This window comes from Pleuronectes platessa, chromosome 9 (genome assembly GCF_947347685.1).
Source record: "Pleuronectes platessa chromosome 9, fPlePla1.1, whole genome shotgun sequence".
NCBI classification, from domain to species: Eukaryota; Metazoa; Chordata; class Actinopteri; order Pleuronectiformes; family Pleuronectidae; genus Pleuronectes; species Pleuronectes platessa.
In genome coordinates, this window is record NC_070634.1 from 17,174,397 (window position 1) to 17,462,754 (window position 288,358).

Genomic DNA, 288,358 nt, shown 5'->3' on the forward strand with positions numbered 1-288,358 from the left:
GCCCTGCTCATTTCCCGCACACAGAACGGGGGGGTCATTAGTCCAGTGCGAGAAGTCGACGTGCCAAAAATAAGAAGTGTTGTTTTATTGCTTATCTTCAAAAGGCACCCTGAGCACATGAGAGCCGCACAGCCCTATGTTTCTGTTCATACAGGCATGTTTATACAACACAGCTATTACTTAGTCCGCGCTGATGGAAATACAATGTGCTTTGAAATGTGAACAATGGCAAACTGCACCATAATTCACCAACATAAAAATTGGCACATGTGCAAGAGCAAAGGGAAAGAGCAGAAAATGGAACCTTTGTGTAGATTTGGCTATTGATCCATCTGTCCTTTCTTTCATCCATCCATCCATCAATTTTCTTGCTCTTCTCTGTGGCTGGGTCACAGTGGCAGCAGGCCTAGCAATGTGTTCCCTGCTAAGGCTGCAACTTTCTGTCCGAGCTCAACCCGAACCCAACAGGGATTCTCTTTTGTGTTCGAAACCCAACCTGAGCCCAATGTTTTACCTGATTACAGACACATGCAGTGGTAAAATCAAGCAGATAGCCTGGCCCACGTCACCAAACCCTCACCACACACATATCATTTCATATCCGAACCCGGCCCGACCTGTCAAAGCCCGTCGTGCTCTGGTATCCACCCACGTCTCTCTCCCCAGCCGTGCCTTTGCCCTCCTCCTGGGAGTTCTCGATCCGTTTCCCAGGCCAGATTGAATATGAAGTCCCTCCAGCAAGTTTAGTTAAGACTACATCTGCATACATAAATATTTCTTTCCACTTTGTTTTCTTTTATTTCAAACAAACGTGTGATTCATAGACAATCGATGTAGCTAGATAAGGCAAGAATTTAGTTGTTTATGGCAGGAGAAGCCGGTGAGTGACCCGACATACATCAAACACTCCACAAAAGAATCTGCATCACGCGGTTCTGTATATAAACTGAAAGTGTATCCACAGTTTCAGTCTGGAAGGATTACAGCTGTATAAACCTTTGTCTGAAGAACAGTGAGATGGTCAGTGGAAGATACACACACACACAGACACACACACACGCACAGCATTGGAATGTGTGTGTGGATTTGTGTACCGTCCTCTGCGGAAGGGAGGGGGTCGTCCTTCAGTTGAAGCTAGTGTGTGCTGTTTTGGCCTGTTTCACTCAGCCCACTGTTCGAGTTCGAGCTAGAACAATGGCACTGAGGCCTCAAAATAGCATCACATAAGTCACAGTATCAACACACACAAAAAAAACCAAAAGGCTGCTTAAACTCTTCTTATATGAAGTGTAGAGCCAATTGAGGAAAGTGTGATGGGTGAGAGCGGCTGGTGAAGGGACCAGGCCGCATGTTTGTGAAAGCAGATTAAAGAGCAGCACAGGAAGGGCCAGGTTTAGGGAAACAGGAAAACTGATGCAAGGAAGTGGAGTACGTCAGCAGCCGGCCCACCAGCCTCCGGTGCTAAAAGTAAAATCGGACCGAGGGCGAGCATGGAGTCTTCGCTCAGGTCACCAATGAAACTTGTACTTTTGACAGGTACGTGAGCTTATCTCTTCTACATCATGGGCAGGCGTCTCACACAGACACAGCTACACATGTGTTTGTATTTATCTCGTCTCCTTTTTTACCTAGTTTGGCTTTAGATTTGAGGCTGAATGTAATAATTCTTTAAGCCTATAATTGTTGTATTTTGTGATGTTTCCATGTACAATATATTTTTGGATTGAGACAAGGGAGTTCTAAACTTGTATATACAGTGGTTCATTTCTTAATGTCCCTCAACGCTGCCTCTGTGTGCTGTGCGCGTAGCAGGTAAACACAGTCAGAGATATAGATGTGGAATAAGTGAACAATTTTATACGACAGTTCGGGGGGGAAAAGGAGCAGTTGCATCACAAAATGGTCTGGAATATAATTGTCATGGTTTGTGCTGAACTTACACACGTTCACTGCCTCCCCACGCAGCATGGCTCTCCAGTCTGATGGACCCATGCAGTCCCTCTGACATTTGTAATGCTTGTCACCGACTTTCAACATGCAAGAACCACGGCTGCTTCTGTAAGCAGGGATACACCGGAGACGGAACCTCCTTTTGCAACGGTGACTGCAGACACACAAAATCCACTTAGAGTATTAACATCCATGCAGGAACGCAGACAGTTGTGTGTGTGTGTGTGTGTGTGTGTGTGTGTGTGTGTGTTTGTGTTTGTGTAGCTGCTGTTGAGGAAGTATTTTTGTTTGTGACTGATCATCATGGGCAGACAGAAAAACATTAGAGCAGCATTTGTACACATGTAGGTTAGGGTAGAACTGTTGTTGACTGAGCAGAGCAAAATTACAAAGATGGAGGCCACCAAAAACAAAGCATTTGTTTAAGCTTTTGAGGAGGCCTGTTAATAACTAGAGCAGCTTAATTAATATGAATCAGATTTTTTCTCTCTAAAGGGATAAAGAGATACCATAACATAGATAACATTTCTTATTCAAAAGAAAATCAACGAAATGATTGTTGCATGCGAGTAAACGTGATTTTCATTCTTGTGAGTGAGCTTTAAAATTATTTGGACAATTTCCAAGTGTGTGAATAAGTGAAATAAAGATCCATATCCGTAGCTTGACTAGCTTCGTCTCTACCGAGATGTTTTTGGGACACAGACACAAAGATATCTCCATGATGCAGCTTCATTATTTCATTTTAATGGCCTCTCAGCCTGCATTGTTACTCCAGTTATGGTTCTGGGCCTTTTAGAATTCCTGGAACCCATTTTGTTTCCTGACCTGAAGTCCGATCACAATCACAGCGGAGCTTACATATTTCACGAGCCAAAAGTAGATCAGAATGCGAGTAATATAAACACGCCACAGAAGGATTTTAAAACAAAAATCGCACAATGAGGTTCAGGGTTAATGGAGTTCCTCTGGAGGAGCGGATTCCAAAATAAAGTTAGGAGAATGTGAAATGGATTTATAAAAGTAGAGCTATTAAAAGCATCATTTCAAAGATTGTGACTTAAATATTAAAAAATGGGTCAAGCTTCTTTACTTTGTTTGTGTAAAATCACTTATTTATTCAAGTATGTTTATTGAATTATGTAAATGTTATTCATAGATAAAGAGCTGATCCATAAAGTGTATTTTACATTTTCAAAGAACAAAGTAACAAAGGCCAGACACACAGTGTGTATAGTTCACTTTAGGAAAGCAAGGCATCAAAGTGCATCCTTAACTACGTGGTGTGAAGTGTTTGCCCAGCCATGATGGCTGAAGGGTCCCGTGTGTCACGGGGGTATTTCCTCTTTGAATAAAATCACCTCCTGTCATCCGAGTGGAGGATTTCCCCTCCAGGACAGCTTTTGTGCAGAAGGTACAGACGAGAGGAAGAGTGGAGCGTCCGTCCCAGCTGGACTAGTGAAAACAACAGTGGAAAGTCATAGCAGGTCATTTCCAGTAAACTGGGTGAGCTGAGACAAAAGGTGTGTTTGAAAAAGATAAAGCCGGAGCAGCACTTCGCTATGATGAGTGGACCAGGCTGCTCTGTATCTGCTGCCATGTGAACCTGGGCTGGAATTTTAAGTCGTTTGAGACACTTGTAATCCAACAACTGCTCAGGAGTTAGAAATGTAAATAATAGAAATGTCCACAGCTGAGAATAAACATGTTCACGTCTAACAGGAATGGTCCAACAAATACATGACGGTGTAGTGTTCATGTTCAGGAACCTTTTTCAAGATACCAGTCGGCAGCGGTTGGATGTAACAAAGTACATTTACTGATTACTTTATTTCCCAAGTATATTTTCCATTTGTCTGTACTTTACTTTGTAGATTTATTTTCAGGTACTTTTAGGACGATGTTTTTTATATTTTCAATAGTAGTCAATAACAATGGGGGAATCGGTCCATCGATCCAATCAGATCAGGCAGGTAACTCTAGGCCCCGCCTCCTGCAGCAGCAGCATCACTCATGAAGAGACACTGCCAAGGCTCTGTCATAATGATTTAGCCCAGTTGTAGTAACAGTAGTAGTGGTTTTAGGGAATAGGCTAAACATTTACTTTGAATTTGTTTAACTTACTACTTTTTTCTCTAATAGAAAAGTTAATGTGGTGCTTTTGCTTTCTATTTGAGTAACACAAGCAAGTCCAGTGGCCAATGTAAACTTGTTCAACTCCCAAAGATACAATTACCTGCTTGACTCAGAAGCTTCACAGAAATGTTATATACTTTTTTTTCTATTCATTTATGTTTAAGCATCTCCTCCGCCACTGCTGCTCAGTCTGTCATCCACTTCTTCAGTTTATCCGAGCAAGATCAAAAAGATTGGTCAAACTTCCACATGTAAAAAACTTTTCTTGTCTGTAACAGAAGTTATTTTTCTGTCCTCGTCTCCTTGCCCCAGATGACAATGAGTGCCATAACGTGACTAACATCTGCGGGGACAGGGGGACCTGCACCAACACAGAGGGCAGCTACTTCTGCACATGTGTCTCTGGATACAAATCAACGGGTCTTGACCAGTTCCAGCCCAACGATGGCACCGAGTGCCGCGGTAATGTCTGATTCCCTCTCAGTGTTTGTATAGGTCACATCATGATCAGTGCCATCAACTGTACTGACCGAGGGCCTCACATATATATCACATGTAGGAGTGCGAGTGAAAGTATTTACTGTATGGTAGTGAGGGTGTCAGGACTGTGTGTGTGTGTGTGTGTGTGTGTGTGTGTGTGTACTGTTTTCCCTTTCACTCTACTGAGGAGGATAAACACACAGGGGTGATTTTCCTTCCCTCGACCTTTCACTTGCTTCCCATCTGCTATTCTGAGAACCCGTCCCGAGATCTTCTGCTTCATTTGCACCAGAAGAACAACACAAAGTTGTGTGCGGTATAATATACCGTTCCTAGTGGAGAAGCTTATGGCTGATTTTAGATGCAGATGTATGGATATTCAGATGTGTAGCATGTAGGGATTGTATTGTCTCCCCTCCAAAGTCAATTATACAGTATATTATATACGCAGAGTGGGTTTTCTTATAGCAGAAGATACTTTAAAAACAGATGCTGTAAGTGGAGAAGTTTCTTCACTCTAAGAATTGAAGTTAACAGATGAAAAATGTATTCTATAATGTACAGGATCAGGGAACACAATATACACATAGGGGACAATTATTTACATTATACATATAATTATGCACAAGTTTTGATTCAGTAAAATGCACAATTAAATAATTCTTTATTCACTCTTAGATAGATAAACTCAAAAACTTTTTTTGATGGCTAGATGAAAAAAGTTCCCTGACCACTGAATCCTATCCTCTTGATCTCTATAGATCTTGAAATGTCTCTCCGTATTCTCTATTAAACAGTGACAATGCAAAACATTAAACCCACAAATTCTGAAATTGTTAGTAATTGACCATTATTTTTTAAATACTACTACAACAATACCACAGACCTAACAGGGACCAATAAGGTTTCAGCTGGGGCTGTTGCCCTCTAACCCCCCCCCCTGGATCCACCCCTGTACAATATATTTTTATTTAACAGATGATGTGTTAGGACTTAAAAATGTAATCTTACTGTCTTTAATTGGATGTGAACTCTGTCTTTCAGACATTGATGAGTGTTTAACGGGCCAGGTCTGTGGACCAAACTCAAACTGCCACAACACCATTGGATCTTTCTCCTGCACCTGTCAACGCGACTACGTCCAAACCGAGCACCATCCGGAGAGAGGAGTAAGATGTAAAGGTCAGTGCACAGCGACACACACATATCACACACGCACTAGTATGTAAATTCAAGAACATACACGTGTCTACTGCACACAACCAAACATGTTTTTTGGAGTAAAGGTAGCAATCTTAGATTTTCTGACGTTTCAGGAAACACTCGTGACGAAGATGTGTTATTATGCATGTGCTGTTCTGTGAAACTCTGACATAACTGAAATGTTCTCTGTGAATTCACTGGGAAAATAAACCAAAGTGATACTTGTGGTAATTGTTGTTTTTCAGAGCATCCCCAAAAACACTGCCATGACAACATCATGTGCATCATGCAGACGGTTAATAAGACACTAGAATATGTAAGTACCGCTCATCCAATAATGATGGAAATACATATTATGACTCTGAAGTAAACATGAGATGAAAAAGGCCTAAAATAACTAGTGCTGCGTCTCAGTTCTCATACTTCTTCTACACACGTGCTTGATTTTTCAGTGCAGAAGTGTGTTCACACTGACTAAGGCCTTGTGCAGCGTATTGGAGAGAGAAGGGACCACCAACCTATTTCTAAATGTATAAAAATGGTGGCCAAGTAGGGAGGACGTATGAGTAACTGTGGTTTCAGCAATGGTGGTGTTATTTTAATGCTGTATGACATCAGGGTACACATGAGAGAATAAATATTTTTTCAAGCCACAAACACGGTCACATGTTGCGATGATCATGTCCAATGAGCGCACAACGTCCTTGTTTGATGTGGGACAACACTACGCACCTCACCAGTATCCTGTGTACAATGCACTACATGTGTGTGTACTGACTAAAGTATCGCAGTACAGTTTGCCACCTACAGGCAAGAAAATGAACTGCGGCAAAATGTGGGATAGACACATTGATCTGGGCCATCTAGAGGCAAAGAAAGTAATAGCTAAGGAAAGTTGGATTAACAAGCCACCTGCAGGAAATTACTGGAATTGCTAGAACTTTTCTCTCCTGTAGGTGGCGGTATTCGGCACGTGTTGAATTGGTCTGAATGTCCCACCTCCTTTATAATTTAGCTGTTTCACAGTACCATAATTTATAATTATAACTAGATGAAGTATGAAAACACTGAAAAAACCCTTATACTCAAACACAAATGTTTATTTTTGTTTGTTTGTTTGTTTGTTTGTGTCCTAGATGAGCAACCTCACGGAGCCCCAGAGTTTACTGAAGGAAATCGCCGAGCAGACGTCCGGTGAACTCACTTCAGTGGAAGTCATCGCTTATGTCGAGGCCTTGAGTCGCTCTGGATTAACGCTGGCTGCTGGAGAAAAGGATTCCAATCTCAAACCATCAGTCATCAACTCAACTCTCTCAGTAAACCTTGTTTTCCATTCGTGTTTCTCATTCAGCATCTGGAGCTCTGCCTGAAACGCAGCTACGCTTTGAACTGGTTTAGGGAAAAAAACAATAATTGTATCAACCACGTTCCAGTTCGGTGAAAGACTTCAGTGGTTTTTCTACACAAGCTGCAAGTCATTGTTTTTTTTCTGCCAGTGTATAATATCTTTAGGTTTTTGGCAGCATTAGCACCATTAGCTTATCATATTTCACCAAACCTCTCGGCCGGCCTCTACCACGCACTCATAAGCTGTTATTTTAGGAAAGACAACATTTCTGACACATTAACTGTTCAGTTACCGTGTTCACAAAAACACGTCTGACACTTTGAAATCAATTAACTCTGCAAAGTCAACATGTTTTATCTCAGGTCTTTTTAGATCCACATCCTGTGCGGTAATGAATGAAAAAGTCCAAAGAGGCCAGCCAGTGCAAACACACGGTTCCAACTACAGAGGGAAAACATATTGCAGTACAAGTTTATATTATGGCTGCGTTTGAAATCACCCACTCACTCACCAACCCCTACACGTAGGGTCTTTTATACAGAGGAAGTGAGCTCATCGGCAAAGATAAAATATCCCTTTCAGACCCTACTCATCGCGTTTTCCCTTTGTCAGTTACTGCGTATTTGTTGCAGGTCTATGACGTACAACAAGAAGGTCAGCCTGTGGAAAATCCCACGATAGATTTTCAATATGTATTTAACACTTAGTTTTAATTGTTTAAGGTAAAAAAGTATGTTGAAAGAGCAACTTTAAATGTAAACATTTAAAGAGTTATACGACAGGTTGGTCTGTTCCTGCTGTCTTCGCTCCTCTCCTCTCTCCGCCACAAGCCCAATGCATGATGGTATATTAGTTAGTGACCATCGGTTGTAGAGTGCTTTTCATGATGCATTATGGGAAACAATGAGTCCACGATATTGGGTATAAAAAAAACTTCACTAAACATTCTAGCACCACTACAAGATGGCGAACTCACTATTTAGTGCATAACATCGAGAGTAGAGTGATCTGGACTCAGCTGAGATCAGACCCTGTTATAAACGTGTGTTGCACTGATAAAACTTCTTTTCAACAGAAATTGGTGGAAGCAGTGAACAACCTGGTGGAGAAGGATGAACTCGTGGCCTGGAGCAGAATCAAAGAAGATCGTAGGCAGCGCACCATCACCAAGCTGCTGCACACTGCTGAACAAAGTGCGCTGACATTGGCCAACAGCTACACAACTCCAACTGAGCTGGAAATCAAAGCTACCGAAATGGGTGAGACAACAGATATACACAGGAAGCTCTCACCTGCTCTCAAATGTAATAAATCCTCCTGCCCTTTATCTCCAAACTTTTAATTTCTTCATGATTTATTTTATCCTCAACTGCAGAATTGAAACTCGTTACTTTCGAAGCTCGTCACACAAAAGCCAAAGTGTCTGCTTCCATGGGAGGAGATCACATGGACCTGACTCGGAGACTGAGGCCGGAGGAGGACAGGAACGGTGAGAGAACCAGTTTCACAACAACAAAAAACCAGTAGAATGAAAAATGCATTTTCCCAGTCCTTTCCATCTGGCTGCTTCGCGGTGGTGGGAGTAACTGTTTTGCTTTGCGTTGCCATATGTCAGCCGTCTTAAAAGCTGCTGAACTAATGGCTTCACTAACACTGAACATCAGCAGAGACATCAGATCAAACTTGGAACAACTTCTAATGCGAAAACATGACAAAATCTCACAGAAAGTTGGGATTGAAAGTGTTTTTTATGGAGCTTTTAAGTTACAGTCAGTATATATTAGTACATCTGTTACACACTGGCATTTCATTATCCAAACGTCTCTCTGATCTGATCCAAAACACAAACAACGTGGTTATGAATCATATTTGACAATGAGGTTGACTCCCTTTCGTCTAGAAACTTTTGTTGTTGCTGTTGCATCTCAACAGGAAGCGTGTCGGTGGTGTTCCTGCGATATGACAGCGTCGGCGACATCCTGAAGCCGAGCAGCGACCCCGGTGTCACCGACTACTCGCGCTACGCGGGATCAGGGGAAATCACTGTCAACTCCCGGGTCGTGGCCGCCGCCATTAAACCTGCTGACGTTTACCAGCTTGACCATGTCACCTTCACTCTCAGGCACAATGAGGTAAAAGTCCACAGAGTGCTGAGGCCGGTTTTCTCTGCTGCGCTCTTTACGTCTTCCTTCAGACCGCGACACAGTGTCAATGTTTGTTTTCTATCGTGAACAATGTGAGTCTGTCGGAGCGGCCGGAGATTCGTCTTTCCTTTTTCTTTGGTGTATCCGGAGAGATTTGCTAAAACAAGTCCACGATCTCACTTTGGCTCTTTATCTCTGAATTTATTAAAAGTAGCATTTTGAAACAGTTATATATAATTATTTCCACACCGGGTTTTATTCATTGAATTTTTCCCTTTTAATCACAGATCCCAGCTAAATCTTTAAGACATTATTCTTCACTTAAATTGGAAATCTAGGTTCAGTTCTAATCACAAGTGTCTTAACATATACATGTGTGTTATTGTCAAACTGGAGCCATTACTGCGTTCTCCTTTATTGTGACGACTCAATCCAAAAATGAGTCTGGCAATAATTTGCTTCGATTTACACCAATTTACCCAGACTCACCTGGGAAGGAGGAGTTAGTGTTTTGTGTAAAGGTTTCATGAAATCTTAAGATTTGGCTCCACGTGGTCCTGCGGTGGCACGTCAGTTACAGGGAGACGGGGAGGGAAAGGTGAATAAATGATGGAAAAACGCGGGTGATGAGAGAAATTACCCTGAAATTTAATGTACTGGGATTTTCTTTTCAGATCATTTAAATGCCGGAGGGAGCAAAATCATTATTTTTGTTGGGCCCTTGAGGTTTGAACGATAAATGTGTTGATTTAGGTCTAGCAGTGAAAATTCCCTTGAAATTCACCTTAAAGGTCAACAAGCAATCATTTTGAATGCGATTTTCCCATAATGCACTGGGTTTCTCACTTGTCTTTGTTTTTTGCTTTTTTTTAAATATACCTCAAGGGAGAAATGTAATGATTTACCTAAAGTCTTAGAAGTTAAGAAACAGGTGACTATATTTCATTTTAAATATTGTTAATTATTTTTCCAATTGTAGTTGTTTAGTGGATAATTGTTATTGAAGAAATCTTGTTAACGTGAAATTTAGAAAAAAAACTGAAAGTAGGTGACGATAACATTGGTTGTCACTCTGGTGTCACTGTTCACGACTGCTTTTGATCAAATGTATTTACAAAACATTTTGTATCAGTAGCTCATAAAGTCATTAAGTTGTTTAATCAATTAGAAAACAGCAAAGTAAATATTAAACACAACAAACACCCAGGAAACCAACAGCTACAGAAATATCACAGAATTAAACCTTCTATTTGAGTTTTTCTGATGCGCTTTTCAAAAAACTTTGGATGAACAATAATTAAGTTCCACCAGGACTTTGATGAGGCCGGCAAAACCTGCCCCTGAACCCCTGGTGACGTGGCACCGCCAAGCAGCGCAGTGCAAGAACTAATAAAAAAGGTCCACAGTTAACAGCACCTTTGTCCCTCTCTATCCCCTGAAGCCCATAGACACTCAAGCTGATGTGACGAGCTGCGCCTTCTGGGAGTACGAGCCCGACAGCCTGCAGGGCCGCTGGGCCACACGCGGCTGCAAGACCGTCCACGTCGACAGCAACGCCACCAGCTGCTCCTGCAACCACCTCACACACTTCGCCATCCTCATGTCCTCAGGACGAGCCAACGTGAGTCACCCTGATGGGACACTTTCTACTTTATCTTTAGACCGTTATATTCAATGGTCTGTTCTCCAAGTTCAAGCATTGAACTTTCAGTTTGTCTAAAAAAAATCCAACATATCTGATAATTATTTATGAGGTGGTATCTGTTTTATTATTATAGAAATATAAAGTATAGTGAATGTTCTTGTGTTCTATATTTCCCATTTATTTAGATTCCTCATTATATAGATGTGGGACTATGATTGATGATTGATCATATTTGTTTTTAATTCTAATTGTATTATTTTATTTTGCATATTATTATATTTGTTTTTTGTTTTCTATAATAAATACATTTTATCACCTATTAAAAAGAAAAAAATATGATGCTCTGCTCAGAATAATCTCATTGATTTCTTTTGAGATGGTATTTTACAGAAAACAACCTGACACAAAACCATGCAGCCATGAGAAATGAAATATTTAACATAGATAAAGATAAAAACGTTTCCCTGACATTTTTATGCAATAATAAATATGAGTGGCTGATACGGGGTCAGGATCTTTACCCACTCTGTCTGCAAGCCAACTCACTCAAGTTCTATCAGATGGAAAACACAAGAGATGAGAACTTTAACATGACCCGAGCTGCGAATGAAACACCTCCCTTTTCATTTGCTTCCCAGCTGGTGGCCCACTACACCATCCTCACCCGGATCACCCAGCTGGGGATGATCATCTCGCTCATCTGTCTGTCCATGTGCATCTTCACCTTCTGGTTCTTCAGCGAGATCCAGAGCACCCGAACCACCATCCACAAGAACCTGTGCTGCAGCCTCTTCATGGCCGAGTTCATCTTCCTCATCGGGATCAACATGAACACGCACAAGGTGAGTTCATGGATGCACTTGAACCCAGTGAGACAAAGACGACTTCCTGTTTGCGTGTGTACGTGTTTGGGTGTGACCCCGTTTCGTGACGTCACATTTGATTTGAAAAACCTCCACATTTATATTTATTATATTTATATTTCAATCAAATGAACATTTCTAACATTTTAACAAATCATTTCAGTTCATTTAAAATCTTTTTTGACATGATAACAATGAAAGCAAAGTCATGTCTTTAATCAGGGTAAACAAAGAGAATCTTGATGACAGTTCCTGGAGCAAACTGACTGTGATCTTCATCAAATGATCAAATCTGTGTCTAACTTCCTGTTCTCTGCTCCTCGGCAGCTCTTCTGCTCCGTCATCGCGGGGCTGCTGCACTACTTCTTCCTCGCGGCCTTTGCCTGGATGTGCATCGAGGGCATCCACCTCTACTTGATAGTTGTTGGCGTCATCTACAACAAAGGCTTCCTGCACCGTAACTTTTACGTCTTTGGCTACGGGAGCCCGGCAGTGGTGGTGGCCATCTCTGCCACGTTGGGCTCCAAGTATTATGGCACGGATAAAGTGTAAGTACAGAGAGGTGGGGGTGTGGGGGGGGGGGGACAAAAGGCTTATGCTAAGACCTTCTTCTTTTTTTTCTTCTCTTCAAACTCATTCAGCATTTTTTCAGGAAAGACAGATAAACAAATTACATTAATTATAAAGACAAGGGGACACAGATTAAATTTGGCCTGCAGGGATTCAGAGGAAGTTGAAGTCGCTTCGACTGCCTGGAAGCAAGAGAGTTATTAAGAGAATTAAAAAAGAAGTGTGAGGTACCACAGAGACTTTGAATGGAAAGCTATAAATAAATATTATCCTGGTGTTTATTAATGCAAGGATATCAATATTAAAAGATCGAGGTTTTGCCAAAGATGTGCTGATTGTGTGTTTGTGAGAAGAGATCGTGTTTCCTACCAATTGTTTTTGTAGAGAAGAAGGTTCTGTAGAACATACAACATTGTCACAATTGAGATTATAAAGGATTATTACAGCACGTTCAGTGAATGCAATGTTAAAATACATGAGTGACTTTGTTTATTTGTATCACAGGTGTTGGCTGAGCACAGAAAACCATTTCATCTGGAGTTTCATTGGACCTGCGTGTTTGATCATTCTGGTGGGACCAGATTTCTTCTTAACCAAAAGGGACTGTTGTAATTGAAACAATCAAACAGAGATTGTTTCAAAGAGATAAATATTCATCGTATGCTCACGTTTTTTTTGTTGTTGTTGATTTCCTCTGAAGGTTAATCTCTTGGCGTTTGTCGTAATCATCTTCAAAGTGTGGCGGCACACCGCTGTGAAAAAGCCTGAAATCAGCCACTATCAGAACATCAGGTAGAGTAATCTGTACCTGTGCTGAGTGGGTCAAAGGAACATTAAAAATAAAACTGTTAATTCCTCATATGAGGGATTATTGAGGACTCGTGTGTCTGAGGTGGGTTTGGTCATCCCTCAGGTCGTGTGCCCGCGGTGCCTTGGCCCTGCTCTTCGTGCTGGGAGCCACCTGGACCTTCGGAGTGCTGCACATCCTCTACGAGACCACCCTCACCGCCTATCTGTTCACCTTCACCAACGCCTTCCAGGGCATGTTCATCTTCATCTTCCTCTGCGTGCTGTCCAGGAAGGTAGGACGCAGGACGCTCCCACTACTCTTCGTATCGATTCAGACTTGTTTATTTATTCAACAATCCTTCTGGGAGTGCAGGTGGAAAATCATCAAGAAGGTCAGATTTAAATGCCTTGCTAAAGAGTCTCTCAATAGGAGTTTGTTAATAGAACAGTTATATATTGTATCATATCATATCATATTATATTATGATTTATTATATTATATTATATTGCAAGTAATCGAGCTTATTCAATAAATTATTGAAATATTACCCAATATATTAAAATATAATATAAAGAGCATTTTAATGAGGTTTCAAGCTAATTTTAGCCTATTTAAAAAGAATATGCATTTTTAAATATATATGAATCTAAAATCTAAACATACATACATAATATATCATATAATAAGTTATGATATATGATATGATATTATATCAAATGATATTATTTTATTAATTCTCCTTCTTGTATGTGTGGTTGCAGATTCAGGAGGAGTACTACAGGCTTTTCAAAAACGTGCCATGCTGCTTTGAATGCCTGAGATGAATGAATTTCCACCAAAGCCTGAACATCTGCACTTGTACATGTGACTCACACTTTCGTTGAAAAATGCAGAGGGAGGAGTAGTTTAGTTCGGATGTGAAATGAATGAGAACACATAGCACTTGTGCATTTCAAAACATTTAGTTTCCCAGAAATCCTGCATCATGTTATATTCAGGAGAGTTTTGTAGAATAAAAACATACAACTGTATCTAATACTCCACAAAATACATTCCTCTGAGAGTAATACTGCAACCAAACTACTTTTTGTTGTATATTTTTTTGTTAATTTAAAATCTTTTCAGCTATCAGATAACACGTAACAATAACCTGCAGTATCTGTTGTCTTCGTTTCTTTCTTGTGTTTGAAATTGATTTGTAAATTATTAAAATGAATGTGGCGCACAAACCCGTCTCTTCTTTTATGTGCAGAATCAATGGTCTTGTTTAATGCATTCTTTCACCTTGCCTCTGTGAACAACTAAGTGTACAGTGAATTAAACATGACACGTAGAGAAGACTGTCTCCATTTTCTCATACATGGAAGTCAGTCTGTATGGCAACAGCGCCATCTACTGGATTTAATGAAGACCTGCTAGGCACTGTGAGGCCTCACCTGAATTAATCAGATTTACCATCATTTACTTGCATGTACAAGTTATTAAAATCCTGGAAAGAAGGAAATTAAGTTTCACTGCAAATGTTACATCAACCCCGACAAATTACACCCCAGGAAACAAACAAGAGTCAGACAACAACAACTGTAACAAACTAGTGTATTTAAAAATGTGTCTTAATCCCATTTAACTAAACCAAGATAGTCTTGAATTGGACATGGTTTGATTAACAAATAAACATTTAGCTTGCAGAATAACTTTGTGTTTGTATTGATTTGTTTTTCATTTCTTTATTTACAACTAGGACTGCCTTAAACCTAACAAGTGTGTAAACAGCTCTGGAGGCCTAATAGCTTTTGAGTTAAAGAAAGGAAGAAGAAGTTTCATCATCATACTTTGAAAAGTAAACAGAACTTTAGAATTGACTCTGCTAGTTTTGGCCGATGAAGGTGACATGGCTGAATGCAACTCATCTGTTTCTATGGTATTTCACCCCTGTCTGTCTGTTTGTTTGTTTGCTTGTTTATTGGTTTCTATGTTTGTTAGTTGGCCAGTTTACACAAAACACTACTGAATGGTTCACCATGAAACTTGGTGTAAGGATGTGGTTTGGATCAGAGAAGAACCTGTTACATTTAGGTGCAGATCCGAACGGGGGGGCAGTCCAGGATTATTATTTATTTTCCACTTACTTTAACATTGTGTTATGGGACGTTTCCAACAACTTTGTAACAGTTTTTTAGGAAATAATTCCCAATGAAAAAATTGGGTGTGTTAAGACTAAATATTTATATAATGTTTGGTGCAGCTTTATTGAATTTAAAGGTGAATGTTGGACTTTAGTGCTGGTATGTGCTTTACTGAGTGCTATTCTTGTTTCTTTTATTTATTTTTGTTAACACCCAAAATACAAAAGTATATTTTAACAATTTTTTTGGCAGTTTATGCTTTTATTTTTACAGTTTCAAGTAAAGTAAATGCCTATATTGCATATGAGCTGTTGATAGACAGCATACATTATTATTCTCATATGTTTTACTGAGAGCCTCTCCAATTTGTCCTGAAATATTCCAGGCAATCCGAGTTTGTTAAATCAGGTTTAGTCCAGAGACGTGATGCTAGAGCCCTCTAGTGGCCATCACCGGCACGACAGGCTAAAGAGGCAGATGGTCAGGTGAATTGAGGCCTGAGGATGAGAGAGGTTTGACGGCTCAGTGAATCCTTGAGTACCAGCACACTCTTGTGCCGCCTGAACATAATAAAGCCGACAGAGAGAACAGACACAAGCTGATTGCTACTTGATGTCATCACCCTCAAACTGCACCCGCTCAAACAGGCCTGTTAGTGGAGGCCGAGGCACGTTTATTTTAAGAATAGGCACGAAGAGCAGCGATTGTGCACACTGTCTGACTCTGTTGTGCCCAGGAGGAGAGCTCAGTGTATAATAGACCTGTGGTTGTGCTCATATTCAAGAAGTAAAAGCTGCAAACATCGTCCTGGTGCCATGTGGCTGAGAGGCACTGAGGGAATAGATGCGGGTCCCAACGGGGCTTCTCCATTCAGCTGTGAACAACTTGTTTACTTCATTTTCTGGGCGACCGATAGTGAAATTCTTCGCTGTGAATTCTTCTGACGACTCAAAACGAGCCACCTTCTGTGAGATTATGTCAGAAACATAGATATATATATTAAAACTGATTTTATTTTTAGCAGAATCCATAAGAGTGAATGTTTGACGTATGCCTTCAAACAGGTGCTCGTGTTTTGTCCCTGGTAAACCTTCAGAGTGAGGCACTTATCTGTGTGTCACTCTGACAATGTCAGCGTCATTGTGGCTCCAGTTCAAACGATGTTTGTTTATCTAGAATCGGTCGCTGCCCAGTGAAAACCCACTCTGTTGGAAATATAAAGGACAAATGTGAAATGTTTGCTCTCCACTCCTCAGTTTCCACCATGTGGCAGCTCCTCCTCTGCTGCCTTGTGGCCCTGGCCAGTAAGTTCTCACTCCTTCATCCATATTATTTGTATATTCAAAAGCTTGATTCATATTATTTTGTGATTTTACAACAGTAACGGCTCAGTCCATGATTTACAAAATGTATTTAATTGGAGTTTCGGCGATTTTACAAACATCCTAATCCTTGATTTAACTGTTTATTTCTGATGCATAGAGCTATCATATGTTCCACTGTTCCGACAAGAGAACACATATTTACAATTGTATGATATCAATGTTTTTGTTGTTGATGAATCCGAAATTACCAGTAGCAAATTTAGGCAGGAATGACCAAAGCAAGGACTTTGAGAGTTGAATTGGGTCAATTGTTGGATTCAAGGTTCGGGTTATTAAAGCTAGCTGAGTTGCTGACTTGTTTCTGTTGTTAATATTTCAGTCGAAATAGATGTTTAAGGTTTACTGTTAAAAGTACTTTTGTGTCGGGCGTTGATCATGTAAGGAATGAGTTACTTGAATGAAAGAATGAGAAACATGTATTTCGTGCTCTTATATTCACAAACACTGACACTATGTTCAACATCTTGCAGCGTGCCAAACCGTCCACTATGGTAAGTCCTTTAAGTCTTCATTTTTAAAATATTGGTTTTATTTAAAGAACATGTGAGATTACATTTCATTATATAAAACATATTGCAGAGCTCAACCTGAATCCTCAGAAGACGTACGAGTACAGCTATGTGGGAGTTGTGAATTTTGGACTCGGGATGCCGAATCAGGCCGAGTCCGGAGTGAGGTTAACCTGCAAGGTCAAGATCGCTGGTGTGTCTGCACAAACCTTCGTGCTCAAGGTAAGAGGGAGAAAATAAATAGAAAAGTTAGGAATAATATGTGGTTTAAACCTGTTAAGAGGTTGTACAGGCTTTTGATTCCATTATATAATATACATAAAAAAGTGAGATTCTTCGTGACAGTGGTTAGATTAGAAATGATTTATTATCACAAAGAGCTGTTAATGCACTGTAATGAATGCATGTATGCATTAATTACATCCACCATCACCTTTTTTGTCTTTTATCAACAGATGCTGAAATCAAACTCTGTCTGAAACGTTATATAATCACATTAAAACGAGCTTTAATGTTAAAATCAATTGTTCTCTCCTGCTGGATTAAACATTTCACCTGTGTTTCATCTATAAACCTGATCTTACATGTTGATTCTGCCCAAACACTCACGAAAGGCTAAAATCTTCTTCTTTCTGTCTCCTGAACAAAGGTCTCAAATTTACTCTTCGAGGAGTTCAACGGCTTCCCGGGGAAAAACAGCTTCACCCCCTCCCCGAAGCTCACCCAACGTATCGCCGCCCAGCTCGCCAAGCCCTTCATGATCGACTACACCGGCGGACATGTTGGAGACATCCGGGCCTCTGCTGAGGTGTCCAACACTGTCGTCAACATCGTGAGGGGCATACTGGGCTTCTTCCAGGTCACTGTCAAAACCACACAGAAGATCTATGAACTGGAAGAGGTGAGTGGCTGACAGAAAAATAAACTGGGCTGAAATATGAGCAGTTCCTGGAGTCACTGAGAGACGCTCTGTTCACAATTAAGATACCTTTACTTAGATGTGTAGAAATGCACTTTCTTGAGAAAACCCCCTTGAGATTTATCATTTAAAACATTTCCAAATGTGACAAAGGATCGAGACCAAGAGAACAAAGTAAAGGCAGAAAAGATACAACCTCAGACATAGATACAATGAAATGAAAGAGAAACAAGATCAATCTGTGATAAATAAGGACTGAAGGAAATACAAGAAACCATGGAACAGTGACATTCCTACTTAAAATATACAAAAGACAGATTCCTTTAAGATGAAAGAGAACATTTTTGAATAAGTTAAATGTGGACAACGAGCGGTTATTTAACGTTAACTCACTGCAGCATCTTCATTCATTCTACACAACATCAATAAAGCTATATTTACAGATGTAAGTCATTGTGTTTATAGGTTGGGATCCACGGCAAGTGCCAGAGCAACTACGTAACTGAAAAGAACCTGGAGACCAAGGACCTGATCATCACTCAGGTGGTGGATGTGGATCACTGCAGGGAGAAAGCCGCCATGTACAGGGGGATGGCGACCGCCGTGCTCGACCAGGTCTCCAAACAGGTCCGTTAGCCTCGCCACAGATTCATCCGATCCCACAACACATCAATTAAAACACAGCAAAGTCAAAGGTGTTTGTGTGTCTGTGTCTCCTGCACCAGAGAGGGGACTCTGTGGCCTCCACAGTGAGATATGTTTACACGGTCAAACCCACAGCAGAGGGAGGTCTCATCACCAGGGCTCACGGCCTGGAGCGGCAGTTCTTCAGCCCCTTCAATGTGAAGGGCGGCAGTTTCAAGATGCAAGCAACGTAAGACAAAGAGAAACAGGTGGACGTTAAACCGGCTCATCCGCATAGAGTCTGTGATACAAATGCTTTGAATAACCTCTCGTCTCCTGCAGGAAGGAACTCGTGCTGCTCCATGCGAGCGACACTGAAAGAGCTGTCATGTTCGGGGCAGTGGAGAGCAAAGGGAACCTGGTTTTCAAGTTTGTCAATGCCCAAGCTAACGTCCCTGTAATGATGCAGAACCTGGACCACCCGGTTCCAAAGGTAATATTCACACATGCTGTGGTAGCACATGCAAGATTCACATTCAGCAAATCTATTTTTAAAGGATGCACTCAAATAGAAACAGCAAGTCAAATTAAAATAAATACAGAAATAGCCGGGGATGATTCATTTATAATGAATCAACATTTCCTTTTTGAAACCTGAAGCAAAACCGCTTTATTCTCTCTTATGTGTCGATTTCATTAAAAGAAATCGAAACACTTTTGTGTGTTAAGGACCAAGTGAGTGACATATATACGCTAATTAATTCTGGGAATGGAAAAACCTGCTCATGTTCTTTGCAGGCGTTGGAGTTGATCAAGCATCTGGCTGAGGCGAACAAATACCAGGTTGACAGCGCGACAACTGAAAACACCATCAAGGTCTATCAGCTGCTGCGAGTGATCCCCTACGAGGGGTTGGAGGAGATGTGGAAGCAATTAGCAGGAAATGTGGAATATAGGTGAGTATCGCAATCGTTCCTTCTATAGGAATAAAGATAATAACATTTAATTCAGCTACAGAATAAAAAATATACAAAATATTGAATCTGGCTAATTACATATATATACATGAAATGATGCCTCTCTGGGATGCATGTAGACATGCCCGGGATACTTTTGCATAGTTATCCCAACAGGAAATGAACCAACCAATCAACTTGTTTGATGTGTAGGTGTGCACTATTCCATGTTGCTCACATCAGCTTGTTTGTAAACGTTTGCAGCTGAAACAATCAGTTCAATCCCCCTTCAGTGTTGTTGGATATATATTTAATCACAGCAATCACAAAGAAAAGATATATATTACAAAGACTTACAATATTCTAATGTATGAATACAAATTTAAAAAAGAATCAAATTATCATTAATTAAAGACAACAGAAATAAAAATAAATTGCACAAATCCTATATCGCCCAGACACAAGTTACTGTATGAAGAGAACCTCATTGTTTCACCATTGCACTTCACACAAGAATAACTCAAAACTAAAGTGCACAACACCGATCATTATCCCGACCTTTCTTCTCGTCCTTTAGTGAGCTAGATTCCCCTGCTCCCCCCCCTCGCTGCCTTTCAGTGCAGAGACCTGAGGTCAGTGTTCCCCGCCCCCCTCCCCATCTCCTACTGCTGACTTTGAGATATACTCAGCAGGGATGGGCCTGTCTCGCTCACAAAGTAGAACCGGGGCGTGCACGTCAACAAGGTTAATTGACCCACACATTGACATGATATCATTGACGTGACGCTGAGCGATAGAAACCGCTTGTTTGTTTGCTTGTATTTTGGTGCCGCCCCCGGCAAGAGGACTCGGTGGGCAGCTGCCATGTCACCCATACCTAATCCACTACTGCCTACTGGTACCCATGACCCCCTACGCTCTGTAGTGTCTCAGCATTGTAACATTTGTTAATTAGCACCAAACACACAGTACTGCTGAAGCTCATGAAAATGTAAAGTTAGTTTTAGTATGGCAGTTGGGATAGTGTGTGTCTGTGTGTGTGTTTATGTGTGTTTGCATGTCTATCTATAGTTATGAGGGCCAATTTTTGTTCAATACCATTGTTAAAGGGACATTTTGGCTGATCCTCACAAATTCAAAGTCTTGTTTTAGGGTTAAGACTTGGTTTTAGAGTTTGGGTTAGAATTAGGTCGGGGTTAGGCATTTAGTTGTGATGGTTATGGTTAGGCCAAGGGACATGCATTATGCCAATGAGTGTCCTCACAACTATAGGTAAAACAAGTGTGTGTCTGTCTGTGTGTGTGTCAATAGTTGCCCCAGGCATGTGACCTTTCACAAAATTTTACTTTAGTTAAGTTGCAGAAGGTCGATTTAAATTAAACTAATTAAGTTATGAATAACATTTTTGAGAGTATCTTTGCACCCGCTGTGAACAGTGCACTCAAGAGCTGAACCTCCTCCACAGATAACCTTCAACCAAGCTTTTCATTATAGCATCATAAGACGACGAACAAAACGGTCCCAGGCCATCTCTAAAATCTCGTTCTGATCCACTCCCTCTGATTAGGTAATTGAAGAGTATCCTCCCACTTAGTTCAGGAAGGATTTAGTCTGGTACATTACCGCTGATGAATGATTTATTATCTTGGGAGGCACGATGACAGGGAGGTGATGAGTGAAAGACTGCGCTCTCTGCCCATTAGGATCCAGACAGCTTGTATTTCATATCGTGCAAGAGCAATTAAAAGAGACACCTGACCTTGTCTTCCACACCTTTACCTTTTCAATTTTTTCCTCTCTTTGCTTTATTTGAAGGCTGATAAGTGCTGTCTGATGAATCCAATTTCCCTCACTCCCTCTCTCACTATCATTAGACGCTGGTTTCTAGACATGGTCGTTGAGGTCGGCGATGCCAGAATCCTAAAGTTCCTGGAGATGAGGTTTCACGCCGGAGATGTGTCAGCAAGTGAAGGCCTGCAAACCTTACTGCTGTCTATGAACCACCTCAATCCCATTCCTGAGCTGGTGGAGATGGCTAAAGTGAGTAACAGGGAAGTCGTAAATGTGAAGAAGGACCTCATGCACACTTTCTTCTGGATATTCCACCTGGATGGGTGACGTCAATAATGTCTCTTCTGCAGATGTTCCTGAACCTTCCTTTTTGTAAATCCAACACCTACCTGTGGAACACTGTGGTGCTCGCCTATGGATCTCTGGTGTATAAGCACTGTGCATATTATATACCCTGCCCAGTAGCTGCTGTTCAGGTAAAGCCATTCCATCAGAAACACTTCAAGTCATAATTAGTTAAAGGATGTAATTTGACTCAGTGGCAGTGGCGATTCTAGAAAATTTTACATGGGGTGGCAGAAGGGTGGCAAGTTAAATTCAAGGGTGGCAAATCACACACACAAAGTCAAGTCAAGTCAAGTCTTTTTATTGTTGGAAACACACATGCCTGGTGTCTATATGTATTTATTTATACCAATCGCTAATGAAAACAGTTAACATATTTACATATCCAGCAGCAAAACAATTCAGTTTTATTTAATTTCACAAACAATTAATGTAGCCTATATTAAATTCTAAACAGCAGGTCAGGGAGCTAAAAAAGAACAATACGGCGGTTGCCATGTTCGACAGCAAATCGTCTCACAAACTCATCTAGATCAAGACCCTTAGCACGTGCTGACTCTATACTAAGTGTAGCTAGGCTTGACAACCTATTCTCAGCCATGGTAGAACGTAAGTGGTTCTTGACCAGCTTTAGAGTTGAGAAACTCCGCTCACATGAAGCACTGCTAACGGGTAAAACTACAGCTATTTTACATAAACGATGTAGTTCAAAGAAAACAGTCTTAATGGGATCCAAAAAAAGTAATAGTTCCATGAGACTAGTCGGTCTCTCCTTTTTTGCTGTTCTATCAAACAGTCTCTTAACCTGATGCAGTTCAAGCTTAACATCATCTGAATTTGTCCCATAGGAATTTGCCAACAAAAGAACAGCCTCCTCACTGAGAAAGCTAGGACTTGATGGATTGAAGGCCTGTATTCCTTTCATGATTTCGCAGTTAATTTTGGAAAAACGCCTTTCCATCTCTCCAATCATGCAATCTATTATGGAGTAATAGACTTTAACTCTGAAAGATTCTTTGTTATCTGGTTCTGTGTGCTGTCCTAGAGTGGATGTAACAACACTACTCTGTAGTGTTCTTGCTACCTGTCTTGCTCGTTTACAGGTGGGCTGTGATGTAGGGATGCTGTTACTTTGGCATATGTCGAGTACTTCACCCCAGACAGTCTCAAAAGAGGGCTCACTGCGATATTCCCTGAGAGTCTGTTGGAGTGTTTCTGCCAACTCAACAGCTTTTGTTAGGTCTATTTTTGTTGACTGGAGCATGTCTGACAAAAATTTTGATTCACCTAAAATCTTTCTAAACACCACAAGACATCCAATAAAATTGAGATCTATCTGATGCAGAATTCCTCTGGCCTCCACAGCTCTATCTGGGTTGTCCTCATGTGAAATGTCTTCAAGGACACACACAATAGCAGGCAACCTATCCATCACATTCCGACAAGCTACATACCTGCACGCCCATCTTGTATCACTAAGACGCTGAAGCTCCCTTGGTCCTTCACCTTTAAACATCTCTTGCTGCACCTTCAGCCATTTCTCATGAGCATACGAGCCTGACATAAATACATACAGACGTTCCAACAAAGAAAAAAACTTTCCTGCCTCAGATACAGATTTCACACTGTCCACTATCACTAGATTTAAACAGTGTGCACTGCAGTGTACATAAAAAGCATGACTGGCTACATCCCTTATTCTAGCCTGTACACCGGAGTGTTTCCCGCTCATAACGGCTGCTCCATCATAGCCTTGCCCGACTAAGTTTTCCTTGTAATTCAAGCCATGCCTCTCTAGACAGTCTATGATTTTTTCTGTTAAACCTGCAGCATCCAGCCTTTCTGCTTCCTGAAACTCTAAAAAGCTCTCGTGCACCATGCCGTTATAAAAGTACCTAAGAACAAAAGACATTTGTTCTTTTTTTTTTATATCTTTGGTTTCATCCACTATGACAGAAAATTGTTCACTTTCTTTGACCTCTTTAATAATCTCATCCCTGACCATCCCTGCTAAAATGCTTATCATTTCATTTTGAATATGGCTGCTGGTGTATTTGGCATTCTTGGCTTGATCTTCTAATCTTGTCCTAACTGACTGGTCATGTTTGCTTACGAGTTCTAAAATCTCAAGGAAATTGCCCCTGTTTTCTGAGTCAGAAGACTCTCTATGACCACGCTGGGCGATATTCTGGGTTGCTGTAAGACACAGTATTTCACCTAGTGTTTTGATGTATTTTTGATTGTCAGTTATCTTTTTCCTATTTTCTGCTTCCATCAATACTATCATTGATGTGTTGTTGTCCTTCCTTCTTTTATCTTCTTCCCATGCAAGCATTGCATTGACATGGTGCTCAGATTTAGCATGACGACAAAATCCACTATCCCTAAATGTTGCTTTTTTCCAATTACAGTAACCATCCACTGACGTAAAAACACTCTTGGGGACATTAGGTAGAGAAAAATGCCTACAAGGATAGCAATATGCTGCATCTTTAGAATGCGAGTACTCAAGCCATTGACGTTCTTGGTACCACTCTACGTGGAAACTTCTCCAAGCTCCACCCTGGAGAGTTCTGGGGAATCCCTGCCTGATTGGTTGACTTGGGCTGTCACCTCGATGCTTAGATATATCTGGAACAAGAGAAAACAGGTTAGAACTATGTTACAGTAAAAATAATTGACATGATTCCTCTACAGAAGTCATACTGATTACTTTGCTTAGGTATAATATGGGCAGGGTTAATACAAAAGGTGTTTTGTTTACATAAAAAAAATAAATGCAACCATATAAATAACTGTTTTATCTAATCTGAGACATACCATGTGGACCTGTTGGACTGGTTGTGTCCTCTGGGGGTTCTGGGCTGTCTTTCTGTGACTCCACCTCCACACTCTGACTGTCTTTCTGTGTCTCCACCTCCACACTCTGGCTGACTTTCTGTGTCTCCTCCTCCACACTCTGACTGTCTTTCTGTGTCTCCACCTCTTCTGTCTCCCTCTGGTTGACTGACCTTTTCTTGAAAAAAGTCCTGATATCTTGACCTTTTCGCTTCATTTTTGGGCCCTGAAACTGCAATATTACTAGTGGTTTAGTTTTAAAGAGGATCTGATATCTGAACAGTGCCATCAGTATGATTTACAACTGATTTAGTGCTTACTGGCATTTGGATGGTGAGTTAAATAGGCTATGGTGTAATGGAGCCCATTAGATGTGTGTTAACACTTACATTTTTATTTTATTTTTTTCAAGTCCAAGTCCAAGTCCAAGTCTCTAAAAAGAAAAGATAACTGCATTCAGAACCCACAGCACAAAATGTTCATGACATATTTCCCTTCATAATGACAAATACTTTTCTAAATGGCCAATTGAATTTCTAATGTATTAGGTTATTACATACACATGTACATATGTATTATGTATTAGGTTATTACATACAAAATCATGTTTACCAAAGCTAAACTAACTAGCTACCAAAAGATTCACTCGTTGTGAATGCTAACCGCGGCGCCATCCGTTTCAATGGGAATCGCGACTCTCCGTAATTTCAACATTAATTTTAACATATTTATAATTCGAAATTCGTCCCAGCCTTTATACCACATACACAATAGGGTCTATAGCATATAACCGAGTCATCCTCTCACATTTAAATGCAGCTGTATAGCGAGCTAGCTACTAGTCCTATCGACTTTTGCAAGCTAGCAATTAAATAAACGATTGAAATTACAACGGAATTGTCTATCACATATGACCACCCATCACATTTTCTTGATTCAAGTTTCAGCTGTACTGTACCTTTTTTCATCACTGCAAGCGTACAGTTGGCTTGTCTCCAGTTCTTTGGCTTTCAAACCGTTTCTGTCTTCATTTGAATGAAGCGGCAGATGCGCACGGTGAGAAGAGAGCAAATAGGATTCATGGACTCAACCATTTTACAGGGGAGGGGGGACATAAAGATTTTAGTTCTTAAACTTAAACAAGTTACCAATGAGATCAACAGCTTCAGTAGCAAAAAATATAATACCATTCAATAAATGTATATTGGAGACACTTCTAACAACCTGGGTGGCAAGTGGGGTGGCAAGCATTTTTTGGGGGGTGGCAGCTGCCACCCCTTGCCACCCCGGTAGTTTCGCCACTGCTCAGTGGGTAGCATCGACCAATTAGAATGTGTAAATGTATATTGCTGATATAAGCCACTGGATTATTGTTCCACTTCTGTTTCAGCCTCTGTTGGACATGGCCACGCAGGGTCTGAAGAATGGCAGTGAGACGGACATGGTCCTCGCCCTGAAAGCTCTGGGGAACGCAGGTCATCCAGGCAGCATTAAAACCATCATGCGCTTCCTCCCCGGTGTGGCCGCCACCCCCGTGAATGTGCCGCCCCGAGTGCTGAGCGCGGCCGTGCAGTCGATGAGACTCATAGCCACCAGAGACCCTCAGAGAGTGAGAACAAAATCTACTGAAAGACTGTTGTACCTCTACATTCAATCTACATTCATCAGATTAAAACGATATTTAATAATATGTCAGATTCATGCATAATCTTTATTGTTGTGGAGGCAAAAACTCATCTGTCCACAATCGTAATTATCTGCCTTGTGAGTTACAGCGTTTGTGAAGGAACAGAGCAGAGATGACTTCAGCTGCGGGGGGGGTTTGATGAGTCAGCGTTCTCTTGGGTTTTCAGGTCCAGGAAATCACCATGGCTCTGTTTGTGGAAAAGAACCTTCCCGTTGAGATCCGCATGCTGGCTTTCATGATCCTGTTTGACACCAAGCCGCCCATGGCTCTGGTGTCCACAGTAACCACACATCTCCAGATGGAAAAAGACCTCCATGTTGTCAGTTTTGCGTTTTCTTACCTGAAGAGTTTCGCCAGATCCAGTACTCCAGAGAACCAATATCTGTAAGTTTGAAGATTTTCGAAAATGAACCTTATATCGTTGTTTGTGTTGTTTGATACTGAATCTTATTTCCTCTGCAATAGCTCGACTGCCTGCAGCTTGGCTGTGAAAATCCTGGCGCCGAAATATGGCCGTGTCAGCTATCACTTCAGCAAAGCCATGCGCTTTGATTGGTTCAATGGTACGTTCCAAGAGAGAGTCCTGGATCCTGAGGTTTCCCTGAAAACAGTTATACAGGAATTTCCTATTCTCTCTCTATGCAGACGACTTCCTCATCGGCACAGCGGCTGAAGTCTTCATGCTCAGAAGTGCAACAAACATCTTCCCCACTGAAATCATGATGAAAGGGAAATTCTTTTTCATTGGAAGAATTCTGCAGGTCCTGGAGGTACAGTGCGACACTGTAAAACACAACCACTGACCCTGAAGTAACTTATCTTGTCAGGGGCGGCATGGTGGAGCGAGGAGAGAGTGGTTAGCAATGTCAGCTTGTAGCAACAAGTTCCCCCGGTTTGAATCCCTGTTTGGCATGAGGCCTCTTTTACATGGAGCCAAGTGCCAAGTAGCTTCAGAACAACTCTTGACTTATCCTATATTCATCAAAATACTTAAAATACTTATATGCAGCTGCAGGCCAATCAGCTGCAAGATCTGCTGGAGTCGACCAATCACCACCTTGTCCTGGCACAGACCTGTTTGCATGCATCACCCATTCAAAACTCAGACCAAGTATCGCCATGAGAAAACTAAACATATCCACCACAGACACAATCTAAAGACATGCTGATTGGGGTTATGTTAATTGGAGACTCTAATTTGCCCCTAGTTGTAAATGTGAGTTGTTGATGGTTGTTGTTCATGATCAGTTCTTTTCCTTTCTCCTCTGCAGCTTGGAATCCGTGCGGATGGAATTAAGGATTTGTTCAGCAATATAAACCCTGGATTTAACGGGGATGTAGATTTCAGCGACTACCGGTCCATTTTAAACCTGGTGAGTAGATCATTCTAATTTAAATGCAAAAAAAGATCACAGTTACACGACAGGGCATCTGCTGATGCGTTTGTCTGACCATCATTTTTCTGTTGTTCTCAGCTTCAAAACTGGGAGGTTATGCCCAATGATAAACCAGTTATCTCCGCCTATGCCCGCGCCTCCGGACAAGAGTGGTTCTTTGCCGACATGAGCAAACAGGTCCTTCAGAGTATCATCAAGGTGAGAGATTAATCGGACAAACCGCTACGATCGATCCATTAATGTCGAAGCCAGCGCAGTCAATAACAGTATCATTATGTTAAATGGTCTACAAAGCCTCCACATGCCCCCCCCCTGTTGTTCTGTGATCCTACTTGCAGGCTGTCAGTCCTGCTATAGGGAAAGGTAGCCCTCTGTGGGAGGTGGTTGAGAATCTACAGAAAGGAATCTCATGGCACACGACCAAGCCTTTCCTGATCTTCGAAATTCGTTACTACCAAGCGACGACCCTGGGTCTCCCGCTGGAGATTAGCAAATATTATGAGTCAGTCAATGGCATCACATTTAACGGTGAGGAGACGCATCTACCTACAGCATATGAGCACCTTAACTAATCTAAACAGTATTTCGGTAATGTCGTAAACTGTTGTTTTTTTATTTGATCAGTGTTCTTCTTTTTTGTGTAGCCAAAGCTGCAGTAAATCCACCAATGACTGAACATCTTGGACAACTCTTGAATTCTGAAATTTCACTGGAGACTGATGGTTTTATTGGGTAAAAAAAACTCAGTCTTCTTTTAATTTAGAGAGAATATATTCACAGAATACGTATATGTGCTGTATTACATCCTCTGCATTCACTTCTTCTTTTATTAGCTACACAAAAGATTTTTGGGTTTTCTATGGGATCAACACAGAGCTGTTCCAGTCTGGCTCCGAGTTGAAGTCTAAAATGCCAATCGCAATTCCATGGAAGTTCTCCGCCAAGATCAACGTCAGAGAGAGGAAGTTTGAACTCGACCTTCCTGCGTGCAAAAAAGATAATGAGATCGTTTCAGTCAGGTAGGTTTTAAACATGGATTCAGCTAAAAGAAAATCACAATTGAAATCACACTGAATCGATTCATAGCGTGCCATGCAAGTCTTGACGGAGCAATACAAACAAATACAAACCCGCCTCAGTTTGGCTTTTCTTTTTTACAAGAAGCCCATGAGAGTCCATAGTTACATTCTAAATATGAAGCAGTTGGGAATCACACAATATCAAAGCTTGGTATTCGAAAGGTGTTTCTTTAGCATTTAGCATAGTTTTAGTAATGGCACCTCAACCAGAGACTAACATTATCAAACCAGCACAACAAACACCAGCTTCACTTGTAATTCAGTGAACTGAAAACATGATTGAGCGGTTTGTGGCTCACTGCACTGGAGTAGGAGCCTGGCAGCTGGAAACCTCACCTGTTTACTGACGGACTGAACAGATGTTCTGACAAGTATAATTTCTGGTGACACTTACAAGAAAAATCAAGTCTTATAATGTGTTTGTCTGAGTAAACAAATTGTACTAAATTGTATGCATGCTATCCACAATGCAGCCTGTAACCAGTATAAGAGTCATCATTACCTTTTTCCAACCGATAGCTCCAATGTGTACGCAGTCTCCAGGAACATAGAAGAGCTAGATAAGGCTAAAATGACCCCAATGATTCCCAAAGCCATTGACGCCAATGAGGAAGTCGCCCACACAGGGCCGTCAGTGGTGACGCCGGAGTCCGATCAGGTACAGGTCAACAACCGTCAGAGGTCAAGATTCATTCAACTGGACGATTCATATTTCTGTGGTATTTATCTTTTCTTATCTCACAGATGATGAAATCAAACTCCTGGCATCCACAAACCAAGATGTGCGCTGAGAGTAACATCTATGGAGCCGGCGTCTGTGTGGAGTCTGAGCTGAGGAGAGAGTATTATCACGAGGAGTACCCACTGTACTATTTCCTGGGATACACACACATGGCACTCAAAGTCAGCCCAGGTATGAAATCCTATGGCGGCAGATTTTTAACCGTTTTAAGTATATATATCATCTTTGCATTGATAGTATGTCCCTGCTGTAATTTTGTTGTCATTTTAGTCTAACAAAGTATTGTTTATATCTTCTTATTTGTTAACTTTTCTTTGCTAACAAAGCCAGTTTTTTTTTTTTTTTTCAGTTCACGCAATCAAAGCCGTTGACAAAATCCACTTTGAGGTGAACGGCGGCCCCCACACTCTTCCAGTGAGCACACAGCAACTGCTGGAGAGTCTGAGGAGCCTTTCCAAGGTATTTGGCTTCCCCTCGCAACGTTGTTATCTCTGCACCTGCTCCGCCGCTTTATCCTCATCCTGCATTGTGTTTACAGGCGGCCACTCAGCAGATCCGTCGGTCCTCTGATTCAGCCTCAAGCGCCAGAGGATCTAATCAGAGCAAGCCTGACAGCGTCCTGGAAGTACGCAAAACACGCCGCACATGAGAGGGACACATGTTGAAAGAAGTGAAACATGTTTAGAACCATGCAGAGATTTCTGTGCAGGCCGACGCTCCATAAAAAAAGTTTTTAATCTGACACATACAGCATATACTGATTATTTCCTCAGGTCTCACAGCAACTAGTTAGAATTTATCCGCAATAACAACGGGTGTGATTACCAATCCACACATGACATAAGATAATCAGGACTCACACTGGACACAATGCAAACAATCCCATCACAGTCTTATATGTCTCCTTCCGTTTGATTCCCTCAGGCTGGGGACTCGACACCTGAGGCCGTGTTCAACGTCAAAGCTTTCGCCTTGAGTGGCAACGAGAAACCTCAGGGTTACGACGCAGCCGTGTACTACACCCCCGAGGCCAACGTGAAGAGCACCCAGCTCATAGTGTCCCAGGCTGGAGAAGACACCAACTGGAAGATGTGCATGGACACCACTGTGAGGGCCCATAATGAGGCCAAGGTAGATATACAACACACTCAGTTACTCAGATAGAGAGAAGGAATCTAAAGAATCTTACTCTCTTTACAAGTACTTTGTGTTATCTTCAACATTGTATCCTTCTTCTTGTAACCATTATCTGCCGTGGAACCAAAGTACATACTTCATTCCTCTGCACCAAAGAAATGTGAACCGTCCCACTGGGGAACCTATGCCTTAAATAGAAAGATTCTCCATTGCAGTGAACTCATAAACAAATCTGTCCCTGTATTTTCTATCTCCGGAGAGTTTGGGGAAGTTTAAAGAGTAAAACGTGTCTTGACACTCCCTAGTAACGCTGATAAGCTGAAAGGAATAAAGGAAACTCACTGTCCATGTTCATGTTAATGAAAGGATGTGTAACCAAATGCATTAGTGAGGAGATGTGAGGTGTTCTAATGGATATTAAGATGTGAGCAGAGTTCTGTGGTTTGAAGGCATGAGCTTTTTCAGGGTATAGATATGAAGAAAATACTCTGTCGGATAAATGTAATGTTGGACTAGCTTGTTGACTATAAAAAGATAAAAGATGCAAGTCGGCCATTATATTTATTTAAAGAAAAACTATGTAAACGAATTCATGAAAATGTTAAAAACATATATATATAAATAGACCTATGTTATATATTTTGTTGACTTGTGTACTTACATTTTCCAAAATGTTTCCAACCATGTCTAAGCAAAGAGAGATATTATATTTTATTCAAAATAACAGGACGTTTCATTATGGACTCCTTTTAATTGATTCATATCAGCCTAACTGTTACGGTTTGAGGGAGGAGATGGACCCAGGATGCAGAGGTTATAACGAAAAGGGGATTTAATATACAAAAACGTCCTTAACAAGACAAAAACAAAACAAGAACACTAACAAAAGTAACACTGGCGACAAGGCGCACTGAGAACAAGGAACGAGGAAGCAGGAGAAGCTGGTCGAAACCGCAGGAACAAACAAACCATTTCTCATGACGTGGGGAGAAAACAACTAGTACAACCCAACACCAGACAAAGGGAAACAGAGGCTTAAATACAAAGCAGGAAGGCCGGGGCAATTACACCAGGTGAAACACATGAGGATTGGAGATCACAATCACAGACAGGAAGTGAGACACCGAGAAGCTGAAACAAGACAGTGAGAGCAAGGCTACAAAATAAAACAGGAAATAGAAAACACAAGACAGAAAACCAGAAACCTAAATGACTGAGCGTCACACTAACCTGTCTCTGATGTAACTTCTGGGGCTATCAACATATGAGGGGAAAACACGCAGCTCATTAGTACGATTGTCTATCGCCATTTGCTGCAGAACGTGAATACAACTTTAATAAATTAACTCATCTGTAAACATAATTTGTGCCTGACTCGCATCAGGTAGATTTCCATCAGAAATGGTGGTGAAAACAACAACTCCCATGATGCCACGCTTCTTCACAATTGTCAACAACTAGAGGTTTTCTCCCTGTTTTTGATGTTGAGTCAAGTGTCCAAAGTTACATGGAGCAAATTTCAGAACAAACTTAAACAATCCAGTCTCAAAACATTTGACTGTGTGTAACTGACAAACACTTGTGTAACTCGTGTGGAGAGGAAATGTCACACTGGCCGCTCCTTTTTGAGTTGGATGTTGGGACGGGTGTTTGAAGAGTTTCCCATCATGACTGATCCTTTGTGTTTGCTCTAGGCACACATCCGATGGGGAGCTGAATGTCAGTCCTATGAAATGTCAATGAGAGCTTCAACTGCACATCTGAATGGTTCCATGCCTACGCTCAAGGCCAAAGTACACTGGACCAAGATCCCAGAGGCCATGGCCGAGCTGGGCAGACGGTGAGCTTCACTGGTGGTGGTGGGGGAATCAGTTTGTGTCAAGGAAGTTTTTAAAATGACATAATTAAAATGTATGGGGGAATGAAGGCTGAACTGAGGAAGGGACTGACATATTCCTTCACTTAGTTCTTCTGGAATGTGTGTGAAACAAGCATTTTACTTTTCTCCCCCCCCCCCTAGAATTGGAAACTACATCCCCGGCGTGGCTCTGCTTCTCGGCTTCAACCAGCAGCATGAGAATAATGCCAATCAGGAGGTCTCTGCATCGGTCGTTTCTGCCTCAGGAGACAGCGTCGATGTGAAGATTAGATTCCCACAGGTGCTGCTGGAAATGTTCACCACACACACGAATCATTGCATTGCATACAGCTTATCTTGACTGATGTATTTACACAGACGTGTCCCTTTCTGCTGTTCTGTCATCAGTTTACAGTGTTCCGCAACTCCATCCCAGTTCCACTGCCACCTGTCAGTTCCCCAGGGCTTCACCTCGACACCACAAACACAACAATAGATGGATTCGGACATTTTTAAAAACATGTGAGCTGCGCACTCATTCAGTTTTCATACTAATCTCTGTCTTAAAACCTGTGCAGTTGTGTGTGTGTGTGTGTTTGTGAGCCTGTGTGTGTGCGCTGGTGGATTGTTTTGACAGACGTCCATGCAAAGCAGAAAACGAGCACAGAACCAACAAAGCCATTTTTGCTTCTTTCATAAAACATGTTTTGTGTTGCAGAAGGACCACAAAGCCCAGATGGGAGCCAGATGCCTCTTTTCACAGTGATAACACTGCATCCCAAATCGCACCCCCGTGATAAAAGTGAGGATCATAAAAGATGTATCAGTGATGCCTCAGATGTCGCCCGTTTGGAAATAACCTGTAACGCTCTTGATTTATTCATTGGAAAGCCCAGTTAATATTTGAAGACCCTCTTTTGAAGAAATACCGTGTGAATTCCTGCTCAGGTTCCAAAATACTATATCTTCATCACACTTGAGTCATAACAGTGGCTATTGTGCAAAATCTGGGTGTCACGTGATTAAAATACAGAGCAGCCTGTTTCTTCCTTTTACTATAACACATTCTGCATGTAAACAATATTTGTAAGTATTAAAGCCAGATAATGATAAAAAAAAATGATAAAAAACACTCACGAGAAACCTGAGTTTTTAAGATTGGTCTGTTGCAAAGTTTGTCTGTTAGAAATAAAAGGGTGCAATTTACATGACATGCAATTCTTTTGATAAAATTGCCAAATAATCTCTTTTAACCAGGTCCTGTTAAACTCTATAGTATTCTGACAATCTCTTTGATTGTCAGAATACTCAATGTTTCAGTAAATTGAACGCCTGTAGGGTTTCCCGCAGAAAGAGATGGATGTTAACAAGGTCTGTGTGACCCGCCCTGTTTGTTTGGTCAACTGATGCAACAGGACTGTTTGCAGATATCCGCACACGGTGCCACCATCAGTGCCTCTGCCACACACACACACAGAACTCCGTGCCCTTTGGAGTCACACAAACATGTCAGTGCTCGCTGGGCTAGAATATTTCATATCGTTGAATTTCATGCAGCTTTCTAAAGGATCTGAAAAAATAGGCTTTTCTTTTACGATTGGCAAAAAAAAAAGTATGATCTGATGAACATTAATTAAAAAACGCCACAACTGGGTTCGGGCCAAATCACAATTTTGAGTCATAACAAATGGGATGTCAGCCGCCAAAGATAATGATTTCCTCCTAACTAAAGACTGGTTGTCCTAACTACCCCTGGCTCTGGTGCCAACGCTGATTCATCCAGATGGTGGAGAATTGCAGAGAAAAGACGATGCCATCAAAGGCTGAGCGCAATTATAATGGCACCATTATGTTCCATTTACATCTCTAATATCCTGTGGGCTTTCAAGTGCCGCTTGACGGCAAGATTGCAAATGTGGCGTGCCAACGTCGGGATCCACAATCAACTCCTGTTGTCTCGGGCATCAGGACACGCCGACCTTGTGTTGACACGACTTCACCAGGTAATATCAGCTGGTTGGGAAGCATTAGTGAATGACTGATCAGGTCATTTAGGGGGGGGGGGGGGTGGTTCAGCCATCCCCTCCTCTGCTGCTCGCTCTGTGATTGTGACGAGCCTCATTAGGCACCACTATAAGAGCCGTCTGAGAGTATAGCTGATAATATAATCATGGTTAGAGACGTTCCTGTCCAATTACTACATGTTGAGGGGCAGGGAATCACTCAATGGACAAAGAGTCTACACAGCCATATAAAACCCAGCAATTTAACAAGAGCAGAAAATAACTGAGGGGCAGGGTTTGTATTCTTAGACCTCCATTAACATCACGTCTGATGAATATGTTTAATTTTCAAAATGTTGCTAAAGCCTATAGTGATTTAGTAGATGAGACAATATACCATAAAATGTAATCTCTTTAAAACATTTGTGTCATTACTACCCGGGGAACAGATCCTTTGGAATGCATGTTTGTGTGTGTGTGTGTGTCTGTGTGTGTGTGTGTTTGAATGTGTGTGTGTGTGTTTGTGTGCGGGAGTGTATGTGTGTGTGTGTGTGTTAGAGCGTGAGCACTAGAGGACAGTATTTACCAGACATTCAAATATGCCTGGCACAGTGCTAAAAGCCTGGCACCAGTGTTTGTTCAGTTCACAGAAATGGCTGCACACTGGTTATTGACATTGGGAGGCTGAATCAATATATGGCTTGGCAGGGTTAGGGTTATTGCTCCTGCAACTCTGTGGCCTGCAGAACACAGACATGGACACATTGTACTGTATCCTAATACACATTTTTTTTAATAATGAAAACATACATAAAACACGCACTGACTGCTTGTATTTTACTGCATGCTTATTAAGGTAGTAAGAAATTTTACAAATCACAGAACACTATCTGAAAGTGGATCATGCATGTTTGGTAAAAAACATGAAAATCCTTAAAACCATAAAAAGAAAATGGTTTATTTCCTAAAAAGTCAATTTTTATGGGATACATGGATATTTGTACTAAAACTAAGACATTAATCAGATTGTGATGTCACCAAAATTCACAATCTGTTAAAAATATCCTCCTAATTTAAGGAACACATCTTATATGCAGGCAGAAAAGAGGGTGGGTGAGGGCGGTTATATCAGTGACATTACCGAGTGGACAAGCCCGCACATTATAAAACATTACTTTATCTTCTACCAGTCGGTTCTATCAGGATATAATGACATCATACTTTGTTACTGCTAGGAATCAGAGCATCAGAATAGGGTTGAAGCCTCTCTGTCGTTTTTGTACAGTCTGAACTGGGGTCAGCTGCTGTAGGGGAGATGTCCATTCTGCAGGTTGTAAGAGCTGCATCCTCGTCTGAAGCACAAGGGCTGAGTTTCTATTGAGTCTGAGCAGAATCTGAGTCTCACAGGAAGAATAAACCGGTCCAGTGCAAGTAGGATATTCAATCATAACACTGACGCCCTGTGAGTTTATAGCTCTCGAGATTTCAAATCAAATCAAATCAAATATACTTCATTGTCCCGATGGGGAAATGTTTCTTGGGCCAAAGTGCTACAGGAGCAGCAGAACAACAAAAAACAGTACATAAGTATATATATCGTGTAAGGTCCAGAATAATAATGCAGAATAAAAATGAGCTGAATATTGCACCTGCCCTAACAAAAAACTTAAAATGATAAAACAATAAAAGGATCTAACTTGTAAAAAGATGAAAAATGAAACTGGCATTGAAACCTAAAAACTAGAAAGTAAAATGTACCAGACAAAGTGCAAAGGTTATAGAGATACATGGCCAAAGCAAGATGTTTCCTCATGAAGTACGATAGACGAGAACAGTCTGTCATTAAGGATCCTGTATGTTACTGTTAGAAAAAGGTGTGAGGCAAAATTCTGTAGAAATTAAAAACTTAATTGGAAAAAAAGATGCATGTTTAATGAAGACCCTATGACATATAAATTAGATTAAATGCTCTGAGCAGTGCAGTATATGTGAATACACAAGAAATGAGACCACACTGTGATAGAGCACATCAGTTCCCTAAGAGGTTGAAGCAACTGCAACGTTTCTAAAGTTGTATTTTTTATTCCATGCTGGAAAAATAGACCTAAGTTCCCAAAACCACGAGCAGGACAAGCAGAGCAGAACATTGGTGGATTGGTTCATTTGTAATATTTGCACTGACAAGCTGATTACGGGTGAAACCAACCCAAACTGATTTATTTCAGTCCATGTCCTATTGGATTTGATGGAACCATCTGATAATACATTGAATGTGTCTAGACAAATGTGTTGATACAACAAGTAGATAAGTAGTGTTTTTCTACAAGGTTTTGGATCATGCTTTTTTCCTTTATTAATCTGAGATGTGTTTCTTTCATTATTTGAGGAGAATTGTCATTATACAAGTTCCTGTTGTGAAAAAACAGAAAACCTTTAAACAAGAAAATAAAGTAAAAAATGGTCCATGTAAGGGAATTCAACAATAACTCAAATATCTTCTTAGAAAAAAAGATATTTGAAACCCCCACCCCAGAGCTAAGGTAGCCCCTTCTAAACCAGGAGCTCCTCCCACTTGGCTTCATAACATAATAACAGAAAAATATAATTAGTTTCATCACCAGCTCGAATAAGCCTGTGGGACTAGTTATATTTTCAAAAACATTTTCCTTCAGTCCAAACAGGTTATTTGTGGCAAAAAAGAAATCCCAGAATACAAGACAGATAATTATGCAGCTCACATCAGCATAAAAGCACAACACACAACTATTTGATGAATACAATTATTATGTACTTGCTACACAACCCAATGATGAGGTTGAAAATCCGCAACAACAAATGTAGAGTTGATAAAAAGTATGTGAGGATAAAAATAGAAAGTGTTCAGCCTGGGCTACTGAAACGTTGACGGAAAGAGGGATGGTGGCAACTTTTATTAGCTGTGTGTGTGTGTGTGTGTGTGTGTGTGTGTGTGTGTGTGTGTGTGTGTGTGTGTGCGTGTGTATCTGACCTCCAGTCACTGATGGAGCCGCTCCGTCACAGGGTTATTTCAAGTTCAGGAAGTTTACTATTATTTATAATCATCCATAGCAGATCCTCACTAGTTGCTGTTTTTGGGGGAAAACTTCTGCACCTCCTGTGGTTCAGAGAGAGTTCAACACCCCGAGAGGATATTTAGACTCATATAACATCCTCAGTTTGCTTCTTGGAAACGTCGAGCTCACGACAACAAACACAGACGAGTTATCTGACTTCTGTGACTTCTTCCAATATCTGTTTAAACGTTCGATCAACATATTGTACCTTTCTGTTATCCTGAGGATGTTTTCTAACCACACCAGAAGAAAGAAATGGAGATATCACACTCTGAGGAGACATGACAAAGCTCTGTGGGATCTTTGTGCCAAAAATGGAAGTTCTGCCTGAATGTGATCATCTGGGACAGGTGCCCTTGTAATCTGGGATACTTGTATTAAGCTTTACACAAAGATTAAATCACCTTGCTTTCTCCATGCAAAACTCAATATTCAATACAACTTTTTAAAAAGCAACATGCAATAAGGAAAGAAACCTGAATAAGAAAATTGATATTATTCATAGAAATGTCATTTATTCATATCGACATATGAAAGTCCAATTTTTTCATTAAGAAAACTAATCTTTAGTAAAGAAACTGCATATTCATTTAAAACATTCTATTCAAGGTGTATCCCATTAAAAAAAAAATACCCTTCACTTCTTTTTGGATCATCTCTTTCCTCGAGTGCAGCTGGATTATAAACAAGTGTATTTAAAATTATCTCCTGTCTGTCAACTTCAGATAATATTCTACATCTGACACTTCCACTGTTAAAATGATCTAGTAAGGATTATTTGCAAACATAATATATATATTCCATATTTTTTGTAATATGGAATATGTAGATACATTTAACATATGTTAAGGACCCAAATAAATCCACAGTAACGGTCCACAAAGTGAACATGATCCAGCGGTTAAACTGTCAGCGTGTGGACGTCCTCTGAATCCTATCTGAAAGTGCCACATTCAAAAGCAGTTTTACTGAGGCAGCTTTTGCTTCTGTAATATTTTTGGGATTACTCTCAGCTGCCCAGCGAGCAAATCCCAAATCCATAAACCCTGCCGCTGGCCACAGCTGCAGCGAGGCTCCTCGCAACCAACCGGAATAAACCAACAGTGAGCAAAACAATAATGATCTGTGAGGGGTGTCCGTCCTGAGGGGGCGCTGGTGAGGTGGGCAGCTGATGTGCCAGGATGATTGACAGCAGAGCTCTGTGTTTGAAGGACTTGAATTAACTGTGCAGCCGATCCATCTTAATGCACACGAGTGAAGGGATTTCAATCTGTGGCTTTAATCGTTCTCACATGAACACACACACATGCATGACCTCTCTCTGCTCAAATGTTGACCTCTTGACTGCATCTTCACCTCCTGCTTGAAGTTTCTGGTTTAACATGAGGATTTGAACCTGCACCTCACAGCTTCACTGTCCTGGTTCCCTTTCATCATCCTGCAGCAGGCAGCTGTTTCCCACTTTTAAAACAAGCTCTAAAAACCTGCTGTACCGACCGGTTCAGCACAAACACCATGTTACAGACTGGCTGGTGAACACAGTGAAGCAGTTAGCAGCTACAGAGCTAATGAGATCACGTTTCTCCGCAGACACTAAGATCAGAACGATGAAAGAATACTGGACTTGCTTAAAACCAAGTGAACAGAAATGCGGGTTCACATTTCTGTTCCCTTGGTCAAAGCAAGCAAATGAAAACGACTGTTGATTTGTGACGGATGTGTAAACAAACACAAATATTTGCTCGGCAGTTATCAACTCAGAATAATGTGTTTACATGTATAGTTATTTCCTCAGCTACCAAAATCTGTTGATGCTCAAAAAAGGCTCAATAAGCTTAAATATAATGAACATCAACACCTCAATTAAATAAAATGCTAATTCAATGTGTAAAGTGTGCCACAAATAAAAGTACAACAGGATGTGTATTATGGAAGGATGTTGCATTCACACAAAATGTCATTATTACGAGAATCATAATTACAGACCTTTGATCTCCTCATTATGAACAAGGGTAAAGGTGGTTCAATCATCACTTTTTGATAAGACACACATTTTACATCTTCTCGGTTTAATTACCTATCCTACATCATATAATGAATATAGGCCATGAATAGCGATTACATGTTTTTAAACAGAGTATTTGTTTTGAAAATGTTAAACATATTAAAACTTCTGCTAGACCTCGAATGAGAGGTTCAGATTAAGTGAGTTAGATTTTTTGCTAGAATGTTAGTTTTTTGCCAACATTTGTTGGCATTTTTGAAAATTAGGCATTCTGACAGATCTAGTTACATTTTTGTTTTTTGATATTTTGTACCATTTGTTGATCTGACATTTACCACAGGAAATCTGAACAACCTGATAATGCTCTAGGTCATGTTCATCTACAATATCTTGTAGTAATGAGATAGTTCAGTCAGATTTCCCAGAGGGGAGGTCTCCATCTTTTTATTTTTGTCATTCTGTCGCTACGCAGTGTTTGGTTGAATTATGTAGCTGGTCAAATATCGATAACAGTGTATTTTCAATACATTCTATTGTCTTTTCACTCTCAGAAAATCCTGCGAGCTCAGATCTTTATTGACTGCAGACTCAGGATGTAGCGGCAATAACCAAATAACACAAGGAAATCTGACAGATAGTAACATCTCTAAGACTTTTAGCCTTTAAAGAAATTGACATCTTGGGGTATGTAATTGAGTCATGGAGGACATAAAGACACAGTTTACTTCCATAAGTTATTTTTGCAGTTATTAGTTTTCATTGTCTTTGGTCTGACTCGGAGGAGACTCTCTATCCTCATCACACACTGGAGTCATTGCTCCTGTTGTATCGGTGAGTTAAAGACTTTCCACAAACGCTCCTTGTCTTGTTTATGGTGCCACGCTGGGTGACATGTCCTCATCAGATCAACAGGAGCTGCTTTTTCACATTCAGAGCTGATTGGATAAACATTAACTCGGTAGACTATGCATAATCTGTTGATCTCCAACACTGTAATTCTGTCTGACGGCCCAGCGGGCAAAACACATCACAGCTCTAAATGTCCATCACTCTCGCTGGCATCAGCATTATAGTTTAGAGCCTTTTAACGGTGTAGTCACAGTTTTAACAGACTCACACAATGGACATTTTTACATGTAATCAAATTTCAACAGGAACAGTTAAAGACTCAGATCGTACCCAGCAAGGTGTTGACACAGGCATTCAAATGACCAGGAGGGGGCACTGTTGGTCTGAGCAGTGACGTAAGGAGTCTAATTGTGGAGCCTTCTCTTCTATTTTTGCCACTGGTGAAAATGTCATGTCTTCCTGTACAGATCAGTGCTATTCTCCTGTTCCACCCGTTTGACCCAGAATTCCTGATACACACAACAAAACCAGTCCCCTGTAACAAGGGGATTTAAATATAAATGTCACTTTACCAACCAATTTCCCAATCTTACATATTTTTATGTTCCTTTTACACAGAGCATCTTTTTCAAATGACAATTTAGATTTTCAGGGAAATGTTCATTGTACACTCCAGTTAAACATTTTTAAAATGTTTAGATGTTAGTTTGCCATAAACTTTATATAAAAATAGAGAAAGCAATGTGGAAACATCTGCTACCTGGACACAGTGGTCCATAGAGAACCGAGCCACAAAGTAGATTAACAGTGTGGACAATCAGGAATGTGATCTGGGAGAACATCCATCAACTTCCAGCTGCCGTCAAATGATACGACCCCCCCCCCCCCCTCGTGACCTCCTCTCCAGAATGAAGACAGAGGAGAACCCACACATAACATGCAAGTGGCAGACCCAAGCGCATCACTCACACATTTAGAAGCAGGGGGGGGAAAAGTAGAGGGGAGAGGTAGGTAAGGAGGAAGTCGTGACAAAGATCCAGATCGAGCACATCTGGAATGAGTCCACAGAGAGCCTGAGAGAAAGGAGAAGAACATCTGGGGTTCAAGGGAAAGAGAGAGGAGCCCACAGTCCAGATGCTCAGGTTCTTGAGGGAAGAGACAAAGTGTGCAACTCTTTCTCTCCCTGAACACAACGACACTGCCCCGGAGATCCTTGATAATTCAGCGACCAGAGATTGCACCGTGTCGGAGCCGCCACCGAGAAACCAGTAATTCTTCATGTGCTGCCTGTCTTATAGGATCTGTGTCTATGGCAGAAAAAGAAGGCCACTGATCCTCCCGCCTGTGAAGAGCTGTCGCCATGGCAACCGCACGGTTTATCAAGGTTTAAGGCAATGGAGAGAGTGAGGGTGTGCTTGTGTGGTTTACAATCACACACACACACACACACACACACACACACACAGATATATTGTTAGGAAAACATAAGCACATTATCAGGCGTGATGAGTCCAGTTGACAGAATCGGGTGTCATGTGAAAATTGTGCCCATATGCTGGAGCGACCGTAATGACTGTAGCAGACAGGTTATATTATAGTTTGCAAACATAAACATATAGTGAGGTGAGCAGGTGGCCGGGCGACAGTGTGGTTAGAGATTAGCTGCCTGACTGGAGGCTCACAGCTCTGATCCCTGCAAAGACCAAAATGTACACAGTGTAACACACCGACGCCGCGGCTCATTCTGCCAGAACATAACAAGATGCAATTAAGAATTTTCTCACAACGCTAATGGTGAGCCCATCGCAAGCAAGTGTCTTCTGTGGAGAAATCACAGATAGATCAGCTTAGAGATAAAGCTCGAGTCAGGAGGGATTTATTCGAGCTTTGCATAAAGATGGAGTGCAGAGGAAAAACAGCTCGCAAGCTTCTGACTAATCTGTTAAAAAATAGCCACCGAATGTGCCTCCTAAGCTTTTCCATCACCTCACTGTTGTTTGTTAATCTTTACATAAAGAGTTATGTCGTGAGGAAGAGTCACACAATAAAGAAATGAACCAACTGAGGCGCTCGACAGGATAAATTTATTAGAACATTGAGCTCTTAATGAAACATTTTTGTGTTCAGATTTAACAAATATATGAAATGTTGAACCTACAAAATACACATTTTCTGAAAGAAAAATTATGAATAATGACTTTCATAAAGGTTTGTATTCAAAAGGCTTTTGAGCTCTGGATGGAACCAGGTTATCTCCCCATGTTTTCAATCATTATTCTTATTTTAATGAATCGACTCTGAGCTTGAGGTTAATATTTTAAGTTGATTTGAATTTTGATTTCTCCTAATTCTCATGAAAGAGAAAAAGCTATAAACACATTCAATTATGGCATTATATATAAAAAGGTAAAAGTTCAGATTCACTGGGATATAACAACTTTTTGGTCTTTATTCAACACAAAAACTCACTAAAAGATGGGTGATGTCACAACATCTCCTGCAATCTGACTGTTAAGTGGAGGCAAATCACTGAAAGATGGTATTTCTAGATTTGAAAGCAAACAGAGGACACACTCAGGGATGTGTTTTACAGATCGGTCTCAGAGGTGTGTAGAGGTTTTGAGATCAAACTGTTTTTTCTTTTTACTCAGTCTTGAATCAATTGCATATAAAAGGAAATGGAAAGTTGTCATTGTTGATTGACTCCGCTGCTCTCATCTCAACCACAGAGCTGCATTGGAGGATCTAAAGAACGCTAAGAGCTCATATTGCTGCTGTCACTTTACAAATAATAGAAGGGGTGTCGGGCGAACACCCAATGTCGCCGTGTTGAAGAAAGCAAATCAAACTGTAAATCCGCCCGGTTCTCGGGATTATCGTGCTGTAATCCTGTAAACAGACAGAAAGCAAACAACCAAGGAGGAAATCAACCGTTATATTTATGTTCTTTGTCAGAGGTAAGCTACATTGATGGACAACACCCCCTCTGAGTGCATGCACTTTGTTACTCCGTTGGTGGCTAATATTGACTGGCTGCAGGTCGTGCATCACCTTAATCACCTTAATAGTTTCAATAAATGTTTCGAATGCAAATCGCTAGAGCAGGCATGATGCACTGTGATGGCCATTTACAAGCTGTGACAAGCCAGACGCCATCTTGTGTATGATGAAGCTACGAATGTGCTCTAACAGTCAACTTCATTTGACACACTCTTAATGAGAAGTAGCGTAATCGATGATTGCGTCACCGTGTGAAGTAGATTTTGAGTTTTGCATCTACCGAAAACACTTTTGAAAATAAACCCTGAACGATAATCTGCAGCCCCCTTGGCATTAGACTCAGGTCGGCTGTCATGTCTGTTCTAAGTGAAGCAGACTGATTAAAGAGTCCAAGTTACGCTTCTTCGCAATGTTTCTTCTTCTGTCAGACAGAAAACCGGTTTGATCCAGCATGAAGCAACTACTGCATGTATTACCATGAAATGTTGTGCGGTCATTTATGGTGACCAGCGGATAAATCTTAATGACTTTAGTGACCCTCTGACCTTTTCCTCTGGCTGCAATGAGGCTGACATTTGTGATTTAAATGTGTTTGGTTGGATTGCTTTTAAATTTGCTTCAGACATTTGGGTTGCCACAGGATTAATTACCTCTGCCAAGAAGGTTATGTTTTCACCCTTGTCCATTTGTTGGTTGGTTGGTTTGTCAGCAGGATTAAGTTTTACATGACCTTGGGAGGACGGGTGGAGAAAGAACCCATTCAATTTAGGCACAGATCTGGAACAAGGGGGCAGCTTCAGGAATTCTGTCGCTTTGCTTATCTTCGCGACTCGTGAGATGGGAATTTGTCGACATTATCACAAATCTCTAGAGGAATAATGCATGGGTCTTTATGAAAAAGCTTATATGTGCTTGATTGAAGATAAGGGGAATATTGGACCTTTGGACCCTACTGAGTGACATTCTAGTTGTAATAGCTCTCAACATGGAGCGCCACCAACAGGTGACTTTTTCTGTTCAGAACTTTGGTGTATGCCCCCAAAACGTATAGCAGTCCCATCAGTTTCAGCTAACCATAATTTTTTCGCTAATTGACTAAATTTAGCATTTTAACACGCTAAATTAAATTAAGACCAGTTGTGGTAAATGACACAACATTAGCATATTTGCTATGTGTCATTTTTAGCATTTTGATGAAAACACGGCCTGACAGAACTACTAGCATGTCAGTCTTGTACCTGTCAGTTAAACCAAACCACGTTTTTTGCAAGTGTGTCCTCAGATGCAAGGACAGTGGCCGGCGACAGTAACACTGAAACATTTCTCTGTCTCTGGTGTCAAAGAGCATTTCAGCCCTTTGCCAAATATGTAAACAGACAAACAAAGACATTTGGTTGGATTAGACCGACGTCAATTCCTGGTGCACAACAGCAGAGTTGTGTTATCTAACCAAAACAAACCTCAGTAATTGGACTAACACACTGAACCTTTTTAAGAAAAGGCTCAGTGACTGCATTTTGTTAAAAACCTTCGGCATTCTGCATAAACAACACACGAGAAAAAGTGAAAACATAAAAGTCAATAAACGGCTTCAATTATGTTGTGCGTTCATATTCAGGATTAATGGGCTTCGTTCTAATAGACTTGGTGGAGTTCCGTCTCTGCTTGTCTTCATTGATATTGCCTCCAGGCAAACATAATATGCATGCGATGAATCCGGTAAGATCTTACAAGTAATGTGTGTATGCAAGCCTTAACTGAATAATTGAATGTTTACCTTCTAATCCACTATTCTGATCCAAACATTTCAATCAACTGCATCTATTGTGTGTTTAGTTTCAAGCTTTTACCACTTGTGTTACTGTGATCATGGTTTAGGGCATTTGAGGTGCCATACAGATGGATCTATGGTGTTTACAGATTCTTCAGGATATATTTTTGCCGTGCTCGGATGAAAACCAACCTGCAGTAATGTGAGGTGAGGACAACAAATCACTACACCCCACTAACCGCCGCTTTGCTTTAGTGTTCGCATTGAAATGCACTAATTTAAAGTGTTTTTTAGCCGTTCAGGCACAGTGAGTCGATGGGACGGCGTTCTGTCAGTCAGTGGGTCGCTTCACCTTTTCTATCAGGACTGAAATATCTCAAAAATTGACATGAAATTCTGAAGAGAGCTATTAGAGCCATACTGATGAAAAAACAGCTTTGAGACTGTGAGTATTATTTTGTAATATTAGGAGATAAATGCCGTATTAAGAAGGAAGTCATAATAATACAACAATATAGAAGGAATATGGAAATAAAATTATTTTGCAAATAAGCAGCGAACGAACCTGTTTCGAACCAATCTCATTGTCTCTTGTTCAACGGTCAAAACCCTTTCACAAGTTAGTAATATTACCACTTTATTTTTGGAGTATTTCAGCCTTATTATACCCATTTTTGAGAGTTTACCTTGTTAGAGGCCTTGGTGTTCCATTGTAGTTTCCTGGTTTGTCCTTCATAACAGATTATAAATGGCTCTCAGACGATTCCTGTGAGAATTATCTGGCCTGAAGTTCTATTATGCAGTTCTTTACACTACACAAATGTGAAACTACAAGTTTAAAAAAAAACAATAATCCCAAAATCCTTTAGGGGGAGTGCGGAACGATAATCTGGAAAAACGGGCGGATTAAGGATTTGATTTGATTTCTTTAGCATTAGAGATTATGTGATAGCCTTGGTGGAGGTGTCTGAGTTCCCTTCTACTATTTGATACATCATATCAAAAACATTGCTAAATACAGTACAACCCAAAGATGTTGCTGTAATTAATGCTGTTTCATCTCTGTTATATATTACACTGCATTCATCACTGCTGAAAATACAAAGGCTGTGAGGAGACCAGCAGACTGACATTCACTGAATCCAGAGGTAATTATTACTTTCTATTTATAGATCCTTCCAGGGCGTTTAACACTGTTGATCACACTGTTCTCCAACAGATATTACTTGGCACAGAAGCTACGGTTTGTAAACGATGACAGACTCAGTTTGATGTTTTTGCTTCATAGATTCCTTTCTGTCATTACTGGAGCTCAAAGGCTTTGTGCTTGAATCTTTTCACCATTTTTATTGTTATACAATATTACAATGCATCAGTGTTCATTTCTGACAATAAACTGATAATTTCTTTAGTCGTGCTAATGATTTTGATGCTTTTAGACGTTCTAAGCAGCTTTTATTGCCCAATAAGATCCTTTGTTTCAGTTCACACTTGTTTGCGTGGAGTAGGAATCTTAAGTCTTTGATTTGCAGTTAATCGTTGAAAGATCTTCAGGAATTTTTAGAGATTAAGTTGATTTTCCTTTAAAGCTACCTCAATATACTCACCAACACAGCTGATGCTCAAACATTTTCATTTTAAGGGTATAATAGTTTTTTTTTTTTTAGCGTGCGAGTTTTTGTCTTCAATGCTTATTATCTCTGTAGCGTTTTATGACTTTTAACCATATTGAAAAACAAAAGACCAAAAACAGTAAAGACATTGAAAGAAATGTTATCTTCTCCTTTCATTTTAGTTTGAATCAGAAGAAAAAGGAAAAAAATAAAGTGATGTTTGTGGAAGACTCAGTAAGCCTGTGGACCAGGTGATTTTATACTGATGCAATGAACGGTGGAGGATTTTTGAAATGATGTATGAAGGTGGATCCAATCAATTATTTTATTGTGCTGAATATTTCTGTTATGCTCAAAGCTAACCTTGTTGACCTTGTGCATTTTAAATAATGCTTTTTAATAATATTATAAACCTTAATGGAAAAATGTCATTAACACTAAAGGGGGTGAATTAAAAAGGATATATAAATATATATATATATATATATATATATATATATATATATACAAAAAAAACATTCTGTTATGAGTGGAGAAAGTAAAAATGAATAAATATCTGGTTCATAAATAAGTAGATTAAAACAGTTTACAGATAAATGTATACACACTCACTGAATTCTACATACCTTTATATGTCAGTTTATATTCATGGAAATTCATACAGTATAATAAGGCTTGATCTAGCTATTTGTCTATCTACATTTCAACATCTACTTCTACTGCTAGTCTAATGTTTAGTCCAATATATTCATCAGTCTAAAAGGTACTTCAGTAGAAATGCAATTTTAAAATGTGTTTTTCACGAGAGCATTCCTCCTGATGATAAGGTGCATCCTTGATAGAAAAAAAAGAATTTTCATATTCAGGCAAACATCTTCATGAGGCAATAGAAATGTTAATCTTGAGCCAAAAGAGAAATCCCATCAAGTCGTCCGCTGAGAAAAAATGTTCAAAGCCAAACCCCTGGGCATTCTCATGTTTATGGCCTTAACCTTTGCACTGTTGGCTGCTGTTAACCAGAGGTCACTTCCCTCCAAGGGATGATAACGCTGATCAAGGCCAAGTGCTGAATCACATTTCATTATTTTGTAAGTGCTGCTGCTGCACCTGGCCCTCCATCAGCTAATTCTGTGTCTTGTACATGATTGTACGGCACACCACCCCTTTGTTCTCTGGGAATTAATAGTTGCGGTTACACTGCTAATCTATAGAGACAGATTTTAAAGTGTTCCTTCCTTTGATCTGATGTTTTCATTATGATGCAACATGGAAATTTCTGTGCAACCTCGAAGATGTGAACAGATATCATGAGGGAAAATTGCCAGGAGGTGGAGAAAATGTGATTATTGCGACCAATTTCTGGGTGTCTCTGTGATGGTATGCAGAACTTGCTCGTGGGTACAGAAATTGGGGAGGATGTAGTCTAACTGTGAGCAAACATGATTTGCACATTTCTATTGCATCATAACTAAAGGTGGAGTGCGTTGATACTAATCAAATTCAATTTTTTATTAAATTCAGCGAATATCTTCCTACGCTCTCGAGCTGTCCGTTCTCTGTGTTTGTGTGTTGAAAGACATCCAGTGTTCCCACTCAATTATTTCCCTGTAAATGGTAAAGAAAAGTGGCTTGAACTGAGCTACACAACATTACAGCCAGTCAGCAACAGGGGGCGTTAACGCTCGCATGGTGGACAAAGAAAAGAAGAGAGGAGGCTAGATTGGGGAAAGAGACAGAAAGTCTGGAACATGCTAAGAGATGGGGCTAATTTAAGGATTACCAGGGGAAGGTGTAGGATCAAACCCTTCCGTCACAAGACCATGAGGAATTTGAAATCATCCTGTTGTTTGTACAAAGTACAAAGAGCTCTATAGCCACAAAGACCTAAAACACAAGTTTGCAAGGAATGTTGATTTTATGGATGGATGCATAATTTAAATGTCAAAGTTACCTTCCTTGTTGGCTCAGCCGCAAACCTACAATCACATCTGTCACAGTAGCTTTGTCATACCAGGGTGAACTACTTTAACTTGCTAGGTTTTACCCCATGGTGCCACAGATGCTGTGTTTGTGTTAATGCTGATGGTTTATGATGCTCTACAAGGTTTGTTTGTATTCACTTCAAAGTTCTGTAAGGTCCGACAGTCTCAGTTTTAATGCAGGCCGAGGTCATAGAGGGGAAGGCAGTCAGGGAAGCAGAGGTTACAGGCCAAGATCCCCAAACAAACAAACAAGCAAAAAGTCACAAAAAAAACAAGAACAAGGCAGCAAAACTTACAGGTCAGAGGCAGACTCAGAAACACAAACAGGCAATGAGTCATACATGGGAGGGCGACGCGAGGACTGAATGGTGAACAGCTCGACGTGAAGCACAGAGACAATGTGGCAGGATGGTTGTGTGTGAGCAGGTGTGTACTGGGTGAGTGATGGTGATGAGGTGAAGGTGTGGTGGGTGCAGTGGCGGGGAAACAGGAGTAAGTCAGACTGGAGTCCATGGACAGAGTGAAATACAAAATAAAAGAGTAAGGGAGTGTTCAGTGCGAACAGGTCGTCACAATAAGACTCTAGATTTCTTCCTTTGTGTTGTTGTTGTGTTTGTCGGCCCATTTTTTCCCTCAACAATTTCGGGGTGGGCACAGCACCTGCTGGGGCACTGAAGGACTGTACTTGATTGTTGAGTTCAAATGTTTCTAGTCTTCTAGTCCAACTACACCTTGGATGTTACAAAAGGTTGAAGCCAAGGAATGTTGTAAGAGGGAAACAAACCACTTCTGTATTGAAAAGTCTCTAAATGTCAAAGATGGTGGCATCGATTGGTCCCCACTGGGCCAAAAACTGTGAAATGTGAAACCTTGCACATTTGCAGTAGAAGTACAGCCTGTGTGGAGGAATCATTCCAAACCTTATTTTGAGGCAGTATCACTAAACGTGTGGTTCTCTCCCTGTTCGTTTGAATGAGAGTCTGGTCTTGTTAGCCTGAAACAACTGCCAGCAGGCTCTGCCAAAATGGCTGCCAAGTGGCAAGACCCGCATACAAGGACTTTGCTGATGCCTTGTCGAAGTCTGATTCATGACGCTACGTCCATGAATCATCTTAACTTTCTGTTTAAGATGATCTGTTCTTGTCTCTTGGAATCGTTCTGCAGTGTAATCTGATTGATATATGAGGAACATCTCAATAAAATCTATCACAGTTTATTCCACGGGATTGTTTCGACCATGACCTCAATTCAACACGGCTCTGCAGTTCCCATGCATTACCTTCCAGCCCGTACACAGCAACCTTCCCTCAACACCACAGGTGAACAGGGAAATTAGGCTAAAATGAAATCTGGTGTACTTATGTCCTTCACTGAACACTCTTCCCATGGGGCTCAATGTTTTGAGGATAAAAAAGTGGCGAAAATGGATTAATTACCACGGTCACTTTCCGCTCGCAGCCCAGAGGACGCACCGTTGGACTGAAGGATTCACCCAGACTCCCACTGCTCCTTCCATCTGCCATGTCACACCTTCGGTTCATGGCTAGTACACTGCAGCTCCTCTAGCCCACAGGGGCATATTAGAAATACCTGGCTTGACACAGGATGCGAGGAAACTCTGGGAACAAAACAAAGGTGAGGGTTAAAGTGGCTTGACAAGAGCTCTGAAGCCCACCGATGTGTGTGCGTTAGCTGCACTCTGTGAAAGCGCGACAGGTTTGCCATATCTTTGGCAGTAAGCTCTGGAGCAGATAGCACATGTCAGCTTGGCAATCTAATGTCCTCCTACCTCACTAAGGCCTGTTTTTTCACACAGCAGGCTTTTCCCCTACAATAACACACCTCGTTCCCCCCCCCCCTCTTCTCGCACCGATGCCCCTGCATCGTCCCACATTGGCACTGACCTGAATTGAGAGAAGAGCACCTGGCAATGTGACCAATGCTGTAAGGATTCAGCACATCACTGCCCTGTCATGCTCTGTAGCCACATCAAATTCTCAAAGGGACCCAATCACTACTTTGTAAATGATTACATTTTACAGTGCAACAGTCAAAGGGACATTATGTAACCTGTGACTCAACCGGCTGCCAGTCCTCCCACTTTCTGTGGCCCAAGGCTTCGTTGTGCATAAATTTGACTGAATAGAAATTATTGTGGGAATATGCAACATGTAAAAACGAATAAGACATTATTATCATGTGTATCCCTTTCAGATCCTAAAAACTGATATTTGAAAAAAAACTGAATCATTATCTTGATTAAAAGCCCTGGTAAGTTGGCATTACATTCTCAAAATCCTTTCTTGATACTGCCATGTTTTGTAGTGTCTTATCATTTACTTACTAACAAAACTTATTTGCTGTGGCAAAATATTAGTGTATGAATAGAATTTCCAGGATACAGGGTTAGTCTAACTCTATATGTGGAAGATGGAAGATAAGAGCTGCAGTCCAGGTGATAAATCCCGCCTCCTCCGTGTGATTTGATTAGACATGTTTATAAAAATAGAAGTAACTGTCAAATATATATTTCTCAAAGATGATTTCATTTTAGGTGGTTGTTATGATGTAACTTTTGAAAGGCAGACTGCGCTGAATCACATCAATAATAAGATATACTACTTCTAATGGTCCCTTTTCCGCTGTCGGATGGTAAACATCTCCACTTAATGTATTTTTAACAGCTACATATGCAAAGTGATAAAAAAAAACCTGTGTGGGTGCGACAACGGAGATAACAGTTTGCTTTGTCACCGACTCCAAGGGTCCGAAAATAATTACTTTTATATCGGATCAATATTAACTCTGGTGTGAATTTCATGGTGTTTTACCAACTGTAAAGTTTAATATTCTCCATCACATCCTCACTGTGAGATAAATTCCCCCCCTTTTTTGGGGAAGTCTCAAAATGGAGCCTCCGGAGCAGACTTCGTCAATTGAGCAGTTTGAGTGTTGCCCTCACCTCAGGCAGAAATCAACTCTGACACACTGTGGCTGCAGCGCCCGCTACGCTCCCTGTGACGACAAGAGCTTTCAGCTCACCGGGCCTCTTAACACAGAAAAAGACACCGGAGGTCGTTCGTCTTGCAGGAAACAGATTGTTTTACTGCAAAACTTCCGTATTTAATGCTAAAGCTAGGGACCCACTTCTGATTTGCTGATATTTATTTGTTGACATGACAATAATGATTTCATTAATAGGTTTGTCTACATAGTAAATCAACAGAAAAGATAAAGTAGAAGTCGCATATGGAGCTAATTACAACATTGAGCCTCTTTTAACATCCTGGATTTCAAAGCGCAATGTAACAGTCAGCTAATAACACAGGGTTTACCAGTAAAACCAAGGGAGAATGATTATATTCATGTCAAAGGAAGCAAAAGCTTTATTGTAAGATTATATCCTCTGTAAAGCTGGATCTCAAGAGATTTAAAGGCGAAGCAAACAGCTTGATCTCAGTCTTAAACATTATCCTGGAAGGGTCACTGGGGGGGGCTGGAGCCAATCCCAGCTGACATTGGAGCAGGAAGCGGGCTACAACCTGGACATTTCTTTTCAAAGGGCCGAAACAAACAACAATATACTCTCATATTCACACCTACAATCCTTTTAAAGTCTCCCATCAACCTCACCTAATCTGTATGTCTTTGGACTGTGGGAGGAAGCCGGACCTGCAAACTTCCACACAGGAAGACAAAAGACCAAACAGGGATTCAAACCAAGAAACTTCTTGCTGTGAAGCCACCCAGGACTGAGAGATGTCTACATTATTGTTTAGTGCCAAGGAGGTAATGTTTTCACTCCGGATGGGGCCAGAGAAGAATCCATAAAATGTTGGTGCAGATCCAGTTTAAATGGTGAATCCAGGAATTTTCCATTGCTTACCTTAACATTATCATAAATTGCTCCAGGTATAATGTATGGGCCTTATTAGAAAACAGACATATTTAAGAGTTGTCTGGCCTCAGCAATTTAGTTTACACTTAATTGTTCTCAAGTCCTCCATCTTGACTTGAAAAAAGCACCTGCCTGGTTAGAATGCATACTTTCCTATTAGGATATATTAATCATATGAATGATATGAATAGTATGCACTGATTTCTTCTGTTTATGGATTCCCATTATTTAAAAGAGGCTGCAACAAAATGTATGAAAGTGTGGCTGTAGGTAGAGAGATGGATGACTAACTGGATTATGAGGCTGCTTTCCTGAATTTTCTTCTAAATTGAGCACAATGTCTTAAAATGCAAATACGAGCTCTGTGAATGAAAAGTGAGAGGAATACATTTACCCACCACGAAAGAATTACTTGAAGGAGACATGTTTGGCGCCGGGCCACAGTTAGCCATTTAAATACAGTGCAGAGGGAAAGAGGGACATTAGGATGCAGGCGGTGGAGGGTCAGACTATAAATTAAATGTTGTAGCCTTGTAAGTTTTAAGTTTCAGCAGCGTAAACAGAGCTTTGTTCTGTTAATGTTAAAACGGGCTTCCCTTTGAAATAATAATATCAATCAGGGGAGTCTTATAGAGAAGCCAATGAGAATGAGGTAATTGGAATGAAATTAAATTTACTGTGTACACAGGAACAGACTTTGGTGTTTAGACCACAGCAGGAAGTCGAACATCATAGAAGCAGTCATATGAATTATGAGCTTTAAACATGAAGAAGACTTCCCCCCGGAGATAGTCACTGGTGGTGGACATGAAAAATGGAGCACACAGTCAGGACTTCCGGTTGGACATTTGAAGGGAGATGACCTGGTAACCAGATTTGAGGTTTTTGCAGGGGTGGAGGGGGGTCACTCATTGATCATGGTACTAAACTGAATGACATCTGAATTACAGAAAGGAGAGAAACCATTTTAAACTTTGACAACCTACAGGGGATTGGCTCAATGCGGGGGGGGGGGGGGGGGGGGGGGTCAGGTCATGAGAGGACGAAAATAGAGACCGAGCTAGTGGAGCCAGCGGGAACTGTGCATGTGACTTAGGAGGCGAGAACACAGACTTTTTCACTGAGCTTCATTTACAACTCACTGTTCACGACTGATTACCAGTGAAAATGTAAACGTCTCATGAGGAAACTGATGTTTCAGTTGGCAAAACTCATATGGTGCACTGCATTTATGTGGTAGTATTCTAGTCTCATCCACCACTCCAAGCGCCTTGCAGTACAAGTGTCATTCACCAATTCACACACACATTCATGGAACATCTCTATATGCAGCACTTTCTCTATCACACACCATTCTCACACTGTTGGCACAGCTGTCAGGGACAATCTGGGGTTCACCTTTGCACAAAGACACTTTGAAATACAGGATAAAAGAGCCAGGGATTGAACCCCCGACCTTCTGGTTAGTGGACAACCCTCCTGAGCCACAGTCTGACTGATTATGTGTTGACAATAACCTGCATTTATATGATTAATATCATCCTACATGTAAAGACATTGTTTATTTATAGAAAACAAATGTCAGAATTGTTTAAAATGTCAAGTAAGTCTAATCGGTGACTCTCTGTTGAACGCTGCAGTGAAAAGGTGGTAAACCATCTCATGAGGCAGCTTGTTCATTCTGGAAGGATTTTGTAAATGCACAGTAAAGATAAACACATAAAAATGATATAGAAATATTAATGTGGCGATGTTTCCTCTGAGCTATGAAATGTTGTCGGGAATGGGCCTCTAAAGGGATGAAAATAGATCCAGTGATGGTGGAGTGATACAGATAATACTGTCTCTGCTATCATAAAAATGTGTTGGGCTTGTTGTTTGGGGGGGGATATATGAATGCCCATTGGAGTGCACTGCAAACATTCATATCACAGCTCTTTCCCTCAAGCAGAATAAGGTAAAATATTATGCAGCCCCGTGTAAGTGAAGAGATGTCCCCACATATGGCTTATTCATCGCAATGAAGTACAAAACCATTACACTGAGGGACACTTTGCACTGTATTAAATTACAGTTTGCATTTTTCATCTCAGTTGGCAAATATTGCTTTCATCTAAGTGGTTCCGCTATAGTGTGCTCGGGTGATGTGTTGTGAGAAAAAAAAAAAAATCCTCTATAGTGACAGCAAATGCAAACACTCGAGCTAAAAATATCACAAACACAGAATGTGACACGTGATGAGACAATAGGAAGGTGTGAGGGGGAGAGGGGGAACAGGAGAGGACAGAAAGAAGGAGAGATAGAAAATGTTTGCTGGGATAATACCTGTACATACACTATTAACATCCATGTCATCCTCACAGTGAACCCAGAGAGACAAGATGCAGGAGAAATCCCTCCTGCATAAACAACCGGGTGTCAGAATGTGATGCTGTGCACCGAGCTCGGTAGAAGCAGTGGGCTGAGCACTTGCACTCTCCTCAAAAGCCTGTGTCTGTTAATTTCAGGGTGCAGTCACCTCTTTATGCTGCAGCTGCAAAAAGCAGCTGAACCTGTATTTTCCCATCTCCGCAGCCCGTTGCGGTGTTAAATTCAATGTTTCTGCTTTGAAACCTCGTCTGGCAGGAGCAGGGCTTCATTCCAAAGATTGGGTCAAGACAGGATAAGCTTTAAGATCTCCTCTCGCTGAAACACGCCGCCTATAAGCGCTTTCCAGATAGATCCCAGACCCCGGGTAAATGATCTCCGCCGGCAGCTCTGTGCCCTCTGCATAAACATGGGCATCCTGTCACATGTTTTTACAGTCCCAATCTCGCACTTGTCAAGCCAGACACAGTCTGATTGCACTTGTCAACACACCACATCTCAGCGGCTTCCGGCTGGCGGTGGACCTAATCGCCCCCGGGATGCCCCCTGTGGCTGCCGATCCCTGCCACTCACCTCGGGTCACTCTCACAGCGCTGTGCTTTGTACCCCCTCTGCCGTACAGCTAATCTTAGCAGCACTGGAAACACAGTATTATCATATTATTTATGAGGACCGGCCTTCTGGGATGCAACTCAAGCAGGAATACCAATTGAGCTCTGCTGCCGTCCCGCACTCCCAGGCCGGCCTCCTGGGGTAAGGACTTACGCTTCTGCTCCCTGGGTAGAGCGTTATCTCCAAGTCGAGGTTCCGCGGCTGCCACTTAAGCAGACACTGTGCACACACTGTAGGCGCCTTTTGTCAGAGCCTTCTATTTGCAACTCGGAGGGGGAACAATCCCAAAAACCGGATTCTTGTGTTTGAGATCTTCTTGTGCCTAACGATTCCCAGTTAGTTGGCGTTAATATGAGGATTCGGTTAATGCGCCTGAGCCCCACTGTAGCTCCCTGGTGGCAACAAAAGGATATGATCTACTGTCTGTCTTGACTACAGACAATCCACCAATCTGTTCAGTGGGATGTGAAACACGGAGCTTTCCCCCCCGTGTTTGGACTGACAGATTAGATTGTTAGCAGGAAGTCATTATTTCCAGAAAGCACACTAATCTGCAGGAGCTGTCCAAAAACGCAGACCTGCACTCACCCTCTAGCCCAGGATTCAGTTCCACCATTCACATTCCCAATGGAACCAACAGATGTGCTGGAAATCATGCTAATATTTGGATCCCATATGACAGCATGACGAAGGTGACTCTATTAGTGATTAATACCTCCTGGTTTTTGGAGAAGGCTGATGGGGCTCCATTTGATTTTTTATGCTTTAACAACGCATCATCAGACCACATCACAATTCCTCTTCTTCAAAAGACTTGCTGAGCTTGTTAGAATCCAACGCTCTTAATTCAAAAAAAAAAGAAGCCATTTTTTTTATATTACAAATGCACTCACTTTGAAATTCCCTTTGTCTCAGCAATATAAGCTGTTTGAAAGTTAACAATTACCTACAGTGTTGTGCCGCAAACCAGGAAAAGAAAAATATCCCAACTTTTGAAACATACAGTCTCCTTCTCCTTTGTGTTTTTGCTTTTGTTAAAAGTCATTTGGTGCTCAGCGTGTTTCCTTAAATAACTGGTCTGAATTAAAGTCCACCTAATAAATCGACTTGGCATATACTCCGCTGGTATCTCTCAAAATGATTGCACACGCTCCTCTGGAAAATAAAGTGTGTTGAGTGTGTTCCTGTGCATGACAAAGAATTGGCCAACTCTTAAACATTGACATGACTGAACAGTCCACCTGATAGAGACGCTTTTGTTTCTTGGCATCAAAGAAAGGAGGAATTAATTTTCTTTATTGTATGAACAAGTGTTGAGTTGGGTGAGATATACTTTTTCTTTCGCAGGACTGTAAAGCACGAGCACGGTCTTTTATAGTGATTTCACGAAACTGGCTTAACTACCACGATGTGGGAAGCATTGGACTGCTGTAATGATTTCACCGATCTTTACTCCATAATGATCCTCACTCCTGTTCTGCAGCCCACTCGTAACAAGCCCATATCACATCTAGGCTCTATGCATGCCGCCCAGGACTGATAAATGCATTGCAGACACATTGCACAAATTGCCTCATTCTCCTGTGAGCTTTTTCTCCCACTGTCCTCCACAGCAAAATGCGGGGAAGCAAAAGGTTGCTGGTTGGGGAGTGGCATCTTGGGAACACACTGGCCCGAGCAGCATGTCTCCTTTCATGCCTCATTCATTCACTTTATCACCTCATTAGACGAATGTGAAGGTGTGGAGGAGAAGCCTTGTCACCCTGAGACAGAGAGGGAGGAGCCGTACTCCATCTTCTCCTCCCGTGGCTGTAGCTGCATGCGTGGCTAACATTGCTCGGGGGGGGGGGCACGCTGCCATATGAGCACACCTCATCAGGTGACACACAACACACATAGTTGTACTACTGGAGATTTGAGGATGTGGCGAAAAATGAAGAGGCAATCTGAAAATGCATTTCCTGTTATTGTATTGTTTTTTATTATATAAGAAATAAAATTGGTAATGTCACACAGCATCTGATATAATATTTTTTTTGCCTATCATTGTATGAATGTTGAGTTGAAATATGTTACAATATCGTCTCATTCCATTCATGTATGCTCTTGTTTGCCGTACGGTTTATTGAAAACAGGCCCTTTGAGGTACATTTGTGTTTTTCGACGACCTAGATGAAATTATTTTAATTTGACTTGACATTTAAAGATAACAGATTTTTAAATCGGTCCATTCATTCAATCAAAAAGACTTATGAAGGACTCCTTTCAAAACTGTCTGACAGACTATTTAGTCTGTCAGAGCCGACATGTGTCAAATTCCAAAAAGTGTTTATAAATAAATAGACATGTAGTCTTAGTTTTGACAATATAATTACATGGCCTAATCACATGCAGCTAATACATTCATAGCATTTCCAAATCCACTTTTGCTCGTATAGAAGAACAAAAGTTGCAGCACCAGGCTCGTGATTGAAAAGTTTAGTTTTGTCAATCATCAGATCATGTTTTGGGCATAAAATGAAATGAACTATTCCCAAATCCCTTTAAAAGTCAGGTGAACTTTAACTCTGGTTGAATGTTATTATGTCAGGTATTAAGAGAGAAAATGTCTCTACAGAGGAGGGGCATCTGCAAGGTGAACAAGGTGCACACCATATACAGCAATAGCATGGATTCCACCGAAGCTCCCTGAGGGTGAAACTGGAATGGGAGGATGCACCTGTGTATGTAACAAACAGAGTATACAAACTTTGTGCACCTGCATGGGTAGATAAATATCATATCTTCATGTTCCACTCTTAAAATAACCCTGAGATCCTGCACCAATGACTCCAGAGCAGGTTTTTGTTGATCAATCAATCTCTGCTATGTCAAGATAGCAAAACACCAACAATACACCCGACCACACCTCATTTTAAGGTCAACACACCCATGGGTGCTATTTTCTATTTAACTTCTTCCCCCTGGGTGCCCCCCGGGTGTTGGAACAGAAAACGACAACTGCATTGCTCTGAAACTGGACATTTGCGTCCACCACTTTGTACCAGGTTTAAGACAGGAACATCTATGTGCGTATATAAACCTGTTCTGGTTCCATATCTGTCTCAACATGGCAAGTTCCCACTACTGCCAGAAGAAAAATAGCAATTCTGTGGATCATACAGGGGGGGATATATTGCACCTCCTTCCAGGTTTACACGAGAACATCGGTCAGAGCTGCCCTGGATACATAACCCAGATGAAACCATGGACATACACACACACATGCACACACACACACACATAGACACAGAGAAAACCTGCAATTTGTCATTTTTAGGGAGACCTAAAATAAGTATATTACAAGCATACGACATTCATCTTGTAAGGGCCACACTTATTTGGGAAAGGTGAAAGGACACTCACTGTATTACAGTGTATCCGTGCAGGATACAGATGGAGCTTTTCATATCATGTGTCAGGGTCTCACAGAGTCAGGAGAGACAGTGGTGTAATGTGGGTGATTTGAGGAGCTCCATCATGGTGCTCTGCCTTTTTATTGATTTACGTGGCCTCATGTTGTCTTGAATCGCCCTACTACAAATTGCCTTCATATTATTGGGATAAAGCCGCAGCTCAGGCCACTATGCAGTTATTTATCAGATGCACATTTGCTTCAAATTGCTTTTTGCAGAGACTAAACAATAAGTAGCTCTGATGAGCGGAGATCATTCGATGTCAGAGCTGCAGCCTTTGTGTACAAATGGGCTTTTTGTACAAGAATATACAGTGGAATCTTTTCCTCTTGTATATAATGTTAGCTATCTGCTGAATAGAAAAGACAAATGAGGACTTTCAAGTTATGAATATTTTAAGATAAGGTGCAAATAGTTCTTCATCATTTAATATTTAATATCCTTACAGCTGTTTTTAGTGGCATGCTGCAAGTTCAACCTCTGGTTTCACACTGTTGGGATCAAGAGACGGTATATTTCAAGTGTAGTTTAGTGAATTTTATACATTAGAAATTGGATGACAACTTACATTGAATTCACAAAATTGCAAGGCCCAAACCGTCATGATTCTGCCCTGACCCTGAAGACAGAAAAATAATATAGATTTTAGATTTAATGTTATGGACTATAGGATTTATGGACTTTGACCTGTGTTAAAGGTTTGAGTTCAGTGGTTTCCCCCTGAGTTCTCCGCTTCCTGTTTTATTTTGAAAGTATGCTCCTTGTGTGTCTGTAGCTTAACTGCCTGTCTTTGTCCTGTTTCCTGCCCCTGTGCCTGATCCTGATGTGTTTCCCCTGTGCTCAGTCAGCCCTGCCTCCATGTGTATGGAAGTCTCTGTGCTTCCATTGGTGCTTCCCTTAGTCAGTTCTCTGTCATGTTTCCAGTGTCATCTTGTTTCCCAGTGCTTCTAATTTCCGGAATTTTCTTGTTTGTGGAACTTTTCTTGGACTTAGTTTGTTTAATTACACTTTTTGTTTTTGCTACCTGAACTTTGCTTCTGCATTCTTGGTCCACGCGCTCACATCTTTAAATAATTCATTAAGGCACCCATGCATAGTTGACTTGTATATAGAGAAAAAGACATATAGATTATATGCAGTTTATATATTTTCAGCTGGAAAAAAAAGCAACATCTTATAGGTTGACCAGAAGAAGACAGTGTTTCTGAAACTGTGAATGGTAGTTCTGCCGTACTATTTTTCAGTATGTATTCTTTTTTCTAACAACATCACATTCAATTTATTTTTCGTAAAATAAAGCTACCACTCCCTTTTTCGCTTGAATCATTCATTCATTAACTGTGATTTTTAATGGAGCCTCAAACAAATGAAAAGAGACGAGTTCTCTACCAGGATTTGTTCCATTCATGGTCAAGGCAGCTTCTCCCTCTCCTCTTCTGACTGAGGGTGGGGCTCAGCTTCGAAGGTAAACACACCGAGGCGTCAGTGAACCAGACCCCGGTGAACCAGGTGGAGGTTACGTTTTGTCTGTTGAGGACAGTGTGATGTAAATTTTGTCATCAGAGGGTGAATTTGAAAAGGGGCTGTATGAGGAGGTCTGCTCCACTCCTCCTCCTTCACATTTACAATTCATCTTTTAAAGAATACAAAGACAAGAGAAGACAAAGAAGCTCTGTTTTTTTTTGTTGCTCACCTGGTTTTGAATTTGCATGCTCAGAATATGGAGACGCCGATCCACTGCTCATGTATAAAATACATCCACCAAACAACTGCACATCTTAGTTTGTTTCCTGTAAGATATTCATTGTATGTTTTGACTTTTCTGGAGCAGAATTTACTGCAGCTGCTCCAGAAACAAGCACCACTTAAATTTTTACTATGTTGTAAATGCAGGTTTAGTTCATATTTGGACTAAATCTTCTGGCAGCCCATTCTTACGGTGGCCCTGAGAGCTCTTTTTTTGTCAGTTTTGAGTCATGGTACATTCAAGTAATGTAGGTCAACTGGACTTGGTTGAGTTTCTTGAAATTATACTCATGTTGTGTTAACACCGCCTTAGTTTTATGTGAAATATACATCAATTCTAATTTATTTTGTTGCTGTGAAAAAAGCCAAGCACATTTAAAATACATGGCTCTAAATCATTTGATTATAGTAGCTCTGAGAATCAATAATTATATTTACAATGAGGTCTCTCAAGATTCACACCCTTACCATTTCTGTAGCGGATGAAAATAAAATGATTTACCTGTGCCATCACAAGGCCCGCTTGTTTGCTCTCTTTTCATTAATCGTAATAAAAGCCAACGCATTAATCCATCTTGCATTCCAGCTACAGAGGACATTTTGAAATGAAAGATGGTGTTTACATCATTTATAGGAGGGATGCAGTGGAAAGAGGCAGAGGAAGGAGGAAAAAAGAGATGGGATACTTGACAAAGGTCAGCGTGATATTTAAAGTCGTGATTTCGGTAGTAAATGACACTAGCCTTGGAGCAGTACTTTGGTGTAATAAATGCTGCTGAATCTCTCCCAGCTCCAGAGGTGCTGCTCTGTAACTCAGATGACCTCTGAACTCTCTTTGAACTGGAACGAGTGGAAAATTCAATGCTTACAATCCCCTTTTCTCTATTGAAGGACCCCATTATTCATTGTGATATTTCTGCATTAACTTTACAATAAATGACTGAATGGAATCGTTTGGCGAGAGTGACTGAATTTTTTTATTCTACTACTTCAATTAGGGCTAAAACTTGTCTTACCTATAAACGTTATTGTAAGTGCTTTTCCTCGCAGACAGTCCTGGTTCCATTTAATGGAAGAGAAATTTATTAACCTTACAATTTGTCCTCATTAAACTGGCAACAACAGATACTTCCATAAAACAGTCTTTTTTTTATTATTAAGTCCATCTGAAAAGTTTGATTATGTTCTTGCTACAGTTTCCGGCTGGTGGACAGGTAGTTTTGAGGGTGCCTTTGTGTGCCTGCAAAAGAGTTCAAAAATATCTATTAAATTGCGAATAATGTTATATGATGAGGAAACGGTGTTCAATTAAACACTGAACAGGTTCAATTAAAGATATAATTGCCTTAGGCAACAAAAAAGGCTGACAGTAAGGAGAGGAAGACTTAAAATAATGGTATCAAGGAGCAGCGCGCATTCAGATAAGGAGGCTCCTCATTTTAGCATTAACGTGTGTGGTCAAACTGCGAAACTACCTTTCCAGTGGGGGAAGAAAATTGAAGCTCTTGACGGCTTCTAGGCTACAGAGAAACTTCAATTTGAAACCTTCAACACTGGAAGTATGGAGTTAATGGGTGTTCTAAAATGAAATGTTTGGTATCTTCTCCTGAGGACTTCTTGATAACACAACTTGATTGACACAAATCCGTTAACTCATGAATTTAGATCTTCTCCACACTATGACCAATCTCCATCAGTTAAATTCGTTGGAGTTAGTGCGACCTCTAAACACACTGTGCTACCCGATGTGTTTTGAGATGCTGTGCTCCTTTTTAGACAAAACAGAGCAGAACTTGGCTACAGTCCGGGAACATCCAGGCTTATCTGGCCAAAACCCGTGTAAACAGACACACAATTGGCTCGACGACAAGAAAGGCCCTCACATACAATTTTAGTGAGAAGTTACTGGAAATGGATCATGCACGTTCACACGTCAGCACCAGCACCAATATTGTTTGTCAAAGGTTATAAAAGCTGTAGTTGCTGTTGGAATTAACAGACTCTTGCACTGCAATTCAGCCTCTGTGTAAACTTTATGAGAAATCGTCAACAGATTCCAGAGAAGCCGTGCGTGAGATCAGTACAGAACGTGATACAAACCTAGAAACCGGCTTCCTAGCACGTAATCATTCTCTCCGTCTTGATTTGTTGCTCAAGTTGTTCATCTCAAGTCAAGCTATTCCTTTGTTATGTCAGTTGGTGGCAGTAGTTTTCAACGGACTAAACTGGAGTTACCAGCGGTCACGCGTATGAGTTGCTTTAGTGTTTGACGATTGGTTTGCCTGACGCTTGGTGGTCGCACGATAGCATTAATAACGGCAGGAAATATACGCCACAACCAGATGAATGTTTTGAGTAACGTTAGCTGCTCTTTATTGGATTTGAGCCAATCTACACTCCAGACAATCTTTCTACAAACTCGCGAACCCAACGTTAGCCTAAACAGCTAGCTTAATACAGCTAAACAGTGTCCTCTTACTCATAACAGGCCCATTTTTCGAAGCATCTTTGTCGCAGTGAGTACAAAATATCTTGAGGCTGGGAACTTGAATATGTCAAGAATAAGGCGGAGAACCTTTGGTATATCTGATTAAAAATAAAGCTGTTAGAGTTTTTTTAACCGGGAGCAAAGATTTCAGTCGCAACTCTATTAAATCTCACTGTCTCCTCTGGTGACATTTGATTTTCAGTTGTGGCAGCACACTAAGCTTTGTACCCTGCAAATATGTTCACACAGGATGCCTCACTCACTCAAGTTCTTCAAGGATTAGGGCCTCATCTACGATCAGTGGTTCGGGGATTAGCAATCTAATCTGGTGTGCAATCACACACAAAGGCAGATGGAAACGATTAGCCGACTACTCTTGAACTGGGTTTTACCCATCTTTTCTCAGTGCACTGATGTGATTTTACTTCACAGTCAAATGTGCATGTTTTTGCCTAAGTAGCCTGACAAATCCGTGAACATTGCAATGTTATTTATCCCTGAGTGGTGGGCCACATAGAGCAGGGACCTCCCCGAGGACATAGGGAGCATTTCACTTCACACTGACATGTTCACCTCTATCCCCACCATCCCACCGAGGGTTGCGGGGGCTGTAAGCCGTGGGGAAATGAAGGAGGAACTCAAGCTTTCGCCCGAGTCGAACAACGTGAAAACTGCATTTGTGGCCACAGAGCAGAGCTGCTAACAAAATCGCTTCCATCTCGCCAGTGCGTGAAAGTTACTCGTGGTTGTGGTATTTCTGTTCTATGTCTCAAGCAGTTTCACAGCAAAATAGCTTGAGGAATAATAACACCCTCAACTAAAGTGTAAACAAAGGGGTAAAAAGACACGATTTGCTGTATAGGAGGAATAAAACTGTAATGGCTTGTTTTATTCCCCTTTGTGTTTAGATGCAAGAGGTGAACGATATACTGTAGCTTTGTTTGTCTTTGTTCGAGTCAGGGTCAGCCTTCATATATAGTACACATGGGGACTGGTGGCAGTCAGATAAATTGGATTTTATATGCTTGCCATGAATATAAGGCTCATCCAATCTGGAGGCTGCTCTGCACTTTTTAGAGCATTCATGATACCCTCAGGCTTTTCATCTCCGGCCAGGCTTTGGCATATTACTTCTCATTATTTCTTGCTGAATCTTCCAATCTAGTCGATTCAAGGTAAAATACGACACATCCTGTGTTCTCCTGAGGCTGAATTTGTGAGGTTGACTTGGCAAGAAAGAAAAAAAAAGAGCATTCAGGCATTACGTGTTGTTTGCTGAGCTATTCATCTACAGCATTTATTATTTCTTAATGCCGCTAAACATTCATTCATTTGTTAATGAAAAAAGAAACTCATTGTCTTTTGTCATGTTGGGTGCATGAGGTGATGGCTTATTGTCCTTCAATTATATCAGCGTTTTTACCTCCCACACAAAATGGCATATTTGTTTGTTTATTCACATCTGTTTGCAGAAGCTGTCTGTGATAATTCACTTAAATATTATTTTTATTTATAAATGTCCTCATAATTTTTGAGAGGAAAACTCTGTCTTCTATTTCATTGATGAAATATGCAACAAAAAAACAACAGCAGATGAACCCACGCACTAAACAACTTTGCACCATGTGTAGAAACAGCTGCTTTCAACATAAACACAGGGAAGTGCCTGTACTTATTTAGACATGATTGGCAATTGTTGAGATACACACAAGCTCATCCAATAATCAAATGGACTTGTTTTTTGAAGAACAGAGATGGACCGTATTACTTCTCATATTGATTACATACAAAATACCTCTAATGATGTACATGTAGCTACTAATGAGGAGCCAGTCAGATGTCCTTTTTGGTATGCATAAGGCGACGCAGGTAGTTAGAGTGGAGGCTCTGGAGGTGTGGAAGGTAATCTATTTCTCTGTGCCAGAAGGTCAGACAGATTAAACTCTGCTATAAAGATCCCAGTTTTCTATGACAGCTGTCTGCAGAGGTGCTGCACAGCTCTAAAACTGAACTCTCACTGAGATGTAAATTTGACATCCTGTCCTCTGTGTTTGGGGAGTCTGGCTTTTGTAGCAAAAAGAACAGCTGGTCAATGCTCTGTCCTTCCAACCAATGTGTTTTTGTTTTTTTTAGATTGAAGCCAAAAGCCTGAACGAATAGTGAAACCGGTCAAGGGGCACTTTCTTTTGAATCTGTGAACATTTGTATGTCAAAATCATTAACTATTAGACGGAGTTCAAGCGAAATTATGGTTTTGGACTTATTTTCAATTTAAAAGGAAATGACATCTGTGTTAAAAAATATGAATGCCATGCCACATAACTAGTTTCACCCGGAGCTCTATTATGCAGGAGTTATCCTTTGTGGTCTGGTATTGAATGAGAGAATTTACCCTTGTTAATAACATTTACTTTTCCTCTTTTCACTCACTGCACACGATGTACTTAAATTTAGCTCCTCATATCATTGCCATTTTTCACTGAAACAATCACAGATGACCATTGACATTATTGCAATTAAGTTGTTCTGATGGTTTTTAAAGTATAGATCTGGTTCCTTCCATTGTAATAATCTATGTTATAATAATATTTAGAGTTTTTTTCGATGATGACTCCACCTTTAACCAGTACCTCCTTAAAAAACGGGGCTCAGCATTAAGTGATTATCTTTAATGACCTTGGTTGTTGTTTGGAATATCTTAAAAGGTCACATCTATCCAGGTGCTAAAAATGATTTCCAACTAATTAAATTTGTTGGTGACATTTAAAGCGATTTTATTGCTCAAGATGTTATTAGAAATACATCAATTTACAACCTGTTTTTTTTTATATTTGAAGAAGAGAAGATAACAGAATGTCACTGTTTTTGATTTATGGCATTTACTTATCTGCTGTGATTTGCACACAAGTTTCTTTTAGTGAGTCTCTGTAATATTTCATGATGCCGACATTTATTTTACTGTGCATGTATCTTATTATGAAAATATCACACTGCCGCCATATGCCTCTGCCAGCCATGAGCTTGACCTTTTACCTTTCACCATCCAAATCAAATCAGTTAACCTGTCAATCTAAGTGAACATTTGTTTCAGCTTTCTCTCTGGGCATTGTCAAGATAATGTCCTTAAGCCTTGACCTCCAAACTCAAATCACATCATCCTGCAGTCCAAATGAATGTTTGTGCCAAATGTAACGGAATTCCCTGTTCGGGGGGTTCCTGATATATCGTGTTCATGTTCGACCTTTGACTTCTAAAATGTGATCAGTTCATCTGTGAACGTTTGCATCAAATTCTAACAATTTCCCTCAAGGCGTTCTAGAGATATCGTCTTCACAAGAACATGAGGTCAACGTGGCCATGACAGTTGAACTTCAACCACCAAGTTCAAATCAGCTCATCCTTGATTCCAAGTGTAAAAATGTACCATTAAATACATTCCTTGTTGGCGTTCTTAAAAGACTGTGTCTACAAGAGCAGGACAGATGCACAGACAGACAAAATGAAAATATAATTCGATTGGCTGTCAGCCGGCGCTTGGGCATAAAAAAAACAAAGAAACTCTGAACAAAACTCCTCAAAATGTTTTCTCTTTCTTCAGCTATAAAACTTCTTTCAAAATAAATGTAATCTCTCAGGAGGAAGTCTCCCATCCACTTGTTACAATGACAGCAATTTCAGCCTCAGTAAAAGTATAGTGGTGTGTTCCTCAAGTGATCTCATAGACTTAATCATATTCTTCACCAAGTGCACCGAGGAATGTGAGATAAGCTTAAAAAAAAAAGAGTAAAGCAGAGCGATCCAGGTAGCAATGAAGAGAGGGAAACTGTTTTGATTCAAACTTTTTCCCATAAAAAGAATCAACTGCCGGTGGAGCTGCGAGGTGCAATATTAATACTCCCTCCAGGCTCAACACGCTCTCGTCAGAGGGAGCTCTGCTGCAGCCGACAGCAACAATGAAATGATTGCGATGTTATGCTGCTGTTTTGGTCACAGACAAGGTCAGGGATGTACTCAAAATAGAGGTGATAATGAAAAAGCGAGATTAAAATCTTTGAGGGTTCAAAAAAAGCTTCAATATACAGCCCCTGCCACAGATCGCCACTGCACATAAGCTGAATCTTTCTCAGCTGCACTTTTAAGGAAAAATACATCCAAAAAAGGCATTACAAGGATAATGCCTGGAATTAAATTAGGTTTAAGCAGATGTTCGCTGGAGTCCCTGCTTTTTTGTGGCCTGTCTACTTGGTATCATTGGGTGCTGATATTCAAGGTCTGACTGGTTTCAGGTGGTGACACCCAGCGAGAGCTCTCCTCCACATCCAGCCGAGTGATATTGTAGCTCTGCATCCAACACAGCAGCACTCACTGAAGAGCACTTTCTAGGTGATTGCTCAGTTGAAGCTTCTTTCTGTGCTGGTATCTCTTCCCTCCAGTTATTCTGCTCGAAGCAGCTTTTCAGATACCTGACAGTGTTGTTGTTGTTTTTTTTCACCGACCAGCAGGGCAGGTTCACAACACTGTAGCCACTTCAAAGTCGCTTTAAGTAATTTATAATTTGGAATCAACCTTCCTTAAGCTAACAAAGATTTGTGGAAAAACATACGGGTCTCTTGTGGCCTCTAAGTGGATAGCATACCGTAGGAGTTATAGGTAGATAGCTTGGGCAGGAATCTAAGAGCAGGCTACAGTAAAGAGGAGATATAGTTCCTATTTATTTATTTTTATCCACAGCAGATTGCAACCTCTCATGGATATCAGTTCCCTAATTGATATAATTAATGTCATTGCCAATGTCCCATCCTTCCACCATGTTTTGTGGAAATGTTCTTATTTTTTTGTGTTATCCTGCTTACCAAGCAACCAACCAACAGAAAGGAGTGAAAACGTATCCATACCCACACTGTTGCTTTGCCAAATCTTTCCCTCAATCCGTTTTCTTTAACTCAAGAAACACTGCAAATTATTTCATTATATCTTGAAAAAGGTTTCTTCAAAGAAGCAGCAGTTCAAACTATTTTATCACCGACATGCAGCATTTACATGGTGCATCAAAACTTTTCGGTAGATACAGAGAGGGGGGCTTTGCCATTCTAGCGCTCACAATCAAAGAAAACAAACAGGAGCCGCTGCTTTGCCCGTGGCTGCTGTTGGAGAAAAGAAAACCTAGGGAGTCGGAAGACAGCGTTACTTTATTTCCCACAGAGTGAGATACAAATAAAGAACTCATTCATTAGAGTAGATGAAGTCAGTTAGACGGAATACATACAACAGAAAAAAATGTCTATCAAAGAGTAAATCTGACAAAATTATATTGAAAATTGAATTCTTGTAAGCATAAATTTATTCACGTAATGAAGTCATTTTAAAAAGGAATTATCAAGGCCTCCCAGTCATCATGTAGAGTTATATGCTCCATTACATCAGTCAATATTTTTCATAAAAGCAATGTATCTAATCAATATAAGTAATGTTGAAGGGGTTGCTCGCAGTGAGGAACCCTCATTGGATTAATACTTGATTGTGCAGCGTCCTTCAGCTCTGCAGGAGCTTTCGTCTATTCATCTATCATGGATGATTTCCCAGGTTTTTCTGAACTCCAAGTCCACTTTCATCAACCTTGTTTCCAGCTGCAGCAAATCGCTTCTTCAGAAAACCAAGAATAAACTCACACTCAGATTCATGGTTGACAGTGTAGCAGGTACAAAGTAACTCTTGTTTATTTAAAATGAGGGACTACAAGTTGCTGGATAGTAAATCTTAGAAATGATACATCTGACTGCTTGTGATCAGTAAATTATCAGTTTAGCGTACGGAAGGTTTCATGGCTGGCTTCATCCATTGTTGGTTCCCAGAGTCTCATTATTGTGTAGCCTAAAGCGTACTTGGTACACGACAGACCAGTCTGCACCCTGCCAACCGGGCACTCAACTGTTCTAGACAGCTGCTCCACATTTAAGTGATGCGAATTAACAAGAAACCAACAGTATGTCCTACAAAGATGTCAGTCATGTTTCATTGTTGCCGACTCTAAACATATCCTGTGACAAGATTAACTTTTCACTCTTTTAAACTTGTCTAGCTGTGCTGCACAGCCTGCAGAAAGTTCAGTGTAAACGCCACTCATGGGGCTACAAGATCTATTTCTCGCTATATTTTAATGACTCAGGAGATTTTTCTGAACTATTCACCATGTATGATATGTGGTAGGTGCTGTCTGGAAGTAAAAATCAGTTATGACTCATGAGTGGTGTAGTTTCTTATCCCACATGTGCAGTGCAGCAAAGGCAAAGAAAAGGAGCTGCTCAAAATAATTCACCGCTTCAGGGCTATATATATCAAATTCCATAGTTTGCTCAAAGTGTGTTTTGTTCGCTACAGCTGAGTTATAAATGTCCATTTGGACTTTGACAGTAAGGAACAGTTTGAGAAATGTAATGCATTACTCTGTGCACATTCAAGTGGCAGCTGTTGAACTTGACCATAATGGAATTTGTTAAGTGAAAACTCTGGGCAAAAGTATGAGGAGCTGGTTTTCCTGGTTTTGTATTTCCTAGAAAGTCGGGTCAGACTTTTTTAGAAGACTGAATGTCAAAGCTGCGATGGTGCAGTTTTTTGAATTTGCAGGTCCACACATCCAGTCTACTTTGAACTGTGAATCTCTGCTCTTCTGTTAACATCACACGCTTTCAGAGGGAAATCTATCACCATTCTGTTCTTCAAACCATCTTCGTGCTGCAGGGGAATAGACACTTTGACACACTTATAATGTGTTAATTATTGTGGCCCCACTGGAGCCTTCTGCGTCTTTTTTTCAGAGGCATCGGTGCAGGAGCAAACTGGAGTGCAACTTCAAGACCATAGACTGTATATAAAGATAGACAATATAACGTCTCCTCGAAAGCCAAAGGAAAGTGTTCAGATTGCCCCTGTTTGCTGCCTGCAATATAGGTCATCATCCCTGTCTCCTCCAAGTTAGTGGGTGGGACTTGGAAAAAAAGAAAAGGTCAATGTGCAATTCAAATCCACTTTTCTCAATGATAATTTTTTCATTTTAGGTAGATCTTAGCACAATGTTTGTCGAAGTGCTAATTTTGACGGTAAGTTTGGTTTTAGTTAGTTATTTGATTCCATAAAAACAGGGTGAAACATCATGATCGACAGCTAAGACAGAATCCAGATTGGTCAAGTGTATTTGTGGACAGGACCTCATTGATGCGGCTCCATCCTCTGACCGCTAACTACACAAACTCTGGCTCCAAGTACACAAGATGCCGGCATTTGTATCCTGGTATTTCAGCTTAAGCGAGATGGTGGAGACATGTCTTCAATCTTTATATACAGTCTATGGTCAGGACCATGAGTAGTGTCTGATCGGAAGCTGTGGAAGAGTTTCATGCCATCTGTTGGACATCTGTGAAGACATGTATGTTTAGTTGAGGTCAAGAAATGTAGAAGCTTGCTTCCTAAAAATGCTGATTAAACCAGAGGATGTCAAATTAAATGCGAATGAATAATTCATATGGTTTGTGAATCAACTGAGACTAAATGCAGTATATTAATGTATTACATCATCTTGTTTAAAAATTACACAGGCCAGTTATGTCAGTTTGCTATGTAAAAAAGAATAAGACAAAATGGTGAGCGAGAGGTTGTTCTACATCTAGAATCATAGTTGTTAAATTGATTTACATGCAGCCTCTGTCGAGGAATTTGGGGATTCAAGCATGGATCCTTAGAAAGCGAGATGAGTTATCTTTACATGGATCTTTCTCATGTCCCATAAACCCAGGCTGCAGGGATACATATAACAGAATTGCTCAGCATTCATATTGCGAAGTCGGATGAGATCGATTGGCAGACTTCCCTGCTGGATGTCATCCATTATCATAATAGCCAACCAAATCACTATTACAGAAAAATGAAGGTGCACTTTACTACTTCAGAAAGCCATGCTCTTCAACATGTGGCATTACTCACGTTAAATTGGGATCGTAACAAAGGTTGGTTTTGTGCGTAAAGGCAAATATACAACAGACAACAGCATAAAGGTTTTTTGTTGAAGCTTTTTGGTTCAGGCTCATAAGGCAGCCTATGCGTCAGTGCTTTTTGCCAAATTGTTGCATACAATTAAGACATAACCCATAATTTGAACTCTGCTGATGGACTCAATAACCTCTCGCACAGACACAAATTAATCCATTCTTCGTGGGTTTATGGTTCACTCGTGAAGATCCTGATAATACTGTGTTCAAACTATCAAGGGAAACGCGTTGTCCTGAGAAAAAATTGTCCATTTTCTCATGTCACTTCATTCTCTCTCCGATAAAATAAATTGCTTGCATTGATTTTGCCCCTGTCTCAGAACAACAGCTGGTTATGAAAGCTACGAGGCAACATCCAAGGTATCCATTACTCAAAACAGTTCAGACATGGTGAATCGGCCGATGCCTGATTTCTTTCAGCGCGTTCTTAATTCCTGAGGTTATTATGAGTTGAATATTAGAGGCTGCCAGTCTTCTTCCCCCCTCTGCACAGTGCACTAACACTAAATTGAGTCATTGTAATTATAGCTTTCATGCATGGGAAGGTACATTTTCTGAGGTAATTTGAAGGGCTCATAGAAAATAAAAAAATTGACGTTGTGACTGAAACGATTTGGAAGCAAAATATGTGAGTGTCTCAGCCACGTCCGAGACACGTCCGACACAGAACCATAGAGTAAGAATTTGTATTGATGGCCTTAACACAGCTATTAGCAGTAGAGGGAGCTTCAGTTATGCAAATTAGACTTGTGTTTATGACAAGATGAACTTTTCACTCCCTCTCTTTAATGCTGCTTGTCATGGAACATTGACTTTTGACTCATTTCCAACACGGCAAAATGTCCCTTGTAACCTCTGGAAACCAGTTTCCTGGCTCTCTGTCACAGCCAGGGCCTGCAAACAGAAATGTGCCCCAGCTCCCTCTCTCTCACTGCGATAAACAATTTATCTCCTCAGGTAGGATAATAACCATAGATGAAAAAAAGGGACACATTTGCAAAACCCAGAATGACTTTATGGAAGATCAAGGTTCTTTCTCTCCTGGTTTGTAACAAATGGCAAGGAAAGAGAATGAAGCTTGTTGCAGTGTAAAACCGAAACAATCCCTTCAGAAGTTCATAGTCCCTTACTCCATTTAATTTCGAGCAGCTCCAGACAGCGCATCTTGATAATATCACTGTCTACAATCTTGGTTCTGTGGTCTGTGAGATAAGATTTTAAGATAAAATATCATCAAACAGTATTATTCCCCTTGGGGAAATTAATAAAGGAAAGTATAAAGGCAAAAGCAAGTGTTATATTAGATTAGGAGGAAAAGAATAGGAAAGTTTATATATAGGATACAAACTGCAAACTTGCAAATAACATCAGCAACTAGAATGGTACTCAGTCAAGCACACACCTCTGTAAAGGGTGCGGTGGTCAATGTTAAAAAAAGTGATTTAAAACGTTATAACTGTAAAGTGCACCCCACAAATAAAACTATATTTAAAGGTGCAGTGTGTAGGATTAAGTGACATCTAGTGGTGTAGTTGCATATTGCAGCTGAATACCCGTCACCTCACCCTCCCCTTCCAAAATTGATAGAGAACCTGTGGTGGCCTTCAGTTGTCTTAAAACCTCAAATGGTGTTTGTCCAGTCTGGGCTACTGTATAAAAAGGGCTTCATTCTAGGTTGAAGACATCAACAATTTAGGTGAAACACACAAGTGAAAACATGACTAGGATTACTTTATATTCAATTTCTGTCAATCGATCCCTTTCACCTAAATCTTACACACTGGTCCTTTAAATCCACATTTGTATTTGGATCCACACAAAATCGCACATTATCAATTCCCTAAAGATGCTTGGTTTTACAAACAAGATCCGTGCATTATTTCCCGGAATCCCTTTTATTTACCTGAGCCATGCCAAAATTGAATGAGCTCTTTGTTGGCCCATGTCCCATTCTTTCAACAACTTTCATGGAAATCCTTTGTGTAGTTTTTGTGTAATCTTTCTGACAAACCAACCAATCAACAGGCCAGGTTTGAAAGCAGTATCATCAAACACCGTATTATGCCAAGCTTTGGCTCTAAAATTGGATCGAACAGAATATCTTTTATTACAATGGATTCTTCATTTTGCCATGGACCTTTGTGTGAAGCACTTTGTACCTCAGTTTATATAAGTGCTTTCCAGATCAAGTTATTATTATTAAAAAAAAAGCTCTTTGGCAAAGGTAATTAAACGAGTTGCAACACTCGTTGCTAAGTCTATTTGATTTGTTAATTTAACCTCGGAGAAGCCACTTGCAACTGAAGTCAGATCAGTTTATGACAATTTAATAGGTTCACTCTTGGCCCATGTCCCAGACTTCTACCTAGTTTGAGGAAATTTGTTAAGTAGTTTTTGCATAATCCTGCTGACAGACAAACAAATCAACCAACTGGACATGTGCAAAAACATAACCTCCATGGCTAGGGCAATAACACCAATGAAAACAATGGAACAATAATGGCTGCATGGATGAATCATAACAATAGGGATTACTCACACCATGGCTTGACAGCTGTTACTTGAACATTTTCAACAAATTAGAACATCCCCACAGTCGTCCTACTGGAAATCTTTTCCAAAATCGTATGCACTTTAAAGCACATTTTCTGCAACACTCACAAAGCCCTGACTGCTCGGTCTAATGTTGGTTTAAAGTCCACAAGGATATTTTTGTTATAGTCATGAAAAGCCATGTGTCAACTGCAATGATTCAAAGGCACCATGCCAACATGTCACCTCAGTGAAATGTGTGTCTTTTCCATGGCTGCGGCTGTACAGTCTGTGGAGATTTATGTGGGCTAAGTCAAAAGGCTTAGAGCGGCATAATGCAGGGGGGGGGGGGGGGGGGGGGGCTACTGCTCTAGAACAAACTTTAAAACTCCCCAGTGTCTGTGTGGGTCTGTGTGTGTGTGTGTGGGAGGGAGAGAGAGAGAAAGGTCCCACATGTTTTTTGCAGTTCCCCTTAATAGTGAATGATAAGAAGCAACTATTTTGTGGAGCAGACTAACACATGCACATGGTTAACTGGTGCTCATTTGCACACGAGCTGCCTGTGAGTTCCCCTTCTTGTGTTGTTGTTAAAAGAGAACTTAAATCTTTCTCAGAGTTTCCCTGAGCATTCGACTCCTGCGTCACCGTCATCGCAGAGCTCCATTTTTTTTCCGGCCAAACGCTCATTTCCTTAAGGGGAAGCGAACAAATAGTGGGGGTGGTTCTCCGGGTCGATATCTTTAATTGCTCCCGGGTCGTGTCGATACCTCCCAGTGTTACCGCTCCATCACGAGCCACTGGGAGAGGGGGTTGCCCGGGAAACGGCCGCATGGCAACAGGATCCGAGCCTGGGGGTTGTCTGCTTCGAGGTCTGCTCCCATTTCACAGCGCGTCTCCTCCTCACTAGATGGTGTGCGAGCCACTGGAGAGCTCACTTCAGCAGAGTGGTGGTGTGGGCTCCGCAGCATCCGGACCGAACTGAACCGAAGGGAAAGTGCGCGGCGGAGCGTTTTTCTTCCACCGGGGCTGCAGAGGAGGGAGAAGTGTGGGAATTAAAACGCGCCGGGTTCTCGTCGAGGGTTTTGTTTTTTCTTTTCTTTTCTAAAGCGAACCTGCCTCCCCCCACCCCTCCACCTGCTCCACACGGGTTTGTTTAGTTTTTTTTTAAGCAGACTTACTTGGGCTGCGATGGACATAATGACTGCGGTGCAGGACGCGTGTGTGTCCGGTCAGTGGCTCACTGCGATCATCCTCAGCCTGTGCTGCTTCCTGCCGTCCTGTCTGCCCGCCGGACAAACTGTGGACTATTCTTCGGTGGAGAATGTGGTCAGCAGACAAGGCGACACGGCTCTGCTCAGGTACAAAAACAACACAAACAACACACACACACACCGGACGAGCTAACACGCAACACAACTTTCTCCCGCTCTCACTCTCTCGCTCCTCCGCGGCAGCTGAACCCAGGCACCGCTCTCTCCGGCTAACGCCGTTTTCTGTGAAGTACTTTGCGGGTATGTCACTCGGAGCTCGCGGGGAACACACAATGGGTCATTTTCCCTCCATCCCCCCCGGTCCCTGTTATTTTCGCCTGACAGGAGGAAGGGAGGGAGGGAGCTAGCGGAGGGGGGCTGGGAGAGGAGACGCTCGGTGCAACGGCCGCCAAGCGGGATGCTGCTCCGGCGACAAGTGCACCTTAGCTCGGATGCTAGCGGCAAAGTTTTCGGAGACGCTTCCCCATTGTGCTCGTCCGCCAGCAGGGATTCACGACTGCGTGTGCTGGGTTTTCGAAGCTGCTCTAAATGGGACAGTGTCGCTCGAGTCGCCACATTACCCCCCCCCACACACACACACACACACACACCAGCGCTTATGTAATTTCATCACAACATGTCCGTCACACAAGTGCTAAACTAGGACCACATATGTTCGTGTGGATGTGTGGCATCCTGCTGGTTTCTGTTGTGTGTGTGTGTGTGTGTGTTTGTGTGCGGTTACTCAGTCTTTTCGGATGCACACTGTGATGTCGCAGTTTCAAAACGAGGCTGGAGAGTGTGTGTGGTCGCTGTACATCAGCAGCCGAGTTATGGCAGTGTCTCCCCCATCCTCCTCCTCCCCCTCCTCCCTCCTCCCTCCCTCTATCCTCACTCCATCCTCCCTCCATCCTCACCCCATCCTCCCTCCATCACGCACGGTACGATGCCAGCTGCTCAGGTACATTAACTTTCACGGGCGTGGTTTGGACCCATACACTACAGAGCTTAGAAATGCAAAAATAACATTTATCATCAAAATGTTCCCCTGACGCTGAGACAACATTCTGCTTTTCTAAAATATAATTGACTGCATACTTTAAGTGACATTTATCGGCATTATCCATCCCGGTGTCTCGTGAAAACACTCAAACTCTTTTTGTGTGTACACAAAGTACACACAAAAAGAAGCAAACTCTTCGATGGACTCTGATAATATCTTGTCCCTCCCATATCAAATATCCGCTGTGACAGCTGTGAGGAGAGGGCTGAGCGGGGCAGGCTCACCCAATTTCAATATGAATTCTGTGGATGTTGACTCTGAGAGGTTCTGGGTGTGGACCTGAATACAGAGCAGCCAACTGTCTAAAGTTCCACTCAGTGTGGCCTTTTAGTCGGTGGTGCCTCCTGCTTGATCGTTAAAGACGGGAGTTGTGTCTGTGACGTAAGGTCATCATCTTTGGCGGCACAGAGATGGGCGTCTCATTATGACCATACGTTGGTGCTCATGGCAGAATTACCTTGGCAACAGCTGAGGGGGTACTCACTATTTTTAACATGTTCCCTTTATGCCCGAGGGCCGTCCCATCAAATAGACTTCCACCTCCGACTGTCTCTTTAGTGGGGGCGTCTAATTCCCTGGTGTCGGTCTGGGCTGGCTGTGATCAGCGGCAGAAGCTTTGCCTGAATCCTGATGGTTTATTGGGCCAGAGATTATCCCTCTACTATGAATCAGCTCAATAAACACGATGCCTCCCACCCCCTGAATAAGGCAACACACTCCACAGGCGGGTCATTGCCTCAGTAAATGCTGTGTAGAAAATCGAGGAAATGGTTAGGGTAAACACTCTGAAGACGCTTTCATCGCCTCTCTCTCACAGCTAATTAATGGTTTATTCAAAACTCGCTGTAACCATTGACTGGATTTTTTTTCACTCATGTGAATGCTGCCAATGTGATGTTATCAGTTCGCTTGCACCTGCTGACCTGATACAGATTTTAAGCCTGTAAAACAGCTCTACTTGTTCCTCTGTGTGCATCTAATTGCAAAACACTGTCATCGCCCCAAGTAATGACAAAGGCCTTGCCTGTCTTGGCAGAGTCATTTTCTCGGACCACAATCAACCGTGGCTCTCTTTTTTTCCTCCTTTGTTTTTTTTCATCTGCCTTGAGAGCCAACTCAGAGGGACCCGGTGCAGGAAACAGTGGCTGTTTGTTGAGATTCTCTTTGGTCGTGACCCCTGACTATTAGAAGACAATTTTGCCGTGCCCCGGAGCTGATTGCTGCCTAAAAAATGTGACCATTGTGAAATACTGACAAAACCCAGAAGCACGCAATTAGTCAGTGCCTTAGGATTATGGAGTAGCTCCCGAGAGGCACGTCCGCTGTCATATGTTCATTTCCCTCTTCAGTTCTGCGTGCTGCATTACTGCTGCTCTGATTCATGTCAGGCAGTTGGTCCACATCTATTAAACGATTTCTGCTTCTCACACTGCACGTGCATCTTCAACCTTTTAATCTCGTTTTGTTACTTAAAAGCAAAGCCAATCCCGCCTTTAACAAAATGCCCGTTGTATTTGAAATGATTCGTCCTGCCTCTTCAAAGCCTCTTACATGGTTACATTCAAGTTGTGCACATATGCTGCCTCTTTTTACTTAGCCGCAAATCTGTGAGCCTCCATAGGGAGCACATTGTTCAGAGGAGTTGCACATCCCTTTTCTTCCCCACCCTGTTACACAGGTTTCATATAATTTGGATTCAGATGAATACACCTTGACTGTACCCTGTAAATTACTCATCTGGCTATGAATTTAAAGGGAACAGCAGGATGCAAAGACAGTTCCCCATGCTGTCTGGAAACACATGGTAACAGTGGCAGCCTCTTCCACATGGTTAAGCAGCTGTAATAAACAGCAAAGAGCTATTCACTGTAAATTTAATCTGAGGAGACTGAAATCTGAACCACGATTACAATTTGCAGTACTATTTTTAAAGTTTGTATTACCTTTTTATCTAGATGCTCTGGGCTCAGTTCATGAAAGGCTATGTTCCTATTATACAGGTGAAACATGTACAATATGATGAAAACTAGACTAAAGGTATACTTGAGATTTTACATTCTACCTCGGGAGAAAATAGAAACAATACAAATAAAAACGGAGATGGGCAGTACACAGCAAGGGTTAGGCAGCGATCCAAGCTTATTTTTGTAATTCAGTTTGACAGTTGGGCCTCAGCGACAAAATAAGGTCCGCCCCACAGGCCTTAGTCTCTGTAATGGTGCAAAATTGACCTGTCACTGGTTTGAAAGTCTGGTATTCGTATAAATCTAAAATCATTGCCTCACGTCAACAGACCAGTTGATGAAAATCTCTTCTGGCTGTACATGATTGTACTGGAGCTGAGTTTTCCAGCCTCACCCAGGACAGAAACGCCACCATGTATCATTTTCCTCAACTGTGTCATTATTATGGCTCTGAAAGGTCCTGACATTTACTATAAGCACTTGTGCCAGAGACAACATCTAGTTTAAATGGCCTGGTGCTCCCGCCCTGGCACAGATGCTGCTAAGACAGAATTGAAGAATATTAAGTAGCTGTTCAAACTCCACGGGACACAAGTTAAAGGAGGAATTGTTGACTGTCTCCTTAACACAGACTATAAACATAGCAGATAAGCACCCTTTCCACTTTTTTTTGCATTTCAGCACTTTTTTAATTAGGCCACAGCCACTTCTGTTTAAAAAGTATAAGCAAGCTTGCTTCATCTCTCCAGCAGCTTGATTGGTGATGCAGCAGATAAACTGGGCTCTGAATACATCCGTTCTATCTGCAGTTTAACAAACGTGTTCATGGGAAAACCTGGTTTTCCTCTTCTGACATGTATGTGGGCACACCTGAGTCTGTCACCGCTAATTAAACGCCTAAATCCTCTTGCCTGTTGGTCGCATCACATGTTTAAGTGGATCCGTTTTGCTGTCAGCACAACATTGTTGTCTTCCACAGTCTCTGCACATCGCAGGATCAGGTGTTGGGCACGTCAACTGACCTAATTTTTGGTTAGTGAATAGACGCTGTCATTCGATGAGGTGGGGTTGTTGGGGTTGTCCACTGGATATATGCACATAGAGATATTACTTGTGCTGAGAAAATTATACGGTTCTAGGTCCAAATAATCCGACCTTTCCTTTCTAACAGTAGAAAGCCAGCATATTGCTCATATCAAGGCCTATCTCTTCTTGCCCAAGGGAAGCCGGCTATACTAAAGTATTCATCAGATTCATTACTCTGGCATCCATTCTTAATAGATGAGCTTTAGTACAGATGGACGTTGGACAAGTTGACATGCCAGAGCAAGGGCTAGAAAGCCTTTCTATGTAGCCGCCGCCATTAAACCTCTAGTTATCCTCCTCCACAGCATCCAATTGAAACTCAAAGACCATCATGGCTTGTTTTAAATAGTCGTCCAGTTTGTGCAGCCTCATGTCTTTAGATGAATACTTGCAAAGCTGCAAAGCTATTTATGAAAGGAAGTGTCATCCAAAGAACAGTGTCTGCAATTTTAATATCAAAGCCTGTTCTAATAAACAATCTTTTGAAAGACAGACTTATTCATCACCCAGCAATGAGAAATGTCATTTATTTGGGTATTTTGGTTTGTTGTGTCGAGTTTAAAAATATCCAGTAAATGCAGAATGATATTACTCATAAGACAAATCCAAGGGTTATTGTAGCATTGTCACAGTTCATACTTGGTTCAAAAGTAAGATGCATTTGTTAAACTGCACTCATAGCAGGTTTACAGAGATCCATACTTGTAAATAACAACCTGCATGCAAGCCATATTCGCACACTGTAAATCATTTCCAAATGGATTACCTTCATGGTCATCATTTGCCAGGCAAGTCTATCCATTGTACTCTCTAAAAACCCTGCATTTCTATTTCTAATATATTTCAATTACCACTAAAGTGATTTAGAGTCCTGATAAATTAAAGCCCTAAATGGAAATGCTTTTTTTCAAGGTAAATCCTTTCGAGGGAAACAGATGCTATGCTAGCTTTTAAAGCATCTCTCTAATAACTACAATTATAGGGGATATGGAAAATGATTTGGGGTGGAAAATTGAGCTTTTTCCCATTCTGAGTTGTGAGCATCCACATAATTGCAATAATTCCACGGCAAAATCACAGAGGAGTGTTTTTTGTTTCGTGAGAAAGCTATAAGCCTCAAAATTAAACTTGACAGACAGTGACTAGAGAGGCAATAACAGGTTATCTTTCGGGCAATTTTAAAGTGAAGTTACTTGAAACTGAATTTTTCAGGAACCTGTCTACTGGGAGACTTATCTCTTTTTCACATCACTGACTGCTGGACTTGGAAATAGTTTACGATTTAAATTGAATGAAAAGCTTGATTTGTCCCCTAGTTACAAGTGTATTAGTTACACAGGTGTGAATACTGAAATTGGACGTTTTTACTGAGTACTGATAAATCAGATCGTTGACATATACATTTTCAACAAGCTGGATAAAAAAAAAACCTGTTTCTATGGTATAGTATAGTCTGCTTTGTTAGAGTATAGTATATAATCTGTAGAGTATATATCGTCTTTTTATGTACAAGATGAAGCTCATCTCTCTGACAAATAATCCTGTGAGCAATTTGTTTTTACCGGCTCTTTTGTTGAACAGTGTACAGCCTTTTCTGTTCCAAATAATTCGTCAACATTTGCTGCCTTTCATCACAGAGAGATGAAATGAATCCTCAGAGCCCCTTCAATTAAACCTCTTAATCAATCAGTTAGCATCTCCTTGTGTTTCATGATAATTAGTCTTCTCTGACAACATGTCGTATTCTCCTACGTGCCTCCTTAGTTAAGCTAAGTAAAAAAAAACTGTCTTGGTATGCTTCTCATGTCAGCAGGTTATAGACAAAACTTGCTGACATCAGAGTTTCGAGCCTGAGCGTTGGTAAAGCTTTGAAAGAACGAGTGCAGTCACAGGGGTGGTACGCTTTGCTTGGTATGCTGAGCATGGAAATCACCCCAACCTTTAGAAAGCTTCTGGGAAACATGAAATTTCCTGCATGTACTTTATATCTCCCTACCCGGTAAGTATAGTCATAAATCTCTGAATTCAGCCCTGCTGAGTCCAAGTGAGAATCTGGAGCTGTCATGCCGCCGATGGTTTGATTGATTGATTGATCAATTGACACTGACATAATATTCATCATTTTTGAATGTTTTAAGATTTGTCCCTGTGGGGCTTAGTTGCATAAGTGGGGGATTGAATGATCTTCTGTGAGATAGCCTCTCAGGGTCGAGCGGTTGATTACATTATCCTCAATAAAAGATCTTTATGTGTGAGCATGAGCTGAGGTTCGAGGGACCACAGGTAAACATTATCTGACCCTGGGGGAATAACAAATCACAAGTGTTGACACATGGTTATCTTAGCGATGCCCTTTGGTGAATTAAAACCATCTATAGGGATTTCAGCTCACTAGATGGCTATAGAAATCCAAGTGTCTTATCTTTGGTTTACACATGGAGAGCTTTCTAGTGGACGGAATTCCTTCCAGGGAACCATGTTTTCTGAGTTAGAAACAGTAAAACCAGTTTACCTTACTGTACACTGCATGTTGAATGTGATATATGACCTCACATCATCTTCAAATTTGAGATCCTGTCCATTACTTTTACCAGATGCAAAGGTCCCCTGATTGCAGCATCGTATTAGACATTAACTGTATTTCCCCAATGTACCAGATAGTCTGAGAAATCAATCAGGGGAATTCTCCAAATGTGCAAATGATTGACTGTAATATCTATTTTATTATGTGACTCACTCATGTATTCACGATGGCAGGTCTCTCACAATTGATTAGAAACTCCATCGGCCAAAGGATGTAGGCATTGTCATAAGTCTTTTGGTTCTGTGTTGGCATAGCTAAAATATTTTAATTGGAGTCGCTCTGAGCAGGTTTTTTGTTTTTTCTCTCTTACTCTCTCTGTCATCTGCATAATGAGTGTGTGGATTTCCGACTGCTGTAAATGTTAGTTGGAGCCGAGTAATTGGAGAGTCTGCATTGGTAATTATTAGTCAATGGAGAAAGAAGCAGTGAAGCAAATCAATATCACTGAGAATAGTGCCACGTTTTTTCCCCAGTGTGGTCAGGAGTTAAGGTAAGAGAAGTGTCATGCTACACAGAGATGAATAAAAGCTAATTTATGAGACTAATTAATTCATATTTTTTCAAAGTTATGCACTGTAAATGTCCATAGTGTATGGGGTTGCAGTGTGAATGAAAAACCGGAGCCTATTTCACTGAATGCCTTTTTATTCAATTTTGTGGTTGATGAAAAGCAGCCATGAAAAATGCCCCTATTTGAAACCTACTGATTAGCTGTAGTTTCATGACAGTGTATTAACTCTTTGCTTTTTTTGCACAGATGGCACAAATGGTTTGTTACTGTAGAATAATCCAATTAAACAGAACAAAATCCGGTGTTGCTCAAGTGGAATTTAAAACAGTCCCCTAAGCACTTGACTTATTATGGGAACACAGAACACTATAATCAGTCACAAAGGTTAGAACAGTGATATTGAAAATGTCTGCGACCTCCATTGTTGTATAGTATGTTTAGCACTAATGTGTATTCAGGACCATGCCGCTATGAAAGGATTTTGTTGTAATTTTTGCCACAACAGAACACACAAATGATTGATGGTTTAAGAAAAATGTTGACATTAATAGCCTTTCACACTTTGTCCAGACCACACCAGGGCAGGGACAGTGTCTCAATCTGTGCTCATGTTAAACAGCAAATTCATCAAATGATCTGTGAGACTGCCATTCAATAGGATTCTTATTTTAGACTGAGACTTGCTTTTCATAATGGGAGTTTGATTTCTCCACTGATCTCCGCCTCTTTCTGACTCTCTCTTTCAGTTTTATCTCATAGCCACCTATTTTCGGTCTTTCTCTCGGCAACTCTCTGTTCCTTAAAGGTTCTGTAAGTGATTGTAATCGAGGACCATTTTTGTGAAATTCATTGAATCTCCTCACAGTCCCCCAGCAGTCCATTCTGTGTTCCTACAGAGCCCAGGCTCTATGAATGTGAAATAAACAAAGTGGCTTGGACTGCACCATACATGACTATTGAAGCAACAGGGAGTGTTCAAGCTTGTGCACAGGTCAAAGGAAAGAGGAGGGGAAGATGGGAGATGAGGGAAAATAGAGCAATCAGAGGGAGAGATGGTCAATCTTGCACAAACTAATAGATAGTGTTAATTTAAGGATTGAATGGGAAGATCATAGAGTAGTTTACCCTTCCATTGCCACCAGACTGTGTGGATTTCAATGGAATTAATTTCAATGCAGGCAAAACCAGTGGCGACATTAAGGCATACAAATGGAAGGGAGCTCCTGAAATGGCCTTTATGGCATCTGATAGGGTGAATGGACACTCTAAAGCCCATCAAGATTTATTCCAGTAGTCCCGATGGCCAGTTAGTCTATGGTGTGATTGATAGCTGAATAACATGGGCAGACTTTTTCTGATTTAGTTAGCAGCCATTTAGCTGCATTTTGCAACAGCATAAGATGTGGCAGGGTAATCTGTCGGTGTCTTAAATACAGTGCATCACCATATTCCAGGTGGAAAGCAGCAAAGGCCTGGATTGTCTAACCTAGTCCCACCCCAATTTCAGAAGGATCCTTTCATAATAATGTCAAAGATGTGGAACTTTGTCTTTTGTGCTGTTGCTACATCTTAGAGTTGTGTGCAGCCATCTTTACCCATTGTCATACTCATCGACTCTCTCTCTCACAAACACATTTACAATCATCCATTCAGTCCTTGATGCCATTAAGGCAGCAGAACAGGCAATCTGGGGAAGCAGGTGGGCCAGGTCTTACAGGGAGGTACAACTGTTTGTCGTCAGCATTACACCGATAGGACACTTTTTTTCACTCTATGGCTCCTGGGGAAACATGTCTTAAAAACAGGAAAATAAACTTTCTTTAAAGGACACAAACCATTTGAGTGCCGTGCCTGAGATTCAACCCAGTGCTCTAGGCACTCGGAAACAATGTGGTGGTCTGTTGTGTCAGAGGCAGCACTGAGATCTAACAACATTCATACTGTGCAGTGCTTCATGGGAAGCAGGTAGCAGCACATTCTTAGACTTTGATAAGATGCTCTAAATTGAACCATTTTACTGTATTTGTGTTATTGTATTTTGTATTTTATTGGGTTAGGAATCCATCAGGAATTTGCAGGTGAAGCTTCTGAAGGTCCACCTGCAGTGTAGGGGTGTATTTGTTTTTTTCATTGAGTTAAAATATCAACTATCTTTCTTCAGAATGGCTCACTTCACCTTTAATTGCATCTAAAGGTAAGAAGTCAAAAGCAAATGTAGTTGTGGCCATTCTGTCTTTAGTACTTTGTCCGTATTTTAGTCATTAGATATTCTGGTCTGTGTCATATACAGCTGTCAACTCACACACTTAAGCAAAGGCATCAAAACAAACCGGGCACTGGATAATGAAAAGAACAAAATGCAGCCCCTATCCATGTCATTCATCAAATTATCATTTATTCCTCTTGAGACAGCGACAGGAATATTTTAGACAACCTCATCACGCATAACTGTCAAAAAAGAGACGCACAAAAACAAACACAACTTTTTCTGCAACTAGTGCTCATTTAATCCGCTTTTTTAGTCACATTTGACCTCATCCTTTTTATTTTAGTGAATACATGGGCACAATAATAATAATCATCTGAATAAAACACTGCATGTAAATAGTATTTTCTATTTTCTAAATACCTTAATATGAAAAAGGTCATACTTAAAATTAGCAATAAATTGAGAAATGTGTTTTCCAACTTTACCGCATTATGTAGACATGCTAACATCTTAGTTTTATTTAGCAACATACACATACAGAAGTTACCCACTGCTTAACAATGGATGCCCTGGGTTTGTGAGGAAACAAGATGGCTGGCACTATGAAAATGGATTGGCACGCCATGTTTTTGGAAATATCAATACCATTACCATACTTTAATACAGGTAATTAACTGTTCTTGTTCTGTTCTCCTCCTAATACACAGTGAGCATTTTGAAAGGGGGTATTACAGCTCCAAGCTAATTAGCATCCAGCCCTGGGAACTACAAATAATATGTGTCTAGATAATACAGTGTATGAAGCTACCCTACCTCTGTCATGTTCAAATGTGCATGCTGAAAGGGGATTTAATAAACAGACAGTCTGTGACACAGTCAGGTTTCACAGTAGCACATCCCTGAGACATGCAATCAGTTTCCAGCGCCTGCGGTACGTTCTACTATCTCTAAAAACCTCAGTTGTCTTAAGTGGAAGTGTGTGGGCCATTGCTTTCTTCCGTAAACCTCCATCCGGGCTCTGTCTTTGATTCCATCACAATGCCCCTGCTGCCATCCTCTCTGTGCGTTGTGGATGTTGCTTTCATGTAAGAATATTCACCCTCGTTTTGCCACTGCCATTGCTAATGGGTAGTCTTTTCAAAGCCTGGAGAGGATAACCTGTCATCTTTGTTTTCACGGCCACCTCAGGGCCGTTCAACAAGTTCAAAAGAGAAAAAAGTCTGCAATGCAGTTTTTGTGAGGTTAGTCGTTGGTGTTTTGTTCGGTATCTGCCATCACAGGCAGAGCTACATGTGGGAGCAGGTGCTGAGCTGAATGACTTCAGTGGCATGTACTGCTCACTTAAGGGGATATCTGAGCCAGATGCTTTATTATGTTGTGTTTATGCTGATGCTAGTGTTCCACAATACAAAAATGTGGGGGTGGGGGTGGTTCTTGAAACAGTGGCATTCCTGGAAATGACTGCTTTCACTATTAATTTTGGTGTGTTTTCTGATTTTCTCATCAGATCTGTTGACGTAAAACAACCACCTGCAAAACAGCCATATCCTCTCTGACAGACCAATGTGGCCATTCAGAGATGATGAAGTTTACATTCTCTGTGGATGCCAATAGTTTTTCTGTTTTCCACCCGACAGTATTGGCTGGGTATTACTTTCCTGGGAACAATATGATTCACCTTGAGGAAGCAGCAGTGGTTGATTTGATTGTAAGACTGCGGGAAAGGGAAATCATATGCATTTCAGAGAAAGTAACACTGATGAGGAAATATTTTCAGGTAGTGTAGAGCATATAGTTATGAGTAAGAAGCTCTATAATCACAAGTGTTTACAGTGAAGCACAAGGTTTCTCTTTCTCTCAGTAAAGTACAAGAGTGGTGTCTTACACATACATGTAATCATCTGAGACAAGGTGATATTGAGACTTATGTGGTTATTCATATTTTAATATGTGGGCTGTCACAAGCTAAATGAGCAAGAACTTTAGAATCAAATATGAGATTATTAGGTAAAGTGAATGTGCAGTGAAAAACAACTATGGACATTGATATAATGATGTTGCAGAGCACTGCAGAAATTCCCCAAAACTATTATTTCAATCAGGAGAGACCTGAAGAGGAACAAAATAGAAATTTAAGTCATATTAATTTCCAAATTCATGTTGAACAGGAAAAATCGACTTTGGTGCTTGAAAGTAGATCACAACAGGAAGCAGTACGATGAGTTTGTTTAATTTAATATGTAGAAAACTCCCCGGGGCCTCGACACTGCTGGTGATGAGGAGGAGCAGAGCTCAAGGTCTTTATGAGAGGAATCATGTGATCTGAGGATACTTGGCAACGGGATGGGCGCTACTGAAATGACAGTGAGGTTGTGATTGGATGAGACATGAATGAAGGTGGATCTTGGTTATTGATTAGACAACTCTGCAGGGAGATTGTCTCCAAGATTAAGTGATGTTAAGTGACTCGACACAAAAAAGTATTTTCTTATCATCTAACCCCACTCAGATTTGATCAATTATGTGACCTGAGTTCTTCTCACAGTCCACTACAGCAATGGTATTGTAACATATTTGAAGAGTGAACACAGATTTCCCTATTTGTTCAGTAAGGTTCTTTTGGTTCCAGGGGAAATGTTGTAGTTTGGGAGCTTGAAATAATGGCCAATTAGCCAATTAAGATTGGGTTATATTTAGGGATGCACCAATATATCGGCCGAACATCGGTAGCGGCCGATATTCGCCTCGTTTACTGATATCGGCTTATCGGTAATAAACTTGACTTTCACCGATATCATTGGCCGATGTTCATATTTGTGGTAAAACCGCTGGGCACGTGCCGCGGCTGGGGGAGCAGTCGCTCCGTCGCCCTCCTCTCCGCGCCGCCGGAGGCTCAGTGTGCGGCACCGGGAGGTCCTAATCCGGTGGCACCTCACGGCGCCGGCGCGGAAGGCGGGCCGTTGGAGGGGACTGGGTACGCGGTCAGCGGCGGCCACTCTGGACGCGTGTCGGGCCCTTCTCGCGGATCACCTCAGCTACGGCGACCGCTGGGGGAACCCTCCGGCTGGCGCCTAGCAGCTGACTGAGAACTGGTGCGGACCAGGGGAATCCGACTGTTTAATTAAAACAAGCATCGCGAAGGGCCACGGTGGGTGTTGACGCGATGTGATTTCTGCCCGACACTCAAAACAGGTAAAACTGAGGAGGGCTTGTTAAGTTATCTTGACTCACGCAGTGTAACTTGGCGTAAAAAGTATGAGCGTAGCGTCTGTTAAAGTACTTTATTCTCATGTGCACCGGCTCTATTCATCCGTCTCATGCACAGGTAACAAGGGAATTGACAACATACGTCATACACACAGAAGCCGTAACACATCTAATAAACGGGCAATACTGCTACCGTAAATCAATGAGAAGAGCGTTCTCTATAATGATACTTTAACAGGGCTGTTTTAGACAGGGTAACAAGGTGCTGTTTTAAATTATCCTTGTGGTATTTTGACCAAAATATGTTAGTCATTTCATTAAGATCCCAAGGAACCATTTCAACTTGCGGTAAAATGGGCCTAATATGTCTCTGTTAAATAAAGTTTAGTTAAATCAGAGATTGTTTCATAAATCTGATTCAATTTGTGCTCATTAAAAGATAAGAGTGATGAATAGTGCTTTTTTAATAATGATTTAATTATTTTTCTGGCACAAAAGGGTGAATGAATAACAACAAAAAGAAAATAAACAAATATCGGTATCGGTATCGGCTATCGGCCAGATTGTTATTTTAAATATCGGTATCGGTATCGGCCAAGAATTTCCATATCGGTGCATCCCTAGTTATATTATAAATATAAATATACAATTATAAAAATTGCTGATTTAAAAATCCTGAGTGATGTTTGCTGTTGTTCCACAACACACAAGCTACTGTATACCCTCCTTGTAGAGCTGGGCAATATGACTTCAAGTCAATATCACAATAATTACCTTGATTACAATTACTGAACTATTATTTTATTGCATTATTTTTTAAACATTACCCTCATAGTTCTCTGACAAGGTCTGCATTGGCAATATACTGAACTGTTAAAGCTGGAATATTTTTTCTGATGAAAAGCATATCTGTGTGATTTTAATATAATTTAAAGAAACTCAAAGATGGACTATAAATAACTTTTTCAAAGAGTTAGGTCTCTCTTTGAGTCTCTTTTTCAAACGCTTCTGGAGCTGCCTTCATGTGCTGTCGAAAAAAACATGACATTACACAAAGTACAACCAAGCTGAAGTCTCCCTGTGTTTACAGTTTGCCAATTTACTAAAGCAAAACAGGGTTTGAACAGTTTTTTTTAACATACTTAAATTAATTACACGTTTATCATTAAATACTCATCAGTGTTGTGTTTGATTGCAGTGTTGTCTATACACATCCTCCTGTCCTCCTGACGTCCTTGAACTCACCAGCTGCAGGTGTGCTAGCTCCACAGCTAGTCCCCTTTGATCAGTGGACCTGGGCCACACTGGCTGTGGTTGCACCACGGATTGGCTTGGTTTTCATTTGGCCACTGCCTGTGTGAACAGCAGACAACCGCTACACGCAGCAGGACATTTTTTCCAGATACATTATTCAAAATTCAGATGTGGACTAAAATAAATAAAACATTTATAAAGAGTTAGAAATATGAATTTGTGCTACAAGAGAAAAAGGATTGATTTTTCCACTCAGAAATATTGTGTTGACAGATTTTTTCAAATTCCACTAAACTTTGCCTAATGGATCGTTTTAGCACACAAGCAGTTTTATTGACAACATTTCTTAGAAATTAATTGTATAATAGTCTAGAATTAAAAAGGACAAAGTTAAGAAGTGAGAGGTCGATGACAGACTGATACGTGGTCATGATATCACACCCAGGAGCAATCTCTGCATTGGGGTTAGACCCATATCTATCAAAGAAAATCACTAGAAGAAAGGACTCCAGAAGAGGAGAACTGCTTATATAAATGGAAAACACTTTCTTGTCAATGTAAGAACTGACTTTGGAAGTTTGGAGCAAAGTAACTTTCAACAAGTCTCCTGCAATCCAAGAGGTTTAATGTTCCTATAAGCCCTGACACTTGACATTGACAGAATTGGGTTTTCTGGCTACAAGACCTATTTATTTACATGCTGTGTCACTTTCTGTTTTCCAGCTACCATGGAAATGGACAAATAAAGTGAAAGCTTTTATAAAAATATCACAAGTATTGGGCCACCTTTTAAAACACACTTGAGTGAATCACACATTCTGCATCAGTCTTTCAGGGGTATATATGTGTGCGAGCAATGAAATGGCAGTACCTACAGTATATACTGGTGGGTGCTTTTGACATAGCTATATCTAAATATGAAGCTATAGTACTTTTCACTGTGTTGGTAATGATTGACGTCGTTGAAAGAGACATTACATCGTTTATCTGACAGTGAGGAAACCGTTTCTGTGAGTAAATCTTCAGAGCACTTCATATTTACCTCTTTCTCCAAAGTGATTTTTATTTTCTGCGATCAGCCCGAATGTGCACTTCTTGTGTGTCAGCGCAGCGGCTGCTTGGCCGACTAAATTATTCCACAGATATATTTTTTATCTCACAGTTTATAATAGGGGAAATACTGTTTACAGCTTCATGAATAATTCATGCGGGCATTCCTTTGTAGATATTAAAAAAATGGAATAAGAATAATTCACGGTGTAAGCTTACATAAATAGTTTCAGGAACAGCTAATACGCTAGCTGGCCAGTCCAAGGCATGGCGGCTACCTAAAGTTCTGAGTTCGTCCTCAGAAGGAGCTTCTTAAGCCTCGCATGAGAGCCGGCAAGGAAATAAATCCAAATCATATCCACCTCCTCATTCATTTAACTTAATATGATTTTCTCTTGGACGTGACACACTGAAGCCTCTCATGGTTTAATTTGCCACTGAGGAAGTGACAGGCCCTAATTATACTGTTTGGGTGCCGAGAGACACTTAAACATGACCAATTACGTATAGAGTTAAAAGCAGAAGATAAAATAAGTGTAATAATGAGAAGAGAAAAAAAGAAAAGAGAAAAAGGATTTTTAGAAAGAAAAGAAAGTTTGTAGGATTTTACGTTAGAGATAGTAGTCGGAGGGAGAAAATGGCAGTAATCGTTCTTCCGACTTGTTTCGATATACTAATCACATTTAGAGGCACAAGGTGTATATTCAGCAGGGTTTTTTATTACACAATACTCTTTGCTCTCACCAACTGCATAGATCAGTCATGCGTCACTGCACAGCAACAATTCCTCAGCCTCATAAGCTGAACCTTTATCCTTCATTGAAACCCCGCGAACATACAGCAGACTGTTATTAGGTGTCCTTCTAACCATATGGTTTGCATGCTTAGTAATTGCCTGAACATTGCGGATAAACTCATGATCTGAGCGTGGCGTTCTGTTGAGTAAACTGTTCTAAAGGACACCAGCCTTCTGTTTACGCCGCTCTAACCCCTCTGGGCCCTAAATGGATTAATGATCCCGAGGTTGTCAGTTCAAATGCAGGCGAAGAGGATACAGCTGATGTGTCCTTGAGCGAGGCTTTTAATCTAAATTGTGTCAGTTAATATCCATCTTCATAAATGCATTACACACATAGCATGCGTTATGTAAGTCACCCCCTAATGGAGTCAGGAGAAACCAACACTGTGAGTCCCCCCATAGCACACCTTGGCCTGCAACACAGTCCCGGGGAATATCGAGTGGCTGTTGTCTGGACTGCATTGCTATGTCGTTGTTTGGAGTCACTGTCATAATGAATTATCTGTGTACATTGATGCCATATTTTACAGTTGGATATAAATAATTCCAGTGTTCCAAAGGGGTGGTCAAAGGTTCTCCATTTAAGTCAATAATAGGGCTCTTGGTGTTCACCTCAGTGCCTGGAAATTGTGCAATGTGCACTACACAGTAAACAGGACCATGGTGCACTGCTGACATGCTGGGGGGCTTGTGGGCAGTGCTTAATCAGAACAGCATAGCTTTTCTTAGTGGGTGGTTTGCTAACATCGGGACCCCACATACACAGAAAGGGGGAGTTTTCAGGGTTGCCCAATTAGTGCTGAAAAGTGTAGCAGTGTGAGAGTGTGTCAGGAGGCAAGTGTGCACCAGAGGAGGCGTGTCATCAATCATCACTCCAGCACCAGGCTTGTTCCAACCCTTTTCCCTATTTGGCAGAAGGGGAAGGAAGGAGAGCAGAGAGAGTGACAGTGGCTCGCCATTTCCAGGAATGTCCACAGAGCACGCTGAAACAGACGAGCGATGAGAAAAGCAGATTTATTTGTCTTCTGATCCGTTTTTATCAGATTTTATTGTAATATTTCCTAGAGGTAGAGACAGAGCGTTTCATTAAATATGAATGTAGTTTTGTCTCGTGCTTTGATGTTCACCTGAAACATGATGAAAAAGTGGCTGATAAATTATATAGCCTCGCACTGCAATCTGCTGAAGCTTTAACAGCAACAACAGTGTAATGCAGCGTTCACGTTTCTCCCTTCATAGAAAATGAATAATTTTCACAATCAAGTTGATGTGTTTTGTGGCTGAGCCTGAGGCCGGGACACAGCCAGTGATTGATACATGGCTGGTTAGGCAGTTGGTAGTTCTAATCTTTTCTCATAAAATCAATAAACAATCAGAAATGTCTAATGTTAGCTAGCCATCTGTTATTGATGGTTGGCCAGCAGTAACCCAATGTTACCGTTGCTCCTAAAAAAAAATGATATTCGTATCTGTGTACACACACAGACACACATAAATATATAGAAATATCTTCTCTTTGAGTTGATCCGGGGATTGTTTTCTCCATTAATCAGTTGATTGTTTGATTTTTAAAAAACCCAAAATAGTGAGAAATAGTATCACAATAACCCCCATCCCAAAGTGACGACTTCAGCCAACCAAATGTCCAAGCCTTAAAATGATTAGAAACACATTGAAATTATTATATTGTTAAAATGGTATTATATTTTGTGTGAACTCAACATTAGGTTTTGGGACTTGACTTGGGAACATTGACTGTATGGGTGGAACAGCTAAAATATGCCGGGTGTGGATGCACTATTCTCAGCTGTCAGTCATGATGTTTCATCACCACCAATATGTTGGACTGTGTCCAAACCACTAACATGGAGGGATCTGGGTTTAAGACCTACACTGCCTCCAGACACCAGCGGGCGATCAAGATATTTGGCTTCCTTTTTGGGAGCTGTCATGTTACTAATCTTCTTCTTCTAAATACACAGTCTATTCTCAGGACTTGAAGTTTACAACACCCACAGTTTTGAAGTTCAGTTCTTTTTTTATATTTACTTTTTTTTTACAATCGCACTGTTGGGGAAATCAGAAATTATTGACAGTTTCTGCTCTAAACAAGATTAACTCTACATATACATACTCAACATGAAAAATAAAATAAACTTTTTTAGAAAAAATCACTTGTGCAACTGGATCTGAAAAGGAATTTTATGACAGACGATGAAATGTCGCACATTGTGCTTAGTATGTCTGATCACCGCCGTCACCAAACACTGTCTTCCTGTGCCGGGATCTATTTTACAATCAACCTGTCAAATGTTTATGCTGAATCCCTTCCCTCTTGTGTCAACTGGGTATAAACCAACAATTCTTCCTCTGGTTTAACACTGACACATTGTGCGACACTCGCTCAGAGACTTGTAATGTTTCCAAAAATTGGTACTTAGCTCTGTAAGGAGGGTATAATGATAATGACACTTCATCATCATATGAAATGCCTCTCATTTAGGGAGTTTTCTCACCGCTTTGTCCCTGCCTTGACAGTGTCAGTACCAGATGATGAAAGCGTAGAATATCTTCCTCTGAATACTGTCTTTGAGGCTTTTTATCATGTGTGCAACTTCTAAAAGCCCCATACTTTCAAATTAAGATAATGGTTTTAGTCCTGGCATGATGATGTTCATTTTATGCCCTCCATGCTATAGCAGAATATGTCCATGAGCAAAATGCTTTGAGGAAATTTCTCCCTAGGGAGGTGCACAGTAATATACAACAGGAAATAACAAAAACTGCCCTCACATAGAGCAGAGAGGCAGCGGCAGTGATAGAGAGAATAAAGTGGGATGATAATGTGTCTGCAGTTATGGTTTAATTCAACCTTTCAAAATATATGCATGCCCAAATGGGTCCTTGTGGACTAGAATATCAAGTCCAGGTTTGCAGACATGATGTGGCCTGTGGCCTAGTGTCCAACTGTCTAACATCCACCCTTCATAAAACAGTCATCAACATTAGCTGAATTGTGTAATTAAGTTTTTGTACCTCCACTGGAGCAATATTTCATCACTCACAAATGAACCTCGACAACATTATCTTGATGTTAATGTCCACATGACATCTGTGATGACTCTACCACTCTCACTGGCAATGGTATAAAATGTTATGGCACCACTGGAGATGTCGCTTGTGTCTGGAAAACATATTTCTATGACACCATGATGTCACAGAGACGGAGCCAGTTTTTTTTTATGCCCGTGAGGTCAGAGTTCAGCTTCTGTGACTGTGTTCAGAGAGCATGACTTCATAGCGACACATGTTCTCGATAAACTGCCACACTCAGGTGGGAGACTCGTGCTGTTTTAGACAAGAAGCGTCAGTAGGGGAGCCGAGCTTGGATCTATTCGTAATAACCACTTCTTTAAAGCGGCAGTCATGAAAGGCAGGGCTGACCTACACGCTGTAAGGAGGATTCTCGCTCCCTTGTTAGTGTGTACTGGTGGGGGATTGAGGTCTTTCCTGTCAGGAGGTAATACGTTGACGCTGCAGACTATCTCAGCAAAGCCCAAGGAGAAGGAGAAGGAAAAAGTAAGAGAGCAAGATAGAGAGAGCAAGCTGAGATGGGGCCAAAACCGTGTTCAGCTTGTGTGTGTCTGTGCACCTGTATGATGATAGTGTGTTTGTGAGCAAGTGTGTGTCTGGATGTGTGTACCAGCACTCGTATGTGTGGGTGTGTGTGTGTGTGTGTGTGTGTGTGTGTGTGTGAAAGAAAGAGAGGAAGGGGGGAAGGAGTTGACTGACAGCCCTATCTCCCACAACACTGTGGAGCTCCATACATCATTAATCGCTGACAAAAATGAACATTCTGCTTTATTCTTTAAGGGCTAAAAGACCATACTGCCGGCTCACCCCGAATTTAAGCTTATATGTGTCGGTGTCTCTTTGTGTGTGCGTGTGTGTGTGTGTTTTTGAGTCCACTATACACACTGTCTATAGGTGAAGATTCACTACCAACTTAAGGTTTCTGACCTGTGTGTTTGGTTCAGTGCCATTGTGATGGATGACATGGTTATCAGAATCCCGTCTTCGGGATGGGGGCTGTCCTATGTTGCTGTCAAGGTCAATGGTTACTAGGCTTATAAAGAGTGGCCACATGGTGAGCTTACTGAAACACACCCTATATTTTATAGAACATCAATCATATCAGATGTCAGAAACAGAATGAGCACAGCCTTGAACTACGCCCATGAGGAAGCATCCGAATGAGGAAAATCGGTCCTTAGCAGGGGGAAAATGACTTTAACATTTATACCATATAGGATTTAAGGGTGTACATTTTGAAGGTTTTTTCTAACTGTAAAACTGGCGGGTCTGTATTGTTCGGTACCTCTGGTACTGTAAAAAAAAAAAGACTACTGGGACGTTATTTTGAATTTTGGCATGGACTTGGTACCGAAGTATCGTTTCTCGTGACATCCCCACTGTGGGGTCAGTCTGGTGCACTGTCTGTTAACTGTGAGACCCACGGCAGGGAATACCTCAATTTATGGTGCAGAATTATTGTAACAGATTAGCCAATAGTAATTATCGGTTAAAATTTGTATTGTCAGTTAAACGATTAGTGAAGAATATCCCGAACAAGTATCTGTGGTATTTCCCACAAAAGTTGATTTATTCAGATTAAATGCATCCCTGTGTGTGCAGGTGCGTTTCAAAAGAAAAGTGTGTGTCAGTCAAACGATTGGCTTGGTTACAGCTTGATTGTGAGTAGAATTTATTCCCTGCTATTAGTCCACAGGGAGCTGATAACAGATTGGCTCTATTACTAAAATAGCCTTCACCGGAAATTAGCATATACCATAGCTTGAAATGAAAAATCCACTTATTTCATTGTGAACAGATCAGTTAGTTGTGAGACCAAAATAGGATCAAATTATGCTTTTCTTCTAAACTTGGACAGTTTTTATGTGATCAAATCTGTCTGTGATATATTTGTGGTCCCACAAACACAAACATATTAGCAGTTACCAACCGTGTGTGAGAGGATTAAAGTATTTTCTATCTATTTTCTGCCTCACTTTGCTTTTTTAATGCCGCTGTGGGCTTCTCACAGACCAGGCTCATGTGTATTTTTTTTTTCACACAATTCTGCTAAGTTAGAATTTTCTCAGATAACCTGCTGATTGCAATTTTGGTGGATTGCTTTCTGGAGGAGCTGCTACAGCTACTTTCAATCTCATGGGCCAGTAGGATTACTGCCCATAATTCAGCACTTTCTATTGTTTTCACTCTCAGGCTCCCCTACAAGTGATGGCCCAACCAGGGCAGATGTGCCCACAGCAATCTTAACGAGTGTTTCATCACTGGCTTGAATTTACAGAAAAATACATGTTTATATGAAATACAGATTATAAAATAATTTTCTCCGCCATGCTCTCACCTCATCAGGCACCCTGGCTATAACCTATGCTAACTTTAAACTGTTGTAGGCATACATTGTCTCATCACTGTAGTGATACACATGGTGCAGTATTATGAGCCTATAATGTATTATTGCTTACTGGTTTGCCTCAGGGTTATCTTTCTCATTTCTGGGATACTTACTGTGGGATTTATCTCACGTGTAAAAGCTGCATCTCTCCTGGAAAGTTTTATAATAATATTTTAAAGATGTACAACAAGCAGGGGGCAGCACTGATGCTTCACAGTTTGAGACTCTTCGGGGTCTTTCTGTGTGGAGAAGCATGTCTGTGTGTTTTCTCAAGGAACTTCCATTTCTGAAGACATTAAGGTTGAGTTTAGAGACTCTTAATTGATTGTAGATGTGAATGTCAGCCCCCCACTTCACAGCCCTTAAAGGATAAGCATTGTGGATAATGGATGGATGGATGGATACAAAAAGGAGTGATGATTGAACATATTTGTATTTGATTTAACAGACGTCTCTTATGAGAGAAATGTTTAGATTTGTATGTGTACCACCATGGTTGGCCACTGGGGAACATTGGCTGCAGAGCTGACAGGCTGTACCATATTGAGCTCTCATTAAAACACAGTGATTGTTTAGTTAACTACAAAGCTGTAATTAAGAAACACTGGCCGATTGGTTTATGTTTACCACAACTCACTGCAGCTCCAATTAAGCACATTCTACACAATTATTTGCTACCAGTAATGTTGCCTGATTGTTCTTAAAAATGTAATTTAAAAGTGGAAAATGACTCAACCTCACAGTGCACATTATATGCTGTAGCTCTGTGCTTAGTGAGCTGGGTCAGAAACCTGGGATTTTGCAATCAATACGTGAATGTTTTAAAGATGAGCAGGCTATTTTTGGAAAGCACATATTGGTGTGGGATGAGCTGCTTTGTAAAAATGAGAAATGAAGAATTAAAACACTGTGTGTTGGCCAGACCTCATACAGATTTGTTATCATATATGTCCTGCTCCGTACCAACAGTTCTCATGGTCCTTGCACCTCTAGACACTGTCACCGGAAAGACATCTGTGCTGTTAAGTACTTGGCTCATTCACAACGTAATCAAACCCCCGGATGATGGAAGCAAAAAAGGAAAGAGAGCTCTGCTCAGCCATGCTATGCTAAGCTGTGTTTAAAAATAGATTCCATTAAGCCCCGATTTTCACGCTGTTGATATGATTTGCCTCCAAATGTATGGGGCGAGTGCTTGCAAGAACTACTGCTAAATATTTTCTCCAATGAAGGACACTAGCTGGATGGCCTTCAGGCTATGAAGACACACTCCCTCCCTGATGTTTATGGTAGAATGAATAATGCACAGTAGTTCGATCATGATTTAGCATTTATGTTGTGAGAATTATATTTATAAATTATGGAATAAATGCCTCCCATCCATCTCAAGGTGTCCAAGGCCCGAATTAAGAACAGCAAAGCATGCTCTCCCATAAAATAGAAAACATGTCAATGGAAAAACCCATTACATTTGCCCTCAGGCACTTTCCAATTTAACACGCTTCTCTTTAATGGAGTTATTCAGTAAACCTTGCGGCCATCTTCAACTAATTGCATGTTTCATAAACTGATAAGGAAAAATCACACAGATTACAGGCTGCAGCCCATACGTCTTATTTAGATTCACTTCTATAACCATCCAATTTAGGAGCTTAGCTTACTTTACTTCTTATCAGCCATTTTACCCTCAGCTAAAATTTCTCTCTAAACTTGGGAGGGCTAGATTGGGTGTATAAAACCCACTTCAGTGCTGTGATCCCAGTCATATGCATGATGAACAGCAATAAGCCTGAATCACAAAATCAGTTTAGTGTTACACTGTCTCTTGTCAGTGTTTGATGAGGTGAGTTTGTTATGTCTTGTGCACAATCATCAGTCCATCCCTTCAAACCCTGCAGAGTGCAAGTGTTGTGTGTTTGTGTGCATGTTCATTTGCCATTGGCTCATTTGAATGTGTGCTATGTCAGTAATGAGCAGCCAGAGCTGGTGAGGCATAATAATACCCAAGCAAGGGATGAGATGGATTCTCTGCCGGGTGTTTCTCTTCCTACCATTATTATTATTCTGGTTTCCAAGATGCCAAAATCCCGGATGCTGCAGCAATTTATATGGAATTAATGAACCTGTTCGCTTAGACATGCATTCTCTTGCTATTTACAAGTACTACTGGCAAACTTGCGAGAATAATCAGGCTCAAATCCGTCATTTAATAGGCTTTAAATAACAACATTGTGGTGATAATATGTTTTTCTGCCAATCTGGTTCTGCTTTTGGAGCTGGGCCATTGCCCCTGAACATATTTCAGTTACATATTGCAGTTGATTGGATACGGAGAGCAAGAGGAGACATTTCTCCAGGATTTTTGATTGGTTTTGTCATTAAGGGGATTAGGGGGAAGAATAACAACTGATTAGGACTCTGGTAGGTTATTGAATTAACACAAATTTTGATATGTGTGTTGCTGTGTTGCTTTCTTGTGTTATAAGTTGGAAGATTATTGTCAATAATGCAAAACTTATTCTTTAATTTGGTTTCTTACTCATTGCCAATTATGTTTTTTTCTAAGTCCAGACAGTTGTACTGGTTCCCAGAACGTTTCCAGACAATAAGAACAATTTCGTGTTCAGCACAACAGTACCCTCATTTAGCTCCAACTAATTATGCTTAACAAGGCCATTTCATAACAGGCAACTATAACAAAAACGACAATGGAGGTTTTGGGTAATGCACATGCCCTCATGCAAAATGCAATTATGCGATTAAGACTGATGACACTTCCTGTCAAGCAATTTCCACCATCACTGTCTCTAACACCATTCTTAAAGCCCTTACCTTATTTTTTAAGTCAACTTTTCTTTACAATGGATGCAGAAAGAATTAGTGGAACCGATGGGAGGCCTTTAACATAAACCAACACATCCTTTTTCACTGTTATTGCATTAACCTGCAACTTCATCTGGTTTGTGTGTTAGGATTCAGAACAAAGCAGGATGTTAAGTCAGATTTTGGTTTATTGATCAATATTATGCATGGAAAGAGGTGGAATGTATTATGCTGCTATACTACTATAGAGGGCTGTGTTGCTGGTGCTAGTGTAATAAGCTGCAGCCACGGAACAATCAATTAATGATCACTCATGTTAACAATCTGTTAATTATCACATTCGCCATTGCGAAAACACCAAACCGAGGTAATATGGTGCGTTCTCACCGCGTCGCAAAATAATCCATACTGTCACAGCACTACTACTATACTGTCAACATTCTTCCACCATGGTTGTTACATGTTAGATAACGGTGAATAGCCTCCGTGAGACAGGAAAGGCACACCTCACAATGTACTTGTGTCGTCTTGTCAAATCAAGAAACAGAACATAAATGGAGAGCGACGCCTGCGAGTTTGTTCAGGCAGTCAACTCGAGTTGCTCTGTTCCAATCATGTGACATACATCATGTGATGTACCTCACTCGCCACAACCATGTTTAATACACACCCACCTTATTAGGTGGTCTATTTAAGCAGAGAGAAATTCCAATCATTCTCTTTGCTTGCCCCACTGCTGCGTTAGTATTTCTGCCAGTTGCTTCAGCCCCTCCACCACCCCAGCATCCACCTGTAGGCTCCGTTAATCCATAACATGTAGGTGTATGTATGTGCAAATTACCACTCAAATGTGATCACATGCATGAGTGACTCACTTCATAAATGAGGTTAGTTTAGGGTACCCATGCTTTCTCAATCCTTGAGGCCCCACTGGTATAATTGATGAAGAGGAGGAACAAATCTGAACAATGGTTGGATTTTGATGGAAAGTTTCGAATTCTTGGTCTACATGGTGCACAGTTACCCACCTCTGCTTTTCAAAGTTAATTTAAAGTAAACCAGGAGAAAAAGAGAGGGACTTTAAAAGTGTAATTCTGTAACTCTATTCATCATTTACCTCAAATTGTTTGGTCCAGCTCTCTGGCACGTACCGGCCAGAGCTTTGGATTGTTTAACTGCCTCTCTTAAACTGTATACCAGTGTTGACACTCCTGGAGGAATTGGATTGTTTTTCACCCTGCTGACCACTACTCCTCTGAGTTAAGTGCAGCAGGCTTGGAGTCGAGGTACAGAGAGGTAAATAAGTGCCTCTCCAACCCATGTTGTGCCCCCTGTTGGCTGTCATCAGGAAGTAATGTTTAGACCCTTGGTTTGCTGACTCTTTTCTGACTTACTCCTTTCACCGTGTCCTCACATCAACCCCCCCCCCCACACACACACACACACACACACACTCTAAAGGTATATTGATATCATTAATTGCTATAATCGTATTTTACCCTTACTGATGTCTTCTTATGGATACCTTACAGTGATTAAAGCAATCATAGAGTGGATAGAGTATTTGCTCTAATAATAAAATGACTTACTCAAATCACTGTTATGAATCAGAGGGCCTGTTCGGGGGAAGGACCTTAAGCTGAGTGTAATCCTTGCCAAATGAACTGGCGATTAGATTAACTAAGGACTTTTTGGTCCCTGCCAACACACAGGCTCTGCATTTTAAGCAGAGGAGCATTCATTGAATTTCCGTATTCATCCAGCCTTCTGTCGCCTCCTCCCATACACAGGCTTCCATGCACGCATATGCACACACAAAAGAAAAATATGATTGCCACTTTCTTGACACATTTCAGGATTCACAACACTTCTTTTGAATAATATATTGAAAAGTTCAACACAATGCAGTACCCTGGCCTGGCTTTAAGAAATCTGCTGAATTCTGTTATGATAATTAGCAGACTTGCGCTACAGGCTTCCGGCATTCCCTCAAACACCTTGTCCATTCTACACAGTTGTGATATTAGTAGGGATTCTGGATGAACATTTCCTACTGTTTTCCGGTAAAAGGTGGATGTTGAAACTGGTCATGCTGTTCAACCCAGTTCTTTCACCCAATCTCTAAACTCAGAGGGGGGAATGATGCGTGTACTGCATGTGTGAAACACTGCAAGGCAGATAGAAAAGGGACTGTCCCTAAAGCAGGCACGTAAGCACAAATGGGCCATGCAGAATGTGACTATGCTCAAAGTGGGCTCCCTTCTACTCGATGTATTTATTCCAATATTTGCAGATGTCTGAAACCAGTTAAGTGCTGTGGCAATTGCTTATTTCCCTTTGTCAGAATGATGAATGTGGTTTCACCTATCGGACTATGCAGGGGTTCCAACGTCCTGTGACAATGAAGGATTGTCCATTTGTGCCATGGACAGAACACATCAAAAAAGGGTGGATAAAGCCCTGCAGGAAAGCAATAACAAACACCCCCTGGTTACTCTCATTGTTTATGACAGAGACTCGGAAGCATGGCATTTTCCATGTCATGTGCATAAATTGAAGATGAACATGACACCACCTAACATAAGAACTGATAGGCACACGCATGTTTTATCATCAACATTTATTTATTGTGAGTTATGTCAACAGGCTGTGTAGCAAATAACTGATACATATATGAATATAAAACCTTAGTGTTGTAATCAAAAGCATTTTAGAAGCTAAGGCAGATTGTTTTGTAATTGTTTTGACAAAGCATAAAATCTAAGCATAGTTTTTTTTACCAACAACTCGGATTTAACTGGAAGTTTTCAGACTGTTTAATATTTCTTTCCTTCCTGAAGTCATTGAACAGTATAAATACATTTTTTTGCCAGTGTTATCTTATTTGGCATTCAAATGATGACAAATGTTGGCGTTTGCGTGTTAAAACGATTAGTTAGGATGCCAGAGCTGGCTTGTTGGCTTCACCAGTGGACGTAGTGATTTCTGGAAAACTGCTCACCCACCATGATCCACTAGGATGTACATTGACACACTATTCAGTTGTCACATCAACTTTACCCTGATCAGTCTTTCCCTCAATTCAGTGTCAGATTCATCCAGCAACTGTCACCAACTGTGAGGTGTAGCCACAGAAGGAGCAGCACTGACAGTACATCATATTGGCATTGTCACTTATTTTTAAATTTAGCAGTAATCTTGTTCAGCATTTAAAAGATACCTCTGGCGATATTTGAAGTCACTGCTATCCGAAAGTTATTCTGCAGTCTATGCACATCTTCAAATTGGAGATCAGGTGAAAAATGTGTGTTGATTTGAGCTTTTTGGATTAGTGTAAAAAATGTAAAGATTTCCAGACAGCATGTCAGTGGAATTACTTACAGACACCTGTGGATGAAGGGATGAAATAGATCAATCCGTAATTTGTTCCAGCTGTCCTTCCCTGCCATTAAGAAAGATACTTTCAAGGTTGAAAAATTAAACTTTTGATTACTTTTTTCATGTGGAGTGAGAAGCAGATAAGAGAAAATAGTGAAAGTGAGGAAGTCGTCACTTGTACAAATGATCCATACATAGAGTTTGCTTGTATAGAGATACCCTTATTAACTGTATAGAATTCAATAATATGCTAATTGAACATTTTTGAGTGAAAATGGTGAGATAATTAATTGTATTGACAATTTTGTAAAATAAGCAAAAGACACCTAAAGAGTCCTTAGACTCTAGACATTATATGAACATGCTTTTTTAAAGTTGGTCAGATTTAACTTGGCATTTAAGCTCTGATATCGAGCACAGTAAACTCATCTGTAAACTCTCATGATCCCAGGCCGGTAGGCGGTGAGGGACTCTACCCCACATTCAGTTTTGACCTATTCCTCTGACTCCACTTCCCTTTGTCTCCCAGGCACACTGCCAAGCCTGACCTGTCACTTTGGCGGAGGTATGGGTAAACTGTTCGGAAGCGGAATAGCCAAACCAGACGCACACAAGGATAAAAGGAATCACCTCACACACACACTTCAAAGCCCAAACAATAAGGTAGAGGAGGGACCTGAATAAGTATCTGCCCGTCTAGAAAAAACAGTGAGACATTGATCAGAGATCAGTGTTTCCCATTAATTACCTAGATTTTGGCACCCCGACATCGTCTAATTTGTCCTACCACAGTTTTTCTTTTACACTTGTCTTAACAAAATAAACACTTTAATTTAATGTTTTGTGCTATGGCTTCATTGGAGAATTCCTGAATCTTCAAAACATCCATCAAATCTCATATTGAATAAAATTTTCGTTTTCGTTTTTTCTCTTATTTTTTCTTTGAAGTGTCCACTGTTACTTGTCTTAGTAGTCATCTCGTTGTCACCTTAATAAATCATAATACCCCTAAAAGCAGCTGCATGTTGACCCACTTTGTAGGCAAAAAGCTACAGTTGTCATCTGTAATTGATGGAAATGTCTTCAGCTGTCATCATGAATTGAGGACTATAATGGGTCTTTACAGCGTTACTATACGTACCCATGTGTGTCTTCCAAGTGATAAATGTGAGAGCTAGAGAGTGACGACTGAGACACAGGAGCGAGAGGGAAAGGTTGAGGGAGAGAACGGGGGATTAGGATGACCTGGGCACAGATGGCTGTGGGAGGCAGATGTCCCTGCTAGGCTGTTCAGCACAGTCACTGCCAGCTCAGAAACGGTAACACAAGTACGCAGAGCAAATAGGCTACCGCAGAACGGGTGGCTAGATTCGGGAAAGCAGATGCTAAAAGTTGCGATCCATGCTAGCAAATGTCACCAGAACCAGTGCGGAAAAACTGCAAGAAATAGATGAAAACTGCAACAAACAATCACGAAACAGGGCGGATGCAGTGGACTTGACTAAATTTTAATATTTTTCAGGATTACACTATAGACATTCTTGCATTATGATGTCGTACAGGACCATACATAAAAGCAGAAAATAGAAAAATGATATATCATTAAAATGTTACCAAAATTGGATCTATTTGTGATTTATGATAATTTTCTACACCAAGGTCAACTAAAAAGTAACTGTCAAAAAAAAAAATGCTTCAGATGTAAGAAGAAGCCTTGATGAATGGCCCCATCCATGATGGAGTAATACGTGTTTTTTCTCCACACAAATGAAATTAACTGAAGCATAATTTAAAGGTTCCCAAGGCCCAGACAATGTTACAGCACCCTGAACTCTGTACTTGTGGGGGTTTGCCCATCACCCAGTGTTTGCATCAGTTTGATGTCTGGGTCTTTAATACACAGCAGAAATGCCATTATTTCCCATATTGGTATTCTGCTTTCCTTCCCATCTTGCTTGTAATCCCAGCTCCCTGCTTTCCATAGGAGAGGAATTACACAGACATGTATTCACATTGAATGTCAAATGCCAGTCATTCATTAGAAGCTCACAATTGGTGCATTTATTAGACATTGCAGAAACGTGCAGTTGTAAATGCCTCTCATTGTTTATGTGAACAGCAGCTACGTTTCAAAGTGCCCGTTTTTTTTTTTTTAACAACTTACTTGCAAAGTAGTTGCAAAATTGTCAGTCCCTCTTTGTGCTGGGGCCACAGGGAGGTGGCAGTGTGCGGTGTTGAGTTATCGGTTTTGAAGGACAGGGTAATTTGATTTGGGAGATTCATTGTCAGTGATATCTGCATCCACAAGCAATTACAATCACCTAGCAGGTACCTAAATGGACAAAGCAGTGCCTTTCATTTAGTTTGTCTGTAGCCTTCGATCATATTAGTGATATACTGACCAAATTCTCGAGCTCTCCACCTGGAGTCTTTAAAGGAATCACCATGCAGGATTTGTCGTTTGCTAGCGTTGGGCCCTCCAAGAGGGAGAGGGAGAGGGAGAGGGAGAGAGAGAGGGAGAGGGAGACAGTGATGTAATCTGATACATTTTAAGTTGTTCAGTGGCTTTTTGTATCACACAACCCTCTCATGGCTGCAGACTACATAACCACTGCCCAAAAGTTATATCTCTAATGGGACAAATGGGATTCTAACCAATCAATTACGGTTTTAATGAGGAACTTCTTCAGTTACTTTAACACTAACAGTCCCTCCGTGCCCGTGACCTTGTAACACACATTCAGAGTTCTGCATTTTAACACCTACCTGACCCTAACAGAACAAGAGAAAATACAGAAAAAGACCTGGGTCTTGGCAGGTAAATACACGCCTTCCACTTCTACTGGGTGATAAGTGATCGTTGAAAGGAATTACTTTAGTATGAGTAATAACAAGGTTTTTGAGAATACTGCCTAGTATAATTGCAAAGCTTTGAAAAAAATACAAGGTTAAAGTACAATTATAGCATTGGTATTTCTTTAAATTTCAACAGCTCTCCTTTGCATTCAAGGAGTGTCAGCCTCTGCAAAAAAGAAGTCTAACATCACTGAAAGATGGAGGATAGTAGAGAACATTGTTGAAGGCCATCAATACTCATTCCTGGCTCATCTGCTTGGATATTGAGTACATATAATGGATCACATCGCCTTGCTCACTCTCACCTGGAAGCAGAATTACTGTGGGTCAGATTACTTTTTAACCGTTTGATGAAGTGTATTGTGCTGCTCACGAAGGCAAACTTCGCTTGCTTTTCACCGCGGGACACCAGGAGAAAACTAAAAGAGCTGACGTGACTTGAAATGTGTCTTTGGCCTGCAGCGTGCTTCAGTTTCATGAAAGAAATACTGACCCATTCATCTCCTGAGTGTTTATCACTGTGAATCAATGCTGCTGGAAGTTGAAATGAGAACCCTTGACCAATAAATCTGTTTGGGTAGTGCTCTTGTATTTAGTTTGGACCTTTTTTGAACTACCTTAATGTAGAATTGGTTAAGTTGGACTATTTATTTTTCCTTCTTGGTGCGATTTTTTAGAATAGGAATAAACACGGTTCGGTATCAGTCCAGTCCCAAATTAACTCTAGAGTGGTTTGTTGGTGCTGGGAGCATGATTTCACCTTGATCCTACCCATTTACCTTTTTTACTATGTAAGTTTGAGTTAAGCATTTTACTTCGGACAGTTGGACTGGGTCAGAGTAAGTCAACTTCAGCAGCTTACATAGTAGGAGTCGTAGCAACTAGCTAGGTGCCATCTTGCTGTATTTATTTTTTTGCGTCTGATCCCATGCCACGTAATGCACTAGTTGTTTGGGTAATTTGCTGTGAATTCACCATGCCCTGGCATTTAGTTAGAATGTTGGGTACGTGCCGTTCTGGCTCATAAATCAAATTGCTGCTCAAAAGAAACATCTCATGATCTTCACCAGCCGCTCTTGACAAGATCTAGCTTAGTAATAATATAAAATCTGTCTGAAACACTATAAAACTAGCATAAAAAGCCTGGTGGAAAGTCAGATACTCAATGTTTCACTGTTTTATTAAGATGACTTATAGGTGCCTGCAGAGCCATGTGTACAATGCCTGTTCTCTCAGCTTGTTACACAGACAGATGGTCTGTTTGGGCACTTCACTTCATGCATGGAGAGATCAGTTTTTTTTTATGCAGAGAGGTATCCTTTCTTACTACATGGCATATCCACCATTTCAATATGAATCCACCAAGGATCTTGTAAGCACACCCAGTTTAATGGGCGATGGAACGCTGATTGGTTAGTTGCATGCTACAGCCAAACACATATAATTAAGTACAACCCCTTTGAATCATGTGCTTGGTGCACAAAACTTGCAAAAGTGGCTTTGGACATAATTCTAATTCATGAACTAATGGCCATGCACTTAGATTTTTAAAAATCAGCGGTTAGTCTCTCATCCTGGCAGGTGCTTATAGTAGTTTATGTTTCATAATAGAGAATCCGTAAAACACATCTAACAAATGTTCTCAGAATGAGTATAAAGACTGAGTTAAGTTGTAATGGAACATTAGAAAAAATAAGCAAAATAAACAAATTCTCCAACAGAAGAATTGGTTAGCTTTACTTCCTTTAAGAAAGTGTGGCGTTTTGGTGTGAGAGTCCACCATGTGTAGTAATTCTAAGCTACTAGGTCTGTAGCTATCTTAACATAGTGATTTTGACTCAATGGGGCTGAATTTCTGTTCCATTGTTTTGTTCAGTTAAGTGCTATCTGACAGTCATATTGAAGAACTGTAGATTTTGCCTTAGGAAATAGCTTCCCAGTCGATACCCTATTTGTTTAAGAGATAATGGCTCAGTAGACTGCTTAAATGTGTTTGATCATGCTTCTCCTACCTTTTACTGGATGTGACATTTAACAGTATCTGGGTGTGTAGTCGACTCTTGATGAACACCAACAGCACGTTCACATGTTTATCAGGAGGAATTGTCGGAAGTAGTAAGACCTCGCCCATTATACTTCAGTAATTGCTACTCTCTCGACTCAGAATTTTGGCACTTAACCTTCATTCAACCAATAACTTCTAAGTTGCATTAATTTTTTTATTTGGTTGAAGTTGAATTCACTCAGTCAATGTCATGCATTTGTTCCAGTGAGAAGATTAGTGATGACGTAAAATAAGCAGCTTTTGAATTTGTGCATATGTGAGGGACAGAAAAGAGATTCTAAAGAGCAAACATAGCCCGTCCACTACTCACACATGAGCCATCACTTGGTCCTAGTTACATATGTAGGACTGCTTTGAGTCAGCTGCTTTCCGCATGTGAAACAAGTCAAAACCATTCAACCAGAGCCTTGTGTGCCCAGTAACATTTGTTTGCAGAGGCAGGGTGGAGGGAAAGTGCACCTTAAGGGGACCCGGAGCTGGAGGGGACAAGGTGATGCTGTATGGGGTTTGTTGTCGTAAGTACTGTGGTAACAAGAGAGGGTTGGCATTGATTTTTATATGGAGTCAGAGGTCTGACAATCTTTGCTGCTTCCTCAGTCAAAGACTCCATCTCACTGTCAATTCCGATAAAATACTGCAATGAAAAAAATTTCAGTAGATAAACCTCAAAGTCTCCTCACTTGAAGAGAGATTTAGAATTTTCTAATGGCTTTGAGAGGGTTTTTATACCGTTCTGTGTCTGTGTTGTTAGGTGTTGGTTTCAGCATTGGGTCTGTGTGGATTATAGTTAGCAGGCTTCAGATGTGTCCCACTGGCCACAGTTGACAGGATTATTTTAGGGATTAAGAGCCTTGTGCTCTGTACCTTGGTTTCACATCACAACAGTGTGTCCTCATTCTCCCTCTATCGCTGCAGCAACTCAGCACCACACCCCTGAAATACCCACCCTGCAGCAACAAACCTACACCTACGCTCAAAGAGACCAACTCCACTACAAAGATAAAATATAATGGATTGATTGGGCATGTGTGGAAAACTGTATGCTCAAATTATTAATATTCATGATGTGCATGTTTTTGTTATATTTATAGAACATTTACATAATTTACCATTTGTTAAGAGTGCTTAATAAAGAAGATATTCAGTTTGGTTATGAATAAAATCTTAAAAGAAGCAACTCCTCACAATTAAGAAGTAAGAAGAACCTTACCAGTCTTTGATTGTTAACTTCACAGCAGAAAGGACTTTCAAACTTTCTGTTAGCGTGAAATGCATTTTCTCATTTAAAGATTCATTCACAGCTGAGCTCTGTTGAAGGCCGTGAGTTGTAAAGGTTGTAATACAAACAGTGCAGGTACAGTCATCACAGCATCTCTCTCTTTCACGTGTGAAGTGGATAAAATGGAATTAAACTGTCCCTGACTTCATAATTTAAGGGTTCTGCTCATGCATTTTTATGGCTGTATCACACTCTCTCATTATGCTCTTGAAAACACTTATTTTATTGAAGCGGGTTAAGTGGCTGCCGCTATTAGCAGAAACACAAAAGCATTGTCTTTAAGCAGATGTTCCACTACAGTGATGCAGTGCACCACTGATATTGTGACTGGCTTCAGTTCAACACGGACTGATGAGTGAAATATGCCAGGTGGTCTCCTCATTGTTCGAAGTTTCATTTGCACTTCAGTGAGTAAGTGTCATTCAAACCGTCTGTAGTGATGCATACTTGACAGTTTTGATAGATTTGTGTTGTTGAGTGTTTGTCATTTTGAATGATCACATGTTTAATACAAGATGTGATTGAAATCAGATTTTTCTTTTACCTTTCTTGTTACAACAATTAGAGGCACCTTGTGGTATTCTTTGTCTTTGGCTATGTCCCATTTTCGATGCCTCATCCTTCAGAGGACTATGTAGAAACGGAAGGCATCCCTTACCGTCATCGTTAGCTACTTTGAACACTCACTGCAGCCCAGTTACTCGCATAACTAGCTCATTAGCTGTGTCACTTGCACGGAATGAATCCAGGAATAGTTTGAACTGACAAGGATCCCGCCTTTGCAATTCTAGTTGCTTAGAAGTAATACATATATATATATTTGTTTGTTAGCAATTTCAAGAAAGATACTGGAATTAGTAGATTAGACTTTGATCAAAACAAAACAAATTAGCAAATGTTTCAATGATTTCTTTACTCAATATTTAAAATCTATTATTACAGTAAATGTATTATTTGAGAGTTTGTACAGAACAAAACAAAATTTATTACAGTGATGCCACTTAACAGTCAATGGTAATTTGATGAACTTTTTAATTGATATTTTAAAGACTTAACTGTTAATCAGTTTTCGGCTGTTTACCACTCAAGGTTATATGTAATTAATAACCATTGGTTTTAAATGTAGAGAGGCAAAAGGGAGGGTCTTATTCAACAAATAGCTTTGATAAAAATGGACCAAAAAGAGGACATCTGATCTGCTGTTTTCTTTGGAGAGAAAATGTAGGTTGTGATGCATGACGTCGACCTGTTTCTCTTTTATAGAGTTAGGACAAACAACAGATAGAAGTCAGCTGACATGGGGTCTGAATGGCTTAAGGTTTAAACATCCTGTGCGGTTCTTATATAACTGTTACATAACAACATATCTCTAAGTATATACATTTTTTTCCTGCCAAATGTAGAGAAAGAAGGGCTGAATGTTGTCAACTGCTAGACTGTGAGAGATTGAAATACTTTTATAAGAGGAGATTAATTGAGTTGGTGCCAGGAAGAATATTTGCAGTTGAGGAACCCAGAAAGCAGTGATAAAGCCAATCTGGGTCAGAATGATGCCCAGTGTTAATTATGGCATCTGATCAAAGAGCTTGAATGGGTTTGACTAAATGGATTGCAATCTGCTTCTCTTACCAACTGCCACACTGTAATTAGTGGTTTGTCATCATTCTCCATTGATATGAGGTGCTCGAAACACCAGTTTATCACTTCCTTTTTTTGAAAATTGTGCATAATCACTGGGGTTTGAATGAACTCTTGTTATTTGTGAGCCAAAATCTTAAAACAAAAAAAAGCTTGTAATGAATCTGGTACCTCACACTCACTTTTCAGAAGCAGGGATGAATAAAAGTAGCTATTAGAACCTGTTTTAGGTCTGTAAGCTGCAAAAAGTGTGGAGCAATTACCTGAGCTTTGTATGAAGAGTTTGTATCCTGGTGGGATACTGGAGAGAAGGAACCTGATTAAAGCGAAGGCCATTCTAGATGTTAAGTGCTGTTATGAGTGCGGGAACGAACAATAGCAATGTGGCAGCAGACAGTATGATCTGGCAGACAACTCCACTTTGCTGTCGTTTTCATTTAATACACACCTCTGACTGGCAAAAACAATCAGCTTAAGAAATTATAATAAAAGAGATTTTGGTTTACCTGAATCATAGATGGAGTGTTTGGATCAGTTCGAAAACTCGACACCAGACTTGACACCAAAGTGTATCAAAAGATTAGTTAAAGCTATTGGGGTTGTACCCTCAGGAAGATTTAGGTAACTAACAATCACGGCAATTTCATCTCAATACTGTTTACTATACAATACTGAGTCTGCTCTCAATTAAATTTATTTTTATTACATTCGGTGACTTGGCCTCACACCTGCATAAAACCACATCAGATACTCGCCAGACTTGTGATGATCAGTACCATTGCACTTCTTATTGGACAGCTGCAAAGAAAGCAAACAACACCTGAGAGAGTGTGCCACTATAAAGTCGGCCTGTTGTGACACATGGCTTTGTGAGGAGGTTTATAAATACAGGCATCGGTATGGCTCCATGGTGTGAGATTACAAAGACAGTGAGATAACAATAATCATTTCAGGAGCAAGATTGCAAAGACACTCAGTGGTGATAAGGAAACTGCAAAAACAGTGAAAGAACATCATGCACCGGTTCAAGATCAAGATGAAGAAAAATGTCAAGAGTCTGAGTAAAGATCCAGGCAGGCCAAAGTATCCTTACAGCCATACTTCTGGTGCTTTGCTAAAGTGCTACTTCAGCCAATATTTACCCTTGGAAGGTGGCTTCTAAAAGTTTGTAGCTTCCTTCTTCACAGATAACAGCAGTATGAGTGTTTTGAATAAACTAATAATCAACAGACCGCAGAGATGCTACATGTTTGTTTGAGACTTCCTGGAACCTCATCACAACTGAAGTATTGTAAGTGCCATGTATTCGGACTCGATGTAATCTGAAGGATAAACTTCTTAACAGACCCTTTTTATCCTACGTGGATCGAATGTTTGATCCTGAAAGGCCCATTTTTGGTGACAAAATAGAAAAATCAATAGCAACTACAATGGTAAACATGTTTGTATGGTTATATTGCTTTGCAAGGCTTTAATGAAAAAATATCCAGCAAATTGTGGAGAAGTTGATCACATCAGTGGTTGTGTGTGGCACTTGGTTGCATTAATGTTAAGGCCTCAAACAGGCCCACTCAGCGTTTCCACAGAAGTGTTAAATCATTAGTTGCTGAAGGCCTGTGAAGGCATGCAGCTGTAACATTTTAAAGCTCAAACTCAAAGGCAGAAAAATGTATTCAAAATGTACTTTATTTTTCCAAGCCAGTGTTTTACATTCTGTAGTTTATATTCGTGAAGTTTCAATACACCGGGAGCTAAATCTGCCCTTTAATTCTCTAGATTCACCAATGTTTTGAAATAAAGACAAGCAACTGTGCCCTTATATTATTTATTTAAGTACTTTTACATTTTTTTGACAAAAACAGAAAAGGAGGGAAACCTGTCTTTAGGCTCCTTCAGTAAATCTTGCCTTAGGGCCAGGAACACTGTGTCTCAGGTCATCAATGGGCTAACTAACTGACAGCGCTATCTGGACCTTCCAAAGTACCAAGACTTCTCACTTGTGGTTTTATTACTATCCACTAAACACATTGTTTGCCACTTATTTGTTATAAGTCCTCAATGGCAGTACCTTCTCCTAGGGAGACCGGCCTGGACTGGGCCATTGTCCTCAACCAGCCTTCCTGACAGACACTTTCTTGGCATTGAGGGTAAAGAGCTTTGTGGTTAGTGCCAAACTGATTTCCTCGGTGGCTCTTCTACTGGTGCTGGCTGTCTGCATGGCGTGTCGACCGCAGCTTCAGAGCCAACTTGATTGCCTCTCTTCCTGCTCATTATTACAGTATTTGTCACACAATATGACATGATTTCTTTAATCCCAACACTGCTGGAATAATGAGCTGAACAACGGGCGACCATAGCCTCATCATACACAATGTATTGACCGTTTGAACGTCCATAAAGTTATCTTTCAAAAGAAAATTGTGTTGCCCTCCAATAATGGCCAAACGTGAATCATCACTACTGGGTTGTTTGATCATTGATGCCTTGACTGAAAGTTCATGCATGAATTAAGTCATTAATGATCACATGGAAAAGCTATTTGTAGATACACATGGGTAAATGTGAGGTACAAAGAAAATAAAAAACTCTACTGTTTTACCATGTTTCTTCTTTCAGTCTGGAGGAACCTATGCTGTGTTTCTCTATTTGCAACATTGGTTTGATGGAGCCATTGTTTTTTCAGAGCATATTGAACTTGAAACTCAACTAACTCCACTCTACGTTCTTAAACTTTGTAATAAAACCCAAAGGAGAAACACATACACCTGATAGCCACATCACAGCTGCCTTAGATCCAGATACAAAAATGTTTAGACTCCACATGAAGAATTATATTCAGTTTTTAAAAAATTCAGACAACAATCTTTTCACCTGATCTAACCAAGGTCTCTTCTGCCATTCTAGGTGCTACCTGTTGGATGGAATCTCTAAAGGAGCCTGGCTGAACCGCTCAAGCATCATATTCGCAGGGAATGACAAGTGGTCTGTGGACCCACGAGTGTCCATCGTGTCCAGTGTGGGCGACAAACATGAGTACAGCCTTCAAATACAGAGAGTGGATGTAACCGACGACGGCCAGTACACATGCTCTATTCAGAGTGAGCGCAACCCACGACCAAAGCTCCTCAACCTCATTGTAAAAGGTGAGTGTCGGTAATCCTTGCTCTTTTCTACATGCATGTGTTAGTCCATAAATTAACTGTCAGGACTTACTCCCTTCCCATTAGCTTTTTATGGCTTCCACTTGTGCCTGCATATGATTCATCGGTTGAATGTTAAAAGAATAATTACTGCATATTTTTGCGTATCTTTTGCCCTCCCCTGCTTTTTTTCATAAAATCTTGTTTGTTAGTCATTACAAGGATCATTTAGCGCAACAAAATGTCCATAACAAATGCGACAGTATTCTTGTGTGGCCTGTGTACCTCATGGTCACAGGTGTTTCTGGCACCATCTGTGCTATAGAAAAGTCTGCGCTCTCTTTTATTGTGAATAACAACAAAAGCTCGAGACATTTTACCTTGTGAAAAAAATAAGATAAAGTCTCTTCAGCAAAGAAATGCCTTCAGTGGAGGTAAAGTGACTTTGTAAGGTACTTTTCTGTGCCTGCAGGCTATGAAACACAAAGCAGCAGACTGCTGTTTTGAATGACTGCAGGCAGACTATATAGCTTTAATCAAGCCTGCCTGGGTTCGGTCAAAGCAGTTTACAAAATAAGATGTGATGCTCAGAACTGTAAGCTGTATTTCTTGTTTCATTGACATGACATATGCACAGTGCTACTACTGCTCTAGTTAACCGCTGTTAAGACTTTTAATTTCTGCCTATAACCTATAATGAAAGTACAGTTCTCGCGGCGTGGTCCAGATTAGGACACGTTTTGAATGTCGGACAAGATCACTGAGAGCTAATTGACAGGAGTATTCTGAAGTCTCATTCACGCTTCTTTTACATATGAAAAAAGATGCATCCATTTCAATCAATGTAATTGATACAGCCAACAGGCAAAAATGGTAGCTTTTTAAACAGTGGCCAGAAGGCTCAATATGTATCCTTAGCTAACGTTGAGTTTAATTGAGGTGTTGGCTGTTTGTATGCTGATGTCTCAGACTGTAGGTTAGCAGCCAAACAGGAAATCCTTCTGAGTCAAAACTAGGGATGCACCGATATGGAAATTCTTGGCCGATACCGATACCGATATTTAAAATAACAATCTGGCCGATAGCCGATACCGATATTTGTTTATTTTCTTTTTGTTGTTATTCATTCACCCTTTTGTGCCAGAAAAATAATTAAATCATTATTTAAAAAGCACTATTCATCACTCTTATCTTTTAATGAGCACAAATTGAATCAGATTTATGAAACAATCTCTGATTTAACTAAACTTTATTTAACAGAGACATATTAGGCCCATTTTACCGCAAGTTGAAATGGTTCCTTGGGATCTTAATGAAATGTCTGTAACATATTTTGGTCAAAATACCACAAGGGTAATTTAAAACAGCACCTTTTTACCCTGTCTAAAACAGCCCTGTTAAAGTATCATTATAGAGAACGCTCTTCTCATTGATTTACGGTAGAAGTATTGCCCGTTTATTAGATGTGTTACGGCTTCTGTGTGTATAACGTATGTTGTCAATTCCCTTGTTACCTGTGCATGAGACGGATGAATAGAGCCGGTGCACATGAGAATAAAGTACTTAAACAGACGCTACGCTCATACTTTTTAAACCAAGTTACACTGCGTGAGTCAAGATAACTTAACAAGCCCTTCTCAGTTTTACCTGTTTTGAGTGTCGGGCAGAAATCACATCGCGTCAACACCCACCGTGGCCCTTCGCGATGCTTGTTTTAATTAAACAGTCGGATTCCCCTGGTCCGCACCAGTTCTCAGTCAGCTGCTAGGCGCCAGCCGGAGGGTTTCCCCAGCGGTCGCCGTAGCTGAGGTGATCCGCGAGAAGGGCCGGACACGCGTCCAGAGTGGCCGCCGCTGACCGCGTACCCAGTCCCCTCCAACAGCCCGCCTTCCGCGCCGGCGCCGTGAGGTGCCACCGGATGAGGACCTCCCGGTGCCGCACACTGAGCCTCCGGCGGCGCGGAGAGGAGGGCGACGGAGCGACTGCTCCCCCAGCCGCGGCACGTGCCCAGCGGTTTTACCACAAATATGAACATCGGCCAATGATATCAGTGAAAGTCAAGTTTATTACCGATAAGCCGATATCAGTTAACGAGGCTAATATCGGCCGCTACCGATTTTCGGCCGATATATCGGTGCATCCCTAGTCAAAACCCATCTTCTAAATGCCATGTTATATTTCTTCAATAGGCTGCTGAGTGTATGGTCCACTCTGAATATGTTCAGGCGGGACTATTAACGTGAATGTTATCAGACAAGCTGTCGATAGAAATGACTGTTACTTAGCTTCTGTTTTTAATGTCAGCAATTGCCTTCATTCATTGTCCACTGTTCTCACTGATGTTGCCTCAGGCAGGAAACAGATGAATTGTTTTCAAGCCAAACCAAGGTTATGATTAATTTTCAATGGAACATAATGTTGGAATATACACAGTGTCGTATTAATAGAAGAGCTAAGGGTCAGAAGCACTCAGTTGTAGAGGTGTTAGCTGTGATATATGAAATGTGCAAGTAAAAACAGCTCTCCAGCTGGCATTGCTTACAATGACATATGGAGAGAGCTTAAAAAAAAGGGTTATGTTTTTCTGGTGTAAGTATACCTGTTTTTTGTACTCATATAAATTGTCTTGGTGCAACTACACTAGAGCTTGTTTAAAAAAGTCACAACAATTCACAAACATTGTGGACTGTGTTTTTGTAAACAGTCATCCTTTGAGGGTGCAGATTTCATCTGGGACGAACACAATAGTCAAAACAAACCGTCTCGCGTGTTTGTACCTGTTAAGAAAACACTATCAAATAGCACAACATGAGCAATAACCCAGAAAGCAGTGCGCCCTCAGCTCATTTCGTTATTTGACATTTTCAAAGCTGCTGGCTATCACATGTCAACATCAATCTTCCTGCTCCGTAGTTATACGAGTGAGTGGGTGTATGGTGCTGCTGTGCCTTTCAAACGGTTGTGTCTGTTTACGTGGTTGTCTGTTATTGTGCTGATAACAGTGTAACTCACTTCCCTCTCTTTGAAAATGGCCCCAACGTGTAACAAACCTGTTTCATTATGAGAGAGTCAATGAATAATAAGGTACTGTATTTGGAGGTGTGCCAGATTATGACATTGAATTATAGTAGCTTGACCAAATATGGATTTCTGGGGTCGGATGCCAATAGTGATATTGTGGAGTAAATTTTGTTTCTTCTAAAACTGATACTTTGGGAAAATGCCTGTGATTATTAAATGATGATTACCTGTGACGCTCAGTCATTTAGGTTTCTGGTTTTCTGTCTTGTGTTTTCTATTTCCTGTTTTATTTTGTAGCCTTGCTCTCACTGTCTTGTTTCAGCTTCTCGGTGTCTCACTTCCTGTCTGTGATTGTGATCTCCAATCCTCATGTGTTTCACCTGGTGTAATTGCCCCGGCCTTCCTGCTTGGTATTTAAGCCTCTGTTTCCCTTTGTCTGGTGTCGGGTTGTACTAGTTGTTTTCTCCCCACGTCGTGAGAAATGGTTTATTTGTTCCTGCTGTTTCGTCCAGCTTCTCCTGCTTCCTCCTTCCTTGTTCTCAGTGCGCCTTGTCGCCAGTGTTACTTTTGTTAGTGCTCTTGTTTTGTTTTTGTCTTGTTAAAGACGTTTTTGTATATTAAATCCCCTTTTTGTTATAACCTCTGCATCCTGGGTCCATCTCCTCCTTCAAACCGTAACATTACCGTCATGACAAAGAAACGTAGTCGAAGTCGAGGCTTGTAAATATAGAATTTGAATTAAGAACATAACATTTTTGAATAATTCTGCACTGTTTATTCTGTAAAATGAAGGTTCATATCAGCACATATTGGCATTAATGCTCATACCGATGTCTTTAAAGGATCGCTGATTTTCATTGGCCAACTGACAAATTGACTTGACCATACAATGAATATCACCTGACTGATATTGTTGATAAATTTGTTGATGTTGATACACATAAACTCAAACTATATAAATACAATGCTTTATCAGCACTTGCAGCTAAAACTACTGTCCCATAGCTGATAGGTCGCAGGTTCAATTCCTGTCTCTGGCCATTGCATGCAAAAGGATGAGGTTAAGAACAAGGACTTGCATTAAATATTACATGAAACATTTTGCAACTGGAATTTCAGCCTCTTTGCAGCGAGTACGTGTAAAACAGATTTTAGATTTGAGAAAAAATATTGCTCGTATTGGATCAATGTGTTGTATTGGCTGATACAATGAGTTTAGATATAAGGAGAGATAGAAGTCAGATTGATCCCATTGAGTTAAATAAAATCCTGAAAAGCCTAAATGGTGAAATTTAGATGTACCTGTGAATCCGGGTGATATAACAAGAAACCCCTTGTATGACTTATTCAACAGGACCGGCCATATGAAGCCGTTTCCATGTCCACTTTGATCCAACTGTCAAAATGTTCACTTGTATGTCCATTAAAACACTGGAACTCTATCCTGTTGCACTTGGCATAGTGGGAGTGAGTGAACTGTGGAGTGGTTGAGTTACAAACGACAGTCACACTGACAGCAGGCAGACACTTTGCCTCTACCTCAGCGACATATCACAGGTGCACCATGCCTCTAAATATACCTGTGATCAACCATAGTCAGCTGCTTGCCAGCCATTAATAGTCACTGCAGGACTATTATGTTTTGTAGATGTTGGCTTTCTGAAGAACATTCTGTAATGGGAATCTTACCAGGGGTTTATCGGGTCATGGCAGCTCCTCACCACTGGCCATATGGCCACAATCAAACCAAGGCTAATGTGCCAGCTGTCAGCCGTATAATACGCATTGCACTGCCCAGAATTCCTGATGGATGTGACCTAGTGGCTGAGGTTTGGCAACATTTTGACCCTCGCTTACCAATTGTTATTTTACAGTTATCAAATGGAAGATGCTGTTAATTATCTCTGCCAAGTAGGTTATGTTTTAACCCCTGTCCATTTAGTTTCGTGTTGGTTGATTTGTTTGTTAGCAGATAAACACAAACACTCCTGAACAGATTTCCATAAAACTGGGTGGAGGGATGAAACATGGACCAAGAAAGGGTCCTTTACATTTAGTTGTTCAATCATATTTCGGGGACTGACATGTGTGAGTGTGTGGTGCAGCTTCATTTGAATTTAAGAACGCCTGCGTGGCATTATCCTTGTCATAAACGTTGTACGACAATAATAGGGTAAATATAGGTTGTAGAAGTAGCAGTTCATTTAGCAACTTCAATTTCATAACACATTTACAACCAATGAAACCAAGGAACAACTGGACAGTGATACAAGAAAACAAACATCTCAAAGTGTCAACAGACAGAGACATGGTCAGCATCTCTTCAGTTGAGATGACGATGGATGAAACTGAAAAACTGTCTGACGGAGAAAATGTTTTTTTTTAAATGTGCCCTGTACTTGTTACTTTTAGATCAGGTGCTCGGTAAGATTCGTTATGTTATCTAAATCCGCTACTGCTGAGTCATCAGGCAATTGGGTCTCCAGCCGTTTAACCAGAGCAGTGTATCCGAGTGTGAACTGCAGGCAGGAAGCATGTTGAAAAGCAGATGACTCACTCAGGCTGATAAATGGCCATGGCCATGCTCCTGACAGGGCATTCAAGGTTGTTCAAAATTTTGCTTCTTTAAATTGCCAGACGCTATCATTTTATTTCTTTTAATGTTGGACTGTAACGTTTGTTTGCTGTCATGGCAAATCCATATAACTTTACACCATCTTGTACGTTTGTTGATTTGCTTTTTTCAAACTCTGTGCGTTATGAATCATTACCTGTCACTGTGCCATAGTTGTGTACACATGCTTAAGCCCACTCATGGAGAACAGGGATTTCTTTACAGATGAAATGTAGCAGGGGAGCAAATCTGTCATGTTGCTGAGGCTTCTGGGAGCATGCTGTTTTTTCATCTGCGGAGAGGAGAAGGGAAGACTTGCTCAGAAAAAAACTACTCTTTAATCTGGGCTTTTCAGTCCAAGCATACAACATGTATTAATGCTGCAACAGGGATGTTACAGTTGAAGTAAAAGGATTTCATGGCACTGGATTTTTTGGCAGTTTTGCTTTGCTAGACTGGGTACACCATGAGGAGTAACGGAAAATCTGGGGAAAAGGGTATTACTGTGTATGTATACAAATATGCAATGGTCTCAACTCATTACAGGTGCATTGAAGGGTCCTTGACCGGCTTATCCACCAAGCAATTATGTTTATCTTGGTGGATACATGAGATGCATGTCTCTGCCTGCAATGCTGGGTGACTTTCTTGTATTTGGTCACGTCATTACAGTTTTTGGGTGTGAGCAGAATAAAAGAATGCCAAAAATACAAGAGCTGAAATACAAGTTTTTTTCTTTAATACTGGAGCCTGACAATTTATCAGATATCCATTTAACATTGGCCGATATGAGCTTTTCACAGACATGGTGGTACCAGCGTTCGTGTTTGCCGATATGCACTGATATGAAAACTTTCATTTTACAGAATAAGCATTTATCTTCAAATTGTAATTATATATATTATTTCTTAATTTCTATGTCTATGATTGTATTTTTTTATTCATAATTTAATTCATAATTTAGTTATTAGGTAGTGGACATTTTTACATCCCAATATTAGCATCGGCTCTGTCCTCTAAAAATCCAGTTGGCTTGTATTTTTGTTAAATGCATTATTTTTTTAACCTCTTGTACATAAATTCCTAGAATGAATTAATGTTCAGTGAAAAGTAGTTTTTTTTTCCTGTTTTTTATCTTTTGTTAAACTCTTACCTGGCAATCTGAGATACCCATCCATTTTATAATGTTTTTAATAGAAACCGAGATCTCCACTTCACACACACATGAATCACATGCTGTGGTGAGACGAGGGTGAGATGTGGCTGTTACTGCTCCCTCATCTCTCAAAATCATCTGTGTGACATTCATCCTCCCACAGAGACCTTGTGTCTCCACAGAGACCTTTTGTCACCTCAACAAATTAGACCTCTGCATATGTGCCTCTATCCTCATTGCGTCATGGCCTTTAAACAGAGCCCATGAGATGTAAGAGAAACTGTGGAATTTAAAACACGGCTCTATTGCACCAGTATTACAGCTAAAAAGTTAAATGAAGTAAAGGGCACAGCCTCTGTTTTTGCTTTCTGTTCTTGATCCAAATGCTGCAGTGTTGACAAAATGGAGTTCAAGTTATATTACGGAGATGGGTGTTGCTTAGCGTTGCTGCAGCATCACACCAGTACAAGTGTTTATCACAACACACAAGCACAAAAATCTAACAGTGCCCAAATGGGTCTCTCACATAATCTGCCAAAAGCCAAAAGTACTAATCATCAGGGTCATCTGGATTTGCTGAATTACTAAAAGGGTGCATGTTTTCCTGCAGGTACATTTGGCACAGGTATCTGCTGAGCAGTTAAACCCGTCCTTTAAACACTCGACTTAACAAGATTAAACTGAACTGCCTCTGTCCTGTGGCTGAACACTGATTATGGAGTAAAGCAGAATACCAGTGACATCAGTGACAACCTGAACCCTGACCATTGCTGCTGCGGCTACACTGTACGGCTGGACCCCGTCTGCACATCCGCATCCCCACCGTCCGTGCGCTGACCTATTTACAGTCTACCCTGTCCGTTATCTGATGTAGCATTCAGAGGAATGAGAGATTGGTATCAGGACCAAACCGCCCTTTTTACCACATCACATGACTACCCTCCCCCTCAGTTGCCACTCTTTTCCTCCCTCTCTGTTAATTAAGATGGTAGATGTGATAATGTATTAAATATGCACAGCACCTCTCATCTAAGAATATCTTGTCAGAGAGAGGAGGGGGGGAAGAGGCAAACTTCCTTTCACCAGTATCTACTCATATGTGCTTTGCCAATGTGTTTCCAGCCACAATCCCTGAAAACCAGAAACTGTATATCGAGATGTAGAGCTAAAAAATTAATTAATTGGAAATTTGATTGATATATTGTAGTCTGAATCAGTTTTCCTGCATTCTTCCATCAAACAAGCACGACCACATGGCACAGAGCGATGCACTACTTCACAGGGGAACGTTTTCAAAAATATGAGGCATAATCCTGCATGTGATGAAACTGCTTCGGACATTAATATGGATCTGAGCGGATTCACAGTGAGAACTCGTCGCCCACGCCCATGTTAGTGAGTCAGTCTGAGGAAGAGTGTTGAAAGTGAAATGAAGGTTTAAACCTCTAGGTTGTCGCTCGTCTCTTTGATGTCAGCACAGAGATAGAGTGTAATTACAGGGTACAGAACAAAAAGCCCGGCAAAATGCAGTTTATTCTTAATTTGCCGTGATTCCCTCGCCCTCATTAATTGCCGGGTGCCTTTAAAATAGATTTCAGTGTGAAAATACAGTCCTATTAAATACGCTTTAAAGAATCAATCAACACCTTCTCGATGACTTGTCTCTCTCGTTTACTGGTGTGGATTCCTCAGGAGGATTCGCTCTTTCAATACTATAACATTTAAGCATAATTGCATTCTTGCTCTACTTAGCTCTTTATTGAGTTAAAAATAGATTTCATTGTGTGGGCGTATTGGTCAAACCATTTCCTGTGTAAACTCGGTATCAAGTTGATTGAACAGTTAAATGTTCGGTTCACTTTATTACATTGAGGACATTTTGTCAGTAGCTGTAGTAAATCACCTTGAGATGAAAATGTGTACTGTTATTAGCCTGGCAGTTTTCTATAATAGCCTATTAGTGTTATATAAATGAACAATTGAAATCATTCTAGCTGCGCAGACATTTTAGTAGCATAAGGGCACACGCTCATAGCCGACTTTATTTATTTACATAGACCAGAGGTCTTCAACAGGGGGTCCGCGACCCCTAGGGGGTGCGTGGATGTACTGCAGGGGGGTCACAACATTTTTGATCGAGACAATTTTTTTTTTTTTTTTTTTTTCAACCAATTTTTTTCCAAAAAGTTTTTATAAGCTTTAAATACACATTAACATGCATCCAACATATTGTCAGGCTGATATGACCCTCTGCCTGACAACCTCCATCCGTCCAAGGATAGATAAGTTGTGTGCTACCCATCGGGGTCCTACATCTCACTAATGTGGGAGTATGTGTGGCATCCACAGATGGCTTGAGGATTCACTGTCTCTTCTACATGTATGTTTAAAATAAAAACATGAATCTGTGAATTACTTTAATAGCTCAGTGTTGTATGCAAGATGTATGTTTATAAATGGCAGTGGCATGGCCACCCTGTACCGTGCACATGTTTAAATTAAAAACATGAACATATGCACCTGTATTATATTTGAATAGCTTAGTATTGAATGCACAATAACAGGCTAGCTATGTTTATATATCGCACTAGGCCCAGTTTAATATAAAACAATTTTTTTATACAATATACAGTGCCTTGCATAAGTATTCACCCCCTTTGGACTTTTCTACATTTTGTCATGGTATAACCACAGATTAAAATTTATTTCATCGTGAGTTTATGTAATGGACCAACACAAAATAGTGCATCATTTGGAAGTGGGGGGAAATATTACATGGATTTCACAATTATTTACAAATAAAAATCTGAAAAGTGTTGAGTGCATATGTATTCACCCCCTTTCCTGTGAAACCCCTAACAAAGATCTGGTGCGACCAATTGCATTCACAAGTCACATTTGCAAGTCACATAAGCAAGTCACATAATTAGTAAATAGGGTCCACCTGTCTGCAATTTAATATCAGTATAAATACACCTGTTCTGTGACGGACTCAGAGTTTGTTGGAGATCATTACTGAACAAACAGCATCATGAAGACCAAGGAGCTCACCAAACAGGTCAGGGATAAAGTTGTGGAGAAATATGAAGCAGGGTTAGGTTATAAAAAAATATCCAGAGCTTTGAACATCTCTCTGAGCACCATAAAATCCATCATAAGAAAATGGAAAGAATATGGCACAACCGCAAACCTACCAAGAGGAGGCCGTCCACCCAAACTGAAGAGTCGGACAAGGAGAAAATTAATCAGAGAAGCAACCAGGAGGCCCATGGTTACTCTGGAGGAGTTGCAGAGATCCACAGCTGAGGTTGGAGAATCTGTCCACAGGACAACTATTAGTCGTCTACTCCACAAATCTGGCCTTTATGGAAGAGTGGCAAGAAGAAAGCCATTGTTGAAAGGGATCAATAAAAAATTCTGTTTGGAGTTTGCCAGAAGCCATGTGGGAGACACAGCAAACATGTGGAAGAAGGTGCTCTGGTCAGATGAGACCAAAATTGAACTTTTTGGCCTCAATGCAAAACGCTATGTGTTGCGAAAACCCAACACTGCCCATCACCCTGAGCACACCATCCCAACAGTGAAACATGGTGGTGGTAGCATCATGCTGTGGGGATGCTTCTCTTCAGCAGGTACAGGGAAACTGGTCAGAATAGAGGGAAAGATGGATGGAGCCAAATACAGGGAAATCCTTGAAGAAAATCTGATGCAGTCTGCAAAAGACTTGAGACTGGGGCGGAGGTTCATCTTCCAGCAGGACAATGACCCTAAACATACAGCCAGAGCTACAAAGGAATGGTTTGGATTAAAGAATGTTAATGTCTTAAAATGGCCCAGTCAAAGCCCAGACCTCAATCCAATAGAGAATCTATGGCAAGACTTGAAGATTGCGGTTCACAGACGGTCTCCATCCAATCTGACTGAGCTTCATCTTTTTTGCCAAGAAGAATGGACAAACCTTTCCATCTCTAGATGTGCAAAGCTGGTAGAGACATACCCCAAAAGACTTGCAGCTGTAATTGCAGCGAAAGGGGGTTCTACCAAGTATTGACACAGGGGGGTGAATACTTATGCACCCAACAGATGTCAACTTTTTTGTTCTCATTATTGTTTGTGTCACAATAAAATTTATTTTGCACCTCCAAAGTACTATGCATGTTTTGTTGATCAAACGGGAAAAAGTTTATTTAAGTCTATTTGAATTCCAGTTAGTAACAGTACATAATGGAAAAAGTCCAAGGGGGGTGAATACTTATGCAAGGCACTGTATATAGTAGGGGGTCCCTGCTCCATCTCTCCACCAGTTTGGGGGTCCTTGGCCTGAAAAACGTTGAAGACCCCTGACATGGACGTAGCTTTTTATCTGAATTTTTACGCAGCAATTTTTTCTGTTCTTATGTAACACATCTGCAGTTCATGCATTTTAAGTATTCTTGCAGTGACTGGCCGACCGTCCTGGTTGATTTCGATTCACATGTAAGGAGCGTTGGAAGAAGCAATAAACTCTTTCACTCAAACACCATTAGCAATAGCACTCAGCAAAAGTACCACATTCAGAAGATCACTGAAGTAAATGTATTATAAGCCATGTGTAATTAAAGTACTAAATGTAGAAACACTTCTTTCAGATTGTTGAATGATTGCATATCTCGTATTATTGTAATATTGCTGGAAACACATTAGCAGTATTCTAATGTTACTGGATGAAGTGAAGCTTATTCTAAAAACGATATATACTGTTGCATATGCTTAATGAGAAGCTCTGCATCTGGGAGCGTAAACTGATTATAAGATTTGTTTTGAAAGTAATTAGAAAATACAGCCTTTTCACTCAAAAATGTGATTGAATAGAAGTGTTACTAAAGACTGAAATGCTCAACGGAGGGATCTCATCATTGTCTGTCCCCCAGTAATTAGATTGATACACAACTAAACTGAAAGAATATGTCTTGTAGGAAACATAATTTATGTCTGGATTATATTTAATGAATAGAAAGCACTACAGTTAGGCAGCAGGAGGTGGTGTGGGTGCACAGTGGGCATACAAAGCACATGCATGTCACACTGAGGGCAGGGTTCACATCCAGAATCCCATCTGTGGCTGGGTAAGCAATGTAAATAAACTCTCACTTTCACTTTGTAATTTGCAGTCACTATCCTGATAGTATCCTGTTCAAGATTACTATCTTAAACTATCCTTAAGTAAAAAAACAAATACTTTTTTGAGTGAACATTTTGCTGTTCACCATCAATGGACGTGTGTTGCTCGTAAAGAACAGAAACAACAAGTCCCCATGACGTTGATAAAGATTGCAACTCTGCCGAAAAACGTTTTATTTTCCTTCATATGTATTTGTTGAGTTAAGCTGTATTTAGGGAAAGAAGTGAATTTCTGGGAGATTGAAATTGTTGACTGGGGTTGTAATTTACAAAATGTTATAGTTCTTACTACGTTTAATATTGCGTTGTATTTTCAAGTATGAGTGTATGTGATAGAATTATATACATACATATACAAGCCTGTGTTAAAGCTATTTCTGCTGTAATTTTATTGTAATATATGTTTAATTTGTTAGTTTTCCACCTAAAAATGAATATTCATAAGTGGAGATAAAATAGCTCTGTAAGCTTTATAATTGTTGTGTGATATAACTGAAGTTTATAGTTTAAAAAGAAGCTGTGACTGCACCAGAGAAGCTGCTACTTTAGGAAAATAACAATGAATTCACACAATTTATCCATTGATATTGAAGGGAGAGTGTGTGAGAGAATATGAGTGTGTCTAAAGGAACAGATTTGCCATTATGGCCCCTGACATTTAGTTAGCAACTAATCGTTGTCATGTGTGTGTGTGTGTGTGTGTGTGTGTGTGTGTGTGTGTGTGTGTGTGTGTGTGTGTGTGTGTGTGTGTGTGTGGCTGTGAGTTTGTGAATCTCTATCTTACATTTTTTTCCGTACTCCATTATGTATGCACATCCAGCCTAATATATGTGAGTCCTCACACGCACACACCGGTGTGCGAAGGTGGTTGTGTGTGCAGTAATGTGACTCCTCATCACAGAAATAGCTGATATTAGCTACGGTTAATTAAAATGAGTAAGGACAAAGGTCAGACAATCAGCTCTCACGTATCTTCTCTGGAGAGGGAATAGCTACAACATAGGTGGTAAGTAACTTAGGCATTTTATATCTAGACACTAGATGTTCTTCATTGGTTGAAAGAAAAGCTCAACATAAAGGTTGAATTCACATTCTTACTTTCCACATTTATTCCGCCTCACTTGCTTTAACCAGCATACCCAAATTGTCAAAAGTTTTTCTCCTAATCTCATGGAAAGCTTGATTGCTCTCAGCATGATGATTCTGGATCTACTTTACTCGCAGTGAATAACAAAGTCATGTTTTCCATTCTTTGTATTTTGAGATGCATGTTTACAATTGTACATCAAAACCATCCTCAGATTATGGTAATGTGCTTCTTCCAAAGCAGAAAATGTTGACTTACTCGCTGAGATTTTTCTTGGATGCTGAACCAATTTAATTATCCTTTTCCAAAATATTTTTTACACGTCTGTATTTGTGGAAAGCTTTAGATTAAGGGACTGAACAAATTAACCTCTGATGCTTCTCAATATTTCCTCATTATTTAGTGAAACATCGCAAGTTGTTCAAGAATGACACACTCAGAAAATCTAAATCTAAATAATAGTGTTTATTAAATATTAAAGACTGTTAATAACAGTCTTTAATATTAATGCGACTGAAAGGTGTCAGCATGCACAGCTTTCTTCTAGCAATTTGGAAAACTAAATAAATCGTAATGCTGTAAAACCTTAATATTGACATAAATATATATAATGTCACATATTGCTCAAGTTAGCTGTTTTCCGATGATTGCAGAAACGTGCCAACTCAAGCCGTGTTATCTCTCTACTTTTCTTTTCAGCTGTACAACTGGGTCTTAAATCACTATTCCTCTGGAGCTAGCATGTTCTTGTCTCTACTTACGAAGCTTCAAATGGCCAGGTCGCTGTTTTTCCTAGCAGGAAAATTGCTGTTATTGAGCCAAACAGCGGGTGTTTTTGAACCGATTAAATCAAAGCTGGTTAGTCCAACAATCCAGAGGTTTGAAACCAGACTAATGGAATATTCACTGTGCCTGCTCTTCCTAATTCAACTGAAATATAAGTAAGTCTCAATCACCAGTGACTTCAAATAGGTTCTAGCGTTCTTTTTTCTTTGTCTGTATGTCAAATCAAACACAACCCTCCCTGTGGAGATTTCCCATTCAACACTGTCCAATGTTGGAAAACCACAAACAAACTGGAGCAATCTGAACCAGTTATTATCCAACTCAGAGCTGACACACTTAATCAGTTGATCTCTTCTGTTGATTGACAGAAGTCCTCACTGGCTCCCGCCTCCATTCTGGTTACACATGATAATTGATGGCTGATGCGGATAAGATATTAGATAGTCAACATTTACAATGACAATATATTATTATATAAATAAACATATGTTGATTCAACCATAACCTTTATTATAAAAACTATAAATAAAAATAAAACACAAATACAACCAGTACTTGAATCAAGATAAATCAATTTTTTACAGGAAATCTGAACATAGTGCACAACATTTTTGCTTTGTTATTACTGCCAGCCCTGTCTGTGACACGAAAGGAAACTGTGGTGGACATAGATCATCAAGGAGATTATTAATGAGTAATGAAATAATTGTAGATTATTAAAAGTAAAAGTGATAGTCGTCTATATTCAATGTCATGTCAGATTCAAAATGAGGTTCACCCTTAAGTTATATCTGCTAGTATCAATCATCTACACCCTCTCACAGTTTTTAAAATATATAATAATAAAAGTGTCTTTGTGTTACTTTTGGTAACGTTCAGGTCAGCTGAACACCAGCTTTCTCTTAAAAGGGTGATGTGAAGAGAAAACGCAATAATCTGTAAAATGATTTCCGTTGAATTCCGAGCAAGTAGGCGACTCTGGCAAGCTCCTGAAGGATGAGACCGACAAGCTGAGTGTGTGAACGATCTAAATTCTGAATACTCATCAACCACTGGTGTTAGCCCATGGCTTTTGGTGGTGTTAAACAGTTGGTTGTCAGAGGTGTAAATCACAATAGAGACATTGGCTCTCTCACTTCTGTGTGGATCCAAGCACGGCCGGTTCTCTAGGCAATATTTATCATACAATACAACCTTCATCAACAGCGGGATGGCTGTGAAACAGATTTGCTGGCGGGTGAGGCATTGCCAGACTTCTCAGGGATACACTGGCCTTAATTGGGCAGATAAATATCACAGGCTGTGCTCCCCGGCCCTACAGCACTGTTGCATATATCACCCTGGATGCAGACTGACCACTAGCAGTGGGGTGCCGCCCGCCTGTCTGATCCCGGCAAATTCATCTGGTGCCCAAAGTGCAATTAAAGAGTCTGCTTCCTGGACTCGTAGCTGTACCAGGGAATCCAGCCGTCGTCATTATTAACAGACTTAAAGCGGCGTACAGGGGATGTATTATCAAAAACCTAAAAAGGCAAATTGGAGAAGGAAGACTGGCTTATTAACTAGAATCAGAGTCACTGGTCTTTTATATGAGCATCCATATTTGAACAACTCTGGTGTAAACAAAACAGCAGCAATTGACATCTGTATTCTGCAAAGTACAAGCTCACGGTTTTCAATAATAAGCAATTTATTGAATATTCATGACTTTGGCCTTTCCGAAACCCTCTGTGGCCACGAGTTGCCCCGCATCACCAACGTGTTGTTTGGTCCCAAACCTCTCCCAGCAGCCCAGGGGGCAGATCGGGAAGCAAACCAGTCAATAGTGGCCACCGTCAGAGAATGAATGTGGCAGCTGTCACACATGGACAACAGCCCCTGCTGCTTGTGCACACCTCCAGGGTTTTTGTGTGCGCACAGAGAGGCAAATACCACACACATTCACTTTCACATGCAAACACACACTGTGGGAATAATCATTAATCCTCTTCAGCACTTGAACCTTGAATTGTTTGTCAGCCAGAGCTAGTTAAAATGGACTTATATGACTCACCACTGGGAGACAAAGAAAATCTGTACAGAAAGAGACGGAGGAAGAGAGTGTGGCAGAAAAGATCCTGAATGTGTTTAGATACTCATTCCGTTAAACGTCTTTGTTTCCAGACACGTCGCCACTCCCTGAAAATCCATCTGCTTTTCTACCAGATGACCGGATCAGAGATAATGTCAATATTCCAAAGTCATGTGGATGAACAAAGAGGGGATTTCACATTGCTCAGATGATAATACGTTCTCCAGAATATTTTCAAAGAAACTCATCGTAACTATCAAGGGCAATTTGACAAGTATGATCATTGACAGTTTCTGTTCCCAAAAAGTCTTTCCACATTTCCACACAGTTTTGATTTCCCAGCAGCAACTGTGGATTTTCAATGAAATTACATTTATGAAAATGCAGAGGCGGGTTAATATTTATATGGATTATCATTTTAAAGCTGTAATGTTTGAGATTGTCTCTGCTAAAGATACAAAGTGCCCTTTTTCTGACTGAGTTGGACTATGATTAAATTCATCAAGGGAGTTGGGGATTTTATGTTTTGACCTTGAATTTAGATAAATAACACGTGAACCTGACATTAAAAGACTTGAGTCTGTTTGAACTCCCACACATGCATAAATATTACTGCAAACTAAGGCGTGACTATTCAGAATAGGGCAGATCCACGCTGAGCTCCTGTCCTTTGACTGTGTGTAGTGAGTGTGTGCTCGCTGCCAAATGCTCTCTCCCCATTAATCACGATCCGGGCTCTAAAGTTTGAACTTTGACCTTTTAACACTGCATCAAGGCCCAGTGACAGATGGAGACAGAGCTTTGTGTCGTCACATCAGATCATCCATTTCACACACACACACACACACACACACACACACACACACACAGGAAAGAGAGAGAGACACTCTCTTTCCTGACATGAGCTGAGATGCACTGAGGATCTCCCATAGCAACCGTCTTCTGGTCACCAGCTGATATTTCGTTGTTGGAAAGCAGCGTGCCCTCTGACAGGTTCAGTGTTTCATTTTGACAATAAACTATTTGGAATAAGCTCCATGCTCGGCCTCTCTTATCAAAGAGACTCTGTAGCCACGCAGCTAATTGAAAAAGTGGCGATCCTCCTTGAGACTGAAAGCAGAGCGGCCCGTGCAGAGGAGTTGTGTTGTATCACAAGCAAGATGCCGAGGCTGAAAGACACTGATTAGCGTGAATAAATTAGAAACTATTTCAATAAGTGGGTGATAGCTTATCTTTGAATTGCATGCCCAGTGCTGCGCTCTCGTTGAAGATTAATTGCCTCTCACAAGGTATTTCGAAAAGTTCATTTTAATCAATTGATTTCCCTTAATTCACAAATTCCCCACAAGTGCATGAAATTGGTAACAAGCTCTCCATAATCGCGCTTTCTGCGTCGTTACCCTCATTGGCAGTTACTCATCATATGTATCAGTTGTGACATTTGCTAAAGCATGTTATTTTTGCACCATTAGGTCATGACAGGCATATCATCATAAACCAGCGCCTAATTACAAGTTGAACAAAAACTGTGCTCATCGTTTCCATTTGATTCCTGCCAGAAGCAAAGGTTGTTTCAAGCCTTTCTAACAGTGAAATACTTTATTATTTTGTATTGTTTGTCAGTCTAATGAACTCACCTAGTGTTATTATATATACAAAATGAGTTCTACAGATTCATAAAGTTGACATACTGCACTGAATAAGGCTAAAGATACACACTTTTCCAGTTTTTGTTCAGTTTTTCTTGACAATATAAGATGTTACAGCAAATACTCAAGACCTTTGACACAATGAAAACTGTTTCCCAATGTGACTGCAGCTAAATCTGTACATTGCCCGGACATTTTAAAGGCTCAAGGCAAAATTGTCCAATGTTTCCTCTTTTGTCCAAAGCCATCATCACCTCACCAGCAAATTATTATTGTTACCACAGTATTGGGGTCATTTCTGTTTCCATCAGACACAGGAATGCTGCCTTGAAGCAAACAATTGGGCCACTGAACTGAACTGAGAGAAGAGCATCGCTGCAGGGTTACAGCTGAAGTAATGGGAATAGATTGTACGGTAAAAATGTATGCCAGGTGCATTTACAGTGATACAGTGAGGTGTAGGTGCTCATTGAGACACGCAGCCAAAATAACAACTAGGTCACACCTACAGAAAAGAGGTACTCCAGAGGAATCCCACGTTAAAGGCAACAATTTGCACTTCTTTCACATTGAATCTCAAAAACATTATACTGTACTGTGCCCACACAATCATTATACCCCGAGGCGAGTTCCTGCACTGCATTAATAAGCTAAATCACAAGATTCATCATATGTAATGATACCATTATGGAATAATGTTCATCAGCTAATGTGCACTTGCTGGGAATCTATTTGTGTCTTTAGCAGGTCGGCGTCTGCTCCAACTGTTCACATCTCAGTTCATTTTTTAAACCCACCGAACATCTTAGCCACAAGGAGATTTCAAGAATATGAAGAGATGCCAAAAACAGACAAGCAATAAGGGCTGATGAGGTTTTATGTCTTGGCCGTGTCATTCCAGCACTTAGTCCATCTCCTCTATTGCTCCTGGGCTCAAATATATGGAAAGAAAAAGAAAACATCTTTTTCTCTGAACATTTTTATTGCTTTTTATTATTGGCGCATGGCTGTGTGTGTTCTTCTGTTTGAAATGATTGGGATTGATATGTTTAATAATGTTATAAGAGAGCAGCGGTGGATATTGGAGGTGAAACTCGTGAGCCCACGCGTAGACACAAACACGCACCGCGCTGTCGGCGTCGCTGGAACACATTTTATATCCAAAAGGTCATCCTTTTTCCCATTTATTGCATGTGTTTTTGAAGATTTTTGTACAGGACTCTATTAAGTCAACCTGTTTAGCCTGAGGGCCATGAAACAGTTGTGTGACAGAGAAAGGCACCCATCTTCACTAAAGGAAACTCACATCGCCGAATTGGACGGCCAAGATTTTTCCAGCCGTTAAATATATGTGTTTTTGTTATGACCAAGAAAGGAAGTTTCCAATTATGTCAGATTTCTCTACTAGGATGAACTTTTTTTCCACACCTAAGCACTACAAATTACCTCTGCCTGCTTTATGACACCACAAATGGAGGTAATCCCTTTGAGTAACATAACCTGTCACTGTTTAGGTTTTGCTTCTGTGTCTGACACCCAATTAACTGAGTGGAAGTTGGTTCTTCTTTGCTGCCTGCAGTGAGGAAAGGGGATAGAAAACATGTTGGAATAGCTGTGTGGCCATTGTCTCATTACTGAGGTTTATTTTCGGCCCTACACACACAGGTGTATTTCACAGGTATATTATAATCCATCTGTTCCAATATCATCTCTTAACAACCTGCAGTTTGGAAACGCTTTGGAGTGATTTTAGAAATGCAAGTAGTTATTCAAAGATCTCCTCAGGATTTATCCACCGTTTCCATCAAATCTGCCCTGATCCAATTTCCAACTGCTACACGTCATTGATTAAAGACAATCTGTCCTCAGATCAGTAAGCATCTGGAGTTTAACAAGACCATAACAGTGTGTTGTGTTTGGACTGGAGGATTATGATGATGGACAAATAAAGGATCGGAATTACAAAAGATGAGATGGGGTGATTCTTTTTTTTCTCTCTCTTTCTCCCTCCCTTGCCCCTCAGCTCTCCCTGACTTCTCTACCTCCCTAAGCTGCCGTTCATTACCAGTGGCCCAGGCTACCCCTCTGCACTCTAATTGGAAACCAGATAGAAGCAGGTTTAGCCAGTAACAAGGTTCTGCAATTTGGTATCACAAGTCATCCTGCAGAGGCCTGTCAGAATTCATGGAATTGCATGCTTCCTTCCTCGCAGCTCCTGTAGAAACCCCCCTTGCATTTACATAGCACAGCTGTAAGCTTTTCCGTAATTCAAGGTGGCGTCATTAGTGGCTTAGTTATTCACCCGAGGTGTCCGACAGGAGGGAGATGACGCCTCCCGTATCCGCTGAGGCAGCTCACTCTCAGCACCGCCCGCGGGGCTGGAGAATTGGAAATTAGAGAGGAATGGGCCAACATGACAATCACGGCATCCTTAATGAATTAGCACGTAAAGAAAACAACAAGCAGTGTGTGTACGGGTGGTTCTGTTTAGCATAATACTCAACCTTACAAAGCTGTTTTCATACATGAACGCCAGGAAATTGGGGCGGTATGTTTTGTTTTTCACATTGGAGGAACGCAGCAGGAGATTCTCTGTGTCAGACATTCACAACAATGGGAAGGTGACAGGTGAAGCCTAGGTAGTTTATGTAGGAGGCAGCACGTGGCACATGGAAGAAAAGCAGTGTGTCTTTGTTCACAGCACATTGATGCTAGCTTCTGCCCTTATCACTTGTCTTTCCAAGTTCTGAGTGGCACTCCCTTTTCACGCCTGCCGCATGTTAAAGACATCATCAACATGCCCTGAGAATTTTCTAGACGTTTTCCTGCTGTATTCTCACATGGGCTCACATTTTCCCGACATCCCCTCAGGAACATTTCTGAAAAAAGTCCGCACTTCCGTGCATGTCTGAAAACAGCGACAAAGATGTAAGAGGAATTCTTCAGAATCTCATTGGACACATCAATACCCAGACACCATGAGATTGTTTGACCAAGCTGTGGAACAAATAGCCTCTTTATATTTGGGTCTGTGTAACATTGCTTTTCTGTGCGTCAGTCTGAAAGCATGTCGTCAAATTACAATTCCAGTAAAGTAAAAAAAAAAAAAAGAATTAAAAATGGCACTTGAGGCAGTTGTGGGACTAACAACGGGCTTATTCTGCCACTGACATTCAAATACAGTTCCTTAAACATGCGTAGTAGAATTTTAGTGCTAATAAAACCTGCTGTATTTTTTCTATTTCAGTTAATTATAACATTGAATAAATAAAAAATATCAGCAGAGCCACTGTTACTAAATGTGGATTGCTGTAATTAGGTATGCAAGTTATTTTGCATATTTGTGTGGTTTCATCGCACTGGTGTGAAATACATTGTGACTTTGTTCACTTAATAACAGAATGCTCTTCACACCACCACTGACACACACACATTAAATAAGCATATATGCTGTGAACAATTATAATTCACACAGAAATTAATGGTAAGAGGTTTTAACATCAAGAGATATTTAAGCAGATATAAACTTAACACTTTAACTTTTGTAATGCGATGTTCTTATAAGCACGTATAGAGTTTCAAATGGGTTTGAGTTTGCTAAATGTAAATCCTCCGCCGGCCTCGATATCAAGTGTCCGTCCTTCGGCCCCTCAGCAGCTTGCAATGTATCTGCATTTTAACCTAGCAACATTAGTAACACTTCAACTTGTTTAGGATGCTTTATTTATTTTATTTCACTTTTTTAATTGGGAGCAACAGATGGCAGAATAATATTTTTTCAAGCTGTGCATTTATACACAATTCTGGAACATTGTCATGACAGTATTTATTCAACTCAACAGTTACTGTAGTGATTTGGACCTTTGTACACTCTCATATATATTTTTCTGAAAGGTTTTCCAACTATATTATTGAGCTCATCATGTTCTGTAATGCTTTGCTGTTTAACACATTTCGTACCTTGTTCATGGTCAGACTCGCTGGTGGAACCACCATCAGGACTAATCATGGTGGTTCCCTTGCATCCGGGGATCAGTGAACCATTACATTTTTTTTTTTTTTGCCGGCCCTGTCAATCTCTGCACCGGCCCATTCTGTGCACCTGTAGTTCGGGGGTGCACAGAAAGCAGGCTGCCATGCAAGACGCTAAGATCTCATTCTCAGTTGTCATGAAATTTTATCCTCTGTGGCAGCCGAAGATGTTACACCAGCCTTCAAAAACCCTGCTGATGATCTAAAACGACTCTCAGTAGCCGAGCAAAACAGGCTACAGGGTAAACAATAACCCCAATTAAATACTCAATTCCAAAAGAGTATATGTTATAATGAATTAACAGCTCATGATCTGGTCTTGGAATATGAGAAAACCTGCATTTATTTAAAGCCAAGTTAATGCAAAGCAAGGCAGATGGCACTTTGCACAGCTCAACAGTGCAGGAGAGGGGCCAGACACTATGTCTAGATTTCGGGATATTTGTGAAACTAGATTCTAATAAGTGCAAAGTGTTTTAATGCACATGTTGAATATAGTTTTTAAAGTCATATAACAAAAGCATGGGTCATTGTCTTGTCAATACACTGCTGTTCATCACAGACATCCCAGTTCCACTGATGAAACAAGTTTGACTGTATTGGACGCATTGATCTTTGATTCTGTTTGCCGGACTTGCTAGTTATTCTCAGACGGAGCAGTGTTATGCAGTGTAGTAACTGAGTCACAGAAGCCTTGTGCTGAAAAAAACTGAAGACTCTTCATGTGAACCTCTGAAAACCTCTCAGTCCCTTCCAAGGAGAGATAGGATCAGCAGACAACCCCAACCTTTTCAATTTTGTGCTATCAGACACAGAGGAGATGTGTCAACAGTGGGGTCCTACAGCAAGTAAACACAGAGTCTGACAAGCAATAACCTAGATTCAACATAACCTCCGGCCCTCTCCCGGTGAGGGTCCACCACTTTCATCTAATTTAGATCCAGATCTGTTTATCGGAAAGAATGGCTATGCCCCCGGAAAACAGAAAGTTCCAGTGCTGAGAGGCTTTTCGGGGCCACTCCCTCAAATCATACTGGGCCAGTGTAACGGTGGGTGACTATATACTGGAATGGTACCATAACTGAATCATAGAAGTTGTTTACTTGAATTGTTTGAGGGCTCCAGTTATGTGAGTATTGATCCTTTCGATGTTGCATTACCTTGTATATGCCTATAGGCTGTTTGCTCTTACTATAAAATTAGAGCTAGAGAATTCACTTAATACATAACAATGATTATATGTTATACTATATTAGAGTGCATACCTCCACCAAGACCCAATAGTATAAGCTTCACGTTGGTGGTATTTAAAGGTTTCTAACCCTATTTGTAACCACAGCATCAGTACATGAGGTGACTTAGTGTTTGATTGATTCGCTCCAGAGTTTATGAGGCTGCATTTAAACAGAATGAAAAATAACTCATCAGCGTGTTCAGTACAACACGAGACGTGGGGCTCACAGCAGGACTCAGTGTTCAACGGGACCGGAACGACAGGCAGACATGATTTGACACCATCGATTATTAACTGAACACATGATCGTAAGTTTCACACCTAAATCATCCCAATAAAAAATGAACTATGGACGTGAACTAGTTTATTTTAAGTGTGAACTGGCCCTTGCCGATCCTACATCCGTCCGTTAAGTTCTGTGGTAATCTATTCTGCAGTTTTTATTTATATCTGTTAAGTAACAGACAAACAAATCGGAGGTAATTAATCAGTGCTAAACATATGTTGGATGTTGTCGTTATTTATGCTGTACCCTTCACCGTACATCATCTGTGTTGTTGGTCAAAGCAAGTGGCTGCAGCTGAACTGGACAGAGCTCAATGACAATAGAGGCCACGTGACTCCAGAAAGTGTTTGGGTGGATCCAAAGTGGAACTCTGGAAATTGTTGAATCAACTTTTCTTTTGTTCGTTTTCGGCATCAGGAGGGATCAACGGGGGAATAGTTGGAAGCCAGCGACGACTTAGAAGCCATTACTGTAGAACACAGTCCGCTGCAGAAAAGCTCCCTCAGAGATTCAAATCGTACCGATTAATATAGTGTCTCATAAGCCTGTGTGTGTATCCTGTGTTTAAGTGTGTGTGTGTATTTGTGTCTTTCTGTGTGCGCTCATATGACTTCACATGCGCTTATTTAAATGTGTTTAACTGCCTTTGTGGGTGGCTGCTTGTGTGTCTGTGGGTTTTCAGCAGCCTAAGTAAGCCTAAGCTTTTAACATCAAAGTTCCAAGAGGATTTAAGTGGTCAGAAACTTGCAAATTATGATTGTAAGTGATGTCCAGCAGAGACTGTTGATGAAATGCCCTCATCGAACAAATAACTTTACTTTTCTTTTGCAAAAATCAAGGAATTACTTTGTATTTGCGAGACCCAGCTTCCAAACCACCTGAAGTGTTGCCGGGCTCCATCCCTATGAATCACAGCCCACATCTCTCTCGATTGTTGAGCGATTTGTAAAGATCTGGTTTTGTTCTTATAAATCGCTGTTTGTTGAGTAACTGGGTCAATTGAGGCGTTTGTGGGCGAGACTGACTCACAGTTCCAAGGTCTGCCGGGAAGTATTAAACATAGTTGTGGTCAACAGCGTGGTCACTGCTCGTGATAGATTTTACCTTCAATATTAAGGGTTTTATTAAGAACTCTATGGTCTATTGTGTGTCCTGTTTTACTTTATGATTTTGGCATTCAGGGCTTTCATTATCAGGTGATGCTTTGCACATTTCATTATAGAGTAGCTCACTTGAACAATCTTTAATTGGGGCATTTTGCAAAGACACCCCTCTGTTCGTTAAGTGAAATCTTTACTTGAGCGAAAACAGATTACAGTGTAGTATTCATTAAGCTCAGTGCAAATTGTTCTTTATGTGCGAGGAAGGGTGATTTGTGGATATGTGGTACAAACCTAAATGAGAAGCATATTGGGCAATGAAAAACCACTGCAGTGTAAAGCTCAATTGAACCAAATGCCAAAGATCTGCGTGTGCACAATAACGTTTGTGTATATAACGATAAGTTGTAGCGACAGGCAAGTTTACTGCAGGTCTCCCTGAGGAGAACTCGCTTGGTTTGCAAAGCGAGTTCTATTGCTCCGGTTTTGTTGAAATTATTAAATTTTTCCTCATATTATTGGACATATCTGTTGGTAAATATATTTTCGATGTGATGAATTGGTATAAATGAAAAAGTATTCGACATAAGGTTGGAACAGGGAGAACTGGTACGTTTGCTCGCTAGTTGGTTTGTTAGCCTAACCAGTATTTTACTGTCAGACTGTTAAAAATAACCCCTGTTTTGGTTATACATACTGCAACCTGAGTATGAATATGTTGACTAACGTGATGGTTCAATATGTTTTTTCATTTTAAGACACCCATTTACCTTCCTTCCCAATTATGCAATACTACACACATATGCTACCGGTGAAAGAACAGGGATGTTGCAGATATGAAATGTTAATCCTGTTTATGTATTATTTTTTCTCTTCCCTTCTAGTTCCTCCCAAGATATATGACATTTCGTCCGACATCACGGTAAACGAGGGCAGCAACGTGTCGCTCATCTGCACAGCCAGTGGGAAACCTGAACCAACCCTTTCCTGGAGACATATCACCCCATTAGGTGAGTTCACTTTACCTTCCTTCTACTTATGCTAATGAATGGATGGATGAATAAATAGACTGACGGACGGATGGATGGATGGATGAATTGAGAGAGGAAATGAGGAGCCACGGAGGGGATCAATAGGTATTAGAATGAGAAGGAGAGTGTACTGTTAGTTATGTTGGAGATGAAGGGATGGAGGGGGGGAAGGGATGCAGCAAGAGATGGATGTGGTTGGATATATCCAGGGTTGTGGGGGGTTGGCGTAATAATGTATTCAAGTGAACATAGAGGAATATGGAGGGGGTAAGACCTGAGTAAATTGTCAGTGGGGTCTTGCAGTGGCAGGGCCGTTTAGCTCCATGTATTTAAAGGCTGTAGCAGAAGCTGATTTATTGTTTCTGTGTGTTATCAGTTATGAATATGACCACCAGTCTATCCTCCGCTGTAAATATAGCTGCAGTGATACAGTGGTGAGATAAGGGAAATACTTGTTTACTCGCCTGTATATCACATGTCCTTCCAGGCAACCTTAGCCAGAGCCTTAAGGTATACCTGGAGCAAGGTTTACAATGAAGTAATTGCATGAAATGTGGCTGCATCATATTGTTAGTCTTTAATAAACAGCTACTGATGTTTCTAAATTTATTGACCGCATTAATATAGGTAACCCAAAGTTCAGGTTTATACATAGACTGCTCAATCCCACATTAAAAAAGCTTTCATCTGTCTGCCACTAAATCAGATGTGTTAACGAGTATTGACAAGTTAAAGAATAAAAATTGTGGCTATCATCCCTACAGGGAGCGCTTCAATTTGCTCTGGCAGTTTGTAGTTATTTAAGGTGGATTATCGAAGAATGCCTTGACTTTTATCATTATGATTTATTTAGGTGTTTGGTTAGTTTGGCCACACATACACCATTAGGTGCTTTAATTCCTGATTCCTTCCTTTGAAAACTCATTCCAATGCATTTAACTGTTGCTGCACAACACCCACCCAGCCACTTCTAGTCCTCCCTCATTTTCATATTAATGGATTAGAGCCTGCTGTGCTTATCTGTTAGTTGTGAGGGTGACTGCATTTATCTTATGGCTGTCAAATCCTCCTCTCTGGCGAGCTTGCCCTGATTGCATTGGGGGAGTTTTCAGAAGATGATCAAAAGGGCCATCCGCAGAGTCCAAATGGCAGTCACTCATTCTACTTTGAAGTGTCCACACTTTGAAGTGTGCCAGGGAAGAAATGATATGCTGGTCAAATGAAAGGGCCCGGGACTAAATGTAATCACAGACTGTCTCCCAGTACATCAGAAAAGAAGCCATTTGAAATTGGGATCTTTGAGTTGGCTTTTGTAGTGTGGGGTGATTTGTCCAAAGGACGGGGTACAACTGAAAGGTTGTAATAGGCTAATTACCTATTGATGGAATTCCATTAAATGTGTTGGATATGCAGAACAGTCTGCTCCCACCAGTGGGCTGGCAACGTGAACATGCAATCACAGCAAATGGAAATATTTATATCAGGTAGAAATACAGCAGGTCTGACCGATTTGACCAATAGAAAAAAAGAAGAAAAGAAAACCTAACCCCAAAAGTGAGTTCTATTAATGAATGACCCAAATTATGGCAAAGCTTATGAGGTGAAAGACCTGGATTTCCTTTAACAGCAATAGCAAAATGACAGGGTCTAAAAACACCAACAGGTCATTCAAAATCATTATAACTATTAGGTAACTTTTAAAAAGAACTGTTGTTGTTTATGGGAAAAATATATTATCTGTGTCTAGTCATTTGTTTTGCCTGTGTTTCCTGACAACTAAAATGCCTGGAGATTGTTATTTCAACCAAGATTAGTTTTGTTTTTACTTCAGTCAGTAATGTTTGAAATGTTTGAAGAAATAGACATAAACTGGAACTGACAATTTGTGCAATTTGAAAATACATAACTGCCATTAAGAAATGCAATTTTGCAAGTTGAACACAAATGAAATCTCCAAAGGAAACTATCAAACATTATTTTTATTGCTTCTTGTGAAATTGGAAAATGTGCTGGTGTGTATCTGTTTGCCTCAATTTTATTTGAGATGCTGCTAGGTGCTGTGGAGAATGTTGTCCCTTTTTCCCCCTAATTTGCATGTATTTTGATAAATCCCACTATAGTGAGCTCTCCTGGCTATTGGTCACTGCTCAACATACAAGTATCAGTGACTTTGTTAATGATTTATTCAAAAACCTTGTGAATTTGTAGGCAATTTGTCAGACAAATAGGATATAATTTTTCAACTTTTATTTTGCATTATAATGTATTTTAAAAATTGTACAGAATCTTAAATAAATTAAACCGTGAACCACAGTTCTTAAACAAAAATAAATCATGATCCGTTAACTCTTCCGGGAGTGGGATTTCGTCTTTCTCTATTCGGTTGGCGTAATCACTTTCATTGACAGGAGGCCAAGCAGGTGAAATGGCTGTGAAGTGGCAAAGCTGGCTACATGGCAACTTTCATTTGCTTGCCTGACTCTTGTCAACACTGAGCCATTATGGGGGTGGGGATTTTTCACACTGTAGATAGTTCTGCTGCGGCAGTCAAGTGAAGTTTGACAGAATGATAAATTGCCCTGAATGACTGTCAAGTTCCTATTCCCACTCTGAATGTTTTGTGTGTTTGCATTTTTCCTCCTCTCTCCATCCTGCCAACCAGCAAACTGCCAGCTAATAATACAATTTGTGCATCCAGTGAAGTGTGGCCATAAGCTGTTTATCGAGGCGATAATTTGGCTCAGCGTGTATGCATATAAAGTCAATGCATATTCTCCAATTAGAGAGATATGTAAAGTGAAGCAAATGCTTGTAAGAGACGGATCATCTTTGTTGACAGGCTACTAAGAGAAGGAATAGGGCCAACATATGTCTGTGGCTTAATGGGTTTAAAGAATATGTTGTTTTGTTTAGTTCTATAAAAAAAAATCTAGTTGGCCATAAAGTTTTCAAAAGTTATTGGGGTGGTAGCTGCACAATATCAGCTCTTAAGACAAGAAAACCATCGTCCCCTTATCAGCTGGTGAGATCTGGATATGCAAAGTGAACGTTTCATGCTCTCCTTCCCCTTATCAAGCACTGTCGATGTGCCCTTGAGCCAGGATTTTACCCCCGACTGTTCCAGTCCTGCAGCTAAGTCACCAGTTGAAAAAACAACTACTGGGGAACATTGTAGTGCAATCATTCTGACCCTGCAGCTTCTCAGCCAGGCTTTTGATGTCAATACAAATATTCAGAATGAACTAGTTTAAATAAAAGCTGAATTTAAAAACGCCATTAGACGGAGTGGGATGGTAACACTCCCAGAACCCACTCTGTCGTTATTAACTCAACTCTTGACATGCCTAGTTACTTTACTCCTGAGGATTAAGATAGCTCTTGTGACTCGTCTGCCTTTGACGCTACTGCCCACGAAGGACTCTTTCCTCACCACTCTTCCGTAGGTCACAGATATAGAGAGAGGAGGGGGTGAAATATCCTTTAACATAGTGTGTTCCAGTCTGGTTTGGTTGACTGGACGGCTGGATGGCTGAATGGCTGGGCAAAATTGCTTTGATAAGCTTTTTTCCGTTGAGATTTGAATCCATGCGATAGAAGTGTGACCTTTGAAAAGGCTGACTAGAATCCGAGAGCAGATATTTGATTGTTTCCTGTGATGGGACTCGGCGGGGACACATTCTTCTCTCTCTTTACAAGCAGCCACTGTACATTTATCAACGACACACTGTAAGTTTTCCTTTTGCCTATTCATTTGAGTGCATATCTCCCCTAAAACACACCCTGAGGAAACAGGCAGCAGCATCCTCTCCACCCACATCTCACTACAATATGTACATTGTACTGGAGCTTATTCAAAGCTGGATCCAACAGAACTTGCATGGTCTTAAAGTGAAAACAGCTACTGCATGAATACAGTAGCTCAGTCAGTTCCTATGTGAGCAGTGCAATGAATAATTCAAGCCCGACTTTATGTCACTGCTACAAACCTTGAGTTGTTTGTGCCATGTCGCCCTGCAGTTTGGAAGCTTTTTAAGAGATGCTAAGCAAGTTTTTTGTCGTTCTCCTCAGCTGGAATCTCTCATTCGGTGCCGGGGTTCCTTTTCTCCCAGTTTTCTGTAAACCCGACACACGAGTACGCTTTAAACCCGATGGGAGCTGAAAGATAAGGAGTTTGGCTCATTTCAGATTTCAAATTTTAGATATCAACCGCAGGAGTCAGGTCGAACACGGCCCCATTCAGCTATTGATTTGAGAATTGCTTACTAAAGAGGTGCTCAATGGGCACATGCTTTATTGGAGTGTCTGTAACATTATGAATAGTGGACCTTTTTTAACTCAAATGTGATATTGAGTTACTGCCACATTACACAAATTTAAAGGCAATTGGCAGCCGTAGACGATTTCTGTCCAGACGGGCGACTTTTATAAAACACTTTAACACTCATCCTTGTCCTCAAGGAGGTTCTTCAAAAGTCAAATAATGAACTTGGACCTAAAATATCCAAGGATTGCAACTAGCTTTTTATTCATGCAGTGTTATACTGGCTGAAGTTGCTCCTGCATGCTTTTAAAAGTACAACATTGAAGTCAGATTTTTGTTCTTGCCTCTTTTTTCACAGCTTGTAGCTATGAGATTTACCCATATGTGGTTTTGTTCCATTCACATTTCATTTCATCAAATCGTGTCAAGCCAATCATTCTGAACACACAAAGTAAATTAAAATTGGTTAAAGACTCTATTTGTGTCTGTTCTTATATTCGCATACTTACTGCAGTGTCTTTCATGTATTCAAGCATTCATGCATTGGCCAAGCTCGACAGATTGATTCAATTCCCCACACTCTGGTGGCCAAGTCAGTTAATTAAACATTTATCACAACTGAGCTGAGCTGTGGTATAGACTCAACTCTTTGTTCAGTTGGTGAACACAGTATGCTTTCATTTAATGGTAAAAAGTGAAGAAGTATTATATGTTATTTTAACTTAAATCCTCTGAGACGGAGAAATTCCTCTCCCACTACCTGCGTAATGTGGATCTCACAACCCTTGGTCTTTATTTTCCTCATCTTCAACTTCTTTGTGAAATATATATCACCCAGTTTTGAAGTAAACAAAATACATCCCTCACAAATATTGGCTTATGTCTTTTTACTGGAAACAACAAATGGCTTTATGCATCAATCCTGATTCACCAAACAAATCACAAGGTGCTGATCACACATTTCCCTTAGCCAAGCTCAGCTAATTACTCTGCTGCAGCAATTTTTTTATATCACAGTCACATAAATCTATTAACCCTGCTCCCTCCTGCTTTTTCAGAATAGAAAGTAACCGTGAGGTAATACCGTGCGTCACAGAGGTGGCAGTACATGCAATCAGACAATGACTTCAGGCTCCTTCGGCCCAGTTCCCCCCCACTGGATTTTTTCGCTGCCTCAGATTGACATTGAGAGAGCAGAGCAGGTGTTATGTATCAAGTCAGACTAACACCCTAGTTTTGAGATCGGCCCTGCACACAGTGTGAATCAACCCGTAGCTCTGGCCCACACCTTGAGTCGGGGCCAGGAGGCAGCAGCGCACAATGTGGCCGCGTGGGTTGTTCTCCATTTTCAAGAGTTAAAAGGATAACTTGATGTAGAAAATGCTTCTCTATGCTAAAATGGATTCTTGCCTGCCGTATCTGTGTGTTGCAGCCCTGAAGGAAGTGTACTCACGGCTCCCCTACACGAGGTGGGAAATTGCTTACTGTGACGGCACTTAACCAGCATTGGCATTGAATGTGAATTTAACCTTGCTATGATTTCTTTAATTTGCTTGGAGTGACATCTCCCTCAGGTGAGAAGATCCTCTGTCAGTTTCATAAATATATCTCAACACGTACTTCTGTGAGGTCCCCCGGTGTTTTCGCATCGCTTACAACAATGCTCAGGTTATTCTCTCCCCAAAGACACCTATCCCTTTATTCTTCATATTCAGGATACCGAGTGCAATGTCAGTTTATGTTGACTGTAATGTCAAGGTTTAGCACTCGATATATAATGTTCTTCAAAGTATAAATCAAGGATGCAATTCTTGTTTAATGGCCTCTCTGACCTTTGCAAAGCCCCCTTCCGGCTGCAATCGATAGGAATACCATTTGCTGTCTGGGTGGGATGATGCAACTAGATCCTGCATGAACAAAATATATTGTCTTTCATTTATCAAGAAAGACTGCAGACTAATTTAATTTTTTTAATGGAAATTCCCCCATCAGTCTCAGAGGGGTTGTAGCTATTTGTTCAAATTTGAGATTGTTTTGAGACCCCTCCCACATTTGGTGCATTTAGAAGAATATATGAGCAAAAACTGTTTTATCCCTGCTGATAAGATAAAATCACAAATGAAATCTGTTGTGAGTCAGTATTTGTATTACAGTACTGTCCTAGTCACCAACTAAACTTCCTCTAAAATAGCAGGAAGGAATCAATAAAATACACATTTCTAGAAACACATTCTGGGGTCAAAACAATATTCCCTCTGCCACCATATTGATCCAAATTTAAGCTGACATTTAGTCCCAAACTCTTAACTTTTCACTGGCCAGTAAACTTTGTTTCCCTTGCCTTAACGCTGTGGTATTTTCTATGTATTTGGCTGCAGTTCTTGGTTTTGCTAAAAATGTTGCATCACATCCTCACCCAGTTTATCTAATCATCGCTTTGTCCAATTGGGACCATCTTTGGCTTCTCCGTTTCGGCTTAGCAGCTAAATTTGGCGTCGGTGTGAAAATGTATTTGGCAGCACAGACACAAAAATTTAAGAGTAAGGCATATCAGCAATTTCCATCCATTCAAAATCAAAATGGCTCAGCGGGATGTCAGGCCCTCATTGTATAATGCGCTCTGCTTCACTGACTTGAACTTGACATTGATGCAAGACATGTTTGTTGCAGAAATATGGCGACGCCTGCGAGCTAGTTCTGGCAGGCAACTCGAGCTGCGCTGCGCCAATCACGTGACATACATCATGTGACATACATCATGTGATATACCTCAATCTCCACAACCATCTATAATACACACCCACCTTATCAGGTGGTCTATTTAACCAGAGAGACATTTCCCATCAACCCCTCTTGCTCGCACTGCTGCTGCAGTATGGCTACCTGTTGCTACAGTCCCTCCACCACCCCAGCATCCACCTGTAGGCCCAGCATCCACCTGTAGGCTCCAACGGGGGGTTACAAGTATTTGCTCATCACTCCCATCATTCCTGTGTAATCATATGGGGGAGTGATTAAGTTGGAGCCTAGACGCCAAACACTAAATCTGTTGTAATAAATATATTACATGATCAAACGTGAGTTGTCTGACAGAAGTACATTTTGGCTCATAATGTTCTGCTAAACAGTCACACATTGCAATGGTTAATAATTTACCACCTTAAACTGACTGCACAGATTGTCTTTTCCATCATCCTTGAAGAAAAATGTTATTATTAGTTATTCGCAGCAGTTCAGAGGGACAATTGCTGTTTAAACAGATTCAGTCATGTTCCATTAACAAATGTGTTGATTTTGTGGTTATTAGCAAAGTTAAAACCTTCAGTGGGCAGGAAGATGCTTCTGCACTGCTTCAAAAACAAACAATAGTCGATTGTCAGAAACAGGGATGTGGAACATAAGAGCACAATGTGTTGGTGTCATCATCAGGGCTTTGCAAAAAGGAAATATTCAATGTTTTATCTAGAAATCAGAATCAGGTTTTATTGCCAAGCAGGTTTACACATACAATGAATTTTTGCTATGGTGTATTTTTGCAAGTACAAATATAAAAAATATAAAAATGAGAAACAAAATTATAGTATAAGCCCCTGGGGAGGGATTGTACAATACGTTGTGCGTAAACACAAAATTACAGTTAGTCCGTTATTTGCCACAGTAAGTGTCAAAGTGTCACAGTCCCAGGCAGGGACCTCAGTGCAGTCCAGTGATAGGGTCCCAAGCCTTGTTGATGAGGCCATTAGCAGTCAGGGGAAAACACTGTATACAAAAACACACACATCCAAACTTGATTAACACTAGGTGCTGGATAGAAGTGAAAGAAACCATGAGATGAGAAAGGTTTCCCAGGTAGGTTGTGTTTCTAGCCCAGTCTGATGGAGGGCGTGCAGCGTGTCTATGTGGCTTGAATTTTGCGTATCTGAGAAATGCCATTCGAAAATAGTTTTTTATCGTTGACACAGCGCTCTACAATTTACATGTACATTTGTGTGCACCTGCAGTAAACAACATTTAGCTCCATCAGTTTAATTAGAAGCCTCCATGCCACCTGTGGGTATCACTATAGGGTACTGTTGAATGTGGGAGTCATTAATACTCACACAGGTTTGTCACAATTGTAATGTACATTTAGATGTATTGGAATTGGTCAAGAAACCGGGGCTTTTTTTTCCATAGGAGACATTTTGACATGTAAAAGCAGTGGAACAAAGATCAGATAACATTAGCTGTGATCTTTTTAGAAATGCCAGTTCTTATTCTGATGGTACTGTACATGCAGGGTTATTGGCCGGACTTACTGAATTCATTAAATAAAGAAGCTGTCTTACATCTGCTTTGGGAAATGTGAAAAAAAGAAGGTGTATCTTAACTTGTTGTATGTCTTACTAGTTGCTGTTTCCCATTATTAAGACAGAGACAGCTTCATTGACTTGGTGTTTTAACTGGATTACACTTAATTGTAGAACATCGAACACGATGGTGAATATCCCTTCACTGACATGAGACATCATTCCTGCTGGTAATGATCCACATTTGTTCTCTTGTCCCGGGTCTTCTCTGCATGTTTTATCTGTGCCTCATTGTTCAGTGATATAGAGAATACGATGACAGTTTGGGGTCATTATCGAATCAAATGAAGGGTTCTCATTTCAAACCACTTAGCCAGAGGCAACAAAAAATCAGTCTGTTGCTTTTTGTGTCAATGTGGTCAACCAAGCATAGGTGACTGATTTGTACCTGCTATCTTATCATGAAAGATTGGTGGGGTGCACCAGACCAGCTGCCTTGATAAAACAAGGTTTAGATTTAGTGCAGATGTGAGTCTCAATAGATCCCAGTGTCTGTGAGAAATTAAATCAATAGTATCTGCATCCAGTATCTAATACTAACAAGTGTTCATTCAACTACAAGGAAAGGATGTTATTCATCCTAAAAATAAGTAAAGATGAAAGTAAGAAACCTCTTGTATTGTATGTTTTTATAGCCCGTATAAAAGATGAATGCTCGATCAATCTTAATACACAAAATAATAAAGAGTGCTTTAATCCAGTTAATTATGCATTAACTGATTTAGATAATTGGACTGTATCAAACAGAGCTCAAATCTGATAAGCTACTTTCCACTTGAAAAGAGTTCTGTGTGCGCACCGCAGACTCAAGCCAAGAAAATTAACCTTTGCTCTCACATTTCCCAATAGGGGTCATCTGAGCAGGTGGAGACATCACCCCAATTCCAGGTCCAACTGAGTACAAAAATAGAGGCAGAGAAGTAATGTTGGAAAGCTCATCATGGCGATGCATTGTGAATCAGAGATCGTGATAGTGGATCGTGGTGGCAGCTGATCGTGGACCCTAATAGTGGATCATGGAGGTGGATAGGGATTGATCATGGACTATGATTACAACAAGACTGCTTGATATACAATATGCCTGCTCACATATTCTAACTTTACCGGCAATAACCCTTTCATTTCAATTGTCATTACTGCTCCCTCCATTTCTATAAGACAAATAGTTCTTATTTATGCATCTACACGCGGTATATGTTGAACTTCTGTCCATCCCGGGAGAGGAATCCCTCCCATGTGGCTCTCTCTGATTTTTTTTTCCTCTGTCTGCTGTTTTTACTCCCCCAGTGGCAAGTAAGGGATCGGTCATCTCCCAAGAGGTGAAAAAGTCACCGTGCCTTTCTGTGGAAACCACAGCATTTGATCCTGCCATTTGGTGAATGGAATTGGAATCATCAAGCATACTTGGCCTCATGGCTCAGTGCTTTTGATATCCTTGCATACTGGGTATCATTATTCCCTATTACAATGAATTACAATGGAGCTGTGCATTAAGGGCAGTGCGAAGGTCAACCGTGTCAACACAGAGCACCACAATGAGTTCTGTGATGGTCTGCAGGGTTTTTTTTCCCTTTAGAAAATCTATAAATGAATAAAATGTGTTTGTAAAGCACTTTTCTAGCACAGACATAAAAAGTACTTCACAAGAGACAGCAAAAAGAGCAGACATAGCCTTGATGTGTATGGGCGGTGATTTCTAGCATTGATCAGCATCTGCCATAAACAAGCCAGACACTCTGCAGAGTAGTTCAATCACTAATGGTTTAAAACTCCGTTAAAACTGTGTTGTCGACAATCATTAAAATCAATATATCTCATTTTAGCTCTGTCATGTACAATGGACACAATGGACACACTTTTAAACATCCTGTCCTTTTCTTTGAAGCAGTTATGCAATAAGAAACACACAGTCAGGTATATGGCAAAGGTTGTTATTTGAAGTTAGGATTCCCTGTTTAAAAGTGGAAAGCACAGTTATAACACAGTTATCATCCAATGTGTCAAAACTGAATCTGTCATGAGGGGGGTCCAGTTTGACCAACTGCAAACAAAACATCCTTTATTTAGTCACTATCAGTAACCTTGCTGTGAAGAGCAAATCACTGCTTCTCTGTCTAGCATTCACAAGGAATTTAAATAGCAGCACCTGATGCTGAAATGAGGCCTGATAAAGAGGTTAATATAACTACTTCATTTAAAAGTGTCCAGATTATGTTTTGTACCTTTTTCGTGCATGAAATATTTTAGTAATTGACAGTCTGCGACAAAGAGAGTCCATATCTCCTAGAGCCTTTTTTTGTAAAGTATCTATGTCACCGAGGCACATATAGGAACTTACAGTTTTACCCTGATGTAGAGATTGTTCACAATCACAACTTGTGAAATACAATAAACAAACAAAATAATAACATTACTGTGATATGTCCTGCAGTCTTGAGGTTCCTTTGTAAGCCGATAGAAAAAACTGTGAAAAGCGGCATTTTCAGCAATATAGGATATATATTACATTTTCTACATTACAGCGTATCGAATGTTTATAGGACATCTCCAAGTCAAAATTATGAATCTGTAAATGGCCAAGATATAGCCAATTTAACTGAACTAAAATACTGTGCCTTTCCATTACAAACACATTTGGTTCCACATTACTTATTTTGCTTCCCTCAAAAAGAAATGACAATCGGCCTCATTCTCAAATTTGTTCTTAAGAAGTTTTTTTAATAAAACTCGATATCAGATTCATGACGTGTTTTTAATCTGCAGATTAATGGGCATCTGTGTTCTTATATTGATGAATGCCATGTTTTTTATATGTTGAAAGTCCGTTTTTTCATAATTGGCATAGGGAAACGGCTCACCATATAAGGGCGTGAGACTGCAGAGCCATGTGCACACACAGAACTCACAGTAATGGAAAATAGCATTTAAGAAACCAGAATTGATTGATTAAAAATCTAAAGACGCCGCCGCCCTGGATTCAAACCGGGTTTTTATAATTTGTAGTCAGCAGTGGATATCAAATACCACAAAAAACAATACATGGGATATGGTTACCCATTCAGGGAAATCTGTATCTGGAGAAGGCGAATAACTGATGTAAAAACAATTGTTTGATCTCGCATTTAAAAAATACATTTTCAAACACAGAGGAGAGAGGGGGGAGGAAAAAGGACAAGGAAGGTGCACAGAGTTATCTGAGCTGGAGCGGCGCATCCTTGGAAACTCAGTACTGCAGGTTAATCCTCAGCTGAGCATCTGTGGATACTCGGCCTGAGCCTGACAGGACCTATCTGGACCGGACATGCTGGGCTAGCTTCAGACAAAATGTTTTCAATAATATTCCGGTTCAGGTCCCGCTGTGGTGCAGCTGCAGCTCCTGAGCCATCTCTCGTCTCAGTACAGAAATAAACTCGGTTTTCAGAATTAATAGGCTACCTGTGGACGTAACGTTTTAACTAGAAGCTGCATAAGTAAAACAGTAGAACATGTGAAACATTTAATATGTAAACACCAGTGTGTAAAACCTACAGATGGTTGACTATATCTGTCACTGAATATTCTCCTGTTCAACTTGTTCAAAAAGTGTTCTCTTTTATAGTATCAGACCAAATATTGTGTGTGTGTTTTCCTCTGTTGCGTTTACAATAAACTATAATGTGGGGTGAATCTTTTGAGCTTTTTTAAGGAAAATAAATTATACAATATTATAAGAATTTATATTGTATACACTGTATATTTGAAACAATTTCAGTACATTACATTTTGCTGTTACAAAAAAACTTTTCTCTGCCGCCTTTAAAAAACCCTTTACTGCAAACTCCATTGTCAAAATTTTTAAGGAAGATAAGGTGTCTTTTAAAAGAAGTAGAGGTACTGGTTTGGAAGCTTTGTTGAGCAGGAGACAGACTTATTCAGAAAAACAGATGTGATCTGTCATAACTTACACCTCTTGGATTAACGTTATATGAACACTAATTATCACCATCAACAACACTGTTTAAGTTGAATTCAAATTAATTGTGTTGTTTTTATTTTTTTGATGAATACTGCTCATAAAGCTTATTATTTTCGGCATCTAACTTGCACTGCATCATGTGACAACGCCGGATAATCTCTGTACTGCACATCCTCTATAAAACCAGTGGTAGCAAGTTTAAAAATGAACTGTGCTCCAAATAAAACAGCTTTTTCACTGGTTCAATCCCCGGCCATGTGTCTTGCACTGCAGAACTAGAGCCCTTGGTCTTATGTCTCCATCTCTGTGCACTCTTGGCATATTAAATTGTCTGTTTTTGAGACGGATCCAGTGCTTGTTTATGGATCCGTCTTTTATTTTTTTCAAACATGTTCTTTTCCTATGCTGTTGTTTGTGAAGCCACTAATATCTTTGCCAAGACTCTTGGACTCCATTGTTGCCACCACAACAGAGTGAGAAGAGAAAGGAAAGCTCATTATCCACACAGCCTTGAGTTTCAAGTTTTTATGACATCGTAGTTAGCAGATAAAAAGGTGCCAGTGTGGCAGAATAAGAAAGTGACATTATATAAGAATCCAGTTCACTTTCAGAGGAGACCGGCAGCGCAGAGTGGCAGCATCTCCACTCCTGAAGCATGGGTTGTTTTTATTCCGGCTGCTGTGATGTGATATATTGCTTTCGTCAGTGTCGGATCTCTCTATGGTTTTCTGAACAGTATGTTGAGTTCAGCTTTGCTTGATTGTTCACTCTGTTTGTTCCCCGTGCCTTCAAAATCGATCCACATATCTTCTATCCCAAACCGCCATTACCACCCTGAAAAAGTTGTATATAAATAGATTCCCCGCTGAGCACCGCTGGGTTGGAAATAATTCGAGTCTGGCAGGGGGAGCGGAGCGTGTGCCGTTGTTTATGTACACGCTGCTGCCTGCTGAGATCCTATAATCATTTGTCACAAAACCGTATCAACTTGTCAATGATAAATACAGATGCCTTGTAGGTCGTTATTTTACTAAGGCACATAACCAAATGCCGCTAAGGGCTTTATTCTGTGTAAATATGTGAAAAAGGTGCTTTAACTGATATTTTTTCAATATTGATTAATCATGTTTCCTTTAATCTACATGAAAAATGCTTCTTATTCTTATATAATCGAACACCTGATGCGAAGTGCTGCCAGGTGACGTGTCCGACTGACGCGGATGTTATTTTCCCATCTAGCATCCACGCTGTTCATCTGAACGTGTTGGTCTTAAAATAATGTGCGGTCAGATGCATTGTTGGTGTGTTTCTAAGAGAAGGCAGTGGAAGCCATTTGTTCTTAAGACAAACAAAACTGTGGTTCATAATCAGTGTTTTATCAAGGGGACTTTATCAAGATGGTGATTTGCACCTTCATAGATGATGCACAGTCCTTGTTACACACAGACAGATGGTTCGCTTGTGTGCAAAGTAGAACGTTTCCTCTGCAACCAGGCGTTCCCGCTTACTACCTGGCAGATCCATTATAATAGCATCCCTCAAGGATAACATTTTTCTACTGTTAAACTAACTAAAGTGGATTTGGACTTTACCCAAATGCATTTGCACCATTCACATTAGATCAAGCACTTGTATCGTTAAAAGGGAGCCAATTCAGTGCATTGCTGAGATGGTACGACCAGGGAGTATTTAATAAATGACTGAATAAAAATGGTGTCATTTTTTTTCTACAGAAGATTTAGTTAATTGCTGACACAACCTGGAACCAGCACATTTACATTAATCAGAGATAAGGCGATATATTCCACTTGCAATCAGTTTCCCTTCGTATTATACATATTCCTGATTATTCTGGCTGAATAATGCTGGACCTTATATTATATTTCACCATTGGTTCTTCCCATTTATTTTTTTCAGTTTCTAAAATAAACCCATTGCATAAATTGAGCTTGAATGCTCATCTTTTACTACTAGCTGAGTGTTTTAAATGTTTTTCTCCATTTGAGTGGACATGTTTGTGTGGGTTTGTGCTCACTCCAACTTTTGAGGTGGTTCTCCGCCCCTGCCAATATGCCAGTCATGTTGCTGTGCTGCTCCTGCGTTTTTGGCACCACCAGCTAACTGTAAAGCACTGACATGTGCATTGAGGCCTCAAATGTCTCTGTCTTCCAGGAAGCAGCTCTGAGAGCGAGGTGTGGAGTTGAGCAAATGATGAGCGGATGACTGGAAATACACCCCCATTGTGTTTACTGCCATCATGAGACGAATTGTAATTTGTGAATATGGGCTATACAAATACAATTTGATTGAATTTTGATTGATTGATCATATCAGTCTGAGTGGATTGTTTCGGAGGGTAATCAGGGGTTCAGTTCAATACCTAATCGCATTGTATATTCTAATCAGACTTAAAATTGAAAGCTATTTACAACAGGTGAGGGCTCTCCACTCAGGGAAAAAAATAAAACAATAATATTTATATATATATATATACTGAGTGTGTGTAAATGTGTATGTGTGCTGTGTTTGTATTCTTTGTCGACACGGTGTAAGTACTCTGTCTCCATTTTTCTATTTCCAGCCAAGAAGTATGACAGTGGCGAATATCTTAACATCACTAGCATCACAAGGGACCAGGCTGGAGACTACGAATGCAGCGCTCTAAATGACATCGCCTCTCCTGACACCAAAACAGTAAAAGTCACAGTCAACTGTAAGTATACATCTCTGTCTTCTTCCTTGCTCTTCTTTTTTTTCCCACAGTGGCCCCACTGACACATGAAAGACAAAAGGGCAGCCTTCGATGATACCACTGCTGTGTCCTCGGCTGTGCTCCTCAAGAAAGTGTTCCTCTTAGAAGTTTGAAAAAGTGGAAGTTTCTTAATATTTAATGTGAGAATTCCCTTTTTGTCTGTGCGTATAGGTGATTAATTCACACCAAGGAAAGGTCTGACTGTTCCAAGCACTATTCCATTATGCAGGTAATGAGTCTTTCAAAAGTGTGAGGAGACAGTAATGAGGAGCCAAGGCATTAATGAGCGATACTGGGCTTAAGCTGGCGTGGTCACATGGAAATCACCACTCATCTGTATGAGCAGGAACAGGCGCTGGACAGTGATTGCTGTTCCCTTCTCTTTTTAAAAAGCAATCCTTCTGTTATTCATGGAGGATGTGCATAGATGCCCTGTGCTAAATCTCACTTTTGGCAAAGCTCATCAGGCACTCGGCTACAGAGACGGGGGGGGGTTGCTCCTTCTGGCCCAGTTACCGAGTCATATTCTGAAAGCTAATCATGTAAGTTTTCCAATTCAACTTTTAAGAAATGGAATATTTTATTTCATACACAGTTTTGACTATTTAGTTCCTCTTTTGAAATAACTTTGTGTCCAATAATGTTTGTGCTTACTTCTACCTCTCTGTGTTAAGGCAGCTCTCATTCTGGCTTCATTATAATACCCGAGTCTAGTGGCCATTATTTCTGTGTAATGTCTGCCTCTAATGAGCCAGGCCTGAGTGAAGTTTTAGAGGCCAGTTATTTATAGCTCCGCTGAGACACAGGTCCAAGGATGAAAAGTGCTTTGACAACCGCCAGGGTCTTGCACAAAAGGACATCCCCACAATTATTGATAAGGCATGTCACAGGCAGATGCCCACATTTTAAAGCCAGACAGCAGGAGTACGTGGGTTTAGTTTGAATTAATTGATCAGGCAGTCTTTCCTCTGCTGTCAGGCAAAGTCACCGCCGCAGCTTGAGCACTGGAGCGATGTGGAGCGAGTGGGAGCATGCCGTAGTTGGTCAAGTGTTGAGCTGGTATTTGCCTGCTGCCCACACTTATCTGAAGCATGGAGAGTTACTTACACTTAATTTTGGATCTGTGTCTTATATGAAGAGAATCACCCTTATATATGATTTATGAGTTTTAAATTGGTTTCAGAAAAGTGTTTATCACGATATTTTACATAATCCTCCTGTTAGAGCAAGGACTTATTTCTAAATACAGATCCATGAAAATATCTCTTAATACAAAGGAAAGAAACTGTACGCACTTTAAACGCTGCCTTCTGGACTGTAAAACTTAGGTTCTGCTTTGCAGCCAGCCTAATTGCTGCATATCACAAGCCTTTTCTTGGAAAGGCTACGGATTATAATACAGAAAACATAAACAATGTGTTGGACACTATTATCAAAAGAAGCAGGAGGATGCCAAGTGCATAATTTAAAGAAGGCTTCTCGATGTTCATGCCAAAAGCTTCAAAATATGTATTTCCAGGAACACCACCTGCAAGATAAAAGACACAATTTCTAACTAATTAATGTCTTTCAATATGATTCACCTTGGAGTTTGGAGAAATATTTGCATCCTTAAAGTAGCATTCTGTTTTTTTTTTTATAAGTGTGTTTTTACATGGACAGTGTTGATAGGGAGCTCCGGTGGACAGGAAAACTCTTGCAGCGGACGTGTGACTCACAGGACTCCAGTCATTAGTTTTGCCGGATTGATGGGGGTAGCCTGCAAAAAACACTCAACTTGGAGCTCTCCTCCTTTAGTTGTTGACTTCCTGTTGGAGCGAACTCCGTAGAGAGTCGGACTTCTCCGGCCTCACTAGCACCTCACATATGAAAGGCCCTGTATTTTGTTGCATCTGTTTAGTAGTCAAAGTGCTCTGCAACCATGGGACTTGGATAAACATCATATGTTACAAACTTTAAGTCATCTTTTGTTTTCAACACCTTCAAAGAGCCGCAATGTGGTTGCTTAAAAAGAGTCAGTACCTCATGAAATGGAGCTTTACATATTCAGTGTAACGCCCGGGCCACACTGCCTGTGTGAGCGGCGCTGCTCTTCTAGAGAGTCAAGGTCTCGCCATTTTTTTCCCCACGTGCCGAAATGATTCATGGCAAAACAGACAGTAAAAATGATCTTTCACCATAGTTCTAATGCCTAATTGTGGGATATGTCATTGAATCCAATCAATCAAGAAGATGGTGATATAACTGTAGGACCGGCATATGCAGACACAATTGAGTCTTTATGTTGTGTTCACAAAGTAAACAATCGATACATTAATGGACAAAATAATCTACAGATTAAAACATGATAAAAAATTTTTTTTATTTACAGTTGGAAACAGAATATTTTAAAAGACTTTCACGTCAACCATCCGTTTTTTTAAACATTTATTAGAGTATATACTGTATATTAACAAGTCACAGCACTTTTTACTTACATTTGCTAAATATATTCAATACAGGATTTTACTTGCAACAGAGTAGCTTTTCAGTGTGGTGTTAGTAATTGTACTGAAGTAAAGTATGCCTGTGCTTCTTCCACCACAGCTGCTAACATGCATACTGTTGTTCAGCTAAAAAAGAAAAATCCTCTAGTTTTCATTTCTTTAAGGGTCATTGATACTGATAATAAAAACTGTTAAATCCTGTAAAATCGTGATATCTTTAAACCATTGCAACCCAAACCAGTATATCAGCTCCAAAACCATATATGTATCTGTTTCATGAAAGTTGCCCTCTCACTCCCCACCACGGTGACTGGTGACACATGCTCATTTACAAAGATAAGGGGGTTGAATAAATGAGTTACAGTTGTCCACTGGAGCGACTGATATGGCCACAGCAGGCAGAGCTTGAGCCAGCTGGTGGCCACTCTTCACTGCCTCCTCACCACCCTGGCACTTGCCCGGCGAAAGGAAAGAAGAAGCATTTGCATCATTCATGCCCTACTGTCACACATCAGGCCTCATCCGCCAGACGCCTCGGAGCGTGGGGGGTATTGATGAGTTTTTTGGGTGTGCCAAATTCTAAATTAAGATAAAGACGTTAGCTGACATTGAAACTCAAACAAGAAAGGATACGTGCAGAGTGAGAAGAAAGAAAAGTAATTTATTAAAATGTGTGGAAAAATGCTCGTGCAGCTGTTTATCTTAGTTTATAAAATCACCATCTCAACTTTTCAAAGGCTTGTATGCAAATTCTGCAGGGGTCAGTTTTACAGAAGATTTCCCACGGATACTTTGAAATGTATAATTACATTAGATCGATCCAAACAACAACATTAGACCAAGTTTGTTGACATTGAAAAATGAAAATAATGAAATCTACCGGATCTGTCTCGGGTGCAAATAATGTTCACAGCTGGGGTTAAAAAAAAGTTGTGTTCACGCTACACAATAACATAGGGTAACATAGGTCTAGTTATTTTTTGACATATTAAAATAACATTTTTATGATCTCACATAATGACACTAGTTTTAAATTAACCTTTTTATCGACTACCTTTCTGTTCTGTGACTCTTTTTTTTAACAAACAGGATTCAATGAATTTCCTTGTTCAATTATTTAAGAGGCCATCATCTCGTGCTTTGTCTTGGTCCGTTGAGTATCCTTCTCTTTAATAGCAGTTCAATTCAATTAAGTCACAAACACCAATCAGTCATGTCTGCACTATTTCTCTCCTATCGTTCTAATGAGGCGGCATTGAGTGAGTGACACTGACGTTTCATGGGTTAACAGTCTAATTAAGTACATGTCCCAACAGTTTCTCTCTGCTTTCATAACAATTCCTTTATAAGCGGAGAGTATAGTTGACCTCTGGGCTAATTGCAGATTAAGGGCACTAATTAAAATAAGCAAACCAGAGTAATGAAAACAAAATTAAGCTCTAGCATGTTTGGAGTTTTAATAACACAAGGCCTTCCGTAACACTAAGCCTGCCATTTGGCTTTCTATGATATGAGGAGACATTGTCACCGTGCAGCGCTTTCCAAGTGTTAAGTCCGGTACATTTAACCTCTGCCTGAATGCCTCTAAGGCTCAAAAGACCACCTTAATCACACAGCACTAATTAAATGATTGGCCTGTGCCTCTTGTTTTCACACGTCTGCTGATGAATGAATGGTGACTGGGTGCTTTCATCAGCCGGACCTGAATGATGGCAGTCGCGCAGGGGGTCACGCTCGCCTCAGATGGGCTCAAAAGCCCCACTCGGTGAAAGGAAATTTCTGTGATTTCTCTTTTCTACCTGATGAAATTTGATCTCTGACCTACTTTTCGAATTTACATATTCATCTTCCCTGCGGGGGGCTGCAGCTATTGGCTGAATCTCTCACAGTGTGACTCAAAGGCGTGAAGATCACATCTAGGGGGCTGAGCTGGAGGGAGGAATGAGAAGGGAACCACCTTTGAAAACCTCCACCTGAGATAAAAAGCCAGTGATTGATTATTTCATGAATCCGCCTTCTTTCAGAATAAAAGCTTTCAATACTAAATACATACACATGAAAGATTTTTTTTCAAGCGGAGGAATTAAAGAATTCTGACCTTACCCTCGCTGTTAAGAAATCTCTCCCCCTCCGGAGATAACTGTCGGCTCCCACTCGCTCGTGAGTGAGTGACGCTGCAGAGTTTGAACACCGCTATATTGAAAGATGGGATCTGACAGGTTGCACAAACTTTTGTCACACGTGGAAAGAACACAAGACGAACTGTCTTGCTTTGCTGCGTTTTGATTTGCTCCACGCTGCTTCATTTGCTTTAACCGATGTGGACTTGATAGCGCGCCAGATGTTCCGATCGTCTCTCTCCGTCCATGTGATGATCACAAAGCAGACACAAGTCCATTTTCAGGAAATAAATGTCCCCACGAAGACAAATCAGTTGATGTCATCTTAGTCGCACAGTTGTCCGAATTATGGATGTGGAGTAGGAAGACCCTGTCTTTATTTGGGAATTTTTTTTCTCACCTTTGAATTATGTTGATGGGAGATACTGGTTATGTGTGAGTGTCACGTTGCAGAGAAAGCTATAGAGCACAATACTCAGACTCCTAGAGCCTCCTCGTGTAAGCTCCGCCCCAGCTGGACACATATGGAGGTATAATTGGGTTCCTCTGACACAGCGCATGTAACTTTTCTTCTTTTCTTCTGTGTGATCCCGTCCCCTCCTATCTAGATGTTTGGCTCTGGTTTGAACTAGCTCTCTCTTCAACACCACTTGTTTTCTTTCAAGCCAAGGTTTCACTTGTTTCGCAGAGTGAAGCTGTGCCCTCTGCGCCTCTGAGTTTGCCAGCCATTTGTACGCCTCCTTCCTCCTCCAGTGCCCTGCAGCTGTGAATGCTGCTCACACACTCACCGTTGCTGTGTTCTTCCAAAAAAGAGCACCTCGCTTTTTCTTTGCTGCTTACAGTAATTGGCTAGCAAAACTGTGATCATTCTTTAATTAATTATTAGCACCCACCTTAGAACTGCTTTGAGCAATTACAGCCATTACAGATTTCCTGAGCGTAATTGAAATGCGGTGACGTACTTGGAATACTTTGAATTCTTTACATCACCTTGTCTTTTGTTTGCTCCGATCCTGCCTTCCCCTGTAAAGCCCCAGCCACCGGGGCCTGTTTGGGATTCAGGCCCTGCCCTGGGAGATACACCAACAACATGCTCCTCTGACTCCCCTGACAGAGTTGTTCAGGGGAGTCATGACCATGTTGGATAAATAAGAGGTAAAGTTGTTTACTTGTGGTCAGGAGACACATCGTCATGACCACCCAAAATTACAATGTCAAGTAAAGACACCAAAGTAAACAAGTTAGTGGAGTGTTGGCATGTTTGCACGGTGTCATTTTTTATTCATGTAGAACAATTATTCACTGTGACATTTGCAGAGGTGCATTTACATTTTATAAAATACAAGCTCTATGTGTGTGTGTGTGTGTGTGTCTGTGTGTGTGTCTCCTGTGGTCTCTGTGGTCTTTACACTGTCCGTTGTGAGAATATATCTCCACATAATGTAAATCATTTCATTATAAGATTTACGTTAAGGTTTAGCAAGTAGTAGTTTAGGTTAGACAAGGTTTCTAGAAAATAAATGTATGCATGTGTGTATGTTCTGGCAAGCAGCTCTGCCTCTCTGCAGTGGTTTGATAAGGCGGATGGATCATAGGTAAAATGAATGATCATTCGACTGTTGTTGTCTTTTGAACATCAGACTCAAGGTCTCAGCTGAGCATTTGCAGACAGTTTGCTGTGTCCATTGAAATACTGTGGCTTACAATTCAGAGGAGAAGGCTTCCTAGAATTGGATTCTGATCCAGTCCTAAGTAGAGTTAAAGCCAGTACCCTCGAGCTGTTTGGATGTAAATCCATCTCTCTACATCCTTCCAAAGCTCTCGTCTTGATTGCTATTTGGATTCCTTGCTGCATGTGGGGCTTGAATAAATGAGTGGAATCTTGATCTTCTGCAGAATAAATGTTCTTGATAGAGCCACTTCAAGACAGTTTGACAATGCGACTTCTTCCGTTTGCTTGTGACTAATCAAAATCATGTTGTATTGTTTCCAAAAGTGGAGCTGTCCAACTGAACTTTCTTAATGCATTAGGGTATTTCTATATATATATATGTTGGTTGTAGAGTGGTCCTCATAAGAACTCCCCAACATTCTGTATTCGGTGTAAACGTAGGAATTTGGGTACCTTCAACCATTTACTGTTTAATTTGGACAAGGAGATTGAATCCCTACCGCTGACGACCCACACAGTTTTGTACGCTAAGCTGGTTATTTATACGCTTTGCATTGTGTGAAAAGAAGGAACACAATGTTCCCTAGCTGTTCTGAATAGAAATCTTAATGAATTAATAAATCTTGGCAGCAGAACCATTCCTGACTGACAAAAAACAGGACAACGAAGCCTACAGATGGCAGTGGGGAACAATGTCTCTGTGTGTAAGCTGATAAGTCATGCACTGATGAGTCCATTTCGTAATTGCAATGAAAACTCATTTTCAAATCTGGCTGAAGAGGTAGGGTTATTAATTGATCTTTTAATTAAAAAGCCTTGCGTTCTGTGGGTTCTCGTGGCAAACAATAGTTTGTAGCTAAATAAATCATATTCAATCTTAAAGCACACCAATTAATCATTAATAGTCACATGAGGACAACTTAAGAGAGACAACTCGGTGAAGCCCTGTACATTAAGGTGTGGTGTTATCCCAACAAACTAGTCCCATTCATATTAGTGAGGGAAAACATTTCGTTCATCCTAAACATGCTTGTATTCATGTGCTTTGTAGAGACACTTTGGAAACAGCGTCTTTAATTTGACGACAACCTTTACAGAATGTAAATGTAAAGGAAGTCGGCTTGTGATCGACCAACAACAGGCCATTTGTCAACCTGGCAGGGCTTTACAGCGCCCATTTCTCCACCTTGCCTGTGCTATTCCTGGACCCAACCCCTCACCCCCATCTGGTGGAGTCACCATGACTCCAGGCATGATTTACAGCACCACAACAGCAGTCTCCAGACACTAAATTACCTGGATTATTGGGCCTTCATGATTTTTAGTGCAGTACTTTGCATTACTCTCCAAATCCTGATGGTGCGTTGCACAATATATGATGATTTAGGACATGCCAGCAAGTTGAAATTGAAATTATTGGATTGGGCTGGATTTTATGACTGTGATCAGTCTTAACAGAGCCCTTGCCAAGTCCCAAATTGAAAAGACTTCATATTATTGATATGCATATAACATTTGACCATTTTGGACCACAAATTAATCTGTGGAGGATAATTTTCTTTATCCCGGCACGTTGCAACAGTTGTATGTCTTCAGTGATCAAAAGGGCAATTTGACTCCTTTTGAGGTTTCCTCAAAAGAAACTTTAGTCTGGTAAACTTTTAAGAGCAGTGCCCCTGATTAAATAGACAGTGATGGATTACACACTATGTCTGGATTGACACTGGATCATAGTTTGTATTGTATATGTACACCCCCAGGAGGGATAGCCTGTGGTGCTCATACTATATTTTCACCAGCAAGATATCCGTTATAACTTAGTTTTTTTTTTTTTTTCAAACCAACCATCTGAAAGGGCAGCCATCCAAGTTCCGACTTTGAGTCTAATGAAGAAACACAGTGTTCCATTTGGCAAATAGCTTATCCATTTAGTTTAGTTCTTAACAAAAGGGAACACATCAGAAAGGCTCCCTCATGAAGCAAATAGGCGGATATATTGCCGGTGGGTTTGTGATCTTGATAGAACCATAAACAACATTGACTTTGTGTGTGAGGTTTCAAGTATTGACACCCCTGCCTGGGCCAGCGTGTCCAATGTCCTAGTAACTGTACAGCTTGACAGCCAGGTCACCCTGGCGCTTTCAGAGGCTTCAGATAATCAATGGCACTGCACAATGACACCAATGGAGGATTATGAGGATTCACTGAGCCTCTGTCAGACAGTGTAATGCATTGATTTTATCATACTTGCTTTTGTGTATTTATATTTATGTGCTGTGCAGTGTTATCTACTTGTTCCCGCTTCTTTTTTAAGTATTTATGTTGTACATTGTCGAATACTTAACACTCAGATTTATTACAAGCCTTCGTATTCTTTTCTATAAGTTATGGCTCTGCTGTAAGATGCTGGTCAGGTTTCCCAGCTGGGTTGTAGGATGGTTTTTGCGACCTGTCAGGCTTGCGGGTGATTAAAATAGATGGAGATCTGAAATCAGAAAAGTGTTCTTTAGATATTGCATCGATCCAAGGTTAGTCACACACACAGGTTGTACGTACAAATGCACGCAGGCACAGCGAGCACGGCCAGTCAAGGTCTAACAATACCCCGCAGCATGGCGTTCAACTTTTCATTTGCTGATAAATGAACAGGAGAAGCTGTAGCATAACGCAGCACTTGATTCACGGCATCAAGTCCTTCGGATTATTCAGCTCAGCCACGGAAGAGGGAATTACTGCATAATTGGCACAAATATGCAAGGACTAGAAATCAACATACTCTCTTCATATGAATGTGCTCATTATGATGCAGAAGAAGGTTGGGGAAAGGGCATCCATCATCACAGAGCACGCTGTCACCTCTCTGTGCCTCTCACATATGATCACACAGCTCACATGCTTTTTTTTTTTCACCTCACACAGATCTGTTGCATCCCACCTCATCAATCTACATGGATTCATACAAGTTGGATGAGAGACTAATCTATTCTAAATTCAGCAGTCCACACCAGGGTCAATCTTTTCAGCATTTCAAAATGCATATGCAGGTAAAGGTTTGCAGGCCATTCCATTGGATACAGACCTGAGTCCTGACTGACAAGTTGTACTTGAAGGCTTTTTGTCAATAATATAAATAGTCCACACACCGCATCTTACTTTCAGACATGCCTGGGCAATTTACTGTTTCATTTAGGACTGACCCTATAGAGTGCAGGCTTTTTTCCCATGTATTATAATGTACCAGGCTTTTAATCAGAATCTATACGACCGACACAAAGTCATTTTGCTTGTATTGTATGTCAGCTGGCCGTGAATGTGATTGTTTGCTCAGATTGGCTGTTTATCATTTGTCAAGCTTTTCGGAGTCAAGCCGAGTTTACACAATACCCACTGCCAGATTGAACCCTGCACCTTATAATGATTAGTTCTCCAGCGTTGATTTATGGAGAATCAGGGAAACAGTCATGATAATACCAGTGGGTATTATCCACTAGTTCTGTGAGGAGCAGTGCAGCTTCGAGCCAACACTTCTCGTCCTCAATCACTTACCCTCCACACGTTATGAATTCTGCATTTCTCTGATAATGGCCAGTATACCCATGTAACCAGTGAAACATTTGTATTGTCATTTTGTGACTAAGGGAAATGTACGAGTGTTTAAAAATCCTTTTGTCTGGCTGGTTCTATCAATCGTTGCATTTCTATACAACTTCAATTTATTAATTTTCTTTCTTTCAAGGCTGTGTAACTATAAGCAGGGTAAATATTTGAAGTACAAAAGGACTTGGCTGCTTAAGAGTCTGTCCGTATGTAAAGCTGGCTTCATGACACACGCAAAGAGATTTACAGCACATTTCAGCACATGAAAGGATCCTCATTCCGCATTCACAGAACCTGCCTCCGCCATTGAGCCTTTGAACTTCCATTAAGCCATTTATCACCATGCAGTGCAATTCATTTCTTTTCCTAACGCTGGGGATGGCTGCCCTCTCCCCTCCCCAACTGCACCTCTGTAGATTCCGAGTTTTGAGTTTACACTATGCAATGTGTGCACTGACCACAAAGTCTGTGGCTGTCACTTTCAAGTCCAACAGCTCTCATTCTTCCATTGCTCTGAGTCTGACTGGCACTTAAACCTTTTCCCTTAAGATATCCTTTATGCCTGTGATAACAGATGTATCTCTACACCGGTATTTTTCTCTGCTAACACATTGTGTTTCTCTGTTTTTTCTCCAGTTGCCCCATCTATCCATGAGATGAAAAGCCATGGAGTTGGTCTGGGGCGCACAGCTCTGCTCAGGTGCGAGGCGGCTGCTGTGCCTTCTCCAACATTTGAGTGGTACAAGGGTGAGAAAAGGTGAGCCCAGCTTTATTGTATGAGCTATTTCGATATCAGCAGCATCACCCACTTCCAATGGATGCCTCTTTGTTGTGTCACAGATCCCTCTTTTTGCCAGCAGCCATTGGCTTTATTCCAGGCATCTTGAAACAAGTGCCAGATATTAAGTATTGTTTAAACTTTGCTTGGAATATTTTGTATTTTACAGCCATAGTGTAAACATGTTTGTAGCTAATGTATGACATTGATAACAGGTACTTTGTTGCTCTTTTCACCTATTTAACAACCAGTGTGATAGGTAGGTTTTCTACCTTTATACATTTTAACATCTAAGATGTCTAAACAAAACACAGTAGTAATTTTTGTTTTTAAATTAAAACCGCATCTCAAATGATGGACTTCAGACCACACTATGTCACATCCTGAAGTGCCCGCATTCCGCAAGTGAAGATACGTAATCCACCTTGGCAGATTATCAATTGCCTGCATTTATTAATGTGTTACCATGCCTTAAATATGTATGCGAACCCTTAAAGCTAATACCTGCTATTCACTTAGCTTAATAGCTTTTGGAAAGCGTGAATATTTTGTTTGAGATTGTTGGATTATGACTAAATACATTTTCATCCAAACTCCACCAGAAAGTCTGGAGACTCAGTGTGTTTCAAGGTGAAGTCTAAACTTCCATCTTTCATGCTGACATTAAGCCAAGACGGAGGCCTTATTGTGAACAAGCACATGCTAGAAAAGGTGTTTTGGTCTAATTTGTTTTGTGTTTGTCAGATTCCTGTCAGACAGGGCGTTTGTTTCTTCTTCTACTCGTCCAGTCTCTGGGGAGAGTTCACAGAAATGTTCCAACAGACGTCATTTGTGCCTTGTCCTCACCTGACAACTGGCTCAAATCATTCATGGCACATACATCAATCAGCTGCGATTCAAGTGTCAGTTCTTGAATTTAAAAACCAAATTACCCCCATTACCCATAATTTACTCACTCCTGGTGAGCACAATTTCAATCATCAACTCACACTGTGCTAATTGTAATTATGGGCTGGATTCAATTTATTCAAATTGCTAAGAAGGCAAGTTGGCAGGTTTCTTCTTTACTTAATTCAAGGACTTGTTCTTTCTGTGACTTCTTACATGGCTAAATGGGGATTTCTTAATTTAATCATTTTCGCGGACTTGCACTGAACATGTGTAATTTCTGTAAAACATTAACACTGGCTGTAACTGTTTTATTACCAATTTGATGTGCATGTGAAGTGAGGGCCACCTCTCATTTTGGCTATGTATTGATGCAGTTATTCCATCACGGCTGCTGCCAGTCTGTGTCTATTGGAAGTACTTTCACAGATTTGACAAGCAAATCTCTCCATTGGTTTTTCACTGCTCCCATTCTTGAATGGAAGTTGGTGAGTGTTGATGTGTGTGTGTGTGTGTGTGTGTGTGTGTGTGTGTGTGTGTGTGTGTGTGTGTGTGTGTGTGTGTGTGTGTGTGTGTGTGTGTGTGTGTGTGTGTGTGTGTGTGTGTGTGTGTGTGTTTGGGATGCCTCTTTAACTAGTTTCATGGTGAGGAGGCGAGACACCCACCAAAATTATCAGAGAATGCTCAGCTAACACAAGTTGTTGTCGCAGAGGGAACAACAGATTTGAAGATATTTGCTGGACATAAGGTCACAACTCGAGCCACAGCAACTTGAGCCAGGCTGGAGGTCATGGGCCAAAGTAGAGCTAGGATAGAAACACGCGTCCCTGTCTGAAGGTTGTTATGATTCATAATGTGAAACTGTTGCAGCAACACAAATCAAATTTATATCCACAATAATCCCACAATCAGGATTTGTGGTAATTTCCCTTACAGAGTGATATATAGTCACTACAGGCTGTTAAAGATCATCACGGATATCAAAGTGAACAATTGAACATTTGTTAATTCTACGATGCTAAGATGCCAGTCCCAACTGGAATAGGATTCATAGTAATCCTCATCGACTGCATCAAAATAATAACCAAGATGTCAAGTGGCACCCAGCGGTTTCCCCCCAGAGCAACTCTCCAAGGACCAAGTGAAGGACCACAGGATAAACAGATTTGTTGAAGAGGGCGATGAAGCACTGTACATTCTGAGGATTCCACTTAAAGATGACTAACATTTGTGCTGTCTTTCAACGCTGTCTCTACCTGAAACTGTGTGTGTCTTTGTGTGAGGAACACAAGCTTCATTTGTATTGATTGGGTTCTGTTTTTCAGGATTATCAAAGGTCAAGGCATCGACATCAAGAGCCCCAGCTCCAGATCAGTCCTCACAGTGACCAACATGACAGAGGATCGTTACGGGAACTACACATGTGTCGCCTCCAACAAGCTCGGGACGGCTAACGCCAGTGTGCCTCTCATTCGTAAGTTGTCTTTCTACCTGCTTGTGACTGTCTGGAGTTGTGAAGAGTCAGAGGGCTGAAATGGTGTTGTAGAACTCACTGGGGGTGTATGCCCTCAGAAGTTTTAAAGTTAAACCCAGTGCTGCAGCTGAGTGCCCACATATCATCAGCAGAAGTTGTTTCCCATTTCCTAGTCATCAGTGTTGTGAATGTTGGCTGTCTAAAGTAGTTGCTAAGTCTGTATGTATGTGTATGTGTGTGGGTGTGTTGGTGTATGTCTGCTTTCAGAATCCACCAGTGCATGTGTACTGGAAAAGAAAACACACCAGCTGAAAAATAAATGTTTCTTTGAGGTGAGGGCTTTGCAATTACAAAGGCATCCACACAGGTCATTAATGTTACGCTGGAAATCAAGTAGGAGTATGTTTCAGAATTTACAGAGGTCTGAGAGCCAGCCCTTTCATGGATTCGAAAGCGCCATAAGGTGTTTATCTGAATGTGAGAAGAGCCAAATAATTAAAGGCCAAGCTGCTGGTGCATCAGTGAAAGACTGCAGAGTTATTGAATATATTTCTGGAAACAAACTTACATACATTTAGGTGATAAAGAAGAGGGTGATTATAATCATCAACACTGTGCCTTAACGGACTGAAAGCCCAAAGCAATGTATACAAATAAAGAGCAAATAATTTTAAATCCATTCACTCATTCATTAGCTCGAGCGCTTATCCTCTGAGGGCCATGGAGATTAATCTTAAATGTAATTTTTTAATAAATTCTCCACAGCATAATCAGACATTCAGAAATATTTACTGCTTACAAAAGGCTCAGAAATTATGTGTAGCAGAGGGATTATTTTTCCAGTCTTTGCCATTTAACTGGCATGATATCCATGTAAAACATGTAAAGATCCTGATATGCTTTGTAGAAAACTCATCGGCATCAATGACGGATGATGCACAGAAAGGGTTGAGTGGTTGATTTTCTTATATTTCAAAAAAGGAAATCCTGCGCAAAATCCTTTTAAACAAGTTCCAGTCCACAGTCGTTCTTCTCTATGAATACAGACCTCTTTAAAACTCAAAGATGTCTACATACAATCTCAAAGTTCAGGAGCTTTGTACTTTACTTTGTGGAAGGTATTTCATGTTTCTACACTGTTATTTTATCTGCCTGCTGTACCTGCAAAGCAGCAACAACAGCAGCGACAGCGAGGGGCTAGGGAGCAGATTTTCCTCAATGTTTTAGAGTGAGTATGTGTGGGGAAAAAAATCAGTTTAATGTATTCAGTGATGAAATATGAACAGGTGAATTAAATTATTCACCGGTTTGCGCTGCACCCTCTGATGATAACATTGTCCCTAGCAGGCCAGAGACTCGGAATACAAAAAGATATTTCTGTAGAGTTGGCAATTGTCAAAGGAGCACTCCACTCTCCTGTTTGTGTATGCACAAAGAACATCAAAGCCTCGTCTCAGATCCTCAAATGGATGATCTTAATGTGACACCAGCGAGGCCTCAAAGGCAGAGCGGCAAAGAAACCCTCAGAATAGACAGAGGAGGCAGCTTCCTGTGCTGCCACCTCCAACGTCTCTCTTCCCTCTCTTTATCTCTTTGTCTCTCTTGGTATCATGGCTTTGTTTATCTGATTCTCTTATCTCACTCTCTTGCTCCCTCGCTCTTTCGTCCTCTCTTGCTGACTCCCACCCTTGTCTCTCTTCTTTTTCTCTCTCTCTCTGTCAGCCTTTCTCTTTCCTTCCCTTTCTCTCTCATGATCTCCACTAATGGAGGGAAGGCCAATTCTGCTGTCGCTCCTAATGAGAAATGGCAAGCAATCGCTGCAGCGCACACTCTCGCGGGTACACTGACGCAAAAAACAAAACCCAGAGGTTAGATTTCACCACGGGTGACTTTGGATTGCTATTTTAGAATCAGTCGATAGCTATTGATGAGCAAGGTGGGGGGGGGGGGGGGGGGGGGGGGGCATGCATATTTGATAGAACATCATTCATTGAGGTGAATTATAAGTGGCAACAGAATGAGGGTGGTTTGCGGTGAAGAAATTGAGTATGTATGTGAAGATACAGTAGTTTCCTCCATTGTTTCCATTACAGTAAAGGGTTCAGTAGATGCAAATGAATTGATAAGGTCAAGTAGCGGTCATTGCCATTGAATAATCTGTTTAATGCAGGCACTGGAGATTAACTACAAAGCAAAATACTAAGCATTCAGGGCTCACCTTCATGCGTCTGTTGTCATGATTCAGCAGTTGAAAGGTCCTCATCCTTGAGCTGCGTAAATCTGTTTTGTCTTTAACGTAAGAGAGTTACTTTAAATTAGTCCAGTGAAAGGTTGGCCATGATCATGCTCTGGACAGCTTTCTCTCAGGGAAAGTCACAGGGATTCAAACTTTTTGAAGTGGCTCCCTTACATCTTGAAAAAGTAATCGTATTTAACCCTAAACCTGCCTCGCCGGGGTCAAAGATCATCTATGTCCAAAGAAGGGCTTGTGCCAAAAGGTTTCTGCATGGGAACGTCAACTGGTGTGCAGACATTTCCCGTCTTCTGGTTTTCTTCGCTTTTTATTAAGGTTGGATAATGCATTTTTTTTTACTTGTACACAAACTAGGTCAATCGTGTGATTTAGGATGATCCGATTACTTTTTGCAGAGGCGTGGAAGACTTAACCCTAAACCCGCCTCCCTTGTGTTAAAGCGGTTGTCAAAGTGTAGCTCCAGCTTTGATGAAAGTATGAAGTTGATCTAACCTTCTGTTCCTGAGGAGAGAAAAGAAATTATCAAGAGAGTCAATTGCGGAGAATAACAAATTGTATTATGGCTTCATGTACATTGATGTGGTAGATTCTCACCACTTCATGGCTACCTGGGATGAGCTGAATGGCCATGTCCTCACTATCTTTGGTGGTTAGAATTCATAACTGTCAGTTAGGATAGACCATGTGGGTTTTTGTGCTGGTAAACCACCAGTCAGGGATTGTGATCTTGTTCAGCTAAGTACCACTTTAAGCAGCGTGTTAAAAGCTGTGGTAAAACACAAGCTGGGTTCTTTAGAGCAGAGAGAAAGCGTTCAACCTCTTTGCCACCACTTGTTGGAGTACTCTGTGTGTGCTTGTGTGTGCATAGAGCTTTTTATACCTGATCGCATTTTGAATAACACAATACCCAGTGTCATCAGTGAATGAACGAATAATACGATGGAAAAGCACTTGGCATAATTGTCTGTGCTTCTGAGCAATTGTTAAGTTACGAAGGTGTAATGAATTGTACAAGATAACAGGCTTGGATGATAGCTTGGAAATAACTTTGGAGGATTTGTTTTGTTTCTATGTTTACAGATGGAAAATTTGTCTTTAATTGAATACAGCGCTTGTACAGGTGCAGTTCATGCTGTGATTAATTTCTGCATCTCAGTACCTTCAATTGTATTTTCCTCCACTCTCGGGATCAAATCGAACCACAAAGTGTGTATTATAGAAAAGCATTCGCCATTAATGATGTATCGGCTTTCTGAGACAATTATAGCGTTAATGTTTGATTTTTTTGTTTTGTTATTGTCAGTTTATATTAGAATTTGTCCAAATGAAAGTTGTCAGACTGGAATAGAAAGCCTGCTGTGTGAGACTAGATCCACTCATTTGTATTTAAACTAAGAAAGATGCCAGATTCATAGAAAAACAGAAGTTTTCAAATACAGCAGGTGCTGAGTATTTGTTGATTCACCTGGACTTTATTGGACCTGGACAATGTATATTCATAACCATAAATTAGAACTATCCAAATAGCTTTTGTGGACAGATGAAGCAGTCAGCATGTTTGTTGTCATGTATAATATAGTTTAGTTAATAAACCATTAGTGCTGGCTTAGCAAATGTTTGTAGGGTAATTACTGTAGACGACTCAACATGAGCACATCAGCGGGAATTGCTTGTGAAAACAGATGACTATAGTTAAAAATGAGTGTCTGTGATAACATATAACAACTTGCAAATCTGACACCAAAAAGAGGAGGAAGAAGGAATTGAATGTCAAATTGAAATAAAAGAAAACCTGCTGGTTTCACAGCCCAAACGCTTGTAGACAGGTGAAGTAACATATTTATATTTAAGACAATGTGACTAAGTGTAGTGATGATGTTTGACAATGCAGTCATTCATCTATATAGCCTATTGTTGGTAAGCAGAGACACAACACAAATACCAGTGTTACATTCTGTCTGATCATTTGCCAATAACATTTAGTTGATGATATTGTTAACATTTTGTCTTATATTTCTATTTTCACCATGTGAACACAAGATACGAGAAGAGAAGATATTGAAATACACTCACAGTATAAACGCAATGAACAATAATAAATGAAAACTGTCAAAGTATTGCACATATGTCATATTGATTTAACCGTTATTATTGCACAGTTGAATTAGTTGAAACCCTGAGTGAGTCATACAGTCTAATGTGCATGTGGTCTACTGGGAGCAGAGCTGGATGTATAGCTGCAGGAAGGAGCGACCTGCTATACCTCTCCTTCAGACACATATTGAGTATAACATCGTGAGACAACTGCAGAATGTTTCACACATTAGTTCCCACTTGAGTGTAGCCCACGTCAAGCTGGTACTACTGTGGTTCTCAAGGCGTTTTCAGAATCCTCTGATTTGATTCTTCAAACCATCAGGATACAAAAAATACTTTAGAATTCTAAGCGATTTATAACTGAAAATAAAAAAATTATTATCAGATTTATTCATATACAATCCAAACATGTTGCTATTTTATAATCACACTCACATTAAAGTGTTAATGCTTTACCTATTGTTTACAAAGAAAGCAACAGCATATGTCATTTCCTTTCGGTTGTTTTGAATTACTGCTTATTTTATTTTTAGCTCTTAAACATTGCATGTAATGTTATTTCATAAGGCACAAACTGTGGTCATCTGTACACTCAATTCACACAATGACTAATATTAAGAAGATCAAACAGTTAATCTTTAATGGGAGTTTCTTCAGTGTTCCTGATAAACAGGAAAATACAGGAGCAAAAGAAGAATTGACATAACAATTATTTTTATATGTACCAAAGCATTCACTGTAGGTTATATCTACCACAGTTTCTTCTTGCACGTACACATGCACTACATGCACACCAGACTCGCACACACACAACTTATGATTTTAGCGAGGTAGTAACAATCACGGGCAATCCCTATTTCAACTTCCAATTTCATGTGCTGGATGGAAGTGAACTGCAATGAATAGACTGAGGCTGCTCACTCCTATTTTCTGAGGAGTCCTCCAGCTTAATTGGTCAAGCTCTTATCCCCCGGCCCACCTCGGCTTAGCCCTGGAGGAGATTTTCTCCAGCTATACCCCTGACTTCATTTCCTGCCCCCCTCTCTCTCTTCCTCCCCCCTCTGAGCAGTAATCAGAAGAGACTGATGGGGGAGAAAAAGAGTTTTTCTCTTTCCGTCAGTGCTCAGCCTCCCCCAGGCAGGAGAGACACTGCTGGCTAGTTGGTTAATGAACGTCGTGTTTGTTTGTCACGCTTATCAATCACCTCATGTGTAGGTGTCATTTCGACATGTCTCCTCATCTGCCATTGTTGTTGATGATGTTGTTTGTCTCCACGCCGTGTGATTGTACCTGACTCGTGGAGCAGGGTTGCAGGAAAATGGGAGATAAAAGGTGCAACCTGAAATGTAGGTGCATGATAACAGCTCAAAATGCAGGGGAATGGTGTTGAAGCCATTTGGGGATAGGGAGGCAGTGTATCACATTCTAGGGAGATGTATTCATCTTTGTGTTAAAAAAACCTATTAAACTTCTATTTATTTGTCTGCGTGTCTCATAAGACAAATTTTGCGCTGGCAACATCTACTAGTCAAAATCAATAACATTGATATAGGAGTATCCTAAAGTAGTATTCTGTTTGACATAGTTTTAGGGGGTTTAATCTTAAAATACTTGCATGTCAAAATAAGCTGGATAAAGTGAACAGTGAGTTCGCAGTGTCCTTTATTATCCCCAAAAGCACCCTTACAGTGTTGCCCCATTTACCTCTCATTTGAAAGCCTGCATTTCCATATTTAGACAATCAGAAAAGACATTAACATTTTCCAGTCACACTGCGATGAGGAAATGTTTTGTGCTGTAGCACTGTTCATCCCGTAGCCCAGCGGGCCATGGACGTTTTACCCACCCACACCCCACCCACCTTCATCGACACCGATAGGAGGCCAGATGCACTGCTAGGGCCATTTGTCCCTGGATGACTGAGCCCAGTGGACGCCCACAGGATGATACACACTCTGGGCAACATTAAAAATGACATTGGATGACTAACTAATTAGATGACTCACAGTCTTTAAAGGTTATATATACGATATTCACTGCATCTCGATGTCACATTAGCACCAGCATCTTGGACTAAGACCAGATAACCAAGCCTCCCACTCCCTACATTTGCTCAGCAAGGTTTTGCCTGTGTCCTGTGAATGTGACCCCTAAACACACAAGCAGAAGCACAACTGAATTAAGTTGCTCTTTGTACAAAACAAGAGAAACAACAAAAAACTGTTTAGCTATGGGCCACGCAGACCGGTGGTATGGATCCATCATGTCTTATCCGCAGGTTGGTGCTCCTGTCAGTGTCTGAGCCTCTGTGTGAGGCATTCCAGTCAGCAGGGATGCAACTAGTTAGCGTGACTAGCATTGTTAGCGCAGCCATGCCGTGTGGTGTGCATCCCACAGACTGTAAAGATAAGGTGCAGCCGCTGTGTTTCTGGATCAGCAGAATTGTGGTGTGCAGGTGAAGGGGGCAAAGATTCACGTGTCCACTGGGTTATGATGTTTATATCTGTAGATCACAAGTGGAGCCATAGGGGCTTATAAATGTGATAGGGGGTAATGGATTCACAGAGAGGGACTTGCATGCACTAAAAGACTAACATGAATACATGCCCAGCTCAGCAACAAAAATACAAAGTAGATCCTTTTACGTATACCTTTAACGTCCACCATTTTATTATCCTGCAGGGATACATGTATAAGAATAGATGGAACAGTTCAAACAAACAATGTGTTGCTGCATGATAATAACTGCATTTTCTCAAATGGAGCAGTGGATTATTTATCCTCCAAAACTATTACTTTAATGGATGCTTACTAAGTTTTTTACTGGGCTACAGGCTTTATTAGTTGGATTGTTATTTTGCTTTGCTATCTTGTCTTTGTTATTGTGAAATGTAGCTTTTAACACACCTCATTTTTGTGTAAAGGCTGGCAAGAGTCCATAAACCGTATTTGATGTGTGCAACCCCAAGTATTAACTTAAAATTAAGCTTGTGATGAGCAAACCCTGAGCCCGGCCCAACATGAACATTGATTTCATGACTCATAAATCTCTTACAATATCCTGTCTACAGAGAACAAAGAGAATAGCATTCCATGAAATGTAATAGCTGTGAAAACTAATGTATTTTATCTCACAAGTGAGCAGACTGTGCTATAGTTCGACTGCCATATACAGTACGTGAAACGATGCATTGCTCTACTGAAGGAGAGAAGGAGTCCGAGTCAGATTGGCGCTGTGAGGGAGAGATTGCATGTCAAAAGATATGTTCCACAGTAATGGAAGAGTGTCTGAGAGCTCATGAAATGATTCATTGGTGAATTCATGCTCAAGTATTAATCAGATAACACCAAGCCGCCTGTTTGAAGAAAGAACTAAAAATAAACTGTCTTCACATATCGGCTCCCTCAGGAGTACCTAAAGTGGAAACATCGTGGAAGAAAAGATTAATTCGACCATTTCTCCACCAATATACCAATGGAAAAGCCATATCATGCCATATATGAATACTGATTCCCACACAATTCCCCCTTTCAAATTGAATGATGAAATCAATTGAAAGCAAAGGTTTTGTTGTCGATGGCGTAACAGCAACACAGTCATTTACGCAGATCACACTTCAGAGAAGCGACACAGAGATCACAGACTGAGAGCCTGGTGTCGACGATGGCACAGACCCATTTGTCCCACAATTCAAACGGCCATATTGAGTTCCCATGTAAATGGATTAAAACGGAGAGAAAAGTAGGCCCCTGCGCTACCGCGTGGCCTAGATACAGCAGCTCACTGCAACAACATAAAGTCGTATTATTTTTGTGTGCGGTTACGTGTGAGGTGTAATCATGGCTGCCATGGTTTCCCTTGTGAGAGATAAGCTACTACACCGCCATGAAGCCTTCTGGAGAAAGGTGGTTTATACCTTTGTTGGGAGCATAAATAGATTTTTGGAGCTGCAAGTATAAGTTCCTGTATTTGTATGTCAAAATCACAAAGCCAAAAACAACCCTATGAACCCGAGCACTGCATCTCTCTGAGTTGAGCTCTCGTGCAGGGTTCTTCCTGTATAGAGAATCGAGAAGCAGCCGCCTCCGTCAAATTCCGTGCCGCCTCCACCTTGCAAAAGAACTCTAGTACAGTGGAAAGCACTTATTGTGATCCCGTTTGTCCCGGACCAAATTCATTACTATAAGCGGATGATTAAAAGAATTGCGTAGCTTCTGTATGATACTCCCGGAACTTGAGGGAAAGGAAACGGAACACACACTCCGCTGCTCCGCTGAGTCACTGCAATAGGTTGCTAACATCTCATCTAAAACTTAGTGCTTGTTTACCAAACAGAAAAAGCTCTGTTATTTATTTATTTAAATCAGCTCAAATGGGTAGGAATGTTTACATTACATGAATAACTTCATTCCAAACTAGCATTAAATAATTTATGTCGCACTGCAGTATATGATTTCAGCCGTGAGTCAGAAGTGTTTGGTACTTGGAATCGATAACCTCATCAAAAGTAGAACTTCATTTGCCACAATATGGGACAAAAAAATACATAATCTCATCGGTTTCTTTATGTTATAGATATAATTTTGGTTAGTAAGTTTTTTATAGCTCAGGGGTTGCAGGTTCTAGTCTCTGGTTCCTAATAACATCTCACACGCAAGATGGTGGCATCAGTTTCTGGGCTGTTTTAGCTTTATTCAGCCTATGGCTCATGAAAACTAAAAGGAGGATGCAATGTGTAAAAGACTGTGGAGAGGGGAAATAAAATCAAACTGATGTGATTTAAGGACTACCCGGAAGGTGTAGATGAAATTATGGGTGCTATACGATCATGATGTGATCTTCCACCATCAAAGTGGGACACTGCAAGTTGTTTAGCATACCACAACTATGATGAAAGTTGTTATCAGATCACAAAGCCCCTTCAGGGCGTTGGACCAGCCCCAGTTCCCAGGTTCCCCTCCGTTTTTGTCTGAGAAGTAACCCATGCAAATCTGAGGCAAGTGGGACGTGTAGTTTATGAGCATGCAGCGCTTGCATCTTGCCACAGAAAACACCCCCCCCTTAATGCATGGAGAGGATTTGTCTCCATTCCCTGTCCTTTTGTCCTTGCATGCATTTTTTATTTTTTTATTTTTTACGTCTCCATTCTGTTAATAATACATGAATGTCCTCTTTCCCTCCCCCTCCCTCTTCCCCCTCCTCTCCTCCCCTGTAGCAATTATTGAACCCACCACCACTAGTGCTGTCTCAAGCCCAGGTCAGTATATGTCACCATGCTGTACACCAAATCAGCAAAGAGGTCCGCTGCCTCATACTAACCTGAGCCGAAGTCCTCTCCTTCATCTTGATTTATTTCAATTGGCTGGCTGGAATGACCTCTGGGCGTACAGCTTCATTGTATGTCCTTTTTTTTTTAATTTGCATTTCCTTTTTGGTTTCTATAGCCTGGCTACACATAGTAATGCAGACAAGTATCATTGCAACACCCTGCCCCCCCCCCCCCCTCCCTTCATTAAACCCCACTTCTGCCGCCGCCACCTCAACGTGGAGCAAAGAATAGTAGTCATCAAAAGTGGCTGTTCCATACAGTATGCCTCTGGGTCTGATGCTTCTCATAATGCTGATGGCTTCTTCTTCTTTTCTTCTTCTTCTTCTTCTCTTCTTGCCTTCCTCACCACCAACACCACCACTTTCCTACTCCTCAGTGCTAGATAAATGCAGTATACATCAAAGGCAGGATGCTGTTGGTGGCAAAGGCCCTTGGTTTGTTGTTTGTGAGATGGAATCTCTGCTGCCTTTGTAGTTTTATCATTTCCCTTCTGCCTCCCTCTCTTTCTCTCTTCCAGTGTCTTAATCCTCCTATATCCCTCTCTCTCCTTTCTCTCTCTGCTCTTTCCTCTTCCTAGAACAATCAGTTGGAGCTCTGCCAGCCTCTTTAACCTGATCTCTCGCTAGTGCTGTTGTCGGTGCTACACTGTCAATGTCGCCCTTGTTTCCCCCGTCGCTGTATTCTGCCGCTTCCACATTTCAGCCCAGAGTAATCCCCTCTGCTTGGTCGTCTTTTCTTCCTCTCTAATGGTTTTAAGCAAGTCGAAGAATGTAATCTCTTATGCTGGTTACATTATTTTTGCTTAATACTGTTCATGCGCACAGAAACATGCAGACAAGCACTGGCATTAAAAAGCTTTCACTGCCACAGACATACACAATAGACACCGGGATGAAAACATGTTGAAATATTCAAACATACTCAAATGCATCTGCACTAACAGTACAAATCATAATCGCATGTAAGGATTCATATTGCTTGTTGGATCTGCTGAGAGTGATTTTTTCATCATTATCTGTGGCTCGAGGCCTTCGGTTTCCACCTGGCACAGCCCTGGATTAGATCGTGTTTTTCTATGTGTATTCTCTACCTGGCTATCTGAGCCAAATATAATTATCCACAGAGATATTGTCAGATAACAAGTTAAAATAAGCTAAGCGGCAATGAACAGTCCTGGCATGGCCCTGAACTGTGATTTGATGTAATGCTTGCAGAACAAATTACAATTTCATGGTCCAAAGGAACACCAGTGGTTTCAATCGTGTAGATAAACCAACTCACAGACCCACTGTTCTTGTTCGGTTCCAAGTTGTATTTGAGGTGTTAATTTTTTTATGCTCCCCCTAAGTGGCTTGGCGAAGGGAATTATTTTAGATCCCTGCGAAATGACTGTTTGTGCCAACCATTGTTTAATCAAGTTTAATAATTAATTTGAACAGGTTATTATCTGCTCTTATTTCCCCCGTGAGTGAGTTCGGGAAGATGTACTCCCAAAATAAGGAATGAAATTCTAGTCTGTTAGGTAAGCAGTTCAGGTGATCTGAAATAGAAAAATTGCTCACCCATAGCACTTGCAGTGCATGTTTCAGTCCATTGATCCAGAGAAAATGACAAAAGAAATCAAATTACAGAGAGAAAACAAAGTTAATAACCAGCATCAGTCATTGTGCTTTTATTTCTAAAATTGCTGTGCCAGTACTACTCTAATAAAAAGTCAGATGTGCCAAGATGTTACTGAGCAGGTTAATTGGATCCTACTTGCATGTTGGATATTAGATTGTTTCTATTCAGAGCTTCTATACTCTGATATTTCAAAGACAACAACTGCTGTTTTTTTCAACTGCAATTTGCAACTAAAGTACAGCCCAGCAAGACTGGTATCCTGAGCAAGCTTGAGGTCTCTGGAATTATCCTGAAAGAATGAAATCAGTGGCTGCTTGACAGATGGTACAACAGTAAGAAAAACCACCTGGAAAACAGCCGTTAAACAAAAAGTGTATGTTAATTAAACTGAATAAGATAAGTGCAATATTGCAATTAAATTAATCTCACGTTTTGGAAACAAACTTAATGTTTTTTAAACAGAAGGTATCTTAGCCTATTTGGGACCTAACTGAGTCAAAGTAGACCACAACTGGCTTTATTGTATACAGTAAATACAGTGCAGTATGGATTTCTTGGATAATCAAAACAAGAATTGTGCATCTGAATTGCAATGAGGCTCTTTAGATAATACTAAACTTAGAATTCATAGCCTATACAAATTAAAAGTTATCCTGAATATTCTGCAGAACTAATTTATCATTGTAAGTCTGTAAAGTGGTCACTTACCACGAACTAAAGACTCTGTTTATCATCCAGAGTGAGGGGGGGGAATCATACACCCTCCAAATGAACTAAAACATAATAATACCGACTGGTCACTCAACAGTACTCTCTTGAGAAAGAGCGATTACAGATAGTTCTCTGAGGAATCAGAGTTGTTTGAGTGTGTCCGACAAGCTGCGGAAACAGTGGCCAGGGCACTGTTCTGGGCTCTCGTGTGCTGGGGAGGCGGCATCAACCCTGATGATGCTATCCGACTCATTTAACTAGTGACGGAGGCCAGCTCAGTAGCTGGGCTGGAACTGAAAACTCTGGAGGCAGCACCAAAGAGGAGGCGGCGGACATGATGAACAGCGTCCTGTATAACCCCTCCCACTCATCCTTTGACGAACTGTGTCAGATGGAGAGTGCATTCAGGAAGCCAGCGCTCTTCAGGCTATCGCTTGCGCATGATTCTCTAAGACGCAACTGTGAGCAAAGTCTACAGGCAAATTTATATTGCCGCCTTGAATTGATGCTAAAGGTGTGGCCTAGTCACAACATAGGTACGATCCCCTCGCCTTAGCTTCTCATGCACCTCCTGAGAAGTGTAACTACACATAGACTATGTCTCATTCGGTTCAATGGCTGTACCCATCATCACCCTTTCCTGCAGTGGAGTAAAGATACTTCTTATTCAACATGTATTAGTTCCAACTCCAACATGACCCTACCACCCACTGGCATTGGCAATGTAATTAGAGAGCAACACTGAGACACAGTAAAAAAGTGTCAATGCTCGCAGGTTAAGACTTTTCTGCATTGATTCCAGGCATAAGTAAATACCAGGCTTAAGCCTGCTGTTTCCAACCTTCATGCTAAGCTAAGCTAATCTCATTCTGGCTGTAGCTCCATATCAACAGTGCCGTTATGAGAGTTGTGCGTTATTGATGTTCTCAGCTGCTGTGAGTCAGCAGGAAATTGAATTTATGTTTCCAAAAATATAAAAATAATATTTTAAGATAATTCGAGTAGGATTTAATTTATTCATTATATTATTCCATTATTATTTTATTTTGACACTTGAGATTTCACCCTGGCCTCAATAATATCTATTCCTAGTAAATAGTCATGTTTGTCGAAGTCTCAGACATAAACTCTCCGACTCTGCGACCAACCAAACGTGAAAGCTTCTCCATCTCTGTGGAAAACTTTAAAATTCTACTTTTTATTGACAGTGAAGCTCTTCAGCCTGTTTTTTTATGTTTGACATATGGATTTGTATGTATTTACCTAAACATAAAGCACTGCTCCAATACGTTGAAGCAGGTGGCTCAGTGCCACCCTGTCATCCCGATGAAATGCAGATCTGTGATAAGCATATGCTCCCACCGTCTTTCACTTGTGTTTCTTTCTGAAAATCACTTGACAGAAAAACAATGTTACTTACACCGTACAGACTCACATTTCTTGTCACAGAATACAGTGCTACTGGTTCCAGGAATATCGCATGCATTAAACATAATGTGTGACTGTGTTTGATTCCCATGTGCCATGCTAAATCCCAAACAAACCCAATTCAGACAGCCTGAGTGGAGCTAAGTGAAGAAGATCCACATGCTGTTTCCCTCTCACCCCGTTAATCCAATTCTTAGCCCTCATTTTTCATACTGTATGATTTGTTTTCACTGATATCTCTTATAATCTGAACTAATTACAGAGGACGTTACTCTTTAACCTGTCATGTATCTTGGAGGCTTGTCATGTGAAGCATTTTTTTGACCCTCCCCTTGACCCAGTGTGAAGCAGTAAGAGAGAGGAAGGAGAGATTAATGAGCCCATGAAGGTTTATGTTTCTTGTTAATACCGTGGAGTAGGCCATAAAACACAGCCCTGCTCTGTATTGAGGGGATTCACAAAGGGGCGACCTTTAAGAATTGTTAACTTTTAATCCAGAATAATGCTCCATATTTTCTGTATGCATTCTACAAAAACAGTTTTTCATTATTTTATATAGATGTTTAGAATTGAAAGTCTCACCAGCTGAATGAGGACCATTTTATGAATCATTCGTATAGGTCAGATACCTTTCTTTATTCGCGATATAGATAACAACATCAGAGAGAGGATTTACCTTATTAAGAATTTGTTCAAAGTCCTCCAGAATTAAAAAGTCATCCACTCAGCTCCCTAAGGCTCATGGAGCAGTGGTAATCAAATAATTTTAGTAAGCATATAAAGCTTTAATCAAAGCAGAGCTGGCCAAATTAAGTCTCAAATTGGAATCATTTTTTGGAACATGACTTTAAACAAGGTAAGGTTATGTTTTTTCTCTTCAATTCTCTATTTTGTCATCTGATGTTGGGACCAGTTGAACCCTAAGGCACATGTTGCTGTTATTACACTGTGCAAGACCTTCTCAATAAATAAACAACTTGGCATTTTTCTCTTAAGTTCTAAATGAATATTCTCTCTTGGCCATCACTTTGTAAATATTAGACTAACCACTACTGAAAAAGGCTCATACACACATTTAGCCTGGCTTTGAAACCATGTAATGCGTTACTTTGGTGAGTAAATCTGCAGCTGTTTTTCAAAATAATGTTGCTACATTTTCTAACTCAAGCCCTTATGCATTATGCATTTTTAGCTGAATTCATTAAAGTTTAAAATCGTTTGGATTTGTTACCATGTTTTTTCTTATGTTGGGTCTCAGTGGGAGTAAATAGGGATAAAAGAGTAATTTATTTTTAATAAGATATTTATTTTGAAATAGATATGCACCCTGTTCAGCTGTGAAAGTCCACTGTATATGAGGAATGACCTCTCAGTTTCAGCTTATCAGTTTGTAGTTTGTTATGAAGGCAGCGTGACCACGAGATTCTCCAATTATGTTTTGAAACAGCTTCTTTACTTTGTCTGCAGAGTTGTTGTCAATGTGGTGTCACATCAAACTAAAACCTCTATTTCTAGTTGTGTTTCAACATGATTGCCACAACATCAGAGCTGGCGAAATGGAAAAACTGCCTCTCATATTCAGTTACTCACTGACAGTTATTTTACATGTTGAACAAAGTACAGCTAAGCATGAAAGTATGACACTTTTGTCCAGAAAATACAAACAGTGGATAATGTTCCTGCTCTGTGGGCCTGCAGCACTAAAGGCTCATTTATTCTCAGTGTTAGGTATATGGAAACAGTCGGAGCCCTCTGTCCATACCCTGCGTTCATTTTGTCTGTATTTGTACATGGTTTCTCACAGCTCTCAGCTGTGGACAAAACAGACCAAATGGAGCAGTACCACTTGAGGTCCCGGAGGTCAATGTGGCACAAGGAGGAAATTTGTGTCCCAGTGATTTAATGCCCACACGGCCATGTTGGTTGTCCTCATAAATTCTTGACTCTGTGCTGCGCTCTCGTGGATGTATCAATTGATGTATCAATTGATGTATCAATTAACATCCATACCAACTTATGGAAGTATTTGGTCAGTGATGGTGATACTGTTGGAAACTGACATATCTCATTTCATAGATAATGGTAGCATAAATGAGCCTTAGTCCTTCCAACATTTTTTGAAACAACATATGCCAGCTGATTGTAATGACAACCTAAATACTGGGCCATGCTAAATCAACAGACCTACAAGAAAACGTTAGGTACCCTCTGCTTTAGGACACAATAATGCATTATTGCTGTAACAGTTTGTCATGGAATTTATTCCAGGATTATTTCTGACATGTACAGGAGAACACTGATACTTGAAATATTGGATTCTTCTGATGTTGTTAAATGAGCTGGATATATCTGCCTGTCCTTTGTTTAACCGCTGACACAATCAATCACCCTGATCTCCGTCGATCAGTCCACACATCACTGATTCCAGAAAAATTTGATCCGTAGTTCTTTTCGTTCACAGACGATCTGTTGGCTTTTTAGACATTTTATCTTAGCAGACAAGAAAATCTGACACAGACGAGTCAAATAGAGCCAGGTACCAGATTTTTAAAGGAGATATTTCCACCCCCTGGCTCTAAGTTCACACAGAGCGCAAACTTTGACATCTCTCTTCCCCTGCAAAGCTCAAGATCCTAAAAATCAACCAGTTCCTGAACCTGCAATGAACTAAAACATGTGTTTTTTGCAGTACGTCTGATGTAAATAGGTATGGATAAAAACTGTGAGAAGTTGTGTTCACCAAACCACAGTTAAAAAATACCAAGAGTTAACATTGCTTACAAACACTGTTCTTCCACACCTCTGTAGCCAAAAGACCTGGAACAGAAGTGCTGAAGCTCAACTGCATCAGGTGGCAATTACAATATCACCACCAGTCTAACTACTGAATACAGTTTGTGAGTCACCCACAGGTAATGGCAGTATAAATACACTGCACTTATGAAATATTCAGTAGGTTGTAATACCTTCCTCCCGCTGGTTCTTGTCTGTGTTGTCTTGTGCTGTAAGTCCTCGAGGACTGGTCTCGTTGAAACCAGGGTGTTAAAGTGCTCGAGGAGCCTCTACAGTAAACAGCCCTGCCTTTCTTTTACCCACCACGCTTGGTGTCAGACACACTGAGCTACCCACAGATAATCCTTTTTGGCAGTGCATTTCCCACCAGCCTTATCAGTTATCCGGTGGCAAGATCAAGAGCTGCGTGAACCCCTTTTGCACCCTCACCGCCGCCGCGGCTCCCGTCCCATAAGGCTTGTTTTGAGGTGATATGCTGACCTTCATTTTTACTGAGTGTAAACTCACCCAATCATCTCTGCAAGGTCCTGATAAGCAGATGGCCTGTCATCTATCTTACTTGACCCCTAGATCCCTGGACAACATAAATAGACGATGGGTTTTGTGGAACTTGGGGCCTGTGAGCTTCCCCTGTGAAAACCTTGTTACAGTAAACAGGTTTAAAGACAAAATAAATGGTGTTTAGGAAATCCAACATGAATTCCCTCATTTGATTGACTGTTATATTTATATATATTTAATACATGAACATATACCTTGAAATGCAAATCGAAGAACAAAAGCCTCAAGTGGCTTCATTTATGAATGCCCACATTATACAATGCACATTATATCCAGCATTCAGTAGGGCCTCTAATTTTCTCATTTTATTGTGCTCTTGAGCATTACGGCACGATCGTCTGAAATATCCAAGTGTGCCAGTGTTTCCACAGTTCATTTAATTGATCAACAGTTTCCACGCTGTCTAACAACACTTTCATTACTATAGCGTAACTGCATATATTTTCAGGAAATGAAAGCCATTACTTTGATATTATAAAAGCATGCAATGTGATTACTGTACCATCTTCTGTTTTTTCTCTCTGCAATTCCTTTTAATGAGTATTAATCAAGGGAAGTGTTATTTTTGCTATTTGGCTGATTGGTACGCAGTTGTTTGTGTCATATTAGTCATTACGTGTTTGGTTCTCTTGTGCTCTTTCTGCCGGGGGTTTTATTTCAGTGCCCTAAAACACATTTCGAGCGCTAATACTGATTAGTTAAATGCGGGAGTTACCTACAATGAAATTGATTTTGTGTTTTATTGTGCTGGGAAGAGTGCTCTCAAAGTGACTCAAAGTAATGTCTCTTTTTTCCCTTATTTGCTTGGTTAATTAATAATGAAACACTGATGTGTTCTTTGTTTAGAAAAAAAAGCTTCTTAGAAGCAAAAGAAAACACAGAAAGATTGATTGTGCAGATGCTGCTGCAAACAAAGAACAAGATGGTGGAATTTATACCTCCCACTTTACAGCTAATGGCAATGTTCAGTGCCAGTGCAGGAAATTGTGTGCCCTGTATTTAGCTTGGCAGATTGTACGGATGTGGAGGTCAGGTTGGTAAATTTGTATAGGATGCTGGAGATCAGAGTTCATGCGGAGACCGGCAATTACTTTGTTCTTTTTTATTGCGGTTACCATCTTTACCTCACCTTAACTAAGAGTTGTAGTGGCCTAACGTCAAACATACCTAGAACATATCCACTATAACCATGATCTTGATATGCACAATGTAAAGTCATCCTGTATCTATTTCCACTCAGGGAGACACTGGAGTCACGGTAGTGCTGAAGTGCGAAACCTTACCCAAGCTCCATGTTTTTCTATTATCTCTTTAAAAAAGATCTGTACGACCTAGTCACACTTTACAATAATAAAGCAACTGTAACAGATTACTATTAGAATAATAAATAATGAAGACTCCATTATGAAACATTAAATCTACTTGCAGGTGATGTCTTCTGGAGTGTGCTACTCCGCATAGCATAGTTGGCAATTCACCAGCTTACGTCCTGTTTTAGCTCTGTGTTTAGTGCAGTACCCAAAGTGATCACTAGGGGTAAACAAAGGCGCAAATGGACTTACTCATTAAACCAAATTAACTAAAGAAGAAATTGCAGGAATCAAAGATTTTAAAGTGTGTGCTGATTATTAAAAAATGGCATGTCATATTTACATTAGAATCATGCTCTTGGGGTTGTACAGCAGTAATTCAATATATCCTGACATTTCTCTAGTTTCTGCCTCATGTTCTCAGACATTTTGAACTTTCAATAAGGGCTTCTCACCTCTCCTCCCTCCAATCTCAGCTACATAAACAGATTAATGTCCAAATTCCATGGGCCTTCACATTTTTTCTCCTCATTCTCGGGGCTGCCTTTCACCTGTTTGTCAGTCTTTGATATAAATGTCCCCTTCCACCTATCAGCAGATTATTCTCCTGACTCCACATCTCTCTAACCGAGTCTCTCTGTCTCTGCCTCTGCCTCTCTCGTTCCCACATGCACCGTTCTCCTCTCTACCTCTGATTATCTCTCGCTCTGTTCGCATCGCCTCAGGAGTGCGAGCCATTAAATTCAAACCTGGCCGTGCCGTCAGTCCCACGCGCGCACAGAAGAAACACAGTAGTGTGCCACAGAACCGTAATAACTGCCCTCAGAAGAACAAGAAAGCTACTTCAATGACTTTTTTTCTCTTTTCCTCTTTCATGGATGTTTCTCGGTATTTGGGAGGATAATATTGGCGGTGGGTATTAAAACTGAGACCTGTCAAAGCTTTCCCAGTTCTTAAAATTGTGCCAAAGAATCTTCTTTCTTTCTTGTGTTTATTCCCACCTCTTATTTTTGCTCTTGTTGCAGGCAGCGCTTTTATCCCTGTCGCTGTCACTTGCCTCTTTTTTCTCAGGCCCAAATATTCCGAGTTTGCAGATCACCAAATCTCACACATCTGCCGCTGCACCCAGACGATCAAAGCACATTATGTAATGTAGCTCCTTCAGGTCTCCGACATCCTTTCCCGTTTTTGATGTTGTACTTACAACTGTTTTTCAAAACCTGCTTCCTTGTGCTTGAATCAGAAGTTCTGCAAATAAGAAGAAATAACCAAGAAAGGGAAGTCTTTGTTAAAGGGATAGGGAAAATGTTTTTTTGTCAATACAAATCTTATTCCAACTTTAATTGGCCGCTCTTGCCACAACAGTCAGGTTGATTAATAAGACAATTCGGTTGGAAAGATGAGTTTTGGTGGTCCCAACAGCAGACAGCGCGGTGCGACTGCTGTGTGATAGCTGGAGCAGAAAATGGATAGTCATTTCCTTTTATGGCCAGGAAAGGCTGCTGTAGAGATTCAGTCTTGGTCTATAATTGAGACACCAGGGTATATTTTCTTTCAGGACAGACTCTAATGGTTAGTGCATTAAGGAGGATGATTGAAGTTAGCCACACACTTACAGTAGAGGCTGCGGTAAATCAGAAAAGATGGCTTTTTGGCCAATTTGTAGATTGCAGTGAGTTCACACTGTTCAGTGCTTTAGGCCCTGCCTCTCTCTCTCTCATCTCTGGTGAGAGCACTCCTCAGCAGAGTTAAATGGGTGTAATTTTGAGGTAAAAGAGAGAACACTTAGTAGTAGTAATGGAGGGAGAGCTTGGACCATGTCATTGCCCTTGGAAATACAGTGAATGTCCTCTTTGGGCCTGGCTCAGATACAAGTAACCTCTGCTCGACATCATACTCAGCTTTTGTATGCAGCTCATGACTGACAAGGAGCTGAGTTTAAATTGAGACATCAGGTGGACTCTGCATATCCACACAGCTGCAGACTCAAGATGCGTAGTCCTGCTGTTTCCAAATTAGCAGCACAACACGTTGAGTTTCTTTTACCAAAGCTTAGCTGTCATTAATTAATTGATGGCTTATTGTTCTTTTATAAAAGAACAACAAAAGCTGTTTTAGTTCAGTTACAGCTATTGTGATATTTAATGTGTTCAGTTGTCATGGCTACGTGTTCTGCTCCTTTTGCAGCAAAGGTGTTGATTACTTGTTTAAACCAGGCTGAGATGGTTGACATACATATTCTCTCTCCTTAGTAAATACAGTTGATCCTTTTTTCTTATAGTTGATCCTCTACCGGAGCTGTTCACAAGTTGGCCCGAGCTGAGCTCAAAGATATATTTCAGTTCTCCGCTTTGTGATTGCAAAGAAAATTGGCTGCAACTCTACAATCCCACACGCCTCAAAATGTAGAAGCATAACAGAAATAAATGCAGACTAATGATTCATACTCAGAATGCTGGTCTGCATGTTTTTGTAGTTTGTCCCAACTGCTTAAGATTAATTTAGTACTTGAAAGCTTTACTGCAGAGTTTTCAATAAGTGCAAGCTGCCGGCCAAAGAGCTGACTACTCAGTTAAGTCCAGCCAGGTACTTGATTATATACATTTAGGATTTGAATAGAATAGTTATGCCTCTGCTCCAGAACGATGCGAGCATGACGATGTGCAATGTGCCACTCATGCAGGATCAATTCTGTCTGCTCACGGTCTATACAAGTAAAGGTGTGAGCATAGAGGGCACAGAGTCTGTGAGTATTTGAGCATGCAGTTCGGCTCTAAGGGCAGAACGCAGGAGTGTAGGGAAAGCAGGCAGCGAAGGTTGTGACACTGAAGGAATCCGCAGGGTAAATGATCTCAGAGTTCAATAGGTGAGTGTTTCAAATCAGTCAAGGTGTCAGAGTCACCAGATTCAGTTTCGGGGGAAGGTGCTAATAAAGAGGGAGGAAATAACAGTTTAATATTCAGGTGTACAGACGAGATAAGAAGTCTTCAAACAACACAGGCAGAGATGTTGAAGCTCGAGGTGAACTCTGATCCAACAGGGTCTCGGTGGAAGAACTGCTCTTTATCCACTGCAGCAGCTAGTATTGTTTAAATGCTGATGGCCAGGCCCCCTCACTTTCAGTGTTTACAAATGTTTCTTTCTCATTAGTAAGGCTCCTTCAGAAAACTCTGGTGGCAGCAACTTGACAACACAGTAATGATCAAAAAGTCCAGTGACTGTGCTGCATTCTTTATGTACACCACACAAACATTAATGAGCTTAATGAATGATCAAATTAACTTTATCCACAGTGCGCTTTTAACAGCAGGGCTTCCTCCCAATACACATTGCAAACAGACTAAACCACTAAAAGTCACCAGGCCTCTGTCTTATTAGGGAAATTAGGATACACCTCAGCCTCACATTCATTTTACAGTATCTAAAATAGGATGTAATGAAACTTCACTTCATTAACGTTTACGTTTTTTTACATCATCTTAACCATGGTTTAGATTTTCCTTCTATTGTGTGACCAAAGTAAGTGTAGTCATAGTTGCCTTCTGTCAGTGGGTGTTGAGAATATCGCTTCAGAAGAATAGTGAGAGGAAAGATGGCTCCAGTGTAGTTGAAATCATCAGACTCTGACAGGTTTCTTAAAGATGAAAAATATCAGGCTGTTAAAACAATATATTATGTCTTGTTACCGCGAAAGTTGTCAATAGTTAGATTAAAAAAAAAAAATTAATAAGGTCTAATGGTTCTTAATTACAAAAAGCTCTGATAAGTCAGGAACAGGTTTTAAATATTAATAGCTATTTACAACCGTTGTGGGCTAAATTTTGATAAGCAAGATTCTCCTTTGTAATATTTAACTAGGCTGTTTCACAATCAGGTAGGCAGACTCATTGTTAAATACAATAATTAAGATCAGTATATATTATGAAACTATGGCATTAGATTTTGCCAGAGTTGCCAAATTTAGGCTTTCATCGGCCAACATTTTTCTCTGGGATATGGTCCCTGGACCCTCCGAGCTGGCTACGTTTTGCTCGCTGGCTGGCTTCTTCATGTCATTGTGCAAATCCCTGTATTGTTTGACCAATCAGTGAGGGATTCTGCAGATGGACTGAGGTCATTGAACAAGATTTTGCATGAGAACAGAAGTTTGTTCAAATTAATCTTGAATTTTTATTTGTTAGTTAAAACGTTTGTTGTTTTTCTTTTCATTTGTCTTGTTTTTTGTTTTTCATTAACATTTTTTCATCATGGTTTTCACCAATGAAATTTACACAACATTATTTTACTGTGACACACAACATTTATTTCACTGCTATTTCAGGCAAACTCACATTTTAAACTCAATTCTGCAACTCTGAGTTTCAACGTCGGGAAGTTTGTTGTGAGGTTTCATATAAATTCATATATGACGGCTGGCTGCCAGCAGATTACTGGTCTTTCATGTGATAGTGCCAGTGGGGGTTGAGTCAATGTTGCCAACTATCCTGATAATGCTTAAACCTCAGGAATTCTACCCACCCATGGCATGTCTTCTCCCCAAGAATTTGAATCTCAGAGGGACGGGGTGCCTATATGTCCCTCCATGATAAGTGTTGGGAATTACACAGTAATTAGTTTGCCCATTCTCAACAAACCCTGACTGACACTGGCAGTGGAAGATGCCTGAGGAGTAAAGATACAGTTCCCAGTGGCTCCAAAAGCAGCTAAACCCTTCCCTCCCAAATGTGCATCACGTTGCAGGATCTATTCTAGGATCGGTTTCCCTTGTATAAATCAAACCTGCAGACGTAATGATATGGAGATTCATTCAAGCTGCTGTTTTATTGTCTTAGTCTGTTGCTGACTCATTTTCCTCCTTTCTTAATTTTGCAACCACATTAGTTACACTTCAGAAATTAGTTTGAGCTGTTTTTCAGTTGTACAGTGAAGATCCATAGTATTCACATATACAGTAAATTAATAATATCTTAAAAAAAGGTTACTTGTTTGTTTCAATGAAGGGGAAAAGCAAAAGTAGACACAACCATGTGTTCTATTAATATAATTGACTACTTAGTGTTTGGGCTATAGATAAAATATTTTGTTTAAACTGTGATCACGTTCCTTATGATATGTCTTGAATTGAAAATGTGTTATTTGAACATTTGACATTATTTGATATCTGTTTTTTTTGCCAGACAAGGGTATTTATACATTTGTTTACCCTTTAAACATTTTCCAAATAATTCATTTTAATATACATTGATAGATTACCATCTGGCTTTAATATTAGATTAGATTTCACCGTTAAACCATACAGCACCAGCTCTAAATTGATGCCCTCTGTTTAGCATTGAAAAGAAGTATATAGATATCTAATAAATAGTGTACAGCTCTCTATAATGTAGCTGTAGGAGATGTCAGGGTTTAGTAATGTATTTAGGTTGTTTGTGCTCGGAGCTAACACATACTGAATGCTGTATAAACCTATAATGGATCATATTATAGTTAACCACTTGTAATAACATATAATATGTCATTATGGAATATGCTGTAATTGTTGTCGAACACTGTACATTAATAAACACATGTCGTTTAACTGCTTTAGAAGTAGTGTCGTATAATGCTTATGAATAAAAAACAGGGACCTATAAAATCATAATGATCACAATCATCGTAATCATAAAAACCAAATGCAGTTGGGATTATTTATTATCTTTATAGAAAGTGATACATATTCATATATTCAATAATGGACTGTATCTTTATGAGTAGAGTCAGCTTGATGATCTATTCACATGTATTGGATCAGAGTTCACTTTACATTACTTTTACTAAACTGTTTGTTGGTGTCACAGGTTTGTTTGAGGCTCACCTGACTTCAGTTAATCTGTTCTTTGCTACGTCAATTAAACTTTATCTCCTACATACACTACCTGCTTTAAAAATAACTGTCAGTCATCAAAGATGTGTGTATCACCCACTGATTGGCATTTCGCCCTTTGCTTCGGCTGAAACAGATTTCCACCTCCTCCTAATCACAGCAGCCTAGAGACGAACAACACTAGTCTGACTGCATTTGATCTCCACTTTGTATGCAAGATCATACTGGAGGAAATGCAATAGGGAGGGCTCACTACTGCTATTCAGGGTTTTTCCAATCTTTGTCCACTGAGAGAGATTTCTAAACAAATCCTGTTGACTTCCTCCACTTGTTTCACCTTCAAAAACATTGTGTTATCGATCATGTGAATCCTTGTGTGTTGTCCTTATTTCACAGCAAAGAGTTTTGTCCACCATCACCTCAAATCACACCCCAGACTCCTTCCCCTCATCTTTTTCTTTAATTCCATCTTTGCTTCCTTTGTCAAGTTTGATGTCTTCGGTGTCGCCCCTTCGCCCTTTCAGGGTGAACTCTGCTTGTTGGGGCAGTGCTGCAGCACAGTGTTGTTTTACTCTGGCAGACAATTATCTCAGAGAGGCATGGACAGAGGGAGCTGCTGTTCAAAACAACCCCCACCCTATCATAGGTCAGTCAGTGCTGCCCACCGCCCACTAAATGGCTCACACTCTTGTCTATACACAAACACACACTCATATGTAGGTACCCTTTAGGCATTCCTCTCTTTTAATTTCTCTTGTATGCATGCTACTAAAACTGTGCACACACACACTCAGACACACACAAATTCAATCACTGTCACAAGCCTCAGGAAAACACTCACAATCCGCCCAAAAACAGACGAGAGTATCTGCAATAAACCCCCCTCTGGAAGCTGAGCATATGCACTGCCTTTCTCTCTGTTTACTGCGAGTCTTCAAAATCTTTTTATTGACAAACCACGCCTTGAAGACCTTGGAGGTTTTTAAACGCAGTTAGAAAAGGTCATGACATTCAGAAATGGCATTCTCTTTGGGGAAATTGCTTGGATGTCTTGCGATTAAATAAGGTTAGTTATATCGACTCGATTTCCGAGCTGTTTGGTATCCTGAAGAGCGCTAAAGAGTGGCCGGCTCTCTGAATACTACAGGCTCTCAGTGTAAGGTGGAGTGGTGTCACCATGTGTGATACACTTCTCTAGAGGCTAATAAAGAGTGCAAAAGAGACTCGCACACAGACACATGCAAATCCGCATATTGTATAAGCACTTACATGCTGAGTACGCTCCCATTTGGGGGTGGTGGTGATGTGTGTGTATGGATGGGTGCATTAGTGGTATTTGGCTGGGGGGTTGTTGCTGACAGTTAATGATACACTTTGTCATGTACACACACACACACACACACAAACACACACACACACACTTGCATAGAGAGTGAGAGAGAAACAAACCCCCTGCACACACAAAAACACTTTTATGCATCTGCACCGCTCTCTGCTATCTCAGTTCTTTGCCTCCCTCCTCAGTTCCTCTCATGCAGTGGATGAATTGAAATGCAAACACTTTAGGGTAAAACCTCGAGGGCCCCAAACAGGAACCATTAACCCTTTACTATTCCCCTGGCCAGGCAGCTGATGGGTTGTTCAAGGTTTTTGACAAGGATCCACCCTATTTACATTCTCTAATGATGGAGAAAGGTCAGTGAACACGCTGAGAGACGCCTTTGGCAAGATAATCTCGGGACTCAATACACCAAGGCTATATTGGCCTCGGAAGTGATAAATGGCCCTTTTTGTACCCCCCCCCCCCCCCCCCTTCCTGATGAATTACTGTAATGTGTTTGAAACAATCAATGTGCTGAGCTACTCACAAGCCAGAGTTCTGTCACCATCGACACTGTTAATTAGCACCGAAGAATCCCAGGCGCTTTTGTCTGAGCACGTTTGAAAAGAGCGGATTAGACCCCTTTGCTCTACATTTGTTATTTTCCTAATGCCATGTAGCATGTGGAGATCCGAGTGATGGTGGGTGGCTCCCGGTGGGTCCCTCAGCCACAGATCTGCATCTCAACATTAAACAGCAAAACTGAGTCGAAAGAGCACTGTGCGTCTCTCACCAGAACAGCGAGCCGTCCTGGTTCAGATCAGAATCACTGGGATATTCCCTTCTTCCGCGACTGTTCATTTTCATGGTATGTCTGCCACTAGTGTGTCTTTTGCTTTGTTTGTTGGTATTTGGCAGAGTGATGTGGATTTGCCTCTCCTGGAACCGTCACCTTATCGTGGTGGAGAGGTTTGCGTGTCCCTGTGAACCTGAGGGCTGTGTTGTCTGGAGCCTTGTGCTCCTGGTAGGGTCTCTCATGGCAGAGTGGTCTCAGGTGAGGGGCCAGACTAAGAATGGTTCAAAAACCCTCAATGAATATCGATACAAGAGGAGATGGGACCCAGCCCGGAGGAAGCCCGGGGCCCCCGTCTGGAGCTAGGCCCAGACGGAGGGCTCGATGGCGAGCGCCTGGTGGCCGGGTTTGCCACGGAGCCCGGTCGGGCACAGCCCGAACAAACTACGTGGCACCCCCCCTCTCTTCATCTCATGGGCCCACCACCTGTGGGAAGACCCGTTGGGGTCGGGTGCGCAGCCACATGGGTGGCAGCGAAGGTCAGGGGTCTCGACGGACCAGACCCGGGCGGCAGAAGCTGGCTCTGGGGACGTGGAACGTCACCTCGCTGTGGGGAAAGGAGCCGGAGCTTGTGAGGGAGGTGGAGCGCTACCAGTTAGATCTGGTGGGGCTTACCTCCACGCACAGTCTCGGCTCTGGTACCGTACTCCTGGATAAGGGTTGGACTCTATTCTTCTCCGGAGTTGCCAAGGGCGTGAGGCGCCGGGCGGGTGTGGGGATACTCATAAATCCCCGGCTGAGCGCCGCGGTGTTGGAGTTTACCCCGGTAGACGAGAGGGTCGCCTCCCTGCGCCTAAGGGTTGTAGGGGGGAAAACTCTGACTGTTGTTTGTGCGTATGCACCAAACAGCAGCTCAGAGTACTCGGCCTTCTTGGAGACCCTGAATGGAGTCCTGCATGGGGCTCCAGTAGGGGACTCCGTAGTTCTGCTGGGTGACTTCAACGCCCACGTGGGCAACGATGGAGATACCTGGAGAGGCGTGGTGGGGAGGAACGGCCTCCCTGATCTGAACCCGAGCGGTCGTTTGTTATTGGACTTCTGTGCTAGTCATGGATTATCCATAACAAACACCATGTTCGAACATAAGGGTGCTCATAAGTGTACCTGGTACCAGAGTACCCTAGGCCGAAGATCAATGATCGATTTTGTGATCGTGTCATATGATCTGAGGCCGCATGTTTTGGACACTCGGGTAAAGAGAGGGGCGGAACTGTCAACCGACCACCATCTGGTTGTGAGTTGGATCAGGGAATGGGGGAAATTTCCGGATAGACCTGGTAAGCCCAAACGAGTAGTGCGGGTGAACTGGGAACGTCTGGAGGAGGCCCCCGTCCTAGGTATCTTCAACTCACACCTCCGGCGGAGTTTTTCTGGCATTCCTGTGGAGGTTGGGGACATTGAGCCGGAGTGGGCGGTGTTCAAAGCCTCCATTGCTGAAGCTGCGACGGCTAGCTGTGGCCTCAGGGTCTTAGGTTCCTCAAGGGACGGTAACCCTCGGACACCGTGGTGGACACCGGTGGTCAGGGAAGCCGTCCGATTGAAGAAGGAGGCCTTCCGGGATATGATATCCTGGAGGACTCCTGACTCGGTTGCAGGGTACCGACAGGCCCGAAGGGCTGCAGCTGCTGCCGTGTCGGAGGCTAAGCAGCGGGTGTGGGAGAAGTTCGGAGAGGTCATGGAGAAGGACTTTCGGTCGGCACCAAAGTGTTTCTGGAAGACTATCCGGCACCTCAGGAGGGGGAAAAGGGGAACCATCCAAGCTGTGTACAGTAAGGATGGGACTCTGTTGACCTCAACTGAGGAGGTCGTCGGACGTTGGAAGGAACACTTTGAGGAACTCCTGAATCCGAATAACACGCCCTCTATGTTGGAGGCAGAGCTCGAGGTTGATGGTGTTTCGTCGTCAATTTCCCTGGTGGAGGTCACTGAGGTAGTCAAACATCTCCGCAGTGGCAAAGCCCCAGGGATTGATGAGATCCAGCCAGAAATGCTAAAGGCTCTGGGTGTTGAGGGGCTGTCATGGTTGACATGCCTATTCAACATCGCGTGGGAGTCGGGTACAGTGCCAAAGGAGTGGCAAACCGGGGTGGTGGTTCCCCTGTTCAAAAAGGGGGACCAGAGAGTGTGTACCAATTATTGGGGTATCACACTTCTCAGCCTCCCTGGTAAAGTCTACTCCAAGGTGCTGGAAAGGAGGGTTCGGCCGATCGTCGAACCTCAGATTGAAGAGGAACAATGCGGTTTTCGCCCCGGACGTGGAACTACGGACCAGCTCTTCACTCTTGCAAGGATCCTGGAGGGGGCCTGGGAGTATGCCCATCCGGTCCACTTGTGTTTTGTGGATCTGGAGAAGGCGTATGACCGGGTCCCCCGGGAGAAACTGTGGGAGGTGCTGCGGGAGTATGGGGTAAGGGGGTCTCTCCTCAGGGCCATCCAATCCCTGTACTCCCAAAGCGAGAGCTGTGTTCGGGTCCTCGGCAGCCAGTCAGTTTCGTTCTCAGTGGGTGCTGGTCTCCGCCAGGGCTGCGCCTTGTCACCAATCCTGTTTGTGATATACATGGACAGGATATCGAGGCGTAGTCGTGGTGGGGAGGGGTTGCAGTTCGGTGGTCTGAGGATCTCGTCACTGCTTTTTGCGGATGATGTGGTCCTCATTGGATCATCGGCTTGTGACCTTCAGCACTCACTGGATCGGCTGGCGGCCGAGTGTGAAGCGGCTGGGATGAGGATCAGCACCGCTAAATCTGAGGCCATGACTCTTAGCAGGAAACCGATGGATTGCTTACTCCGGGTAGGAAATGAGTCCTTAGCCCAAGTGAAGGAGTTCAAGTACCTCGGGGTCTTGTTCGCGAGTGAGGGTACTATGGAGCGTGAGATTGGCCAGAGAATCGGAGCAGCGGGGGCGGTATTGCGTTCGCTTTACCGCACCGTTGTAACGAAAAGAGAGCTGAGCCGCAAGGCAAAGCTCTCGATCTACCGGTCGATCTTCGTTCCTATCCTCACCTATGGTCATGAGTGCTGGGTGATGACCGAAAGGACGAGATCGCGGGTACAAGCGGCCGAGATGAGTTTTCTCAGAAGGGTGGCTGGCGTCTCCCTTAGAGATAGGGTGAGAAGCTCAGTCATCCGTGAGGGACTCGGATTAGAGCCGCTGCTCCTTTACTTAGAAAGGAGTCAGCTGAGGTGGTTCGGGCATCTGGTAAGGATGCCCACTGGGCGCCTCCCTTGGGAGGTGTTTCAGGCACGTCCAGTGGGGAGGAGACCTCGGGGAAGACCCAGGACTAGGTGGAGAGATTATATCTCAACACTGGCCTGGGAACGCCTCGGGATCCCCCCGTCAGAGCTGGTCAATGTGGCCCGGGAAAGGGAAGTCTGGGGCCCCCTGCTTGAGCTGCTCCCCCCGCGACCCGACCCCGGATAAGCGGATGACGATGAGATGAGATGAGATGTGGATTTTGAGATGATGGCTCAGGCTCCTCTTTGCTCCAAATCACACTGAATGTGAACGTGGTCTGAAACATGGTGGAGAGATGGGTAGCCTTAGCATTGGTATTGGGGTTGATCTTGGAATATTTTGAAGTTTATCAAACGCTGATCCTTCCTTTTATTGTTTCTCCTGTGTTTTGTCCATTGTGCGGCAATGTTTTACAGCAAAGCATTGTGTGTAAAAGTGAATTCATCAAACTGCAACAATGTGAGTGACTATTAATCCTATGAACTTTAAACTTGGTGGGTGTATTGCTGGGGACCCAAGGGAAGGACATTTGGTTCATAATTTAGTGCAATGTGGACAGAAAACACATTTAGTCTTCATAGACTTTGAATAAAGAAATCATCTGCTGGGCTCTGCAGCAGCAGGGCGGGTCGTCAGTGATCTGGAAAACATGTCATTAGTACAGCAGCAGTCAGAGCTGAACAACAGACAGAAAAGTTACTTCACATCTACATTAAAAAGGAAAGAAATATAAAGCTTCATTAGAAAGCCACAGATTACCATGGTATTACAGTTAATGATATATTACTCTTTAGTTTTGTTTTAAACCCATGTGTTTGAATGGAGTGAAATAAATATGTCACCTTCTGCCAAATAATCTTTAATTCTTATATTAGCAATACTTTTATCTTTTAACATATATATATTTGGAAAAAAAATAATAAGTCACTTAATAAGTAGACATTTAATTACTCAGTATGTATGACTGGATTTTGGGCTGTGGAAATTAGAAAGTATTTAGGGAAAGACTTACACAAATTTGCTTTTAGTCTTAGGATGGTTTTAACAATAACGATAATACAGAATATCACTGGAGTCTTTGATGTCTGGATGTTTTATTCAGATCATCAGTGAAGTGAGATCCACAAACTGCTGATGACGCTCTGTGTGGCGCTCCACACATCTCCAGATTGACTAATTCTGTTTTCAGGGTGAAAAATTATTCAATTACTGTGTACATGTAGCCGAACGCTGTTGGACTGAAGCGAGACAGTTGTCATGAATCAGAGAGACTGCTTAGAATTGATGGTAATTTGTTACGCGACACAAATGAAACTCATTGTGGGCTCAACAGTTCTGCAATTAAAAGTTCTTACTGAGGTTGATGTGTTGTTGTTTCAACACCACATGTGTGCTTTGCGTTCAAAATGTATATTTTAGTAGCTCTCTGTTTGTGTGTTGCCTGGATAGAATAACATTCTTCCTTGGAAATCGTGAGAAAGCAAATATTCCGTTAGTCTGGATTCATTCTTGTCCTCACACATTATATAGGGCAAATAAATATTGATAGAGGAGCTCAGTCTTTGGAGTTTAGATCTTATTAACCAATAAAACAGCCTTTATGAAATTTCTGGAGCAACTTCTTATCATTATTTTCTAGACAGATGGCAGTTTGTCTTTTATACGGCTGCTGTGTGACCCTTTACATTCCGCCATAATTGTCTTTAATAATATCAATGAAATATAATTTAAGTGACATTTTCCGTACGCACGTTGGCTGTCACAGGAGCAGTGAGTCGACATCACGATGAAACAGCATGTAAATGTGGACAGGCAGGTGCTGTTTGTGAGTGCTTTTACCATAGTCACTGCTCAGGGGTCAATCCTCTGGCCCAATTTGTCGGTAAAGGCAGACTCATTCCCTTCAGCTATTCCAGTCAATCAAGTTTGACCTCATGTCAAAAAAACAAGAACACATAAGCAGACACAGCAGTTCTCACAGACTTGGTATAGCTGCAGTCACCGAGCACAGTCCCACATCAAAAGGGGAAAAGCATGTGTCACCATGTGTCTGTCCTGGTATTATTATACAGCCATGAGTTCCACGGAGGAAAGGCTGAAGTGGATTTGGACTAAAGGGGGGTGTATGTGGAGGAGCAGATATGAGTTAAGGGCTTTTTTTTAGGATCTGACACGTTTTGGCGTGAGGTGTTATTGTTTGTCTTTTATTCATACAACCTACACATCCAGGAGTGTTCCTCAGTTATTATCGTTGCATAGAGAGCACACAGCTCAGCACTTCTTAACAGACGTAAAAAGACTGGAAGGCGCTCGCAGCAAATTGGGTGTTCGTCACACTTAACTTTGAAATGCACCCACTGTTTTTATTTGACAGGTTTGTTTTTTTCAGGGGTTTTTTCAGTGCATCAAACTGACTTGACACGTCTACTTGTAAACTGCAGCCAGACCCATTCAGCTAAAATTAGCCACATTGAGAATAATGTTAACCAAAGAGCTGCGCTGTGTTTTGTATAGCCATTATTGATATTATGGAACAGTGTTATTCTACAAAATATATTGCTGTAAAATAAATTACTGCAACAGTAAGAAGCCTGGTGGAAATCAGATCAATGCAAAAACATATTTCATTGATAATCAATTAAATCCAATAATATAAAGCTGCATAAGACTCATTTGATACTATTAAAATATTGTTTGTGAAGTTACCTACTTTTAATTTAGAAATATTTTGAATTCAGGACTTTAACTACTAATATAGAGTGTGAATTCCCAACCCGATATAAGAGTGAGATGGGTTTGGTCAAAAGTCTCTGTAAATTGGATAGATTAGCAATAACCATGTGTGTCAGTGACAGGGTAACAAAGCCACTGCAGCTTAGTTTAACAGCAGTTGGTCTGAGTCGGGCTCGGACACAAAGAACAGTCAAGCCGTCGGGCTTGATTCATTTTCTCCCAAGCTTGAATGGGTACGGACAGGAAACTGCAGCCCAAGCCGCTCTATATGAAAACAGTATTTTATATTATGCTATCGCAACTGTTATCTCATTAAAGTTGAGAATAAGAAGAACAAGAAAATAAATTATTGCTTTTCATGTAATCAGAGAATGTTAACATAGAGAACCACTGCCTTATCATACAAACTATACATTTTTACTATCTGTGTTGAATGTAGACTCTAAAAAGAAGGCCTACTCATCAGAACGTAAGGTAGCTGAATTTCTTCAAGTTCTGAGCTTCCTGTGTGCAGCCAACCCACAGAAACATCATACAAAAAGTATTAATGTGACACACATCAAATAAATGTTGGCCTTAAAGACACTGTCGCCAATCTCAAAGACAAAAGAGACGATTAAAAAGAGTTCATTACACAATTAGTTTCTTTATAAAAGACAGGGCAAGGCAAGGCATTTTTATTACAAAAGGGAATCCTTTCATTTCCAGAATGAAACGACATGTGTCAGGTGGATTTTATAAGCAGCATCAGCTCACTACCTTGTTTGTTTCATAGTCAACGAAGCTAGAATAGACAATATGGTGGGAGATGTTGGGAGGGTGTGCATGTGTATATCCAGCTCTGGGACCTTGAACTGTTAAAGCCGCCTAACAGAATCCCAAGTGTGTGAATTAGAAAGGTAGGTACTCGCACATTCCCACATTCCCACACACACAGACACACACTCTCACAAAGACCAGACTGAGTTTGGCAAAGTGCTGTATAAAATACCCTTCTGAATCAATGGTGCTGACTTCAGGAGACTATAGCTTTTATCTGAACCTCCCGCAGGCAGTCAGCAACAAGGTGGGGAGTAGAGACTAGAGAGCATTCACTGCCTCGGGTTCTGTCTTGGCATAATAAAGGAATATTTCATGTGTGACACTCACAGCCTATGGTCGTACACTATCTAAAGCAGACTTTAAGCTAGCAATAATTAACGTAAACATATGGCGTGTGCCTCAATTGAATTTTGCCTCTCCTCCACGCAGCCTTGAGTCTTTACTGCACACCGGCTAGAAATAATCCACTGCACATGCTAATCACTTGGCAATCGATTTGGCCCTTTTTGGTCCAACAATTTCTGTAAACCCCTGAATTGATCTGAGAGAAATCAATTAACAGCTCAGGGTACGTAAATATGAACGGAAAATATGGATCGGTCTGCATACAGTATGACCATCTGAGCAAATTCTGACTGCACTCTGCGTGCCTGTTCAGGGATGCGAGGTGCAAGCAAATTCCAGTCAGGTTCGACTAGCCCCAGGTGAACTGTGATAACCAGGCAGTCTGCAGTGATAAAGTTATCTTATATCCATCAAGGAGAAAATGCACTTAACCCTCAACATTCAGCCCTGCTGTGTTATCTGCACTATAATGGAAATTGATAAAACGAGAGCTGTCTTATCATAATCCCAAATACATAACAGTGGGATATTGCTATTTTAGGATGCTCCAGGCGAAGAAAGAGGGAGGAATGTAGAGGGCAGTAGGAGAACGTTGCCTCTTGGTAGAAGATCCGATGTTATCTGGTTGTATTGATGGAGCAGCTCCAGCAGATGCAAGAGGCGTCATTTTGTCGAGAGGCATTCCTCATAACTGGCCGAATTGTCACTGTCATCAGAGGGCGCGGAGCTAAGCAGTGGCTGACTCAGTGAATTCTGGGCCTGGAGGAGGACTTGCACAGAAATAACACCCTGATAAGCATTAAAAAGTGAGGGGGAGACGAGGGGGGAGGCGGCTGATTATTAAAGCAAGAGACCCAAATATGTGGGTGTGAGGGACCCAAATATGAAAAGGAGATTATTATAGACACAGTGAAAGGAAGCGAGAGGGAGTGAAAGGGAAAGGGAGGCTGCATGAACTTGCAACATGCTGACGCCATTGGTTTGTGTCCCTGTGCATTTTATTAAGCCTCTATCATTATACAGATTTAAGAGGAGCAGCCAAAGTCATGGAGTAATTAGGCCTGTGATTAAAAATACCAGCTTAAAGTATCAATCCAAATATTTTTTGGGGTCCCACAACAGGCTGATGTGGATTTACCCTCTAGAATTTTGGGGGAAAATAAACCTACAAGGCAAAATTCATAACATTTTTTTTATGGGAATAGAGATTTATCCATCATGCTTGCATATAGACTACATCATTTCCATGCTCACTGCCTTCCTGTATAAAGCACACCCTTGAATTGAGAGGTTCAATAAACATTCCTGTAGGTCACTCTGAATTTTGGATTCCCTTAAATGCCAGACCCATAACTTGACTTTTCAGGTCTATAATAAAAGGCGTACACATATACTTTCTATTTAAGAGTGAGAGAAAAGTTAGGCTCTCAGAGAGGGAAGTCGATCCATAATGAAGAGGATACGTATCTCAATGAAAAATGCCGGAAATGTCTCGTCCGTCTGGATTCCTTTTTTCCTGCTCACACTGTGCTGAGGGCTCTCTTATGTGGCCAGATACCCCACAGAGGCGTTGATTAAGTCAAGCCGAAGGCAAAAGCCTGCCTGAAATCAAGAGCCCCCAGCTCACTCAGTAAGCTATCAGGTAACCCATCTCCCTCGCTCATTCAGTCTCCAGTCAGATACTGAAGCTGAGAGGCACTATTAGAGCCCGGGCTGCAGCCCTAAAGAGCATTCTGCTGGATGTTGATAACCGGCAGGTACCAGGATGTGGAGAGAGGGAGGGAATGAGTGAAGTGGAAAAGGAGCGAGGATACGGCAGTACTGGGAGGCGGAGGAGGGTAAACGATCTCTGAAGGCCATCCTATTAATGGAGCCTTTTCATTAGTAGCACTAATGCAAATGATTGGTGGAGCTAATGAGCTCGAAGGTTCACGTGAACGTGGGCTCGGAGGAGCAGCGGTGTGTGATGATCACAGCGGGAAACAAAAGGTGATGAGCTTTTGAACATCGTATCTGGTTGTGATGAACATTTCACTTGTACAAGAGCAGGAGAGATGAAGAGAGAAATGGGTGAATGAGCTGATGGGAGGACGAGTCAATTGTGCACCAACTCAATATGGCGTGGCCGCCACAGGCAAGAGGGTGCAAGATGAATGTTGGAGGGGACGGATGTATTTCATTGTCAGTGGACTGAAGAGCGGTAAAGCATGGAAAATGTCTCGATTACCTTCCACAAAGTGCTTGCCCACTCCCAGTATGTAAGCACTTTAGAAGATGATGAAGCACAGCTCATTCTGCGAAGGCTCAGCGACCGCTCATCAGATGTTATGAGCGTCAAATGATATTCCTGTTATACTCTTTACCGAACAACTGCAAACCCTGCATTTCGTTTTACGCTTTAGTGTGTTAAAGACATCCCCAGTGGCTTCTATGAACCTTGCATGTAGGGGGATTTAGCTCGACTTACAGCGTGGTGTGTGCAGGATCAGTTTGGCTCTGGAGCGTCTCATGTGGACTCTCTCGGGGGAGCTGGTGGGGCGAGGACCAGAGGCCACTGATTGATGGTCAAGGACACTGAACCCCTCCCCCCACCTTGGTGCTCAGAGGAGCCCGTCTCTGAAGCTGTGTCCTCAGGAGGATTTGGATGCCGCCTGGCTGGCTGCCGTCTCTGCTCCACTTGTGACAACCTGCGCAGAGGAAACAACCATTTTGGGGAATGAATCATCCAATAAACGACAAATGAATGAATAGGAGATGGAATAGTAGACAAATAAGACTTTTTTTATTTGTCTACTCATCTGGCCTCTACCATTTTCACATGTGTATTTCAGAACATGTACGAAACAGAAGGCAAGCGAGTAGCACTTCTGAATGGATGTTTTCACAAACCTCAATGTGTGCGCTGGTTAAATCGATGAAAGACGACGAGGAGAGAAACTCATGCCATTCCTTGATGAATGATTTTCCAGTGAATTACAGAGCAATGCAAAATACTCTGGAGTCTGCTCACCAGAAACCCTGCATCGTGTGTCTCTGCTGCATATTTCAGAATGATTCATTATCTGTGTCAACAGTGACTGAGGTTCAGGGCCTTAGCATTTGTTGTGCATATGATATGTGGGTGACAAAAGTGCTGTGGATGGAGATTTGGGAGGGATAAAGGAGGAGGGAGGGAGCACGAGAGAAAGGGAGAGATTGGCTCGTACTCCCAGCACACTATTTAAAGCTGATGGCTCCAATCCAGAATCAGGAGAGAGAAGCAGGGATTGTTATTTTCATATAACTCTGACGAGTGCTGGGAAGGTTTTTACTTCTTTTCATTTCAATCCTGTTGTAAAACAGTAATTGAAGTGTATCGCTTTCATCTCCACTTATCTCCTCTCCTCGTCTCCCGTCGGAGCGCTGCTTGTCTTCCCACCGTTTCCGCATCTTGACACTGTTGGTTTGTCTATGATATATTGTCTGGGATTCCGTTGCTTCATTGTAGCTCGCCGCTGATGTGCATCGCAATTAAATTCAAACCCCAAAGAGGAAGAGCTCAGTTAACCACCCCCTCCACCACCACCACCACCACCTCTTCCTCTCTCTCCTGTCCATGGCTGATGCAGCCACACACTCGCTCCCCTTTCAATCACTGTCTTTTTTTCCCCCGTCTCTTTTCCTTTGATTACCCCCTCTTCTCCCCTGTATCTTTCTTTTTGTGCTGGCGTTCTCTCCGTCTCTGTCTCTTTCCCCATTCGGCTCCCTTCATGTTAATAAGCAGGATAATGGTGTTGCAGGCTGTTCCTGTTTGGGGAGTTAATTAAAATGGCAAAGTTACAACCCACGCAGTCAAAACAATGGAGACCCCTGTTTTCTGCAGTTACGAGGGGAGATATTAAACGAGTCCAGATTCTGGGAGGCAGGAACCCAGTAACACTGACTGCTCCCAAACTTGTCTTCATACTTCCCCTCCTTAAGTTTAGCTCAACCATTAATCTCTCTGCTAATTTTGGAAATCTCTTGTCGGTCAAATGTGCTGCTATTGGAACAAGTACAAATTAAAAACCACAGATCAAGCAAACAGCCCATTCCAAACAGGCAGGTTTAGATTTGGCACTGCACTAGTTCCAACCATTTCTCAAATCTCATTTCTAATTGATAAAAGATTCTGCTACATCAAAACAAGTGCTCCTACTTTCTCCCTCAACCAATGGCAACCCAGCGATACCCAAAGTGAGGCCGAGTAGCAGAAAACAGTGAGTGAGAGAAAAGCTGAGAAAAGGTTGTGTTTTCAATAACAGATCAGGCACAATCATTATTTTGTCATGTTTCCTTTTGCAGGTCATTGAATGCAATAAACATATATATTGAAAAACTAAATATGAAAGAGAATCGTGATCCAATTTTGAAAACAAAAAATCCAGATTATCATTTTTTCCAGAATCCTGCTGCCCTCTCCTGCAGTACTGAGGTATTCAGGAGATTCATATCAGTGATCCAGAGATTACCTTGTGATCTCACTTAACTGCTGAATGGAAAGCAGTTGTGTGTAAGATATTTATATGATTATTACAGCACTTACTGAGCCAGAATCTACACTAACAATGACCAGATGAGAAACTGAAGATAGGGAAATAGTGACATCTGCCTATTACCCATCCGCCACCACCTCACACACACGCACACATACACTCACTCTAACACACACACACACACACACACACACACATACGCACACAAACCCCAAATGATTGTGCTAGCGTGGCTAGCACAATGCAGTTCACTCAGGCTTCGGCAAAAGTGGGGCCGGCGGAGCAGGACAGGAGCTGTTTCCATGGTTACAATTCTCGGCTCGCTCTCACAGCCCAGGAAAACTGTGTCATTATCCTGTACTTTGGATTGGAGAAGAGAGAGAGAGAGCGAGAGAGAAAGAGAGAGCGCGGGGGATACAAAGAGAGAGAGAATGAGGCAGAAAGGGGAGACAAAGATAGAAAGGCAAGGAGAAATAAGGGGAGGGGGCTGCAGTTCACACAGGCCAACCATGCATCTAACACACACATCATCAAAATTTGCACCCATTTGTGCTCCTCTATTCACCACCTTTCTTCTTCTTTTTTTTTCGCTGCTTTTTATTCCGTCGGTGGAGCTATAGTTTTCACTCTAATAGGTAAACAACTTCAATCCTGACAAATAATGCTTGGAAATATCAGGTGAAAGCTGTGTTGTGTCAGGTGATAATGGGATGTGTCTGTTTTTTCAACTCTCTCTCGGGCATCTCCGGTGAAAATTGTCCCCAACAAGCTATCATGTTGGTAAAAAAAGGAAAAAAGGATCAGTCTGTGCATCATGGTATTTATTTTAACACAGCGACAGCCACGTGCCCCGCTAATGATAACCAGCAAAGGGCTCTTATTGGATAAATACACGGGCCCACAATAACCATGGCACAGATCGGATCCTCCTCTAACAAATCTGAGAATCGTTTCCAACCTGAAATATACACAAAGAATGTTCACCTTTTTTGTGTGAGTGCAGAACGGCTGTGCAGTTATGTTGTTGCTTTGCTCGGCATGTTTCTGCAACGTGAGGTCCACATCAGAGGAGTTACATTGTGAACTAATTACATGGCCGTGTAAATAGAGGCACCCTGCTGATATGGGCTGTGCACCACATGATTTCCCCTGGTGGAGCAGAGCTTGTTTGCTTGCTGTGCTGCGTGTGTGTGTGTGTGTGTGTGTGTGTGTGTGTAGGCCTGCATGTGACCTGTACAAAGGTATGTGTGTGTGTGTTGATGGAGAGCATGTTTGTTGTGCTTTATTGAGCTACAAGTTAAAAAAAAGTCTCCGTTTTGAGGAGTGAAAGTGACCCCCCGCCGAATGAAAGGCTGGCCTCTCCCCCTTCCTCCTCTCCCCCCCTAGCCTTGCTTCTATTGCTGTGGCTGACTGCTGGTCAGAGAACCACAAGCAGCACAGAACACAGCCACCCTCCATAAACCATGTGACCAAAGCCCCTTGTTTATCTGATTATTGTTGATATAAAAGTAGAAAAAGATAAGATGGAGTAAAGATCAATATCATAGACCTTATTTAAGTATTTCAATTTCATGAAATTATAAATAATTGTACTTTTTATTCTGCTTTATGCCACAGTTGTAGTTTCCTACCATGGTTATTTTTCACAATAAACGTCCTGCACAGCCACTCAGGTGTTTCCTAGTCCTCAACCTGATTAGACCCAGAGTCCCAGAGGAGATACGGTTCAAATTACACAGTGTCGCAAATCTATGGAACAAAAAGAATAATAATGGAAAAATAATTAAATGGTAAATGGTTCTGCATGAACGTGCGCCAACACTTACAGGAGAGTGAGAGCGCCGTCACTCAAGTCTGGATTTTACATTTTTCAAATCAATTCTGAGTAAAAGATCTGATGGAGCAACAGAAGCCAAAACCTGTGTCAGTAGTCTCTAAAATTCTACATTAAAAGAATATTATGATAAGCTCATAAAAGACACTTCATTATAAAGATTAAACTGGTGGTTCACGACCTTCTTGACTCATGACCCTTTTCAATAAAGCCCTGACTTTGAGTTGTCAGCAGTTTTAACCATCGAACAATTCCTCTTTAAACTTTGCTCATGGTTGCTATAAAAAAATTCTTTCAGCCCCAAGAGGTGAATATATCACTAAAACTATAAAGAATAGAGATTATCTCGGGAAAAATGAGAATGCAGGTTTATGTAGCAGACCTGCCCTATTAGAGGAAAAGTTTATTTAAAAATGAATGTATCTATAGTTATCTTGTTGAGGAGTTGGCACCACTTGTCTGCCTTCTCGATTTAAAGCTACAAACTAACACCAGCAGCTGGTTAACTTACTATCAAGCCTTTTTTTATCATAATTTGAAAATAAATCTCCTAGCACCTTTAAAAGAAAGCAAATACATTCTTTCTCCATTGTTTTAATTTGTGAATCTCAATCAAATTCACTGCTGTTGTATTTATTCTTCATCTAAGTCCAAATTATAATATTTCCCAAAATTCGGTTTCGCGATTTATCTTCTCACTCATTTCAGGGGGACAGAACCGTAGGTTGGGAGCCACTGACCTCAACTGGCTGCAACAATACATTTTTAGGCAACGTTTGCATGCAACAGTATTAAAAGTCTTAAAAGGTCATTTATAAGTGTCACTTTCTTCAGATTCCGTACTTGCATTTATATATATTGATACAGCCACTTTTTATTTTGTTTAATATTTGTACATGTAGGATTTTAAATGCAGGACTCTGACTTGATTGTAATGTTACGTGAGTATTTTTTCCGCCTCAGTTTAGATTATACAGTACAGTGTTGTGAAGTATCAAGTGTCAAAAGTGCTACAGCTGTGGGAGCGGCTCAAATCAGCCACAGTTGTGCAGTAATTGCAGTTTTCACCGTCTCACTCAGAAGCCCCATGCAGGTTTACCAACGTGTCGCAGTGAAAATGCAATCACACCTAATCAGAGCTTCTTTTGTTTCCTGCCCACAGCGCCCAACACCGCACCCTACGGGACAGGAAGTGCACACATCCTGCTGGCCTGCCGATACCTGGTCCTGGCGCTCTCCTCCTTCATCAGCGTGTACTAGGCCAGCGCCAACACAATGACTGTCCAGAGCCTTTATCAATCCTATCTGACATTGCTGATGGCTGGAATTCAATCTGGTACAGTTTCTTGAAAAGCAGTGAGGGGGAAATAATCAGCATTTCTTTGTGTGGGGGTTTTATTGGGGGTGAAATTTCTGTTGTGTAAATACTTTGATGTTTTTTTTATTATTATTATTATTATCATTTTCTCTCCTTTTTTCATATTTTCTTTTCTGATTGATGGACCACCTTGTGAATCAGTGCTCACCCCCCCCCCCCCCCCCCCCCCCACCATGCCCCCCTCCACCTCCAATCATATCAAAAAATCCCCCAAACCTCCCAAATGAGATACTTTCATGCCTCTTTCTCTTGGAGGCGATGGTGCAAAAATTGACATTTCCGTGTTTTGTACACGGCTAAAAAGAAGCAATTGTGCCAGTACGCAGAATTACCATACCAATGTTGTATTGAATGTATTATGGGTTGTTGAATAAAGGAAAGACATTTCGATTCCTCACAATAAAAATTCAGATTATGGAGTGTGCTTAAAAATACAGAAAAAAAACGAAAGAAAAAAAAGAAAAAAGGCAGCGCTTTGTCAGGACCTGTATTGTCATGATTACTCAATAGATGGATGAACAGTGTTGAAGGTGTGCTTTGTTGTATTCTGAAATGGGTCCTTCAGTTACTATGCCTGCCTAACGATCGATCAGGCAGCTGTTCAAGTAGCAAAGTATCCTGTATTGTATCTTTATATTTTAATATAGTGTAGGCTTTTGTTTTAAAGTGGGACCAGCTTCTTCTCATTCGACCAAGAACGGAAACACGGTTTCACGACTTTGTACAGTGTAAAGGGAGGAACATCGCTGCCCTATGTTTACATTTATTCTTGAAAATATAAATACTGCAGTATATTCTCCATACTTATGTTCCAGTGAGTCCACATTTGTGATTGTCAGAACTAACCGTTGCAGTTGAGAAGAAAAAGTAGAGCCTGAGTTCACCGAATTCAACCTTTTTATTTTCTCAAAGACGTAGTTCTCTGAAACGAGCCACCTCCGGTAGGCATCAGTCCGCTGCGTGCCTACTGGTCATCCTCCAGCTGAAAACCCACAGTTACACATTGTGCGTCGCTTTAGGTTTTTGGCTTCAACTTTTGGCATGATACTTAGATAACTGAAAGTAGCATTCTGCCGCACAGTATTTTATTCCTCTCTCATACTTTGCAGATAATTCACTACTTAAATATATTACAATCTGTGGTACGGTGAATATATATCCTTCATTTTATCATTCAACAAATAACTGAACTCCAGAGAGCCAAAACCCGCATTCCAAGTGAAGTAAGATATGTAATTAAAAACGTGATCTACACAAAAGTGAAACCCACTCTGACGTCTCTCCAAGTCCTTCTCGTGTTAATTATGGGCAGCAGGACATGAATGAAGATCATGAACATGCTCATCACTACTAACAGGGCCTAAGGTGCTAACACCTGCTCCAAATGACTTCAACGCCAACAGACGAGCGGTCCGCAGAGCCAGTGAGCGTCCACAGGAGCTCCGAATAAATTAAACCATGAGGTCGTTTAATAGAAGAAGCTGTGGCTATGTGTTCACCCGTGTCAAATCGAATCTAAAAAGCAGTGTTATTGAGAGGGTTAACTTTCTGACGACACCGTCAGTGGTCATCTTCAAGTATCTTCAATCCACGGTGTGAAGAGACACTGTACTGTAATGCCTTAATAGAACCATAGACATGAAATTAACCTCGGTCAGACGGACACCTCCTGATGCGCTCGATGAAATATAACTTGCTTGTTTGATACACCCCTGATGATTGAATGTTCATTTGCCATTCAAATTAGGTATTATATCCACTGACACTAATCTCTCAACCTATGGCTCTCGCAGGTATTTTTAATAAGCCAGTTGCATCTAATAAAAATGCAGTATTTGTCCAACAGGTTAACAAATTTGCAAGTCTTGTTTGGATTGTGTTGTATTTTGCCCCCCCGATCAAGGGACTAACAGTATGTAACTGCAAACCTATAGAGAAATAGCCATCGCAGTGAAAAGACTTAAAGCACAAACACTGTTACTACTTTTATGTTTTGTGGTGCTTTGTTTTGAGGTCTGCTAAACATTTTTGTTTTCTTTCATTGTTTGTACTGAAATTGTTATCCGCTTGTTTTAAAAACTTATAAAATACTGCACCATATGATCTTGTTTAAATGTTAAGGTATAATGAAAATGGGTCAGAAATATATTTATTCTCTTCCTTTATGAAATCAATGTATAAAAGACACATTTGAAACATGTAAAACTGAATATGTGACATTTATTTGAATGAGGCTCAGTATGGCATAGTTTATAATGTCGTCTGGTTCATTTAGATGCCATAACTGCTGTTGATTTTTTTGTCGGAGTACATTAAAAAGAACAATGTTTGCAATCAAATTACCTACTTTTTGAAAGAGAGAGGGTGTGAACAATATAACAGTATTATAGAACAGAATCAATGTGTGTATATTTGGAGAAAAATAGGATACCTTTTGATCTTTAGAGCCAGTGTGTAGTCATAGTTTTCACACACTCGCGTGTTTGACGATGTGCAGAGAGTATGATTGTGCTGCATGTCAAAGTTAACCTGTGTTTTTTGAGGTGGCCATTTTACAGATATTCATAGATTTCCTTTTGAATGGAACCAGTTTTTTTTCCAAAAGGCTTTTTTCTTTGAGGTTCTGGTCTCAAATACATACCTCTTACAGATCACCAGGCCATGTTCCTTTGTGATTTATTTGAAACAACTTTGGTGATTAACTAAAACTACTATTCAGAGTCGATGATGATTATTGTGGCACATTGGTGACAGTCTGGAGTTATATTGGTTGCTTGTATAAGCGGTGAAGACCATGCTAGTATTCCATATGAAATGTATTGGATGTTGATTATTTTGAATAATGGTTTTAACGAGTCCCTTTTATCGAATCACTGTTATTTGTAATAAAAGTCTTCATGTTACAATATAAACTCACATCCGAGTTAATAAACTTTCAAAGGAGTTTGTCATCATCACTGCAGGACGGTTTGAGCCCCGAGACTTCCAAGTCAAAAAAATGCCCCCAACAGGTTTCTCATTTTTAGATTTAGACTATTTGCTGCTGTGTAATATAAGTATCATATGAGCTGGTGTCTCTAAGTAACATCATCTCTACTATTTAGATTATCTGTTGGTCAACAAACATTCTTATGATATCTGGCTGTTCACATCAAGATCCAGCTCCATGCAGAATCCCTCAGTTACACCGTTAAGTACATAATGCATGAATATTGTAATCCCACACAACACAATCTTTCAAAATTAAGAGCTGTGATTTCTGTGATTTGTTTGAACTGTAGCATTCCCTTTGTTATATGAATCAATTTATCTTGAGTCACAAATTTTTACAATATCATCTGTATCTGTTTACTATTTACAATCAGCTGAAGCTAAAGGACGGTAAATAATATTCTGAATCCTTCAGTTGTAGCTTTAAAAACAATCTTAATCTCCTTGAGCGGGGGATCTTTGGTCCATCCGGCCTGAGCCGCAGCTTATCTGTGCATTTGTAACATTTGCGGAATAACAGCTAAAACACTAATACTGTTTGCAATCAACTAAATCCAGCATATGTTATATAAAAGTCCTGCAAATCACACATTCATGTATTAATCACATAAATAAGGATCATTGGAACATTAGCTAATAGTTACAATAGTACGATTATGTTAATCGTAATGTTAGCTAGGGTTATAATAGCTATTGTTAGCCAACGTTTCAACAGCTACCATAAAAATAATAACCGCAGTATTAGCGTAATTTTAACATTAGCAGGTGATAAAATAGCAGCAATAACATGCTAATAGAAAAATAAGCTAGCATTACAAATGTTAACTTCAGCTAACGTTATAAAAGTCACAATCGGTTACGTTGAGAAAGGACTGAAGGATGATTGCTGCCTTCAAGTGGAGTCTCCACTGTTTTCTCATGAGAGGAATCTAAACTTCACCAAGTGTGGCGTGATCGACGTCATCAGAAATGGCCGAGGTCCCAGAAGCTAATGGTAAGTACCTATTTATTTAGAAGTATTAGTATTAAGCTCATGACCTTGTAATATTGTAGAGAATTAACCCAACACCTCAGGGTGGGCGTTCAGAGAGGAGAGAGAATAGAGAGCTGATGTGTAAATTGTATTTAAGCTCAGTCAGACCGGATGTTATGACGACACTAATTATAGTGATACTCAGAATTATATTGTAGTAATGACGTCAATAATAAGAGCAACAGGGATATGGAACTCTGTTGTGCTCAGTAAGGTTTCTCTCTTTTTTTTCAAAACGAATTGTTCGATTGTTCGATTGTTTAATGTTTGTGGAAGGTTTTAATTCCAGTTGTGTTATTATTATTCTGCATTTAACAACACATGCAGTCGTCAATTCTGAGTAGAAATCCAGAGGTATTTCATGTATTAATAATCAAATCTTAAAGGCAACATCCTGTAAAATGATGGAATTCTCAACTGATCATTTGATCTGAAGCCAAAATATTTAATGGTGCAGGAGTCAGAAAAGTAAAATAAAGAAATGCAATTTACCTTTAGTGAATTGATCTGTATTTCCTTATGAAAAACGAATTATTAAGTTCTTAGAAGGTAAAATCAACCTGATAAAAATATGTATCAAGGTTCAGTTAAAACCTAAATTAAAACTGTAATCATCAAAGCATTCACGTCTAAAATAATTTGCAGTATCACTTCCCATATATTTCTCTCATGTCTGAGTCAGCAGCTGCACAGCCTCCCTGAGAAGAACCACCGTGCTCGTTCACCTCCCGTCTAAACACTGCTGGGATTACCCTGCAGGTTGTGGGACGTGACCGACATACTGGTGTGTTTGTACAGTCTAGCTTGAGTTATTGAGTCGTCTTAATTGTGCCGTATCATGAATATTTGATCCCCTCCCCTCTGCCCTCAAACACTGTAAATCCCCCGCAGCACAGATGGCCAGATGCCACGGCACATAGGATTAATCACCGTTTGCTCTGCATCGTCATCATTGACTGGAGTGTGTCGCTCACTTCACTTGATCTGGAGATACTTACAAACCACTGCTCTTTCCGTCCCATGATGCATCTGGGGTAGATTATACACTTTACCCCAGCAGCATGGGGCTTTTGAGTATCCTTTGGCCTCGATACAATCTTGACTAAAACATTGACGGCTGTGTCTGTGTGTGTGTGTGTGTGTGTGTGTGTGTGTGTGTGTGTGTGTGTGTGTGTGTGTGCGTGTGTGTGACCGACCTCATAAAAGCTAATGTTGATGTACAAGCTGGAAAGAGGCCACACAGCACCTGCAGAGATCACTGCCTCACCTCGCACTTCCTGCTGACACCGAAGCAGAAAAAAAAAATCCCTGTCGACTTTTAAATTTAAGATAAGAAGATTCTGAATATTCATGGAGCGTAGCTCTACTGTGAATTACTGCAGCCTCACAATCCCCACCCTGGATTTTTTTAAATGGCCGTTTCAAAGGCCTGTCTCACTCACGCTCTCAGCCCAAAGTCTCAGAGTGCACTGCTCTGGTTGAAAGCTTTTATCGCAAGTTTGGATGTGTTCTACAATAAAAGTATTTCATTTATAAAAGCGGGTATTTTTCGAGGATATTTGCCAACTCAAACTAAAGCTGGGGAAAGCAGCTTATATTGGATATTTAAAACAGCTAAAATATTTAATGAATCAGCCCAGAAACAAACAAACACATTGATATCACATAATTACACATGTGTGAGGGTCATGAAATAATATAGCTTCACAGCTATTGTGTCACATGAAGCCCATGAACGGCAAAAAATACAGCCATGTATCTGGAATAAACATTCATCCATATTTTTCTGTGGCTGACAAACTGTACCTGGCACCGGCTCCAATTTTCCTGCCGCGGTGAAAAGTAAGAAAAGAAAAACACACTGGATTTTGAGCAAATAGCAGGAATTATGTTGCTTTGAATGTTGTGTGACTCTGGACGTCGTTGTAGAAAACATCATGATCCCGTGTTGCTGCAGAGCCCAGACTGAGGTGCCAGCGTAGGGAGGTGAGGAAACATAATGCAAGTGGCATTTACTGTGGAAATTATAAAAGGTGAACATGTCACAGAAATGAATTATTTTGAAGTTGGGGGATATATTATCATCAGCGTATGATTGCAGAGTTTCTTTCAGCAAACCAACGTGACCCTGCATCGAATAAAAGGCATGGTATACTGTGGGCTATGGAGACGGCTCATGTGGTGTCTCCTCACGAAGGCGTCTGGGTCCAGCCTGAACAGGGAAGAGACTGGAGGACATGTGAGAGCGGGATTCCCTCGGACCCGGCAGTAAATGAAACCCTTCCCGGGCCTTTGACAGTTTTGAGCATGGAGATGGTGTCGTTCTTCTCTCTGTAGATGCTGCCTCGCTCCTGAGTCGCCGGCCCTCTCCCCTGAGCAGCATACTGAGTTGTCACTATAAAAAAAAAACTCTGTTTCTTGAGTGCTAGCGTTCAGGCTTGCAGATATGTTTGTTGCACAGCAGGCTAAAGCAATCCCTCCTGCCAAAGAGAGAAAACACTCCTCTCTGTGTAGAACCAGTCTCTGGGTGAGTTTGATTCACTTCGAAATGGAATAAGAAAAAAAAAAAGAAGCAGAGTCTTTTTTAAAACAGCCTCTTTCTGTTCTCTAAAACGTTTGAATTGGTACAAAACAGTGAGTACTCTCTGACTGGTGTGTGTGTCTCCATTTTTTCTGAAATCTGATAATGTGGCAGCTGCCAATGTAGAGAGGGGGACATGCTATTTAAAAAAGAAGAACAGGTTGCATCAAGTATTTGTCAACCTGTCTCTCATTATTTCCACTGAACTGGAAAATAAGTTGCCAGTCAATGATGCAGCGCCTGAGATAATACCTGGGTTTTAAAGCAAGCTATCGGAGCCGGCTCTCTCCATGACGCCAATAACTGAATCACAAACTGCAAAGGAGTTTTCACGTGAAGCTCTCAGGCAATTGTGAGTTTTCATGAAAGATTGAACACGTTGCCATCGAGAAAAATGTCTTTGTTTCACCGACTGTAAATGTTTTTCCATTTCCTCTGTTGTCAGGCCTCAAAAGGCAGATTCCACATTGTTCTATAAACACGGGATGACACTGCGAATCAGTCACTTGCAGCATCAGTTCATCGCATTGTACTGTATGTGTTTACCTGGAGCAGAGGTGCAGCTTATCTTCTGTTTGTTACTGTAAATTGAATATGTTTGCTCTGGCCTTTTATTTTTATTTTTGCAAAAAATGGAATAGACATAAAAACTGAAAGGACGATATTGAAGTTTTACGTATGAAATTTAATTTCTCTTTTTATCTGGTTTGTTTTAATTTGATATTCAAATCTTCATGTTGAGAATTAATGTGCTGAGAAGTCTGGATCCCACAGGGATATAGCTGTGCATTTATAGACTCTATAGGAATAATAATAACTATAGATGGATCACTTTAATGATATATATGGCTTTAAGTGGCATTGATGCATCTACAAAATGACATATATATGAAATTATTTTGATGCTGACACTGTGTATAGCACGTATATACGTCCAGTAGAATACGTCAGATGTCATTTTGTCTTCAGTGGTTTGAAGACATAGTTATAGAATGTTTGTGTTCTTCTGATTCGGTTCTAACAAAGGAAGCTCTGTGCTGTGAACACTGTGACGATTGTTGAACAGAGAAACGCACTTTACTTCACGCTGCAGCCGCACTGGACCATAAATAATTCATTCATCACATGTTACAGACTGAAAATATCCAAGTCGTCAATTTAATGAGCAGATAAATTGTGATTTTCTGTGAGGGGCTCAAAAGTCACAGCAATATAACATCACACACACGCACACACAGACACACAACAAATTCCATTTTTCCACTTTTTAACACAGGATTTTATGTCAACAGATTTTCAATTATAATGTGTTATTTGTGCAGAGTTTTGTTCTTTGCACGAGTCCCTTACATTTACATGTTATTGTGAATGAGCTTTAGTCGTAAGTTAAATATGTGTTATTTTATATTATTGTTCTATGTTCGTCTGTCCTCAACATAAAAAGAAAATAATTGCTGTTTGTCCAGATTTCTAAAACAACCTTTGTTTACTTTACCTGAAGTGAATTCCAACACTAAGTTCCATACAACCAGGAGACAACATTTATTCTTGTTTCTTTAGAACAGTCAACATTGTTTTCTTCACCTTTATTTTTTCCTGAATTTTAAAAGTGCTACATGTAAATATTTGCAATCTCTACAAAGTGAGTGTTCACATTATCAACTGTTAATGTCCGAATCCAGAGGAAACGATGTGAGTTCAGCATCAATCTTCATTCCTTTACTCACCAAGAGCTTTTTCATCCTCTCAGGTTGGACTCAGTGCAGACTGCTCACAAACCTGACTCTCTGTCACCTCTTCAGGTACCACAGTGGTATTACAATATGGGATGGCCCTGGGCTAGCTGGTTAGCATTCTAACGCCGGCGCTTGGCTGGTCACACCGGACGCGGTAGCGACGCCGAAGCGCCGCGCATTACTAATAATATCACATACTTCTGCTGCTATCAGCCTGCAGCAAAAACGGCATTTAATCATTTTCTTCAAGCATATACTTACTTGTTGCTCCAACATTAACTGCAACAGCGTCCCAACATGTGTCTTTTTTGGTGTTGTCTTTATACAACATGTTCCGAGGATCATACAACTCACTGTACTTCTCCACTTCAATGATTCATTTAATGTCATCCATGTTGAAGAACTTCTCCGCTGTTTGCTCTGTTAAATGTCGGGTGTCGAGGGTAAATTACGTATTCTCCACTCAAGGCTATGTGGAGAATACGTAGCCCCCCCCCCCTCTCTCTTTTTATCTTTATGACTGCTTGTGTGACTGTAGTGGATGGGCAGAGGGGGACATTAAATAATGTGGTTGGTAAAAGTGGTAAAATTAAAACTCCAAGACAACAGAAGGTGAATACAAAGTAAGGGATGCATATTTGAAAATTTATATCATATAAAATATGTCATCTATATCGTTTAAAATCATTTTTCAGTGTGTTTCCTGTCGCGATACGCTCGCGTCAAGCGGAAAAAATAGACTCAACGCCGAAACGATCGCTTCACGGCGCTAGGCAGCCGCGGCGCAGCGCGGCGCTTCAGTGTCCGGTGTGACCGGCACAAAGGTTTAACATGGGAGTGGATGGGAGCCAGAGGATTGGCGCTGCGCTTACGCCTCGCTTCGGCGTCGCTTCGGCGTCGCTTCCGCGTCCGGTGTGAACCCGGCGTAACTTCAGTAGATAGGCATATTTCTGCAACACAAAACATAAATGTTTTTGATTTGCGGCAGTAACAGCCATCTCTTCACATTCTGTTTATAATATCAGTCTCACATTAAAATACCAAAATACAGCACATTTAATAGAGACGCTAAACAAAACAATCCATAGGTCAAATGAAGAAGGGAAGAGTTTTCTAGAGGCCGGGTCAATATTGGATAAACTTTCTCTCCTCATGAGAAAATACCATGGGTCGGAAAGTTCAGAAAAGTAGTTGTTGAGACATTTTATTCAAAACCACAGATTTCTCCTGGTCTCACAACAGGAAAAGGCTGAGGATCAATAGTAAAGTTAATAGGATTCGTCCTCTGGGAACCATGAATGTCTGAAAAGGAGTTTAAAACAGTCTATCCAATAGTTCTTGAAGTATTTCACGCTGGACGGAAATGGACGACCGACATTTCCTTCCCCTGAGTGATGCTTGTTAGCATCGCTACATATAAATTAGCAGAGTCATAAGGGAACCGGATTCAAGATCGACTTAAAGTTGAACATCAGGAAGTTAACAAGAATGTTAGCAGTTAGCCCCAAAGTTACTCAGAGTATCTTGATACTTTTTTCAAATCATATTTAATGTGTTTTTAGAACAACTCAGTTTAAGTTTTAACGAGCAGCTTTGGCCTCTGCAGCCGCACGTGGTGATTCATTCTGTTGGGCTCCAGCTCAGAGCAGTGGATCTGTTCTCATTCACCGAACTCACAGTTCATACCAGTTGCTTGACCAGAGGAGAGTCCTCATGATCCCTGGAAACCAGAAGGGCCAGAGCTGGAAACAAATGGTTCAAGTGTCTTCCCTGAATATCTTAGCTAAACGCTGCTTCTTTTTTTAGCTGATGTACATTTTGACATTACTCTTGAACTCGCTGGGCCTTTTTCTGGTGGTTTCGATCGTTCAGTCCACAGAGGAGATCGTGCCCACTCTCTTATATTACATAGCAAAACTATAGCGGCTTCGTTCTCTCTAATACAAGTCAGTGAATCACCAGAATGAGTTTAAAGCTGCTATTTTAAGGTAAAATACTTACTGTACATAATGTGGCCTCGAGACCTTTTTAAGAGCGTTGAATACCCTTTCATGCAAATAAAATAATCGAAATGTTTAATGCATGACATAAAAACAAAATTCCTGCAGTGAAATATGTTTTTTTGCTGTAGTTATGAACCACTCTTTACTGACAGCCCTTTTCCCCCAGCCTCTCTTAAAGCCAGTCGACTGGTAATGGGGAGTTTGATAGGATGAAAAATGGTTAAATTCAGTGGCTGAATTATTGACTGGAACCAAAATGTGAGGACAGAATCCCAGTGGGACCGAGTTGAGTGGAAGCTGCTCCACACTCTAATTGCCCCCCCCCCGCCCACCTCCTCCTTCCTTCTCTTGGCAGCCCTGTGTCGAGTGTTACAGAGCACTGATGAACTCTGCAACACTCTTTAAGGGTTCCAGTAATTAAAGCCCGCAAAGATTCTCAGGATAATGCACTGCTCAACAATAAGCTGCATGACTTCAACTAAACAACAGGTCTGGTCACATCGGTGAGTTGTGGTGTCCGTGCAATCGCCTCAAACACTCTGTTCTCTTTTTCCCCGACGGTCCATCCTCTCACCTGATGACACAGCAGAAGCAGAATAAAAGAATATGCAAATGTGAGGAGATAGAGGTTATGATCCAGAACTACTCTGCTCAGAGACAGAACAGTAAGTGACAGCGGTTGAAGTCGGGGGAAGAAAGAATTTGCAAAATATTTGTGAAATGACAATAATGGGACCTGTGTCTCAGCCGGATCCCGACTCTAACACGGCAATTAGGACAAGTGAGACGAGGGAGACAAGCTGGACGACCGTTTGGCCTCAGATGTTTGTCACATGACGAGAAAGAACGAATCTGTGTTGGTTTTATCTGCTTCAAATAGGCTGCTGATGACGTTCAAACAGGGACTTCAACAAACCCTATCTCTGAGAAATTACACCTCAGCAACAGAAATATGTCGTGATTAAAACATAATGCTGTCCTGATTAGTTTGGCTCATCACACAATCAGAGGACCTCGCTAATGAACATGTCAGCCACTGCAAAACCCTTCTCCACGTGCTTGACTCTGAAGGCAAATGCTGAAACAATTTAAAAAACATTTCAAACACCGACGTGCTGCATCATGTCAGCAGGAGAACCAGCTCATGCTCCTCATGGTAACAAAGTTAACGTGTAAAAAAAAAAAATTGTGAAAAGTTCGTCGTCTTTACTGGTTTGAAAACACAAACAAGTTTTCTCTGTGCAGTTTTAGAGAAAACATGAAGGAAGGCTCACAAATGAAAACAGACAGATGGTCTCCAGTCATCTCAAACACAAGGACATCTGTCCTGCTAGAGCCCAAGAAATCATCTTATCCATTTTATGCAAAATGTATATATTAGCATGTTTTATTACTTCTTCTGTGGAGAACACTCTGATTGAGTTTTTATGTCTCCACGCCGCCGACAGCGTTATGTTTTATTTTACATTACTGCGTCTGCAAGTTTGTCTTATTATTACAAACACAGCGTCTCAAACTCCTCCAGCGAATCCTTTCACATTGGGGACAAACTTTCACTTGGACTAAAGGATGAAGTGATACAAATTTGGTGCTCAAGGGTCAAAGGTCACTGTGGTCTCACAAGACACGTTTTCAGTCTCGAGAAGAAGAAATCAAGATAGATATTATTTATTCACTTGGAATAGAAGATTAACTGATTCAATTTTGATGGTCAGAGGCTGAGGTCATGTGAACCTCACAAACCCTTTTTTTTTAACTTATTAATTGATTCGATTTAGGTGGAGAAAGGTCAAAGTTCAAGGACACGTTGGCCTAACAAACATAATTTTGGCCTCTAGATCATGATGTCTCAAGCTGCCTTCTGGCAATTTTCTTCAAATTCAGACCAGTTGTCACTTGGACTCAAAGATGAACTGAATAGAACTCAGTTGCCGAAGGTCAAAGGTCATTGCACCAGGTGGCGTGGAAGCACACAACCACAGGGAAGTGATTCTAATGAGTTCAGTTTCCCTGACCCGAAACTAACACTGACTCAGGATTCAAATCTTTCTTACCGGTCTCAAGTGTCTGCTTTGTGTGGAGCAGGTAAAGTTAATGTAGTGAACATATACTAGGCAGCCATTTAGTTTACCATCAAATTGTCCTATGAGAGTTAAGGCACATTTTTTAGCCTTAAATAGTCAAATCTTCATCCTCCTGCAATTTCGAGTGTGTTCATGAATATATGTTACATTCCTCCATGTTGCAATATGTCTTGATAAAATGACTTGAGTGTATTATTTTCATGCTCATTATGTGTGGACCACAGCTACTCTGTCGCGGCGCCCCAGCTAAGTAAACGCAGCGAGGTGCAGACATATTGCGCTGCTCCGACCCACCGAGATCCACGCAATCAGTGCTCACATTCGCAGTTTCATCAAGATGTAGTAATTTTCAAACACACACAGTCGGGGGCGCCTCACATAACCATAAAGTAAGCCTGGCGAGTGCTGTCATCAAAGTGTGCCTGCAGCCACCTTCCTGAGATGAAAAACAAATGAAACACTTTGAGGCTGAGCTGATTCCCCTCCCGTTCTGCGACTCCATCTGTCACTCCCAGCGACTTATTCTGAGCAAGAGAGCTTTCCTGCATGACCTCCATCACAGCGAGCAAGATGAACGAGGTGGGTCTGGTCTCTGTCCTCCGTCTTCTCTGTGCCAAGGCAGCAGGGGCACCGAACCATCGAGAACACCTGCAAACTGAGAGTAATGAGGCAGCAGGCGGCGCGGCCGCCCATCCTCCTCGCTCTAATCAATCCAGCTCGCCATTAAGGAAACCGAGGAGAACTGCAGCTAGTTAGAGAGCGCTGCAGCTTCATGCCTCCATGAACCATGTCTGAGACCTGAGAATGCTCTCCTGTAGCTTCAGGTTGGTCCTGGTTTTATGTTTTCTCTACGGCACATCTCACTGACCACCTGACCGCCTGACCGACCAGTTTTAGATTTCTTGTTGATGATAAATTATAGTTTCTGGCAGAAATGCTTCCATTTGTACTTTTTACTTCCGATATAAACCATTGATGGAGCCAAAGACATAAAAACCCAGTTGTCCTCTGGTCAGCCTGGGCGTTAGCTGAATGCCATGTGCTGGGCAGATTATGAAGCACACTATGACGAGTATATGATTTGGGCTGAGGGCAATAAATTAAATTCAGATGAATCAAAATCAGGTATTTAAATGCAAATGTTGGGAACTATTATATTTCAGGTGATTTTAATGTTCATGTTGGCAGAGCTTAGCGTTACCAGTAACCCACTCCCTGAGAGGTTGTTATTTTTTCCTAGCCGTGCACCCCCCCATCCGCCCACACCCCCGCTGTGGTTCTCATCTTATTACATGCACGCAGAAAGATGTCTTCATTTGGATTGAAACGTCCGTCTTCCCCTCAATTCCACCTCTTCAATCTCCCGGAGTCTCCTTCTTCGCATTTCCTTTCTCCCGCTGCCAGATTCAGAGACAGGAGCCAGAAATGCACTGGAAAAAGACACGCTGTCACACGGTTTATAACCCCCCCCCACCCCTTCACCCAAAAGGAATCATGCCACTGTGTCATTACCCGGCCTTGACTCTCAGAGCCGTCACATTCAAAGAGCATTTTTCAGGAGTGCCCTCCCCAGCACGACTAGTAAGCATGGCTAATGGAAATTTAATCAGCAGCGAGAGAGGACAGCAGGCATAATGCAACAGATGATAAATAGAAGAAAGATGCAAATGGTATTTATTTTAGACAGGCCGCGCTGACAAGCCTGATAATGCCTCCTCATAAAATTTCTCCCTGAAGCTTCCTCTTGATGGCTCCGAAGTCGTATGCACCATATTTCATCGTTTATGGAATAAATTGTTTTATTCATAGAAATGTTTTCATTTTTTGCCAATGTCTCTTGTCGGTGGGGCCTGAGCACCGACGCTGAAAACCCAAAGTAATAAAGAGCAATGTAAATTGCTGCAGTTATTATTACACACCAGCAGTGCTTCAGAACCGGCAACATGTGAATCCACATCTTTTCAGATGACATAACATTTCTTTTGTGCTCTTTCTCAGAGTTAACAACATACTGTGAGCGAACAGAAAAGATACGGCTGCTCTGTGACCTGCGCCTTCAACCACAATGCTTTTCACTCAACTGGCCATAAAGTGTAATTTCTTATAATTGCACATATTGTAGGGACCCATTTAACAGCTTCAATCATCCACATGCAGCCTACACATGACGCAGACTCTGTATTCAAGTGCAAAAGTCTTTTGTGAATCCATCAGGGGACTGGAGCCTGAGTTTCATTTATCATAAGTTACTTTTCGTCAGTTTCTTTGGTTGGTGACATTTAAGGTTTAATCACATTTATTTCCAAGAGATATCAAGATTCTAAAAATGTATTAATGTCACATTTTATTTCAGCATCAAATGTTTGTCACAAGTGCAGCGGCCAGAATGAACATTAGAAATAATTGGAAATGACATCATCTACAGTGGAGATAACATTTTAATCCTTTATTTGACAGAACAGTGAATCATCGGATCGTCCCAAGAAACAACAGATTATTACATTTTCTCACCACGAGGTCAAGCAGCTGCTATGGAGCTTTTCATAATTTGTGATCTTCATCAGCAGATGGAGTTTTTATATATTTTTTTTTCATTAATATATGCGAGATTGTTATAAAGTTATAATCCTCAAAACTTCCGCCCCGGTGGATTTGGCAAAAAATAGGTTCATTGGTGTTTTCAGCAGGTGCACTGAACACATTCTCTGAGCAGCTGTTTGGTCCGAAATACCAGATCAACTGTGCAAGTGTGTGTTTGTCGGGCACAACCGAACAAACATGTTGAGACTGATTCACTCTCAGAAAACCAACTTGTTTTGTGGACATGTTCCTGATGCACAGTCACGATCATCACTCACATCAGTGACCATATGTTTCTGCGACTGTTTTGCAACAAACAGACATGTTGCTGTTTGAATCGCTGCAATATGAAGCAGCAGCAGACAATTATGATTTAAAATGGTTATAATCAGTGTTAAATATTATTACAGTTTGGAAGGTCGCTCACAGCGAGACAGACTTTCCTCAGGAGGTGGTAGAGACCAAACACGGAGCTAAAAATCACTGGATGTTGTGTTTACATTTCTAAAATCACCAGTAAAACCAATCCAATTGAACAATAAAGCTGCTTTTTAACTACTGGAATCGCAAAAAAACATTTAATAGTCTGTTGTTTCCACTTAATAAAAGGTGATGCATGTGTAAGTGCCTTTGGGCAAGATACTGAACCCCTAATTGCCCCTGAAGGCTGTGCCAGCAGTGTGACTGGGATTGTGTGTATGATCTGTGTGTGTGGTGTGTGTGGTGTGTGTGTGTGGTGTGTGTGTGTGTGTGTGTGTGTGTGTGTGTGTGTGTGTGTGTGTGTGTGTCTTTGTGTGTGTGTGTGTGTGTGTGTGTGTGTGAATGAGTAAAGACTTTACTGCAAAGTGCTTGAAGTGGAGATCAAGACTAGAGAGGGTTTATATAGATACAGACCGTTTACCGCTAAAGTCTTAAAGTAAAGAAGTGTGTGAAATCTACCAGATTTAATGTAATGTTTTTTGTCTAGAATATATTCTACCTACAGGGCTTCATTGACTCGACATGTTTTCAAATTTGTCCACAGTTACTCTGTCCCGTAGTCCAGGTGCCACACTGAAGCCCAGCCTGTCATTAGCACTAATACAGCTGTCAGAGGAGCTGCAGGATTGTTGCTTGCGCCCGAGTGCGGTCGGGCTGCTCTGCTTGTTATACCTGTCTCCCTCTTAACTTTCTTGTTTTTGCCTTGGCTGCTTGAGTGTGGTGTACGCCTCGCTGTCAGTGCGTCGGCCCGGCTCGGCTGTAGCCTCCCCGCAGCGGCATCGCTAATCAGGTCCTGTGTTGGTCCTGAGCAGCTCCTGGCAGGACTTCACTGAGCAGCCTCACACACTGTCCACACTGTCGCATGTCAGCGGACGGATCCTGGCACCACGTGCACACACACTGCTCCCATCCTGTGTGTAATGTCATTTGGAGAACAAAGACCCTGCAGGAGCTTCGTCTAATCTCAAAGGGGATGAATATATAAGCTTCTAAGTCTGTTGTGCATCTATATTCTCCTCCACCTACAGTTTGTCGAGAAAGATGGAAGAATTCCCACGAGCCTCCAGTCCGATGCTGCTGCAGGTGTTTGGTTTGATACTGATGTATAATCTCTCATAAACAAGCAGGACTCCACTGTAACAGTCTTAGTGTTTGATCTGCAGCGCATGTGGCATTAAGGCCGTCTCCAAATGCACCAGGTGGTTTAACACTGGAAAATAAAAAGATGCTGAGCCAAATACAGACGGTTCAAAAGCTATTGTATGAATCCTGGGTGTGTTTTGGGTGAAACATGTAATAAACCAATAAGACTGGATCTCATCTATTTGTTCAACAATTATAGAATTATCTGTCTGTATGTGTGTGTGTGTGTGTGTGTGTGTGTGTGTGTGTGTGGAGCACATGTTTCAAATATATCAAGAACTGCTCATCTTATCACTCTCATACTTGGCATCTGTGTTGTTGAGGGCCCAGAGGAGTGCAGTGTCATGATAACACGCAGAACAATATCAATGAACTTTGAATAAACAGATGACCAGCGCTCTGCAGCAGCAGCAACGATTATCGAGTCTCCAGTTCAGGGTTCAGAGTCGAGCTGCACTGAACTTTGAATGATCACGTGAGCAGCTCTTTGTGCAGGAGCAGAGGCGACGCTCCGAAGTTCTGTGGACTGAGTCCTGAAGTCGATCCTTTCCTATCTGCGGCTCCACAGAAAACTAAAACCAGCATCACCACAGGTCAAGCAAACAGCCCATTGCACACAGGCAGGTTGAGAACACACACTGTACTGGTTCCCTTTCAAAGCCAGATGTGCATGCACATTGGTGGATTGTTAATATGTGGGAGGATTTGTCAAGTAATAAGAGGGAACACTTTTCTCCCAAGGCAACATATCTACTGGCACATATCACCATCATGATAATGCACTCTTAAAATAATAGTGGAATCCTGCACCACTGACTCCACAGCAGGTTTCTGTTCGTCATGCTTCTCGTCACGTGAGGGCCCAGCAGAATACCAGTCACCAATTAACATCCCACGTTGGGTGGAGTCGATGGAGTAAAGCCAACAGACTCTCCGTTATAAACTACTTGTGTTTGCATTGTGGAATGGAGCCAAGGTGCCCAGAGAAAACCCACACAGACCATCCTCACTGGTTTAGAGTTACCATGTCCTCAGCAGGCGTTCAGATTCCTAAATGAAGATGGACTAAATGGAAACCACTGAGCACACTGGTCTGGGAACAAACATGACAAAGAGGGAACTGGCTGCACGATGCCCCGCTGAGATAACACAAGTTTCCCTGTCATTATTTCTTCCTGCTTTCATAAACGCAAAGTGGGAAAGAAAAATAACAACAGAGGACTGTATTTCAGGCGGACAAAGGCAAATCTCTTCACTGGTGAAAACTGAGCTGTTCCACATCATGAAACGTTCTAGTTTTGATTCATCTTTTAGTGTCCTGCTTTAAACAAATTCATGAAATTTAGCAGCAAACACTGACTAGTGATTTAAAGCGTGGCCCGAGCTCGCCTCACAGGGAAACAATAGTGATAATTGTGTTTGCTGGATGATTAAGAGGGTTTCAGAGAACAACTTGTGCCTTTGTATCTTCCTGTTGATGAGAAAACCATCCATTTTAATGGCTTTTTTTTCTCCCTTTGTTAACTCGGCACCAATTTATACAAGAAAATGGCACCCAAATGAATGGTGTGCTATTAAAGGGGAAACAATAGCTCAAAGTAGCAAAACAAAGCAGAGGAAAATAAATGGAGATGTAAAAAGGTTTGAGAAACAAACATTTGTTTTTCTTCTCAGCGCTGCTCACGGTAAATTTGTTTTTTAAATCTATGCTTGTAAGTCAATTTTTGGTTTAAATTTGTAGACGCTATTATTCTGCAACAGAACAACAGAACAATGAAACTGATTTTTTATGATCATGTTACTTTATTAAAACCTCTGAACCACTTATTGGTGTGCATGTGGCACATGTTACCTGTGGTCCACCAGACAAAGGCATCAAACCAGGGTAGGGTTCAGTGGTCAGAGAGTGAAAGCACTGGAAGTGAATGTGATAATGTTGCTGCTCTGCTGAAGAGTCGACACCAGGCAGGGAAACTGGTTCATCCAAGCCGAGGCCGCCTGTGAGGATGGATGTCAAGACACCATTGAAATAAATGACAAATGGACGAATAGATGAAAAAAACAACCTCAAACTGATTTATACCCTTAGTGACAATCAATGTGTTGATGTTACTAAACCACCTCCCTCCCATCCCCCATCAACATGTCCATAATGTCCAAGTCCATGTGCGAAGCTAAGCTAACGTCTGTTGGATGTAGCTTCATATTTACCGGTTGATTGAAGACACTTTAAAGACCGCCTTTGCTTTTAATGTCGACTTGTTGCAAAGACCATGTAAAGTTAAACCAAAGTTTCAGAGCACTATAGAAAATTAACTGCTGTTTTCTCAGCCGTCGTCTGAAAAATCGAGGTCAGTGTTGTTTGTGTCTGTTGTGTCTTTCCCTGTTACGGCAGAATCTGTCCCTCAGATCACTGCCTCTGGTATTTTGCAGAGAACATTTGATCCTGTGGAAACGTGTGGAGCTGGTGGGCTGAAGCTGCCGTTACGGAGACAGAACAACCACGAGCGGGGACGGTGCGTCCTCCCCCTCCGCCGTCTCCCTCTCAGAAGTTGTCCGCTTCTCCCTCAGGAGGCAGAAAAACAAGGCGATTAGAGAAAGCAACCCGCGATATGAAATGACTCACCGTGCAGACACCACACTCTATGTGCTCCGGCACATATGCTCGCTGGCTTTGTCTCAGAACTTGACATTTCCAAGTGATAGCAGGTGTTTCTCCTTATTGGGCGCGTGAAGCGAAGCGCTTCTCTCTTGACACTCGCGTGTGTTGAAAGACACAGATCTGTTAATTACATTCATGCCAAATCTGCGTGGATTTGCTCGTGCATTAACTTCCCACCAGGACATATGGCCCCGTATCCGTTGTGTTTGCTCTCACAACACCGAGAGCTGTTTTCAACGAGCACATCTCACCTGGTGGAGATTAGCGATGGGGAATTAAAGACGAACCTATCCTCGGCCTGATCTCCGCTGAGGCAACAAACTGCCACTGTTCTCATGTTTTGATCTATCGTCTTAAGATGGACCGATAACTCGTTATCGTATGTGAGCGCCAGGCCTGCGCAGGCAAAACTCCCTCAGAACCATCCCCCCCCCACACCGCCCCCACCCCCTTTACCAAAAGTTCATATCTCAAGCATCAGCATATCAAGGCTCTTTGCTAAAATGTCACAGATATGACAGGTGATAATTTAAAATGGCAGCTGCAGGGCGGAGGACAGAGTGCTCGCACAATTTCCACCTATTAAATCTGTGTGTCTTTCCTTTTATGGAGCAGATCAGCGCGGGGATATTGGTTTTAACGCCGTCTTGGTTCAGCTCCTCTCAGCTTGACAACCTGTTATGAGCTCTTCTCCAAACACGTCATGGACAAGTGTCCTGAGCCGCCCGCGTCTCCTTGAACTGAGGATAAATGACTGCGTCCGCTCGAAAGCCCGACAACATATAAATGATTTACACCGACCGAAGCGTCCTCCCGTTGATTCATGGCGTGCCGCACGTGTGGCTGTGGCATTAAACGCCTAAACAGCTGAGCTAATGCAAACCAGGGTTTAACTCGGTGTGAGACCATGCATGCACGCACCTGCTCGCCTCAGATGAAGAGCTCTCTCTGGCAATAAGGGTGTGATGTCTGTGCAGCCAGTGCAGGCTGCACATTCAAGAACCTGCTGTCGACTTCTATAACACGTACTCCGCTTGAAATCTGTGTTGCACAAATGTGCATTTGCATAGAGAAATGGTTCAGGTTGATATTTTTTCCAGCCATTAGGGAAAGCACAAACACAAACTGACAGAGGAACAAATATTATGTCAGTTGTGTTCCACTCGTGGTTTATTTGCCATGAAAAGGAGAAAAAAAAATGTTGTGAGTGTGTTGAGTCGGTGCTGAAGTGAAGTAAAGCTACATATTTAACAAAGTAAGACTTAACAAAAAAACAAAAACACAGTCACTGATTCAGAGTCTGGCCTTCATTTTAAACATAAGACAATTTTAAGGTCAACTCAATTAGCCTACTTCCCCTGAACAAATTGAAATCCTATTTGAGTTTGTTTTTCAATACTCTGGACTCATTCAGCTGTGGAGAATTTGTAATGTGGTCGTAGGTGCCAAAGCTGAGATATTTCTTAATTATAACATAATTGATGGCTAATGTTTCAGAGCAGGCAGGAGGGTTGTTGTCAGCGGTGCAGCAGCACGAAAAGGAAAAGTAAAACTCGACTATGCTCCAGCAGCTGAAGTTATTATTTCATCAGACCTTGGGATCCACGTGTGGCGCTCTGATTTGGGGCACACAGCTATCAGGCTGGAAAATCACACCGAGATTGTGTTTACACGATAATCGGCATTCAAAGTGCACGGGTCATGATCAGGAGAATGAATCTAATTACCATTATCATTATTTTATTATCTGATAAATTGGCTGTCTTGACAAATGCTCCCCGAGGAGTCACACGGGGGAAAATGACAAAGTGTAAAATGCCAAAGTGTCTGAGTGAGGAGTGGTTCCGCCGCTGTGATCAAATTAAAATGACTTTGTTAGTCATGCCGGGTGTACACACGCACACGCACACACACGCACACACACACACACACACACACACACACACACACACACACACACACACACACACACACACACACACACACACAGGTCTAGGTCGGCGTGAAATTAAAGGTACAGTATAATGTCAGGAGACCAAAACGACACAACGGTACATCGTCAGGTGATATGTCATGTGATGTTAGATAATGAAAAAGGAAAAGTGATTAAACAACTCATGATTATGAGTGAAAATGCAGCTTATGACCATTTATTTGAGATAATGAAGAAAAAGCTCAGTTATAAGTGTAATGACTCTCAGCCGATTACATTCTACAACAATTTAAAGGGAAATAAATTTAAACTAATTCACAGAGCAACGTTTGAAAGGGAGAAATGATCCCTCGGAGCTGTGACTGGTGGTAATCACCGTTTTGAACTGGTGATTATTTAAATACAAGGTTATTATTACTACTTCGCATCATCAGCAAATAATGAGGTTTTCAAAAATATTTACAAGATTTGTGTTGTGTTCACATGCAATCAGAATTCTAAGGATCTAGGTCCTGGTTGATTTGGTGACACCTGTCGAACCTGGTGGTGAAAGAGGACAAAGCTCAACACTATAGGTCCTGGAATTCTAGAATTAGACAAATATACTGTTGCCATTTAAAGAAAAAAGGGAGTTTGTTATTTAACTTTTTCATTTTCTGTGAGGAAACATGATATTGTTTTGTGTTGCACTCCCGAAACAGCCGGGCCCAGGAACAGGAGTTGGTCACCTCACTGAGTTGTGGGACGTGTGCAGCCTGTCGCCCGCAGCTCTTCATCTAACACAGCTCCCGTGTCTGCTGCTTCTTGTTCCATTACTGCCGGCAGTACTTCAAACTGATCTGCTGTCAGAGAAATGCAGCACATAACTTGTGTTGTGTTTTTCAGGTGTATTTCAAAACTGGTAACTGTTAACCTTAAAAACATTTTACATCATTTGTTTAATTATTTTTCATGGAGCAATGCATTTTTATATTGGTATCAAGGTTACATATCAACAATAAAGTAATGGTTTGTTTTGGGGACTTAGTTCAAACTCAACTTAATTGGTCATTTGGGAAATTATTAGGATGTGACTCTGAGAGTAGGACCACAGGCAAAAGTAATTATACATAATAACAGAGAGAAGAAGAAAAAACAATAAGATAGCATAGAAGAAAAAACTAGCAAGAGAAAATGTAGAATAGACGAGGAGCCGGATAATAAAGAAAGAAGTGTAGACTTTACACAGAGTTACTGGATGAAAGTATTAAACGGTGCAGAGATGAGTGATGGACGGTGCACTTCGTCTAACTGACAGCTCAGTTGTCAAATGAGAAACATCTTAACATGAAAAACAACAGAAATTATAGAAAAGAAAATATATTCTAAAGTTTTAACATAGTTTATATATCCACTCTCCAGCTGCTGTCTTTAAAACTTCACTCATCCATTCCTTGGATTCTGCTAAAGACTCCTCATATATATCATAATATGAGTGAATTATAATGCATAGCAGATGGCTTCATGACCCACAAAGCCTGTTCCTGATTTGCACTGATGTGTGATATCAAACGTCCAGATTAAAGGATTTTACCTGATTGGACAACAGACAATTTAAGCAGTGATAATGAAATTCTTAGGGTCGACACATCTGTGCACTAAAAGTTCTCTTCTTTGGTTGCACAGCATTGTTTTTTTAATCATTTTGAAATATTAATACATTTCAAATTATCTACTTGTTTTAAACAACAATTGGTGGTAAGGATATATATAGTGACATTGCTTCTGATGAATAATCAGACATGAAAAATATTGTCCACAATGTCTTTGTCCCTCAGAGATCAGTTTTTATTCATAGGACCATTAAATACTAATATTCAGTCCTTCTGTTGCTAAACCAAATACACAGAAATAAATTAAAATAAATAAACAAATACGTTTAATTATATTAGAATTCAAACAACTTGTTGATAACTGCACAACATATTGTTGTTAATGTTGAGTTACTGCACAAAAAGGACTGGTTGGCAACAGTTGGATGATGAAGGAGAAGCAGTGAATTATGGGAATGAGCGTTTCTGTTTCTGTCTTGAGGATCTTGCTGTGTGAAGCTAAAGGAAAGAAAGAAATGAATCACATTTTCCTTCACACTGAGAGGTTTGTGTCTCGGCTGCCTGATATTAACAAGTCATTTCACTCTGATAGGAACATTCATAGGAAACTACTTTAGAGAATAACAAGGTTCCTTTCAATGGGAGAATTTACATGTGGAACTAGAAGCTGTGTTTTGGGTTTATGGAGACATAATGATTCCCCGACAATTAAATGGACAGTTACCATCCGTCCCGCGGCTGTTTCTCTCCTCGTCTCTTGCTCCGTGTTAGTTTTCTGTTTGTTATGTTTCAGTCTGTGGAGTCAGTGGCTTGTTAATGATTTCAGGGCCGGTGTGTAAAATCAACAATGACCTCTTGACCCCACCACGGCCCCTCCACAGCGCCTTAACATAATAAGCAGTTAATCGCAGCCTGACACTCTCTTTTCATTCGCTCGCCTCTTCAGTGTTTTAACCCCGGGACCAGGTGACCCGGCAGAGAGCTGCTGACTCACAGCATAATTCATAGCCGGGCCATAATAATTGGTTTAGCTCCGGCCGGTGTAAAAACCCAGAGGACGGCTGGTAATGTTTGTAGGTGTGATTGAAAACAATAACAGCTCACCGTCTGGAATCCGGCCTCATCGTCCTGTGCCACCGTCTAGACAAGTTTCCCAGATGTTTCCGTGGGAGGGATCAAACGTGCACGTCTGCTAACAAACCAAATGTTTCACTCTCAAGGCTTCTTGAAAACAGTCGGCAAGCTCTCGTAGATCTGTGCTTTTACTTCTTTAACTTGTTTTTGTGCCAGGGCATTTGTCGGGCGCGTCACCAAACGCGACCTCCCACATGAATTCACCTCTCTCGCTCTACAACAAACAGAGCCGGCGCCGCGCTCAATCTCAATTTAGGGCCGACTCCTGCGGTAGCATCGTCCGTCTCACTTATCTCCTGCGCCGCTATGAAAATATTCACAACACCCCCCCGTGCTCGCTTGCAGAATGCGAACCGTATTTAAACTTGTTAATATGAAACAAAGTGAGTTGCTTATTCCAGCAGGTACCTGAGCGTCCTGGGTGAATACCACTCACGCTGCTCATTGCTTTTCAATTAGAGCGGAAGCAGCGGCTACAAGTGATCTGCTGGCCCGCGGCGCTTCTTCAGCTTCCTGCGTGTTTGTGTGGCCTCACACAGTAAATAATCAGGATGAGTTATACATAATGGTTTGTGCTGTGGATGCAGACATCAGTGGGAAGACCAAAGGCAACTCAGTCTAATGAGTGAGCTGTGTGGTACAATAGATGTTTGACAGAAGTGTATCAGTGCACACAATGCTGAAATGATAAATTGTGTGTTCGTTCACAGTTTATTATATCAACGCAGACACAGTGCATCTGCTGGAAAACGGGTTTAAAGGACCTGTTCACGCGGCACTATGCTTGTGAGCAGGTGTTGTGGTGTCGCAGGTGAGTTACAGCCGCACTGGACAAAGACTGGAACAGATGTAAAGTGTCAGAATGTGTGTTGAAGTGAAGAGGGCTAACTGGGAGCAGAGACAATCAGCTATGCTAAACCATTTGTGACAGCATCGCTTGAATTCATCCATTACAGGGTCTGAGCTTCATGTCTGTCTGTCAGTGCATTGTGGCCGTTCTGGTTAAATGAGCACAAGCTGCAGTCGTCCAGGAAATGACCGCAGCCTCAGGAGTCGCTCTCGCTGTGAACGTGAGGACTGACACAGCGACAGAGGAAAATCAATGTGCACAAGTTGAGAATAGAGCCGTGTGGTTTCAGATGTGAGAGGAAGAAGGAGAAGCTGGGGTGAGGTGTTGTCACATATTGAGTCTTATACTTGAAGCGTTTGTTTACTTCAATATGCCTCGAGTAGTTTGAGTAGCTTCATTTTCACAGTTAGAGCTGTGGCCAATTGGACGTGAAGATCTTCAAAATAAAGACCAAAGATATATCTCCTGCAGTACTTTTGGAAGTTTTTCCTGGTTAGACTGAAGTGTGAGAGTTTAGCTGCTTTCAGACATCAGCCAAAGTCCAGAAATGTTCCAGAATTTTTCTAGACGATATTTGCGCCACCTTACTTGAATATCACAGATATTTTTTGGTAGATGTGAATGTGTGTGACCGAGACGCCCCCCCCCCCCCCCCCCCCCCCCCCCCGCGCAGCTTATTTGACACGTAAAAGACAAAGAGACAAAGAGTTCAGGTCTGAAAATGTAACACGTCTCATTCGCTCCTAATCTTAGCTACTGAAAATTGACTGGCTTCAGTTAGCTTGGAGGTCAGTCATGATTCAGTGTGAAGGTGTGATGAGGAGACTCCTGAAACAAACTGAGACTTTTCAGTGAAGCCAGAGTTCAACCCTTCACATTTAAAATAGACAATATTTGCATATTTCCAGAATGAATTATTTTACGAGACAGAATGGATGTTACAAAAAAGTGTTTACCACGTAATTAGTCTTTTATGGTAATATAACATATATCCAAGTTCTAATTACTATTAAAATAATAATATTAAAACATGTATAAATCCGATTTTGCAATACCCAACATTATATTGACCAGACACCTAAGTTATCTGATATTATTTTGTTTTAATTGATCTTTATTTAACTAGAAAGGCACCATTGGGATCCGGTCTTCTGCCAGGGAGTCCTGGTCAAGATGGGCGGCAATGAAATAAAACTCTTCTCCTAATGCAAATGCATGCACAGACAAGTTACACACATGATAAACATAATCAAACACAGCAAACCGATTAAAAACAAACAACCTAGATAGAAACATGTGGGAATGTGTGGCTAAAATGAATTAGAGAAAGTCTATTCTCAAATGAATCTTCATTATTCTTTATAATATCTTTTTTCTCAACCATATCTGCATATGCAAGTGTGCTGTGATTAATACTAATAATAAACTTTATAGGATTAAGGTTGGTCCACTAACACACACTTGAATGGTTTTATCCACCCTAACATCATGCTCATCCACCCTAACCCCCCCCCCCCCCCCCCCCCCCGCGCTACATAAAGGGCACATTACTTCATGCACGTTAGCGTTGGAAATGAATTGAGAGAATGGGAATTCATCCAATATGCACATAATTCATAAGGATACAGGGCTGTTCTGTGATGGGATGTATGTATGTATTTCGGCAGAGATTAAATTCTTTTACCATAAATGACTCAAATTGGATTATTATTCTCTGCTGGCAAAAGATGATGTCACGTTCATTCTCCCCCCCGACCATGCTCCTAGTGTGAAGCTTGAGAAAGGAGAAGAGAAGGTGAGGCTGAGGTGCTGTCACTCTGTGATGAAAGTCTCGTATTAGGGCAGATAGTGTAGCTCTGCTGGAAAGACTGGTGCAGTCAGGGTATTCACAAAACCACAATGGAGCCACAATAGAGGCAGCCACGTGGAACAGTAGATGTAAAAAGTTGAGCTCCTCAATTTTCTTGGACAAAGCAGTCATTTATGTCTAGTTCTATAGAGGCGGGGGGGGGGGGGGGGAGTTGTACTGTAGCAAAGAAATGCTACCTGAATAGAATTATGGGTATTGCAGTTCATATTACGTTAGAGCTAATGCAGGACACATACATTGCAGGCTGGTTTTATTCAGACTTAATCGTATAAGGCAGAGGGTTTAAATATAATCTACTTAAGAAATGTGTGAATTATATGATAATATTAGAGAGACGGAGCAGGAGGAGGGACTGATCGGATGGTGGGCTTGTTTTCCAGCAGGCGCAATGAGAGGAGGGAGCAGGAGTGAGAGTCTCAGGTTATGATGACAGCTCTGGCTTTTGATCAGAGCATCTCACCGCGGCATGTTGTGACCAGCGGATGATGTGGGACCGGAGTGACAGCGAGAGATCCGTGCACACGGCGGCAGAGAGGAAAGGCTTTGTCACAGCTGTTACTCACAGCCCTCCTGTGAGGACGCACACTGGCTGCACACTGGTGCATGAATGCATAGGAATACATCAGGTGCTGATTTATTTATATATTTATATATTAACCATGTGGAGACATTAAATGTGGGCACGGAAGTAATATGACGATGTTAAACATATCTGATGAGAGCAATGTAACAGTAAAGGTTCCAAGTATAAGCATGAAGAATATAATGTTAGTCTGATCATGGAGTATTTAATATTCATGGTCTGTGATCGGCTGTTAAAGACTTTTTGAACTTCTGCAAAAAACTGCTTTTATGAGGAAGAAAAAACACTCAACATATGAATAAATGAAAGAAAACATCCGACATCCAGTGAAAATATGTTTTATTATAAAACAGGTGAGCACCTGCACCAACAACCCCTGAGGGCATTTTCACAAATGAAAGTCGGGACCAAGATAAATGTATTTTTTCATTTGTTGAGGTTAGTTTTGGTTTCATGTTGCAGTTCAAGAAGTGGGATAATGACTTCCATATGTTCGTCCTGTCATCATCACCTGTGTGGGATTCATCTCACTATAACACGTACATGGGTTTGTAGAAAGGCGTCTGATGTTGGTCTGGATCGTGGTCCGAGGAACCTTACTCACCTGTTACTGTGAAGGTCCAGTCCAAACAAGGTTAGTGTGAAAACGTCTAAAACATAAAGACAAAGAAGTTGTTGTATCTCTAAACAAAGCTCATCCAGGCACTTAAGTCCACACTTCACAACAAGAGACACACCTTGTTATTGTGTATGAAAAAACTGATTCATAGATTCAAGCTGTTGTAGTTGTTGACTTGTGTTTGTGCTGGAAACATTTGCAAGAGAAACAAGTATTTGTGAGAAAATGTTCCACAGGTGTGCACCTCTCATTGAAACACTGAGTTGTACACATAGACGTTTTGTTGATAACTCCATATTCTTTTTCAGAGAATGTGCTTTGCAACACATTTGCTGCAGCAGCTGTAGTGAAAAATAAAGAGCAGGAGTTTCATCATTTGTGATTGTGTAAGTGTTGTATTTGTGAGACAGGAAACAAAGAAATCCATTTTTTAAATTACACACTTGTGTGTCTATTTCCTAAAAGGAGCTAAGTTGGTTGCACCAGTGATACTTTCATATAAAAAGATATATCATAAATATTAAGTTCAAATCATATTATTTGATATTTTACATTCTAATATTCTAAACCGGGGCGAATGAGACTCAACATCATAATGTGAGCTTTTCTATGAAAGAACTTAATGTCAGACTATTAAATAGTTTCATTGGATCCGTGGCAGCTACAGGCGCCTTATTGTTGCAAATGTCAAAAGTGCTGTAATTGCTTTCCCCTTTTAAAATCAATGTGAAGTTTTGGGTAATGAAACATTCACACAGGAGACATTTGAAATCCAGCAGCTTCTCGTGGTTTTTCACTGGAAATGTGTTGGTGGTCACAGAAAAAAATTAAAAAAGCCCTGATGCAATGTGAGCGTAGTGGAGCTCTGTGAGATCCAGGCATAGTTTGAGATCTTCTCCCCCGACTGGGACGTAATTCACTCTCATGAATAATTAAAGACCCGGGAGAGGACAGAAAGTAGATGTGTAACCTATGAGACAGTTCCCGGCTCATGTTTGTTTCTCTGTGAGCCAGAAGCACAGCACACTGGGTCACAACTGCAAATATTTTGTCACTCAACTCTTGTGGTTTTCTGTTCTTCCTTTTTTTCTTACGCATTCAACAAGCTGAAGACACCAAGAGACCAAAACATCTTCAAGTTCAGCGTGTGAGAAGAAAAAAAACTAAACCAACAGCAGCCCTATGATAACAGCTTTTTCCTTTTCTAAAGAGAGCTGACGCAAATTTTGACTGTGAAAAAAAATATGGCTGCTGATGCAATTTGAATCCAGGCTTTCTAATGTGTGAAGTAACACAGTGAAGGGTTTAATCTTTTTCTCAACTTCTAAACCAGATGGTTTTGGTGCCCAAACCGCAATTTGACTTAAAAGTGGACAAATCAATGTAGGCGACATTCATACTATTATGTTTTCGTTTGGATTTTCAAACTAAAACATTCTCTGAATCCCTCTCCATACTAGCAAGCCTGAAAACATGTCCTCGGTCACTCATCAACAAACTTCTCACTTTCAGCTTCTCTAAGACTGGAGAAGTGTGGACGCCAGAAGTATCCGTAGCAGAGTTTATTGGTTTCCAACTGGGAATGTATTAATGCGGATTCAGCCTGAGTCAGGTCAATTTCGACCTGTTGTTTCACACAGGAGTAAAAGCTTAGTCTCCTGGGTCAAACACTCCACACGCTCAAACCACCGCTTTCCTATTTAGACTTTGTTGCTCTTTATATGACCTCACCTGACTCCCTGAAGCCTTTCTGTGAGAGATTTGACATTTATTTAATGAGCACACGTTTAAAACACCGCCCAGCGTTCGATATTTGTCAAACAACACACACCAAGGCCAAAACCCTGTAACCATACCATGAGGCTGCTGTGTTTCATCCAGGTTATAATGGACACACTCCAACGCTAAATACAGTACATTGAATATTTTATTAGATCTGGTTTCAGTTTAGCAGGGAATCCCCATACACTTTATTTCACACACTCAATTACTTGGAAATGGCGTGTTAGCTAATCTAAGCTGCTCTCGGCACCAACCTGATGTGAAGGTAAAGGCAGCAGAAGATCAAAGTGGGACTATAACATGTCATCAGGTGAATATAGTTACAAAACAGACGAGTGTCCTGAGTGGAAGAAACGTGGTAAAACCAGCATTGTTTGGTGTGACAGGATAACAAATCATCTTCTCCCACCGGTCTGCTTATCCTCAGGTGGATAATTAAAAAGTGTCTGCCACAGTCAGAAAGGGAAGGAAAAAAAGATAAAGATAAATAAATAAGTGAGGAGAAGGGAAGAGGCTCTGCTCAGATCCCGGGGGAATCCATTAAAGAATGTTTTCTTCAATTGAGGTTAGATGCATTGATCTCTGTCGAAACTGGCACAGCTGAGAGGGAACACTCTCCGCCTGCGACTCGGACTCATTTCATACATTATTCCAATTAAACTGCTGCGGCCGGCCCGGCTGCCTGCATCTCTGCTTTCTAGGAAAATCTGGAAAAGGCTCCTGCCACAATCACTTCAATGTCATCAAAGACGACTGCAGGAGGAAAGCACCGGCGCTGCTGGAGGAGGAAAAATAGAACAATAGGCCGAGGTGATGTTTTATCTACAGCGGCAGAAGAAATGATTGAATGTCGACCATGATAGATTAGACACATTAGGCACACGCTAATAGGAGCATTGTCCTGTACAGTAGGCCTGTGTGTCAGTGTATGATATATTGACTGGTGGAGGTGCGAGCACAGCCATTGTTTTAGTTGTCATTTGTACAGAGTGTGACAGAAAAACCCCTTTGCTTTACTTTGGCAAAATGCTTTCGGCTGGAGCCTGAGAGGGAATTTCTTTGACACACAAACATGGAGGAACGTGCAGATCAGGAACTTTCACTTCCAAACACTTACATTCACTGAGTGCTACATGGTAGAAAGAAATGTAATATTCTGCGGAACTCCGAACATGTTATGTTTCTCAGTTCAATACTGAATTTAAAGGTCAATTGAACCTTTATGGACAAGACGTTTTTAAAGTGCTCTCCACAACTAAAAACTGAGCATCTGCAGTTCCATTAAAAGTGACCAGACAATTACTGGTCTCAAGGTGAATGATGCACTTTCAGCCTCAGTGGGTTTGTGTCTCTTACGGTTGCAGACGGCATATTTCGTGATCTTCATCAGTCACTGCAAATTTGTGCAGTTCAACCAAATACATAATCTTGTGACACAATAAAGCTGTTTCCAATATAGTTGATGCAAATCGTTTGGATATCAACACTGATACATTCGGCATATGGAAAATTTGATGGGTACGTATAGAGTCATCAATATTTTGTAAAATATTTCATTGAAATCTATTGTGTTGTTGTTGAGTTATCCATTACATTACATGTCATTTAGCTGATGCTTTTGTCCAAAGCGACTTACATTTTTTGTACACTCAACATTTATGAGGGGCCACTTAGGGGTTCAGTATCTTGCCAAGGACACTTCGGCATGCAGATGGGGAAGAGTGGGGTTTGAACCGGCAACCTTCATGTTGGAGAACTCCCGCTCTACCCCCTTGGCCACATCGCCCTGAACAACTAATATATATATATAAATATTCATCGCCTGCGATATTGAATGATGAGGACGTTCATTTGGCTGGTAGTAATACATTGAATAAAATATAGTGGCAAAAGAATAAACAATATACACAAACTATTCAGTTTAGTCCGAACCAAAATAAGAGGAGTGAAAGGTGCCGACAAACAGAGGTCGTCTCTGCCAAGATAATAAACAAAACATGGATTGGTTCAGAAAGGTTAGAGAATAAAAAGTCAAAGTGACAACACGCTGACTTCAGACGCCATCTACAAACCAGTCAATGTCAAGTATAGGTAGATGTTGAGGACGTCATACAAAATCATTAAGTCCACTCCCTCTATGGATTTAAAACCCCTACACCAGCCACCTGTTGTCGAGCCGCCACACACACACTTCAGCGTCAAACCAGCAGAGAAATGGAGGCGTTACCGTTACTGTTGTTTCCCATAGGAGCAATATGCACGACGCTAACTGACGGAGGGATCAAATTGCTTTCTTTCAGTTCGCTCCTTTCACCTTAATCCACCCATCCACCGTGCACGCACAACAGCTTTACAATGCTCCTGTGCAATGAGACCGAGCTGCGTGATAACAAGCAGAACATGTATTTTGATGTTTACTGTCAGACTGTGGGGAAGATGTAAGCTCGGGTCACTAAACCAAGGTGTCAGGAGCCTGGGAGACAGACTTTACACCAAGATTATTTATCAAGCAGCTTTTACAAATGTGACTTCAGTGGCCTAGAGACGAAGCCTGGACACAACAACAACATTAAACATCTTCTCTGCACTTTACTTTCCTGGGAAGCAAAAAATTACAAATAATAATAATTTATGAAGAAGAATATAGAAAAGGATTCATTCAAAACTCTACTGATAAAGCACTGAAAGCCAGACATCCATGGTTGAAGGGGAGATAGTCTGCTACACTCTCTGTGTGAAATAAGGAAACATCAGTTTGGTTTACTGACAATCTGAAGGAACTGAGCACGTGTGCCGAAGCAGACCTTCTGCACATACAGCAATAACAAGCCATGGTTCACTGCCACACTAAGACAACTGTGTCAGGCTGAGGAGGAGACCTACAGCAGTGGAGGTAGAGCTCTGTGCAGGTGACTGACGAAGGAGATCACAGTGGCTAAAAGAAGCTGCTCTGACAAGCTGAAAACAGGTTTTCAGCCTGCGTCAGTGAGGAGACGCCTGCGAGACAACCACTCTAATTCCCTTTAGTTACCTCCACCATGGAGGTTGTGTTTTCACCCTGTACGCCTGTTAGTTTGTTTGTCGGCAGGATTATGCAAAAATTACCAAACAGAAATCCATGAAACTTGCTGCAAGGATGATGCATTGGCTAAGAAAGAACCCACTCAATTTGAGGTGGATCCGAACAATGCAGCAGATCCAGGATTTTATGATATTTTCACCAATCACTCAAGGACTGTGGAAGAGAATCCAGCATGTTCAGGGGACTGTGTCTTACTTGGTGCTGCTGGATTGGATATAAGGGAACTGTTAGGCCTAGGTGGAGTAAATATGTTCTATCGAGTGCCATTCAAGTTCCCAAAAGCATAATTTGGTTTGTTTGTGCCTCAGATTCCTGATGAGTTTTAGAACAGAAACTTTGGGAAATGTTGCTGACAAGGTTTTAGTTTAGAACAATGACACAGACGCCCACGTTAGCTTCCTGATTGGATCTTATCAGTCTCGACCAGTGATGCCGGTAACGCGCTACTTAGTAACGCGTTACTCTAATCTGACCGCTTTTTTCAGTAACGAGTAATCTAACGCGTTACTATTTCCAAACCAGTAATCAGATTAAAGTTACTTGTCCAAGTCACCTTGCGTTACTATTTCGGTATTTGTGGTTAGCCCGCTGGGCACGTCCTGCGGCTGGGGGAGCAGTCGCCCCGTCGCCCTCCTCTCCACGCCGCCGGAGGCTCGGTGTGCGGCACTCCTCGACGTTTTTTTAGGGGGGGAGGTGCTCGTCCGCGGTGCGGGGGCTTTCCTTATAGTGGGCCGCGGGGCGGTGTCCGTCGGCGCTGCGGAAGGCGGGGACCGGTTGGAGGGGACCGGGAACGACGGTCGGCGACAGCGACTCTGGACGTGTGTCGGGCTCTTCTCGCGGATCACCTCAGCTACAGCGCCCGTTAGGGGAACCCTCCGTTCGCGCGGGGGGGGGGGGGGGGACCTCCGGCGGTGTCTAATAAAGTTAGTGTTGGCCAAACCGGTTGTCATTTTTATGTTGAGGCGGCGGGGGTGTTGTCGGCAGCTGCTGAATGTAACTAATAAAGTAACTTGTAATCTAATTTAGTTACTTTTAAAATCAAGTAACTTGTAATCTAACTTAGTTACTTTTAAAATCAAGTAACTTGTAAAGTAACTAAGTTACTTTTTCAAAGTAACTATGGCAACACTGGTCTCGACTCGATCTGGAGTCACCACAACATCCAGTAAGTGAGGCCACCTCTAGTTTACAGCACTGGTTCCCCCAAGATTGTGTTCAATCCCCATTGCTGTTCTCCCCTGAATTCCAATGAATGCACCTTGAAGGACAAAACATGGCTGAATCAGCTGGGAAGGACAGAGAAGGGGAACAGGGAGCTTTTGAGCGCACTTTTCTGTTGCCAAAGTCAAACATGCAGCGCCTTCTGGTCCTATACATCTACAGATCGTGTGCGACTGATGGAGACGTCGAGAAAAGCAGGGGATGGACAAGTCAAAGAGATGGTGATAGTTAAGGGGAGAAGATGGGTGAGAGGAACGGATGGACAGAGGGTGAAGAGAGAGAGCGAGAGAGAGAGAGAGAGGTGTTCCTGCTGTCTTCAAGTGCAGCTCCGTGCACACAGTAAACCATAGATGGAGGAAATCTGCCAAAAGCTGAACACTCACACACACACACACACACACACACAAACACACACACACACACACCCGCACACACACACAAGTATAACAGCAGCATTTACTGGAGGAGAACACAGCTCAGCACATCATTGTCTCCTAATGGGAGCATGTTACATCGCCTCCCTAGTGCTGCACGAGGGTTTGCTGTACATTGTGCGTGTGTGTATGAGTGTGTGTGTGTGTGTGTGTGTCTGTGTGTGTGTGTTTGTGTGTGTGTGTGTGTGTGTGTGTGTAGGAGAGAGAGAGACAAAGAGAGAGAGAAAGAGAGGAGGGGAGGTAAATAAACAATGCACTTGACGGTGTGAGGGAGTAAACATTCATTAATATAAGGGTGGAACATGTTTAGTTACTGCCTGTAATTTGTGGGTTTCTATTTATGGTCGTGGAAGCTCAGACCCAATTAATGTGCGAAACAATATTCGTATGGTTCTTTGTAACATAAATATGCAAATGAGCGGCTGTCTTTTGATTCTGCTTGTTTTTACAGTGCATCTTCTAAATTGGCTTTTGCTGCGTACACAGAGAACAACAACTCGCAGCCTCCATGACATCCATTTGATAACATAATTTTTCTTTCATGGACGCTTATCCTCCATTGACTCAACTATAATCATGTTACAGGCGCTGTAGTGAGTCATTTGACCTTCTCTGTATTCATGGTGGGGACCCAGCTGTAATCGAATATTAGGCTACGTAATCTAATGTTTGATATAATTACATCCATTCCTTACCCTAGACAACGCTAAGCCTATAGTGATCATATCGCTTAGCAGAGGCAAAAAATTAAATATCGAACTCGTGTGAAAATCTAACAGGGGGTTTGACAGACTTTTTATTTTACCTAAGGAATAATATTAGAGTATAACCTCTCCACGGTAAACAGCTCACACGAGCATGTACTGCTTTATTTATACTCCTTGACAAGTATTTTGAATATTCATAGAGATGAAAAGAAGGAAAAGCTAATCCCAGATTTTTTTTCTTGCGTCCCTGCTTTTCAACCTGCATCTGCAAACTTCCCGCTTTCTGCTAATGGAAAATGCATGCAGGATTTCAGCGGAGGCTCCAATCCATTTTAATCCTGAAGGCAATTACAGCGTGGGGTTTCTAGGGTCAGTTGTGCTGTTGATTGATGGCGAGAAAAAGTCACTTTAACAAAGTGCTGTGAACTTCAACCACCTGGCTGCAGCACGGAGAGGTGTCGCCTGATGCACCGAGACAAGGCTTTAATGCTTTTTTAATGCATTCAGTGAAAGAACGCAAAATGGAGAAATAATGATGGAGCCCCTGATAGGACCGATGTGTCAACATCACTGATGCCTTTTGAATTATAAATGAATTCCCTGATTTCTGTGGACCATTTGCTCCTCTTGCCCGATATGAGCCATGTCAAGCCGTCGCCAGCAGCAGCACTGATGACACACGCTCTCAGGCGGCTGGTGTTATTGATCAGTGACATATTGGCAATGCCCGAATAGCCAGGTTTGTTTGTGGGGAGAATCATTCGCTTCACTGTTTTCTTCTTGCTCCCTTGAAAAAGCCATGCTCCGTATCCTAGCAACAGGACTCTCTCCCCCCCCCTCCAGTCTGTGGTGGAAGCGAGGGCGAGAGCACAGGACCAGCACTGTCTCCACTGTCACCGCACACTGGTCAGATTCAGCTCACACGTTCAGGCTGAGTTTCACGTAGTCCACTTAATGTCATGTCAAAGGCCTAATGCATGAATCCTAACTGCACTGACCCACATATGATCCACTGCATGCTGCGGTAGAAGGTGAGCAGCATCACCTGCTTTATTTAATTTACGGTAGTTCCATCTCTTATAATGAATCATATAGTTCTTTAATTAAAATGATTAATTTTGCACATAGAGAAGGTTCATTGTGCAGGATCCTTTTGACAGAAGTGAATATATTAATCATTATTATATTTTCTTTAATGTAAAATCACATTAAGCTAAGAACTGTTGTTTTCATTCTCCTAGAGCATTTACATATTAGACTGTATATAAAGATGGACGACATGACAACCCCCCCCCCCCCCCCCCCCCCCCCCAAAAAAAAGTGAAGCCAAAGTATTGATCAACCCCTGGTGGCTGGATACAAGTCATACACCCAGGCATGTTAATGGATGGGACATGAACCAAACTACTTTGTATACATCAATTAAATTTTTCTCAACGATGGTATCTGTCATTTTGGGTTGTTTCTTTTGTGACACTGATGCATATCAGTTTGGTACAGGACCTGGATATTTTGGATGATGAGCTTGCAAGGTTTCTGTTGTATTGGTCAGAAAAAACTGTTAATGCTAACATTAGTGATGATGTAAAAAGATGACAAAACTTTGCACTGAATTGAATGTTGATGTACACTGGGTCAGGTTGTACGATTTGCATTAATTTACTGAACAGTATATGAGGACGCTAAAATTAGTTTTGACCGAATTACACATCATACTAAAGTGCTTCTCATACACATTTCTGCATTAGCAACAGCAACAATGATCCAATATTTAAGATCGCAGCACAGATGGCTGCTTCAGTTCTGCACCAGTGTTTTATTTAGGTTTATTTGTTCAGTCGTATGCAGCCGTCTTCTAATGTTTCAGCTTTGCATCTACTGTATTTATATCTCTCTGTACATTTGTTTTTGGAACCACACTGTGATCCACAGGGAGTCAAATTCTTTGTTTGCCCATACATACCACATGCTATGATGAATCAGATTCAGATTCTTAGAATACAACACTGAGAGGGTCCATTCTGTTGAGTGAGTAACTTACACTTGAAATGCATTAAATCGATAACAATTTCATTATTTTACGTACGATTTTGAAAGCAGGACCTTTAACATTGTTATTTCTACTTTTGCTTAAGGGTTCAATATGTACGATTTAGGTGAAAGGGATCAATTGGCAGAAATTGAACATTAAATATTTTGCACTAATTGAATGAATTGTTGTTTTCTTTACCATAGAATGGGCCCTTTATATTTAAGTACTTTATATTTATATCTGGAGCAGGTCCTCTCTACGGAGGCCGCCATGTTTTGTTTACTTTAGTCCAAACTGGACAAACTAAACACATCTTTCTTTTAACATTTGGAAGGGAAGGGTGAGGTGAGGTGAGCTGCAATATGCAACTCCACCACTAGGCGTCACTAAATTCCACACACTGAACCTTTAAAGTTGCTGTAATCATTATATGTGTATAACAATGCCTTGCATGTCTATGTATTGAGTCGGATTGGAAATTGGTTCAGCTCTGCAGAGCATTGGAGCATGTTTTTACTCAATGATTGGTTTGATGGCTCCCAGTGTTACTGCTGGGATTCTATCTCATTCACCTGTACACCACCTGCCCAACACTAAACAGCAGACCGACACCATTAGCCACCAGGTAATGAACACAGTGGAAAATGTAGGAGCTAATGAGACAAATAGTTACCTCAAGAGTTGGTGCAGACCAAAAACAGAGATAAAAGCGGGTGAATTATTGCAATGTATTCTTTTATATTACAATTGTACGTCATTTTGTATGTATGTAAGTGTAAATAGGAAACTCCTTGCCTTTCTGTTGGCCATGTTACTAAATATCTGCTTAACCTGAGAAACCACTACATAACTGAGTATCGCTGCTTCCTTCAGTAGCAAACTGTGGCTCTTGGAAACCACCCAAAGTCACCAGATGCCCATTATAGCATTAAAAACTCCCAGCGGCATAAAAAGGTATCATATTTGTAGCTCCGGTTGAAGTCATATTTCTCACCCTATCAGTGTTTGTGCCCCGCTCCAGTCATTGAACTCTGCAGAAAATGGTAAATGCATGGCGTCAAGTTGGAGACAGGACTGGATGTGGGGAGCTGCTGAGTCACGAAGATAACAAAGTAACACACTGTTTGAGCCCTATACCTTTTGTGTTGTTCCTTTTGACCTCTACGCATATGAAGTGAGTCCTTCCTCCAGACCATTCCTCCACTCTACCATGAGTCTCAGTACCCGTGGATATTATCTTATAACAAAAAATCAACGGGACATCGGGCTGCCGAGCTCCAGCACAAAGCTGGTGTGATTTGCGAGGATGATTCCCAACATACTTAGGGCATGCTCTGAGCTCAAAATCCTCGTGGCCTCAAAACTCTGCCCCATCCTTTCGAGTCCTCCATTAACATACAAACCATCAGGCTGATAAAAAAAGACAAGATAATAATCGGGCTGTGCTCCTGCCTGTGTGGGGTAATGTTCAAGTTACATTGGAGGGTATAATTCTCCGTAAGGGCCAGAAGATGAATGTTTCCTGCTGGGAGAGGGTCTCATCGGGCCATGATGTCCTCTCCCATTGAGAGTCATCAGCTGAGGGGCTCATTGGCCCTCGTTTCCTGACTCCTCCTGGCCGGGCGCGTAGTGACCAGACTGCAGCAAACAGTGAGAGAGCAACTATAGTGCCTCCCTGGGGTTTCTGAGACAGAAGCAGCTGATAGTGATTGTGGTTCTTGCCAAGACAATCAAACGTGCTGTAACAAGAAGCATTTCTGTTTATTTCTTTGGGTAGGATGATTACTGGGCAGCTGGAGTGCCTGGATCTGGTCTGTGACTCCAGAACGGCCTCAAGACACGTTTAATGTTGCCTCATAAACGCTGGGGATGGGGTTCAAGAACTGGTTCCACTTGAGAACTGGATCCAAATTGTCCAAACCACCTCTGTCATGTGCCCCCGGACTTATGAACTGATGCCAGCATGCTTTTCAGAGCCGGGTAGCCCTCCTGAAAACACATTGTGGTGAATTGTGGTGAGAGCTGAGGTGAACTGGTCTTCTCATCTCTCCATCTTTGATGTCAACAGATACCCCTAATGTAAAGTTAATGGGCATCACCCTCCCTGTCTCATTAACCTCGCTGAGCAGTGCGTCTCTTGGTCTGTCTTGTTTGCTTTACAGCCCATTTCAATGCTGTTTGTGCCTTTGTTACAAAAATGTATGTGATTAGATTTGATAAAAGACAATCGGCCACAGTGTTTAAGAATTGCAGTTCATGATTGAAACATGCTTTCCAACAGAAACCTATGTGGCGACCAGAGCACATTATTTTAAAACCACATTATCTAATCTCTCAGGTTAGTTCCGACTCTGGACTAATGCAAGATAGAAAACAATTATTTTGAATTGAGTATTTCTTAAATATTGAATTAATATTGATTGGATTACATCTCTAAGGAAGTAATAACTCATGTATTCACCTGAACTATAAATATTATTTTATATGTGAGAATGTAAAAATGGAAAGCTGGGGAAGCCATTTGAATGGGCCTGACAAAATAAATAATAAAGCTGTAGTAATCATCAGTAGACTTACGTGTGGATTAACCACAGCCAGAGCTCAGTTATGTTAAATTTTTCAATACATTTAGTATTTTCTACAATTATTTTGTTTGTGTTAATGTTAAAATTTACTAACATAAATATTCTATGGAAAATATTAAATTCAATAAATGGTATTTGTATCTCATTCTGTTCTGTAAAGCGCTATTTATCACCAACAGGTGGATCATACAGTTTACAGTCAGATATGAATATGTGGTTAAAACCTGTGGGAGGTCTACGCACTTTTCCCCGCAAACTGAAAATTTATCAGGGATTATCAAGGGAATCAATAAAGAATCTGACCGATATGCAAAATTGATGAAGACACAAGTATCATCTTATCAATTGCCATCTCTACTGTGACCATTTATGTAACTCTCCTCTGTCTTTACCATGAACCTCACCTAATTATGTAGGGATGAGCAGATCTACACGACTGAGCTCAAAAATTCAATAATCATAGACGCACATTCTCTCAGCCGAGGAGGTTATGTTTTCCTCTGCATTTGTTTGCTTGTTTGTTCGCAGGGTAACGTAGAAACTACTAAACCGATTTCCGTGACATTTTGTGGAGGGGTCGGGTATGAACGAAGAAAGAACCCATTCAATTCTGGTGTGGCTCTGGATCAGGGAGTGGATTTAGTGGAATAATTAATTTATCTTGATGAATCAACTATATCTGGCATGTGTTGGGGGCTGATATTTTCAAGTGTGTGAGGTTTGGTGCAGATCTAAAGAAAAACCATGGCCCAAGGAATTTAAATGTTGTTTCATTAGAGGACTGTTTGGCCTTGGAGGAGGAATGAACTATTCAGGCAACAGTCGAAAACATAATGGAGTGTTTGGTGCACTCAACAAACAAACAGCAGAGCTATCAAACAGAAAGGTTTGAAGGATTGACCACGCAAAAGTGCAAACTCGTGTGTGGACGAGCAGGACGACCTCGACCTCTGATAAAAAGCTGTCATTGGTAACATGGCTCAATGATGTAGAAAACCTGTTTCTACGTTGACAGATACTGTTTTGGGTTTCCTATAAAGAGACAATACTTGGCCTGATATATTTAACATATATATAATTGGTCAACCGTTGATATTTTCTTTTTTGACTATGAAAATCTATTAATTCTGCGGGTTATGGGTAATGTGGATAATATGACGGTTGATGTGTCCAATCCTTGGCCCTCATTTTGTTTGACTGAAGACCTTTTCTAATTGAATTTTTCTTGTCCAGCGGCTCTCGGTATTTCTCTCACTCCTAGTTTCCAGTTTCATTTTGGAGTCACGTCCCCTCCAGTTTCAGACTGTGACTCCCACCGCTCTGAACCGACTCCTCCGTCCTAATGTGTTGCACCTGTGCCATTATCTCCCCGCCCCTGGTGTGTTTACCCCGTGTGCTCCTCTCCTCCTCGTCTGTGCCAGTTTCGTCTTTCTTCGCTGTGACAGCGTTCCAGCCGCTGTGAGCCCTGTGTGAAAGCTCATCAGTGCTTTTGACTTTGTTTCGTTCTTTTTTTTTTTGGACCCCTTCTCTCTCTGGAGCCCTTTCTGACATGGTTTCCCTGGTTGCCTGATCTCCTGTGCACTGAATGTGTTTGCCTCAGTGAAGACTTTGATATTTGAAGCTGACTTTTTTGCCTTGAGTCGTGTATTTGAGTCCCTTTCCTCTGTCAGTCATCAGCCTTCACCTCCACGCAGGGATAACACCATGTACACCAGGGCTTTGTGTTTATTGTAGGTTATCAACAGGCTGCACAGAAATCAAAACATCTAAAAATAGATATGTTTTTATGGTGAATATGTCTGATCAGAAATACATTTGCTTGTTTCCGGGGAAGTCCCTGTACAGAGGTTGTTTTCTATGCAGTCAACCGATGTGACAGCTTTATTTGAAGGATTTCTGCACATCTTTTGAAAATATTTTGTGAATCTTCGACAGTTTTGAACAAAGTGAGATTATGGATCAGCACATGAAAAGTCATCAAAGCTGCTACCGGAGTAATTCAAGGAGTTTCTATGAGAATTTCTTAAAAGGTGTTCAGCTGCCCTTCAATAAAGAAATGAGTGGAAGGTGTGTATTTGGCTACAAAGACACAATGGGCATCACATGAGAACAATGCATAGGTAAAAGAAACATTTGACAGATCACCGATTTGCTTAATGGAAAACGAAGTCTGCCCTGTCTTTTATTAATACTGTAATCTTGTGATATTATATAAAGCTTTTAAGTCTGACAGCGGGCAATCTAAAGCCATTTCATTTAAACATGTGCCATTAGCCTGTTGTGTTCACTCCATGCTCCTGCCTCAGACATTTTTCAAATTATGCTGTTTTCATATTACTGTCCATGCGTAACATAAGCTGCCGATAAACTCTTTCCTAGACTTACACCTGCGCCTCGTTTAGAGTTGCTGCTTTCCTCTGCATTCACAAGACACTTGGCCTCCTATCTCCCCCTTTGCCCCCCCCCCCCCCCCCCCGCACCACCCCACAACTCACAACCCTTATTATTTTCTAATAGAAGATAGCGGTAATCAGTTGAGTGAGCGAGGACACAATCAACATAAACAGAGTTAGCAATTAGCAATAAAACTTTCACTTCATTTGCATGCGGTAATATATTCTGCTGGGAAACAGGATGAACTGTGGCCACACAATTGCACACAGCCAAATATAGAATTACTAGAGACATGTTTTATGTTCTATTGTTGCAGAGTACACAGATTATGTAAGATTATTATGTAAATATAAAAAGACAGCCTGAATATTATTACTCTGACCCATCCTACTTATTAATGTGTGGTGTTATTAAGTGAATCATCTTTTGTAGTTGGCACATGAATTTAACTTTAACTCGTCTAAACGTTTATAATTGGCCACTAACATAAATCGTTTATTGCTTATATACTCATTTTCAGGGTAGGATTTTATATTTAACATATGTTTCATCATGATTCACCTCTAAAGATATAAAAAGATTTGGATGATTTGTCACAGCAGCCACTCATCCTGAAATGAAGTTCCCTCGGGTTCATTTTAATCACAAACCTCAATCCTCCAATATTTGGTGATCCATCAGCCGCACTTTTAAAAACATCATTAGCAGAAATATTGACAGGCTAATTGACAATCGATATTGTAATTACAGGCTCCAGTGCTAATCACAAGCTTTAAATGACATGCAACAGGCAGGATGTGCAGGGACTCCAGTTGCTAATTGGACGTTGCCAAAAACATTTCACTATAAAGTTTCTGCCCAAGTAAACAACAAAGTAATGAACCTCCAGTGAGAGTCTATCACGTTGCTTGCTGTGTGAACTCACTGCTGTGTTGTCCCTCTAAGCCTCGAGTGCATCTCAAACCACAGTGGTTATTTTATTTTCTATTAGGTGTCGGCCCAGAGGAATAGCAATGCATGTTTCAGATCTGGGTTGGAGACCTGAAATCAAACCAATTAATTGTCCCATATTTATGACAGTGACCCAGATTTAGTTAATAATGTCACGTTAAAAAAGAAATAGGCTCACACTGTACACAATGTATTGAGCCTGAAACACACTTTTAATCATAAATTCCGAGAAACCTATTCACTGGGATCAAGGTGTTATCTTGTGAGGTTGAAAACACAGATTTAAACAGAATACACTGTTATATGTGCTTCACTGGGACACTTAACACCTTTCCTTGTTTTTGCCCTTGGTCACCTCACATGCCGCTCGCTACAACTCTCGCTCTTGCACTTTGTTCCCCTCTGGCTGAACCAGTCCCCCCCCCCCCCCTGATCTCCATGGTCAACTGTGTCGCCGCTCTCATGCGACCGTGGCCCAAAAACGAACCTTTGTGTCAGACCAATAGAAGAGCTGCCCCCTTTCACTGCCCCTCAGAGAGCCTATTCACACCACTGTTCCCATTAGACGAAATTAAATCAGGTCACTCGGACTCCTCCCAATCATGTATTTGGGTTGTCCCGAAAAGAAAGTCTACTGTGTCCACATATAAATGATTGATCACAGCGAAGAGACAACTATAACGTATAAATACATATCTACAATAACGTGATAAACTGACCCCAGACTGTTTCTGAGTAAGTGGAGTCACACTTGAGAAAGAAATGATAGTATATGTGCAGCATAGCCAGTATATGGGAAAACAAAAAAAGGTCAAAGAAAACGTGTGAATGTGTTGCTGATTAGTTTGTGTTCCATGTACAGTGACAGAACTATAGAGCAGCAGATACAGTTTGAAGGGAGAGAATGTAATGCAAGCTGCATTATGTTTCCTATTAACATAATGAGTCAACATGGCTAATTAACTCATCTGGCAGGTAAACAAATGTTGATGCTGTAGCTTCGTAAAATGTTCGGAGACAATGTACGTCATGTATTTTCCAGCAAAATGTCTGAGCTTGCAATGTTCACCCATTATGACTGATGTAGTTTCATCAAACAAAGTCACTTCATCACTTGCAAAGTGCAAGGGAGAGGCTGTGGTCTAGTGGCAGAAACTTGGACTATGGGCAGAAAAGGTTTCTGGTTCGTCTCTGGTTCGACTCCACGGAGAAACAACAAAAAGACGAACCTGGATTGATCTGTCCAAAAATCCAAGAGGATTCTCCCTACCCTGTCTAGTGCCCCTGAGCAAGGCACCTTACTCCCCCAACATCTGCTCCCCGAGCGCCATACATGGTCGCTCACTGCTCTGTGTGTCCTGCACCAGATAGGTCAATAGCAGAGGTTAAATTTCCCTACCTGCATGAGTGTGCCTGTGCATGTCTGTGCATGTGTTTGGGACAAATAAATGCATCTTCATCTTAATCTTAATCATCTTAATCATCTTAATGTTAGCAGAGGATGGGGGCTAGTTTAATACAGAAAAATGAACAAAGACCAGATCACAAAAAAAAAAACATGATTATCAACATTTAACTAAAATGGTTTAATCTTTCCCAAACCTTAGCCAATGGGAGTTTGTCACAGAAACCACAGACAGGAAGTTAAAGTCCTGCATGTTGATGGGATTCTAGTTGTTTGCCTGTAGTATCATGTCTGTCTTTGCATTGAATGAACACGTTATACTTGTGTTAATCGGTTCCAGAAGCTGCCGTCCAGTCTCTGCAGCCACACCAGCAGAAGCTCTAGTGTGGGAGGAAGCCGAAGACAGGACCTTTTCTGCTGCCCTCAAAACCGATTTGGCAAACATTTATACGTCTCAGAGGAAGCCGTGGTTTGCCCAAAGTGTATTCAGCAAAGGTGGAGAACTGCTGACCTGGACTGGAAATATAAAACAATGTGAAGTTTTCCCGGCCAGCCTCTCTTCTCCTAAATATAGGCTTCGATGTGTGGCAGCACGGAGGTGGAGGGGTCAGAACACTGGCTGATACTCTCGTTCTCCCGAATTCCTGGTGGTGAGTTTTATGGACAGAGATGAAGTGTCCAGCCTGCAAACGCTGAACATGTATACAAAATAAAAGGAAAAATTGCTTTGTTAACATTAAATGCTCCAAAGAATCTAAAACAGTTTTTAAGTGTAATCAAAACACTGGGTATAGGCAAAATCATGAGGCTGTAAAGATAATTGTATTTGTGTAACATTAATCTCTGAATGTTTGACTTATTTATTGCCAGATTGATTTTCCTCAATAATAAGCAATAGGTTTTCTGACAGGAGCTATGGTGTGAGAGTCAGGTGTCTACATAGAGTATATGTGCTAGAATCAACTTTAATTTAGTTACTGTAGGCCTGTCTATCAACCCCATCAAAAGCTGCAGCTGTGGTGGTGACGCATTTGGAACCCCTTATTTCACTGTTGCTGCAAAATGTGTCAAGAATTGGTAATGATTGAGTCAAAAACTCAATCAATGTGAATTACGTCTGACATTTTTTCATTAACACCAATGTTTACTGCAAATAAGCATCTTTTAACACACCTAAAAACCCTGAGAAGTCAAAAGCAAATTCTACATGCTTACATTTTCAGAAATGTAAACTCACTGAGTCCAGGCAACCATCATGAACTTACATGAGACTGGGTTGGACAGATACAAAAAAAAACATCGGTTTCCCTGCGGACAAAACAATAGATTCAATTCTGTTACTATTTTGCTTCTACTAATGTGCTTTCAGACATTTAATATTTATTTAAACTTCTATCAAAAGACTTTGCAGGGAAAAAAACTCATTGTGTTGTGATGCTGATAATGAAATTTCAAACACGGACTACTTCTGGCTCTTAAAATGTGCATTTAAGCCGTCGTGTTTCAACTTTCTGCCTGCGTGTGCATTTCCTTTAGTGGGAAGTCTTTGAAGCCGGGACTCAAAAGCTCCCTTACAACAAAGAAAGTCTAATTGTTTACATTCTCTCTCCAAAGTCCATACAAACACCAAGCCTTCCCCGCTTCAGCAACAGAATTTCTCCTTCCAACAGCGCAGGACTCCACATTCAAACTCAAACTGCAGGCGTGTCTGTAAAAATAAGAACACCGTCCATGTTTGTTTCACTGACATCAAAACCCCGGCACCCAGCGAGGGGATAAACAAAATGAAAATTAGTAAGACAAACCTACTGAAAATGTACAACTGAGCCCTTTAATGCTTTCAGAGCTCAGGTGTTTATGCCCTCTTTTCTCTTGTTGCTGTTGAGATATGTGAATGCAGAGGGTGTAAAAACATTTCTCAGTAAATTTTTGGCCTGAGGGAAGCATCTTGGAGAAATAGCGGCGAGTATGTAATGCTCCTCAAAGGGTGTTATCCACCAGCCCACTAACTGCCTCCAGGAGACGGCTGCCAGCGAGCGCGGTTGGCAGTCGTCCCGTGATTTTTGGTTTCTGAATTGTGTTTGTCTGTGAGGTGAGTGGATCAAAAGACAAACTCAAGTCAAAGGGGCCAGAGAGAATTAGATTAGCGAGACCCCAAAGCTCCTTAAGTTTCACGGGAAGTTTCCCCAAATAATCATCATTACAGAGGACAATTAAACCCATTTTAAAGTTGGCTTTAATCGTTTCTATGCTCTGTAATTCTATTAATAACTAGAACTGTTAACAATGTAAGAAGGCAGAGATACGAGGCTCCATACTAAAGCTCCCCTGCAGATCCGTGCAGTGATGTGGGATACACCTACTAAGTTTCAGCCTAGCTTTGTTAAAAGGCCAGACGTGCTCACATCGTGACTGATCGAGATTATTCACTCCTTTAAAAAATGTGAGTGAAGAAATATATGTATTCAGATGATGTATATGTATAAGGTCAACTTTTCAACAGCAGCAAAAACATTCAAACAAATGCTCAAGTGCTGCTTTTAGCCAATCAAATCAGGGTTATGCAATTAGAGCACGTGGTATGTGTTCATCTGGTTTATTTCACATGTACCTCCGTTTAACATTGCATGGATATTCCCAGATATCTTGAAAGCGGGCAATGTTGTGTGTCCTGAACAGAAAAGTGTGATTGTTATGTTATGATCCTCGAGCTAGCATTAAGCTCATGCAAAGTGTCAGTGTCATTGCTCAGTAAGGGTGTTGACAGAGACCCGGACCAGGTCTGATGTGACTCTTCTACGATCAGGGTTGTAGTTTTGTCTGATGTGGAAAAGTCCTCAGTAAAGATATATTGTGTCTGCATTCATTTCAAGTTTTCCATGTCCTCTTGCTGCTGTAATATTGCACATTTTCTTACTGTCGGGTGAATAAAGGATTATCTTATCTCATCTCACAACACACATGCACGTTTCCAATTCCATGTGTGCACGGTGCATTAATCAGGTGTTGTTAGTGTTAAAATGGTTCCATCAAGCATTTGTCCTCAGGCCAGGTGCATCAGGAGTAAGAGATCCATGCGGAAATCCTGCTGCTGCCGCTTGGATGAGCCCATTTGATGCAGAATGCTCTTTTTCAGAAATGAACACATGAACAAACACGGTGCTCAGTGCTCTCACTGTGTAATGTCTCTCTCTTTACTAAACAGTGAGAGGAAGAACCCAGCTCTGGACAGGAGCAGTGAGTTAGCCAGCAACTGAGCCGACTCAATCTGTTTGACTTTCTCTATGGGGCACACAGAGCCCTGGGCAGGGAGCAAGGTCCTTGGGCCTGGCCCACATTGATCTGAAAATTCAGTGCTGGACTGGCCAACTCTTAAATATTTGGTTTTAATTACTGCCACAACCTTTACTCTGGCAGGTTACTGCTGAAACATAATCCCCTCGGGGCTCAAGCAGCCGCAGCAAGGGCATCACACCATTATTCAACCATAGAGGGGATGGCAGCCATTCCCTTAGCCAGGCATTTTTTATCTGGGAAATGGGACACAGCCACAGCCGACTATATAGGCTGCCTCTGACAAAGAGCAATAGAAAATAGGGAGATGAGAGACACTCCATAACCCTTAATTATACAGCAGCTAAGTTCGAGTGAGGAGCGCAGCTTATCTCTCTGGTGGGGCTGGTGGATTTTTGAACTTCTCATTTGATTACTTGCTCTGTTCACCTGTCTGCCTCCACAGCCCACAGCCGCTCTAATGAAGGTGCACACTGTTCCTCTCACAGATCTCAAGATGACTTTATAATTTTACTTCCTATTGTCCGTGATAAGGCGGGGTGGAGAGAGAAATCTTATTGTAGATAATTCGCCCGAGGGCAACATCTGCCTTTGTGTGGGTCTCCTCCTCAGCTGGGTCCTGACACCGACTACATAGGACATTTATACTGTTCATTCTTGCATTAATTAACCATTAGCATTGGCGAGGCAAAAAATATGCATTTTCCATTTGAGATTTATTTAGAATCACCCGATCTAGAGATTCTTTGTTATTTTTCCCGAGGCTGCAGCATCCCATGATACAAAGGAACTGTTTTATAGCGAGGGCCAGGGAAATGTGCCTTCAGCACACATTTTTAAAAACTGCCAAAAGGGTTGTAACAAACTTTTTGGCAGAATCAGATACGGTATGTTTGGTGTGAAGAAAACAGTCCTCATCCGCTTTCCAATTCAATCTTTAATATTTGTACGAACAATGTTGGAGGCTGATGAAGTGTAAAAGCTCCTACTTTTTTTCCTCAAATCTACTAATATTCTGTATTTGTTCTTTTACTTTCACGACACTACCTATTAAAAACTTTTCTTCTTTCGCTGGAGGAACATCATTATCCCCCTCTGTGTTGAGATTAGGGAAGCCTGAAAGGGTGGAGAAGTGCAAAGTGTGTTTTACATATTGGCCTCTAATCCCGACACTCCAATAATTGGACTCCATCACATGTATCCTTTGATGTATTTCTGTCTCGGTGCCCACAAAGCCGTTTCTACTGCGTGTCGTGCAGAGACAAAAAGCTCTTGTTTTTGTCACCCCTCAGTTTGCACCACGCTCACAACAAAGATCCCCACAAATCACACTCCTGGGTAAGAATTGAGTGTGGAGGGGGTAAATATTGTTTATACCTGTGATCCCATCACTTTCTGATTAAAGATGTCAGCGAGGCCCCGGAGGTGACAGATTGCAGGGTTTCTGGCATCCCTGGGTATTTTTGGTGTCGGTACAGGTGCAGCACGCCTTGGAGACTCGGAGGGAGGAGGTTGCAGGAGAGAGGAAGGGAGGGGGGGAAATGGAAAGCACGGAAGGAGGAGAAGTGGGAACGAGAGCTGCTTATCGATGGCCTGTGGATAGCCTGCATCATCCACTACTGGGCTGGGCTCCAGAGCTCATTTGTGTCAGGCGGCGAGGCCTGATACTCTCAGTGTGATTGTAAGAGACCCGTCGCAAAACGGGTTCACGACAGGCAGCAGACAACACCAATCACAGAGACAGAACCAATACAGGTCAGGCATTTAGTACGCTAGGGAATCAGATGGACTCACGCCCACATCGACACCGCCTTGATGTCCACATGGAGGTGATGACGCACATTGATCCAACGCCACAGGGCTGCCAGGGCGATGTAACACTGTGAGGGACGGAGACGCCGCAAGAGTTCATCAGGCCCCCCTCTAAACCCGATCCATCTGTTCCCACTGGTCACTTGACTCGGACTTGTCATTCTGTGGGCAGTACAAACAGTCGGTCCGTCTGTTTGCCCTAACCAGGCCACATGGAGAGGTTGAGGCTTTCTGTTTGATATTTTAAAAAAACATTCTCCTACTCAGACAGACAGATACAGTAGATGGATAGATAGACGGACGGACGGACGGACGGACAGATAGATAGACAGACAGACAGGCAGACAGACAGACAGGCAGACAGACAGGCAGACAGGCAGACAGACAGACAGGCAGGCAGACAGATAGACAGATAGATAGATAGATAGATAGATAGATAGATAGATAGATAGATAGATAGATAGATAGATAGATAGATAGATAGATAGATAGATAGATAGATAGATAGATAGATAGATAGATAGATAGATAGATAGATAGATAGATAGATAGATAGATAGATAGATAGATAGATTGATTGATTGATTGATTGATTGATTGATTGATTGATTGATTGATTGATTGATTGATTGATTGATTGATAGATAGATAGATAGATAGATAGATAGATAGATAGATAGATAGATAGATAGATAGATAGATAGATAGATAGATAGATAGATAGATAGATAGATAGATAGATAGATAGATAGATAGATTGGTGGATAGATAGATAGATAGATAGATAGATAGATACATACATAGATACATACATAGATACATAGATAGGTATAGTGCACATAATCACATACTGTGTGACACAGACATTCACCATCAGGTAGCTCTGTATATTGGAGTTTCAGTCCATTAACTCTGATGTTCTGTTTCAGGTCCTGCAGACCTTGACCCCTTTAATAAATCAAAAAACACACACTTGACATTGTTTTATTGCCATGATACTACTACACTTGATGTTACTAGTATTTTTTTTTTAATGCTACCAAACTTCCAACAGACAGCTCTCTGGTATTTCATTTCAGCTTATCTTTATTCATATATGATATATCTTGTTGTGGTGAGTGTTTTCACGTTGCAAGGCAAATTCCAACCAATGTTTGTTTGTTGGCTAAATTAAAGCTTCTACAAAAAACCTTCAATTTTTAGTGGATTTTGGCGCCTCTGTGGACAAAAGCGGAAGTGTTTCCACTTTCGCCTGCTGCGAAAACCAGACAGCGTGTGCATTTGTTTTGGAAGGAGTGAATTAAAAACATAGTCCCAACAACAGATATTGGGAATAGTATGCTGTGATTTGTCGTGAAGATGCATCAATATTGAATAAATGAGTTTCATAACTAGTTAAAAAAGGTCCTTGTAGGGGCTTAGAAAACATGAAATATTTCCAGATTAGTGTAAATACAATATGTTGATGTACCATGTTAACCTTAAAGCTTCCAATACATATAAAGAATTTTTTTATGTGATTTGAGGAAAAAATATATGAAAGAATATGACAGAAACTAGGATCTTACTTACAGTCCCATTAAATTCAATCAATCTGTTCCCTACAAGTGCCAGTTTATTTTTCATTGAGCTCCATGAATTATTTTCTGGGATAACAGTGAACATGTTGAAAAACGCCGGACGTCACAATGATACAGACAAAACAATCTTAGATCTCTTTCCTTATCCGGATTCGCACCAAAATTGAATGAGTTATTTTTTCTGCCCATTCCGTATCCTTCCACCGAGTTTCATAATACATGACAAACAAACAGACGTGGGTGAAAACATAACCTCCTTGGCAGAGGTAATAAATTGGTGGAATTTACAAATGTTATCTTTTTTACAGGCTTTACAGGCTTAAACCAGCGGTGTCTGTGAAGCCCACGATGAATGAAATAATAAATTCAAAGCCAACAAAACACATCTGAGCTCTGCCTAGCTACGTAGGTACCGACTGGCACTGTCATGCCCGGTCCAGTGTTTGAGGGATGCTGGCAGAAGTTGGATTAGCAGTCAGGCTTTGTGATTAAGATACCCACCACCCGCAGCGAGTGCCCTTTGGCAGACAACCCTCCGAGGTCTCACACATGGACATAATGATATGCCATGGCGACTGGCGCGCCGCCACTGCCCATTGCCTCTGGTCATGAAAGACAGGGAAAATCATCAGGGGCTGTACTGGCACAAACCAATCCTCTGAGATCTCCCTCACATATGGACAAAAATGGCATCACAGATGAGAGACACTGCAGTCTGTGCAGTCTGTGGCCATGAGTCTGTTGATGTCTTGGGGAAATCAATTCCAGAGATGTGGGGGATAAGCATTGCAACAGGATAATCCTGGTTTATCTTACTGGGAAAGGCTCGGTGTACGCCGCAATCAAGTGTCCCAGATTGAAATGTGTCAAAGTGACCGAGCCCACCGACTTCCTCAACAAATTTCAGATGAACAAAGTCAGAAACATCGCTAGTCAATAGAGAACATAGAGAGGCAAATAAAACAAGAACATTTGAAAACCAGGTAACTTGAACAGGCCATTTTTAAATGTAAAATCAACCCTCACGGTAAACAACAACAAACTGAGAGATTGTACATGACAGACACATATGCAAGCAGCCATCAGACCAATTGAAAGGCTGATGCTAAATTATTGATCCGGCTCGGATTGATAAGTTGATAACAAACAGTGCATTGAGCAGGGCTTCTCTCTCGTGCAGAGCTGTCAGTCCCTGACAATCCACATCTGAGGTGTCACTGCAGACGACTCACAGGTTCTTTATTGCCGTCAGCAAACCCCGAGCGGAGCAGACACTCGCCTTACAAACTCATTAGCCAACCCTGACGTGATGAACTCATCAAAGGCATCCTAATGAAGCGGAGATGTGAGGAGACCATTCCTCTGACGTTCAGCTCTTCCCGCTCTTCCCCTGTATAACCGACATGATATGGAGTTAGCACATAATGGAATCTGAATTAATTGTGAGTCGGTATTTCAGAATGAAAGTGTGTCAGGATTGCCACAGAGGACAGAAGCAACAGCTGTGAATGTTTGGATGTATCTTCCTGGGCCTGGGCCAAGATGACAGACACATGGGTTGCTCTGCGCCACCACACATACACACTCAAAATCACACACACACACACACACAATGATAAGCCAGAGAAAAACACATCTAATACTCATCTCATGCATTTACACAAACAGGCCAGCAAAGAAATCAGAAAACACCTATTGGTCATGACTTAATGAAATGGTTTGACTCTATGGACAGGAGACAACAGAGACAAGGCAGTTTGATACGTTGTAATATAAAAGTTGTAACACACAAACAATGAATCAACTGAGTGAATGATGTCAGAGTCGATAGTTCTTGTATGTGAGGGTTTCGGTCCAGTCCAGGTTTCAGAGTCCAGATCCAGATTAAGGAATGTGCTGACAAATACCAATTTTACACCAAAAATAACATGTGAACCTTTTAAAAAAGGCAATTGATTACCAGTGGAGAAGTTTGCCATTTAGTTTTTCCCCCCCAGTGAGTCATGTTTGACATCACAAACTAGCCAGAAACCGAGAAGCTCTCTCACCACGCCGACTTGACAGTGTTGCACCTTACAGCAATTAAAAACATAAGTATGCAAACATTCGTGATCATTTATGGAAGTTTGATGCTCAAAAGAAGGAAAAGAAGAAATTAGATGTCAAGTTTAAAAAGAATGGCGATAAAAACCTGTGTCTACTACAGAGTCATTTGACCTTGGAGTGAATGCTGATTGAACCCATTCCCATTGCAGACAAAAGCCAGATGTTGGCCGGTGTTACTGGGTTTTCTGACCAGTGGGAAGGGGACTAAAGAGGCAGACAGGAGTCCGGGCAGGTGACACTGGAGACTGGCTTGGCGCGGCAGGTACTAGATGATCCGAGCACAAATTAATTACAAGCTACGTTAGGTGAGATAACAAGTCCTCAAACAACACAGGGAGCATGTTGGAGGTGGTGGAAAACTGTTCCTTGCGTTTGGCAACAGCCTGGAGTGTAGATTAAATGGTGAAACTCAGGTGAGTAGGTGTGATGGCGGGAGATCAGACATCTAGAAACCACGCCGGTCTACAGCACACAGTCTGGAACAGGGTTTGAATGAGAGCAAGCAAACACAGCAGGGAACCAAGAAGTGAAAGCAAAGCAGCATCAACAGACACTATTGTGAGTTTCAGGGGGAGCAAGAGTCTGTCAAACCTACAACAACAAAATAAAAGCCCCAGGATATCTCACCTCTTTACAATTTGAGATTGTACATTGTATTTACCTTAAAACCTAAATGAAAATGTTCAGTATTTCACATGTAATATTTCTGACTTAATAATAAATTATTTTCAAAAAGTTTTAAAAAGTTGAAGTAAAGAATTTTTTTCTTTTATCAATACTAACGAAATACTTATCTGCTATATACATATCTGTTGTTAAAGTCTCCAGGGAAAGGTGTGTTTGTAACTAATTTAATTTGACACAGAATTGATTCAATCTCATTCTGCAAATGAATTCATAGAATAAAATAGACACTGAAATGTCAAATATAACACAAGAGAAAATACCAGCAGCAGCTTCAACTTAGAAATATCACAGAGGTCTCTCTCACACACACACACACACACACACACATTCTCCATGCTGAGGACTCACTCTGGGTCATCATGCATTCTTGGGAACGTGCTCTGTGATGAAGAGAAAAGTATCTGGAAGCTCCGGTGGAAAGTGGATTGGAGACATTATGCAGAGGTTAGAGAGCAGCACTGGAAGACGTCCTACCTCAGTGGAGATGGTGGCAGATATCTGTTCAGTCCTTACATTTCATCTCAAGATGATTCATGTGAGTGGATGTTGATTTAGGGAGAGCACAGTGTCTTACTGAGGCTGGTTGGAAAACCAAAGTGTTGTCATAATAAAGCTGTAGAGGTCGGATAGAGTCAAATCTCTATCTGTTTAAAATGGAAGCGAAAGGAAGTAGAAATTGGCTCTCATTTGTATGTTCTACATTTATTCGAATTTTTTATGAAAAATATGAGACCACCGTTTCTATACACGTTTGCACAAATCTGCATGCAAACCGAAAATGCTCATATTGGGATTTAGCTGTTAATATGCATAATCTTTCCACAATACAATGCAAGAATGGAGTCAGGGAGCCACTAAGCTTGTTGGAGAATCTGCTGCAGTTGTTCTTCCTCAGGTTCTTCTGTCTCTTCACAGACTGACTCCCTGATGTTGAGATCCGGGCTCTGTGGGGACCTCACCATCTGCTTCACAGATACTTGCTCCTCTTGTTTAGTTGTTTATGACGCAGGGAGTGTGTGTCTGGGTTCACGTTCTTTGTCGTGCTGCAGAGTTAATTTTGGGCCGATCCGACACCTACCTCATGGTATTACATGATGGATATGTCTTGTGAGCCTAGAACTTTTTCCACGCTTCTGCATGAAGTGAATATATAGCATGTAAGTGGGGCACAGGCGTCCACACTGGTGATTATTCACACTCAAAAACACAAACTCGTTTCTGTATCAATGTAACTGAGAAATATAGGGAGAAATAACTGTATTTCAATTTTCTTATTGATAATAAACCTCATCCACAAATATCAAATAAATGCGTGTCGGAAACATAAATGTGCACTGTAAAATAGAGAGAGAGAGAGAGAGAGAGAGAGAGAGAGAGAGAGAGAGAGAGAGAGAGAGAGAGAGAGAGAGAGAGAGAGAGAGAGAGAGAGAGAGAGAGATCTCTCTATGTATATACCCTCATGGACATTCACTGAGCATGATTGAGTGTGAATATGACTGGATGTTTATGGGAATGGGAGCCTAATAGAGTTTCCTGAGTGATTAGACATCCATATTTATGATTCACCACCCACGGACGTCAACTGAACCTGTTTCTGTATCACCATGACAGGGAGTCATCTGGGAAACAGCAGAGGATCGGCTATCTATTGTGTCAGCCTGTTAAAGTCTGAAAATAATAGGGTTTGACTCAATGAATAGGTTTTCATATTCATAATTGGCTATGGCCTGTGTCTCTGTGTAGTTTTCTTCGCACGCTTATCACAATAACACAGAGCGATAATCGGCTGTTATCTCAATCCCCAAAACTCTCATTTCAACAGAGGTTATTAGAGAGTGAAATAGCTGGCCATATAGCCCCTCACTATATTCCACACACACACCCCTCACCCTCTGATAGACTGTGAAATAAGAGGCCTCTCAACTACTTAATAACCCAATTTACCAATCATGACGAAAACATATTCCCACTTACCTTTTCATCTTAAACGTGTCATGTTTAAGTCAAGTATGACTGAAGCTCCACAAAAGGTGGGGACATCAGTATTAATAAACAAAGTGGCTCTCTGTGCTGACACATCAACACTGTCCTCTTGTGGTGGCACGGACTTAAAAGAGTCCCGTCTGTTGCTTGAGTCCCGCTGTCCCCGATTTGTGTTGCTCTGCCAGGACGCCTTGACATCTGCCAGACACAATTGTGCCCAGCTGTCTCTAAAGGTGGCAGCAATGCAGCGTGATTTGCTGAGAATTTCGGGGGCTTGGACAAGAGAATTCAGTTTCGAATAATTGGACTATGCACCATTAGGCCATATTTATCCCTGTGTCCATCAAGAAAACAAGCATGCCACCTTTATTTCTGCACAACCTACACCCGTTGCCTTACACAAGGTGAAAATACAGAAGAATTCACTCTGTCTCCGTCCTAAAAGATGTTATTTATTCGCTCCACCAACATTGATGCAGTTACACTGCAACCCAATTTGTTCTTAAAGCGTCAACCCGCCTTTTAAGAGTCACTAACGGTTGCTAAGCTCTTAGATCACTATGTTTTCATGTATTTCTAGTATCTCCGAGCGTGACTTTGACAAATACCAGTTACAGTAGAGCACATTTCCTCTGACTCTACCTGTTCTCTGAAACTATCTCTACATCATATCTTACTCTCTTTTTCTCTTCCGCCACAAGACACTCACTTCTCCGTCGGGCTTACTTCTGCTGCTTCCTCTTCAAGCTATTTTTCTCTGGATTTTCTGTGACGATATCAGAGGTGTTTTCTGTGTGTGCACGGGTTTGTGTGTGTGTGTGTGTGTGTCTGTGTGTGTGTGTGTGTGTGGGCTGGTGCCCAAGTCATCCCAAATGACCTTGCATCCTCATTATTCTCCGCAGCCAGGCACTTCAAAGCAAGCTGTGGGACGGCAGAGTAGAGATGATGAAGTGGTGTCTGATCTCACACTGATTCCTGCTCTGACTGATACACACGTTGCTCGCTCGCGCTAATGTAGCCAACGTTATTACGAGAGCAGGAAGAGGAGAGCCTTTAAAGTCGTCCTCACCAGAGGATGCTGTGTTTCCTGCGATGTAAATAATTCATAACATCTTGCTAATATCACTCAGTCGTAGCTCGGTGGGCTACCCTGTGTTGTTGTTGCTGTGACTCCTGCGGGCCGTGCAACTCCAACCAAACTGTCTGATTCTGCTTGAAAGTCCCATCTTGTTAGAAATCACTGATTCAAACGTGTGTGGAGGGGGGGGGGGGGGGGGGCTGGAGGCTAACTTTAGAAAAAGGGGTTAATTGCTCAGAGGGTGCTTCTGGTCCGGATCAGTATAAAAGATGGAGGCACGATTCAGATTTAGCATATAGTCATTTGTGGCTCTTGATATTATCTCTGACATTCCCGCTGGCATCCAGCAAAGATTAGATTTTATGAGCGTTTTTTTTTTTTTTCTTCAGCAGCTACACTGGAGGTAAACCTCGTTGCAGCTGCTTCCCCACTCACCCTCCCCATCCTCCTCCTTCTCTTTCACACACATATCGCCCTCACTCACTCTATATCTGCCTCGCTGTTACCCTCCCCCCCTCTCATTCTGACAGCCCCGACATGGAGGTGGTAAGCTCCACTTCGGTGCAGTAGCTGGTTGTGGGCTGTGCTGCTGAGTGGCTGGCACATCACAGCACCTCTGCCTCAGGAGATAGAGTCATTTGAATTGTATGCCTCAGCCCGCCGAGCGCCGCTCTGGATTTTATCATCAGATGGGCAGCGCAGCACGACGACTCCGACACACCGTTCAAATCTTGACGTCTAATGCAAAAATGAAGAGTCAACATTTTTTAGCTGTGCTTGCATCTGATGAGTTCCCTGCTCTCCCATGTGTGTTGAGAGTGGGAATGTGAGTTGGTGCAGGGCCATGGTTGTGGCAATTACAGAGTTCATCCGTGTTTCAGTGCAAGTGTGCTGCATTCAAAGAGAAGTGCAAAATGTGCTTCTCTGCTTTCCACCGGTTCTTAGCAGGTAATTACCGGCTCACCCATGAAATACCAGCGCGGTGCTGGCACACTGGTGATGCTGGAAAGGCGACATAGGTCATCTTGTAATTATGACTCCTTCCTTCTGCCTTTATTGTCTCTGCATAATCAGCTCCATCAGGGCTGAAATAATTGATTCTCCATTTATGCTAATGGCATGGATCTGGAGCGTCGAGGAGCAAATACTCAGCCTTGTTGTCTTTCGGCCGTGACATTTAAAATGGAATGAATAAAGTGTTAGATTCCAGTCAGATAGCAGGATGTTTTCACTCTGGGTTCAGTGACAGCCTTGAGTAGAGGCGCCAGGTTGCACTTGTACTAACCAGACCAGACACTGAATGGGAATGAGACCTTCAGATGCGTTTCATCACTGCCCAATCAGGAACCTTTACTATTGTGTATCAGCTGATGGAGGTAAATTAGATCGTACTCATGCATGCAGAGTCTCACCAATTAATCCCCCCACCAACCAGGCTGCTCTAAACACAGACTCGTACACGACAGATCCACACTGGCCTGCCTGCTCCCCCACAGAGACGCATATGGGCAGATTCGAAGGGAGCCACATTTGCACAAACACCTACAGTCCAAACAAACACATGCCAGAGCATGCACATGTACAGGCATACAAATCCATGTTTCCTGAACTCATGGGATTTCTTTTCATCATTTAAAATTTAAAATACAGGGTGACACATCCAATCAAGCAAACGTGTGCTGCTGTCATCTGCTTCTACCTTCTAAAATATAATTCTGTTCACATTGTTTCCCTCTCAGTCGCACTGTGTCAGTCAAAGGTGGAACTAAGTCTCAATGTGTCACTCTGGAGAGCAATTTATTTGTTAATATTTTTTAATTAAACTGCCCTTGGTTGGTTCGTGTGAGAACACAAACCTCCAACAGACAAACTGCCAAATTACACTTCACACACCCTTTTCATCCAATAACGATGTGACAAAAGCTTCATAGCAACATATCAGACCATCGCCTCACAACTACCTCAGCATCCCTGAGTTCTTTAATGTCAATTACCTGTCAGGCTGCAGCTGATAGGCTGCCAGCAGCCCAGCAGGCCGCTTGTGGCAGGACAAGGTAGCTCTCACTCATGGGAATTCAAGTTTTTCTGTCATTATTCACAACATGTGCAAATCACAAGTATGCCCGGTGCTCTGTCCACAGAGAGAGGTTGTAATGAAAAAGAATGTGTAGGGAAAAGTGTATTTTATTTAGAATAACTGTAACATTGTCTGAAATGTGTTCGAGGCTGCACAAACATCTGATTTCATCAGGGTTGCACTAGCCGCCAGCCGCCAAATCTCACCATGCCAAACGGACTCTTAAAAAGTGGCCAGAAAAACAAAAGCGGCACATCAAAGGAGCTCCCTCCATATTGTTCTCTGGACAGCGCCCTCCCTCGAGAAAACCCCTCAGACAAAGGCAGCTCGTGGAAGAGGAAGTGTGCGACGGCTTTATCTCATTCCTCCCTGCCACTCACACGGCACACACATCAATCACTGCCCGCCGGCCTCAGATCCAAGCAGCTCCTTGGATGCAATTTGTCACAGTTCCTCAGGCGTTGACATACTTCTAAAAAGCTCGACTAATCTGCGTAAGATAGCGGTCTTAGATTTCCTTGGTGGGTGTTAATCAAAATGATGTGCTCAGTGTCCAAGTGAAGACCACTGGTCCCTGTGAGGAGGAGCGCTGCGATTAACAACAGTGTGAAGATAATGGGAATGGATGACGATGGGGTGTGGAAGTATTTTTGTCACTTTGAAGAAAATGCCGCAGTTATTCATTTATTTTTGTTCAAGAGTGATATCAAAATGGGATTTTTTTCTGAAGGGAATAAGGTAATGCAATAGAAGAAGTGGATGAAAAATCTCTGACTCTCCTTTAATTTTTTACATTCTCTCTCATTCGTCTTGTTCCTCCTGTAGCACGCACATCTCCATGCCGCGACAGATTACTCATGAATAAGAGCCTACATTATTCAGTGACTGGCGCCGCATTAACCGGGCAAATGCTTCAGCCAGCCTGGTGAAAGGATACTCCAGCAAGCAAGATACATGTCACCCCTTCAAGAGCAATTGCCATTTTCAGTGAGCCCTCCATGGGAGCAAGCTGCTGAGAGGAGCCTGTGATGGGCACAATTTAATGCTCCATTATGCAAATTGATCATCTCAATTGACCATCACTCTGCTAATAGGACGGGCTGAGTGGGCACAGGGGGAGTGGGGCCTTTTAAAAAATCTTTGGAAAAACATCCGACCAAAGTCGCAGCTGCTAAAAATAAGCCGGGTGAGTAAAATCCCAACTTTTCCCAATGAGGCGTGACAGAGATGAGTGACAGGAAGGTAATGGCTGTCCAGGTGACCTCCCTAACGACCAGTCACATTTAAAAGTCACCTGTCTTGTCTTTCCTCCGGGGGAGATCGGGATGTAAAAATGAAGTACTGGACTTGCATGATGGGTTTCATCTGAGTGTGACATTTCCACACTTTAACACCAAAATTAGCAGGTTTATGAATGTTTTTTAAACGCAGGTAATTGACACTTTTCACGTTGCCAGTAGAGGAGTTTGCTTTTCTTCGCTTGTGCGCCATGTTTGACGCCACAAACGCTCAGAGAACAGAGGTGCTCAGTCACCTTTTGCGCATTCACCCTGTGTGTCTTGTTTCCATCACTGCAGATCCGAGCCAGAGCCGATAAAGACCAATTTCCCTATTATTTGACCCTAGAGTGAATGCAAATTGTATCCATTCCCATTGCACACAATAGAGAGATATTAATGGCTTTTTTTGACCAGCAGAAAAGGAGCTTTACCCGCTGAGTCTGCTTTTGATATTTTCCCCACCAAGCTGAAAATGTCAAGATTCCAGATCGGAGACAAAAAGCAGGATAGCTGTTCTCTTTTCAATCTAACTTGCAGTTGATATTCCCACAAGTGACGCATTGTAGTTAGCACAATTTGAATTGGATATTTTTCATTTAATGAGGAGTTTCTCGCCGTGCTTATCCCCCGGCGACCCTGTGAGGAATCACGCGAGACGCTCTCAGTTTCCCTGTGAACGGTCAGGGCGCAGGAAAGTCAGAGTATGGGCGAATTAATTTTGTCAGTGCCTAATTGCTTTTATTGGCCATGCCTGGCACCTCCTAATCCTGGATTATGATGATGCATTAACAGCTGCGACTGGCTGTTTACAAGGCATTTATTAGCCGGTGTCAACATAACGAGACAAATTCCACCTATCACATTAATCACCCCACTGCCAGGACTGTGTCACTGCCAGCAGCAGAGCCAGATGACGCATCGGCTGAAGCTGCGCCGAAGCTGCTTCCTATTTTCCTGAATTAGCCATTGTTACATGGAAATCAGATTAACTCCTCGGTAGCTGTCAGCCCAGCGGCGAGGTGGCAACGGGAAACTTGGAGTGAATAACCGATCATTGTGTGGGGGGAGGTTAGAGGTAACTGGAGGAGAATTGCAGGATCAAATACATGGTTGAATCGCGTCAAATCACAAAAACAATTTTCCAGACAAAATGCCTCAGATTGAAGTCAGGTCACTTAATTAGAGTCTATTGTTTACTGTGAACCCGTCTCCTCTTCGCTTTCTCCGTCCATCTGTCACTTTCCCCCCTCACTCTACCTTTCTCTCTCCTCCGCCTCAAGAATAAACAACATCCAAAAGACAGAGCGCCTTGTTGTGTTTGAAATATCATCAGACAAGCAATATCAAATTGTAAAGAGTGTTTAATGAATTATGTTTCATAATTGATCAAAGGCTGGTCCGTCTATTTCTATCAAATAAACAGCTTCGGCTTAAATATTACTAATTACTCTCTAGTACACTGTTTAAAATATTGCAAGTGGTGTTTGGTTTCTGTCAACACTTTGCTCAGAGACACAAAGTGGAGCAGGGAGAGAGTGATACTTACTTTCTTCTGCCTGGAGTTGGAGCATGAAGGACATTGATTTCTCTCCTTTTCAGAGTGGTCCCCAAAAGTGATGCACAGCAATTAAACAAGAGTGTCCTCAACAGAGCTGACAAAACCAGCAGAGAAATGACATTGGAAGATTGTCCTCCTGGCCTCGCCTTAATGGAAGCAGGGGTTTGGATATTGCATTTTTGCACTGACACACTGTGGGCATCATCAAGCGAGATCACCTCTCGCCCCGTGAACACTTTATCTGTGAAATTCCCTGATTCTATTTTTAGGAACAATCGTCCGGTCTCAGACCCAGTGCTAACATCACTCCTCCAATTCTCTGGCCTGTCAAGATCTGCCGAACTTGACACATCGGTATTGTCAGCCAGGACAGCTCCAGATCACCTGCAAGCCCGAGGTATGATGGTTGTCGAAAACAGGCTTCTGTTACAGGAACATGGTTTTGAAATAGCTATTTTCTCCAGAGGATTTTTACCCGACTTAAAAAAGAACTAGAATGGAGCAAGTTGAATGCACACCTACATCAAGGCATCAATCCCCTTAAATTCAAAAAAGCTGCATCAAGGTGTACGCTCTCATACAGATCAGTCCCCTTATTGTGCCAAGATCTATGAATTAATTCCTGGGAAATGTCAAACACACTATCTCACAGTATAAAAACAGTGAATTCCTGGATCTGCACCAAAACTTATAGAGCTCTTCCCTGACACACACTGCATCCTGCCACCAAATGATGATGTTGTCTGTCTTGTAATTTGTATGTACGCCTACATAAGAAAAATAAATGTCGATGAAAACGTTAACAACTGATTCGTCCCTGTAGTTCCTGGAAAATGGATAAAAGTGTATTAATATCCATCCATTATCCACACTGCTTAATGGTGGCAGGGGGAGCTGGAGCCAATCCCAGCTGACATTGGGCAAGAGGCGGGGTACAGCCTGAAAAGGTCGCCAGGTAAACAAAGAGACAAACAACCCTTCACACTCACATTCATCATCTAATTCACTTTTCGAACCTATAATGTCTCCGGACTATTGGAGGAAGCCTGAGTAGCGGGAGACACCTCATACAGACGAGAGGAGAACATGCAAACTCCACACAGAAAGACCACCACGCTGCCCTGGTGCATTAACATAAATTGCAATAAGCTCAGGTTTGGAAACTGCTTCAATACACTTACAAAACCAGAACTGATGATCTAGTAGAACTTGCTCCATCTTGCATTTTATTACCGCCAAACAGTAGAATTATCACTTTCAAATATTGCAAAATGTAGCATGCTTTCTAGTGAGAGTGGATAGCAAAAGGCAGACAAAAAAATTGAATGTGCTTTAGTGATAAGGAACAGAGGATACAGCACAATGCAGCGCCCAGTCTCCCTGCTCCAGCTGTTTGTTTCACTGTCCACTAGACTGCGTTATATATTTTTGATGGGGTTTGCCCGGCACCTCACACTTCACCTATCGCCTCTGAGGTGTGAACACAGGGCCACCTCTCTGACGCCGCTCCACTCTCCTCTGACGAAGGTGCGGTCACATTCATCTAACAGCCCTGGAGTTGACTTTTGTTTGGCGCGAGGGGAAAGTCACGTTGCTCCCTCGATTAATGCTGAATCATGACACCGAGATAAGAGCAGTGGGTGGAGCGTGCCAGCGTCCACCATGCCTCCGACCCTTTCGCCCTCACCCTGTTCCTCTTTTCACGGGAACAGCTCCCTGCCATCTGTCAGCATTGGAAGGCTCTGGTGGCTTGCAGCAGGTTTTTTCCCAAGCCCACATACATGGCTGCCTTTCCCTGTCAGAGACTCCGCTGTGCACGAGCCCTCATCCGTGACCACCCACTGGGCTAGAAAACAGCGGCGGCCTCGCCAAGGCCTCATTGGAACCCATGAAAAATCTCTGCGAGTAGTTTTATTGACCCAGGACCTAATCAGATGGCGGCTTGTACATCGGCCAGAAAGGGACACAGTAAAGTTAAGAGAGCATTACTGCCAGTAAAGCCACTTTAATGTAATTGGAGGTTGTTTACCTAAGTGTTATTTAATTGCCTTGACTCCTCTCTGAATCTTTCATGCAACTCTGTGCTGCAAACAAACATGCAACGGCACTGGTAATGTCTCCCTATCAGTTATTCATAGCTTTATTTACTTCATATCTCCTCTCGTTCTCTCCTGTGCGCCGCTGAAAGCGAGCGGAGAGCATATACCCTCAGCTGAAACCCACGAGTCGAGAGGGTCCCCACGCTGTCTGTGAGAAGAGAGGCTTCCTTCATGTAATATGACTTTGATGAAGTAGACAGAACTCCAACAGAACAGAGAGGATTCCTTATCATCAACAAATCACAAACGTTGTGGGTAGAGGCCGCTGTTTTGATGCAGTGTCAAACTTCTGCCCTCTGAGAATAATATTCTATATTATACTGACGAGTCCAAGAGTCGTTTCCTTTAAACGGAGGGAGTCAGGATCATAAAAATGTCCCTCTCTCGCCTCTGATACCACATCTTTGCCGGCCCTTCGTCCTAATAAACCTTGCGTGCAGCTCATAAATCAAGTACATGCCTCTCTAACAGATACACGGTGATTAAAGCGATGTACGATTAAAAATGATCTTGTTCAGTCTATCTCCAGTCTACTCAATTAAATAGAACCCATCTCGTCCGAGACGTGAGGAACAAGCCTCGGCAATGTCACTTCAGCGCCGTCACAAAACAGGAACAGAGAGCAAGGGAAACCGAAGTAAATGAGTCCAGTTGAAACACTAAAATGGCTGCTGGTGTGGCCCCGGGGTCACGGACCAGCTGTGACAGGGACCTCCAAGGGTCCCTGACTTTGACCTGGCAGCAGATTGGGTGGACAAGGGCAATTCTGGAGCAGCATAAGCTCGAGCGTCTACTTAAGTGCAGCAGTTGTTAAGTTTAAATGCAGGAGGAATAACTGCACCTTTGCTCCTTCTTCTTCATTAATGGTGTTTACTTAAAACACACTGCAGGGTGCACGTCCTGCATGTTTGCTGCCCAGATACTTAGAGTGGAGACATTTTCTCATGTTGCATTATTGTTTTGTGTCACACTGACTCTGTTATTGAACTGAGTCAGATTTGATCGATAGTTCCTCAGGAAAAACTGTTGATGATATTTACTGATTGGATCCTGTGAGATGTCAAGGACCCAAGTAATGAAACGGATCTGAACTTGAAATAGGTCAAGCTTTTTTCCCATAACTTATAAACAGTGGTTTGTAAATTGCGATCATGTTTCTCATATTATTTCAGCACAGACCTCTGGAGAATCACGAGGGGACTTCCTCCCTTTTGGCATTTGTGTTAGTTAGTTAGTTTATTGTGGATTTTTTATTTATTAATATATGGTTATTGTACATTCGTCATTTAAAGTTATTATAATTATAGCTACTTCATGATTACTTTAAGCTGTTTCTTGAGAGATTGGTGCATTACTGATATTTATGCTACAGGCAGACACATCCAACAGTGGATATTTCACCAACACTTCAATTTAAGCACAAGAGTATTGTACATGTTTATAACTATAGCAGGGTGTCCAGATATGTGTATTAATATTGCCAAAATCTTTCTAGAGTTGAACAAGTATCACTTTACTAACACCTACCACATACATCAATGACATTTTGCAGGACCTGTAAGAATCAACATTTTTACTCTCAATTGGTTTTTGTGTGTCATTTTTGTGCCATGAAGCAAAACCAAAAACTGTTGTATTCAACCATAAATATTGATACACATTGCAAATACACAGTAACAGTGTCTAAGATGTTTCTTTGAGACATAGACTGAAGAGCACAATCTGCTAAACTAATTAATGTGAATCTATATTTAATAATGTTTACTCCTGCATTAAGTTGATAGATTATTATTCAAAGGACTGCATTGATAAACAATATAGCACATCCTTCGTGTGAAATGCAGAGAAGCACGTGTGAGCACACACCCCGTCTGTTTTCCTACACTTCAGCCTCACACAGCCCTGATCAGGAGGAACAAGCAGAATGATTGTGAGGCTGCGATCAGAGGACAAGGACCAAAATAAAACAGTAGGGTCTGTGAACATGGGGGGTGTTAAACGTTAACTCCATCTGCCATCTAGTGGCCACAGCTGACATTGTGAGAAGATGGCACAAGCAGGATCAGTTGAGGATTTATTTCAGACGATTAAATTATGAGTCGTAATTTATTAAGAGGAGACCTTGCGGGTTAATGGATCTGGAGCTAGAATGTTTCCCAGACATCCACTGTCTCTACCTCGATATCTTTCATATTATAGTATTTCAAGTTATAGTTTTGATTGTTTAAATCAACAAATACTAAGGCAGCTTCTCTTTTTAAACCACAACATTATACATACATCTTCAGGCCACATTACCCGTTTTTACAAACTGCCGAACATTGTATTCAATATATAGGGAAACACACAGTTTAAACCACGGGAATGATAGCAAATGAATGACTTTCAAAACATTATCATATGCTTAAAAACTGTTGCTTTCAAGTGGAACTCATTTCTAAATATAACTAACATTACAATCACCTTACATTTGTAATTTCCCCTCAAAAATGATTAATTGTGTTCCCTAAAGTATTTATCAAATATATATAGAATATAATAAAAACAAAAATATCCAAATCTAACATAAAGTGAAAGATTAATTCAGCTAACTCAGCACGATGTCTTGTTCTGTTTAGTCCACCACAATACAAACATCACAATTGAGACATGTAAATATTAACTCAACAAATTATGAAATGTCTCATATCAACATGTACTTATGCCTCAGTTTAGTGAGTGAAATACAAAATTAAAACGATATTTTGATATTGTTTTGAAATACAATATCAAAACAATGATATTCTCCAGGCCCATGTAACTTCACCACTAGATGTCACTCAATACAACACATTGAACCTTTAAAGTTGCAGTGTGTAGAATATAGTGACATAAATTGGTGAAGATGCATGTTGCAGCAGAACACCCCTCACATCACCTTCCTCTTCCAAACATGAAAGAGAACCTGTGGTAACCTTCGGTTTTTATAAAATCTCAAAGGGTGTTTAGTTAATACAGTCTTGGCTACCACAAGAAACATGGCAGCCTTCATAGAGAGCACCCCCCTGATGTAAATATAAATTATTTCCATATAAAGGCCCCTTCTAGAGAAAATAAAACAAAAAGTTGTATAATTTAGATGAAACACACTCGTCAAAACATCACTAGGATTATTTTTAATTAAATGTCTGTCGATGGATCCCTTTCACCTAAATCGTACAAACTGGACCTTTAAAGTTACATTCGTCAATATCACAAGTGAAGAACTGCAGATGAATTATACCTGATGCATGGCCCACTTGTGTGTTAGACCAGGTTTGTTTACATATTATTGTAGATTATAGTGCATTGTAGTGGATACATGCATTATTGTGACTTATTCTCATCTTTTATTGACTGAATAAACTACTACCCGTGAGTGTAACACCATCAGTTAAGTATTTAGATTAAAACACTTAATGTGTCTTCTGAACTTTTCTCAACAAAACAGCTACGTCCTTTGTCAGTGTTGCATTCAAACACCTCCAGGGATATATTTTTATTATACAACCTTATCGTTTGAGGTCACGTACAAAGTAATAAATGTGTTATTAGCGTCAAAAGCACATGCCCAACACAACTCTTGGCCACATTCGCTCTGCACTGTAAACACCAGAGTCAATGTTTTCCCAAATGTCCGCGCAGAGAACGGGGAGTTGCCGGAGGTACGGGGAGCACGTGAACGCAGCAGCGCAGAGAGGTGGACTGAACACAGGGATCTCACACGGACACATCCAGCGCTCCAATGTTAACAGACAGCAACATGTCGGGGAAGAGCTTTCGGGTCAGCGACGGAGACTGGATCTGTCCTGACAAAAAGTACGTGCCCCTCACGCGTGGAATAAACCAACAATTTTCAGGCTAGGTGCTTTAGATCAGGTGGAAATTGATTTGTCCACCGTGCTAGCAAGCTAACGGTGGCTAGCTCGGGCCTCTTAGCATTTGTCTGACGCTAGCTAGCTAAGCACACTGGCTAGCAGTCGCCTTCATTTCTTAGTTCCCTTCTCGTTAGAAACACCACGAGCAGGATACACGCCACGTATCGACCGTGCACCAGAGAGTGGGGGACACACGTCATGTTTTCATGCCACTTGAGGGTTGATTTAAGTTGCGAAGACGCGCGTACTTTCTGTAGAGCAATGCTAGCTGTCGTTAGCTCGTGTGGGCTGAGATCAGATCTGGTGTGGGTGCTGGTTTCACTGTTGTAGGAGGTAAGTTGTCACGACTGCAACTTTAACGTGGAGTCAGACGTATCACGTTGCGAGTGATCTGCGATCAAACCGTCACAACTGACGGACAAGCCAGCTGCAGAGGCCAGAGATCAGCCCCCCCTCCCAATTCACACACACAAACACACAACTCACTACTGCTGTGACACGTCAGTACAATAGTTAAAACATCACCGATCCACTGGCGTACGTTTTTTGAAACATGTCCATTTTTATGCTGGAATGATATCGTAACATGCTCCCTATCGTCTGTGTGTGTGCAGGTGTGGCAATGTGAATTTTGCCAGAAGAACAAGCTGCAACAGATGTGGCGTCGGTGAGTCCGTTATGCTTTATCCGTATGTCTTTCAGAATACCTTCCCCCAGGAAAAGCTGCCATTACTAACACACGTTGTTTTGTGTCACAACAGAGAAAAGCACAGAGGCAAAGATGATGAAAGCTGGTGGAACGGAGATTGGGAAAACCCTGGCCGAGAAGAGCAGAGGCCTCTTCAGTGCAAACGACTGGCAATGCAAAACGTATGTATTTATGGCAGCATTCAGTGAAGGCCCTGTGAGACGTCACACCGGTGTCATATCTGTTGTAGAGTCTCAGACATTCATTGCATTTAAACACAAATTAGAAACTAACAGCTAAATCGTGTAGTTGGTTTTGTAGTCCGTGACGTTTTTGTTCTCAGGTGAGGTTCATGATAACTTGACTGGCACCCAGAAATCACACACAACTTCCAACAGTCCTCTTTAATTCAAGCTGCACCAAAATGTACACACACACACACACATAGATGTCGTTCCCTAAATGTTTCTGATTTATTTATTCAAGATATATTAATTATTTCATGGGACAGTGGTGAAAATGTTAAACGCCCCATCGCTGGAAAAATTGGCACTGACATTTAATGGTTTCCTCCCTGACTTATACCACTTCCTTCCACCTAGTTTAAAATGTGTTGATGTTTTGTTTTTGTATAGTTTTGCTCTCAAACAAATAAGCTAAGATTCAAACTAACAACAAACACAGACAGTAATAACAACATAACATCCTAAGGGTGCTTGGTAAGCATATATTTCACAAGTTAAGCATTTTTACTTTGACATAAAATATTTATTGTGTTTTTTGTCCTCACCTTGTTTCATAAAGATGTGGCAACGTGAACTGGGCGAGACGGTCAGAGTGCAACATGTGTAACACACCTAAATATGCCAAGCTTGAGGAGAGAACAGGTAATGTGACATGTTTTCTGTTCGCCCGTTTCTTTCTCCTTTTGAATATCAGTTCCCGACTTCTTATCTTCTCTCATCTGCTCACAGGTTATGGTGGAGGGTTCAATGAAAGGGAGAATGTAGAATACATTGAACGTGAGGAATCTGATGGTGAATATGACGAGGTAAGATTAAAATGGTGCTGAATCATCTATCAGATGTAATGTTTGATCATAGAGACACTTCAGCCATATCGTAATCTTGTTCTGATGAGTCAGCATTTGTTGAAAAGAGACACTTGGTTTCCAATACAAAAACCAGCAAATAGTCATCGTTGCCTATGTGGCAGATGTAACATTTACTGATGTGGAAAGTGTTGGGCTTTCTTCTGCAGTTTGGTCGGAAAAAGAAAAAGTTTCGCGGAACATCTTCCTCTAAAGAAGTTGAAAAGAAAGTAGTAGTTGCAAAACGTGAAGAAGACGAGGACGAAGAAGATGATGACGAGGAGGAAGAGGGTGACCTGTCCAAGTACAAACTGGATGTAAGAATGAAGGCTGGATATTTTCGAGAGCACAAATCAAAACAATAACAAATAGGAATGTTGTATTAAAAACACTTCTGTCAACAGGATGATGATGATGAAGACGGAGACCTGTCAAAGTACGACCTGGTCGCCAGCGATGAAGAAGAGAAGCCAGCCAAGAAAAAGAGCAGCCGCTCGGGCTCGTCCCACTCGGGCTCGTCGTCCCGCTCCTCCAGCTCCAGTTCACGGTCGAGGTCCAGGTAAAAGGGTACAGGTCAAGGGTAACTCCGGGCAAAATGTCAGTATCAGTTCAATCTTCCCTCTGATTCACTGATCAACATCATTTGAATGTCCTGTTCTGCTGACGTGTTGTTGTACCTTCCTCTGAACCCCCCCCCCCCCCTCCCCTGCTGTTAGATGAGTGATGTGCAGATTGCATTGTTGTTTTTAATGACATGTATTGTGTTGGGTTTAAAATGGAAGGAATTGTTTATTTGTAGTGTTGATCCAAGAAGCACAACGTTGTTTATTTATTGGTTCACCTGCTTCAGTTATATTTGGTCATATTTGTTATCTTTCTATTACTGCAGTCAACCCACAGATATATACTGTTTGTCATCTGAATATGTTCTAGTGAGACTAGTTAATGTCCAAAAAACTTAAGTAAAGTTAACTAGTTGGCCTGTGAATTGCTACATTATCTACTTATGTAGCTGTGTTTCTGTTTAGAAAATATTGGAAAGATTTTGTCTTTGTCTTTCAGATCTGGCTCTAGAAGCTCATCCAGCTCCAGATCTGGATCTCGCTCCAGGTCCCACTCCAGGTGAATGAGGTGGCATGCACTCTCTCCCTGTAGAGAGTGTATGTTTGTGTGGGGCTGTAAGCTCCAGAACACTCCTGTCCACTAGTTAAAGTTTGAACACAGACAGCACAGTGATTACTCCACACAGAGGGAGTCTTCTTCAATCTGCTGATTGTTATTTTGGTCACGAGTCAAACTTTTATGATGGGTTTCAATCACTTGACGTGCTTCTGCTCCTGGTGTCAGTCAGGCCACAATTGAAGTACTGCAGCTTTTGTTTCATTTTGAAAGTTACAAAGGCTCAGAAGGCTGAATAGACTCTGGGGTCTTTATCAAGCATCTCTCAGCAGTGGTGTACTAAATCTCGTCAATGTTTAAAGATAATATTTACTTGAATCAGTGAGATATACACCGGTCAGGGTCGATTTCTTTCTCCGAAGCATACGTCAGTGATCTTGTTCAGAGAAGCTTGATAAATGCCCATCCTGGTGATGCTCTTGCCTGGACCTTACTGACCTCAGTGCTTGGTTTATTCCTCCAAAAGATCCAGCTCCAGGTCTGGAAAGGGCTCCTCTCCGCGGAAGAGGTCCCGCTCGCCCTCCTCCTCACCCGAGAGGACACAGAAGCGCAGCCGCTCCAGGTCCTCATCTGCAGGGAGGAAACGCAGGCGCTCTAGATCACGTTCGTCCGAAAGGTTTGGGTTCTGCGGAATACCACACTGGCACTGATTATTATTGTCTCTCGGCTCGCTTATAAGAGTTACATTTCACAGAAATATGTTCACATTTTGCCCTGTTAAATATATTTTTATTTTTTATTTTTATCGGAATTTTTGATTGCACAACTGAATCATCAATAACTGAGTCGCCCGCTGACCTTGTTCTTCTTCCCATGATGTTTGTGTGATTGCAGGTGCCGTGGCCAGTCCTCCGGATCCTCACATTCTGGCTCCAGTTCAAAAAAGGCATAACTTTATTGCAGCCTTTCAAAACGACAAAAGGAACCTTAGTACAAGTGCATGTTGTGTTGTAAGGAAAAAGAAAACAACCACATCCATTGAGTATGCTGTTCATTTTCACACAACCTCCCAAAGTCTTATTTCCCTTAAAAGAGAATGGCGGCAGCGTGAATTCTCTCCGCTACCCACCATGCTCCTTTTCAAAACCATATACACCCCCAACCTGTGACAAGTGTAACTATAGGTGTCCAATAAACCAAACTGTTTGGTCCTATAAGAAAATCAGATAAACTGTGAAGAGGCTGTATCCCATTTAAATTCGTAATATCTTAATGGCAGGACATTTTATTCTACTCAACTGTGGGGGGAAATGAAATTATGATTAATTTTTTTTGGTGCTGGGAAACATCTGAGATTGTGTCTTTTAAAAGTCGGTTCTTTGTTTTGTCATTACATGCAGTCAAATTTTTATTTTTTAAAGAATCAAGTATAAAGTACTTTAGCACCAAGTTAGAAAATGAGACGTAGCAATGACATTTGGCCCGTTTGTTTGATTTTCTTGATATATGCAAATTTTGTTATGGTGTTTTCAAGGTAAGTATTTTCCTTTTTGATATTTCTTGGTTTGCGTAAATGGAGGAAGTCCCACGTTCTTTGGTCAATGAAAAAAATGCTTCATGTGTACGTACGGATGCATGAACGACATTTTTATTTTATTTTGCTTAACACAGTTGAGGCCTACTTAACAACTCAGTTCCCTCTTCTTTTTTCACCTTTGAAACTAATTCAAATTAAGACCTTCAGTGCAAAAAGTTATAACAGTAACAACCCTTTTGTCCCATAATAGTAGAATGCCATTACAGTCTTTTTACTGGTGAATCGACTAGAGTGTACACGTGTAAATAAAATCCTGTCGCCATTGTGTATTGTTTGTCTTTTATTTGACAAAGGTAAGGATAATATTTGATGTTGAGCACTGTTGATGTTTGTTAAATGTGACTGTGTATAATTGATCCTGGAACATTTACATCAATCGTTCTGAGGACATTGGTGTGACCGAGATATTAACAGAGTAATCTAATGGAGGTGCACTCTAACGAATGGTTCTTTTAATGGTCAGTTTTTGAATCTGTATATATATTAAAACTATTAGGCTAGTACATTTGTTTAAATTTACGCATTTTTATCAGTCAAGGAAACTGTCAATATGGAGTTTATCTATATGTATATATACAATATTAGGACATTACAGTGATACAGTGAGTCTTATTTTTCATACACCCATTGTTTCGGGCAGGAGGCCCAAAACGTATCAGCCCCAAGCCGCTCTGACTTTGTGGCAGAGACTAAGGATGTGATCCCAAAGGAGATTTATTACTTCTGGGTTTGAACAATGAAAAAATATTTGACGTCTGAAAGACTAAAACTCTTAAAGTTCTGCAAAACCTTTATTTCGGGAAAGGAATATATATGTATAAGTATTTGTTTTGTCCACCTAAACCATACCAGACCTCTGGGACTCAATATTCTATTAGGAAATGACTAAATTCTGTTTCATATTTTAGACAAACATTTGTGCAAAAATGAATTAGCTGATTTGTTGAAAAAAATTCAAATGCAGGTGCAATTTTGTTGTGATTTTCCAATGAAGCGAAGGTGTAAATAGATTGTTTCGATTCAGAAAATGCCCTCAAATGTTTCACAACACATCGTAAATAATTTTTGAAAGAGCTTAAAGTGGTTGGTAGGGGGGTTATTTCTGTAATTCTCCTAAACAAAACTACTTTACATTCTGACAATTTGGATAATCCTGTCAATCTTGAAACTAATAACTAAAGAGAAAATACAAAGGTAGGCCAAGAACTGAACAGATGAACTCTGGGCAATTCTCCTCATTTAGTGTTGTCATTCTCTGTTTGGGCAACAGGTGGCACTTTGCTACCCTGGGTACGCTGGGCTGAATGAACTGGTTTATTCATAAAGCAATTGCACTGTAGTTGGCCCACAGGGGTCATTTAAACAAGATGGTGTGTAAATTCAACATCGTGTCAAAGTTGACTGCAGATAGTAAAAAATCACTCAGAAAGGAACAAACGTACAATTATATCACGTTTGTATTGATGGTTAAATGATTATTTCTGTGTAATTGAATGAAGCTTCAGCCCATTAAAATGCATTGCTATATCAGTTTTGTCAAATCTAATTCCATACCTTTATAAATGAAAAGTTGTGACTAGAAGAAACCAATCAGAAGTAGGAAGAATCTACCAGAGAGGATTAGAATTGATTACCTGTTGTGTCTCACTTCCAAAGACACATCTTTACCAAACCGCTTTTATCATGTGATGCTTCTTGCATTTATTATCGGCACCTTTGCTATACATTTGCTTATTCTGTAACTTGTATTGAGAAGTGCTATATGGATTAAGTTAATGTCAAGAACAAGCTCTCGCCTCAGTGTGTGAGTGTAAGTGAGCAGGGCCGGCCCTGGGTATGTTGGCGCCCTAGGTGAGATTTCAAATTGGCGCCCCCGAACATCTGTCATGCATCCCCAAGAAAGTTTGGACTGTATACAGATGCACACACAGGCAGACAAAATTGTAAGCTCTAAAAAACAATAAGAATATATAATAAAAAATATATAAAGATTCTGAAATCAGCTGTACTGATATAAGTGCTTTCTGAATTGTGCACCTGATAATATACTTGGTTTTATTGGACTATAAGCACATCAACTTCATCCATCTCTCATGCTATGCCTTGATGTGTTGTTTCTCCGCTTCCTTTGGACTATCCCTCCATTTTATGTCCCTTCAGAGTATCTGGTCGTACCTCAAAACCTTCTGGAGCTGTTTGCTGATATGGCGCAGAAGCACATTGTGTGAATACTTTGATTTTATAATTTTTTTCAATTTTTATGTGAAATTACTTTTCAATGCGACCCTACTTATAAACTGTGACTGGCTTTACAGCTGACAATGATGCACCTATATACAATACACTGTTACACAAGTAAAGTTCTTTTTTTTAAACCCATTTTCACATTTCGTAATTCATACTTGGCCTCCAGAAAGTTAGTACATGTGCACAGACAAGTGATAGGAATCTGAAGCTGTTTTTCAAGACATAGCACACCTACACTTTGACAACTGCATGTTTTATTAAAACTATTTCAGATAATTGAATGTCTACTGATGCATGTTGAAATGATTTAATTCTTTGCTTTGGGTTTTAGTGCTATATTAGTATTAAGGTGTAAACAGAGACAGTTTCTCTGTTTGAGAAGGAAATTCTCTTCTTCTAATATCTACATTCTTCTAATAGACCTGTAGTTTATCTACTTGACAGTTAGTTATGTACGAGGTAGGTATTTTAACAGCTCATTTGTTTTGAATACACAAGTATCTACCATCGCTTCAACTGTGTACCCATCATCCATAATGTGTTGTGTACGACTTTGAAGGAAGTTTTCTCCTGTCAGTACAAAACTTTTGTGTCGCTTGTACTGTATGCAGTGCAATTAATTGTCATCCTGACACAGTATGCTTGTTGCACACAGAGCACCAAAGGAGATGTGTTGATGGTAACATTTAGACCAGGATGCTGTGCTCTCAACGCATACTGCCAGTGACTATGCAGTATTCTTTCATTAGCAAAGCTCATTCAGGACAACAGCTGGAGTGCAGAGGAACCCAGCATCCAGCAGGGGGCAGCCTCAAAACATCACATGGAAACCAAAAGCAGCAGCAGACTGATTCTTGAAAGGCGTCAAGATAAGGTTGTGAACTACTGGTTTATTCTCTAACAATAGGTTTCTAAAGCATGTTAAATCATCCAATATCTAAAATATAAATGTAACTTTTAAGTAAGGCAAAGCAGCATTGAATGACACGGACACACACACGATAATTTGCCCATCTTCTTAAACTGCTTATTTCTTCACGCAAATCAGCAGGCGGTTGTGGCCTAGTCGGTAAAGCGGTCGTCCTCCGAGTCCCCTCTTTCCTCTTATCATGCCGTCAAAATACTGAGCTCCTACACTTGGCACGAATTCAATTACCTATTAAATGCAATATATCTTAAATTTAAATTAATAAAAATTAAAAAAATTAAATGGAAATTAAATTTACAAAAATAAAAAACTGCCCGTGCAATTCCTGCGCAATGGGCTTCTGCGCAGGATGTGCGCAATGGTCTTCTGCGCAGAATGTGCGCAGTGGGATTCTGCGCAGTAGGCTTCTGCGCAGAATGTGCGCAGTGGGATTCTGCGCAGTGGGCTTCTGCGCAGTGGGCTTCTGCGCACATTGTGCGCAATGGGCTTCTGCGCAGAATGTGCGCAGTGGGCTTCTGCGCAGAATGTGCGTGCGCAGTTTTTGTTTTTTTTCCCATTTAATTTAAATAAAATAAAATAAAATTTAATTAATTAAATTTAATTTAAAAAAAAATGTTAACTTTATTAAATTTAATTTAATTTAATTATATTTAATTTTATATAAAAAAATGTTTTTTAAATATATATATATTTTTGTAAACTGTAAACTGAACTACTTTATAAGACTGCTATCATTCGAAAAAATGCACCGTTATTCCCAGGAAGACGAGACATAGATATCAAATTGTTGGGTGATAAATTAATAAAAATAGAACAAACTAAAAAGACTGCGTGAAATGTGTTTGAAGATCGAATTGTGAAAGTAAAGTTACAAAGCTGGTTTTACTGTAATGAGTCAAACAGCGCGGTTCCATTTAAAAAGATTCTCTGAATACAGTCGAGATGGCGAATCTCTCTTTTGAAATGTTAGGGACACAACAGATGTTTCGCCCTAATCAAAATCGCCCTCATCCGCACCCATGAGTTCGGACCCAGCTCCTGTGTCCACTGGTGTCCTGGCAGCGTAGTGGCGTGGGGCTGGCTCATCCCTTTGGCCCAGGGAGCGCATTTCTTCGCGCTGGTTCAGGGGTAAATGATACTGGTCTTCACAGGTACTTCACCCCCCCCCCCCCCCCCCCAGGTCTTCACCCCCCCCCCCCCCCCCCTACAGGAGATTATGTGCTTGTGTGTGGCCGCAGCGCTTCCCGGTTCTTCCCGGTTCTTCCCGGTACTACGCTGCCGGTGCGAACAGCCCAAGTATTTAACATGGGCGAGGAAAGGAGGCGGACCGTTTTTCAGGGCGCTTCTACCTCTGGTTACAGGATGATGGTGGGATGTTAATGTATTGTTTTACATTGCATGTGTCACGTCATGATAATTCAGTCTCTTGTGCCGCCCTCTCGGCATTTTGCGCCCTAGGCAACCGCCTATGTGGCCTGTACCAGGAGCCGTCCCTGTAAGTGAGCGCAGCAGGGTGTCCCTCTCCACCACCAGCAGCTGCCCTGCTCTCTGAGCTCAGTGCAGTGTCAGTAACAGACTCTGCAGCGAAGCAGGGAGAGCACACACGGTTAGTAATGGACCACTTTGTTCCCTGCTGCAGGAAACCAGTCCTCAGCCCTGGCCCAGGCTGCATCCAAACTCATGCTGTGTTAACCCGTGCGATTGTGTGAGGGACAAGTCGAACCTGGCTAAACCCAAACTGCCTGCAACTACCAACATGCCTGCTCATTCTGCAGACTGTCAAAGGTTCTGCTCGCTCACATGAAGGCCGCACATAAAGCAACAGATTAAAAAGCTCAGAGAAATTGACTTTTAATCAGCATTACTGTGTAAACTAAGGATATCCTGTATCTAAGTGGCACAACTGGTGATAAGCATCTGTCTATGTAAGTTTCTGAAATTCATATAATGATATAATTTCTGATCACTTTGATTCTTATTTCAGAAATCAGCCCCAGGGAGTTAAATTAGGAAAAAAAAATTTAAACGGAATCTTCACACAACATTCAGTGTTAGGTTGCCATGCATAGCAATACAATTAATTGTGATTAATAAAGAAAGGCAGTCTTTCTGAAATTTGTAGTTAACAATGTAAAGTACCACATAATCTGTAATGGCTTATTATGGCCACATTACAGGCTGATTGGCTGAAAAAAACAACATCTAAATATGCGGAAATAAAACCAACTCATGGATTTCTAATGCAACCATTAGAAGTTCATATTCGATTCTTAACTCATGTGCCACGATAATGTGACGTCTTAAGGACAATTGGCGGCTTTTCTAAGTTAATATTGACTAGATTATACTACGGTGATTGGCCTCATCAGCAACAACGATGAGTCGGCCTACAGAGAAGAGGTCCAGCACCTGGCGGCGTGGTGCACTGACAACAACCTGGCTCTCAACACCATGAAGACCAAAGAGCTCATCGTGGACTACAGGAAGAAAGGCGGCACACACACCCCCATCCATATCAACGGGACGGAGGTCGAGCGTGTCACCAGCTTCAAGTTCCTGGGTGTCCACATCTCCGAGGACCTCTCTTGGACCCTCAACACCTCAAGAAAGCTCACCAGCGTCTCTTCTTCCTGAGGAGACTGAGGATGGCCCATCTGTCTCCTCAGATTCTAGAGAATTTCTACCGCTGCACCATCGAGAGCATCCTCACCAACTGCATCTCAGTGTGGCATGGCAGCTGCTCAGTTGCGGACCGCAAATCACTGCAGGGCGGTGAAAACTGCCCAACGCATCACCGGTTCCTCACTCCCCACCATTGCAGCTGTCCAGAGCAAGAGCTGTCTGCGGAGAGCGCGCAGCATCGTCAAGGACAGCTCAAACCCCAGCCACAGACTGTTTGCCCTCCTCCCTTCTGGGAAGCACTACAGGGTCATCCGTTCCCAGACCAGCAGGTTCAGGAGCAGCTTCATCCCTGCGGCTGTGACCCTGCTGAACTCTGCTCCACAGTGATAGCAACCGCGCACCCCCCCCCCCACACACACACACCCACACACAACTTCTCCAATGACTCTACTGCCACTTCCCTCTCCTCCAACCTCCTTCAGCCACTGATCATTTGCACATTCACTGAACATTTGCACATCCACTGAGCATTTGCACATTTGAACATTTGAACATTTGCACATTGAAACATTTGTACATTTGCACTTAACTTATTCCTACAGTATTATCCCACCTGTAGTGTATTCATATTTTTATATATTTATCTTGCTCTTAGTGTATTCATCATTCTTATATCATACCTTACCTCTTAATACTGTTCATATTCCATTTATATTTCCATTTATATTCCATGTATATTTCTAACTGTACTTCATATTTATTTACATATTCCATCTTTGCAGTTTAATTGCCATTTTTTTTGCACTTCTGGTTAGATGCTAAACCGCATTTCGTTCTATATGTACTTGTACTGTGCAATGACAATAAAGTTAAATCTAATCTAATCTAATTGGTTAGTGTGGGCTTTATATCCCTGCCACCCCTGCAAGTCTCAATGCCATTCTCCTTTCTCATAATTTCAGCCTAATTCATTTAAAATAATAAATGCACAGGCATGGAACATATTTATGAAAGGAGATACACTTTAACACCATTATCAAACATATTCCTCAAGTAAAATTATGCACAATTTAATCTCCTTTAATGTGAAGTTCCTCTAAAAATCTCCATTAGCCGAATGTATTTGATTTAATAGCCAATATCTCCATTTTATTAGAGCCTACAATAGTTTATCTGTGATTTCAGATGGTTAAGGGTTTTGTTTCCATGACCACAGCAGGTTTCTTGTTCCTTATCTCATCTGTGGTTCACTTCCAATTTGTTGATAGTATCGTGTGGGCAGCAGGTGCGTGTCAGGCACCTTGTTCCACTGAGGTGCTGCCGCCATAGTTAATATACTGGGTTCATCGTAAGGCAAACATCGCTTTAAGTTTCCAGGAGTCATGATAATGATTTATATTTAAACCACACACACCCTCAGCTGTGTGCTGCCTCCGGGCGCTTCTCTGCGTAAAGTCCCGCCTCCAGCGCGTAAAGGAGCCGACGCGCCCCAAACAGTGCGTTCAGCCGGAGCAGTGTGGAGCGTGTGATGAGGCTGGACACACACAAGCGATGCTCACTGCTATGTGTAGGTTTATCCTTCCCCAAAGGATGACTGCGGACAGTTGTGACTCTGTGGAGGGCTCGCAAACATCGGCTGCAGAGATGCTGAGCGCCAACATCTCCAAGACATTGCGCGAAGACAATGCCACCAAGAACTCCAGCTGTGGATCCGTATCAGTGGGTTTTCCTATCACCATGATGATCACCGGCATGGTGGGCAACTCGCTGGCTCTCATCCTGGTCTACGTCTCCTATATAAAGAAGGAGAACAAAAGGAAAAGGTCGTTCCTGCTTTGCATTGGATCTCTGGCGCTCACTGATCTGTTTGGACAGCTGCTGACGAGCCCAATAGTCATATCAGTTTACAGAGCTGACCTGAGCTGGGAGCGCATCGACTCATCGGGCAAACTTTGCGCCTTTTTCGGCGTG

At 41.2% G+C, this 288,358-nt stretch overlaps 6 protein-coding genes and 1 long non-coding RNA gene across 11 annotated transcripts in view; 5 read left to right on the forward strand and 2 right to left on the reverse strand.

The window, feature by feature from the left end:
- The first annotated feature begins 1,240 nt into the window (after positions 1 to 1,240).
- On the forward strand, positions 1,241 to 14,013 carry adgrl4 (adhesion G protein-coupled receptor L4). Its single transcript, XM_053431387.1, has 16 exons — positions 1,241 to 1,536; positions 1,966 to 2,100; positions 4,399 to 4,548; positions 5,611 to 5,748; positions 6,015 to 6,085; positions 6,906 to 7,085; positions 8,193 to 8,376; positions 8,493 to 8,606; positions 9,050 to 9,249; positions 10,703 to 10,882; positions 11,545 to 11,748; positions 12,097 to 12,317; positions 12,844 to 12,910; positions 13,040 to 13,131; positions 13,253 to 13,421; positions 13,891 to 14,013. The coding sequence occupies exons 1-16, from the start codon at positions 1,491 to 1,493 to the stop codon at positions 13,951 to 13,953; spliced, it is 2,214 nt and encodes a 737-aa protein (XP_053287362.1). The 5' UTR covers positions 1,241 to 1,490; the 3' UTR covers positions 13,954 to 14,013.
- Positions 14,014 to 16,428: 2,415 nt separating this feature from the next.
- vtg3 (vitellogenin 3, phosvitinless) lies at positions 16,429 to 33,728 on the forward strand. The gene is made up of 28 exons (XM_053430419.1): positions 16,429 to 16,559; positions 17,111 to 17,131; positions 17,220 to 17,371; positions 17,799 to 18,050; positions 18,534 to 18,695; positions 18,794 to 18,942; positions 19,035 to 19,185; positions 19,491 to 19,648; positions 21,523 to 21,688; positions 21,790 to 21,915; positions 26,013 to 26,231; positions 26,476 to 26,693; positions 26,775 to 26,872; positions 26,955 to 27,079; positions 27,581 to 27,682; positions 27,785 to 27,904; positions 28,045 to 28,234; positions 28,351 to 28,438; positions 28,540 to 28,725; positions 29,305 to 29,443; positions 29,530 to 29,698; positions 29,877 to 29,986; positions 30,066 to 30,152; positions 30,452 to 30,658; positions 32,359 to 32,504; positions 32,685 to 32,823; positions 32,931 to 33,044; positions 33,241 to 33,728. The coding sequence occupies exons 1-27, from the start codon at positions 16,490 to 16,492 to the stop codon at positions 33,036 to 33,038; spliced, it is 3,858 nt and encodes a 1,285-aa protein (XP_053286394.1). The 5' UTR covers positions 16,429 to 16,489; the 3' UTR covers positions 33,039 to 33,044; positions 33,241 to 33,728.
- LOC128447954 (zinc finger MYM-type protein 1) lies at positions 21,998 to 25,917 on the reverse strand. Of its 4 annotated transcripts, XM_053430422.1 has the most exons (4): positions 25,581 to 25,917; positions 25,012 to 25,055; positions 24,605 to 24,854; positions 21,998 to 24,415 (listed from the first exon to the last, which is right to left on the reverse strand). In XM_053430422.1, the coding sequence occupies exons 3-4, from the start codon at positions 24,837 to 24,839 to the stop codon at positions 22,254 to 22,256; spliced, it is 2,397 nt and encodes a 798-aa protein (XP_053286397.1). In that variant the 5' UTR covers positions 24,840 to 24,854; positions 25,012 to 25,055; positions 25,581 to 25,917; the 3' UTR covers positions 21,998 to 22,253. The 4 variants fall into 4 exon arrangements, 3 of the variants coding, with proteins under 3 accessions (XP_053286397.1, XP_053286396.1, XP_053286395.1); XM_053430421.1 differs by having other exon boundaries at positions 21,999 to 24,415; positions 24,605 to 25,055; XR_008339684.1 differs by lacking the exon at positions 24,605 to 24,854 and having other exon boundaries at positions 24,281 to 24,415.
- A 9,005-nt stretch (positions 33,729 to 42,733) lies between the features above and the next one.
- Positions 42,734 to 50,825, reverse strand: LOC128448661 (uncharacterized). Its single transcript, XR_008339775.1, has 3 exons — positions 50,742 to 50,825; positions 50,274 to 50,455; positions 42,734 to 43,360 (listed from the first exon to the last, which is right to left on the reverse strand). It is a non-coding gene; the product is annotated as an uncharacterized LOC128448661 (long non-coding RNA).
- Positions 50,826 to 74,477: 23,652 nt separating this feature from the next.
- On the forward strand, positions 74,478 to 208,323 carry negr1 (neuronal growth regulator 1). Of its 2 annotated transcripts, XM_053431189.1 has the most exons (8): positions 74,478 to 75,335; positions 113,380 to 113,618; positions 138,696 to 138,821; positions 153,989 to 154,120; positions 164,671 to 164,791; positions 167,026 to 167,174; positions 176,742 to 176,783; positions 207,964 to 208,323. In XM_053431189.1, the coding sequence occupies exons 1-8, from the start codon at positions 75,166 to 75,168 to the stop codon at positions 208,059 to 208,061; spliced, it is 1,077 nt and encodes a 358-aa protein (XP_053287164.1). In that variant the 5' UTR covers positions 74,478 to 75,165; the 3' UTR covers positions 208,062 to 208,323. The 2 variants fall into 2 exon arrangements, with proteins under 2 accessions (XP_053287164.1, XP_053287165.1); XM_053431190.1 differs by lacking the exon at positions 176,742 to 176,783 and having other exon boundaries at positions 74,480 to 75,335; positions 207,964 to 208,321.
- A 67,557-nt stretch (positions 208,324 to 275,880) lies between these two features.
- zranb2 (zinc finger, RAN-binding domain containing 2) lies at positions 275,881 to 280,857 on the forward strand. Its single transcript, XM_053431061.1, has 10 exons — positions 275,881 to 276,037; positions 276,711 to 276,763; positions 276,858 to 276,966; positions 277,589 to 277,671; positions 277,759 to 277,835; positions 278,045 to 278,191; positions 278,279 to 278,433; positions 278,937 to 278,996; positions 279,520 to 279,669; positions 279,888 to 280,857. The coding sequence occupies exons 1-10, from the start codon at positions 275,964 to 275,966 to the stop codon at positions 279,943 to 279,945; spliced, it is 966 nt and encodes a 321-aa protein (XP_053287036.1). The 5' UTR covers positions 275,881 to 275,963; the 3' UTR covers positions 279,946 to 280,857.
- A 7,038-nt stretch (positions 280,858 to 287,895) lies between these two features.
- Positions 287,896 to 288,358, forward strand: part of ptger3 (prostaglandin E receptor 3 (subtype EP3)) — a 6,881-nt gene continuing 6,418 nt past the window's right edge. The window contains exon 1 of the mRNA XM_053431477.1: positions 287,896 to 288,358. This exon is cut by the window's right edge and continues 471 nt beyond it. Within this exon, the coding sequence (XP_053287452.1) occupies positions 287,939 to 288,358 (420 nt within the window). The 5' untranslated portion in view covers positions 287,896 to 287,938.

What these genes read in the sequence shown, in the direction of transcription:
- zranb2 (XM_053431061.1), top strand. Translation starts at nt 275,964, where the DNA reads ATGTTAACAGACAGCAACATGTCGGGGAAGAGCTTTCGGGTCAGCGAC. An exon ending in CTGCAACAGATGTGGCGTCG is followed by an intron (nt 276,764 to 276,857) that starts GTGAGTCCGTTA and finishes GTGTCACAACAG; the next exon opens with AGAAAAGCACAGAGGCAAAG. An exon ending in CTGATGGTGAATATGACGAG is followed by an intron (nt 277,836 to 278,044) that starts GTAAGATTAAAA and finishes TTTCTTCTGCAG; the next exon opens with TTTGGTCGGAAAAAGAAAAA.
- negr1 (XM_053431189.1), top strand. Translation starts at nt 75,166, where the DNA reads ATGGACATAATGACTGCGGTGCAGGACGCGTGTGTGTCCGGTCAGTGG. An exon ending in GGCGACACGGCTCTGCTCAG is followed by an intron (nt 75,336 to 113,379) that starts GTACAAAAACAA and finishes CTGCCATTCTAG; the next exon opens with GTGCTACCTGTTGGATGGAA. An exon ending in TAGTGCTGTCTCAAGCCCAG is followed by an intron (nt 176,784 to 207,963) that starts GTCAGTATATGT and finishes TCCTGCCCACAG; the next exon opens with CGCCCAACACCGCACCCTAC.
- adgrl4 (XM_053431387.1), top strand. Translation starts at nt 1,491, where the DNA reads ATGGAGTCTTCGCTCAGGTCACCAATGAAACTTGTACTTTTGACAG. An exon ending in GAGAGGAGTAAGATGTAAAG is followed by an intron (nt 5,749 to 6,014) that starts GTCAGTGCACAG and finishes GTTGTTTTTCAG; the next exon opens with AGCATCCCCAAAAACACTGC. An exon ending in TCAACATGAACACGCACAAG is followed by an intron (nt 11,749 to 12,096) that starts GTGAGTTCATGG and finishes GCTCCTCGGCAG; the next exon opens with CTCTTCTGCTCCGTCATCGC.
- vtg3 (XM_053430419.1), top strand. Translation starts at nt 16,490, where the DNA reads ATGTTTGCTCTCCACTCCTCAGTTTCCACCATGTGGCAGCTCCTCCTC. An exon ending in CTGCCTTGTGGCCCTGGCCA is followed by an intron (nt 16,560 to 17,110) that starts GTAAGTTCTCAC and finishes AACATCTTGCAG; the next exon opens with CGTGCCAAACCGTCCACTAT. An exon ending in AATGAGATCGTTTCAGTCAG is followed by an intron (nt 28,726 to 29,304) that starts GTAGGTTTTAAA and finishes TCCAACCGATAG; the next exon opens with CTCCAATGTGTACGCAGTCT.
- LOC128447954 (XM_053430421.1), bottom strand. Translation starts at nt 24,911, where the DNA reads ATGGCACTGTTCAGATATCAGATCCTCTTTAAAACTAAACCACTAGTA. An exon ending in CAGTCCAACAGGTCCACATG is followed by an intron (nt 24,416 to 24,604) that starts GTATGTCTCAGA and finishes CTCTTGTTCCAG; the next exon opens with ATATATCTAAGCATCGAGGT.